The sequence below is a fragment of the Armigeres subalbatus genome, chromosome 2 (genome assembly GCF_024139115.2).
Source record: "Armigeres subalbatus isolate Guangzhou_Male chromosome 2, GZ_Asu_2, whole genome shotgun sequence".
NCBI lineage: Eukaryota > Metazoa > Arthropoda > Insecta > Diptera > Culicidae > Armigeres > Armigeres subalbatus.
This window is the reverse complement of record NC_085140.1, coordinates 22,947,413-23,157,617: the sequence shown is the minus strand read 5'-3', so window position 1 is coordinate 23,157,617 and position 210,205 is coordinate 22,947,413. Positions and strand designations below refer to the sequence as shown.

The 210,205-nt window shown below is 39.9% G+C and overlaps 2 protein-coding genes across 2 annotated transcripts; one reads left to right on the top strand and one right to left on the bottom strand.

Annotated features, from left to right (window-relative positions):
* Window positions 1–64,217: 64,217 nt before the first annotated feature.
* On the bottom strand, window positions 64,218–195,540 carry LOC134218225 (uncharacterized). The gene is made up of 12 exons (XM_062697143.1): window positions 195,397–195,540; window positions 153,870–154,565; window positions 117,064–117,134; window positions 80,906–81,003; window positions 80,497–80,849; window positions 80,116–80,433; window positions 79,759–80,031; window positions 78,254–79,649; window positions 78,007–78,194; window positions 77,786–77,937; window positions 77,487–77,725; window positions 64,218–65,556 (listed from the first exon to the last, which is right to left on the bottom strand). Exons 2-12 carry the CDS (start codon window positions 154,039–154,041, stop codon window positions 65,133–65,135), a joined length of 3,684 nt encoding a protein of 1,227 aa, XP_062553127.1. The 5' UTR covers window positions 154,042–154,565; window positions 195,397–195,540; the 3' UTR covers window positions 64,218–65,132.
* Window positions 81,242–110,736, top strand: LOC134218224 (proprotein convertase subtilisin/kexin type 5-like). The gene is made up of 8 exons (XM_062697142.1): window positions 81,242–81,475; window positions 81,540–81,769; window positions 95,162–95,387; window positions 95,456–95,692; window positions 96,981–97,240; window positions 97,297–97,510; window positions 97,633–97,771; window positions 107,989–110,736. Exons 1-8 carry the CDS (start codon window positions 81,304–81,306, stop codon window positions 110,636–110,638), a joined length of 4,128 nt encoding a protein of 1,375 aa, XP_062553126.1. The 5' UTR covers window positions 81,242–81,303; the 3' UTR covers window positions 110,639–110,736.
* Window positions 195,541–210,205: the final 14,665 nt, after the last annotated feature.

The following is a 210,205-nucleotide window of genomic DNA, read 5'->3' as shown; positions in this document are numbered from 1 at the left end:
AAATTATATGTGTCTAATATTAACGCAATCGTTTCAGGATCCTAAAGTAAATACTGTGCTGCTGCTCGTGGATACCTTTCGGAAAACCCACCTCAACTTTAATTTATTAGGTAGGTTACGCTATTTTCTGTTTTATAACCATAAATCAATTTGAGGCTTGTTTGCTCCAGGCCATACGTCAGTTTTGTGCTTCTTTTGATGCAACTAAGAAATAATAACCCAGGTAATGCTCGTTAATTAGCCGAAACAAATGAATGACATCAGATAAGGGTTTGTAGAAATTTCCTATTGATGCTGTGATTGATGGGGTTCAATTTCAAAAAGTAAACACCACCCTGCTGGAACATAAATATTGTAAAGGCCACACAGTGATCACCTCAACGACCACCTGAGAGGCCACTTCATTTGGCCAGCAGCTCTGAGGATGGGGTTACGTAATCTGACTAAAATAAAGTGCCCTCCTTTAGTATCCGATCGACCTTGACGCATTTGTTTCGGCTGGTTTTTATTTCTCCTCCATTTGCCTTGTTCCAGTATTGAATCGTCGTCCCCTCGGGGTATGAATAATACCTACGAGCTGGTTATTGTTCGATAATAGGTTTTCACTGTTCAGGCAGCCATGATCTGCATACGGTGTGAACAGCATTACAAAATCGTAGCGAAAAACTTCAAAAGAGCACTGATTGACATTTGGTATTTACCACTTTCACAGTCCAAGGGCAGGCATGCATCATACTTTAGCATTACATCAATAAAATATCTTCAATCTTTAAGAAATAAACAAGTCGATAACAAGAATTCCCTGCTTCAAATATGAGAGGCACATGAGGCTGAAATGTATGCCCACGTGATTTAGTTTAATCAAGGGACGACTAGGTTGAACAAAAAATCCTGTAACAAGTTTTTTCTCTCGGTACAATCTTGAAGTAAAGCGGATACTTTAGAATAACAACCCTACACTGTATAGCCTGATATCGATGGAAATGGCAACGTATGAAATGGTATGATATCGTAAAAATAATACTGGCATCACTTGAAACTTTATCTCACGTTGTCTTTGTTCGATAGAATTTATTTTCAAAAATTCAGTACCTCTGAGACATCCACTACATGATAGTATAGGCTTCCCTCTATCACGTAGGTGTAATTCTAGACCAAAGGGCGTAGGTGTAATTCTTGGCCAAACAGCCAAAAATTATACTTTTTGGTTATTTGTCTATGTATATTAGAGTGGGGCGTCATGGTCATTTTTTCAAATCAATGGTTTTTCGAAGCCATTCTGGGTCCTAAACAACTGTGCAGAATTTGGGACCGATTGGTTGCTTCCTCGCTTTCCGCATTGCGTTGGAAGTTTGTATGGAAATTAGTATGGGAGAACGTATATTTTTGCATTTCTAGTACTAGAGGTTTCAGTTCAACGTAAACCAAGTGGCACATTACGTTAAAGTATAACCCAAAGGATGCCGAAAAAACTTTGCTAAGGAAGGCACGTTGCTGGAACGTCCACGAAAAAAGTTATAACGCTTCGAAGATTGAGTGTTCAAACCATATGCAAAAAAATCATTTATTCTGCCAGCACTGCCGAACTACGTGGAGCAATAATTTAACTGAGTGTTATTTCAAAATTATTGATTTTATAGGACTTTGGAGTCAATGGGAGATATTCGGAATGATTTCACAAAGTAAAAATTTCGACTGGAAGGAAAATGGGTTTTTTCTTTTTGACAATTAGGGTAACGATGGTATTTTGGACATCTGAATATATTTTGGACTTTTGGCTATATTTTGTTTATTTTGTTACATGAATGTGGTTATAAATGTGATTATGGAAGAGACCAAAGAGACACATGATTCCTACTTATTTAAAGAAAGCTAGGTTGAAAAACACGTAAAATATAACCAAAAGTCCAAAATATATTCAGATGTCCAAAATACATCATTTACCCTACAGGTAGTCCGGTAGTGCTGGCAGAAACATTGATTTCTTGCATATGGTTTGAACAATCAATTTTCGAAACGTAATAACATTTTTTGTAGACCTTCCAGCTGCGTACCTTTTTTGGCAAAGTCTTTCGGCATCCTCCAGGCTATATGCTAACGTATTGAGTCACGTGTTTGATGATAAATTGAAGCCGCTAAGAGCAAAAATGTAAAAAAGAACGTTTTCCCATACTAATCTCCATGTAAACTTAAAACGCGATGCGGCATGCGAGGTCGCAACCAATTGAGCCCATATTTTGCACAGTTGATTGGGGTCCCAAAACGATTCAGAAAAACCTTGATCTCACTTGATCGGACGAAGTTTTCGTTTTCCCATACAACTGCGCCCCACTCTAATGTATATAGCTAAGTATGTTGGCGAGGAACCGCTAGCGCTTCGATGGTGGCCGAAGTGTTCGCCTTACGTCAGGTATAGCAGGAACACCGCGAATACAACGTGCCCACACATCATCTATTCATCGAATTCAAAGCCGCATATGATATCGGGACCAGCTATGGCTGCTAATGCACGATGACGGATTTCCGGATGAACAGATACGGTTGATCAAGGTGAAGTTGGATCGGGTGATGTGCGTAGTTCGAGTTTCAGGAGCATTTTCGAATCCCATCGAAACGCACAAGAAGGTTACAGCAAGGTGAAGGTGTTTCGTACGTAACTTTGAGAAGATGGAGGAAGCCTACATCACACTGAAGAGGGAAGCAATATGGATCGGCATGTGCATGATAGGAAGAGGCAGAAGACAGTGTTAGCCAATCATTACGAGTTTGTATCGATGGTGACGAAATCGATATGGCTGAAGAATTCGTGTAGTTGGTAGTGACTTCCGATGACGATATAACCAGAGAAATTCGGAGATGCATAGTGGCAGGAAATCACACGTACTTTAGATTCCGCAAGACGCTCCGTGCGAATAGATTTCGCTGCGCAAAAAAACTGACTATTTACAAAACGCTTGTTAGACCGGTAATTCTCTACGCACACGAGACCTGGACGAATATCGTGGAGGACCAACACTCACTTGGAGTTTTCGAAAGAAAAGTGCTGCGTACCATCTATGGTGGGGTGCAGATGGCGGATGGTACGTGGAAGAGGTGAAAGTATCACGAGTTGTATCAGCTGTTGGGAGAACCGTCCATTGTCCAAACCGCGAAAATCAGACGACTGCGGTGGGCCAGACACGTAGCAGAAATGTCGGACAGTAATCCGGTGAAAATGGTTCACGACAACATGGGAAACAACGTTAACCAAGACGAACCTCTGCCCCCCGAATCTAACCAAATCGGCCAAATGACCTATTCGGCTGTATGACCCTTTCGACCACATGACTTTCGGCCAAATAGTATTTTCGGCCAAACAACTTTCGGCCTAGTGGCCTTCGGCAGAATGGCTTTCGGCATTTGGCCGGATGCCACTAGGCCCAACAGACCATTAGGCCGAAGTCCATCTGGCCGAAAGTCTTTGGCCGAACGGGTCATTTGGCCGAATGGGTCGTTTGGCCGAAAGGGTCATTTGGCCGAAAAGGTCATTGGGCCGAAAATGGCATTTGGTCGAAAGTGTAATTTGGTCGAAAGGGTCATTTGGCCGAAAGAGTCATTTGGCCGAAAGGGTCATTTGGCCGAAAAGGTCGTTTGGCCGGAAGGGTCATTTGACCTAAATGGTCATTAGACCGAAAGGGTCATTTGGCCGAATAGTACATTTGGCCGAATAGGTTATTCGAAAAGTGAGAAATTAGGAGTAAGAAGAGAGACTTCTCAATGCTCATTCCTCATTTCTATCTTCTCACTGTAAAAATGCGAAGCGCAAAGTGAGTAGTGAGACGTCTTACTACTCACTTCGCGCTCCTCTTTTTTTACAGTGAGAAGTGAGAAATAAGGAGTGAGAAGTGAGACGTCTCACTTCTCACTCCTCATTTATCACTTTTCGCTGTAAAAAGTGAGAAGTGCGAAATGAGTAGTTAGACGCCTCACTACTAACTTTGCGCTTCTCATTTTTTACAGTGAGATGATAGAAATGATGAATGAGCATTGAGAAGTCTCTCTTCTTACTCCAAATTTCTCACTATTAAAATGACCGTTTCGGCCAAGTGACCCTTTGGGTTTAATGACCCTTTCGGTATAAAGACCCTTTCGGCCAAATGACACTTTTGGCCAAATGACCTTTTCGACCTAATAAACCTTTTGGCCAAATGACCCTTTCGGCCAAACGACCCTTTCGACCAAATGACCTTTTCGGCGAAATAACTTTCGGCCAAACGATCCTTCCGGCCAAATGACTTTCAGCCTAATAGTCTGTTCGGCCAAATGGTAAATTCGGCCAAACAACTTTCGGCCTAGTGGCATTCGGTGAAATGACTTTCGATTGCACTGCAGTGAACTTAACCACCTTTGCACGATTCCGCAGAAAGTTCTACGATTTGTGTCAAAATTTCAGCGCAATACGTCAAAACCGAAGCGAGATATTGAATTTATTCGCGTTATTTTTTTTCCCATAGTGAAACATGCATGGGGTGAAACAGCGGCAGATCATTTATTCAATTATGCTGAACAACCAAATAAATATCTGAACTGTATAAAATGTAGCCGTGCGAGCAAAGGCGTAGGATTGCCAATCCGGAGATGGCGAGTTCGATTCTCGGTCCGGTCTAGGATGTTTTCGGGTTGGAAACATTCTCGACTCCCTGGGCATAGTGCATCCATTGTACTTGCCACACAAGATACATACTCATGCAATGGCGGGCATAGAAAAGTTGTCAATCACTCAGGAAATGCTATTATAAAGTGATCATACGTCCCGGATTATGTGGGACAGTCCCGGATTCAGCCGCTGCCAGGCATCCCGGCAAACGTCCCGCATTACATGATGAGTACTATTAATTGGCTGGAGAATTTGAGCAATCCGTGGGAAAATGGGATGCCTGAAAAATCTATAACAGATCCAAATAAGCAAAAGAAAAAGGAAGACAAGAGCAGTGTAAAGGGTCTACTGAGATTAGAGAATGAAGGTTTGAATTATTTTGAAAATCTGAAATTTCGTAAGTGATAAAAAATCTAGCCAATCTGAAAGATCAACAAAAATTGAGTTGATTTGTCATACGCATAACGCAGAATTCCTAGGAGCTGAAGTCTTTGAATAACCTGAAAGGTGTAGAGAATGTGGCAATATTAAAGATTTATATGATCTGTGGAATCAAACATATCTGTAGATTATCCAAATTGGATGGACCTAAGTCAGCTTAAGATTCTGAAGCATTAAACCAATTTGTAAATTCACGGTCAGGAAAAAGACTGGAACATCCAAAGATTGTTTTACAATTTCACCGCCTTGTACAAGTAATGAACTCGATGTCATTTGAAAAATCGCTTTAATAAAGTATAAAAGTTTAAAGCTTATCATTATAAATATCGTGCTGAAGTGGAGAAAGGAAACTTAATGTATGGGGATTGGCATCAAGGTATTCTTTATCATATAATTTATTACCATAAAAGACGTAATCTGAATATTAGGGGCAACAAACTGTCGTTTTTATCTAATTTACACCATTTTCCTCCTAATGCCCGTGGTCGAAACGTTGAGTAAACAAAATATTCGTTTCAAATAATAAAATTAAATATAAATGAAACAGTCGTAATACAAACAGTGCAACAATATTCTGTAACAAATAAGCGCATGTATGTATAGATACGAGCGGGTTGTTCCTTCTCCTTCTAAAAAGTATCACAGCACTGTACATAACGTGCATAAGGTGTCCCGGAATGGTCCAAGAAAAATCTGGTCACTTTATACTAATACAATACTGTACAATAAGTTGAAATGCAGGCCAAGTTCCAGTTGGAATGTAGAGCCATTGAAGAAGAAGATAAAATTCAGAACTGTATTTGCTAGTTTTTGGTTTTTCAAATTACTTTTTAAAACCATTTGGTGAATTTGAAATTCTCAACGGGATCTATTGTTTGAATACCAAATTTGGTGTGCCAGTGAGGATGAAGTTTAAATAACTACGGTTGATCGACGTTCTTTGGCACAAAAATACTATTGTAGGCCAAACAGCGAACTGCCATTGTGAGACCGCTTGGATGGGCGGAAGGAATTTCCCAGTTGATGCCTCATCTTGTCGCAACTACAGCTCGCCTGAGAAACTAAGAATTTGTGGACTTTGTAAGATTCTTGTAAGACTTGTAAGACTCTTTCCCTATGCTACATGTCTGCTTCAATGTGAGTCTCATCGTCCTTTAACAATGCATCTCAGTTTTGTCAGGTACAGCAAACTGCTCGTCTGATAATTTGAACAAACCAGATGAAACCATCCACCTTCTTCTCTGCGTGTCGATGGAATCTGCAGACGATCGAAAAGATTGAACTGCTTCATAGCCATCTCCAAGACAAGGATTCTCGGTTTACTAAGTCTATTTGAATGACTTCATCAACCGGGACAGTGTCAAATGATGGATTCTCAAGTAGTCGCATTTTATACGACGGTGCTCAAGGATTTTGGAGGATCTGCTTTACGATTTCGATCCACAGTGGAAAAGGAACCGAAACGTGACAGAATTCAATCCCTCAGCTCGGAGTGAGACGAATTTGGCAAACAATACGATTTCTCAATTTCCCTCATTTTTGTAAATTAATTATTCATCAATATCTTCACTCAGAGCACCTGAAATCGAAAAAGAAAAGCTTGTTAGACATGAATCTTTCAGAAAAATCGAATGGTGGTTTATCGACCACACGGCATGAAAAAATATGATTTGGCCGTATCTTTTGAATTGTTTCATTCTCTCGGGAAAGCCACTTCCAACGAGCTTTGTAGTATTAACTACACGTGCTACTTATCCGAAAAGTGTGAGGGCCGTACCCCGTTACGGTGGTCTACAACAATGATTAATGCTCCACTGGCGATTCCGGTCGCAAATTACTACTGCAAAGTTTCCATTACCTCACATTCCCATTTGTCCATGATTGGGGTCATTCGTAAGCGAGCTATGATCTGATGACGTTAACCGAGTCTGCACGGTAATCAGATCACTTACCAATGTACATATCCATTTCCAATCATAGGTTTATAGGCGCTGAAGTGCCTATGATCAATCGGCCTTGGTGTTATGTCGATATATAATTAATTGTATCACTGCCAGCAACACCGCTCAGGCGATGATGATGATGATAATAGATCGCTGATCGAGCCTGGGGAAATGTATCACAGTCAATTTGAAACATCCTGCGTTGAGAGCTCTGCAGATAGAATCGGCACCCATTACATTGGCGGTACCATATGAGGGGCATGGGTGACGTTCGATCGTTTTACAACATTACTGACGACTTTTGGTCGAAAAGTGCCATTTTCATAGTAATTACCATACAAACTCAAAATAACGTTTGTAAACACAAGAGAGAGAGAGGAGAAGTTATCATTTGTGTCGCTCATCGTACCTCCATGATCTTAACCCCTAGTTACACTAATGTTGACGTATAATGAGTAACGACCTGGGTGGCGGAAAGCTGACGACGATGTGACAACGTTTTCGTAAAAAGCTATTTCCTGTGGCTACGTTAGATAGTAATTAGTCACACTCGCACCGGTGAAGGCCACGTGCCTTTGGGGATCGTATCAATGGATTAGGAGCGAAATGAAGCGTAACCCTAGGAGGCCAAGGTCCCACCGCTCGTAGGCACGATGTGCTGCACGCAAATTTGCCACATGATATGTGAATGGCACATCATAAATGGTCCCGCGCTAGCAGGGTCGATGTGCGCAGTGGAGCTTGCAGGTGTGAGAAAAGCACTGCAGGGAAATTCGATGATCGGTCGGCGCGGCGGTGTGATCACGTAAAGTTAGTGCAGACAGTTAATTCGACTCGATGAAAGTGAAATGATGCTTGCAATGGCTAGAAAGGTATTGGTAACACTTTTTTGACGGATTTTTGTTACTGCCAACAATTGCAATGTAATGCCTCCATCAAGAAAATGGTTTGCTCACCATTATCTGTGCATAAGTGCCGCAGTAATAAACTGCATCATTGAGTTTAATTATCGGCATGTGTGAAAATCTTATTATGAAGTAAAATTGAGTTGTGTGTTTATTTCCTATATATTTAAACGGATATGGTGACATTCCCTAACTTTTCCCATGGTATTGGATTCAATACACCTTTAATTGTAATACCTATATGGACTCTATGTTACCACTCAATTTGAATAAAAACCTATTAAAACTAACCGGGGGAGATAGCAGTTTAGTGAGAATCAAGTGAGCAACTAAAAAGTGAAATTAACTATTACATAAATCGCTTCGTTTCACTTAGTTCAATATCCGATGTACAATTTAAGAGTTGACACCAACAGAATACATACCTTTATACGACAAACGATTTTGTAGAATTCTCTCCTTGAAGAAGACTCGAAACAGAGTCGAAACGTCGGGAAAAATCTAAAACATTCGTTTAGATCATCCCAGACTGCAACGCCGTTAGAAGTAGCTTCGATATACCCTTCATCATTCGTTCCCATGGAAATTCTTCTGAATTTCCAAGATATATTTTTTCCGAATTCACAAGGAATTTTTTTTGAATTTGCGAAGGTTTTTTTATTTTCAAGAAAAATATTTTTGAATTCTCAGACCAAATTCCTGTGACCTCTTCAAAAATTCTTCGAAATTTCCAATGTAAACTTCTTACTTTCCAATTTCCAAATATATTTCGAATTCCCATTTCAGTTTTTAATTACATTGTTTTGGATTTCCAAGTGAAATTCTACTTAATTTACCAGGTAAAGGAAAATTCTTTGAATATGTACGTACACCCAACCGGTGATTGTTTGACTTTCGAACAATTTTGTATAAGAACCATGTATAAGAACTAGGCATATGCGAAAATGCTAGATCCTAGTATTGTATAAGACCTTAAAATTTTGCAAGGTTTTCTCCAGTTCAATCAAAGTTAGAAGCCTATGTTCCGGGTATAAGACCATTGGAGGTAACCACTTTCCTCAGTACGCTAGACTGGTGCTTTTAACCCACTAAGCTACGAAGGACCTACGTCGGCCTTCACAACTTAGCGGCTTGCCGAGATTCCCTAGTCGGATGTGCATGGTCGAAGCACTCACAATCTATTTCCCCAACCAAATGCTTCCACATGTGCAGTACACATTCACGTTAAAGTGAGTATAATTCATTTTTGCCTTTCTCGTATACTAAGTATACGTAAAGGCTATATGATCGCTCCAAAAACAAACTTTTTATAGAAGGCCCGGAGACCCATAGTGTTATATACCAATCGACTCAGTTCGACGAATTGAGGTGATGTCTGTGTGTATGTGTGTGTGTGTGTGTGTGTGTGTGTGTGTGTGTGTGTGTGTGTGTGTGTGTGTGTGTATGTGTGTGTGTGTGTGTGTGTGTGTATGTGTCTGTGTCTGTGCACCCACCCAAAAAAAAATGTCACTCATTTTTCAGGTACTTATCCTTAACCGTTTTACTCGCAACAAGTTGCATTCGACGCAGGACATTCTGCCATTGTTTCCTATTGAAAATTGGTCAGATCGGACTATGGGCTCGGAAGTTATGGCCAAAATACCATTTTTTTACAGAAAAAAATGTCACTCATTTTTCAGGTACTTATCCTTAACCGATTTACTCGCAACAAGTTGCATTCGACGCAGGATACTCTGCCATTGTTTCCTATTGAAAATTGGTCAGATCGGACTATGGGCTCGGAAGTTATGGCCAAAATACCACATTTTTATAGAAAAATTGAGTAAAAAAATGTCACTCATTTTTCAGGCACTTATCCTTAACCGATTTACTCGCAACAAGTTGCATTCGACGCAGAATACTCTCCCATTGTTTCCTATTGAAAATTGGCCAGATCGGACTATGGGCTCAAGAGTAATGGCCAAAATACTATTTTTATAATGCACGAGAAAGGCACCATCACCGCTAGGTGGATTAATCAGGGTTTTTATACATATAAGAATCTCTATGCCCCTCTCTATGCCCAGTTCTTATAAAAGTTTTGAAAGGTTCTTATACAGAATTGTTTGAAAATCTAACAGTCGCTGGTAGGGTGTAGCATAAATTCTACTAAATTTGCTATGAAAATTCTTCTGAATTTTCAAATTAATTTCTTGTTCCCTTTCAAAAAATAAGCTACCTAATGAATTTCCCGCAAAATTGTTTTGGATGTATACTAACACTGCTTTTGAATTTTTCCCCAGACACTGTAAAGAATTTACAATGAACATTCCCAAAAACATATTCGGTGAAGCTTTTAGCAAATTTCTCTTTCGATGGCTTGGAAGCCTTCTTTCAAGAGGCTCGGAAGCCTTCTTTCAAGAGGCTCAGAAGCCTTCTTTCAAGAGGCTCGAAAACCTCCTTTCAAGTGGCTCGGAAGCCTCTTTTCAAGAGGCTCGGAAGCCTCCTTTCAAGAGACTCGGAAGCCTACTTTCAAGAGGCTCGGAAGCCTCCTTTCAAAAGGCTCAGAAGTAGGGACGTTCCGATATATCGAAATAGCGATATTTTTGTTTCGATATCCGATATTTTTGTATCGATATTTTGCTTTCAATATATCGGCTATATCGATATTTTCGCTTTCGATATCAATATATCGAATCAGAAAAAGGAACACAGAAAAATCCGCAGAAATAATTTTGTGAGTAAAAATGCTCTACATGATAAAATTAATAAATATCTAAGGTTAAAAAAAACAATAGAATGGATTTGATTCGCCTTACATTAAAAAGAGACAATGTTTTTTCTCGGTAGCGTGGATGGTGTGAATTGACATGTCCGATGCCGCCGCAAACAGTTTTGGCAACATGCCTCCAACAAAAATGTTGCATTAGTGCGACATCTGTCACACTTTTATTAAAATTTCCTTAATTAAGAAAATCAGAAGAATTAGGGAGAAATTGGGTTATATTTCCTGACGAAATATAAAAGAATGGATGCTGAAATTTTGTTTCGGAAATACAGAAGAAATGTAAACCTTCCCCTCGGATGTGTTACCTTGCCGCGGTGAGTCGGCTTACATCATTAGCACTGATATGGCAACCAAAGACATATCCTGTCGTGGTGGTATCACATATTAACTATTTTTGTTTGGTGCCGCGTTACATATTCGTCATTGACGCACTAATTTACGGCATTTGCATGTGATCCAACGGATCTCGTGTCTTGGAGCCTTGAATGGTAGTGCAGTCAAGCAGAGGCCTTTTGCATCAGTGATAATGATGTGAGTTCTCTTCTTTTCGGCAATATTTTTCTGATGCGATCCCTGTGACGATGAGTCGAAGCCACGCTTACATTTAGCTAGCTAAGCATTTATTGAAAAACAAAGTATTCAAGACATTCGTAGGGAATCGACTGCTGGATTCACTGAGTAGAAGTTTTTTCAAAACTAGGAACGTGGTGCCAGTTTTATTTTGTTATGCCTCACTTCGAAGAGCAATATTGAGAAATACCACACATTATAATGATGGTATATGAACAATCTTATGACGGCTTCATTCTCGATAATTTTTACTAATAGTAGGGAATAGGTGTGATGAAGCTTTACTTTGCCACCGAAAAGTGAATCCTATAGCTGACTCATAACTGATCAGTAGTACATGATAGATAATGACAGTTAGTTTGGAAACGATCAAGCTACTTATTAGAACATAGTAATAGTAATACCTTGACAAAGGAATAACAATAAAATAGACTAAGGACTAAATGCACGAACAGTTTCCACTTTTTACATGACATAACTTACATTGTGTTTGATAGTATTGACACAGGATGAACCAATAACTTAGGCAAACAAAGTAATTCAAGGAACGCATACTTCATACCTTTTGACCATAAAGACAAGAATGACATCGTACAGATCAATCTATATGATTCGGCAATTGAGCCTCCTATAAAAATCTATATGATTAGGAATGAGATAATGGGAGAGAGTATCTTTTAGAGCTGTAAATGTAATGTCTTTTGAGCCAGTTCAACAGTGTCTTAATGGACGACATGATCCTTGTACGGCTGGAAAACGGCTTCAAATGTTATTAACTTGTGATTTTTTATGAATCGGGGATTGAACACTTTCTTATACTTGATAAAAAAAACTTCCGGCTCAGTTTCTACGATGAAGCATTGGGCAACATGTTCCATGTGAGTCGGATGAACTGCTTCGGTCGATTTTGAGCGCGTACAATGACAATAGACGAATAAACAGCATAAAAACTGGCTAAATAATTTGACTCTGACAAGAAAATGACAAAAATGACTTTAAACTATTACGATGTTAGTTAGAATGAGACCTCTCGGACTATTTATGAACGTAAATCCCTCTGATTCAGTTGCAACAGCGTCTTCTTGGACGACATGTTCCGTGTATGACTGGCAAACTGCTTCGAATGGAATTATGCTACGGTATCATCAAAGGCCTTGGACAGAGGTTTCTACTCTATTCAGAGTCCCGCCAGTAAACCTTCATAAAAAAAACAAAAACACAGAAAAAATGTAAATAAAAGAAAAAAAAATTGGCAATTAAAGACAATTTCCTTCAGAAGTTCAGAAAAACTCTTCATCTATGAAAGCTGTTTCGGTTCCGAGCCCTTTTCAAAGTAGATGAGAGGACTATTACAATATAAAAACATTCGTAAGGACGTGACCAGGTGTACAGAGAAAATCGGGTCTACATTATTGAAGTTTGAAAGCGAAAGCTTTGATAATAATGGATATGCTTATCTCTGCAACTCCATCTACGATTTGTGCGAATGTGCAATGCTATGCTATGTTATTGTCAGACAATATTGAAATAAAATTTAACGCAGAAATTCAGAAATTTCCCTGAAAACTCAATAAGTTTTTTTTTAAGAAATTCATGCGGACGGGCATTATGGTGGACATTTTTAAAAATACCACAAAGAAATTCAAGAGAAAACCCCTAAAAATTGAATGAAATTTCCTGCCGGAATTTAGAAGACCTGTCCTGTGAAAACTATAGAGAATTCCCTTCGGAAATTCGATATATTTAAGAGCATTTTGTCGTAGAAAATCTGAATGTTTTTTGAAAATGAAAAAAATCCCTTAAAATTCTGAACACAGAATTTTTAGTTTGAAAGCATTAATAATTTCCCGTAAATTTCAAAAATGTTAGTAACATATCAGCATTCGAAAATTCAATTGATTTTTCAAATCCATGCGGACAGATAAAAGTGAATTTAGCATGATCTGCCTCCGGTTCAAAATACGACAAACATGGGTGCCGACGATTGTCATGATTGGTGGACCGGCACACAACTCTGCGTCTAGAGTGACTATCTTATTTGGAAAAATCTTTTTAGTTGTTTTTGTAAAGGGGTAATACGGTGGAATATAAACAATAAAAACGGCAGTCATATTTTAAGTACTTTGAAATATCATATGATTTTCCGATATATCGATATTTTCATTCCAATATATCGGTGATATCGATACTTTGATTCGATTATCGTATCGAATCAAATATCGATATTTTAAAGTATCGGAACGTCCCTACTCGGAAGCCTCCTTTCAACTCGGAAACCTCCTTTCAAGAGGCTCGGAAGCCATTCAAAAGTCTCGGAAGCCTGCTTTCAAAAGGCCTCCTTTCAAGAGGCTTGGAAGCCTCCTTTCAAGAAGCACGAAAGTCTCCTTTCAAGAGGCTCGGAAGCCTCCTTTTAAGAGGCTCGGAAGCCTCCTTTCAAAAGGCCTTCTTTCAAGAGGCTCGGAAGCCTCCTTTCAAGAGGTTCGGAAGCCTCCTTTCAAGAGGCTCGGAAGCCTCCTTTCAAAAGGCTCGGAAGCCTCCTTGCAAGTGGTTCGGAAGCCTGCCTTCAAAAGGCCTCCTTTCAAGAGGCTTGGAAGCCTCCTTTCAAGAGGCTCGGAAGCCTCCTTTCAAGAGGCTCGGAAGTCTCCTTTCAAGAGGCTCGGAAGTTTCCTTTCGGAAGCCTCCTTTCGAGAGGCTCGGCAGCCTCCTTTCAAAAGGCCTTCTTACAAGATGCTTGGAAGCCTCCTTTCAAGAGGCTCGGATGTCTCCTTTCAAGAGGCTTGCAAGCCTCCTTTCAAGAGGCTCGGAAGCCTCCTTTCAAGAGGCTCGGAAGCCTACTTTCAAGAGGCTCGGAAGCCTCCATTCAAAAGTCTCGGAAGCCTGCTTTCAAAAGGCCTCCTTTCAAGAGGCTTGGAAGCCTCCTTTCAAGAGGCTCGGAAGCCTCCTTTCAAGAGGTCAGAAGCCTGCTTTCAAAAGGCCTCCTTTCAAGAGACTTGGAAGCCTCCTTTCAAGAGGCTCGGAAGCCTGCTTTCAAAAGGCCTCCTTTCAAGAGGCTCGGAAGCCTCCTTTCAAGAGGCTCGGAAGCCTCCTTTCAAGAGGCTCGGAAGCCTCCTTTCAAGAGGCTCGGAAGCCTCCTTTCAAGAGGCTCGGAAGCCTCCTTTCAAGAGGCCTGGAAGCCTCCTTCAAGAGACTCAGAAGCCTCCTTCAAGAGGCTCAGCCTCCTTTCAAGAGGCTCAGAAGCCTCCTTCAAGAGGCCTGGAAGCCTCCTTCAAGAGGCTCGGAAGCCTCCTTTCAAGAGGCCTCAGCCTCCTTTCAAGAGGCCTGGAAGCCTCCTTTCAAGAGGCTCAGAGCCTCCTTTCAAGAGGCCTGGAAGCCTCCTTTCAAGAGGCCTGGAAGCCTCCTTTCAAGAGGCTCTGGAAGCCTCCTTCAAGAGGCTTGGAAGTCTCCTTCAAGAGGTCTGGAAGCCTGCTTTCAAAAGGCCTCCTTTCAAGAGGCCTGGAAGCCTCCTTTCAAGAGGCCTGGAAGCCTCCTTTCAAGAGGCTCCAGAAGCCTCCTTTCAAGAGGCCCGGAAGCCTCCTTCAAGAGGCTCAGGAAGCCTCCTTTCAAGAGGCTCAGGAAGCCTCCTTTCAAGAGGCTCAAGCCTCCTTTCAAGAGGCCCGGAAGCCTCCCTTCAAGAGGCCTCAGAAGCCTCCTTTCCAGAGGCCCGGAAGCCTCCTTTCCAGAGGCCCGGAAGCCTCCTTTCAAGAGGCCCGGAAGCCTCCTTTCAAGAGGCTCGGAAGCCTCCTTTCAAAAGGGTTGGTAGCATCCTTTCAAGAGGCTTGGTAGCCTCCTTTCAAGAGGCTTGGTAGCCTCCTTTCAAGAGGCTTGGTAGCCTCCTTTCAAGAGGCTTGGTAGCCTCCTTTCAAGAGGCTTGGTAGCCTCCTTTCAAGAGGCCCGGAAGCCTCCTTTCAAGAGGCTCGGAAGCCTCCTTTCAAGAGGCTCGGAAGCCTCCTTTCAAGAGGCCCGGAAGCCTCCTTTCAAGAGGCTCAGAAGCCTCCTTTCAAGAGGCCTGGAAGCCTCCTTTCAAGAGGCCTGGAAGCCTCCTTTCAAGAGGCTCAGAAGCCTCCTTTCAAGAGGCCTGGAAGCCTCCTTTCAAGAGGGTCAGAAACCTCCTTTCAAGAGGCCTGGAAGCCTCCTTTCAAGAGGCCTGGAAGCCTCCTTTCAAGAGGCCTGGAAGCCTCCTTTCAAGAGGCCTGGAAGCCCTTCAAGAGGCTCGGAAGCCTCCTTTCAAGAGGCTCGGAAGCCTCCTTTCAAGAGGCTCGGAAGCCTCCTTTCAAGAGGCTCGGAAGCCTCCTTTCAAGAGGCTCGGAAGCCTCCTTTCCAAAGGCCTTTTTTCAAGAGGCTCGAAAGCCTCCTTTCCAAAGGCCTTTTTTCAAGAGGCTCGGAAGCCTCCTTTCAAGAGGCTCGGAAGCCACCTTTCAAGAGGCTCGTAAGCCACCTTTCAAGAGGCTCGGAAGCCACCTTTCAAGAGGCTCGGAAGCCACCTTTCAAGAGGTTCGGAAGCCTCTTTTCAAGAGGCTCGGAAGCCTCCTTTCAAGAGGCTCGGAAGCCTCCTTTCAAGAGGCTCGGAAGACTCCTTTCAAGAGGCTCGGAAGCCTCCTTTCAAGAGGCTCGGAAGCCTCCTTTCAAGAGGCTCGGAAGCCTCCTTTCAAGAGAATCGGAAGCCTCCTTTCAAGAGGCTCGGAAGCCTCCCTTCAAGAGGCTCGGAAGCCTGCTTTCAAAAGGCCTCCTTTCAAGAGACTCGGAAGCCTTCTTTCAAGAGGCTCGGAAGCCTCCTTTCAAGAAACTCGGAAGCCTCCTTTCAAAAGTCACGGAAGCCTATTTTCAAGAGGTTCGGAAGCCTCCTTTCAAGAGGCTCGGAAGCCTCCTTTCAAGAGGCTCGAAAGCCTTTTTTCAAGAGGCTCGGGAGCCTCCTTTCAAGAGGTTCGGAAGTCTTCTTCCAAGAGGCTCGGAAGCCTCCTTCCAAGAGGCTCGGAAGCCTTCTTTCAAGAGGTTCGGAAACCCTTTTTCGGAAACCACCGAGGCTCCGAAGCCCCATTTCAAGAGGCTCGTAATCCTGCTTTCAAGAGACTCGGAAGCTTCCATTCAAAAGGCTCGGGAGCCTCCGTTCAAGAGGCTACGAAAACTGTAAAAGTCCTCAAAGTCTCATGCAAGGATGTTATCGATCAGTAAATTTGCGTTAGATAATTTAGTAGCTTAACAATAACTCATTCCAGAATCTGAATTTCAAAATGTGTTGCATGGTGGACTTCTAGTGCGAAGGTTTTTCTACAACTCTGCCAAATGGTTCGTTGTTTGAATTCCACTAGCAACGGAGTTATAGCTATAGTTTCAGTAACTTAGACTAAATGATAACAAAATTCCAATCATTTAGTTAAAGCTACTGCAACTAGCTCTATAACTCCGTGTTGCCGCCAGAGATTGGGCCCAACGTTGTGTGGAGATGGTTGGATCGACGACGACGAATAAACGACACTGTTTTACTTTTAAATTTGAATCTAATTTATTGCCACCGAGAGGCAGCGTGCCTACTCGGTGGGGAACGATAAACACTGACGGGACCGAAATCCGTACAGCACCGAAATCCGTCCACTTCATGAGATATCAATGAATTAAAGGGTGTTAAAGGTAATTAATGTAGAAATAATTTATGTTATCCTGTTCAGATACTTGGCAGTAGGCTTCTAGGGGAAAGAAATGGAAAAAAGGCTTTGAAATTAAAACAGCAAAAAAAAAAAAAAATCACCACCCACCAAACGCGGAGTTTTTGCCCCCATTTTGTTTTCGGGTAGATCATAATTGCACCAAAAGTAACTGTGTTTTAATTGCTAATTGCGAATCATTACATAAGAAAAGCGGAATACAAACCGAAGGGATCGCTTCTCAAGGTGCGTATGGAACTATTTACAGTGGTAGCTTAGTCAATCAGACTGCTTCAATTTAAATATTTAGTTGAATAATAGCTGTACGGATTTTGATCCTTTGATTCGAAATCCGTCCACTGTGGACGGATTTCGAGTCAGGAGTAGTAGATTTTATCCATTATTTTATCATGTTTTTTGAAGTTTTTAATGAGTAAATGTAAAACACTTCAAAGCTAGAAGCCTTCATGCTCCTGTGTCAGTGACAAACGTTTTATTTACATTCGATTCCTATTTTATAATGACTTTTTCATATATAAGGTGCTTAAGTGTACGGATTTCGATGCCCCACGGTATCAAAAGTACGGACAAGATTTGCCTTTTCAAGACAAAATTTTCAAAACGACTTATCTGCTTTTGTAAACAAAGATTCAAACGACGATTTGACGAATCTGATAGCTCTCCTACGCAAACCAACACCATCAACAGGTAGCGGAAATCTTCACCTACCTATTGGTAGTGTTGGTTTGCGTGGGAGAGCTATCAGATTCGTCTAATCGTCGTTTGAATTTTTGTTTACAAAAGCAGATAAGCCGTTTTGAAAATTTTGTCTTGTTTTGTAGGCAAAAGAACAATTCAATCAGCACAGACAATTAACAATTAAATTCGGGCACGCGCTCGTTTGGCGCGCAAACCATGGATGCAGCATTTGCAAGCGTAGCTGTATATCGAAGCAGCGATGATGTGATGAATGGCTACAAAGCAATATTGTTTCCTATCTGCGCACGCTGCGCAGTTGGTGCGAGCGCAAACACTCCGTTATTCAGCTTCTGGAATGATTTATTGACAAACTACTAAATGATCGAACGCAAATTACTAAATGATCGATAACATCCTTGGTCTCATGGGATGCTTGATGCATAAAATTAATTTGCATTCAGAAAAATTTCAATCAACTTTTTGAATTTTCTATATTTTGAACGTTTTCTGGTCAGTTTTTCATATATCTAATGAGTTATGCTTATGGTCATTTACAGCAAAAAAAAATAGGTGTTACCTCAATTAATGTAAAAGTTCAATGGAGTACCGCTCACGAAAAACGTTGAGAACCACTGAATATATGAACCTTCTTATTGCTTCAAATTTACATTAATTTGACCTAAACTGTTAGAAATATAGAAATAAAAAATGGAGAACACTTTAAAAGTAATGTGAACAATGTTTGGAAATTTCAAAAACCTCAGCTGGATTTTGAGACTACGAAGATACTTTTTATATTTCAAAGAAAATAACAATATTTTCGAAAACTTTATCTTACCCTACAAAATATTCACTCCAGGTGAAATTCGGAGATACAGAAGCAATCTGTGGTACAATGTAGAGAATTTTATATAACTTTATAAAATCAAATAAATAGAGTTATTGAGTTAAATGGAATTTCGAAAAGTGATCATAGATCACGAAAACAATGCAATAATACTTAAAAGCTTTCACAATTTTGAGATTCCGCAAATTGTTCTTAGATTAAAAAAACACAAATAAATTTATAAGATTATGACTTGAATGACAGACTTTTAAGATAACTTCAAGTATTAGATTGCTAAACATAAGTCAAGAATCAAAGAACTCATTCTAAAATGTTCTTCAAATCCGGGGATATTTCTGAAACAATTTATTCAGGGGAAATCGTAACTAGCCGCAATGCCTACGGTCCAACCAACTAAGGAAATTGCGGTTCAATCACACTCATCTATATTTTTTTTTTTGCCTTTCTCGTATATTTCTCAAGCACGTGCTTTCTGTTGTAGCCCGCAGTATCGAAGTGTGTTTGTTTACCATCCGATGATTGCTACAACGACTCAAATTGATAGCGTATGGCTATTGCGTCTAAGCTCGGCTTTGTCCTGCACACTCAAAGAAAAATATGTGACGGATCGCCGTCAGGTTTCCATCGGTAGGCAGTCAATATTTTTGCATATTTCTTAAATATTCTATCTATCTCAAATGAAATAATGCAACATTCCTCCAAGGATTTCGACAAGGATTCCGAAAAGAATCCTCCAGGGATGTTAAAGCACATCGTTGAGGGATTCCGAGACAAATAATTCAGGGATTCCGAGGCAAAACGTCGAGAAACTCCGAATTAAATCTTCAAGGCACTCAGGAGCAAATCATTGAAGGACTATGAAATAAATCGTCGAATGATTCCGAAGCAATTCGTCGAGGGATTCCGAATTCAATCTTCAAGGGATTCTGAAGCAAAACGTCGAAGTAATCGGAAACAAATCGTCAAGAAATTCCAAAAATCTCCTAACGATTCCGAAACAAATCTTCGAATTGCTCTGGAGGAATTCCGAAGGAAATCAACGAGAGATTCTGAAGCAAATCATCCATGAAATATGAAGGGTATCCCCCACAGATTCCCATGAGTCTACCTCAACGACATTAAAAGGAATCCTTTCTTCTGGATTCCGGTTTGCATACTTCGATGATACTGAAAGGAATTCTTAAGAGATACAAAAGAGAATTCCTCTCGTATTCTAACGGGAATTCCTCTCGGATGCTGATGAGAATTGTCTTTGCATATCAAAGAATATTGTGTCCAAATTTCATAAAATTTGGTCAACATAACCCCCTGACAATAATAGAACAAATCCTACCAAAGCCGTCATTTCCTCTATATGAAAATTACAAAAATACCACAAAAAACTCAAAGTCGTTTAATTTTCAACTGTCCGTTTTTTTGTTTTTGTTCTGTCGTTTTTTGGCAGTTATATACATAAAAAACCCAAATTTATCCACCGGTGGTGATGATGCCTTTCTCGATTCAATATGTTGAATTCAAATTAATGTTGCAAATGCAGTGCTTATTGCCTACATTTCGGCGGTAAAAAGATTTGGTACGTTATAGTACGTTGCTTAAAAATTACTTATCGTGGGTTGCGCCACGGCTAAAATGATTAATGATTCAATGTGCATTTGTGTTTTTGTTGATTAAAAAATAAAAATATAATCCAAACTGCTTGATTTATTAAAAAACAAAAACAATAGTGTCCAACTAGGAAATTTGCTCCGTCGAATGAAACCACTTACACTCGAATCTGTCAAGCCCTTCTATATGAAACGCGTTTAACAAAAAAAATATTTATAGGCTACACACATACACACTTTTGGAGTGAAATTATAGCCTTCTGGTACAACTTTGTTGTACGAGAAAGGCAAAAAGACTCTAGCATTTGTTGACATCAGAACAATTTAATTTTGTTGGAGAACTACCAAAATATGTTAAAATAGAAATATCGCTCCAATTGTGCGGTGGTTATACGTTGAATTATGTTTGATTGGGTTTTGAAAAGATTTTTTGGTTCGAGAGAAAAACCACGCAGTCATGGGGCGAATGGGGCCCTGCAGAATAGCACGATAAACCACATGAGTCGAAATTGAATTTGATAACGATCGACCATTGCGTTTAAAAGTTATTAAGAAAATGGAATCGAACTATATAAGCGCCATATAAGGTTGGTGTCTTAGCTAAATGCGAGAAAGGCAGTATCACCACTCGGTGAATTTAGTTGGTTTTTACCTACAAAACTATATGTAATCTTTTGTTTTTTTTTTGCAATAGAACATACCCTTCGATTACCAACAATAACATTGAAATTGGAGGTTAACGAGGTAATATGATCAGATTCACTCTATTACTGACCATATCAGTACACGAATTGTAAAAGCAAATAGGTATTGTTCTGGAATCGCAAAAATATGCTATTTATATTAAAGCAATTTTTTCACTTTCAGGAAAAAATGTTACGATGTTCGATCAACACTGAAAAAAGTTACATGATATTGTTCAAGTTTGACTTTATTTATCTCATTTAAATTAATAAAAAAGCGATATAGGGTAAGACGGAATAATATGCCCCCCCTAAGACAACTCATTGATAACTTTTTACTTTTCAACGCAATTTATGCTAACTTTGTGTTATTTGGTAGTCCAGGAAGTCGCAAATGCATTGCCCGTGAGTAGTCATATAAAAATATTTCAGTTAACACGTAATAAAGCTTTTTTGAAAAGTCGTGAAAAAATGAATTTTAAAAAGTACCTGGGCAATACGCCCCACCTCAACCAAAGACGTTTAATTGCCCTTCATTAGTATTTTATCATTCCCATAATAAAAAGGCTAAAAATCCTTATGCGCTTGACATTAAAATACCAACATAGGTCCATTCAAGCAGTTGTGAATTACATTTCAATATTTTCCATACAATTTGGAAGCAACTGCTGCAAGCTCGCTGCGCTTGTGTCCAGTTGGTAAGGGCATATCGTCCTGCCTACACTGGGGCGTTTTGGCCAGTGAAACATGTTTTCGAAAATCGTTACATTTTTGAAGATGGAAGCAATTTTATATCATATCATATATATATATATATATATATATTATATATATCACTGAGAAAAGTAATTTTGTTGCCCAACTGAGTGTTCCAGTGCAAGTTTTGCGGACAGTATGCCAGAGTCGCTCCAGAATGTTGAGCAAACAAACATGAAAAGTTACATCAAAACTGTAACTTTTTGTATTTTGCTATTATTTTCATTGTGTAATACAAAAATACTTCCACATTCACGTAGTATGATGGGTTTACAAATACTTATAGGTACCAACTGTTTTTGACCCTTAATTAGTTATAGTTTTCTAGAAATCAAAGGGGGGCGTTTTGGCCAGGTGGGGCGCATTATACCGTCTTACCCTACTCGAGATATCCAATCTTCCCACGCATTATCTGCCATCGCATGTACAACGTGCAGAGCTCAAATTTCTCCCGACATGCCGACATTTAACTGACGTTGCATAATATGTATCCACGCCGTATAAATGCATTCGAGTAATTCTTGCATACATTATCAACCAAAGACGATCGAGTGACCATTTAGAGTACGTATTTGATCATAAAGATAGACACTAAAATTACCTTTTATCATTCATTGCAACATGTCCTAGATTCGAATGACAGTACGTAAGATCACTACAGGCCTCGGCCAACTCAATTGGAAGTCCAATTTTTCTTCAATCCATATCTCTACGAGACAGTTATGTCCAAATCGGTTATAGCACAGCAAATCGCTACTCACACAATCAGAAACACCTGTTTTCAAAATTTCACCATCAAATCCTTTCAAAATCTTTAGATTCAGTAACGAAAGATAAACGGTGCCGCCCAATTTTAAAATGCCGATTCCCATCCCGATGCCACCAATAAGTACCACACCATCAATCATTTTGGAAGCAAGTTTGAAACAATTTCATCGAGATCAACCCAATTTTCCGCAGCAGGTCCATTGCGTCAGGGCAGTTCTCCCCAGATCTCCGATATCGAATATTGCAACCATCTCAAATCGGCACCGCGGTAACGCGCACGCATGTGTCAAAGTCCTGGCGGTTGCTTGTGAAATGTTGTCTCCGTGCGGCGACCAGATGCCGTCTACTCCGTACGTAAGGTACCTCTACCTACTTTCGGAAAGTGGTTCTGGGCCGAATCGCGTGAGGTGTTATGTCATCAGCACCGTCGTCGTCGCTACTTGGCCGGGTGGTTCCCCCTCAAGCCGGGTCGCCACATCGCTTTGGGGCCCACTCCGATCAGCTGCCAGCCATCACAGCTCGAGAGCCGAATTAGTCGTATGTTTGGAATTCGAGTTAAATTAAGTTTAACGAGAAATTTCTGCACTGATTGCTTGCACTGACTCCAGTGGAAGGGTGACGATGAAAATGGTAAATGATCGACATAATTGGCAACAACATTCATTGACCTCATGCCGTCGCGGAGATTGAACTCATTATGTTCAAGATATGATTCTGTGCATACATACGAACTAATCGACAATACACATGACACTGATGACCTTATAAATAATTGACACGTTTTTTTCCAATCCAAGATACAATTTGAGTTGGGCTGATAAATAGATGAGGTCTATCAGACTCACGCCGTAATCAACCTAACAAAAAGTCCATATGAAACAATTTACAATTTGAACAAGTCACTTGAATTAAGCACGAACTGAAGAGAGACTTGAAATAAAACATGCTTGAGTATCTTCATTTTTTGTCAAATCAATTGAATGTAAGAGGAATACCATTGTAAGCAGCAGTACCAATGGTTGAACAAAAGTTTTTGAAATGCCCACCGGCATTGCCCTCAGGTCTTATGTAGCCTTGATTAATAACTCAGAAGATCGAGATTGCGATTTTATTTAGATTGTTTTTACTATCATTCAGTAAACAAAAGTAACATTCTGTCGTATCACTCTGCTTTTTCTAAAAAAAAAACAAATGAAATGTTTTGTTACTAATGCGTGGAACTCGAGCAATTAAATGTATTTTATTAGTAAGTATTCGGCATTTCAATAATTAACCGGTTGTTCGACGATGCATTCAAAATAAGAAAAAAAATCTGCAAAACACAGAAAGGCTTATGCATATATCATACTTTCTGAATCTCCCAAATCAGTCTAAGCCAAATTTGACCTGTATCTCGTACACTGCGCCTAGTATTCCTGAACAATCCACTCTCTACAATATCGCATATTAATCAGATATAGGAATCAGAAATTCCCCTCAAATTGTACAAGGCTTTTCGATTAATAAATTATGTGACCCCATGCGGCTAAACCTAAGAGGTAGAAGGACGCGCACTCATTAACTAATGTAACCCATCCGTGACATTTCAGTTCTTTCTGATCGGCGTTCAATGTACCTACACAATTTAATTTATGGTCAAAAATAGATTTAAAAAAGTAGATCAATATAACTAGCAGTGATGGTGCCTTTCTTGTGCATTTACGAAATTCATAAAAAAAACTGTCAATAGTGAAACCGTAGAGTAGAACAGAATGAAATTGCATATAAGGTAACACTGTATAATATGCCCCCCCTAAGGAAACTCCTTGATAACTTTTTACTTTTCTAAGCAATTTATGCAAACTTTGTGTTATTTGGTAGCCACCAAAGTCGCAAATGCATTGCCCGTGAGTAGTTATATAAAAATATTACAGATAACACGAGATAACACGTAATAAAGTTTTTTGAAAAGTCTTGAAAAATGGATTTCAAAAAGTGCCTGGGCAATACGCCCCACCTTAGCCAAAGACGTTTCATAGCCCTTCATTAGTATCTTTATAAATCCCATAATAAAAAGGTTACAAATCCTTGTGTGCTTGATATTAAAAAAAACCCATTCAATCAGGTTTGAATTACATTTCAATAGTTTCCATATAATTTGGAAGCAAATGCTGCAGGCTCGCCGCGCTTGTGTCCAGTTGGTGAGGGCATATCGTCCTGCCTACACTGGGCGTTTTGACCAGCGAAACATATTTTCAAAAAAGTTACATTTTTGAAGATGGAAGCATTTTTATATCATATCAAACACTGAGAAAAGTTATGTTGTAGCCCAACTGAATGTTCCAGTGCAAGTTTTGCGGGCAGTATGCTATACCCGATCAGGAATGCATAACAAAATTATATCTCAATTCTATCAATGGTTGTTATTTAAAACAACGTGTGTTATAATTAGATAATTCGATAAAAATGTGTCTTCGGCCAGTTTTATTTCAATTCATATCAAAATTATAACAACATTAGTTATGAATATTTTCACAAAATAATTGCCTACATTTTTTGTAGACATTGGAAACAAAATCGGAGGTAATCACCTTCAGTATAACTTGAACCCGCTCGATGTTAATAGGGGAAGAGGCCCCAAAACGCCCCCCCGATGCAAAACGCCTTTTGTGGTTTCCCTCATATTTACCGTCATTAAGTTGTCCGTAACAAAACTAGATCTAAAATTATGTAGGATAGGCGAAGAAAGTTTCAAAATAGTGCATGGGAAGGTCGGAAAAACCGAAAATTTCCACATTTTGAAGAAACATCTAACATTTTGGCGAGGCAAAACGCCCTAGTGGCAATAACCTACAAAGTACTTGCGTCTCCACGGACTATCCATACTAGAATGCTGATTCACCGACGCGTGGTACTTTGTTCCCTAGGAGCTGCCAGCTAAAAGGCGTTTTGCCTCATGAGTTTTCCGGCAACAGAATATCACCACTTTTTTGAAATGTGAATATTATCAATATGATTGAGATTTTTGACAATTTTTGAATGGCATCAACTAGCTATCTTGTTTAACTGATGCATAATGTAAAAATACCCATGAATAGCGTTACAAATAAGACAATAGAGCAGTGTTTGCTTAGCTAGGGCATATTGCCTCCCTTCCCTACATAGCTGGAACAAAATTAATTGCCTACATTATGGATGGAAATCCGTCGTGGTAGCGTCAGAGTGTAAAATAATCGAATTTTTTTATTGAAGTCCATTTTTCTTCATTTGTCAGTTCACTTCCGACACATTCATAGTCGGCTCTGGACAGTCAATTTTCAGTTGAATGTTAGTCATTGAATATTTATGCACATTTTACAAATTGATAAATTATCTGAAATCTGAACACTGAGTAAAGTGATTTATCACACAGGACTGAATCCGATTTTCATCCGCGAGGCACTTTCAGCGGAAAACATCAACATAAACAATGCTAATTATGTTTTTTTCTGCACATAGTAAACACATTCAGTGACAGTCGAATGAATGAGTTCGTGGAGTAGTCGTCTGACTATGTCATTCTATGTTTTGAATATTCATGCGATGTTTGTCAAAATTCGGACCGAAGTTGCTTCATGAAGATGAATATTTTAAGCTCTGGGTAGCGTACCAGATTTCTATCCGTGATGTAGGCAATTACCTAGAAATTAGATTATTGATTATTTAGAATGTGCGGTGCTAACCTCCAAGCATAATTCCCATACAAATCATAATTTCACTTTTTCTCAAAACGTCAAATTTCTCTTTATTTCCCATATGCTTAATTTGGTTCCATTTATTTGATTAGTTCTCGAGCTACGCAGAAATTTGTGTTCTACACAGCTAATAATTTTGAAAATTCAACGACGTGTACAATTGCAGCTGACCCAAACAAACGAATAAACATTCGATATCCAATTGAATTTGATTGAATTTCACAATTTTACAAAATTTACAATTTAAACTGTGCTTTAAATTAATTTTGATTTGGAAGAACACTAATATCGATTGAATTTTGCGTTTATTTGCATGCTCCAAATATGTGCATGAAAATACATTTAAAATCACAACATATTTTTATCTGTGTATCTGTATGGGAGCTCCCCTTCTAGATGAAAGAGGAGTCTCGAACCACCATAGAAACATTTACTAACTTCACCCCACATGATACATTTAGTTTCATTTGCTTGAATAGTTCTCGAATTAAACAGAAATTTGTGTTTCATCCGTATGGGAACCCCCTCTTGAGCGATTCCAAGCAACAGCATCAAAATTTAAGAAAATTTTTAATTCATGATTTTCTATTGAGTTGAAACTTTGCACAGTTTTTCAATTTCATCTAAATCGTCATTTTTCGATATCAAATCTTCATATTGAGTCACGACTAACTTTTCAAAAGGGTGTATGTGAAAATGGTTCAAAAATATTTAAAAAGCTGCACAGCAAAAACGGAATGTTCGATTGTTATGATTTTTTCAGCAAAGTTAGACAACTAAATGGTGATTCTTAAGAAAATGTGCACAGTAAAAAAATAATTTTTTTTGCCTTTAACACGTACGTCCCCAACCCCCATTTTACGACAAAACTCAAAATTCAAAACCATACAGCTCAGCCAATTTCTAACGGATTTTCAAGCAATCTTCTGGAATTGATCACAAAATTCCTATAGTTTTAGGAACCGAGGTCAATTTTTGTGCAATGGCCATGGTTCCGGATATATTCCGGGGAGTACTGGGGTTACCTCCTTCCCGGAAAAAATGGTCACTGGCATATTGGCTTCGAAATCCATCGTGCGACATGTCAAACTTCATGATTTTGCAAAACAAGTACACTGGAGTACATTTCGGCGATTTTCGATCGAATTGGCCACCCTCCGGGTACTTCCAGGGCCTGGTTCCCTTGGGGAAGTGGTCAATTTTCATTCGCTCTTGGAACCCATCTCGCGACATATCAAACTTCATGATTTTGCAAAACAAGTACACTGGAGTACATTTCGGCGATTTTTGATCGAATTGGTCACCCTCCGGGTACTTCCAGGGCCTGGTTCCCTTGGGGAAGTGGCCAATTTTCATTCGCTTTTGGAACCCATCTTGCGACATATCAAACTTCATGATTTTGCAAAACAAGTACACTGGAGTACATTTCGGCGATTTTCGATCGAATTGGTCACCCTCCGGGTACTTCCAGGGCCTGGTTCCCTTGGGGAAGTGGCCAATTTTCATTCGCTTTTGGAACCCGTCTTGCGACATATCAAACTTCATGATTTTGCAAAACAAGTAAACTGGAGTACATATCGGCGATTTTCGATCCAATTGGCCACCCTCCGGGTACTTCCAGGGCTTGGTTCCCTTGGGGAAGTGGCCAATTTTTTTTCGCTTTTGGAACCCATCTTGCGACATATCAAACTTCATGATTTTGCAAAACAAGTACACTGGAGTACATATCGGCGATTTTCGATCGAATTGGTCACCCTCCGGGTACTTCCAGGGCTTGGTTCCCTTGGGGAAGTGGCCAATTTTCATTCGCTTTTGGAACCCATCTTGCGACGTATCAAACTTCATGATTTTGAAAAACAAGTACACTGGAGTACATATCGACGATTTTCGATCGAATTGGTCACCCTCCGGGTACTTCCAGGGCTTGGTTCCCTTGGGGAAGTGGCCAATTTTCATTCGCTTTTGGAACCCATCTTGCGACATATCAAACTTCATGATTTTGCAAAACAAGTACACTGGAGTACATTTCGGCGATTTTCGATCGAATTGGCCACCCTCCGGGTACTTCCAGGGCCTGGTTCCCTTGGGGAGGTGGCCAATTTTTGTTCAATCTTGGAACCCACCTTGCGGCATATCAAATTTCATAATTTTGCAAAACAAGTACTCTGGAGTCCATTTCGGTGATTTTTGATCGAATTGGCCACCTTCCGGGTACTTCCAGGTAGGCCTGTGCGCTGATTGAAATTTTACCGGCAGTGGCGTGATAGATCATTTTTAGGAAGCGGCGGCGGCGTCACGCCGTTGGTGATCAGCGGTGGCGTGGATAGGGGTGAACCAGTTTCAAGCGCCAAAATTTCTTCAGAAGTTCGTCAAGGAATTCTTCCAGAAGCTCCTCCACTAGTTTTTTCAAAAGATCGTCAAGAAATTCCTTTGGACATTCCTCCAATTTTCATATCAAACATTCAAACTTCAGGTTCCTCCAGGAATTCCTTCGGAAGTTTCTCCATGAACTCTCCCGGAAGTTCCTCCAGGAATTTCTCCGGAAGTTAATCTAGGAATTTCTCCGGAAGTTCCTCCAGAAATTCCTCCGAAAAACTGGAATTGGCCACCTGGATTTCCAGGAATTTCTGGTGGATTTCGGAGGAACTTCCGGAGGAATTCCTGGAGGAACTTCCGGAGGAATTCTTGGAGGAACTTCTGGAGGAATTCCTGGAGGAACTTCCGGAGGAATACCTGGAGGAACTTCCGGAGGAATTCCCGGAGGAACTTCCGGAGGAATCCCTGGAGGAATTCCTGGAGGAACTTCCGGAGGAACTTCCGGAGGAATTGCTGGAGGAACTTCCAGACGATATCCGGGAGGATTTTCTGGAAGAATTTCCCAGAGGCACTTATAGAGGAATATCTGGAGGAATGTCCAAAGGAATTTCTTGACGATCTTTTGAAAAAACTCGTGGAGGAACTTCTGGAGGAATTCCGGGAGGAACTTCTGAATAAATTTTGGCGCTTGAAACTGGTTCACGCCGATCCACGCCACCGCCAATCACCAACGGCGTGACGCCGCTGGCTGAAAATGATCTATCATGCCACCGCCTGTCAAATTTCACGCACAGGTCTACCTGGAAGTACCCGGAAGGTGGCCAATTCGATCGAAAATCGCCGAAATGTACTCCAGTGTACTTGTTTTGCAAAATCATGAAGTTTGAAATGCCGCAAGGTGGATACAAAAAGTAAACGAAAATTGGCCACTTCTCCAAGGGAACCAGGCCCTGGAAGTAACCGAAGGGTGGCCAATCCGATCGAAAGTCGCCGATATGTACTCCAGTGTACTTGTTTTGCAAAATCATGAAGTTTGATATGTCGCAAGACGGGTTCCAAAAGCGAATGAAAATTGGCCACTTTCCCAAGGGAACCAGGTCCTGGAAGTACCCGGAGGGAGGCCAATTCGATCGAAAATCGCCGATATGTACTCCAGTGTACTTGTTTTGCAAAATCATGAAGTTTGACATGTCGCAAGATGGGTTCCAAGCCTGAACGAAAATTGGCCACTTCCACAAGGGAAACAGGCCCTGGAAGTACCCGGAGGGTGGCCAATTCGATCGAAAATCGCCGAAATGTACTCCAGTGTACTTGTTTTGCAAAATCATGAAGTTTGATATGTCGCAAGATGGGTTCCAAAAGCGAATGAAAATTGGCCACTTCCCCAAGGGAACCAGGCCCTGGAAGTACCCGGAGGGTGGCCAATTCGATCGAAAATCGCCGAAATGTACTCCAGTGTACTTGTTTTGCAAAATCATGAAGTTTGATATGTCGCAAGACGGGTTCCAAAAGCGAATGAAAATTGGCCACTTTCCCAAGGGAACCAGGCCCTGGAAGTACCCGGAGGGTGGCCAATTCGATCGAAAATCGCCGATATGTACTCCAGTGTACTTGTTTTGCAAAATCATGAAGTTTGATATGTCGCAAGATGGGTTCCAATATTGAACAAAAATTGGCCACTTTCCCAAGGGAACCAGGCCCTGGTAATACCTGGATGGTGGCCAATTCGATCGAAAATCGCCGAAATGTACTCCAGTGTACTTGTTTTGCAAAATCATGAAGTTTGATATGTCGCAAGACGGGTTCGAAAAGCGAATGAAAATTGGCCACTTTCCCAAGGGAACCAGGTCCTGAAGTACCCGGAGGAGGCCAATTCGATCGAAAACGCCGATATGTACTCCAGTGTACTTGTTTTGCAAAATCATGAAGTTTGACATGTCGCAAGATGGGTTCCAAGCCTGAACGAAAATTGGCCACTTCCACAAGGGAAACAGGCCCTGAAGTACCCGGAGGGTGGCCAATTCGATCGAAAATCGCCGAAATGTACTCCAGTGTACTTGTTTTGCAAAATCATGAAGTTTGATATGTCGCAAGATGGGTTCCAAAAGCGAATGAAAATTGGCCACTTCCCCAAGGGAACCAGGCCCTGGAAGTACCCGGAGGGTGACCAATTCGATCGAAAATCGCCGAAATGTACTCCAGTGTACTTGTTTTGCAAAATCATGAAGTTTGATATGTCGTAAGACGGGTTCCAAAAGCGAATGAAAATTGACCACTTTCCCAAGGGAACCAGGCCCTGGTAATACCCGGATGGTGGCCAATTCGATCGAAAATCGCCGAAATGTACTCCAGTGTACTTGTTTTGCAAAATCATGAAGTTTGATATGTCGCAAGACGGGTTCCAAAAGCGAATGAAAATTGGCCACTTTCCCAAGGGAACCAGGCCCTGGTAATACCCGGATGGTGGCCAATTCGATCGAAAATCGCCGAAATGTACTCCAGTGTACTTGTTTTGCAAAATCATGAAGTTTGATATGTCGCAAGACGGGTTCCAAAAGCGAATGAAAATTGGCCACTTTCCCAAGGGAACCAGGCCCTGGAAGTACCCGGAGGGTGGCCAATTCGATCGAAAATCGCCGAAATGTACTCCAGTGTACTTGTTTTGCAAAATCATGAAGTTTGACATGTCGCAAGATGGGTTCCAAAATTGAACAAAAATTGGCCACTTCCCCAAGGGAACCAGGCCCTGGTAATACCCGGATGGTGGCCAATTCGATCGAAAATCGCCGAAATGTACTCCAGTGTACTTGTTTTGCAAAATCATGAAGTTTGATATGTCGCAAGATGGATTCCAAAAGCGAATGAAAATTGGCCACTTCCCCAAGGGAACCAGGCCCTGGAAGTACCCGGAGGGTGGCCAATTCGATCGAAAATCACCGAAATGTACTCCAGTGTACTTGTTTTGCAAAATCATGAAGTTTGACATGTCGCACGATGGATTTCGAAGCCGATCTGCCAGTGACCATTTTTTCCGGGAGGGAGGTAACCCCAGTACTCCCCGGAATATATCCGGAACCATGGCCATTGGACAAAAAATGACCTCAGTTCCTTAAACTATAGGAATTTTGTGATCGATTCCAGAAGATTGCTTGAAAATCCGTTAAAAATTGGCTGAGCTGCGTGGTTTTGAATTTTGAGTTTTGTCATAAAATGGGGGTTGGGGACGTACGTGTTAAAAATATCATTTTTGTCACAAAAACTCAAATATCTCAAAACCCTATCTTTTTTCGAACGTAATTTTTTTAGGGACGGTCCATTATATTAGCTATCTACCATAAAAATTTGGTGATGGTAAACTAATAAACAAAAAAGTTATGACATTTCAAACATTTCACAATTTTCACATATAGTAAACAAAAAAATGTATTAGGTATTACTGTATATACACATTATTGTGTATATACAGTGTATTTTTTTTCAAGAATCGCAGTTTGATGCTGATTTTTATTGTTAAGGGCCTTGCGTGAGTTAAACAAGTTGTTTGTATGATATTCCATATTTATGTATTCATCGATATTATGTATATTATATGTATAAATATTATATGTATAAATAAATAAAATGAATTAATATTATCCTAAGTATTAAATTAAATGTGGCAGTTACAATAATTCTGTTATAGAAACTCTAAGAGTTTTGGGTTTGAATTTTGGTATGGGTTATGATATCATGAAAACAGTTTATTAATACTTATTTTTTATTTTTTTTTATTCAAATTTTTAAAATATCGAACACTTTTGAATTATTATCAGCACAGTTTGAGTATAGTTTTGCTTTAATTTTATTTTCCGACAATGGAATGAAACAGTGAAATTTTTGGGTTCCTTGGATCGTTTTCGCGTTATTAAATTGCTCGCTGAGCTCTGAAGCCTTTATTTCGTACTCTTCAGTAGTAGTAAAACAAAATGATAATTTGGTTAAATCTTTTCTTATCTACGATTTGCCCAATCAAAAAGTTCTTTCGCAGTTTTAATTGGATGCTCACGTTCTTTGGCTAAACTTGCTCTTGTCGCCATGCGCTTTATTGTTCCTCCAATAGCATCACAAGGACCTTTGCCATGTGATGTAGCAAAAATGCCATTCTGCATCAATTCCGTACATTGATTTAAATTGACATAGGCTCGAAAAATTCTTACGATTTTGTACTGCGACGTTGCTCCATCAGACATGAAATATATCTTTTGACTTCTTTATGCTTATCAACGCGTAAAAGTTAATCATTTTTCAATGAAGAAGTTTACGGATTCTGAATCGTGTCTTAAATCTTCGGAAATTATAATAAAACTTAAGTGTTCAATTTGCGTACTTCCATTCAAATAAATAACAAATGGATGAATTGTAGCTTGTTGTACGTTCCAGTGATGGGACTGCACTTCATCTTGCAATACAAAGCTGTAATTTTCAGAAAATCACAAATTACTAAAATTCACCATTTTGTAATGTATTTTTCGTATTTTTAAAAAGCTGGATTGTTCTGTTTTAATGAAATCGTGAGGATTGAACTTTCTAATTTCAAGCAAAAATATGACACAAACTCATCTACAGGTTTTACAATAGTTTCTATGTCACACCTATCCGTGGTCACCCATTGCTCAAATGATAACTGATCAATATATTTTTCTTCAAACTCAGCGAATAAAGTATTTTCCAATGATGAAGAATCTGGACAATCCGAACAAGATCGTAGATAGCAATTTGATGTTGTATTTTCACACAAAAGACTACCAGTTAACATTTTAATATCCTTTGTTAAATTGATTCTTTTCAAACTATGTAAAATAAGATTAATATTCTCATGGGTTGTGCACACACACATTATGTGTTCCTGAATTGGAAAGAAGCTTACATTGCCTTGGCCGAAGGCTTGCAAATGAGGAAAAACCTATTTTAATATTATCGTGAATTTCCTTGAAGCGTGTGTACGCTTCTTTAAAAGTCGTCATCATTAATCGTTTTTGGATTGCTTGACGCTTTCCATCTTTTTTACTGATACATAATCTTTTTGACCAGGCATAGCTCGACTTACTTCATCATCTTCAAAATATTGAACTACTATTTCTTTTGTCTCATCTGTTAATGCAGTACTAGACCTAGTATTTTGGTTGAAAGACAGTTATTCTTCAATTGTTTTGCCTCTTTTACTGTATTTCTATTGGTTTTGAACTCATCAATGGCATCCTGAATAGACCACAAACTTGGCAGCATCGACAAAATCAATAATTTTTCTTTCCTTGTCGTGGCTGCATTCGAGAACCTTTCCTTCATATTTATAATTACCTCATCGTAGTCTGTATTTTCCACATCATCAGGTCCTAATTTGAAGAGGTTTCTTCGTACAGCTTCGTTTATTTCGCGGTATTTTTCTCCGGGTAATAAACGTAGTCCATCTTACTCCATTTAATCGGAGTCACTTTTATCCCAGCTATGCCCTCGTTAAAGCGTTCGATGTTGACCTTTTGGATACACTCATCTTCCGATTGATTTGTTGAAACAGATTTCGCTGATGGTACGGTGGCAAGGCTCTCAGCACTTAATACTTCTGGTAATTCCTCAGTTGTTGTCGATACATCTGGCAATTCCTCAGTTGCTGTCGTTTTCGAACTTCCTGCGCTCTGCTCAACCGATGATATAGGGGAGGGACGTTCAATATGCGCCCCCTAAGCAAATCTTCGAATTTAACGATGATAATGGTCGAAATTATGTACTTCCAATGTGTTAACCACTAATTTAGCTTACCATCTATAATACGGAATAAAAAATAGGACGAAAAACCAATTCTGTTATTTTTATAAGTGCGGCATTTTCATGCAAATTCAAACCATGCGGGTTGAAACGGGCCCCCATGAGGCCAAAACGCACTAGCCTAAAAATGTAAACAAACAGTTGTGAAACTGGCAGAAGAATCAAGTATCAATTGATGTAAAGTCCTATTCTCGTTTCCACTGCAATGAAATGTTAATTAATTTTTTTTTTTGCTAAATTTTCGTGTAACTAGTTGATGTGTGCATACAAGATATGTTTATTCTTTAATTTATTTGGTGGGCGCATGTGACCTTGTGCATTACGGAGCCAAATCACGATTTTCTGTGCATGGTACATATATCACACTTCCAAGAAGTGAGATCTTACGGTCTACATGAGTAACCAACGATCTACCAGACTGCTTCGAATGTGATATATGCCCTTTGTGATACGTAGAATAGAACGTGTTCACATCATAGGTTCTTGATAGTCCAAGAAATCTCTGGATTAAGGCTATAAAGTCTATAGAAGCAACAAAAAATCGATCGGACGGTTTTAAACATGGTACATGCCCTTTATGACACAAAGAATAGAATGCGTACCCAGCATAGGTTCTTGGTCATCCAAGAAATCCCTGGAATAGGCCTTTCGGTCTACACGCGGAACCAAAGATTACTTGGATGCGAAGTGGTATTACCTGTTGTCATGGTTTGTAGGTAGTCTACGAACTCCATTCATTCAAGGTCTGTTGATTAACCTTCGTATTAGAGGCAGATATTGAAGAATAAACAAGTTGTGTGACCCCTACTTGGTATATGTTTATATTCCAAGTAGTTCTTGATGTTGTCACTGATGCCAGGTAGTCTACGAACACCATAGATTCAAGGCCTGGGGATCAACCTACATAATTGGAGGCAGTTATTGAAAATAAACAAGTTGTGTGGATACCTCCATGGTATATGTCAGTATTCCAAGTAGCTCTTGTTGTTGTCGTGGGCTCCAGGTAGTCTACAAGCTCCATAGAGTCAAGGTATGTTGATCAACCTCCGCAATGGAGGCAGCTATTGGAGAATAAACAAGTTGTGTGACCCCTTCTAGGTATATGTTTGTATTCCAAGTAGTTCTTGTTGTTGTCATTAGTGCCAGGTAGTCGACGAACTCCATAGAGTCAAGGCCAGTGGATCAATCTCCGTAATGGAGGCAGTTATTGAAAAATAAACAAGTTGTGTGACCCCTAGTTAGTATATGTTTGTATTTCAAGTAGTTCTTGTTGTTGTCGTGGGCTCCAGGTAGTCTACAAGCTCCATAGATTCAAGGTATGTTGATCAACCTCCGCAATGGAGGCAGCTATTGGAGATAAACAAGTTGTGTGACCCCTTCTAGGTATATGTTTGTATTTCGAGTAGTTCTTGATGTTGTCACTGATGCCAGGTAGTCTACGAAATCCATAGATTCAAGGCCTGGGGATCAACCTACGTTATGGAGGCAGTTATTGAAAAATAAACAAGTTGTGTGAACCCTTCTTGGTATATGTTTGTATTGCAAGTAGTTCTTGTCGTTGTCGTGGGCTCCAGGTGTCTACGAACTCCATAGAGTTAAGGTCTATAGATCAACCTCCGTAATGAAGGCAGCTATTGGAGAATAAACAAGTTGTGTGACCCCTTCTTGGTATATAATTGTATTCCGAGTAGTACTTGTTGTGGTCGTGGGCTCCAGGTAGTGTACGAACTCCATAGAGTCAAGGTCTGTAGATCAACCTCCGTAATGGAGGCAGCTGTTGGAGAATAAACAAGTTGTATGACCCCTTTTTGGTATATGTTTGTACTCCAAGTAGCTTTTGTTGTTGTCATTGGTGCCAGGTAGTCCACGAACTCCATAGAGTTAAGGTCTGTAGATCAACCTCCGTAATGGAGGCAGTTATTGAAAAATGAACAAGTTATGTGACCCCTTATTGGTATATGTTTGTATTCCAAGTAGTTCTTGGTGTTGTCGTGGGCTCCAGGTAGTCTACGTACTCCATAGAGTCAAGGTCTGTAGATCAACCTCCGTAATGGAGGCAGCTATTGAAGAATAAACAAGTTGTTTGACCCCTTTTTAGTATATGTTTGTACTCCAAGTAGTTTTTGTTGTTGTCATTGGTGCCAGGTAGCCTACGAACTCCATAGAGTCAAGGCCTGTGGATCAACCTCCGTAATGGAGGCAGTTATTGAAAAATAAACAAGTTGTGTGACCCCTTATTGGTATATGTTTGTATTCCAAGTAGTTCTTGATGTTGTCGTGGGTTTCAGGTAGTCTACGAACTCCATAGAGTCAAGGTCCATGGGTCAACCTACGTAATGGAGGCAGCTATTGAAGAATAAACAAGTTGTGTGACCCCTTTTGGTATATGTTTGTACTCCAAGTAGTTCTTGTTTTTGTCATTAGTGCCAGGTAGTCTACGAACTTCATTGAGTCAAGGCTCAGGATCAACCTCCGTAACGGAGGCAGTTATTTATTGTTATTTATTGAAAAATAAACAAGTTGTGTAACCCCTTCTTGGTAAATGTTAGTATTCCAAGTAGTTCTTGTTGTTGTCGTGGGCTCCAGGTAGTCTTCAAACTCCATAGAGTCAAGGTCTGTGGATCACCTTCCGAAACGGAGGCAGTTATTGAAGAATAAACAAATTGTGTGACTTCTTCTTGATATATGTTTGTATTTCGAGTAGATCTTGTTGTCGTCGTGATTTCCAGGTAGTCTACTCCATAGAATCAAGGTCGGTGGATCAACCTCTTTAATGGAGGCAGTTATTTGAAAATAAACAAGTTGTGTGACCCCCTCTTGGTATATGTTTGTCTTTGAAGTAGTTCTTTTTGTTGTCGTGGGCTCCGTAATGGACGTAGTTATTGAGCATTAAACACTTTTTGTGACCCCTTCTTGGTACAGTAATATCCCGATTTTTTCAATCCTAGTAAATTTTGGGGGGATGAAATAGAAAAAGGCAAAATACGTGAAAGGAACCCGTAATTTCTTGTCAACAGGCTTACAAAATTCTTGACAGATTCTCTGAAATGATCCATACTAAACCACAGGCGGTGAAAGTTATTTCATGAAATTTATTGTTGTTTTCGGTATTATTGGAAAATAATACAAACGACAAAAAAATTAAAAACTTTTGTGGCGATAAAATCGGGTCGAAAACGTGGTAAAATCGGGGTCCATAAAATCAGGGTAGACAAAGTCGGAGAATGACAAATTCGGGTAAATACTGTATATGTTCGCATTCCATGTGGTGCATGGGTTCGAAGTAATCTACGAAATTCGTAGAGTTAGGGCCTGCTGATTAACCTCCGTGATGAAGCCATTTATCGAAAAAATAACAAGCTGTGCAACCTCATCTGAGTGAATGTATGCATTCCAAGCAGCTTTAGTTGTTTCCATGGAACTATGTATGAACTCGATACCGTTATGATTTGCAGATTAACCCCGAACGGGAGGCTGTTGGTATATGTTTGCATTCCAAATAGTTCAAGTTGATGCCATTAGCTCTAGGCAGCTTTTGACAAGGTGTGCAACCTCATTTTGATATATTCGCATTCCAAGTAGTTCTTGTTGTCATGCGTTCCAGGTAGTATACTAACTTCATTCATATCACGTACGAAACTGTTTATTTCTTGGAAATGCAAAATGTGAATAAATTGGAACGAGATAACTTCACGTTAAAAACGTAAAGAAAAAACGGCGCTATATTAGATCATGTACCGTGTTATTATAGATATTCGTGTGTTTCAGAAGCCTTACTCCATAAATTTCTAGGATGGCCATTAGCATATGCCATGAACGCATTTTATTCTATGGACCGCAAAGGAAAAGTACCACATTTAAAACAGGTTGATATATCTCTGGTTAAGCATATAGATCCTAACGTCTTACTGCCGGGTTTTCCTGGATGACCATGGACATTTGAAATAACGCATTCTATTCTACGTACCATAAAGGGCATGTTCAACTTTTCAAACAGGCCAAAAAATCTCTAGTTAAGCGTGCAGGCCTTTTCCAGGGTTTTCTTGGATGACCATCAATCTATGCAATGGACGCTTTTTATTCTGTATACCACAAAGAGCATTTACCATTTTTTAAACAAGCCAAAAGATCTCTGATTACGCGTGTGAATCTAAAAGGCCCTCCCCAGGTCTAAAAGGCCCTCCCCATGTTATCTCTCCCCAGGCCATCTGCGAGTTGTGGCGCCTGCCTAGGATGTGGTGGGGTTTGACAGTGGGCCCTGTTAAACCTCTATAAAAAGCTGCATGAATCCGCAAGTAGGCTCCGCCAAAGCGACCGTGTCCCGCTCAAAGCGCACAAGCCCAAGTCCTGGAGTTAGGTGGGACGCTAAACAGCCCTGACACGACGGCCCTCTGACGAGACAGGACTTCCACAGTTATTAACTGCGAGGTTTCTAAGCCAAGTTACCATTTTTGCATTCGTATATCAATGAGGCTAACAGATGATTCTTTTATGCCCAGGGAAGTCGAGACAATTTCCAATCCGAAAACTGCGTAGACCAGCACCGGGAATCGAACCCAGCCACCCTCAGCATGGTCTTACTTTGTAGCCGCGCGTCTTACCGCACGGCTAAGGAGGGCCCCTACCACAAAGGGCTTGTACCACTTGTTGAGCAATCCGAAAGATCTCTGGTTACGCGTGTAGATCTAAAGACATATTCCCGAATTTTCTTGGATGACCATGAATCTATGCAATGGACGCATTCTATTCTATGTACCATAAAGGAATTGTACCACTTTTGTAACAAGCCGAAAGAGATCTGGTTACGCGTGTAGCTCTTAAGGCCTATTCCAGGGTTTTCTTGGATGACCATGAACCTATGCAATGGACGCATTCTATTCTATGTACCACAAAGGGGTTGTACCACTTTCTACACAAGACGAAAGATCTCTGGTTACGCGTGTAAATCTTAAGTCCTTTTTAGAGTTTCCTTGGATCACCGTGAACCTATGCAATGGACGCATTCTATTCTATGTACCACAAAGGGGTTGTACCACTTTTGAAACAAGCCTAAAGATCTCTGGTTACGCGTGTAGATCTTAAGGCCTTTTCCAAAGTTTTCTTGGATGTTATGTTTTCTTGGAACATATGCAATGGTTGCATTCTATCCAAAGTATCACAAGACAAAAGTCCAAGCTCCAGGAGGTTCCACATGTACCACAAAGGAGTTGTACCACTGTTGAAACAAGTCGGAAGATCTCTGGTTACGCGTGTAGATCTTAAAGTCTATTCCAGAATTTTTATGGGAGGCTATGAACCTATGCAATGGACGTATTCTGTTCTATGTGCCACAAAGGGGTTGTACCACTTTTAAAACAAGCCGAAAGAGCTCTGGTTACGCGTGTAGATCTTAAGACGCATTTCAGAGTTTTCTTGGATCACTATGAACCTATGCAATGGACGCATTCTGTTATTTGTACCTTTGAAACAAGTCGAAAGATATCTGGTTACGCGTGTAGATCTTAAGGCGTATTCCAAAGTTTTCTTGGACGACTATGAACCTATGCAATAGACGCATTCTATTCTATGTGCCACAAAGGGGTTATACCATTTTAAAACAAGCCGAAAGAGCTCTGGTTACACGTGTAGATCTAAAGGTCTATTCCAGAGTTTTCTTGGATCACCATGAACCTATGCAATGGACGCATTCCATTCTATGTACCACAAAGGGGTTGTACCACTTTTGAAACAAGTCGAAAGATCTCTGGTTACGCGTGTAGATCTCAAGGCCTATTCCAAAGTTTTCTTGGGTGACTATGAACCTATGCAATGGACGCATTCTATTCTATGTGCCACAAAGGGGTTGTATCAATTTTGGAACAGGCCGAAAGAGCTCTGGTTACGCGTGTAGATCTTAAGGTCTATTCCAGAGTTTTCTTGGATGATCTTGAACCTATGCATTGGACGCATTCTATTATTTGTACCACAAAAGGGTTGTACCACTTTTGAAACAAGTCGAAAGATCTCTGGTTACGCGTGGAGATCTCAAGGCCTATTCCAAAGTTTTCTTGGATCACCGTGAACCTATGCAATGGACGCATTCTATTCTATGTACCGCAAAGGGGTTGTACCACTTTTGAAACAAGCCGAAAGATCTCTGGTTACGCGTGTAGATCTTGAGGCCTATTCCAGGGTTTTCTTGGATGATCTTGAACCTATGCATTGGACGCATTCTATTATTTGTACCACAAAGGGGTTGTACCACTTTTGAAACAAGTCGAAAGGTCTCTGGTTACGCGTGAAGATCTTAAGGCGTATTCCAAAGTTTTCTTGGATGACTATGAACCTATGCAATTGACGCATTCTATTCTATGTGCCACAAAGGGGTTGTACCAATTTTGAAACAAGCCGAAAGAGCTCTGGTTACGCGTGTAGATCTTAAGGCATTTTCCAGGGTTTTCTTGGATGACCATGAACCTATGCAATGCACGCATTTTATTCTATGTGCCACAAAGGGGTTGTACCACTTTTGAAACAAGTCGAAAGATCTCTGGTTACGCATGTAGATCTTAAGGCATATTCCAGAGTTTTCTTGGATCACCGTGAACCTATGCAATGGACGCATTCTATTCTATGTACCACAAAGGGGTTGTACCACTTTTGAAACAAGCCGAAAGATCTCTGGTTACGCGTGTAGATCTTAAGGCCTATTCCAGAGTTTTCTTGGATCACCGTGAACCTATGCAATGGACGCATTCTATTCTATGTACCACAAAGGGGTTGTACCACTTTTGAAACAAGCCGAAAGAGCTCTGGTTACGCGTGTAGCTCTTAAGGCCTATTCCAGGGTTTTCTTGGATGACTATGAACCTATGCAATGGACGCATTCCATTCTATGTACCACAAGCCGAAAGATCTCTGGTTACGCGTGTAGATCTTAAGGCCTATTCCAGAGTTTTCTTGGATAACCGCGAATCTATGCAATGGACGCATTCTATTCTATGTACCATAAAGGAGTTGTACCACTTTTGAAACAAGCCGAAAGAGATCTGGTTACGCGTGTAGCTCTTAAGGCCTATTCCAGGGTTTTCTTGAATGACCATGAACCTATGCAATGGACGCATTCCATTCTATGTACCACAAAGGGGTTGTACCACTTTCTACACAAGACGAAAGATCTCTGGTTACGCGTGTAGATCTTAAGGCCTTTTCCAGAGTTTTCTTGGATGACCATGAACATATGCAATGGTTGCATTCTATCCAATGTATCACAAAACAAAGGTCCAAGCTCCAGGAGGTTCTCGAAAAACTTTAAAGCCTTGAAAATGATAATGAACGTCTTACTATGCGTCATCAAGGATCTTTACCACTTATGACTTCTTGGTTTCTAGGCGTACCAAGAACATCTTAAGGCCTTAGCACTCAAACAATGGGACGACCATGATAACGAAAACAATTTGGACGACCCTAATACCGAAATAGGTAAAAGACACATCTTAAGACTAAAAGTGTGTTAAATATCAAACTTTGCTTACCTTAAAGATTGCAAACTTTTTTTACGCTCCAAATTCCAATTAGCGCTCCCTCCTTTTACGCTCAAAATTACAAATAACGCTCTCTCTTTTTACGCCCTAAATTCGAAATAAGGGAACCGTTATTTTTACGCTCTGATTCAATTTACGCTCCCCCGTTTTGGGCGCAAAAAGAGGTTTTGCAGTACTAGATTTAAAATGGTCCGATAAATCTTAAAGTGACGGGTGTAGATCTTAAGGACTAACTCCAGGGATTTCTTGAATTACCCAGAATCTCTTACGATGGCTCATTCTATTCTAACCATCCAAAAGGACATGTGCCATAATTCAAACAGTGAAACTGAACTTTTGTTACGCGTGTAGATCAGAGGACCTAACTCCAGGGATTTCTTGGGTGACCGAAAACCTCTGCCGTTGATTTATTCTATTCTTCACATCCAAAAGGGCATGTACCACATTTAAAACAGTCCGATTGATCTTTAGTTACGCTTGTAGATCTGAGGACCTAACTCCATGGATTTCTTGGATGACCGAAAACCTCTGCCGTTGACTTATAATATTCTACATCTACACATCCAAAAAGATTTATTGGATGCCCAAAAATCTATGCTGAAAAAAACTCTATGTCTCCACACTATTTACTTCTCTCCCTTCGCATCTAATCTTGCTTTTTTTCTCTATTCTTCAATTTCACCTTGCACCTCTCACGTCACGTTTCTCACTTCTCACATCCCATTTATCAATTGTCATATTCCTCTTCATGCTTTTTTACTCATTTCTCACACAAAGTATCTCGCTTACTACTTCTACTTCCCTACTTCCCTTCTACTACTTGCTTCTCACTTTTCACTGATCACATCTTATTTCGCACTTTTTACTGCTTGCCTTTCGCTTCTTACTTCTCAATTCTCATTCTTTTTCTTGCTTCTCCTACCTCACTCCTCAGTTCTCATATCCCAAATCCAGCTTACAATTCACGATTGATTATAAAACTATTTAGGGCTTTTTAGTCGAATTCTGAATTCCTACTTCTCACTTGTTGTTTCTCACTTCTCACTTCTCATCACTCATAACTTCTTACTCATTACTTTTCATTTTTATTTTATCACTTTTCAATTTTTACTTTTTTACTTTTAATTGATAATATTTTAAAAATAAATTATTATCGGCACACGCCCTTCTCAAACTATGACATCCATAGTCAAGAACATTAGATGGGCGCGTTTTATCCTCCATTCAGAGATTTTATTAAAATGTGTGTTTTTCTATGAAAAATGTAGTAAAGTTAACTTTTTAGTAACTTGGCACAATCTTTACTAATTTGTTTTTCCAGACATGTGCAAAGATTATTGAAAAAACTGTTTTTATCTAGTGGAAAATCCTTAAGGGAACGGAAGCTTAAATTTTATCAAAAAACGGAAAAAACAAATTTATTTTTAAAAATTTCATTATAAATGTCTTGACTATTATTTTTAGTTTGTTGATCTAAAAACATGTTTAGGCGCCAGCTGCCATTGGTTTTGTAACTTAATTTAGCCTATTAACCCAGAAAATGCAATGGCTCGTATTAGCAGACTGGCGCATTTTAAACCTAGTTCCCCTACAGATTGCTCTTTTGTCAACGTTTAGACGGCAGGACGTGCAAATGCGTAAATTTGTATTCAATGTGGACATTGGAGCATAACCAGTCGCTTTCAGTTTATCTATGGTGCTTTCGGTGAGATTTCGTAACTCTTTTGAACACTTTTTTCCATCAAACGGCCTACAACAGTTGAGAAAGCGGCTACTCATGTTGTTCGTAATATTTCAATAAACAAAATCACTTTTAAGTTTTTACTGACTAGTTTGGTGTCATTTGCTTGACTGAAGAAAAAATTACTATAAGATCTTTAACAACCTTAGTAGTAGTAATTTTTTGCTTTTTCGTGAGCATTGTCATGGTATGTACCTATCATGCATTTGTTGTTGTTGAAGATACCCGTTTCCTCCCGATCATAAAGTCTATTCTCTAAGAGGTATATTTTGCAGGTAAACTATAGACGTACACGTGTATATAAATCTTTGATTTTGCAGCTTTTGTCTTAAAAATAACATTTCTGATATGTTTCTATCAAAGTTATTATCAACAGGTTTCAACACTATTAAAAGAATTTTTCGCCAGTCACGTGCAATGAAAATTATGACACTATCAATACTTTTGATCACAACACTGGATCGTGTCTAAGTTTCTTATAGATGCTATGAATAATTAAATCAAAATATCATGAAAACAACTTGTTTAAATCACGTCCCTTAACAATAAAATCTGCATCAAACTGCAATTCTCGAAATAACTTACACAGAAAAAAATTTTGTTTTACTAAATGTGAAAATTGTGAAATGTTTGAAATGTCATAACTTTTTTGTTTATTAGTTTACCATCACCAAATTTTTATGGTAGATAGCTAATATAATGGAAAAAAATTACGTTCGAAAAAAGATAGGGTTTTGAGATATTTGAGTTTTTGTGACAAAAATGATATTTTTAAAGGCAGAAAAATTTTTTTTCTACTGTGCACATTTTCTTAAGAATCACCATTTAGTTGTCTAACTTTGCTGAAAAAATCATAACAATCGAACATTCCGTTTTTGCTGTGCAGCTTTTTAAATATTTTTGAACCATTTTCACATACACCCTTTTGAAAAGTTAGTCGTGACTCAATATGAAGATTTGATATCGAAAAATGACGATTTAGATGAAATTGAAAAACTGTGCAGAGTTTCAAATATTTTCGAAATGGTCGCTCAGGATCGACTGACATGCCCCCGTGGAATGCCTCTCTTCCAGATAGGGGGGGGGGGGTCTCGTTCCTTTATTGAAATTTTTCTTGTCTTTAAAAACCTTCACATGCCAAATTTAGTTCTATTTGCTTAATTAGCCTGTGTCTGAAATTGGTCACTGCCGGAAATACAATCCGAAACCCTATATATTCCATATGTGGTTGAAATCGACCCATGCGTTCAGAAAATACATTAAATTGTTCGTTTGCTAAAAACATTCTTCCCCCAAAACCGACCCTTGCCCAATAGCCCTCCATTGATATGAAATCACATTTTTGTATCCTCACTTTCATGTCCCGCACTTTGTATTTAAAACAATGATATTTTGGATACAGTTATATGAATTTTCAAGCGTTTCAGGTTCATCGAGAATCCAGAATTGAAAATAAGTTTTAATAAAAGTTATTAGCAAATAACAGTATGCCATTTATATGAACTTTCATAGTATTGTAATTTCAATGCTTATTGGCTACTTTTCATTTAATCCCAATGACTCTTCACTCCCTCGTTAATTTCCAAAAGGATAGCAATTGTGTCTCTAATATTTCTACTATTAAATTCGAATAATGCAACTATTTCACTCAAGTTAGATCATGGATCAAAATATAGAAGCATTTATAAAAATATTGACAGTGAAATGTTGTCAATATATGGTTTGTGTAGAGTACGCTAAACACAACCATACATTTTCGTTAGATTCGCAGTATTTTAAGCAGAAAACAAGTTTGATTATCTAGTGTAATACAAGGTTTTTTTGTGAACAAAAGAATACATTCAAATAAATAGTACTTACATGATTACTTCCGGTGCTTCAATACACTTTTTCTTTTGAACTTCTTAACTTTATTTGAATTTCAAAATCACTGTGTAAAAAGCACATTCACTCTCTTCGATTTGGGGCCATAGGCAAATTTCATAGAGCACAACCACTTTGACATGCATGTCAAAGATTTCCGTTTCACCAACACTTGCGCAAGCGAGATGAATACTATGATGAACACAATTCATTCGTCCTGGAAAAAGCGGTAACTCCGTTGATTCGTACTGTGTTGAACAACGCATCCTACAAGTTAAGACATTAGGTAATCCACGCAATGAATACATCGGTGGTGTAGTGGTTACGGCGGTGGCTTAACGTGCTACTCGTCTGTGGTTTGGTTCCAACCGCGGGTGTTTTTTTTTGTTCGTGCAAATCAAACTTTGGGCGTGTATATGTATAATAATTTCTTTTAAAGCAAGTATTTCATAAGAAAACTATATATGGTCAGGGTTCAGCCAAACCGGTCCAATCGGCTTTTTGACTGACATGTGATATTTTATTCATCAAAGGGAAACGGAAATCATTTCATATCAATTCATACGTATATTTATCGTAGGATATCCTCAATTATGGGATTGGGTGATATCCGATACGATTTGTGATCAATTAAATTTGCTAAACGAAAGTTTGGATACAAAAATGAGTAATTTTGTGTTGGCACTTGGTGTGATTTGGCAGAACCCCGGCCATATAACCAAGGCAACATATTGCATTCTACGCAATTTTGTCCTATCGAAAAGAGTCCAATCGGACTATGGGCACGGAAGCTATGGCTAAAATATTTCTTGAAAATCATGTTTTGGCACTTACACTCATCGGAAGCTTTACAATCAGTTAATCAGTATAAACAAATGCAAAAAAATGATACCTATGCATATATCAGGGTTGTTTAAGACTTTTCTTATATGATTTGATACAGTATACCCCCGCTGATCCGACAAATGTATGGCCGGACTATCGAGGTTTCTCTCGTTAATGCGACTGTCAAATCCATACAAATGAACCAAAACAATATCACAGCACAAATTTGAAATCTGACAGCATAATGTGTTTAAATGGTTGTTTATACTTTTTAATCCGGAAAATTCCGAATTAGCGAGATCCGGACTAACGAGTCGTCGGATTAGTGAGGTCCGAACGAGAACGAACGAGAAAGGCAACTTCACCGCTAGGTGGATTAAAAAGGGTTTTTTTGATATAATTTTTGTTATTTTAACAACTAACCAGAAAAATTTATAACTCATTTTGTTACAATATTTTTCTGAAATAAATAACTCCCCTTGTTATATTTTTGTTATGCATTATTGATCGGGTAGTGTTGCTCCAGAATGTCGAGCAAACAAACATTGAAAGTTACATCAAATCTGTAACTTTTTGTAGTTTGCTTTTATTTTCATTATGTAATACAAAAATATTTACACATTCACATAGTATGATGGTCCTACAAATATTTAAAGGTAGTTGCTACAATTCAGCTTATCGTAGATGGGACACACATCACCTCCATCCACTGCTGCGTCAGAACCTCGTCCTCCCAAATCTTAGTAATTACTCAGTAACTGACCACCGTATCTGAACAGCTCTCTTGGTGGTTGTTCATCCCTAGGGGCTTTGTTGTTTTTCAGCCTGCCAATCTCTTCCTGGATTTTCAGGACATCCAGAGCTAGGAAACGTATGTCTTGCGCGCGTTCTCTCAGATGTGTCAGTATCCTATTAATATTTATTCAGACTAAGGCCGAAGTGGCCTGTGCGCTATATAAGAGTCTTCTCCATTCGGCTCGGTCCATGGCTACACGTCGCCAACCACGCAGTCTACGGAGGGTCTACAAGTCATCTTCCACCTGATCGATCCACCTTGCCCGCTGCACAACTCGCCTTCTTGTGCCCGTCGGATCGTTGTCGAGAACCATTTTCACCGGGTTACTGTCCGACATTCTGGCTACGTGCCCGGCCCACCGCAGTCGTCCGATTTTCGCGGTGTGAACGATGGATGGTTCTCCCAGCAGCTCATGCAACTCCTGGTTCATTCGCCTCCTCCACGTACCGTCCGCCATCTGCACCCCACCATAGATGGTACGCAGCACTTTTCTTTCGAAAACTCCAAGTGCGCGTTGGTCCTCCACGAGCATCGTCCAGGTCTCGTGTCCGTAGAGGACTACCGGTCTAATGAGCGTTTTGCTGATAGTCAGTTTGGTACGGCGGCGAACTGTATTCGATCGGAGCGTCTTGCGGAGTCCAAAGTACGTACGATTTCCAGCCACTATGCGTCTCCGAATTTCTCTGCTGGTATCATTTTCGGCAGTCACCAGTGAGCCCAAGTACACAAATTCTTCTACCACCTCGATTTCGTCACCACCGATGCAAACTCGAGGTGGGTGGATCACATTGTCTTCTCTTGAACCTCTTTTTATCATGTACTTCGTCTTCGACGTGTTGATGACTAGTCCGCTTGGCTTCCCTCTTCAGTCTGATGTAGGCTTTCTCCATCTTCTCAAAGTTACGTGCCATAATATCTATGTCGTCGGCGAAGCCAAATAGCTGGACGGACTTATTGAAAATTGTACCACTCGTGTTAATCCCTGCTCTTCGTATTACACCTTCCAAAGCGATGTTGAATAGCAGACACGAATGACCATCACCTTGCCGTAGCCCTCTGCGGGTTTCGAAAGGACTCGAGATTGCCCCTGAAACTCGAACTACGCACATCACCCGATCCATCGTCGCTTTGATCAACCGTGTCAGTTTATCCGGAAATCCGTGTTCGTGCATTAGCTGCCATAGCTAGTCCAGATCGATTGTATCATATGCGGCTATGAAGTCGTAGAATAGATGATGTGTGGGCACGTTGTATTCGCGGCACTTCTGCAGTACTTGGCGAATGGCGAACACCTGGTCCGTGGTGGAGCGTTCGCCCATAAAACCCGCCTGGTACTGCCCCACGAACTCCCTTGCAACTGGTGCTAGTCGACGGCATAAAATTTGAGAGAGTACCTTGTAGGCGGCGTTCAGCAATGTGATTGCGTGGTAGTTGCTACAATCCAGCTTGTAGATGGGACACACGACACCTTCCATCCACTCCTGCGGCAAAACTTCCTCCTCCCAAATCTTGGTAATGACCCAGTGCAGCGCTCTAGCCAGTGCCTCACCACCGTGTTTCAATAGCTCTCCTGGTAGTTGGTCAACCCAGGGGCTTTGTTGTTCTTCAGCCGGCCAATCTCCTCCTGGATTTCCTGGAGATCCGGAGCCGGTAAAATTATGTCCTGCGCGCGTTCTCCCAGGTCCATCACCATACCGCCATCTTCGTCTGCCACATCGCCATTCAGATGTTCTTCGTAGTGCTGACGCCACCTTTGGATCACCTCATGCTCGTTCGCAAGAAGGTTCCCGTTTATGTCCTTACACATATCAGGCTGTGGCACGTGGCACTTTCGTGAACAGTTCAACTTCTCATAGAAGTTTCGTGTGTTATTAGCGCGGTACAATTGCTCCGTTTCTTCACGGTCACGGTCTTGTCTGTTCCGCACCTGTTTATATCGTGCCTCGTTCGACCTCGTGCGGTGTTGCAGCAATCTCGCCCATGCTGCATTTTTCTGTGCGGACGTTCGTGATGTCGAAGAAGAATTTACCGTCGATTAGAACGTGGTCGATTTGGTTTTCCGATTCTTGAATAGATGATCTCCATGTGGCTTGTGGATAATTTGGCAGGGAAAGAAGGTGCTTCAGACTACCATTCCGCGGGAGGCTGCAAAGTTTATGCATCGTTGGCCGTTGTCGTTCGATATGGTATGCAGACTATCCGGTCCGATGACCGGTCTATACATTTCCTCCCTTCCTACCTGAGCGTTCATGTCACCGATGACGATTTTGACGTCCCGCAGTGGGCATCCATCGTATGTCTGCTCCAGATGCGCATAGAACGCTTCTTTCTCGTCGTCGGATCTCCCTTCGTGTGGGCAGTGCACGTTGATGATGCTATAGTTGAAGAAACGGCCTTTTATCCTCAGCTTGCACATCCTTGCGTTGATTGGCTGCCACCCAATCACGCGTTGGCGCATCTTTCCCAGCACTATGAAGCCGGTTCCCAGCTCGTTGGTGGTGCCACAGCTTTGGTAGAAGGGTTTGAGCCGCTCGATGCCCGCTTTTCCACACTTTCTGTCCTGTCCAGAAGATTCCCTGCAGCGCTACGACATCAAAGTTGCGGGGATGCAATTCATCGTAGATTATCCTGTCGCAACCTGCGAAGCCTAGCGACTTGCAGTTCCATGTTCCAAGCTTCCAATCGTGATCCTTTATTCGTCGCCTAGGTCGTTGCCGATTGTATCGAGTCGTATTATCTTCTATGTCGTTTGTAATAGTTGTTTTTAAATGCGGCTTATTGGGCCTGCGCAAACCTCCTGTCTCGTCGGAGGGCCGTCGTGTCAGGGCTGTTTAGCGTCCCACCTAACACCAGGACTTGGGCTTGTGCGCTTTGAGCGGCACACGGTCGCTTTGGCGGAGCCTACTTGCGGATTCATGAAGCTTTTTATAGAGGTTTAACAGGGCCCACTGTCAAACCCCACCACATCCTAGGCAGGCGCCACAACTCGTAGATGGCCTGGGGAGGGATCGTCAAGCCCTTGGACATAGTCCCTGCTGCCCCCTATTACTTAAACTAACCTAATAATTCTGAAATCTGAAAGATTTCAATTTCTTTACTGTAATTGTAATAATTAGGAGAACTTTTCCGTTTTCCATCTCACTAAACATGTATCCATCTCATCGCAAAACAAAAAAATAAAGCACGGATTTCGTTGATTCTTATTGCTACCATGCGTACTCACTGAAGAAAAAAAATCACAAAAATTTGCTTTTTATTGCTTTGTTTTTAGTGGGATGAATGTCGGTGCTATGAGATGAAGTCCATGAACAGTAACCCTACAACTCCTCAGTCCAACAGACGTGAATTTTGTTCAGTCACTCCAGTGTGTTATTAGGGCAAATCTGTATAACATGCGCCACCATATATTCTCAGTTAAGAAAATGTTGGGCAAAATAACAGCAATTTCAATTTCAAGTTGTTCTTCATTCGCCCTCTGCTTAATTTGTACCAGTTGTGGCTATATGACTAGTTGTTGTTGTTGCATTATACACCAAGTGGCACATCACATCACCACAAAACGTTTTCTCAGTGAACCGTATTCATATGACGCTATAACACCCTTTTTTACTAATTTTGATGAAGATGAAGTCCATGAGCAGTAACCCTACAACTCCTCAGTCCAACTGACGTGAATTTTGTTCAGTCACTCCAGTGTGCAGCTCGACAGTTACTTCAATGAGTCAACCCTGACAAATCGGCTCGCGACATAATAGCCAAACCAACGGCTCGGGTGATTTCCAAGTAGACCCAATGCCATGCATGCAGGGCGGGAGTGCATCGTCGCCTAGAAGTCGCACCCCATTGATCACGTCGTTGAATAGTTTTGCTTACAACAATAACAATCGGTCCAAAAAATTAACCCCGATTTGACACCGCGCGCACTTTTCTCATCGATGGCTACGACAGCGACAACACCTTCAGGCTATTATTGTTGTTGAACCTCCATCGCTACAAGAATGGAGGACTGAAGCCGCGCTCGCGACATTGCTCGCCTGTCATTAAGATCAATCACCTCTCTTGATGTACTCTGAGCTAGGGCGATCGTGACTTTTGGATCGAAGAGCCTCCGAGCGATCAAGTGACCCTTTTGGACGCAAAGCCGCAATTCTTCAGAATTTCAGTCAGGGAAGCATGGTCTAAAATGCATTCCTTGAGATTGAAATATATGCAGAAGGGAATGCTCTCTACCTCACCTTGCTCAAATATTTCGTCATTTTTACTTCGATGAGTGATTTTTATGTATTATGGAGATGAATTTTATGCCACTCTTCCCAATATGTTAGTTAATATTTATCTGTTTCGCTGCCGCTGTTGAATTCATTAGGCACAGCATATTCCGGTCAGTAGCGAGTGTTGCACTGTCTGTATGGCGATAGTGAAAAGACTGGTGACCATCGTCGTAGTGGTTGAGAATCCGCGATGGTCGGTAGGTTCAATAAAAAGAACACGAATCTGTAGCTTTGCTCTTCAAACACAAAGTCTGTTGGTCATTAGCGCAAATATAAACCGATCGTATCGCGTTGATGCTATTCATGGGTTGATTAGAGTCCAATTTGTCTTTCATAATGGCATGAAACCTCGCCAAGCGTGCCGAACGGAAGGCAGAAATGCCGAACGCTGATCGTCGCAGTCACAGCATGTGTCGATATTTATAAAATAATACTCCAGCGGTTATGAAATGATGTATTGAAAAGATGTTCATAAAACATAAACCTACGATTTTTTTTTCGAATGAACGGGATTGTATTTGTGGTTGGCAACTAATAGTCAGTCTATTCAACATATTTCGTTTACTAACGTTACTATCAGATAAATAAGAATATTTTCTTTCTATTGGGAAGAAATACGTTAAGAAAATCCGAGTCGAGTCAAGTACGAGACACTGAAGAAGACCTTACTGTCGAGGTCGAAATACGTATCTGTCAAGGTACAATTAAGTGGTGGAATTAAATGGGACTGTACAAACTCGTCTTATGACAAGTGAAGAAATACGTGATTTCGAAATATGAAATACGTATGATTGACAGCATACTCTTCTGCTTAGAGTTATTATTAGGGCAAATCTGTATAACATGCGCCACATATAGGTATTCTCAGTTAAGAAAATGTTGGGCAAAATAACAGCAATTTCAATTTCAAGTTGTTCTTCATTCGCCCTCTGCTTAATTTGTACCAGTTGTGGCTATATGACTAGTTGTTGTTGTTGCATTATACACCAAGTGGCACATCACCTCACCACAAAACGTTTTCTCAGTGAACCGTATTCATATGACGCTATAACACCCTTTTTTACTAATTTTATCTGCTAATTATCTAATACATGCATTCATCTCTTAGACTAGGTGTTCCATTTTTTTCTTAACACTATCATCCTTATTTGCTATGTTACATTTTTAGTTATCATCAATACATTTCAATTGCCTCTGGCAGTAAGGATTTTTCCTATGGTTGAATTGAACCATGTAGGAATTACAATGTTTTTAACTTAAACTAAACTTAACCTATTTCAAACTAAGGGTACAAGGAGCAAGAAGATTGCAACGATTTCAGTCTAAAATTGGAATTTATTTTGTTGGACATTTGTTGTAATGTCTCAATATTAGAAATTCTATTAAGTTCATTGGTACTATACCACGGAGGCAACTTCAGAATCATTTTCAAAATTTTATTTTGGATCCTCTGAAGTGCCTTCTTTTTGGTATTGCAGCAACTAGTACATATTGGCACAACATACAACATGGCTGGGCCAATTTTTTTGTGAATCAAAAGTTTATTCTTAAGGCAAAGTATATAGGGGATGTCCAGAAACCACGTGGTCATATAGGGGGGGGGGATGGAAAATGACCACGATAAGCCACATGGGGGAGTGGGATGTTGCTCTCGAACCACGTAGTCTTTTTTTATACGAAAAGCTTTTGGTGAATAACAATAGCGGTGTAAAAATACAAATCATTACGCAAAGCGCATCTTAGGACCGATGCCCACGAAGCGTCTTTTCAACTCAGCGTTAAAAAGACGTAGGTGTACATCGAAAATAACCGGTAACGCAGCGTCGATCGCAACGCCGATGCATATCTGCGTTATTTGACCATCTTAGCCTTAGCCTATTTCCATAAAAAATAAACGAAAAAACAGGTTGCGATTTAGTCTCAATTTCCACAAAAATGCTCCACAAAAAAAATACAAAATTTTCATGAATAAATCAATATTAGCAATAAACAATTACAAATTTTTTCACAAAATAAATATTTTTTTCTACACATAATCTCTATATAATAAAAATGAGTTGAGATTTCCTTCCTTATGATTTAACTCGCGAACGGGTTGACTGATTTGCAAGATTTTTCCCTAATCTATTCGTTTTGGGATCCGCAAGGTTTGTATTCACAAAAAGTTGGTGCATTTAACGGGAAAATGTAAAAAGTAATTAAAATACAATTTTGGGTCAGCTGTTGAGGAAAACAAAACAAACGCACGGAAATTGATCCAGTGCGGTGCTGTAAATAGTTCATTGTGACATTGGCAACACCTGGGCAATGCTGGGTTTCTTTCACATCAATAAAGAGCAATAAAAAATAAGAAAATAAGAAAGAAAAGCAATCAAATTGATAAAATGTTCCATGAATTTCAAACGCTTTTAAAGAAGGGGTAATCTATGGAAAATGCTTAATTTTATTGCTTTTTTATATTCTTTAATGGAAAATTTTCTTTTTTTCAATGCTCTTTATTGATTTCTTCGTGGAAAGGTTTTAATTTTTGTTTAAAAAAATATTTATTTTGTTGAAAGTTTTGTAATTATTTATTTCTAATATTGATTTATTTATAGAATGTTTGTATTTTTTCCGTGGAACATCTTGATTTCTTTATAGAAAATTCTTCTTTTATTTTTGCAATTTTTAGTTTTAGTAGTGTTAATTTATTTTTGTTTTGTGGAAAATTCTTAATTGTTTATGGAAATTTTGCATTATTTGTAGAAATGTAGATATCGTATCTTAGAACATCGACTCATGGAAGGTCTATTGTAGCTTGTGAAAGTAATAAATGAAATCGCATCGGCTCTATGGACCTGCTTGGATGCTTAGCAATGCACAGATACATCGTTCAGGACTTGGTTGATCGGGTCGTTTCAAAACTCCGTAATATCATGTCTTAGGACATTTTGTTTTTTGACATGATTTTTGATACTTTCGAGGATATGTACTTCAGAGCAGTTTGGCCTATGACACCCGAAAAAAGTACGACTTTTCAGTTCTTTCTATACTAGTTCTGGCGAGATCGAGTAGAAAACCCTTAATATGTACGTTAAATCCATGTAAAAAAATCATCCTGAGAGGGTTGAATATCAAAATATAACAATAAATTCTAGAATACCAAAAGGAACCCAAAGATATTAAAGACTGATTTAAAATGAAAACTTGCATTTTAAGCCAAAACTGTATAATTGTGTATAATTTGAGCAATCGCTCAGTTTTGTCGTCGTATATGAAGAATTCATGGCGCTTCTCAGTTAAATACTGAAGAAGACGTTTGCGATCGCCAAAGGATCCCGGCAAAACGCGGCAGTCACCCTTTCTTGCAATCTGATCCCCTGAAGGATACTCAAAATCTCATTCCTAAAGCCAGAAAACTCGGCAACAGATACCGCAATTGGCGGAATCCTTTGCTTCTTCGCATGGATCGAATCACCTGGGCTAGAGGTAGATTCGATTTGGTCAATTTCGTCATGAATCAAATCGAACTGATTGCTCAGTTCGATAGGAGAAGAATTATTTTGAATGTTCGAGTTAGATGGAATATCTGAAGTCTCCAGCTTCCTTCTATTTTTTCCGCGCTTTGGCAGGACGGTCTTGAAACCTAATTTCTTAGAAGGAAGCGGAGAATTCAGAGATTTCCCCTTCCTCTTAATTTTATTAATGCTCATTGCTGAGCGTGGGGACGTGACCTTATAAGAGGTTTTTCCAGAACGGTGTCCCTGCAGGATTACCACCGCTTGTCGGTGGTTTACTTCTGCAAACGGGTCCAAAGTAAAACGAAGGCACGGGTCCTTGCAAAGATCGTAACGGGATCAGTGGGTGCACATAGCGCTGAGAAGCACTGCTGAAATTAAAATAGTTTCGGGTAGTATAAAAACCCAGATTAATCCACCTAGCGGTGATGATGCCTTTCTCGTGCGGTAAAAAAATAGTATTTTGGGCATTACTTCTAAGCCCATCGTCCGATCGGGCCAATTTTCAATAGGAAATAATGAGACAAGATTCTGCGTCTAATGCAACCTGTTGCGAGGAAATCGGTTCAGGGTAAGTGCATTAAAAGTGAGCTAGATTTTTTTACGCGCTTTTTTCTGAGAAAAAGTATTTTGGCCATAACTACCAAGCCCATTGTCCGATCCGTCCAATTTTCAATAGGAAACAATGGGGCAGTATACTGCGTCGAATGCAGCCTGTTGTGAGGGAATCCGTTTAGGGTAAGTGCATTAAAAATGAGCTAGACTTTTTCACGCGCTTTTTTATGAGAAAAAGTATTTTGGCCATAACTACCAAGCCCATTGTCCGATCCGTCCAATTTTCAATAGAAAACAATGGAGCAAGATACTGCGTCGAACGCAGCCTGCTGTGAGGCAATCCGTTTAGGGTAAGTGCATTAAAAGTGAGCTAGACTTTTTTACGCGCTTTTTTATGAGGAAAAGTATTTTGGCCATAACTTCTAAGCTCATAGTCCGAATCGGCCAATTTTTAATAGGAAACAATGGGGCAGTATACTGCATCGAATGCAACCTGTTGCGAGTAAATTGGTTGAGGGTAAGTGCAAAAAAAGTGAGCTAAACTTTTTGCTCTTTTGGTGCGCACATACACACACACATACACACACACACACACACACACACACACACACACACACACACACACGCACACACACAGACATCACCTCAATTCGTCGAGCTGAGTCGATTGGTATATAACACTATGGGTCTCCGAGCCTTCTATAAAAAGTTTGTTTTTGGAGTGAACATATAGCCTTTACGTATACTTAGTATACGAGAAAGGCAAAATTCCTTCCGCAAAGAGAGTGGTCCCAATTTGGCCAATCTCATAAGAAAACAATGGGATTTGCTAGAATAGGAATCAAAATTAAGAATAGTGCCACAACTGGTACATGCGTTCATATTATGAATTAAGCTATTTAGAAAACTATCACGAGTTTTAATTCGGTTTTCACATTTGTTCTAAGAAGTAAGAAACCTTCCGCATGACATATCAACACCACCCACATGCCTTTTATTTATATTAAAAAAAAAGCTTTTCTTAACTATGGCGACGATTAGTACACCCACCCTATACGATTTCATACTTGGCGCTCGCTTGCGATTACTGTCGATTCTGTGCTTCATGGTGCTTTGTAAAAATGCTCCCTTACACTTTGAGTTTGGGTAGCTCGTCTCGCCGATAAAAGCCAATGAAAATCAATCAGTAGGATTGGAATTTCTCGAAATTAATTTGTTGACTTTTTTCGGTGATAATTACAGTTACCGGCATGATAAAAAGGCCATTCGCCGTTTTTTATACAAAATGGTCAACTTTGGAGATCTAGATCTCGATTGCGTGTGAACCAATTTTGCTGAAAATTTGACCAGAGCTCAGATATAACTTGAATTTAACCACACCTGAGTTTCGACCATACCCGATCAGGAATACATAACAAAATTATAACTTAATTCTATCAATGGTTGCTATTTAAAACAACGTGTGTTATAATTAGATAATTCGATAAAAATGTGTCTTCGGCCAGATTTATTTCATATCAAAATTATAACAACATTAGTTATGTATATTTACACAAAATAATTGCCTACATTTTTTGATATTAGAAAAAAAGCGAAGAAAATCACCTCCAGTATAACTTGAATCAATGTTCGATGTTAATAGCTAGTACAAAGTTAATTGCCTACATTATGGATGGAAATCCGGCGTTGTAGCGTACCACATTTTTATACGTGATGTAGGCAATTACCATGAAAGTAGATTTTTGAACCTCATCATAATCTTATCAACGGTTGTTATAATGTTGAAATGAAGGTAACAACCTCTGATATAATTATGTTACGGCTAGAGGGAATTTTGATATAATTTTTGTTATTTTAACAACTAACCAGTCAATTTTATAACACATTTTGTTACATTATTTTTCTGAAATAAATAACTCCCCTTGTTATAATTTTGTTATGCATTCTTGATCGGGTATTGATTCATAGGGTGAAAAATTATTGCGGTAATATTTTTTTTTAATCTTTATTAAGGTGTTTTTTTAATCTACAGACTAAGTTCAACACCGAATTGCGGTAATACCAAAATGAATGTTTTGGCAAAAATTTATTTCTTTAAATATCTTGAATTCTATAGGTTGTAAACTGATGACTTATTCAGCAAAAACGCGTATTATGGAAATACAAAAAAAAATTTGCGGAATATACTTGTACACTAATAGTTGTAGTTTTCAAGATATTATAAAATCAATGTTTTGCCAAAAAAAATCGTTTTGGTATTACTGCGATATTTTTTTACCTCATGAGTCAATACGGTCGAAACTTAGGTGTGGTAAAATTCGGGTTAGGGACAAAAGGTCGAAAGACAAAACGTCGAAAGGACAAAAGGTCGAAAGACAAAACGTCGAAAGACAAAAGGTCGAAGGGACAAATGGTCGAAAAGGACAAAAGGTCGAAAGGGACAAAAGGTCGAAAGGACAAAACGTCGAACAGGACAAAAGGTTGAAAGGACAAAACGTCGAACGGGACATAAGGTCGAAAGGAACTTAAATTTGAAATTGACAAGAAGCAGAAACGGAGAGAATCAATCTCGCACCAGAGCCAGAGTTGACCTACACAGTTTCTCTGTTATTTTGTTTTTAAAATTTTTAACAATAAAAAAAGATTTATTCAATAAGTACCACTAATAGATGGATATTGGAGTTTTCTAAATGACACTTCGATCAAATACACCGGCGTGTATTATAAGCCGGTGTATTTTCAATGCGTGCTTCTGCGTAGTGTAGTAGTGTAGGACAACTCTGTCTCGCGAAATACAAGCTTTATTCATTTCTTATTAACAATCTTTTTAATCTATTTCAGAACTATCAAGATATTCATAATCAGAGTTAATAATTATGTGCGAGCATCTTAGGGGAAAATGTTACACAGTTTAAAAAAAAATGTCGTCCTTCTACTTCCACTAATTCGGTTTTTGGTAACCAAATAACCTATAAACGAATTAGTGGAAGTAAAAGGAAGAAATTTGTTTAAACCGGGCATCATAATATTGTCTTATAGTAAATACTCCTTCTTAGAAAATTGCTCATTCTTCAACTTTGATTGATTAGATGAGTGCGTTATTTCTGCTAAAAGTTAAATGCATTTCAAAAATTCATTTGGAATACAATTTGTTATTAACTTGTTTTTGATTGACCTTTTGTCCCTTTCGACCTTTTCGACCTTTTGTCCCTTTCGACCTTTTGTCCTTTTCGACCTTTTGTCCCGTTCGAGCTTCTGTGCCTTTCGACCTTTTGTCCTTTCGACATTCTGTCCCTTTCGACGTTTTGTCTTTTCGACCTTTTGTCCTTTCGACCTTTTGTCATTCGACCTTTTGTCCTTTCGACCTTTTGTCTTTCGACCTTTTGTCATAGATTCGTAAAATTCAAGTTATATCTGAGCTCTGGTCAAATTTTCAGCAACATTGGTTCACACGCAATCGAGATCTAGATCTCCAAAGTTGATTATTTTGTATGAAAAACTGCAAGAGGGATTTTTATTATGCTGGATGAAAGTAATCAAGATACAGATTCGATTGACACCGCAAGCGAGCGGCAAGTGTGAAATGAATAGAAACTGAATATTAGCAGAGGGCCATATGAGAGAGCAAGCATTGTTGAAATCGCCTAACGTCCACATAGGTACGGCTTGGATAGTGACGTGGTGATCACTGTACCAGGACAGCCAATAACAGCGATTTCAACCCGCTCGCTTGCGGTGTCAATCGAATCTGTATCTTTATTATTACTTTCATCCGCTTTGAGTAGTATAATTATCGCCGAAAAAAGCCAATAAATTGATTTCTATAAAGTCACTCGGTGATCAAAACTATCCTAATTCTGGAATTTCTACAGACTTAAATATTCTGAAATTTTAACGCTAAGTAAAAAAATGAACAAATGATTTTCTATTTAAAAACCTTTAATTTCGCAACTATCCTTTTCTTGTATACAATCTCTATAATGTTAAGTATTAACAACCTGTAATATGATAAATCGATGGAAAAATTTGCTTTAAGATTTTAATACTGTGTAAAGGAAATTGCCACAAGAATTTTTTTGGAAATTTTTCTCTCTTCGGACATTGCTAGAGAATTTCTTTTAGTAACTCTTCCAGAAATCCCATTGAACCTTTGGGAATTCCTTCTAAAACATGTATCTATAGAATTTTCATAGAAAATACTTCCGAAATTCTTTCGAGAAAGAAATTTAATCCATGGTTTATTTTAGAATTCCTTTGAGGAATTTTTCGTGGGCATGTTTTAGGATTTCATTCGAGAATGCATGTAGAAATTCCGTTGAAAATTCATCTAGGTATCCCCTCAGAAAATCCATTCGGAAATGCTTTGGGAATACTTTCGAAAATTCCTGTAGCAAAAATTTAGCAAAAATGCTTCAAAAATTCCATTAGATTTTTTTTTCGAAAATCTGTTGAAATTCTTCTTCGGAAATTTCTAAAAGAATCCATTCGGAAGTTTCCTTGAAATTCCATTTGAAATTTCTTCAGTTATTCTTTCGGGAACTCGTTTGGAAATTCTTCCAAGAATAATTTAGAAAATTAACCCTCCTATAGTTATTCCCTTGAAAAATCCTCTGGACTTTCCTTCGAAAATTTATCTAGAAACTCATTCAAAAGCTACCCACTCCAAAAATTCCACTGAATTTTTTTTTTTAATTTTGTGATACATGTTTTGTTTAAGGTGGTACCATTGTGTGTCAGATGTCCTTGTTTTTCACCACAATAGGCCAATTTTCGTACTTCAGAATAAGTTAACCACAATAATAAATTTGACATTCTTGGTATCATTCAATCTTTTTATGCAAAATCCGGGATACTGTGGTTGAAACGTGTTGGCCACAAAAACTGTTTAGGGTTACAACGCCTCTAGCATTATAATAGGCACTTCTGCTTCTATCTAACATCCCCCAGGATTTTTTTCGGAAGCCTTTTCAGGTATCAAAAATAGTTGATTCAAAAGTGTAAGATTGCTTATGTCGTTCCTGTTCGCGTAACTAACATCTAACATCTCACTTTGTTTTAAAAAAATATTTTGAGCTTTTAGTGAAATGTCTTCACTTGTCATAAGACGAGTTTGTACTTTCCCATTTAATTCCACCACTTGATTGTACCTTGACAGATATGTATTTCGACCTCAACAGTAAGGTCTTCTTCAGTGTTTCGTACTTGACTCAATCGACTCGACTTCCGATTCCCGATTCTCGGGATGCATACTTTAGTTTCCCGAATTTCCTGGGAAATTATTCTTTTAAAGTATTTACCAATGTTTGGAGACGACTGTGATCTATGGTTAAAGTATTCTTGTTCTTGTTTTGCAAATTTGATTAGGGAGAATCAATTATATTTTTGACTAACATCTTCTCACTGTTCCCATAATGAAATTTCTGTTTAATAGCATATTTCGCTTTCAAAGTAGATTACTCCCCATATTATAAAAACAAAGTTTTTATCTGTAGATGCTACAATATTATACGGTTCAACCCTAATGCGCGTTGAAGGGATCCGAAGCAAAGCATAAGTTTTCATCGGTCGTTTATTTATTTAAGGCCTTCGAAGTAGAAATAAAAATCTAGTATTTGATGAAATTTCTCAATAGCAAGAACAAAGTTATTTAATTGTGTAGATATTTAAGCAAGGGCATTGACGGCTTTTGTAGGTTTATTGTCAGAGGTTTATTTTTAAGGCTTTCAATACTTTTTAATTCAAACCCCGATACGTGTTCCAAACTGACTCATGTTCCGAGCACTTGTTATTGTTTTGAGATAAGTCTTTCTTTTTCTAAATTATAATGAACTATTGAGAATTTACTGTCTGGATATGTCAGAGTATAAAAGTTAACATATTTTAGGCCTTTACTATAAGGTCATGACAACAGTCTAATAACAAAAACTCGCCGAAAACTCGCGTTTCTGGTGCTGCTCGGAATTTAAAACAAAGTTTGACAGAAAGAATCATTCAATATTGATAGTTAGGATTTGTAAGGTACGACTATAAAACGCTCGTCTGAAAGTATTTTTTCGCTTTCGATAAAACAAAACATTTAATGCTTACATACTTCAAATTCAAAGGCGAAATGTGCTCCAGTGTTCGTATCAAGGTTCGTATCATAAATCAAATTTGACCAGAATATTGTTTGCATTAAGAAAATATACGGACGAGTACCAGAATGGTTGATGTTAGAAACCTTCCGGCAATAACAGAACAAATCTTAACGAATCCGTCTTCTCCGTCTATTAAGGAAATATCAAGGAATCATATGGACACAGCAGATCTTACTCTCTAACGAGAGCAGATGCTGAAACTTCGCCATCTGATGTTCATGATATAGCAAACGTTTTACAGACAAAGGTAACGCTTAACAGAGAAAAAATTTCAGACTTTTCAACAACTCTTTAATCATTTTCGCACAATGTAGCAAGTATCAATCCCTTGAGGTCGAGAGTATATTTATATCCTGTTATTATTGCACGCTACGATTTTGAGTTTCGCACAATAGTTTTATTTCCCGGGATCCCGGGAAATCCCGGGAAGTTAACATTTTATTTCCCGTTTCCCGGGAAGTTGATTCCCGGGAAAAATGGAACCTCTAGCAACAGGTTAAGACGATAGCGGGACTTCTCTCAGGATAGAGACCTTTGTACTACATATAGATAGTGGAATATATAGATGAGCGAAGACAAATCCTCTGCCTTCAAACGAGCATGACGTCACGATTTCAATGAAAATATGAAGGGGTGTGATATCATAAGCGCCTGGTGTACGGTAAAAAAACGAACCCAACCATGCTTTCGCTCATCTATAGATTCTGCTATCTATACTTTGCATCACTTGGTGAAAGGAAGATGGACAGGAGTTTATTCATACGTTTCTTTGCTAGATCCTTGTCTAAGATGATCACACCTGGATCAATCGATGAGCATGCTTAAGTGAGTGAATAAGTCGTTTGAAAAAAAAAGTAGCAGTTCTAGTCTACTACATTATGAGTAATGAACGTCACTTGTGGAACATTACTTTATCATTTATTCTGCCTGGCCTGTGTCTGCATTCAGCACGATCCAGGGCTGCACGTTGCCTGCCACGCATCTACGGTGAGTCCGCAAATTGTCCTCCACCTGATCGATCCACCTTGCTAGCTGCGCACCTCGCTTTCTTGTGCCAGTTGAATCGTTGTCGAGAACCATTTTCACCAGGTTACTGTTCGACATTCTGGCTACGTGCCCGGCCCAAGTACACGAATTCTTCAACCACCTCAATTTCGTCACCACCGATACAAACTCATACTTAGTGAATAACATTGTCCTCTCTTGAACCTCTTCCTATTATATACTTTGTCTTCGACGTATTGATGACTAGTCCGATCCACTTTGCTTCCGTTTCCAGTCTGATGTAGGTTTCTTCCATATTCTTAAAGTTACTTGCCATGATATCAATGGTGTCTGTGAAACCAAATAGCTGATCGCACTTCGTGAAAATCGTACTACTCGTGTCACGTCCTGTAATTACCGCCTCCCAACCGATGTTAAGCAGCAGGCACGGAAGACCATCACATTGCCGTAACCCTCTGCACGTGAACCTTCTGAATACTCCTGAAACTCGAACTACGCTCTTCACCCGATCCATCAGCGCCTTGACCAACCGTATCAGTTTATCCGGAAATCCGTGCTCGTCCATTAGCTGCCATAGCTGGTCTCGATCGATTGTATCATGTGTGACTTGTGTGACCCATGAATCCCGCCTGGTACTGACCCACAACGATGAACGGCATAACATTTGGGAGAGTGCCTCGTAGGCGGCGTTCAGAAATCAGATTGTACGGTAATTGCTACAATCCAGCTTATCGCCCTTTTTTGTAGATGGGACACATAACATTTCAACCATCTAAGACGAGTTTAGTACTCTCCATTTAATTCCACTACGTTTTGTTATCTTTGCAGATACGTATTTCAACCTCAACTGTGAGGTCGTCTTCAGTGTCTTATACTTGACTCGACAAGTCGAAAAAGTGGTTTTATTTCGTTGCCGGAAAACTCATGAGGCAAAACGCCTTTAAGCCGGCAGCTCTTAGGGAACAACGCACCACGCGTCGGCAATTCAGCATTCTGGTATTGGACAGTGCGTGGAGACGCGTAGTACATTGTAGGTTGGAACTAGTGGAACTAGGGAGTTTTGTCTCGCCAAAATGTTAGATGTTTCATCAAAATGTGGAAAATTTCAGTTTTTCCTATATTCCTATTCATTATGTTGACACTTTTTTCGCCCAACCTACATAATTTTAGGTCGTTTTTTTTTTTGAGGCAGTCTCAAACATGGAAGATCTAAGTGAATACCCAAAGTCGTTTTGCCTCAGGGGGGGGGGGGCGTTTTGGTACCTCTTCCCCTATGGAGAACACCAAGAAAATCCTGCTGTGATTCAAGTGATTCAACTCATGCATGAGCTTTTGGTATGTTTCAACTCACTCATGATTTAAAACTTCCATGAGTTAAGACATTTTGAGTTTTTCCCAACACTGGCTTCAACATGTATAAGAACCAGGGAATCAATTTTTCTTGGATGCGTGTGCAAAACAAGCGACAAAAGAGAACCAACGACAAAGCTTTGTTTTTGTCGGAGATAATAATCCCAAAGGTCCGAAAATGTTTGTTCAGGATGATGAGCAGACGACACGTATTAAATCCGGGTGTAGAAGTCATCTTCCTGGCGTGGATAATGTTGTCCCTCGTAGGTAAATAGGCCGACAGAAAATGAATTCAAGTAGGTCTAATCTTCTTCGTCTGCTCAACTACTTCCATTAGTATAGCGAATTCCACACCAGATCATAGAATGATGGCTCGTATATACACCTGCTGGCAGTAACTTTTTTCGTCACATCGCATAACCATGAAGCCGACTTTCAACGATGTAAATATTGAAAGTTTCAACTAAGTTAGAAAATTGGACTATTTAATGAGGTGATATTTATTTACAAAATAAAAAACGAGATATCTATCGTTTAGTTTATTTATATTACATAATTAAAACATTGAGTACTTCCAGGCAGCAGTCTAGGCCATCAGGGACTGTTCCGTTTTCTAAGGTGCTATTTCGGTAAAATAAAATAGATCGTTTCTCTATCCGGTAATATATTCACAAGTATTTTAAATTAATTTGCATTACTATCTTGTTACTGATGGACGTTAGAAACCGAATGACGAAAAACTCCGACAAAATCAACTTTGCTCTGCGTACATTTGATATATTTAAAATATTTATTCCTAAGTTTGCACTATCCTACAATTTTACAGAACGATATGTTTTGTCGCAATTTGTGATTATTCTTTTTTTATTTGCTAGCGTGATCGAATCTACCAGCGATTGAAGAATAATGGCTGACTAAAAATTACAATTGGATACAACATAACAAACGTATAAAACCATAATTTACATACATGTTCTCAATCCGATATCGCTCAGATTAACGCTCACCTACAATATAGTACATCTATGAAAAGTAAAAATTAAAACTGTGATTATCTTGTTGTTGTGACTTCGGCTCCCTGATTTGTGTGATTATGACAGAAGAGGAGATAGAGGATTGCAGAAAATCATAATAAATTAAATTAAAACTGAATTGAAATCATGTGGCTCAACTGAAGGGTGAGAGAAACAATAACACAAAACGATTCATAATTAAGTAGAGGAAAAACAACCGCATCTTTATTTTCTGTCCATTATTCCGGTTATGGTGTGTACGGTATAGCATGCCCTTCATTGTGTTCAAACGAAGAAAACAAGACGCTCACTTCACTTTCTTTCACTTCCATTTCGTTGGCTGGCATTGCATGTGCATCATCTTCGCCAAGCGATGCACTTGCACTCTTTAAAAAGTCACGCGAGAGTAACCTTCCCCGGTTTCGCTTCTACTTTTTATCCTTGTTGTAGTCGACGAACACCCTCACCACCTCGCCGGAGTACTTTCGCTGCGTTGGGGTGAAGTACAGATCCGACGATTCGGGCATGTGCTGCCCGTTCTGGCTCTGGTGCATGCTGGCCTGCTGATATTGCATCCCGTTGCCGTTGGTTACCGAGCTGGCGGCATAGTGGGCGGCACCCCCCGACGATGGGTTCTGGTTGGATCGGGACTTGCTTCGTCGATCCTGAGTGTAATACTCGGATCCGCTGGGTCGCTGCATGTGCGGCTGGTGGTGCTGTTGCTGCTGATGATGCTGCTGTTGCTGCTGCTGCTGATGCATCGGCCTTGGTAGGGAGTAGGCTCGCTCGGCGTAGGAGGAGCGTTCACCGTTGCTGCGGTCATGCGTCGATCGTGGGTACATTGACCCGTTTCTGTAACGGAATAAAGTTGGAAAACAGTGCTGTTTATTGCGGTAATAAAATTTAAGGCAGAATAATAGAATATATTGTTAGCGAATTTTATTATGCGTTGTTTAAATAATAGCCCGAAACGACTCAGAAGCTCTTTAATAGTTAACAGTAGCGTGAACCTCACTTGCTTATAAGTGTATGAAGAAGGCCGGTAATATTTGAGAACCAAATGGTCGGGGTTCAGCCAAATCGCACCAAGCGCCAACGAAAAATTACCAATTTTTCTGCTAAAAGCTTCGTTTAGCAGATTAAATTGAACGCAAATCGTATCGGATATCCCTCAACCCCATAACTGAGGATATCCTACTGCAAATGTACACGCTTAAATTGATATGAAACTATTTCCGTTGTCCGTTCCGTTCCGTTTTTTAGATGCAGAGCAGCAAATGATTTTTCCACTTTCACAAAATTCATCGAAAAATTTCACTCTATGGAATGCGACTAAAAAAACGTACCATGGAAAATGTGAAACTTTTCAGAGAATATTGAGAAATTACTTTAGAGTGGTTAGAATGGAAGCAAAAATAGAATATGCATTTTTTCAATAATTTAAAATTTAATAAAAGATATTTGCAAAATTAAGATGATAATTGAAAATTTTAGTTTAAAAATTACAAATCAAATTTTCTCTTTAATAAAGACATAAAAACAATTTATTATTTTTATAGCCCTGTTCCCACCGCCTTCAAAACTAATCTGCAAACCACTGTAAATATTTTTTTAAGGAAGAACTATTGTGCAGTTGGATGATTAATTTCATACACTTTCAGGAGAAACCTTTTTAATGTAAAGCTCAGTTCTGTCTATTGTTGATTCCTAGTCGTTATTAGGATTGCACAACAAACAATATACAGGCGCTTTCAATCACCACCGTTGAAGCGCCTGTACAGCCAGTTTTCTTCAGCTGAAAACTAGCATATTCAGCTAAAACTGTTTTTTGGGGGAGCCCCTGTCAAAACACACTTACAACTTTCCAGCATTTTTTTAAGTCTTTGGGAAGGGTTTCATAGTACAAGACGCCTACTCGGCCACACTTAAGATTCTAGAACTTTGGATTTTGATCTTTATCATGCTTTGGTTCAATTTCAAGCTTAGGTAATTCGTCTCACCGATAAAAGCCAATGAAATTTTAATAAGCAGGAATTTACTAAGGAATTTCTAGAGGAACTCTTGCAGGAGTTTTCAAGGTAATTCCTGGAGATCTGTCCGGACGAATTTCCGAAGTATTTCCTGGATGATTTTTCTAAAGTATTTCCAGAAAAAAAATCTGGAAGAATATGAATACGAAATGCTCTTGCCCAGAAGCCATAACTTAGATGGCTGCCCCAACACGGTGGTTAGGGATCTTTGGCCAACAACCCACTGTTACCGAAACAAAATAACGAAAAGTTAAAAAAAGAAAAAAAAACGCAAGCTGATGTAACGGCAGTGACTTTGAGTAGTTATGAAAAACCAACCTTATATGGCGCTAATATAGTTCGATGTACCATTTTCATAATAACTTTTAAACGCAGCGATCAATCGTTATCAAATTCAATAGTAATCAACTAGGCTTTGCTCCCTGTCTAATGCAACTAGTTAGGAGAAAATCGATTAAGGATTACTATATGAAGCGATGTCTAGTGTTTTTCTAAGTTTTAGTGCACACACATACACACGGACAGACAAACATTTGTTCAGTTCGTTAAGCTGAGTTGAATCTCCGAGAATAATATAAAAAGTTCGTTTTCGTGAAATGATAGCCTTCCGGTACAACTTTGTTGTACAAGAAAGGCAACAAATGACATGAATTGGAACCTGAGTTGGTTATTTCTCTTGAAAACGTTTATACATGCGTGTGAATAAAGTTAAATGAATAAAATTTACCACGCCGATGGTGTTTTTTGTACTTTATTAAAATCTTTTCCACTGTAACAAAAAAATGCACCAAAATGTCATGAAAATATCAGGTTTTGCTGTTAACAAGAACAAACTAACAGCTCAAGATATTTATAAGTTCTTGTTTATAGCAAAATCTGATATTTTTATGACATTTTGGTGCAAATGTTCGTTATTTTCGAGTGTTATTTTTACCCTTATTTGAAACAAGTTCATATCATGTTTTAGTATCAATGTCACGTTTAACTGTTAATGAGCTATTATCGTCTACCCGGGTAGCTTAATTGGTTTCGCACTTTTTTTTATGACATTTTATTGTACAGTTCAATTTTATAAGGCTCCTGTCAGAAATTCACAATCTCAGAAGAGTTCCTATGACAATCATCTAAAATAATTATGCAGCACTTATCCTCATTTCTGATCAAATATTTAAATCGCAATCATTGAAAGCAACCACGTGATATTTAATCTCTCAGCAAATGTGGGAATTTAAATTGCTCATTCTCAATTCGTATTAGCAATTCCTTAAAAAAAATCAGGGATTCAAACCAAGAATCCCTTTGCGTATTTTTCCTGGATTTTTTTTCAACAAATCTTCCAGGATTTTCATATGAGAGAATTGGGCTTATGCTTCTAGCTGAATGATGTGAGGTGAGTCGATTCGCACGCCAGGTGACCATGTTATTCAAATGGGAGCCATTTAGAATTTTTTTCATTAATTCTTCCAGGAATTCAAATCAGCAATTCTGTCACGAATTTCCCTGTATTTCTTCATGAACACCTCCACGTATCGCTACATGATTTTTAAAGGAATTCATCTGGTTATTCTTCCCATACAAGCATCATTGTGAAACCCGAGCGAAGAATGTCCCGGGGTAGTTTCTGGTTGAGTATTTTGGGCTATACCGTGATGAAATTCTAGGGAACTTCAAAACAAATGTCCAGAGCATTTTTTGGAGAATTATCAATATATAGAGGGATTTTTGGAGATATTTTTGGAAAAACTATTGCAGTAATTTCTGTGGAAACTACTGGAGGTATTTTTGTGATAATTTCTGGAAAATATACCAGAGGAGTTCGCTAAACAAAAGGCGGGCTAATATCTGGTTGAATTTTCGGGGTAATTTCTTCCGGATATTCCCGGTAAAATCCTAACGGTTTTTTGCTCGGTGAATTTTTAGGTAAATTTTAGGAGGAGTAACTGAAGAATTTCTGAAGACATTTCCATCTAAAATTTTCAGAAGAATTCCTGCAGAAGTTTCCTTGAGAATTGCTGGAAGAACTCCCCGAATATTTTTCGCAAGATTTTTTGAGCTATGTCCGAAGGAGTTCTTGGAGAAATTGTCAGAAGAATCCCTAAAAAAATTACTGGAGGAATTATCGGATGAATTTTTAAAGATTTTTTTAATGAAATTCCAGGGGCAGGATTGTGCTGAATCATTCTCATATGATTATGATTGGATTTATCATTTGGTAACTTCTCAGGTGTGAAAAGTAGGCGAGTTGTCATCGGCAATAACAATTTTTTAAATTTTGGTATCAATTGATGTTAAACACAAAATTATTAATTTAATGTAAACCTTACAAATACAAATTTAATGTCATTAAATTGTGATTGCATGAGAGTGTTGCTCATCCTCGATTATTTGAAAATTTGATTTTTCCCATCCCTATCCAGGGGAATCACTGAAAACACCTTCAAAGAATTCCTGAACCATTTCCAAGGGAATTCTTTGAGAAATTTCAGAAAACGTACCCGAAGGATTGGCCAAGTAAATTTTTGGATGAATTTCTTTAGAAATGGGCGTAGGGAAGAATTGAAAAAAAAAAATCAGGATGAATTCCTGGGACGTGGGTGGAAAATGGGTTGAGAGGTATTCCGTATGAATTTCAGAAAAAGTTCATAGATGTGATCAACTTATTTTAACCCTTTCAGGACGGATGGTTCATGTATGCCAAACGCCGTGGGCAAATATGACCCATTCGTCCTGAAAGGGTTAAGATAAAAAATCGCAAAAATTAATAAATAATAAAAAAAGAAGCTATGAGTGAAATTCTAGAGATTTTGCGTGGCAATTTCCGTAGAATTCTTGAAGTAACTAGTGTAGAGGTATTGTGGGAATTTATGAAGGAACACCAGGAAAAATTTCAGGAGTAAAGGTGCAAAGAGGTCTTAGGATTTTCAGAAGAAGCTTCTGGGCGAGTATTCCGAGCTTCCGGGGGAATTCCTGAAAGAACTTCCGGGATGATTCCTGAAAGAACTTCCGGGAGAATTCCTGGAGGAACTTTTGGGGGAATTCCTGAAGGAACTTCGGCCAAATAACCTTTGCGGCCAAATGACATTCTCTACCAGACAGAAGCCTTGTGACTTTCGGTCAAAATGTTTGTAGTTTAACACCGTTGTCAAAATGTATGGCTTCGGCCAGCGGGAAGCCATTTGTTTGAGATCCACTAGGCCGAATAATACGATAAGCCCTAAGGCAACTAGCCGGATTCCATTTGGCCGAAACAATTATTAGGTTACGGTTTGTCCGAAAATTACCCTTTGCGCCAAACGTCCATTCTGATCAAACTGCATTTTCTGCCAGACGACTTCTTCGACCAAATAGCCTGTTCGGTCGAACATCCTGAGGGTTTGTGCGGCAACATAACATCCCAAGTAACAATTAAGGTTGTATCAGAGTTTTATAGCGTTCTTCAAAACCTAATCTCAAAACCTTCCATGCAGTCCTCGCAGTTTCCTCAACCTCCTGTAGATTTCTATAAAACCATGTTACAGCCAGTTGGCCCAGTTTTATTGCAATCATTAAAACCTAATATGCGTTCCAGTTCAGAACCAACGGTTTTATAATATACTTCAAGTCTCACATAAAACATGCAACATAAAACCTCCTCTAGACTTGGTGGTTTTGAGAACCACTATATAACCATGATACAACCACTTCATGACTATGATACAACAACAAATAAGCCGATAATGAAACAGTTGTCAACTCTCAGGTTGATTATTTGTTTATTGTTTGTACTCGAAAAAAAATGCTTTTCTTCCTGCTGCATGCTTTTCTTCATGTCAACAACAAAAATAAAAGAATTATTATCAGCCAGTTCAATAAAAGTTCATATCTGGCTTTGAGTGTTCTATGCATGTTTGAAGGCATGCCAGGGATTTTTCATGGTGAAACCATGATAAATAATCAGTATTTTAACAATGCGCTTCGTTAATTTGTTATTATTTAGAATTTTTCAAGTTTAATTAATTGCCTTAGTTAATTACTTTAAAAATAATTTCAATGAATAACCGCTTTGGTTGATCAAATAATCAAAGCATTGTTCCTAAAACTTATTAGGATGTCCATTTTTACCGTTTAAAAGGTGAAACAGAAATTTGCATGATATTTCGATTATGAAATTCATTATTTTTTTCATATCGGCGACATTTTTTCGAATAAAACTTTGATTGCATAAAAATGCCTCTATATAACCATCACTCCTGAACTGGTCCTATCTGGGCATTTCGAACACCTAGAGGTTTTATCTTGGCCTTTTTCAAGACTGTGGTACGACTAGCAAGTTTTATCTTGGTCAAACTTAATGCTTGGTAGTTTTATATATAATGACAACATGACAATGTAGACAGATACAAAAAAATCATAAACAAACTTTTTCTGCCCTCGGCATCGAATGCAAGTACTTTTAAAAATAAGTATTTCAATTAAAAAGCATATAGTGGCAATCGTTAAATGGTATATTTTGTACCATAAAAGTGATTTACTCGTGTCAAATTGGCAAAGCATGTATGGATTAAATACATATTTTCATACCCCTCATGAGCAAATGCTGTTTGAGCAGTTTTTTCAACGACCTAAATATATAAGGGAACTGCTCCTGGATTTCAACTCATGGCTCCGATGTTCATCCCATTGAAAGCAGAGCAATGGAAAGGTATTTGCTAATGTTTTTTTTTTTCATTTTCGACTGAAAGCAAAATGAAAAAACTTCCGTGGGTCTAACAATTTGTGCTGAAAATTTATTTTCTATCCATAGGGTAAAGAATGTATTTTGGACCACCCTTACGGGAGCTCTTATTTTAGACCACCAAGCGTAAATTGCACTCAGTGGTCCAAAATATGAGCCGTCGAACTGATGGTCCAAAATACCTCCCTTACCCTAGTAGTAGTTTCAAGCTTCGTATTCCTATGCAGGTCTTCTTCAGGAGTAAAGGTTATATGTGGGTTTTATACAGGACTCTACGAAGCTTGGCAGCTTTTATAAGTCTTGATCAAAACCAACATATAACGTAACTGCTGGCTTTATGTCAATTCCATTTTTTAGCTCTGAGGAGGAACACAGGAGCATTATAAAACCTAAAGAGCTGTGGTTTTATATTGGAATTCAAAACGTAGTTCTCATGTACTCTTGCGGATCTAATTAAATGACAACTGACAAAACTAAAATAAAACTTTAAGCATTTCTACATGCCGTAATAAAACCTCTATAAAACTAGCATAAATCTTCGAAGCATTGAGATTGTTACTTGGGATATTTGGTCAAACAACTTCCGTCTTTTTGGCCTCCAACGAAAAATCTGCTTTGTTATACGCCTGTCAGTAAGACTTGGTGTCTTCCCGTAACACGGTAGATCACTTTGACGTAGTGTGTTGCGGTGTAAGATCTACCAAACATAGCCCTAACCTAATCCATTTTTCTAGCTAGGGAAAAAAGTTGTGGTAATTAAGGATTCATCGTATTTAGTCCTCGCTACCAACAGCAGTCTCAGAAATAAAACATAATTAATGTTACCTTGCAGACAGTTGAAAGACTCGAATTCCTCTTGTTTGAGGCTGAACTGTATGCAGCGGAAACAACTTTTCAAGCAATTAGTTAAAAAACCTCGGTACCCGGTCCTAGGCTGAACTGACTGCTGGAAAAATCGAGTTAGGGGTTTAAATACGTACTAACTCTTCTTGAACTGGTGAACAATGGTAGTGAGAGGAACACACGGAAGTTTACTGAACAAATTCTCTTGCTTGAAATGGTCTTGTAGACAGAACTAAATCCCGGGTTTTCATTGTTTACTGGTGATATTCTAGAAGCAAGACAAGGATGTGGCTAGTGCTCCGATGCATGGCCAAAAACAGTATCACTGTTCTGTTTTCTCAAGAAAGGATTGATTTTCTTGAGAAGTCGAGTCAAGTACAAGACACTGAAGACGGCCTTACTTTTGAGGTCGAAATACGTATCTGTCAAGATACAATTAAGTGGTGGAATTCAATGGGATAAACTCGTATAGTATAAACTCGTCTTATGACAGGGGATTGATTTTCTATTGATAAGGGGCGCGCCTTCAATGGGATTGCTCTCTATGAAGGGTCTAAATAGTGGGACCTTGTCATGGTGGTCTTGAAAAAACAAAACAACAACTGTATCGAAACCGATACTGCATTGCTTCTCAATAGCACTGGAGTAATTCGACATGCACTTAAACACTAAGGATACGGGTAACGCTACAATAGATCTAATAATTGGTCGCAGTGGCACACCCGAACAGGAAAAAAAAAAGACTTGGTGTCTATCAGCTCTTACTGGAGATCACGCAGAAGCTACACGTATTTATATCAACCAATGTCAACATTTTTGTAATTCGGGCCTAGTGGCCTCACATCTGAAACTGGAATGCCGAGCTTCATCGACAATGTCATCAAAAACTGATATCAACAGAATTTCACCTTACGAAGCCTGCCAGCAAACGCTGCATTGGAATCCAGCAGGGATAGACCAAGGGGCTCGACGAAGACTCGAAAAGAAATTGATAGGAATCTGAACCGGGCTCAGCGAGGCCACAAATGATGTTCGTTTGAAATCCGAATGCTTGTTTCGATCTATCTAATCAATTTCGCTATAAATCTATATTTGCACATTATCTGCCACAACTTATATCTTTATACTGAACCGTAGAGTGAGAAAGTAAAAAAAATCCAGAACAAATCTTCCAGTCGACGTCCCACTTTAAAAATTGTTTAATACTATACATGACAGAGTTTTTAAGTTCAATCCGAGTACAGAAGTTTAATCCTTCTATAATGAACACACTTTAGCACTTTCTGAGATAGGATTCGGTGTCAAATGCAACTTGTTGCGAACAAATCGGCTGAGAATAAGTGTCTAAAAACAAGAATGACACTTGTTGTGAGCGTTTTTTGTTTTATTTTTTACCTGTTTTTGATTTTACAAAAATGTATTTTGGCCGTAACTTCCGATCCGGCTTTCAAACATTAAAAATAGAATCAGTTGTCTCCGCAAAAAGCGCCCATCCACAAATTTAAGTGAAAACAGGGCGTGTGACACACCAAACTTCATGATTTTATAAAGCAATGATTGACATGATATTTTTAGGGCTCTCGGACCACTCGGGTTCAATCCGGAGGACCTCCGGAATGGCCATGACCTAAATTGAGTCAAAATAGGACGTGCGAGACAACGAACTTCATGATTTCACAAAGCAATGAAGGGAATGATATTTTCAGGGTTCCTGGGGTACTCATGTTCAATCCGGCCGGAATCCGGGGGACCTCCGGAATGACCATTTCCTAAATTTAGCCAAAATAGGTCGTGCGACACCTCAAACTTCATGATTTCACAAAACAATTTTGGGAATGATACTTTAAGGGTTCCTGGATCATAATCAGGGTTCAATTCGGCCACAATCAGGGGGACCTCCGGGATGACCATTTTCTAATTTAATCAAAACAGGTCGTGTGACAAATAGGTGTGAGAGATGCGGCTTCGAACCGTGCATTGTGACGTCAAATTGTTGATTCAGTGTTATCCGTTTAGATGTTAACTAAATAAATGAAATGAAATGAGGTCGTGTGACACTTCAAACTTCATAATTTCACAAAACAGTGATAAGAATAATATTTTAAGGTGTTCCTGGATCACTTTGGTTCAATCTGGTCATGTCGGTTAATAGTTTTTTTTTTAATTGCCTCAAAGCACGTCGTGGAACACATCAGTCTACATAATTTCACAATGCAATGATGAGAAAGATATTTTTAGGGTTCCTGGGCTACTTGGGTTCAATCCGGTACAAAAGTGGCACAATCCGGAGGACTCACGGAATGGCCATTTCCTAAATTGAGTCAAAACAGATCATGTCACACCTCAAACATCATGATTTTACAAAACAATGATGGAAATAATATTCTAAGGGTTCCTGGGCCACTTGGGTTCAATCCGGTCACATCGGCCACAATCCGAAGACCTACGAAATGAACATTTTTTAAATTCAATCAAAAAATGACTTGTGCCACCTCATACTTGATGATTTCACGAAACAATGAAATAAGTTCTGTTTTTGTGGTCATTTGAAAATGAAATGAAATAAATTCCATTTGTCACATTGGCTGCGCCGTGGAACCTACTGACGGAAAACTTGGTAAATTGATCCAAACAGGTTACTAAAAACAAGTCTAGTCTAGTCGGATTGAACCAAAGACGCCAAGGAACCCTGAAAATATCATTCGCATAATTGGTTTGTAAAATCATGAAGCTTGCAGTGTCACACGTCCTGTTTTGACTAAATTTAGAATCATTCCGTGGGTCCTTCAGATTTCTTGTTTTTGCCTTTCTCGTATACTAAGTATACGTAAACGCTATATGATCACTCCAGAACCAAACTTTTGATTGAAGGCTCGGAGACCCATAATGTTATATACCAATCGACCCAGGTGATGTCTGTTTGTGTTTTTTTTTCTTCCTAAGCAATGGAGGGGGAATCTGCTCAACAGACATCCTGGGTTGTCCAGGAAGTGCGGGGTTAGGGACCACCTCCAACAGGGAGACAGGACTGCATCCCCGACCCGCTAAACCGTTTCCATTGCCGCCAAGCCCATCGTCCCTTCGGTACAACCAGAAAGTAATGCTTCAAAGGGGGGCCAGTGCATAACGCACCCTCGAGGTTAGCTGCGTGTCCTTGCAGCATCGAACATCGTGACTCGCTTTTTTAGAAGAACACCATGATATCGTGCCAGCGCATTGCCGGCTTTCCAGGTGGCCTTACCACGCCCTATGCCCTCGGAAGGTGGGAAGGGTCGACTTCGCGCATGCTTCCCTCTGCACGACTGGTATCAAGAATGATGATGCCGCGTGCACTCCAAATTGACCTCTCTGCGATAGGGCCTATTCGCCAGCACACAGAGGGACTTGCCGACGCGGTGCCTACGCCTGCCCCAGCCTTGACGAGGACCCCTTTCCGTCCTCGGGCTCGGAACCCGCCCGGCTGACTGACGCCGCGGAAGCGACGATACCATGTTGTTCTTCACGCGGCCATTTGTTCGATAAAAGAATCGAGTTCGACCACAGGACACCGGTATGACCCATGAAGCCGACTCCGAACCCTTGGACCACCTCTTATTTGCGCCTGAACTAGCCATTCCTCGAGTCCACGCGCCACCTTCTGTGTAGCTCCGAGACGATTTGGACGATAGCCGATAAAACGGCGTTCCAGCTAACTTCATCTTTACACATCCTCCGGACTAGGTTGTCCGGGGTAGTGTCCAGACCACCTGTGGCAAGCATGTGGTCACGCATTGTGCGAAAACGCGGGCACACGAACAACACGTGTTCCGCCGTTTCTTCTAAACCTGCGCACACCGGACACTCGGGCGAGGCCGAGCATCCGAACCGGTGTAGGTACTGTCTGAAGCAACCATGGCCTGTAAGGACCTGGGTCAGGTGGAAAGTGATTTCCCCATGGCGCCTCTTGACCCACGTACCTATCTCCGGTATCAACCTATGTGTCCATCTACCCTTAGTGGAACTGTCCCACGCACGCTGCCATTTTACCATTGAGGCCAACCTGACAGTCCTACGGTCTGTTTGTGTGCATGTATGCATATGTGTGTGTGTATGTATGTATGTCTACAACATTTTTTAGACAAACTTTATGGAACTTAACATTGGCCGAATTACTCGCAACAAGTTCCATTCGACTAAGAATCTTGTCCCATTGTGTGCTATTGAAAATTGATCAGATTGGACTATGGGATCAGAAGTTATGGCCCAAGTTGCAATATAATTTCCTGCATTCATTGGTTTGTAAAATCATGAAGTTTGTGGTGTCACACGACATATTTTGACTAAATTTGGGACATTGCCATTCCGTAGCCGAATCCGAAGACCTAGATTGTGACCGATGTGACCGGATTAAACCCAAGTGGCTCAGGAACCCTGAGAATATTATTTCCATCATTGTTTTGTAACATTATGACATGCTCTGTTTGGACTCAATTAAGGAAATGGCCATTCCGTAAATCCTCCGGAATGTACCGCTTTTGTACCGGATTGAAGCTAAGTATCATAAGAACCCTAAAAATATCTGTCTCATCATTGCACTGTCATAAAGTTTGAGGTGTCGGAGGACCTATTTTCGGCTCAATTTAGAAAATGGCCATTCCAGAGGTCCCCTGGATTGTGGCCGTATTGAACCCAAGTGGCCCGGAACCCTAAAAATATCCTTTCTATCATTATTTTGTGAAATCATTAAGTTATCCAATAAGCAATTTAAGCTGAATAAGCTAGTTTTTCAACTGAAGAAGATTATTTTTGGTGTCACACAACCTATTTTGACTTAAATTTGTATATGGCCTCTTTTTCCGAGGACAACTGACGCCAACGGATTTTGGAAAAAAAATCTGGAACCGTAACCGGATTGACCTAAATCCAGTATGGATCCATCTGGATCGAATGCAACTTGTTGGGAATTTTTTTTTATTGTCTTTATTAATGAGGTTTTCGGCCCGCTTGTTGGGAAGGAATCGGTCAAGAAATGTGGTTTCAGCGAAGTTTTAATTTTATAAATCCCTTAAAAACAGACGTCAAGGACGGAAAGGTAAACAGTACTGCTAGCAGTACAACTTTGCTGTACGAAAAAAAGCCACACCAAATATATACTCGTGGATATTAAGTAAACTAGATTTTTTAAGTTGAACAATCAACTTTTTTCCTCAACTAACCTGTGATCGCCACCATTACTTCGGTGCATACCATCGGTACGATCGATCTCGTAGTACTGCGCCTTGTTCGGCGAGTGCGACATCTGCAGTGTCGTTTGCTGGCTATTTCCATTGCTGTAGCTCCGGTCCGAACGGTGCTTACCGTGGTGCCCGCTCTTCACGTCCGCTTCGAAGTTATCGAACGCGTAGTTGGTGTTAGACGAATAGTCCTTCCATGCCGAATTGGGAATCAGTTGATCCTTGAAAGGAAAATGGAAATTTTATTATTTTATAATATGTAGGAAAGCATCATAAAATACCTTCATCCGATTCGTGGAACTTGTTTTGTAGATTGTGCAGCTAGCCTGAACGATTGCAATGAACACCAGCGCAGCGATGCACCCCAAGATAGTATACAGCCTGGTACCAGCTCGCTCAAAGAACGATGGTTCTTCTTTTATTGGCTGCTTATCTAGGATTGCATGTCAAAAAGTTATCAGAATATCTATAATGTAAATAAAACAATAGGCCTTTCACTTACATTCCAAGGCCATGAATTCAAGGAACTCCGGATCAACTGATAGAGCACCAACCTTTCCGGAAGACAGATTGTTCTGAATAAGATGTTGAATTGTTTGTTCCAGCTTAGCAGGATCGTCCACCAAATTATTCTCAATTCCGTCCTTATTGAGCAGAATGTTCATGTTGACCACGACCCCTTTTGAATCTCTGTGAACAGAAAAAGTATTTAATAATTGGTTCATAAATTGTCGATTATTTATATTCACTTTTCGAAATTCACTACATCGGTTTTGTGGAACCCTCCGACGCCTTTGAGCATACCGTTAAAGCTATCAGCAATGGATTTGGACAGATCATTGTACTCCGGCGTTCCAGATTCCGGAACCTCGAAGCCAGTGGCCAAGTTCGTCAGCATAATCGCAGCTCGATATGCAACTCGTTCTGGCGCTGGAGTCACAGCTGGATTAAACAGATATTCGAACAACTTTGGACACGATTTAATACACACTCGGGTGTCCGTCACAACCGGAACTGATTCGTGTTTTCGAATCTTTTTGTTAACCGGATTGAACATTCCTCCACTCAATGGGAACATCAAATATAGACATTGGTCTTCTGTGAAGGCTAAGTCATTTTCATCTGTGGTGTCACGCTTCCGGCTGAAATCCATGACGGTCATTCCGTTCAGAATTTTTCCTGAGGCGTTGAATAAATCCTGTCGATCGTCCAACTTGGGAGACGAGTATCCATTGATCCAAGTGTCCATCAGGAATGGTCTTCCATTCAGATCAACCCATCCTATTACGGCATCGGTCTGCGACATTTTCTGATCCTTGCTGAAGCCAATACCCGTCCACGTGCCCGTATTATTGGTTTCGATATGGAAATGCATGGAATCTCCCTTGCCAGTAACCTCCCAGCTGGCATAGTATTCGCAGTTGTGTTTGTCTAACTCACAATCCCTAGGATACTTCCAGAAACCTTGGCATTCGTCATCTAATTCGTGACTCTTGGGACCGGAAGGAACCATAATTCCGTCCTCAGGCACAGCTGTTGATCCATTTGCAGCCTTAACTGGTTCTAGCTTCTTTTCCTCCAGGAAATTAATCTGAGTTACACCTCTTTGCATCCGATGACCATGGTATTTCAATTCATCACGCATGTAAAAGTCTTGAACGCTAGCCATTTCCTTCTCCAATCCAGATGGTGGGGAGTGCACGTACGCTCCGGGCTCCTGACCCTTAGCCCAGATCACGTGCATCAGGTCGTCCACAAACGAATGATCCGTTGGTTCGTTGGCCAGCAACTTCCTCCGGAACACGATTGTCGTAACGCCATCAACTTCAAACCCTCCAGTGGCGGTCAGATCTGATTTGCCACCCCAGAAGGTATCGACGCGTGGGGTCGAGCGATCTCGAGTATAATAGTCCCACACACGATGGCTCTCGCCACGAGCCGTTCCAATAACAATATCCGTGCAGTCCATGGGGTTGAAGTCGTACCGAGGTGTCCATGGATTTGCCGTCTTTTTCTGCGCATCTGATTTTGGTTTAGCGGTGGTTTCCGCCTTGGGTTCCGGTTCGGATGCCGGTTCAGATTTTGGCTCTGGTTCCGCCTTCGGGGAAGACTCCGGTTCTGGCTCACTTGAAGGTGGGTGGGAATCTGTGAAGATGGAAAATAAATTCAACAAGTGCAACACAAATGTTAAATGGGCACTGCAAATAGTTAAACACGTCTACTAGTAAAAAAAATGCAAGCTTCAATAACTTACCGGATGTAGCCCGTTTGCTTTTTTTACCGGACTTTGGTTCAGCTTTCGGCTCAGAGCTTGGTTCCGCCTTGGCATCTGTGGTAGGTTCCGGTTCAGAAGTGCTTTCCGGTTCAGGTTCCGAAGCTGCATCCGGTTCTGGCTCCGCAGAAGCTGGTTCTGGTTCAGGCTCAGCCTTTGGAGATTTAGGTTCCGGTTCTGGTTCCGAAGAGCTCTCTGGTTCAGGTTCTGCATGCGCATTAGGCTCAGCATTAGGTTCCGACGTTGTCTCGGGTTCTAAATTGCAATACAGAAATGTTCACAGCAAACCACACAAACACAAACGCATGCATAATTCCAAAACCATTTTCAAAATCTCACCTGGTTCACTTGCTGAGTCAGGTTCTGTACTTGGCTCCGGTTCAGCATTTGGTTCTGCTCCTGGCTCTGGTTCTGCACCAGGTTCTGGTTCTGCTGTTCCCGCTTCCGCCAGAGCACCAATTAACGGGAAGTTTTTACACTCGGCCGTCAACTTCCGAGGACGCCATCCCAGACCAACCCACGAAGTTCCGTTGACCTTCAATACCAACTCGATCTCACTCTGTTCTTTGAGCACACGCCAGTACACGTTCAAATCGGGTGACAAATTCTTCAACTTGTACAATGAGTAATCGATGTCCGTTGATTTAATTGGAGATTCTGTAAATATTTGACCGTTACTGTTATCACATTGCTATCAAAACAAACACTTCATATTTATACTTTTGCTGCAGCCTGGTCCAAACCAACCGAGCCGGCAGTAACACTGTTTACGAGGAAGTGAAGTGCCTCCCAAATCCACACAGGTGCCCTGAATGCCGCAATCTTGGTTCGTGGTGCACTCGTCCCAAAACTCGCATCGATTTCCGTAATATTTCTTCTCACATTTGCACCGCGCAATGAACTTTCCATGCCCGGAACAGGTCTCACGGAACTCCTTCCTCTGAACAATGTCCACATCGGCACAAGACCAGAACAGGTAATTGCCACCCCACTCATCGGCTTGTCGCGTTAACCGTATCGAACAATCCGGACATGTGAAGTCCTTCGGTAGCGATACTTGGAATTGCTGAGCTCTAAGAAACAGTAAGAATGTGAAATAATCGTACATTTGTGTTCAGCGTCCACTTACGTCGCATCTTCTCTGACGAATGGCTTTCCCTTGACGATGGGAGTCAGGTTCAGGATGGGCTTCTCCTTTTGATCCAGAACTTCAAGCCGGAAGCCTCCCTGAAAAGATTCGAAATGAATCGAACTTAGTTTCAACTGGAATCCATGATAATGAACAAAAACAAATAGATTTATTGCTTTCAGTAGCACTTGAGAGCAATGTTTTATCAATATCGTTGGATGTCGGTAAGCAAACTGATAAACGCGCGCACAGTTTAAGAAGCCCCCAATGTTTGGGAAGCACTCCAGTAATGGTATGATAGCGTATGCAACTCTTTGTATAAAAAGAATCTTCCGGGAACGGCTACCTCTCAGTAATAGTTAAAAAGTGATCAATGTTACATCCAAAAGTGTGTCATAATGATGTTCAAAAGAATAGTTTTAGTAATTGCAGTGAGTGCAGTGTGTCCACAGGCGGTCAAATCGTTGGAGTGCTATTCATGTACAGGAGATGAATGCCTATACAGAGTTGATTTGGGAGATCAAATTAATTGCGGCGATTCACAGCAGTGTTATACTAAGTTTGATGGATGTAAGCAAATCTGATGCAAATGAGGAATATTAGGAAAATAATGCAGAGATGTGATTCTTCGTAGATGTGCCAACAGAGCGCGGATGTGTTTCTTCCACCAACCCATGTACCGCAGGTTCATGTGAATCATGCAGCGGTGATTATTGCAACAATCTCAGTGCGACCAATCACAAATGCGTAATTTGTTCATCAGTTTTGGAAGAAAGCTGCGTCAGTAATCCCGGTGGATTGCAAGCTCAACAGTGTAGTGCACCGAACGTGAATGTGGCAGAAACGCAGTGCTATTCACGAGTGGTGAGTAAGACATGGAACATAAATACGGAAGTGGTATCCAATGCTTATAGGCATCAATTCAAGGAAAATCGGTTTAACACAACAGATTGAAAAGATGTGTGATTCATCCTGGGTTTTCGAAATAGAAATGGTTAAGAACGTTACAGAGTGTTGCAAGTCTCCGCAATTGGTGGTTTTTAACTTCAGGGGCAAATCAATCAGCGAGGTACAACTGTTTGGCTCAAAGCACTAAATGGTTTTCATTTTCGGCAACACATCCATTCACCCAACTAAAGCATGACATTATAATACAGTTCTGCATATGCTTACTGAAGCTGTATAAAGTTTTGGCATAAACAATTCCGGAAGATTTTAATACAACCATTCATTGTATTGAAATCTCACAGTTTCGTATTATTTTTATACATTATCTGTATGAAATGCTTACATTTCTTGTATTAAAACCTTGTAGAATTGTACATATCAAGTTTTTATACAATAATTGGGAGCAGTGTTGTAAAATGTCATTTGCATTCGTTTGTATAATTTTCCCAGAACTTGTTTCAGAAGGTAGCTATCAATTCATGTTGTATGACGAACTTATAGCGGTTAAATGGGCCTACAACTTTGTCTAACGAGACTTTGCTGTAAATATGTAATCTGGGGCGTGGGAGGCAAAATGTCATTCAAATGACATTATGTCAAATGACACGTGACATTTTGGAGAGTTTTCACTCTCCAGCCTTTGATATTATACTTAGAGCAATGTACCCTTGGACAAAAATATAACCCTACTCAAGCGTTATGAGTACATTCAAAATTATGGAAGAAATTTTGCTTCTAAAGAAAGTTATGAGCAAATTAGTCAAATGACATGCAGATGACATTTTACAAGCCTGATTGGGAGATTTGTTTTTTGGGTGTTGGTTTTGCATCTGCGAGCAGTTTTGGTATTTCACAATTTCAATCAGCAAGCAGTCCTGATGCAATATGACATAATCCACGCACTTCTACGCCAAGGGACCAACATTTCAAACTGAAAATTAGGATCCAATATCTATAGGACACGAAAACATACATATTGAGTTACAAGAAAAACATTTTTTCCACTGAAAATTGATTTGGGAACATTGTTGAATAGTCAATCAATTTAGTATTCTTTTGATATGGGAAAAAGACTCCCTGATCAAATTTTTACAAATGTGCTTTATCGCACCTATTTGGGTGCAAATGTATTGGTGAATACGTAATAAAATAAAGTTTTTCATGCCCTTTTTGTGTGTCAATTGTATTGCTTTGAAAAATTTCGGTTTGTGACATTGAAATAGTGTCGCGTTATGAAAATAGTCGTATAATTGATACCATACAAAAAGTACAAACAATATTAGTCCTCGTCAAGAGCTTTCTTTTAATGTTTTAAGATCCAAAATCGGAGCATTTTTCATGAAGTCACACTATACAAAAATATGGTGTCGCGTTACGCGAATTCAATGTTCTTCAGAAATGAAGGATAAAAGGATTTCGGTTTATTGATACAGTATCACAATGGCTCAGAAATTGAGAAAAACTTTCTTTTTGGTGTATAAGGGCTTGTGCATGAATAGCGTAACAAAATTGGGGGTGTGTCATTTGGTAGCTGGCCACACTGTAAAACAAAATGAGAATCGGACTATGGAATCGAAGGTTATGGCAAAAATACATTTTTTACGTCAAAAACGTGTAAAAAAGTCTCGCCCATTGTTTAAGCACTTAGCCTAAACCGAATTGCTTAAAGTGCATCCAACGCAGAACCCTGTCCCGTTGTTTCCTATTGAAAATTGGCCGGATCGGACTATGGGATCAGAAGCCGAAGAAGAATCCGATGGCGAAAACAATTCCGGTTTATTTTTGTTTTCGCCATTTTCGCCATTTTTTCGAAGTCCTAAAACAGTCGATTTTTTCAAAAAATTAAATCTCAACGTTTTATGCATTTTGAGTCCTTTGGCATCAAAAGACAAAAAAAATATCCCCCTTTTGTGAGAAAAAAAAAGTTTTGATTGATTTTGAGCACCCCTAAATCATGTCAGATTTAGCTCAAATCTTGCATAGGGGGATATTTATGGCTACGAAAACGTTTGCGTATCGTCCAATGTTAAAATTAGATGAAAACATTTTTCTCCAGTAGCCTTGGGAGCAAAGGCGTAGGATTGCCAATCCGGAGATGGCGAGTTTGATTCTCGGTCCGGTCTAGGATGTTTTCGGGTTGGAAGCTTTCTCGACACCCTGAGCATAGTGTATCCATTGTACTTGCCACACAAGATACATACTAATGCAATGGCGGGCACAGAAAAGCTTTCAATTGAAAACTGAGGAAATGCTAATAGAACACTAAGTTGAAAAGCAAGCCAAGTTTCAGTTGGAATGTAGAGCCATTGAAGAAGAAGAAGATTTTTCATTATCTGAAATAAATTCAAAATCAAATTTTTGCCTTTCTTGTACAACAAAGTTGTACCGAAAGGCTATAGGACTAGGGTAAAACGACCTATTATGGAGGGGTTAAGCGTCGTGTCAAAACAAAATTGATTACATTGTTTATTGTTTTTTCAAAAATTACCTGTTGGTCGATTTTCACATTGTAGTAGTTGAATAGGATGCTCGTTAACTATAGTTTCGTAAACATTAAGTCAATTGTGCTGAAATTATGTTATTTTGTTTTTATCACAATAAAAACAAACTACCGCAATAATAGGACGCAGTTGCCTATCGTTGCGATATTTTTTGAAGGTCAGTCCTATTGTTGCGGTATTGCATGTAATTCTTATGGAGAGCGATACCGCAACAATAGGACTTTAGCACTACCGCAATAATAGGCTCAAAGGATTCAAATTTTTAACGAAAATTTTGATTTTTCATCGTTTTGAACGGAATTTTGTCAAACAAAAGCTGTTCTAGTCGTTAATCCGGAGATTTTTAGCGTTCCCACAATTGTTTGCAATGGTATTATATCCAGAATGGACTACTTTAACATTACCGCAACATTAGGGCATACCACAACGATAGGACGTTTTACCCTACTCCAAAAAACAACTTTTGATAGAAGGCCCGGAGAACCATAGTGTTATATACCGATCGACTCAGTTCGACGAATCGAGGTGATGTCTGTATGTGATCGTGTGTGTGTATGTGTGTCTGTGTGTGTATGTGTGTGTATGTGTACACATTTTGTAGACACATTTTTTGGAACTTAGCCTTACCCGATTTACTCGCAACAAGTTGCATTCGACGGGGAATGCGGTCCCATTGTTTGCTATTGGCCCGATCGGACATTGCATTTCGGAATTATTGAAAAATCATTGTTTTTTCTCAAGGGTCCCCCCTGGAAAAAAAAAATTCAAAATCGAAAAAAAAATTGTTCAAGAATGGTGGGAATGCATAGTAATTAATGCAAAAACATGCAAAATAATTTAAAATATGCGATCTATTCCCCTAAAGTACTTTTTTGACCTTTCTTAAGTGATTTTTTCAGTACATTTTACGATGCACGAGAAAGGCATCATCGCCGCTAGGTGGATTAATCTGTTTTTTTTTTAAATAACATCAGATCTCGACGCGTTGACTAATCTGGATTGGATCATCCATTTGCGCAGATAGCATGGAGTCAACTTTGAGCATCTCTGCTGAAATGCGATCGACACCGGGAGCTTTGTTGGATATCATGCTTCGGATGGCTGCTTCACCTCCTGCAATGATGGAGCTTCGGAGTTGACGCGGGTAATGCCCCGCACCCTTGGCGGCTCATGCCGAGATGATGATGATTGGTCGAGCGCCGAAACTCGAAGAAGTTGTTCGAAATGCTCGAACCAACGTTTCAGCTGATCAATTGGGTCGATGTGTAACTGATCTGTCGTTCACCGGCATCCTCGGATTCATCCTTGCTCCACTCAGGAGTCGTGAGATATCGTAGAGGAGGCGAATATCGCCATTTGTTGCAGCTTTCTCCCCTTGACAGGGAGTCCACCCACCCTCGCCTGTTCGTCGGCAGCAGCGTTTAACTTCCTTTTCTAGAGCCGAATACCGTTGACGGGACTCTTACTTGGCTGCTCTGGTTCTTGCCCGCCCTGTCGCGGCCTTTGCTTCTCTACGCTCCTCAATTTCCTGTAAGGTTGCATCCGTAATCCACTCCTTCCACTGAGTGCGCAGCTCACCTAGGTTGTTCTCGCATGTTTCGATAAAGGCATTCTTGACGGCCGTCCACTGCTCTTCTACGCTGCCACCTTCCGAGTTCCAAGTTCTTCGATGAACAATCTCTTCACAGCTGGATCTTTTAGTCAGCGTGTGCTGAGTTGCCGTCCGCGCAGTGTTGTGCTGAATCATTGTCAGACGATGATGATTGCAATTTTCATGTGAAAACAGTAGGCGAGTTGTCGCCGGCGACAACTTCTCAAATTTTGTACTCAAACGATAATAAACACAGAATGTTCATTCACAAATTAATCTTTACTAGGGTATCTGTTGCCATATCAATAACAAAAAGGCAATGTATATGATTGCAGTGATGCCGAATTCTACAATGTTTTGTTTTTGAGTTGAAATATAATTACAAAATTGCAGTTTTTGTTGTAGTTTTTCAACTTATCAGTTTAATTTTATGTTTGTTGAGCTTGAGCTTGAGCTTGATTGACTGCTCGTAGTTGCTACTCCATTATGACCAGATCAGCTGTTCTTGCACAGGGAACCAACAGATGTTTGCTTGGGACTAGCACACATCTTCAATGTACAAGTGCTGGTGATCTCATTTGTTAGGTCATACTGGCGCCTGCCACGTCAGAATGCAAGTCAATATAGGGAAGGGGGAGGAAATGATGATGCAATCACTCGCCCACTGCAAGCCGAATATACTCTGCACTTGCCACGAGTTCATGCGGAATTTCGTTGGAATTTTTGGGTTGGGTTCGAGAGGCAGAGGTCCGTCTTGGTTAACGAGCTGCCAATGTGATAGATAGGAGAAAGCAACTGATGCAATTCTAATTCCAATTCTAGCAGATTACTGTTAGAATACTCAAGTTGAAGGTATAGGAATAGTAATGCAAACGGTATAGAAGTCCATTTCCAGTTCTAGCGATTGCTAGAACATGAGAAATATAGAGAAAGATACCAAGTAGGAAAATGGAACGGACCTGGGATTGAACCCACAACCTCCTGCGTATGAGGCAGAAGCAGTAGCCATATGACTACCAAGCCCGCTCTCAGTTTAATTTTATGTTTGTTGTAGATTATCTTTTCGATATACCTTATTCTACAAACATAAGAGTTGAATTTCACAGTAAAAGTACATTCAAGCATTTTTGAAATAAAAATCTAGGTCGGCAACCCTTGAGAGTACTGCAAGGCATGTAAACAGTTTGGAATACGGACAAGGATAATTTAGACGTTGTTCGAATTAAACCTATATCAAACTATAGGAAATCGCGTTGGTTTTTCAAATATAATTATACATATGTATAATGAAAATGTGATGTGCTTTATGTGTTGTGAAATGAATTTCGAAAGGATTCACTTGTGTAGAGGTAGGAAAATGAAAATAAAAGTGCTTTTTAATTTTATCTTTTAATAATTTGATTCTTGTGCATTAAAACATTACTTTAAAAAAAACTTGAATAATATTCCAAAAATTCAAGAATGTGTTCCAGCCATTATTGTGTACATACGATGTGAAAAATTGTAATTAAATTGATTTTTTATTTGGTTTATCGACGGTTGGGATTAATATACGGGCTGTTATTAATATGGAAACAGATACCCTAATAATAGTAAATTGTCAACAGTCCCGTTATATCTTCTAATTGGTGTTAAGGTTTCATGGTAGTGAGGAAAAAGAGTTTAAAATGTAACGGTAAATGCTTCAAATTACGATACGATTTTCAAATGGTTCTTAATCGCTGGCGAGTTTTAATCACTTGATAATTTAAAAGTAAGGTCGCGGATGAGTTTTGATCGTCCTTGATTTTTTGAAATTTTTATTTTTCCCATCCCTGCGTCCGAGTCTCTCTTCCCGCCGCTGGAATTTTCTACATTGTAAATATTCATATTCGGAAATCGTTAAAAATTGTTAAGTCGAAGAACGTTAATCCTTGAACGTAAATTCGTAAGCCTGAAATTTGTTTTTGTAAATTCAATCGAATAGAAACCAAGTGAAAATCAATTAACCACCTTTCAAAAAACCTCAAGGTGGGCAAAGGTTTTAAAAGGTATCACTGAAGGTAAATGTTGGACTATGGGATCAAAATTTATGGCCAAAATGCGATTTTTATACAAAAACACGCAAAAATATATTACTCATTTTTTTAAATATCTAATGCACGAGAAAGACACAATTACCACTAGGAGGATCTATCAGGGGTTTTTGGTAATTCGTAATATTTGAACTGCCTGATTATTCAAGTCCATGAACGCAGTGGTTCCACACCGCAACTTAAGAAACCACGGTTACATTCGAATAATTATGCATCTGACAGGTACTTTGATTTTAAAACAAAATCATTTTGGAAGCCTTTGGATATTGCATGTTCATGGAAATTAGGATCATATGCTTATTGAAACAAATTGGGTGTATACCGATGATGAGAACATTGCAGAAGTCCTGGTTTATCTGGTAGATACTTAACTCGAGAGCGTTATTGGAGAACCTTGAACATCTCCAATTTCCAAAAAAAAATATCACTGACCTCACGTTCAGGTTGACTAAACGTGATTGATTGTTCAGAACTATAAAACAATGTGGAATAGAATTCAAACATTTCAGATTCATTTGCATGTTTTCAGAAGAAAAATCTCCCCTAGGTTCCCGATACCTGGGTCTTCAGGGTATAGTCAGGCTTGACCTATGATATTTTTCCTGTAATCACTGGTTTTTAAGAAGGAGAACAAAAGAATTCCTACGATGGTTCAAATGGATCACTCCACTTAGCCATGTGTTTTAGTTCAATCAAAGTTAATTGCCTATTTCCGGGGATTAAACCACCCGACTTGGACGTTAATTTACAATGTTATGGAAACTCATATGTGAATATGTACGTTATGTGGAAGATATTGATTTGAAAATTGTATTGGAGGTAACCACTTTCCCTTCGATGGGACTCGAACCCATGACCCTACAGTACGCTAGACTGGTGCTTTAACCAACTAAGCTACGAAGGACCTCCGTCGGCCTTCGCAACCTAGCGGCTACTGAACGAGCTCGAGATTCCCAAATTGGACGCATAGTCAAATCACTCGCATTCCATTTCTCAAGCCAATACTTCCACATGTGTATTGTACACGTCCACATTAGAGGAGCGTGAGTATTTAGAATGTCTGGCGGCTATACACATTCTTCATCAGCAACGGTACTGATCAAGTGAGGTTGTGTAAGCATTTGCCAGTCGGTCGTCAAGCTCAGACCCGACCGCATTGCGTAGGCAAGAGCACGCAACTCAGGTTCAGTTCAATCAAAGTTAATTGCCTATTTCCGGGGATTAAACCACCCGACTTGGACGTTAATTTACAATGTTATGGAAACTCATATGTGAATATGTACGTTATGTGGAAGATATTGATTTGAAAAATGTATTGGAGGTAACCACTTTCCCTTCGATGGGACTCGAACCCATGACCCTACAGTACGCTAGACTGGTGCTTTAACCAACTAAGCTACGAAGGACCTCCGTCGGCCTTCGCAACCTAGCGGCTACTGAACGAGCTCGAGATTCCCCAAATTGGACGCATAGTCAAATCACTCGCATTCCATTTCTCAAGCCAATACTTCCACATGTGTATTGTACACGTCCACATTAGAGGAGCGTGAGTATTTAGAATGTCTGGCGGCTATACACATTCTTCATCAGCAACGGTACTGATCAAGTGAGGTTGTGTAAGCATTTGCCAGTCGGTCGTCAAGCTCAGACCCGACCGCATTGCGTAGGCAAGAGCACGCAACTCAGGTTCAGTTCAATCAAAGTTAATTGCCTATTTCCGGGGATTAAACCACCCGACTTGGACGTTAATTTACAATGTTATGGAAACTCATATGTGAATATGTACGTTATGTGGAAGATATTGATTTGAAAAATGTATTGGAGGTAACCACTTTCCCTTCGATGGGACTCGAACCCATGACCCTACAGTACGCTAGACTGGTGCTTTAACCAACTAAGCTACGAAGGACCTCCGTCGGCCTTCGCAACCTAGCGGCTACTGAACGAGCTCGAGATTCCCAAATTGGACGCATAGTCAAATCACTCGCATTCCATTTCTCAAGCCAATACTTCCACATGTGTATTGTACACGTCCACATTAGAGGAGCGTGAGTATTTAGAATGTCTGGCGGCTATACACATTCTTCATCAGCAACGGTACTGATCAAGTGAGGTTGTGTAAGCATTTGCCAGTCGGTCGTCAAGCTCAGACCCGACCGCATTGCGTAGGCAAGAGCACGCAACTCAGGTTCAGTTCAATCAAAGTTAATTGCCTATTTCCGGGGATTAAACCACCCGACTTGGACGTTAATTTACAATGTTATGGAAACTCATATGTGAATATGTACGTTATGTGGAAGATATTGATTTGAAAAATGTATTGGAGGTAACCACTTTCCCTTCGATGGGACTCGAACCCATGACCCTACAGTACGCTAGACTGGTGCTTTAACCAACTAAGCTACGAAGGACCTCCGTCGGCCTTCGCAACCTAGCGGCTACTGAACGAGCTCGAGATTCCCAAATTGGACGCATAGGTTGCGAAGGCCGACGGAGGTCCTTCGTAGCTTAGTTGGTTAAAGCACCAGTCTAGCGTACTGTAGGGTCATGGGTTCGAGTCCCATCGAAGGGAAAGTGGTTACCTCCAATACATTTTTCAAATCAATATCTTCCACATAACGTACATATTCACATATGAGTTTCCATAACATTGTAAATTAACGTCCAAGTCGGGTGGTTTAATCCCCGGAAATAGGCAATTAACTTTGATTGAACTGAACCTGAGTTGCGTGCTCTTGCCTACGCAATGCGGTCGGGTCTGAGCTTGACGACCGACTGGCAAATGCTTACACAACCTCACTTGATCAGTACCGTTGCTGATGAAGAATGTATAGCCGCCAGACATTCTAAATACTCACGCTCCTCTAATGTGGACGTGTACAATACACATGTGGAAGTATTGGCTTGAGAAATGGAATGCGAGTGATTTGACTATGCGTCCAATTTGGGAATCTCGAGCTCGTTCAGTAGCCGCTAGGTTGCGAAGGCCGACGGAGGTCCTTCGTAGCTTAGTTGGTTAAAGCACCAGTCTAGCGTACTGTAGGGTCATGGGTTCGAGTCCCATCGAAGGGAAAGTGGTTACCTCCAATACATTTTTCAAATCAATATCTTCCACATAACGTACATATTCACATATGAGTTTCCATAACATTGTAAATTAACGTCCAAGTCGGGTGGTTTAATCCCCGGAAATAGGCAATTAACTTTGATTGAACTGAACCTGAGTTGCGTGCTCTTGCCTACGCAATGCGGTCGGGTCTGAGCTTGACGACCGACTGGCAAATGCTTACACAACCTCACTTGATCAGTACCGTTGCTGATGAAGAATGTGTATAGCCGCCAGACATATACTATATATAATAGCCCTGTTTGTCTGTCCGGTGACTAGCCAACCAGACGCAGCACGCGGGGAAATTCTCACAAAAAAATAAAATATTTGACACTTCAATTCTTTTTTTCTTTGAGATGCAGAAAATAAAACAAGTGCCAACCTTAGACAACCAGATACAGCATTTGATGAAAAAAAATCACAGACAACAGACGTTGAAAATTTTGATTGAAAAAAAAAAACTCTTGCCACGGGCGCTACTGCGTCCACAAATAAACTAGTTCTAAATACTCACGCTCCTCTAATGTGGACGTGTACAATACACATGTGGAAGTATTGGCTTGAGAAATGGAATGCGAGTGATTTGACTATGCGTCCAATTTGGGAATCTCGAGCTCGTTCAGTAGCCGCTAGGTTGCGAAGGCCGACGGAGGTCCTTCGTAGCTTAGTTGGTTAAAGCACCAGTCTAGCGTACTGTAGGGTCATGGGTTCGAGTCCCATCGAAGGGAAAGTGGTTACCTCCAATACATTTTTCAAATCAATATCTTCCACATAACGTACATATTCACATATGAGTTTCCATAACATTGTAAATTAACGTCCAAGTCGGGTGGTTTAATCCCCGGAAATAGGCAATTAACTTTGATTGAACTGAACCTGAGTTGCGTGCTCTTGCCTACGCAATGCGGTCGGGTCTGAGCTTGACGACCGACTGGCAAATGCTTACACAACCTCACTTGATCAGTACCGTTGCTGATGAAGAATGTGTATAGCCGCCAGACATTCTAAATACTCACGCTCCTCTAATGTGGACGTGTACAATACACATGTGGAAGTATTGGCTTGAGAAATGGAATGCGAGTGATTTGACTATGCGTCCAATTTGGGAATCTCGAGCTCGTTCAGTAGCCGCTAGGTTGCGAAGGCCGACGGAGGTCCTTCGTAGCTTAGTTGGTTAAAGCACCAGTCTAGCGTACTGTAGGGTCATGGGTTCGAGTCCCATCGAAGGGAAAGTGGTTACCTCCAATACATTTTTCAAATCAATATCTTCCACATAACGTACATATTCACATATGAGTTTCCATAACATTGTAAATTAACGTCCAAGTCGGGTGGTTTAATCCCCGGAAATAGGCAATTAACTTTGATTGAACTGAACCTGAGTTGCGTGCTCTTGCCTACGCAATGCGGTCGGGTCTGAGCTTGACGACCGACTGGCAAATGCTTACACAACCTCACTTGATCAGTACCGTTGCTGATGAAGAATGTGTATAGCCGCCAGACATTCTAAATACTCACGCTCCTCTAATGTGGACGTGTACAATACACATGTGGAAGTATTGGCTTGAGAAATGGAATGCGAGTGATTTGACTATGCGTCCAATTTGGGAATCTCGAGCTCGTTCAGTAGCCGCTAGGTTGCGAAGGCCGACGGAGGTCCTTCGTAGCTTAGTTGGTTAAAGCACCAGTCTAGCGTACTGTAGGGTCATGGGTTCGAGTCCCATCGAAGGGAAAGTGGTTACCTCCAATACATTTTTCAAATCAATATCTTCCACATAACGTACATATTCACATATGAGTTTCCATAACATTGTAAATTAACGTCCAAGTCGGGTGGTTTAATCCCCGGAAATAGGCAATTAACTTTGATTGAACTGAACCTGAGTTGCGTGCTCTTGCCTACGCAATGCGGTCGGGTCTGAGCTTGACGACCGACTGGCAAATGCTTACACAACCTCACTTGATCAGTACCGTTGCTGATGAAGAATGTGTATAGCCGCCAGACATTCTAAATACTCACGCTCCTCTAATGTGGACGTGTACAATACACATGTGGAAGTATTGGCTTGAGAAATGGAATGCGAGTGATTTGACTATGCGTCCAATTTGGGAATCTCGAGCTCGTTCAGTAGCCGCTAGGTTGCGAAGGCCGACGGAGGTCCTTCGTAGCTTAGTTGGTTAAAGCACCAGTCTAGCGTACTGTAGGGTCATGGGTTCGAGTCCCATCGAAGGGAAAGTGGTTACCTCCAATACATTTTTCAAATCAATATCTTCCACATAACGTACATATTCACATATGAGTTTCCATAACATGTGTTTTAGGTTAGGTGCGTTTCAACTCACGATTTATTTGATCGTTCATGACGTGGAAAATAAAGTAAGCCTTGAAAAAACATTGGAATTTGGAACATTATTAGATAAGGCAGAGCGCATGTCTTATTTCATAATTAAAAAATGAAATATGCCATATTCTCACTTAAAGATAATAAACAATGATAGCATGTGAAATGCCAGCATACTAAGAAGCAAATGAGAAAAAAAGGAAATTCAATTTCATTAGGCAAGATTGTTCAAAGCGTGACATACAAAACAAATGAAGATCATTCAGTGAAGATGCCTTGTAATTTTCACAAATTTTCCATGGAAAAAGGGAAACGAGTAAAGATTTTTTTGACTACACGAGTTTTCCCAACAATGATGAAAATAAAACGTTATTCATTCATGTCTATCACGTATTTCACATTATCGTAAATATTGGGCCGAAGAGCCTCAGATTTTGACATTTGACATTTTTCCCACAAGCAGAGTTTATAGATTCACCCAACCAGCGGAAGGCAGATTTTAATACAGTTCTGCATAAGAACCTTACAGAAACTGTATAAAAATTTTGGCATATACAATTTTGGAAGATTGTTGCTGATTGCCGTTGAATTGAAATCTCACAATTTTGAATTGTTTTAAAGCCTGTCCACGTTAAATTTCGGACACTGAGATAATGTTCAATTTATTTGTACCCATTTTATCAGTTTGAACGAGAATGAAAACATGCTGAAAGCAGCACATAAAGCGAAGAGATTCAACTGTCATTTAAATTGATCGACTCAGTGCTTTGCGAAAATGTTAAAAAATCGCATTGCAAGATAGGTGTCCGAAATTTAACGTGGACAGGCTTTAATACAGTATCTGTATAAAAAAGCTCACATTGTTTGTGTTAAAATTGTAAATGACAAGATTATAGGATTTGTTGTTTGGGTGTATATGAATAAAACCAAAAAACTCTACCCGGACAGATAAATCAACCCAAACTTTGAGTTCAATATACGCACTTTTGAGAATATCGCAAACTACCTAGTGCCAGAAAAGTAATTTTACTCAAATTTGGGTTATTGGCCCAAACCACGGTTTTGAGTGCAAACAACCCACTTTTGGGTAGTTTTGGTTTTCAGTGTAGGTTACCTATTTTCCCAGAAATCTCCTGTGGATATTTTAAGTTTTTCCCCGACATCATCAACTTTGTAAAATCAAGAACGAAGCTGTAAAATAGAAAACAAATTTTATCATCAACTCGCCGAACGTACCCTGCGTTGCTCAAATTCGGAAGATTTACTTGTCAATGTCATATTTTTTGTAGCGCCATTGTATTTGCTACACAAGACAAATACTAATGCAATGGCGGACATAGAAAGCTTTCAAATAATAACTCAACTGTATTTAACTGAAGAAATGCTAATAGATTACTAAGTTGAAAAGCAGGCCAAGTTCCAGTTGGATTGTAGTGCTATGGAAGAAGAAGCTTGCGATGCACTTATGAGATTGACTGATTCACCGAAACCGATTGCTAAACTGTTAATTCCAAAGTAAATTCTGAGAAATAAAAATGGTTGGACTGACATTAGAAAAGAATCCAAAGGTAGCTCAGAGATTAACCGTATTAGCAATCAATCATCCATTTCAATTTTCCCCTAGTTTAAAGTATATGATCTTAAGTTAAACATAAATACACTGATGAACAAAACATTTATTTTAATCTAGGTTGGCTCCGTCACTGAGCGAGGATGTGTTCAATCTCAAACTGATGTGGATGAATGCGATGGTAGCCTATGTTCACCGTGCGCCGGAGAAGGCTGTAATAACCAAGAATATCCAGAAGGGCGACAAAAGTGCGTCAAATGCAGCTCAGCCCAATGTAATACAGATGCCGTCACCAGCTATTGCGAACTTCCGGGCGACAGCTGCGTAACTGCCAAAAAGACTGATGGTAATCAATCAGCCACACAGTATGTTAGTCACAACCCAATCTTCAGCTTTTGATCTCTAAACTTTCAGGAACGTACCTCAAAACCTGTGAACAATCGATGTCCGACGCGGACCGACAATTTTGCCAATCGAATCCACTTGCCTGCTCGTTCTGTGGCCAGAACGAGTGCAACAAAATCGAGTTCAACGAGTCTCGAGTCGCTCGGCAGTGCTATACGTGCCAGGGTTCCGACTGCTTGCAGTCATCACTGGTTATTGGAACCTGTCATGAAACCGACGATCAGTGCTATACAATTTTCGACGGCTGTAAGTAATGCACGCAGTTTTGACGTAGAACTACGACTGTCTTTTCTATATTGGGGTACACTTTACGATTGCAAAAAATCAAAAAACGTCACGAAAATATGATAGACTTTGATCGTTAATATGTCAGCCGTTTCTCGATGGATTTTCAATTTTCTTGGACCATTGGGTCAAGGAAGAGTCAACGCTTCATACCCGATGTACACTGAAGTCGTTTTTGACGCGGTATTTTTTACACGAATCACTGTTTATGCAATTTTTTTCCACTCGAATTTTGGGATTTACGCGGTTAATTCATACATACTTTGGGATTTACGCGCTTTTTTACTTTGTTTCAATTTACGCGGCCCATACCCTCCGCGTGAAAACGGACTCTAGTGTGTTACAATATTTATGCATGATTTTTCACTATTTAAAACTTGCTAACAGTTTAACAATCGGTTTCGGTGAATCAGCCAATCTCGTAGGTGCATCGCAAGCTTCTTATTCCATAGCACTTCATTCCCATTGGGACTTGGCCTGCTGTTCAACTTGATAATCTATTAGCATTTCTTCCGTTATTAATTGAAAGCTTTCTATGCCCGCCATTGCATTAGTATTGGTCTTGTGTGGCAAATACAATGGATACTCTATGCCCAGGGAGTCGAGAATATTCCCTACCCGAAAACATCCTAGATCAGATCGAGAATCGATCTCGCCATCTCCGGATTCTCCGCCTTTGTTTGCAAGGTTCAACTGGAAACCTCAAGCCAGCGTAGACGTCAAATTAAACTTACGGGGCTTTTAGCTTGTGCAGTTCGTTTCTTACACGCGCGTTTTCTTTCGAAAGCTTGGGGGTGTTTGATGGCAGCTTCTCGCTTACGTCTATTGATGCCAGTAGAAAAGCTCGAAGTGTTCTTCGCTGCTGCAGTGGATGCGTTCCGGGAAACTTTCTTCGGCTCGTTTTTGCTGATTACCAATGCTTCGAAACGAGATACAATTATCGAACGATTCTTACTCTCTAGCGAGTTTTTATCAATTGATAATTTGGATATGTGATCGCTTGAGAGTGTTGTTCATCATCGATTATTTGAAAAAAAAAAATATTGGTCTTAAAATTCAAAACAAACAAACGAAAACAGATTCACCTTGGGCTTGAAAAGCTTGCTTTGGTCTCATCGAACAGAAAAGTCGGAAACCTGCACATTACATACAGCTACGTAGTTCAACGTCACCTTTGCGTATAACCCGATTGGGTTGCACCTTTGAGTTTTTTTCATAAAGTGAATCCTAATCGGTTACACGTCTACAGTCAATCCTACGCAACGAGGCTGCCGGTCAGCGCTCACCACCGCAGAGAAGGCCACATGCGACGACCCGGATGCTGTGGAGTGCAATCTCTGCGGCGAAAACGATCTGTGCAACGTGGATGGACGGAAGGACCACCAATGTGTGTATTGTTCGTCCACGCTGGATGTAAACTGTATCAGCGCCAGTTCACCACTGCCGGCAATTCAATGCCCAGCACCAACAACGGAAGTTTCGGATGACGCTTTGTGCTATACAAGAATCGTAAGTACCATGCTGTAGATCACAGTTCAGCTACACGATAATTGAATTTTATGCAGATAGGAACCGTGACGGAACGAGGCTGTCTCGGATCGGCCACGGATGGAGAGCAGTGTGACCCGGAAGAAAACTGTGCGACATGTGGCGGGAACGGATGCAACTCGGAACTGTTCCCATCTGATAGGCGAAAGTGCGTGGTTGGATCTGTAATCGATCAGTACTGTCCAGATCCGTGGGATGATTGTGTTCAGATCGCTAGCAATACCAGCGGAGGTAGGTGATTGAACTTTGAACCACTCGTGGTCGTGAATTTGGAATCGCTCGTGATGAGTTAGCACATAATTATGAGATACGAATGATTAAGATTAGGATCTTTTTCCCTTCTACTACTGTAGGTGCTAGCGTTAAAAAGTGTCAGTCATCAATGAGTGTGGAGGAAGTGTCCTTCTGCGAGGCAAGCAGCAACAAGTGCGACTTCTGTGAGTCAGACAACTGCAACCAAAACGAAATAGAGTTCAACTATTTGGAATGCATGTGAGTATAATTGAAAGTAAGGTCGGTAAAGGTAGGGCAACAGCTTTTTTTGGCGTAATTGGTTCATTTATAATTTGGCGTCAGTAATAAGAACCATATATTGCGCATAAATCCCAAAATTGTATTCGCACTTTTTATTCCCTAGACTCGGCGGCAAGGGTAAAGTTATTGAATTGGTAACCCTGCGATTTTGACAATTAATGCCGATTGGTTGTGTGAGTGCATCTATGTAAAAACAATTAAGCTTTTAGCTGAAAACTTTTAGACATTTTTTGAAAATTTAAAAAAGCAAATGAAAAAAAACTTAGGAAGTTGCTTTGCGAATTATTTTAGAATTTTTTTCAGAAATTCTTTAAGATAAACCCCGAGCAAAGTTTGACATCTTGATGAGGGCAATTAGAAAACATATTTTTAACTCGACATCCAATTGAAATCATAATTAGTTTTCAAATTTTAATCTGATCCATGATCCATGTTTGATTTTTGTAAGGTACACCGGGGCAAGTTGAAACGGTTTTTCCAAAGTTGAAATTCGAAGAGCTGTAAAAAAATCACCCTTTGATATATTTTGAATCCGTTTGCGGTGTTTGCTAGTTCTGGCCAAAGATTATACATAAAAAATAAGCAACCTTAATAAACTTTTCTATAAATATTTTGTATATTTGAATTATGTTTTTATATGCATCGTTTCAACTTGCCCCGCTTATCGGGGCAAGTTGAAACACTGCGTTATATACAGACATAAGCTTATTCTGCCATATTAATACCGTAATAATACAAAATGTATGTACTCAGTGAGACTCAAGAAGCACGAGGTTGGAAAGGTGACTATAATGCTGCCAGGATTCGCATAAGAATCCCATGAAGGATTTTAGCGATTTTGATTTTCTTTCAGAAATTAGCTTAAAATTGTCTCCTGTTTAAGAAAAAACTGAAAAAATAGTGGGCTTTGTTCTAGAAATTTTGAAAACAAATCCCACTTTTGTTGTCTCATCTAGATATTTAATCGCATATAAATCACATTCCAGATTTTGATACCGTGGACGGATTTCGAATCTTAGGATCATAATCCGTACAGCTATTTTCTAACTAAATACTTAATTTAAGGTGAATCGCGTTGGAGCCCAATTTCAAATCTACATAGCACTTTTGAGGGCACATAACTTGAAAAGTGAACGACAGTCAAAAGCAAAAAGTATTTTTTCACTTTTGCTCACTTGCAGCATACATGAAAAAATGGTTTCCAGATGTGCTAACCGCCTAAATATTCACATTTGTGCGAGCAAAAACGCGAGGTGAGAGATAGCACGGCCATTGTGGCTGCCATTTTGGACGCCGCCGTAACTCACCTTAATGCAGACCGATTGACCAGACTACCAATTCAATACACATCTTGAGAATTGTCCCACAGCAATAAATACAGATAAAGAATATTATGTCAAATTTGGAAGGATAGCCTTTTCTTCAATTTATAAGTTTTTTTTTGTATTTCTTCATGTAAAACAAGCTTGAAAAATTCAAAGGTAAATTACTCAAGGTAAAGTCGGAGAAAATGACATGGGACTCTTATGCGAATAAGAGCAGTGTACAACAAAGTCACAAGCGCATTTTAGCGTATAAATTTATCAAATTGATTTCCTCCTACTGGTGACCACTCAGATTACTATTCAGGATGGTTCATTATTTGGTTCACTTGTATATTGTGCACTTGATTAATTCGCCATTAATTAACCAGCCAGCATATCTCTCATAAACTCTTAGATTAGAGAAATGGACAGCTGGGGAAGTGAAAGGTGGAGTTAACGAAATGTTTACATACTCTATGTTTTATTTTTCTGAGAGTGAGTGCTCAGTAGATGAAGGATCTCGAAACTGCAGTTTAAACATGGAAGGTTGCATTCATGACGGAATAGGCGGAAATGTATTAAATTTATTTCCAGAAGTTTGCATGTTTTTATAAATATATGTTTTCCGAATGTATTTACGGACCATGTTGAATTCTGGAAAAAATATTACTTTTAATTGCGAGGGTGACGTTTTGAATCGTTGTTTCAATTTGCCCCGCACCACGCATTTCTGTTTGCCCCGATTAGTTGTACATGTGGAGCAATATCAAACAACCAAAATACAAAAATTAAAACGGGTCCTTCATCGATTTTTCATAATCATTATGCTTATTCAACATTGAATAATTACCCACCGTGAAAATTTGATGAAGAATCTTTTCCAAACATCGTTTTGAGACCTGTTTCATTGGCACGTCAAATAGTTGGTTTGGATTTTGCAAAGGGCGAAAAATAAACAATGGCAGGGATTGCTTTTGAAAGCTGCAATCTTCCGGGAATGGCAGTCAGAAGGTGCGTTTAGGGGAGTAGTTTGTTGAAAAAAAATAATCAGGGCATTCGGTCATTTCCTATCTAAATTACAGCTTCCGTTTCAACTTACCCCGCATTTCAACTTGCCCCGGTGTACCTTACTGTTCGGGTGTGCTACTATAATTAATTACATATTTTGATTTCTGTTTGCTGATGATTCCTAAATTATATGAACTGGTCACGGTGTATTTGTCCGAAGAGGCTTATTTTCCAAAAAATCAGTATTTCTAAAACACCTACTACACGAAAGTATGGGCTTTGCTTTTTCACGTAGGTGCAGTTTTAAAATGTTCTATCAAAGGTAATTTTTTCTATACATTTTGGGGGGCGGGGGTGCTAAATCGACTATCATTTGAGATTTTTATGGAGTTTGCTCCAAAAATAGGGAAAAAAATTGTTCTAGATCCACCGATAGAACATTTTAGTTTACCCACGATATGAAAGAGGGGATCATATAGTTTCGCGTGGTGGGTGTTTCAGAGGTACTGATTTTTTAAATAATAATATTTCCCCATAGAGACACCGTGTGGTCTCTGGCAAAGCTTAGGATCAAATTGATAACTTGTTTTGATGTTGTTAAATCACTGATTTTGATTTCTTAGGTTGAAATCGTTTCAGTAGTTTTAATGAATAAACTAAAAAAATCTACAGCACAAAAATGTTGAAAATTGTTTCTGCTGTCAATGAGAGCAAATTGAAAACTGTTTTTGATGATGGTTTTTATTTATTATTAGTTTATATATGTAGTAATCATCAGCAAACTGATATCAAAAAAAATTTCAATCACGAATAATTTGGAAACAGATTAAGATTTCAATTTGATGTCGATATCAAAATATGTTTGCTATTTGCCCTCATTATGTTGTCAGATTTTGCTCGTGGTATTAAAGTAATTACTTATTTTGTTATCGAAAACCAATAACAAAATGAATTTTTAATTTGTTCTCATCGGCAGCAGAAATAGTTTACCATTTTATGTCACATAAGATTTTTCTGCTGTAGATTTTGTTATTTTAACCGTCAAAACGACCAGAAGGATATCAACCTAAGTAATCAAAATCAGCAATTCCTCAACATCAAAACAAGTTATCGATTTGATCTCAAACTTTGCTCGGGACGGGAGCCTGAAATTTCTGATTGAATTCCAGAAGGAAATTCCGTAGGGGTTTCTAAAAGAATTCGTAGAAAAAAATATTCGAGAAAAGGAATTTCTTAAGAAATTTCTAAAGGTATTTCTAGATTTATTTGCTATGGATTTTTATATCGAATCACTGGAGGAATTTCCGATGGATTACTTAGAGATATTTACGATAGTATTCCTGAAGGAATGTTTAAAGGTATGCCTGAAAGAATTTTTGGATGAGTAACCGAACTAGATCCTTGGGTTATTTTCTACGAAAAAAAAGTTTTGGATAAACTTATGATATGAAACATCATCCGGATAAATACTTCAATTAAATAAAATATAAAAAAAAAAATGCGGAGACGAGCCAGCCTCGGGCTGAAAGTCTCTTTAATAAAGACACAAAAAAAAAAAAATATATATATATATATATATAAAATATAAAATTTCTGGGAGAATTACCGAAGCAAGTCTTGAACTAAAGTTAACTAAATTCCCAAGGTATTCTGAGAAGAAGTATGATGATGATTGACTGTGACTGACTGCAATCCCGATATTTTCATGTATTTTTTGCTGTTAAGACATCAACTTCAGATTCAGATTCAGAAACAGAGTTTTATTACTGTCCGGATTTTCGAAGGAATTCCTGGAGAAATTCATAAAAGAATTCCCGAAGGAAATCCTGCAGAAGCTCCTGAAAGACTTTTTGCAGGAGCTCATGATGTAATTTCAAGAGGAATTCCTGTAGAAATCTAGAAATTAGTATTAAAATTCCAAAAGGTAATTGTTTGGAAATTCCATTGGAAATTCTTTTTTTAAATTCCTTCAATAATTCCTTCAGAAATCTTTGGAAATTACTTCAAGAATTCATTCATAAATTCCTCCTGAAATACATTTGGAAATTTCTCCAGGAATTACCCTCTAAATTATCTCCAGAAAATCTTCCAGAAATTTTTTTCTGAAACTACTCCAGGTATAATTTATAAAATTCTTTAATTCCATAAGTATGTATCTTGAGGGAATCTCCAAAGGTATTCCTCACTGCAATTTTCTTAGGTACCTTTACCTAGATAGACCTAATAAAGGATTTCCCGAGTTTGAATTTATCTTATAAATCTTTCTTTGAATTTTCAAAGAAATACTTTGATGAAGTTTTTAAAAGGATTTTTTGGATATATGTCCGAAGTAGTTTCCGGGGGATTTTCTAAAACCTTGGAGGAAATTCTGAAATAATGCTTAGAAGAATATCAAAACAAACTCTTGCAGAAATTTAAGAATGTTAGAAATTCCTTCAGGATTTGATTAGGAAACTCCGTTCGGAAATTCCTTTGCGCGGTCTCTTAGGAATTCCCGTGGAAATTTCTTCGGGAGTTCAGTCGGAAATTGTTTTAGGAACAAATTTGAAAACTCCTTTAGTAAAAAAATCCTTCGTAGCTTTCTTTTGGAATTTCTTTGGAAAGTCCACTTTTTTTCGGAAATTCCCTTCGTAATTTCTCTATAAGTTCCTTCAAAAATTCCTCTGGAGATTCCTTCGAGAATTCTATAACGAATAATTTTAGGATTTTTTTTTTGGAACTTCTTTCAGAAATTCCTTTGGAAATCCTTTGTAGGTTCCTTTGAAAATTTATTTGAGTTCCTACAAAAAACACTTCGGAAATATATTTAATAATACCTGCGGAAATTGTTTCAGGAAAACCTTTCGAAATTCCTTTAGGAGAATTCTTTTTTTGATTTTCTTTATGAATTCCTTTGGATATGTCTAAAAAACATTCTAAAACTTTGGGAAGAAATTCTTGGAGTTCCTTCAAACATTCCCTTATGAATTTCTTCAGAGCTTCATTCTGGAATTCTTCCGAAAATTTATTTAAGACTTCAATAAGAAATCCTTCAAGGAAAATCCTCACAGAATCCGAAACTTAATGCACTCGCGTTTTCAAGGGCACCCCGCCCATTCAAAGCGAAAGCCACGCACAACTGTCATTTTTATAATTCCGCGCATGCTACCACGCAGCAAAGCTGGAATAATAAAAATGACATGCATTCAGTTTTGGATTCCATGAGGATCGTTCTCAAGAACTTCGCATATTCATATAGAAATTACAGTGATTATAAAAATTGTCGGAAATTCTTTTTCACTGAACAATTTAAGCGCATATATTTAGCGTATTACTCCAAGGTCACACTATTTATCTGGCTAAGCATAATGCTACAGATTGCCTGTTCCACTGGTGAAAGTCCACCATACAGGTGGCCCTTAATTCTTGGTGTGACGCGACTTTGTCCTTAATGTGTCTATGAATGAATGGCTAGGAGGTATAAAAAGAACCTAACCGCAAACGGACGCTTGTGGAGCACCTTCAGCTTCCTTGTTGCACTAACAGCGTAGTAGTAGTGGACTTTTTGCTTCTCCAAGATAATCGGTGGGATTATCATATGTTTTTATTAAGTCTTTAAACGAATTGGCACTCATATGGAATGCATGCGTTTCTCACAGTGTACTCTGTGTTTCATCTCAGAAGTTTTGTATACGATACCGATTTATCGGTTTTATTGCTGCTATGGATTGTGGAGTCTATAGTCTTAATTTGCAATGGCCATAGTTAAAATAGCTCCAATTAATCTTCAGCATAAAAGAACAGCAACGATTAATCTTTTTAAACTTATGCAAAATGGCAAATCCCAAGTGGCTTTGGTGCAGGAATCCTATTTTCGCAAGGGTAGCTTCTACCTGATGTCCGATGTTTGCTGCTTTCAGTAATGAAATGGCAAACAATCGATCAATGCCTCTTGCATGTATACTTGTTAACAACGCTATCGTTGCTACACTTATCTCTGAACTAACAAACAGATACGTATGTGATGTCACAAAAGATGTAACTGGTGGAACACTCATTAGAAAATACGTCTATTGTTCGGTTTATTTACCACATGATGAACCATCCCCTACGGATGCTTTCAAACAAGTTGTCATTTATTGCACGTCAAAAGGCCTTCCGCTAATTGTCGGCAGTGATGCTAATGCTCATCACATCATCTGGGATAGCTCGGATATCAGTCTGAGAGGCTCCAGCTTGATGTAATACTCAGCATGTTCAGAATCTTTCAAGTCGGCTCGGAGAGCCTACAAAAAGGCTCTTTGATCTGCTTAGAGATCCGGCTGGAAAAACCTTTGTGCAAATGTTTCCAATTTGAGTGAAGCCAGTAGGTTAAATAAAATTCTTGCGAGATCCATGGATTTCCAAGTTGGCGAAATTCGCAAGTCAAATGGCGACTACACTTCTTCTAATAAAGAATCGTTATAGCACTTATTTTATACGCACTTCCCTGGATGTGTCGATATAACATCTTCGGATGTTCCTGATGTCTTTTCATGTAGCTACAGGTCTTGAGCTCAGGCTCGTAGAATCATTACTACTGAATCGATTCAACGGGCTCTTAACAGTTTTGCTCCTTACAAATCTCCAAGGGAGATGGGATCTATCCCGTTCTTTTTCAGGGGGGTTTTGAGCATATCAAACATGTTTTGAAAAAACTTTTAGTGCATGTACCTACTCGCGTGAGCTGAGATTGCAACAGTCCCACTCACTGGGTAGACACTGCACTGTCTGCACAATCCGCATTGCAGAAACACATGGGAAAAGTAATATACTTCTGTTCAGATAGCCAAGCAGATATCAAAGCTCTCGCTCCGATCAACTCAAGGTCGAAGTTAGTAATCGCATATCAAACTCAAATTGAGGAACTGAACTCAGTTAATACGTTACACCTTACATGGATACCTGGCCATTCTTCCATAGCTGGAAACGAATTGGCTGATAAGCTAGCTCGCACTGGAGCATCACAAGACTTTATTTGTCCTAAGCCAGCTATTCCAATATCTAAGTGTTGAGTGAAGCGTTTGATTAGCTCTTGTCCAGTCAACACAAGATCGAATATGATGTCACATAAGATGCTAATATGGAGGCCATATAGGTACTTCCCCATACAATATGTACGTATATCGCCTTCACTTTAGCATCTTATGTTGCATCATATACGATTTTGTGTTGACTGGGTGGGCTTCCACTCAGCACAAACGATGTTGGAGTAGTTTGGATTCAACGACAAACAAAATTGTATATCCGAGAGCCATTTCCGGTAGTAGTAAATTATTTAGCTAATCTGTCTAAACAGAATTGCAGTGTCTTAGTCAAGGCCTTGACAGGTCACTGCTGACTCAACTATCACATGGCAATCGATTTTATTTTCACTCCGGATAATCGAATCGCCATAAAAAATCAAATCTGTAATAATAAAAATAACGTAAAACTCATGTTTTATTTTACTTGCAGTGATGTAGTCTGAAATTATTTAGGAAAAACTCTGAATAATCCACCTAGCGGCATCGGTGACTTTCTGGTGTATTATGGAAAAATAGTATTTTGGCCATAACTTTTGAGTCCAATTTTCAATATGAAATGATTAGACAGGATTCCCATTTGAATGCAATCTGTTGGTTAAGAATACGCGTAAAAAAATGACTATTTACGCGCTTTTTGTACAAAAAATAGTATTGTGGCCATTATTTCAATTTTTAACAGAAAGCAATGAAACTTTTGAGTCCATTGTCTGATCCATAAAACTTCCAATAGGCAACAATGTAAAGGCACCAGACCTAAGCGAATTCATCGCCGCAACGCCGAATACTAGTCGCCGGAATTCTATCGTTGATTCGCTGCAGGCAATGTTCCATTTACGCTTCCACACCAACGGCGACAGAATCGTATTCGCCGAGCAGTAGAATCGCGTCACTTGTGTTCGGGGGAACCTTAATAGGATTTCCCATTAAATGCAATTAGTTGGAAGCAAATCGGATAAGAATAAGTGCAAAAAAAATGGGTTAGACTTTGCGCACTCCAACACACAGACATCACTTCAATTCGCCGACCATAGACGGCTGCTTTGTCAGTTTTTGAACCACAAAGGATTGATATAAATGGAAAATATGAAGAATTTGTCTTAAATGCAACAGATAAATTGACAAACGATCAAGTAATTGCATGAAAAAGAGAGGAAACGGACTACCATGACATGACCACTGCCGTAATCTGGAAAAGTGACGTAACAGCCATTTTACAACATGCATGTTATCCATTTTTCTGTTAAAGAGCGCGATGAGTAGTACTCGTTAACACCATTTTTGGTAACCATTATACTTTATTTCGCCTTTTCGGCTATAGGGCACTGCACGGAAACATCTTTTTCTCTTTCGTTCTTCATAAATTTTGACGTTTACTGGCCTTGTTGTTTTCTAATTTCTTTGCAGCGAGAAAGAGACAAAGCAGTCCGTGCAGTGCCCTATATAGGGCTGTTATGGTTATAGAGCCAGTATAAAGTTTGCTAGCTCTGAGGTAGCGTTATAGTAGCACGTACTGCTTATTTTAATGCTTACGATTACCTGGATGGGAAAGTTCTTGAAGCGAGAAGTATGTGGACATGTTCTTGAGAAAATAATTGATTCATAGAATTGAGATTTAATATTTAGAACACCCCTCCTTCAGTCCCTCCCATTCCAGCTGCGTTCATGTTTCTCATATTCATATCATATCATATCAAATCATATTTTGTATTAATATAATAATAATATATTCATTTGAATTCATGAATTTGATACTCAAGCCTAGCCAATAATCAAATTTCTATGTACAAAACAACATCTTTTTCAACCCCTCCCACGCCATAGATACGTGTCATATTGTTAAAACAATCATATTGTATAGTATAATATTGAAATTTAAAAAAAAAATAAAAAATTCGAAAAAACATACTTCGGATAATCGAGTCTTAAATTCCGAATAATCGAACCCCGGATAATCGATTCCAACCTGTATTCATAAGATTTTTTTTTTGCAAATTTTTGATATTGTTGCTTGATAGTTTATCTCTAATATCAATCAAGTCCATATCATATTTTGTTTTTCTGTTTATGGCTCCTGCACCGGTTGTAGAACACTCAACGGCTGCAGGTGTTTCTCAACAGATACCTGCGGTACATGATTCGTTCCTGGATGGTTTCCTCACAAGAAATCTGTAAGGCACATCGCGGCGCAGCCTAAATAAAGAAATCTAAAAGTCGGTTGAAATCTATCTTTGCATCAGGTTAAAGCGATAGCTGGACATCGCTCAGGATGGAGAACTCACAAGTCGGCCCTTTGTACCACTACTGGAACCAATAAAGTAAGTAAGTAAGTAAGCAAATGATACTAAAGGTCAACAAACTTCCTCCAGCTCAGTGGCCCATGGTCGCATCACTACACTCCATCCTGAGCAAGACGGATTAGTGTTGGGACTTATCGAACGACGTCCACCGATACATTTATACACATTGGCCTTCCTGCAATTAGCCTCCCACAGTTAGTTAAAAATTACTTGGTCATTTTAAGGTGGCCGGACTTGATCTGAAATATCACCAAAGCTTTTATATTTTTTGCGAAATTGTGCAATTTTTTACATGATTTCTCATAGGTAAATTTATTTATTTTTTCACTTGATACCTCAAAACAATACGATTTACTTCTACGTTTTATTTTCGCACAAACGAATCATCACGTTAAAAAAGATTTTAGTGTATTGGAATGGTATGCAACAATGTTAAACCATTTAGAGTAGTAGTAAGGTGATAAAATGTCTTAAAATCAACTAGCAATAAGTAATTAATTTCATATTCCTTATCCCAACAGAAACTGCAACTCTAATGTTGATCCCTCCTGTGCGTCAAATCCATCCACCATTACCAATCTGGTTCATTGTGGCACCTGCGTAAACATTCTGACAAACAACTCCGTTGGTGAGCAAATACTGCAACGAGACTGTCTCGAGCAGCTATCGCCTGAAGATGCCGAGCAGTGCAGCTTTGGCAACAGCACCACCTCGGACGCAACGTGCACTCCATGCAGCACAAATCGATGCAACAACGGTCCTTTTCCGGCGGATCGATTGGCTTGTCACAGCTGTGAAGGTGGATCATGCTTCTCCCATGACACAATCAGGTTGGAATATTGTCCCAAATACCAGGAAGGGGATAGCTGCTACGTTCAGACAGATTCCGCGGGAATGTTGGTTCGGATGGGTTGTCGCAGTTCCTTGAGCGCTGGTGAACAATCGACTTGTGCTGCCAATCCGGACCGTTGTAGATTGTGTCAATCAGCAGGATGTAACGATCCAGTCAAATATGGAAACAGCGGAAGTTGTGTTCAATGCGATAGTGTTTTGGATGTATCGTGCGTTGGGAGAGCTTCCGATATGGACGCTGAACCGTGTAATGATCCGTTGAACACCCACTGCTACACCCGATTAGTTGGTGGGTCAACAATTGTACGAGGATGTTCGAGTGAATTGAATACTACTGAGTTAACCAAGTGCAATAACAACGAAGATTGTTCTGTGTGCGATTCAACGGTTAGGAAATGTAATATTGATATTTATCCTGCGAACCGTTTGGAGTGTTACACTTGTGAAGGAGGATCGTGCTTCACTCACGATACAGTTAAATTAGAGTATTGTCCGAAATATCAGCAAGGGGATAGCTGCTTCGTGCAGATAGACTCAACGGGAATGTTGAGCCGCATGGGTTGTCGAAGTTCTCTAAATAGTGGTGAACAAACCAGTTGTGCCGCCAACCCAGAGCTTTGCAAGACCTGTCAATCAACTAGATGTAACGATCCAATGAAATACGGGAATAGTGGAAGCTGTGTTCAGTGCGATAGTGCATTGGATGTATCGTGCGTTGGAAGAGCTTCCGATATGGACGCCGAACCCTGTAATGATCCTTCGAACACTCACTGCTACACCCGATTAGTTGGTGGATCGACCATTGTACGTGGATGTTTGAGTGAATTGAATGCTACTGAGCTGACTAAGTGTAATAACAATGAAGATTGTTCCAGGTGTGATTCAACGGTTCGAAAATGTAATGTGGATATTTATCCTGCAAACCGTTTGGAGTGTTATACTTGTGAAGGTGGATCATGCTTTACTCACGATACAGTCAAATTAGAGTATTGTCCAAAATATCAGCAAGGGGATAGCTGCTTTGTACAGATAGATTCAACGGGAATACTGAGCCGTATGGGTTGCCGAAGTACACTATCTGCTGGGGAACAGTCGACATGTGCTTCCAACCCAGATCATTGCAAGACCTGTCAATCAACTAGATGTAACAATCCAATGATGTACGGAAACAGTGGAAGTTGTGTTCAGTGTGATAGTACTTTAGATGTAGCCTGCGTTGGGAGAGCTTCCGACATGGACGCCGAACCGTGCAATGATCCGTTGAACACCCACTGCTACACCCGATTAGTTGGTGGATCAACAATTGCGCGAGGCTGCTTGAGTGACCTAAATACAACAGAACTGAATAAGTGCAATAACAACCAAGATTGTTCCAGATGCGATTCAACGGTTCGGAAATGTAATGTGGATATTTATCCAGCGAATCGATTGGAATGTTATACTTGTCTTCAGCCACCTTGCTTTTCACACGAAACCATTTCACTCGAATACTGTCCAACATATTCGAATACCGATCAATGTGTGTTGCTTTCAGACATAACAGGGGTACCAATTCGTTTGGGATGTAACAGCACACTAACATCTACTGAACAAAACATATGCAGAACTACTCCTACACTATGCAGATATGGTTCTAAATCGAAATCCAATGACCCAGCAATCATATTAGGAACCGGTAAGTGCGTACAATGCACTAGTTCGCAGGAAGCTAGTTGCATGAGTGACCCAGCTGCCCTCGAAGGCACACCATGCAACGATCCCGGAAACACCCAATGTTTCTCAAGGTTTGTCGATGGAAGTATCACCGAACGTGGATGTTTGAACGATCTTGACGCCGCATCACAGAGCCTGTGCCTTTTAAGCAACAACTGCGCTCTCTGCTCTTCCCGCACGGCAAACTGTAACTCCGGTCAGTACCCGCTGAACCTGAAGCGATGTTTCCAGTGTGACTCGACCACCAACGCAACCTGCAAAGCCGTCCAATCCGGAACTGCCCCACCCTGCACATCATACAACCCCGACAACCAATGCTACATCGTGGTGCAGAAAAACGGCGACACGGTGCGGAAGTGTTCCACCCAACCGCGAGCCACGGAATGTGCCGGAGCGGATCGCTGCGAGATTTGCCGATTTAGCGGTTGCAACTCCCGGGTATCGACCGACGTAATGCCCGCCGATTTGGGTGCAACAACAACGACCACCCCCAGTCCCGCGGCGAAACCAGGCCGAGCGGCAACTATGGATGGTGCCAATTTGACGGTGGCAATTATGATGATGATTGCACTTGCGGTGGTTCGTCGACTTACCGGTACCGGGTAGAGAGTGGTGAGATTTGTTTGATTGTTTGTTTGGTTGGGGTGATGTCACCACGGTGTGTTAATATACTGTAGTAAACGCTAGACGAAACGACGACTGTAGACGAATGTTTTATGACATTTTGTTTATTATCCGAAACGATCCGTTAGGTTGAATTTGGCGATCAAATGATGCATGCGGTTTTTTCACACTTGAAGTTAATGAAACGGTAGTTTGTCGGAATGACTCATATATGAAAATCCATCATTTCTTTTCTATGATTTGTTATTATTATTTCTTATTGCTCAGTTTGTACATATACAAATATAATTTTTCTTATATGTTTTCTGGAGTAATGAACTGTCAGCATTTGTTTAAGTTTAATTCGGGGGCACAGAGTGAAATTAGCCACGGAAGGTGATGAGACTGGATCTAGCACTTTTCTTCTAAGTACGCGGACGCATTACCAATTATACAATAGCTGCTTGTGTGAGAATGTGATCCATAACTAGCTAATAATGTCCGTATGTAGCCCAAGTTTGTGATTGTAATATAGACTTTAAAAAAAATCCTTCTTCCACTATAGACTTCCAAAATTCAGTCTAAATTTGGACACCGCACCAAGCGGCTTTTTTACTGACTTCTGATATTTTTTACGCTAAAGTAAAACGGAAATTATTTCATGTCAATTCAAACGTACATTTAGTGTATAGGACATTCTCTGTTATGAGGTTGAGGGATATGTAATACGATTTGTAATCAAGTAATACTGCTAAACGAAAGCTTGGCCTGGAAAATAGGTAATTATTTTATTAAGAAAATTATTTTGAGCTATTCTTTGTTGACGCTTGAAGGAATTTCCGACAAATTCATGGATTTGTATGAACTTTTAAAAATACGCATAACTTTTGAAAAATTGTGAACTTCAACCTGGGTCGTTGTCAGACTAAACTTCATACCATATTTCGTGCTTTGATATCAAAATATCAAACACGTTTTTTTAGTTGTGTTAGTATTGCGCGAAACCGTCGATTTGTTGAACTGCTCTGGTTAAAGCAGAACTCTTCATCTTCTACAACTCACACTCTAATTTGTTTCTAAAAAATCGACTAAGAATCGCTTACACTGTTTAATGTCCAATTTTCGTACAACCGTTTTTAAAATTCTATCATCCAAGCTACCGGAGTTTTTCTTGCCATTCTCGTATACAAAGTATGCGTAAAGCACAGACAAACAGACATAACACTCGACAAATTTCCATCGTTCACTGATTTACTGGTCAATTCAAATAATCATTAGTTGGCCAATCGATCACTCGTGGCGCGCGTATCGGATTTGCTCGAGTTTGACGTTTGCACACTAACGCCATCTAGTTCGTGGTTTGTCCAACTAACAGAATCAACAGATGTCGTTAGTGTTTGAACGACGATGAATTCGATGAGTGAATATTCAATGTGTTATGTCTGTTTGTCTGTGCGTAAAGGCTATATGTTCGCTAAGAAAATTATTTTGAGCTTTTTAGTGGAATGTCTTCACTTGTCCTAAGACGAGTTTATACCATCCCATTGGATTCCACCACTTAATTGTATCTTGACAGATACGTATTTCGACCTCAACAGTAAGGCCGTCTTCAGTGTCTCGTACTTGACTCGAGTCGACACGTTGTATTCGCGGCATTTCTGCAATACCTGACGTATGGCGAACACCTGGTCTGTGGTAGAGCGTTCACCCATGAATCCCGCCTGGTACTGCCCCACGAACTCCCTTGCAATTGGTGTTAGTCGGTGGAATAAAATTTGGGAGAGTACCTTGTAGGCGGCGTTCAGCAATGTGATTGCGCGGTAGTAGCTACAATCCAGCTTATCGCCCTTTTTGTAGATGGGACACACGACACCTTCCATCCACTCCTGCGGCAGAACCTCATCCTCCCAAACCTTGGTAATCACCCAGTGCAGCGCTCTAGCCAGTGCCTCACCACCGTGTTTAAACAGCTCTCCTGGTAGTTGGTCAACTCCAGGGGCTTTGTTGTTTTTCAGCCGGCCGATCTCCTCCTGGATTTCCTGGAGATTCGGAGCCGGAAGTCGCATGTCCTGCGCGCGTGCCCCTAGGTTCATTACCATACCGCCACCGTTGTCTGCCATATCGCCATTCAGGTGCTCTTCGTAGTGCTGCCGCCACCTTTGGATCACCTCACGCTCGTTTGTAAGAAGGTTCCCGTTTATGTCCTTACACATATCGGGCTGTGGCACGTGGCCCTTACGAGAACGGTTCAACTTCTCATAGAACTTTCGTGCGTTATTAGCGCGGTACAGTTCCTCCGTCTCTTCACGGTCTAGATCTTTCTGCTGGCGCTTTTTCCTCAGGAAAATTAAATTTTGTCTGTTCCGCGCCCGTTTGTATCGTGCCTCGTTCGCCCTCGTGCGGTATTGCAGCAATCTCGCCCATGCTGCATTCTTCTCCTCAACTAACTGCTCACATTCCGGAGCCACCGTGCCTAGTTCAGCGGTTGCGGTGTTTCCAATGGCCGATCGAATATCTCTCCAGCCATCTTCAAGAGATGCTGCGCCTAGCTGCTCTTCCGTTGGGAGTGCCGCTTTCAGCTGCTGCGCGTAGTCTAGGGCTAGTGTTGTAGCCCTCTTGCAGCCGTTCAGTGGTTAGCCGCGGTGGACGACTTCAACGCGTGTTGTGCACCGTGGAGAGTTATGAGCGCAGACGAACTGCAACGTGGTAGTGGTCGGATGGAATACTCACTGCGGTAAGTGCGTACGTTCGGCATGGCGGAGAAGAGAGAGAGAGAGAGAGAGAGAGAGAGAGAGAGAGAGAGAGAGAGAGAGAGAGAGAGAGAGAGCCGCCACCGCAAATTTACAAAAACCCAGATTAATCCACCTAGCGGTGATGGTGCCTTTATCGTTTTTTTTTCGAGTGAGTTATTTCTACGCACTTTTGGTATGAGACAAAAGTATTTTGATTATAACTTCTGAGCCCATAGTCCGATCCAATTGTCAATAGGATAGTATTCCGCGTCGAATGCAACTTGTTGCGAGCAAATCGGTTAAGGATAAGTGCCTGAAAAATGAGTGAGATTATTTTGCGCACACACTGACATCACCTCAATTCATCGAACTGAGCCAATCGGTATATAACACTATGGGTCTCCGGGACTCCTATAAAAAGTTCGTTTTTGGAGCGAACATATACCATCCCATTGAATTCCACCACTTAATTGTATCCTGACAGATACGTATTTCGACCTCAACAGTAAGGCCGTCTTCAGTGTCTCGTACTTGACTCGAGTCGAAACAAGAGTCGAATTTAATTTTCCTGAGGAAAAAGCGCCAGCAGAAAGATCTAGACCGTGAAGAGACGGAGGAACTGTACCGCGCTAATAACGCACGAAAGTTCTATGAGAAGTTGAACCGTTCTCGTAAGGGCCACGTGCCACAGCCCGATATGTGTAAGGACATAAACGGGAACCTTCTTACAAACGAGCATGAGGTGATCCAAAGGTGGCGGCAGCACTACGAAGAGCACCTGAATGGCGATATGGCAGACAACGGTGGCGGTATGGTAATGAACCTAGGGGCACGCGCGCAGGACATGCGACTTCCGGCTCCGAATCTCCAGGAAATCCAGGAGGAGATCGGCCGGCTGAAAAACAACAAAGCCCCTGGAGTTGACCAACTACCAGGAGAGCTGTTTAAACACGGTGGTGAGGCACTGGCAGTGCAGCGCTCTGCACTGGGTGATTACTAAGGTTTGGGAGGATGAGGTTCTGCCGCAGGAGTGGATGGAAGGTGTCGTGTGTCCCATCTACAAAAAGGGCGATAAGCTGGATTGTAGCAACTACCGCGCAATCACATTGCTGAACGCCGCCTACAAGGTACTCTCCCAAATTTTATTCCACCGACTAACACCAATTGCAAGGGAGTTCGTGGGGCAGTACCAGGCGGGATTCATGGGTGAACGCTCTACCACAGACCAGGTGTTCGCCATACGTCAGGTATTGCAGAAATGCCGCGAATACAACGTGTCCACACATCATCTATTTATCGACTTCAAAGCCGCATATGATATAATCGATCGAGACCAGCTATGGCAGCTAATGCACGAAAACGGATTTCCGGATAAACTGATACGGTTGATCAAGGCGACGATGGATCGGGTGATGTGCGTAGTTCGATTTTCAGGGGCATTCTCGAGTCCCTTCGAAACACGTAGAGGGTTACGGCAAGGTGATGGTCTCTCGTGTCTACTATTCAACATCGCTTTGGAGGGAGCAATACGAAGGGCAGGGATTGACACACGAGTGGTACGATTTTCACGAAGTCCGTCCAGTTATTTGGTTTCGCCGACGACATTGATATCATGGCACGTAACTTTGAGAGGATGGAGGAAGCCTACATCAGACTGAAAAGCGAAGCTAAACGGATTGGACTAGTCATCAACACGTCGAAGACGAAGTACATGGTAGGAAGAGGCTCAAGAGAGGTCAATGTAAGCCACCCACTACGAGTTTCTATCGGTGGTGACGAAATCGAGGTGGTTGAAGAATACGTGTACTTGGGCTCACTGTTGACCGCCGATAACGATACCAGCAGAGAAATTCGAAGACGCATAGTGGCTGGAAATCATACGTACCTTGGACTCCGCAAGACGCTCCGATCGAATAGAGTTCGCCGCCGTACCAAACTGACTATCTACAAAACGCTTATTAGACCGGTAGTTCTCTACGGACACGAGACCTGGACGATGCTCGTGGAGGACCAACGCGCACTGGGAGTTTTCGAAAGGAAAGTGTTGCGTACCATCTATGGTGGGGTGCAGATGGCTGACGGTACGTGGAGGAGGCGAATGAACCACGAGTTGCATCAGCTGTTGGGAGAACCACACCGCGAAAATCGGAAGACTGCGGTGGGCCGGGAACGTAGCCAGAATGTCGGACAGTAATCCGGTGAAAATGGTTCTCGACAACGATCCGACGGGAACAAGAAGGCGAGGTGCACAGCGGGTAAGGTGTATCGATCAGGTGGAGGACGATTTGCGGACCCTCCGCAGACTGCGTGGTTGGCGAAGTGCAGCCATGGACCGAGCTGAATGGAGAAGACTTTTATGTGCAGCACAGGCCACTCCGGCCTTAGTCTGATAATAAATAAATAAATATAAGAACGTTGATGCTACTTTAATCCGTTTTAGAGCCACTGACGTCAATCAAATCAAGGATCGTAAGGTGGTGGAGTCTGGCCAACCGTTACAGCGCTTTCTACGGGGAGTGAATACTTTTGCGTATCTTAATAATCTATTGCCCATAAATTGATTTTAAACGCTTTTTTGAACGAAATTATGGCACATGATCACATGCGTTCTAGCGTAAAAAACTCAAGCGTGATGGAATCCTTTAGATTCGCAAATGAGTTTGCATGCGCGGGAATGATTCTACCAGCACTGATCTTGCCACCAAATGTCTTCAGCGTTTGGCAACAGAAAAAAGAACTAGATTAGTCCACCTAGCAGTGATTGTGCTTTCCTCGTGCACTGTTCAACAACCCAACCCGGCAAATTAGTTGAAGTTGAAATGTTGAATTGTTTACGAGAATATTTTCAAAAATACAAAGTAAAGTATTATTACGTGTGTTTTATTCGAGCTTTTTTATTGTGCTATGGAGCTGCAGAAGCAATTTGTGTCGTAGCTAGCATGTTATCAAAGCTTCGTTATCATTTGTTGTGCTAAAGTCGTGAGCTAAATCGAGTAAAAGAACTTGCATGGGTTCACATGGGTTAAAATGAACTACTCCAAATTGAGTCGAATTCGACTAACTTCCACTAGAAATGTAATAATCGAAGATACTACTTAAATAACATGACGATTGAACTGATTTTAGGGATCTGTTTACTGTTCACTCAGATAGATAGATAAACTTGTTTCCCACTTGAATGAAGTCCTTGTCCATCATTAGAACTGTAACGCAACTAGCAACCGTCGGTCTTTCCCAGAATAATAATTGATATTTTCGTACTCCAATAAATTTGAAGTGGCTCATTAGTCGACAATTGAATGATGTCTTAACAACCGCTTTAAATCAACAATGATTTATAGCACTGTTGAAGGTAAATTGTATCTTAATTGAATAGCTGGCACTTTCAATGGTATGCAGTTGACCTCATATTTCGATTAGATTCATTCCACTCCATGATGCTTTATGGAATAAGAATGCTCAACCGCCACCCACGCCTACCGGCAATCTGGTCAATGCCAATACACGTAACACCATAAAGTCTAGCCACAACGCAACCCTTTCCCATAAAACTCATTACGACCAAGTCACATCTTCATGATCGTCATCGTCAAATGATAGACAATACCGCACATTGCGAGCGCTATTCAACACTCGAGTTCCCACAAATCTTGATCTCAGTACTAAACAACAATTACGGAGAAAAAAAATACTCACTCGATGCGGATATGCCAAATGCCACGAGACGTTGAAAGTGCTTCCGGCTAGGAATGACGTTTTCAATGAACCTGAAAATAAAAAACCGAAAGAAAGAAAATTAAAACGGTTACAGATGAGTATGGAAAAATGCATCGAATGTGATTTGAACAATATTGAACAATGGGGCGAATTATAATCGTTCCGTCAAAATAGTTGTTGCGAGGAAGAGCACGAGCATACGGCTCTGCTGACAGACATGTGACGGTCGGAGTTAATTTTGAATAGACGCCGTTGTATAAGGGAGCGGATACGTGCATGGTGCATATCAATCAAAGACGGAAGAATCATCACTGGCCGCCGCCGCTTCCGAACGGCCAACCAACCGATGTTTCGATTCCGCGTCACGGCTGGCGCTTACATAACTCGAGAATTAATTGCTCATTGTTTTGTTTTAGAGTTTGGAGACGCTTAGATTAGGGCACTCGCGCTCGGTTAGCATAAGGGCCACCACCATATTTGAAGCGTTGTCATCGTTTTCAGTACATTCAAAAAATCTACTTGATGATGGCAGGAAGCAAAACAATAATAAGAAAGCTCTCTTCGTGACGTTATAGTGACCAGTTTTAGATTTAGACGATTTAGGTTGTTTATATGTTAAACCTATAAAAGATTTAAGATTTTTAATGGTTATTGTGCAAAAATGTGGTGAGATTGACATAAGACTCAATACTTAACAAACAGGATTATAAATTCGATATATGGAATCAAAATCATGAGCTTCAGAATCTGAATGCAGCAATGTTCATGACCACATCATGCTACAATTACCAATGTTTCCAAACAGTCGATTATAATTGTAATGATCGCCAACCGGAGCGAAACATGACCGCCAAATTTCATTCAAAATGAGTGCCTCAGCTTGGTAATAAATCATTAAACATCAAAACAAACAACGATGCTGCATATACTGCCAAATGCTATAGCCCATTGATTCTCCCCTGGCCGAACACAAAGACCGGATCTCACCCTGTGAAGCATGGCGAATCAAACTTATCTAATGCACTTACTGCGGTGTTGTTGGCGGCGAGTACCGCGAAGTGTAATGAAACCTGCCGTTAAACTACTCCGGCACGGACACTCAATGCGCTGCTACGGTTTTTATTGGCGACTCATGGCCGGTCGGTCACGGAGCGGTGCGGCGTCAAATGGCGGAACGTGACAATTGTCAATTAGTGACCGTCTGTGACTGCGAGCACGCTCGGCCAAGCTAGAATTGCAATCAGTGCTCGTCTAGGAAGGATCCTTGGAGCGTATCAATAAGCCGTGAATAATTCGATCGACTTGTGAACTCGCGCGGTCACAGAATATGAATAAACACCTGAGCGATCTGGAGGGGAGGTCATCCATAAAGATGCCGCGACGAGAGGCTGCGCACGGGGGTATTTGTATCACCACGCAATGACTGGTGATTGAGGGGGTTTGCAATGCTCGAGGTTGAGCGATTGAACTCGTCCGATCACATGGCCCGACGGCCTTGGCAGTGTAGTTTACAAACAGTAATACTCATACACATAATACTCTCCCATGTGATTGAGAGTTCCAACCAAGAGCGATAAATTTGTGTTTAGGTACTACCTAATGTCGGATTGTTGCCAACAAAAAACAGTACCAGTATGAAGCAAATTTTACGTATCCAAAGCCTTTAGCGTTGGTCCATGCGCGTCCGTTGCGTGATCATGTTTAATCGTTGGATTTTTTTAATGGTTCGAAATGGTGAGTATGGGTATAAGTTTGATCCGTTTCGGATCGTGCCGGTGATTTGTTTAATATACAATTTCATTCTTCAGACCATTAGCCGCATGGTGTTTCATCGGGTTGAGCTGGGTAAAGCGATGTTTGCCAAATCGGAAGCTCATTTCGTTAGCCTCAAATGCAAGTTAGGCGGTCTGTTTGGTCGAAGCTATGGCTCAAAATTGTTTCGCGTTCTAATGTGAAATAGTTGTATTAAAGATAGTCATAACTCAATCAGAAGATATTAGGTTTCCTTACATTTTTAGTTCTTTCCATGAAGGCTTATGAAAGATACGCTTCCACCTGCCTCTGTGTCTGCTGCGGCGACGCACAGTGCGTTGAATATATGGCAAGGTAGGACAAAAATCAAAACTGGATGTTTTAGGCTTATTATCAACCCTCAAATGAAGACTTAGCGCAGCGGTTCTCAACCTGGGGTATATGTACCCCTGGGGGTACCTTCGCTGGCCCCAGGGGGTACCTCGGAGAAAAATGCGTAATGGCGGGTGATGTTCCAAAAAATATTGATGAAGTAAAAATTCATTTTCAAACTTGTAAAAGTCGTTTTTATGCAGATTATTTTTTATATATTTATATATTATAATTTTTTCTTTAATTGGGGAATACGTTAAAACCGCGAAAAATCGATTTTCGCTGAAGCCGTTTTTTATGCGGATTATGGGATTTGCGATATATGCATCCGTACAAACCGGGCTTAAAACGAGATTCTCATTCACTTAACAAGCGTGTTCACAAATTTTGTAATATAAGCATTACATCGACGAAAAAAAAAGATCGACGTATAACATAAGCATTACATCATGATTTTATTTAATCTAAAATCTTTGAAGAGGTGGAAGATAATTCGTTTTGATTTGTAGAAAACGGTTGAGATAATTTGATGGAATTCTTGGAGCTGCTCAAATACATTTTTTAGGAGCTGTCTTGAAGAATTTTCAAACCGCCTATCCGAAGTATTCCCAATGAAAGTAATTAATAGGTATCAAAAGGAATTTCTACAAGAATTTCAAAATTATGTTCAATTATGTAGGAATTTCGGCTACCTTAGTCTTAACGGTTAACGTTTTATACTACTCGACATTTCAGCCATTGGATGTGGTCTTTTTCAAGGGAGAAGCTATGAAACAGCACTAAGGAAAGATATTATAGACCAAGACCATGAATTCGACTTACCTGGATCATGTATCCAGCTTTCCACGCTCGGTATTGCGGCTTGTCGGTGTGTAAAAACCAGTTACTGTACTTTTTGACACTAGCTGGAGGAAAACTCACTGGCGAAAAGGCCTTTTTACCCTTCCCTTCACCAAGGAACACCAGTGGGCTTTCCTCTAGCTAGTGTCAAACAGTACAGTGACCGATTGATTTTTACACACCGACAAGCCGCCATTACCGAGCGTGGAAAGCTGGATACTAGATCATTCTCGGAGAGCCTCAGCTCTCCCCATCTTAGAGATGTGCCACATCTCAAATCACACTAACATGTTATTGCACTATCAATTACCGTACAGATTTTGAAAATCTAAACGCAGCATATGCTGGGATACAACATTCAAATAACAAGAGTAGAAAGCACAGACGAATAGATAAAAATAACAACACACAGAGCTTGAATCCACGATAAAATATATGTACGTAAATTCACCATTTTTAAAACAGTCGTTCCAGTTGAGTTCTATGATTTACTACAAGAGTATTTGAATCCTACAACAATAAAACTCTAGGAAAGTATTATTATTATATTAGGCTCTTCTTAGTGGAATGTATTTACCCGTCTAAGACGCGTTTAATACTCTCCTTATAATTCCACTACGTTTTGTTATCTTTGCAGATACGTTTCCGACCACACAGTTGCGGTCGAAATACGTATCTGCAGAGATAATAAAACGTAGTAGAATTAAATGGAGAGTACTAAACTCGTCTTGGACGGTTGAATAAACTCTAGTCAAGGAATTTTCTTTTTTTATTGGTTACACCAAAACCTCTTGCAGAAAAGTATCGGCCTAGTCGGCCCACTCTTGAGATGGTTTTGAAGGGTAAATGCAAGACGGATTTTAAGATCAGAATATGATGAAACATGAATACGAGCTAGGCACAATAGTAGTTTGTGCAACTAGTTGCAAAAAGATGTTTTTTTCAGCACGAGTTGTACGTTTATCCAACGAGGCTTGCCGAGTTGGATAAATACTACGAGTGCTGAAAAAATCAAGTTTTGCAACGAGTTGCACACGCTATTTTTTGCAATGACGAAAAATGGGCTTTGATATGATAAATCTGTACCAAAATGGGACAATTTTATTTACTTCACATGATCAATCTTGTTAAAAAATCATGCTGCTGCAGGAAACAAACATATTCCATGTTATTATGCCTCATTGAATGCTCGACAGACCATAAAGCGATAGATAAACCCGCCTTTGGAAAATTTGATGTCATGGCAAAACAAATTATTTCATTTATTGTATGACACGGAGAATACACTATTTGAACACTCACCCAAGCTAATTGAGCTAAATATGGTCATGTAACTACTGTACTAATGCTGGTTTTTCATTTTAGCACCCAAATGAGTGCTTTAATGGATTTTATGCAACCCATTTGAGTTGCATAATGTTCATTAAAGCACCCGTTTCATTGGTATGGAAAAGTAGGCCATTTCATCACTCAAATGTCAACTGTAAACCAGGTATTATGATCAGGAATTGCAAAAAAAAACTTTTCGAAATCCATTTGTAAACTACTATAAAAGTAAGTTGGCATCGTTTAAAACCTTATCTAAGCCACTTAATCTTGATGCCTGTGGAGTTCTCTAGATATAGCTTTATTCGAACATTCACATGAAATAATAAAATACGCTCAGCCTGGAGTGGGTCCAACGTACAGTGATTTTCCTGTATCTGGTTCGTTTCAATTTGTCACCCCGCAATGCAAATTTCAATATCAAGGTGATTGATAAAGCTGAAAATTTACCAGCATGCATATTGTGAGCAGTGGAGCAATTTATCAACAATGCCTGCTGAATGTGATTCTTTTGTTTTGTATTTTTCTCTGCTCCTCTTTGCCTATGACGGTGCCTTTCAGTCAGAAAGACAAAGCAGGAGTAGCTTAGCCAACTCGGTTTGCCAACAGCGGGCTGAAGCTGAGGATCATTCGGCACAAATTTCCTGTCTTTGTCTTTCAAGTGATAGTATTCACCCATGCATTTATATAGGGCCGTCACATTCACGCAGCAGCGAATGAACTGAATGGACTGTCACTGCGGGCTGCGTATGCAATGAGAAAAGAGGTCTTCTGTTTACTTTATCTTTGATTGTTGCTGCTAACCATTTTCAGTTTTCACTGCTACGAAGTGAGTGTGAAGAGGCAATGGTATCAATATCCTACAATTTCAGTCACTGAGATTGAGAATTCGCACCACTGATTGTGAGTAAGCAAGATGCATGGACATAATTCGAAACTATTTCTCTTGTAATAATGAAAGTTTCAGCTCTTATTACTTGTCTTCGCTCTCCAATTATTTTTTGTTTTGATTTTTTTTTTTCAGAAATGCAAAGTTTGTATTTTATAAGACTCTTCATGTAGCAATCACAAATGCCTATTGACGTAAAGCCGAAAGTAACTTTTATAGTAACAAAACAACTTTAAGAAGTATCATGACAAGTAAAATATTTTCCAGATTGGTTCAATCAAGGCATAGAATGTCTCAATAAATTCATATTTCAAAGTATACGCAATTTATAACCAATTTATAAGGTTTTGACAACAGCTAGAAAATGGATCATAATTTACGCGTGGTAAATGCTTTTTCTAAACTAAAGAGCATGCATATTGTCGCAATAAAAACCACAATAAATAACATCGAATGCCAAAGAGCTGTTTGAATGTTATTAGGGGTTGTAATGTCGAGCACTGTAACTGTTCATAAAATAACTATTTTTACAACAAAATCACTGAAAAAGTAAAACAATTGCTCACGAAATAATATAGTATAACTAAAAACAAATATTCGATAAAATTAGAAGCCTAAATTATGACCATACGACACCCAGAACAACATAGGAATTAGGACAAAAATGATTGACCAAGTAAGATTAGATTTAGCAACTAAAACTGCGCAATATTGTAATTGAAAATTCTCCCAAAAAATTTAAAAATGCCACATCTAATGACCGAAACGGTTTTAAGACTGCGATAGGAAGAATTCCTACATGAAAACTATTACCAGCAGTCTCCAACACCAAATGTTCAAATATTTTTCAAACTTGTAGCTCCAGAATAAACTGTTTTACGTAGAATTGAGATTTCTGGAGACATTTATGAGAGGACTTTTTATTACCTTCACAAACTGAGTAGATTTTAGAAAACATAAATGATTCCATTTTTTTGTAAAGAGCTCAATGAGTACTTCTCGTTAACATCATTTAACGGTAGTATATAACAGTTTTTATGCATTTTTTAGTGAAACCCTAGAGGAAGCTCTTGGAGCTTAAAGTATATTATAATATAAAGCATATTTTATTTAAGTGATTTTAAAAAAAATATTTAAGTTCATCACTAACCAAGGATATATTCTAGCATGATTTTTGAAGACTCTTTTTCGCATGTTTTGCATTTGTTTCAATATTATTACCTCAGTGCGATAGACAAAGCTATTTTCTTTAGATCTTTGCTAAAAAATCAGATGTAGATGATTATTTGTTATTAAGCGTCTTAGGAGAAATGTTACAAAGTTAAAATACTTCACTATTCCAGTCGATAACAAAACACTGAAGAAGTTTTCAGGTAGAAAACTACAAGGAAATACGTATCTTTTGAAACAAAGTGATTATAGTGGAAGTATGGAATAATGAAAGTCTTTTAACAGATGTAGTTGTTAGGATGGCGTTTTAATAATCGAAAGAGAAAGTACACAAAGAGAGACCATTTCTTTTGGGCATACGACGTTTTCAAGAATCGTGCTAGAATTATTGAATTCGCAGCTATTTTTTGGGATCTTTTCTGAGGAGGCGGTATCCAGCGCGTGTACCGATACAACAGCTAGCAAGACCCCTAGATCAAGGAGGAATAAAGCTCCAGCTTATAGCTTTGAAATCTCCAGCTCTCCTAATTAACCGCCAAATACAGGAAATCGACTCAACCCCTTTTTATCGGTCCTATATTACACAAGCGAATCCTCCTGCTCCACCTGCAGATCTTCCTTGTTTGAAAAAAATCTTGCAACTATATCCTGGCTTGCCACCTCAAATCCGACATAGCCCTTCATCCGAGCAAATCCATCGCTTTCACATAGACCAGACCGATAGACCAAGGGTTGAGCTCCGTCACCCAACTGTGGATTGGAAGCGAGTGTGGTTGAATATTTGTAACAAGAAGATGACATCCGCCCAACGCAGCAGTTGGTACCTACTCGTCAACGAAAAGATTGAGCACAGGCAGCTTTGGTACACCATCAGACGAGTCGACAGCGAAAATTGCATACACTGCAATATAGCTGTTGAGACGATTAAACACAAGCTGAGTGAGTGTCAACGAGTGACGGCAGCGTGGACACACCTTCGAAGGATGTTAACAATGGTCATTGACAATCGTATTTTTTCATTCGAAGATTTGATCCATCCAGTGCTAGCAGGAACTACAAATAGAAGCAAAACGAAAATTCTCAAACTATTTATAAATTATGTCACCTTTATCATAAATTGTGATTATGCAGTAGATGTTGATGAATTAGATTTTTACCTCCACGTTGAAATGTAAATAATTACCTTGTAACTAGTTTTAAAACCATATTCAAATAAACAAAATTTTACAATGTTAAAAAAAATGTTATTAGGGGTTGTAATGTCGAGCACTGTAACTGTTCATAAAATAACTATTTTTACAACAAAATCACTGAAAAAGTAAAACAATTGCTCACGAAATAATGTATTATAACTAAAAACAAATATTCGATAAAATTAGAAGCCTAAATTATGACCATACGACACCCAGAACAACATAGGAATTAGGACAAAAATGATTGACCAAGTAAGATTAGATTTAGCAACTAAAACTGCGCAATATTGTAATTGAAAATTCTCCCAAAAAATTTAAAAATGCCACATCTAATGACCGAAACGGTTCTGAGACTGCGATAGGAGGAATTCCTACATGAAAACTATTACCAGTCGTCTCCAACATGATGTTCAATTAATTTTTCAAACATGTAGCTCCAGAATGAACTGTGATACCTAGAATTGAGATTTCTGAAGTCATTTATGAGAGGACTTTTTATTACCTTCACAAATTGAATAGATTTTATGAAAAAATAAAAGTTTTCCATTTTTCTGTTAAAGAGCTCGATGAGTACTTCTTGTTAACATCATTTAACGGTAGTATATAACAGTTTTTTTTATGCATTTTTTAGTGAAACCCTAGAGGAAGCTCTTGGAGCTTAAAACATATTATAAGAACTTCTGGTGGAACTGTTTGGCGCAAAAAATCTGATTCTAATCAGTTGATAGTTCTCCATGGAGAAATACTGGGTTTGATTTTCGATATCTTTGCAGATACGTATTTCGACCACAACTGTGTGGTCGAGTCGAGTCAAGTACGAGACACTAAAGACGACCACACAGTTGTGGTCGAAATACGTATCTGCAAAGATATCGAAAATTAATTGGTGGAATTAAATGGAGAGTACTTAATTCGTCTTAGACGGTTGAAGATTTTTTCGCCGTATTTTCAAAAATGATATAAAAAGAGCATGCATTTAGGGTCCTGTTCCCACACTTGCTTTAAAATTTTGTCGGCTCATTTTCGAAGAATTTAAGTTAAAAAAGTTATGTTAGTGTTGGACAAAACGTGCATCTTTGCTTTCCAAAAAGAATGTATCCTATCAAACATTTCAAGCTAGAAATCCACTCATTATCTGTTGAATGATCCATGAAGATCGATCCGTGAGCGACGTTGCGGAATGGTTTTCTACAAAAGTGACTGTTTTCATAGTAATTTTCATACAAACTTGAACCTGCGCGTGCTCAGTCTAGTTACATCTAAATTAGCTAAAAATTTAGGTGGATTAATAAAACATCAAATGTCATCGTTTAAGCACAGAGGAGCGAAAAAGTCAAAATTTGAATCACTCTAATGTACATGTTAAAAGAGATCTATTGAAAATATATCACCGATATAGGATGAATTTTAATGCATTTTATCGGGTTAAGAAACCCGCAAGAAAAATAAAAATCCAAGAAGTTCGTATTATGTCAATAAGCCAAGATTTAAAAAAAACGAGGGTTGAGTGGAAATGTTTCAGGAATAACTACCGAGGGGTCCATTTGCTTGGAGATGTCAAATAGTTTTTTGACATGCCTAAAATCGGCCAATCCTTCCGATTGTTTTTTATGGACATTTGTATGAATCACGTGTAAATAGAACTTCTAAAGGGAATTAAACTGGAAGGCAATGTTATGCAATTTTAACTGCTTTAAACTCTGAAAGGTGCGGATACTTGCTGTTGTAATCCATATGATTTCATAGGGTACACCCAAAGCAACGATTCTAATGTTTCAAGATGGAAATCGTTAAAACTTTTTTGTTCAAGGATTTTTATCGAATAATATTTCAACAAACTTTACATTTATTATTCTCGAACACAAGATCCAATTCAACATTACATTAACTTTTGCTTGTCATAAGACTAGTTTGTACAATCCCATTTTATTCCACCACTGAATTGTACCTTGACAGATACGTGTTTCGACCTCAACAGTAAGGTCGTCTTCAGTGTCTCGTACCTGACTCGACTTAAGGAACGCAGAACGTTCCAGAAAACGTGACTGTTGTTCCTGAAACAATACACCGTGAACTCGTTAGTTCATGAATTCATGAACGTTTTTTTGCGTGCATTGTCACAGAGTAGCTACTACAGTCAACCAAACTCATCTAAGCAAAGCATTAAAACGACAGAATAACAAAAAGTTGTTTAGAGCTTTTCTGGTACAGAGATTTTAAATCTTACCAGTTCATTCATCTCTGGACCTAGGACATACATACATACTATATTTTACGCTCTACATTAAAACATCCTATTGATACCTTCTGTCTAATTTCGGTTAACATAATCCTCCTAATTTTCACATAACATGTTTCTCTCTCATATAACTTGTGTATGACAAATGTTACATAGCACCTGCCGTAAGCGGTTTTCCTTTTGCAATGCAGAAACCGTGAAATTAGTTTATCTTTTTTATGGTAACCACATTACCCTAGATTGTGGTTGGTGCGATCAGTTTGGTCCAATCAGATCGGTAGCGAAACTGAGCACTGATTGGTAAACTATCTTGATCGGAAAACAATCATTGAGAAATGCATATCTCGTCTATTTTACATTTGTTTTCATAGTTGGTTCCACGTCCGACAAAAACAACTTTACCTGCTTTGCACCCAACAACCCACTGACTGTAGCATCTTCAAAGATCACTTTCACTATGTATTACTATTTGTCGCCAGTTAGCGCACACATAGTATCGATCGCTCGGATAGGTAGCGCACACCAACCCCATAAACGGTTGACTAGTTTACATAAATAGCAATCTAGTCGATCGATTTTACGGACCACTACCAGTGCCAGTGTCTGTGGTCGATACATGCAATCGGTCGGTATGTATTGCATCCATGAGATCATTCAAACATGGCAACTCTATAGCGTAGCTGGGAACGGATAAAAGGGGCCTCAAAATTTCACAGTCATGATCTATACTCTATGTTGTTTCGAAAAAAATCTGTTTTGAATACACACCCTCATATGGGATTCATGTGCCTGATACCCCTTGTCAGACGGTAGGAACATGAGTCCCAGAGAATAAGAAATTGCTGCAATGAGCCTTTCAAGTAACTTTCACAGAGTTTAAGTTTAACCTACGTTACAGTTACAGTTGAATCGCAGCTTTAAAGAATCCAATATTGTTGTTTCTACTAAATAATACATCAATACTTGAATAGAATGAACTAAGCTGAACTGCAGCTTTTAGAAGTGAAATACAACGTTCAACCTCTATGACAACATCAGAAAATTAGTATTGCCTAAAAAAATCCTTCAAATCTCTCGTAAACTTTAGAAATAGAATAATTCGAAATTAGGCTAGGCTAGGAAAGGCTAAAACATGTAGAATTAAAATAAAACATAATTCTCCTACTTTATTTTGTAATTGGATTCTATAAAAAAAAATAAGTTCAAAAGTGTAATAACATCTCAATTGAAACTTTGAATAGAATTGAATGGTGTTTTAATTATTTTTATAGTGAGGTTAGTGCGCCTGTTCCATTTTACCACATAAATCAAACATCACAACAATAAAATATAACCTCAAATTCTGTTATGCTTTTCACTAATTTGTGTGCTAACTTAAGACAAAAAAAAACCAAAAAAACATGCGGCTTTCCATTTCTTACTTGGTTTGCGATAGAATGAGTATTAGATCAAAAAACTTTAAACTGGGTAATATGATCCTCAATTAATTAAATTCAACCTCACAGGTTCATTTCATCCGATTCTACCTTGTCATAGGGGAGACGAACAAGAGAAAGAGAGGACCGCACATGCAATCACTTGGTTTAGCGAAAACATTTAACACACATAACCATGGATGGTGGACTCGTAGGATAGGTGGGTAGCCCGCGGACATTCCTTTGGAATGCGGTTCCACAACATTGGTTCGCGGGTCTCACCGGCAGCAGCGTTCCTCTCCCTCTCCGAGTTCATTTTCTTTGGGCACGGCTCAGTGCGGCTCCGTACGGTAGAGCCAACTAGCAGGTCCCACACCAGGCAAGATCCAGTGTGCTTGGCTCTGTGGGCTATAATATGCATAATCTGTTTGTTTGTCTTTTTCGCTGTTTTGCTCTGCTGCGGTTCGCGACGTGCGGCGATGCCGACGAAGACGACGATGATCCGAGACGTAAGAGCGCTCAAGAAAGACGAAAATCCACTCGAGTGGATCTGTATTGGATTTGATGGAAAATATGGTTTTTGAATTGCTTTGAAATGTCGTAGGGGTTCGTGGTGTGTGAAATTGGTACCTGCTAATGACGAATTTGATATACCGCATTCGTCATTATCGGATATCTGGTATATATCAATTTCACACATCACGGACCCTACCATATTTCTTATCAATTCAAAAACCATCCATAAGCCGTTTCCATCAAATTCCTATAGGTTTACTCTAGAGGTCTCTATATAAATATTTTTTAATGCATGCTTCCTTACAACCTTTATCATATCTCCAAACCTAAAACTCATCTTGCGACGTATCAAACTTTATGGTCACAAGCAAAACAGATGAAATTTCTTTAGTTATGGAACACATTTGGACAACCAGGCTACCTCGAGAAAGGAAATTTCGTGATACCTTCAGAGAAGTGAAAAAATATATATTAGCACCAATCAAATCGAATAATTGGGCTTTCCCGGCTATCTCGGGAAAGGAAAATTCGTGATTCCTTCAGTGAAGGGAAAAAATATCAATTAGCTCCAATCAAATTGAATAATTGTAATGAACTTATTTGATGCTTGATTAAATTGAACATCGTAGCCTTCCTATCAAAGTTCTGGGGTAAATGGTGTCAAAACCAGTTCATTATCTGACTAATTGATAAAAATTCTAATTTATCTCAATAACTCTTGTCAATTGGTTTTAGACGAGCTCGATGGTCTAGTGGCTACCGCTTCTGCCTTATAAGCAGGAGGTCGTGGGTTCAATTCCAGGCTTGTCCCTTTCCTACTTTGTTTTTCTATCTTAGTTCTTTCTGTGTTTTACGTTCTACCAAAACGATTCCTACTGATGTTTTAACCTTCCGCATAATCCAAAAACCTCCCGTGGCACCTATGAGGGGTCGTAGAGTTCTCTGCATCTTTCTTAAATATGTGTCCAACTAACCATCCTTCCCCTTCCTCAGCATTCGCAAGGACGTGGCCAGGACAGATCTCGACTATTGGAGAATGTATTGTTTCCATCTAAGAGATAGTGATTAGTCCCAAATCAATAACTGTGGTAAAGGATGAAAGTGATGCTACTCTCATACAATAGTCTTGGCTTGTACCACCTACGAATTTGTGCGAATTGCTCAATGCTAATGTTAATTGGTTTTAAAACAGGGTTTGCTGAAATCGCTCACAATAGATTACGAACAACGTTAAAAGAGAGGCAAAAACTGTTCCGAATCGTAACAAGCCATGATAACAAATTTATCAAACTTGTATACAAGTGCGAAAAAACAGAATCGGATAAGCAGCCCCCACAGAAAAATGGTGATTCTCGCTTTATTTTCGCTCATTTCGTGTTGGTTACTGCACAGCTGTGTAGAACAAGTTGAAATGCATCATCAGAGACAGTGCTCATCGCATTTGGAGCTTTCTAAAAGAAATTTATCAAGTGGTATAGCCTCCCGAATCAGTTCTCTATCATGACAACTTGCGAAAAAAGGCTCTCGCGGGATGCTACATATCGTATATGTGTACAGAGATGATAAGTGAGAGACTTGTTCATTCTCTTTAGGATTCAATCCCTGTACACGACCAATACATATTGATTGCCTTGATATCAATTTTCAACACTTTTTATTCTCTTAAGTCTGATAACGTGTGGCACGCAACCAACACTAAAACCAGAGATTATAGGATCGAACTGATTTAACGGCGACGGTTTATGGCATGAAAAAAGGGGAAGGGTCATTTGGCCGAATGCCCCTAGGCTGAACAAACCATTAGGCCAAAACCCATCTGGTCGAAAGGTCGAAGGTCATTTGGCCGAACGGGTCATTTATCCGAAAAGGTCATTTGACCAAAAGGTTTATTTGGCCGAAAGGGTCATTTGGTCGGAAGGGTCATTTGGCCAAAAAGTTCATTTGGCCGAATAGGACAGGTATTGTTATATTCCGGTATTCATCAACAGGGAATCAATTTTTCTTGGATGCGCTTGCGAAACAAGCGACAAAAGAGAACCAACGACAAAGCTTTGTTTTTGTCGGAGATAATAATGACAAAGATCCGAATTTTTTTGTCAGCAACAAAAAAGAAGACAATTTTGTTGCTGACTTTTCATCCAGTTTTATATTATCTCTACAGCAAATGTCGGTTTCAAGCTATCATAGTTTCTGCTTTTATGGAAATATTCGAGAATCTAACTAAGATTACAAAATTAGCATCGTATTCGCGGAAATATCAGAGCATGCAAGGCAAATCATTCTTGACATATTGTGTTTGGGTTCTGCAAGCGTTCATCAAGAGGGAACCAACTAATGAGATAATAATCAATGCCAGATTCAGAACACGGGTTAGGAAGCTCACGATAATCCAATGCACTATGGTCCAGGATACAGTTTTACGCGGAAAGATGCATTTTACGTCAAAACTATATTTTTTAGAAAGAAATGTTGTTCTACAAAATTGTTCAAAATAGTATAGTAAAGCCAACATTATGGTGCTATCAAAAAATTGGGTGGCCCATCATATAAAAAAATAGATTTTTTATTTCTCGGAATACTGACATGTTATGTTCTACAAAATTGTAGCGCAGCTTATTCCAATAAATTTTGCTAAAAAAGTTTTTTCTGTAGCTCTTAAGTTGGCTGATTTAGAGCAATTTTACCTAATTGGATTAGGGTGTACCTCAAAAACAGTATTTTTGATCTACTATTTTTGTTTTAAATTTTTCGAAAAAGTCGTCTTCGGGTGACTTCAAAAACTCAAAAAAATGGGTAAATAGGCTCAATATCTTTTTCCGATCAAAAGTTATAATCGTTTTTCTGTCAAAATTACATTTTTTCATAAGTTGCTATCTCCGGTTAGGGCAGACCAAAAAATATGTTCGTACGGCATTTGAAAGAGCAGTTCACATTCTTTATTATGTCAAAAAATTGGAGATATGTTATTTTTTTATCTCAAGTTTTACCAATTTTACTGAAGCCATGTTTTGTCAAGTAAATTGATATAACTCGACAACGGAAGAAGATACAGACGATAATTTTATAGCAAAACACGCGTTTTAAAAACCCCAAAAGTCTTCAGAAGGTGACATTCGTGAAAAATTAAAAATTAAATGAGCAGATCATAAATATTGTTTTTTGAGGAACACCCTAATCCTGGTAAGTAAAATTGTTCTAAACAAGTGAGCTTAAGAGCTTCAGAAAGAAAATTATATAGCAAAGATGATTGGAAAAAGCTGCGCTACAGTTTTGTAGAACATTTTATGTCAATATTAAGCAAAATAAAAAAAAAATTTCACATTTTTATAAAATGGCCCTCCCTATTTTTCGATAAGAAGAACCCATGTATCCAGAACAAATTTGTAGAACAATTTTTTTTTTCTTAAAAGTATATTTTAGGCCGAAAATGCATCTTTTCTCGTTAATCTTGCAATACGGTGATAATAACAAAACTTATAAAAAGTGTTAAGCTGTAGATTTTTTATTTTTTTATTTTTTACGAATGTCACCTTCTGGAGACTTTTGGAGCTTTTCAAACTGCATGTTTTGCTATAAGAATATCGTCCGTATCTTTTTCCATTATCGAGTTATATCAATTTACTTAAAAAGCATGATTTTAGTAAAATTGGTTAAACTTGAGATAAAAAAATAACATATCTCCAATTTTTTGACATAATTTTTGGTCTACCCTAATCAGATATATCAACTTTTGAAAAAAAGTAATTTTGACAGAAAAAGCGATTATAACTTTTGATCGGAAAAAGATATTGAGCATATTTAATAAATATTATTTATCCATCAAACGTTGCATTTTTTAAGCTCTAAAAGTCACTCGAAGGAGACTTTTTCGAGAAATCTTAAACAAAATAGTAGATCAAAAATACTGTTTTATTCAGGAACACCCTAATCCAATTAGGTAAAATTGCTCTAAATCAGGCAACTTAAAAGCTATAGAAAAAGCTTTCTTAGCAAAATTTATTGGAATAAACTGCGCTACAACTTTGTAGAAGATAGCATGTTAGTATTCCGAGAAATAAAAAAAAATTATCGATTTTTTTAATATGATGGGCCACCCTATTTTTTGGTATCACCATAATGATGGCCTTACTATTTTGAACAATCTTGTAGAACAACATTTTTTCTAAAAAATATATTGTTGACGTAAAATGCATCTTTCCGCGCCAAACCGTATCCTGGACCATAGTGCAATGTTGCCGAGTTACATGACAAGCAGAATTTCTACAGTACACTGAATGCCGTCGTAGATAATGATCCGAAAGGTAACATCAAGATCTTCATGGGCGACTTCAATGCGAAGATCGTCTCCGACAACACGGACTATGAGCGTGTAATGGGACGTCATGATCTTGGAGAAATGAGCGAAAACGGTAAGCTGTTTGTAGAGTTCTGTGGCAAAAACGACACGATGATTGGAGGGTCCTCCAACTCTTTCCCCATCGATCAGTGCACAGTGTAACGTGGGCATCTCGTGACGGACAAACTGAAAATTAAATCGATCCCATCTGCATCAGACAAAATGTGATGGCCGGAATAAACGCAGCGTCTGCCCATTACCTACTAATTGGCGAGATCCGATTACCCATTACTAGGATTCAGCGGCGGAAGTTGACTTGGACGGCGATTCAACACACGCGACTAGAAGATCCAACTGTGAAGAGATCGTTCGTTGAAGAACTTGGAATTCGGGTAGCGGATGTTCCGGAAGATGGAAGCGTAGAAGAGCAGTGGATGATCATTGGGGCAGATCGCAGAGTAGTGGAAGAGGCTTTCGTACATTTTAAACGGGAGACTGAAAGAATAGGAATGATCATAAACTCTTTCAAAACTAAGTACCAGGTGGCTGGTAGAGGCCGTGAGAGTCCAAACCGCGTTGGTCCCGAGGTGGAAATGGATGAGATGCGGTTAGAGGTTGTCAACGAATTCATTTATCTTTGAACACTCGTTACATGTGACAATGACGTTAGCCACAAGGTGAAAAGACGTGTTGTGGCTGCAGGTAGGACTTTCTAAGGTTTGCGCAGCAAGCTAAAGTCTCGAAGCTCGCAGACACGGGCAAAACTAGCTTTGTACGCATCGTTGATTCGACGCATGGACGTTAAAAGATGCAGACTATCAAATTCTCGGAGTGTTTGAGCGGAAAATACTGCGCTTCGTACTTGGTGGCGTGGTGGAAAATGGAGAATGGCGCAGACACATGAATCACGACTTCTGCCAAGTGTACACACGGAAACAAATCCATAACTGGTTTCATGATTTAAAAATCATGAATTCATGATCTATCTCATTTCATTAAATCATGAATTTGACTCATGATTTCATGATTCAATTCACCAAAATCATGAGTCAAAGCTACCGCTGCCATGAATGTGAATCATGAAATTATGAAATCAATGGGACAGGCGTTACCTTTATCTGTCAAACCGTGGCAATAAATTTGTGGCGTCCATAATGTAATGAGGTTTAATCAACAATTGTATTTTAACAATAATCTATTATTTGTTAATTTAGAGTGCCCTTGCGGCTTTATTGCGAAACACTGGCCAATTGTTATCATTAATATTTGTCTCTATCGATCGGCGGTGGCGTTTTTTTATTTATGTTGAGGAGATGGTGCTGGCAAATTCAAAAAATCTTTATTTTGTGAACTAGCAGACCCGACGAACTTCGTTTCACCAAAAATTGATTTATTCTCAGATTAGATCTCGAGTTATGCAGAAATTCCTGTTTCATTTGTAAGGGTGCCCCCCTCCAGAAAAAGGAGGGGTTTTGAACCACTACAGAAACATATCGTCCCTTCCAAAACCTAAGCCAGATTTTGCTCCATTAGCTTGATTAATTCTCGAGTTATGAAGAAATTTGTGTTTCATTTGTATGGGACCCCCCCTTACATAAGTGGGAGGGGTTTGGAACCATCTCAAGAACCTTCCTCGGCCCAAAAAACCTCTGCATACAAATTATCACGCCGATCGGTTCAGTAGTTTCCGAGTCCATAAGGGTCAGACAGGTCAGACAGTCCATAAGGGTCATAAAGAAAAAAGATTAGGTTTTGATTTGAATTCAAAAGAACACGACTTCGGTATTAAAATGTACCTTATGTCCCTGTGTAGTTGAATACTGAAATGCAGAGCATGTTAAACATAAGAATATTCTACTTATGATGTGTAGCAGCAATGCACATCTGGCGGTTTCATAAGTGCTGATTTCAATTTTTATACGTATTTCATTAATCTTAAATATGGGACGAGCTCTAGTTCAAATAAATTGTTCCATTTTCAATTCAATCCATAATTTCAAGTTAAACAACTCATGCTGCTATGACCCGTCCTACGATTCGATGATCGGCTGAGCCCACATTTTAAAACAAATCTTCCATTTTCATGAGCTCAAATCATGATTTCAGGTCGAATGACTCATGGTTTCAGGTAAGATGACTCATGATTTCATGAACTAAATCATGAATCGATTCACAACTCGATGACGGATGGAACCCGCATTTATAAGAAAAGCTCCTATTTTCATGAATTGAACTCATGATTCCGGTCGAATGACTCATGATTTCATGATCCAAATTATGATTAGCCGTCGGTAGAAAAACCGTAACGCATCAGTGCGTTACGGGAAAACAGATCATAAAACAAATCATGAATTCATGATTTATAATCATGGTGTATTTTCATAACATGAAAACGCACTATATTCATGAAATCATGAGTCATATTTATGATTTTCGGGAATGGAATTTTACCCGTGCAGCAATGTAGACAACGGTAGACTGATAAAATACGGCAGATGACAGTTGGCTGGACATTAAAGATCACCAAAAGTCATGTTTTGCAGAAAACCTGGAAGACAACGACGACGGGGTTGGGGATGCTCTTCGTATAAGGGGAAGGGTGTGTGGGGAGAATATTGTTCAGATATCGATCAACTCAGTGTAACCACTGAACCACTTGGCCGATTTCAACAAAATTTGGAACACACATTCTTAAGGAGGCGACAATTGGGGGGTTAGGGATGCTTTTCGGGGGAGAGTATTGTTCAGTTATCTCTCAAACCAGTGTAACTTCTGAACCACTTGCCCGATTTCAGCCAAATTTGGAACACACATTTTTTATCTAAAGGAGACGATGATAGTGGCTTAGGGACGCTCTTTGGAAAAGAGGGAGGGTGTGGGAAAGACGTATTGTTAGTTATCGATCAATTTAGTGTAACTTTTGAACCCTTTGGCCGATTTCAACAAAAATGGAACACACATTATTTTTCTTAAGAAGACGATAGAGGGGTTAGAGTTGGAAAAGGGGAAAATGAGGGGAGAGGTATTGTTAAGTTATCGATCAACTCAACCCATCATCGAAATCATGGTTTGCCCAATGAAAAGCAATGATTAATGTGTTTCCTTCTGGATGGTGAATGTGATCCTTCCCCCAAAAATAGACGTTTGCCCGCAATAAGGCATCCGTGGATGTTTTTCGTTCTTTAGAAATAGACGTTTGCCCGGAATAAGGCGATTATGGGTTTGATCCCTTCTGTTTTCCTTGTTTTCAAGTGAAATCTGCATTCTTTTCAATCATTCAAATGATGAAGTATCAATAAGAAAACAATTACTCTGTTGACCAATTGGTTTATTCATTTTCCGATTGTGAAAAAATACTGCGAATCAAATTAGCAATTCCGAGCGAAGCCGGGTACATACAGCTAGTTGGTTATAAAATTCTTTAATACAATCATAAGAACGTTCATAAGCTTAAAATCATTTTATGCTTGCTTTATTTTCTATCAATTCCATAAATATTTTCTTTTTCAAGAATTTCTATATCACATTAATATTCTTTTGTTACCGACGTCAATAAACCCATGGTCCGACAAGCGTCACAAGCCCGTTATTGCCTTCGTGAAATAGGTAAGTGGCGTGAACAACAATCAACATTTCAATTATATAAAAATGTATGAGTATAATAAGGTAGGTGTCCCTGCACCACCATGCAGATCAACCGAAACAGACGAAAACATGATATGTTTCCGCAATGAAATCAACCAATCTTTGTTTATCGAATTGAACGAATCAATTAAAGCTGACAGCTGGCGCGCAATAACCGATTCAGTGTGCAATAGGGCGGTTCAAGTTTGAGGCAGGTTCGAAAACACCACATTTATCATTTTTAGGGTAACACTTCAGGCGATTTGGTGGCGAATCGTTGGTAAAATAAAAAATTCAGATAGGCTGAAAAAAAATGGTATAATGGTAAATATTATGGACCCAACACCTTATTTTCTATATCTGAACAATTGGAATTTTCTGAAGTTTTCAAAATTTGGGCAACCCTAGTGTATGTACGATCGAGGTGCAAATGATACAGCCAAATCTATTTCTGCACCGATTGGATCGTCGAAATGGAATTGCATTATAATCCTTACATTCCCATCGTGCCAAACAGCAACTTCACATTCTCATTGCTGACGCAGTCAACGTTCAGAGGCAATCAACCGAATAACAACGAACGTTCGGGGCAACCCGGGCCGTTCAACGGCTGTATTAACTGTCGGAATGCGCAAGTAAGTACCGATGCTATCAGGTGCAGTATTCGTCCCAATAGTGCGGGTAATCAGTTCAGTTTCTGAAACCTTCAACACGGCAAACGATTTAAAAGAAGTCACCGACTTTGTGGTTGATTTAAGCTCGGTCAGCCACACATCTCGGGTGAACCACTGTGTCTATCAGCCTAAGGATCTGCCAACTGCCTCGATCAAGGTGCCGTTGAATTTGAAATGGATTTGATCGCCCCGACACCGGTGCAGTTGTTGATTGCAAATTTCGTCGTGCCTTTCCAGCAGTTTAGCAAACGGCAGTTGTGTTGGGCGCTGACGGGAGCCATGCCAAGGCGGCAAACACGACCGCAACGTGCTCGGAATGTTGAATTTGCGGTGGGTGGTGCGTGTCTTTCATAAATCGAAGCTCAACGACGACGGATATTGCTGGCTTAGCCTTGGTTTTATAGGTTCAACCTCCACCACATGCACACAGTTGGCTGCTAATGTCAACGGTACGCAAATCACGTTTTGCGCATTGTTTTTGAGCCGATAATGCGCTGCGAGTAGCGGAGGTGATCGGATTCCGAGACGTTTTTATGCAAAGTACAGCCGCGATCGCACATGCAGTTTACCTGATCGGTGTGATAATCTTGTTCGTTGATATTGATTTATGTAATGGTTGCGAACTGTAGTTTCTAATGTTTCTGGAATTGGAATTTTCGATTCGGCACCAATGTAGAATAATAGAGTGCACATTAGGGTGGCTCAAATTAGTATGGGAAAAACTTTTATCAATTTTTTTGATCGGTCGCCCTTTTATTCGATTCTTATTGATGCCATGATGCTCTGGACAAAATTTCAGCCAAATTGGTCAACGTTTGGGTGGTGCTAAGCTCGTTGGAAGTTTATATGCAAAAATGTATGCAGAAACATCCAAAAACAGTGAATTGCAGTGGTCGAACGTTATGCAGAAAACCGCGAGGAGATTAGAGTTTGCTCGGCTAAGTTATTAGCATTTCTCTGAAGTGGGGTCTGAGCAAATTTCGTTTCTTTTACCTTTGAAAAGAAATAAATTCACCCCTACAACACTCCAGTAAAATGCTAATATCTTTGCCCAATAAACTCTAATCTTCTCGCGGTTTTCAGCATAACATTCTGTATTTAATTCTACAAGTACTGAATGAGTATCATGGTTCTTGATCGTAAATTGTGCCGTCCAACTGCAAATCACTGTTTTAGGATGTTTCTGCATACATTTTTTCATATAAACTTCCAACGAGTTTAGCACCGTCCAAACGTTGACCGATTTGGCTGAAATTTTGTCCAGAGCATCAGGGAACCAAATAGAACCGAATAAGAGGGCGGCCCATCAAAAAATTGAAAGGGTGTTTTTTGAGCCACCCTAGTGCATATAGATTGGATATTCGCAGAATTTTTGTTATCGACTTTCAAATTCGTTAATTGGTCTTTGTTGAGTTATGCTAAGCATGATCCGTTGCCTATTTACAGAAGATTTCTAATCATATTTCAAAATATTTATACCAACAATTATCAATGGTATCCGAATCTATTTCTTCCACACTAAGTAAAAATAGTTATTCATTTTCATCATAACTGTTGAAACTATGTTTTATGAGCACTAAATCATACGCATATCGTACGGCAAATTTGTTGCAGCTAACACAAATATTTGAAGTTTAACTAGAGCAAACTATATCAGTGTGAACAGCACCGGGTGTATGATGTTCTGAGTTTCGTGCACAGAGTGCAGTATGTTTGTTTACACTAATGAACGTGTTTGAAATATGACTTTCCTTTTACGTGTCCGTTCGCTGAACTTCTTATCTTTGGTAAATGTAGATTTGAATTTCAATACGAAAAATGTATCACTAATGGAGATGTTTGTGAACTTTTTATTTCTTCACATTTTTTTCTATTCTTGCATCCCAAGCAAGTTACTGATAACACCAATTTCAATTCGAATATTCCCACATAGTTGTTCCGCCACACCCCGGGGAGAGTGTTGTAGAATGCACCACTTGAACATTTTCCTTATATTTTGCGACTACTTTTCACCAGAATTTAATAAAAATCCGTAAATATAAACACATTTCGTCGAAACTTTAGCTTTAGGTTAGAAGTTAATTATTCAGCACAGAGAAAATGAACTAGCAAGTAATCAATGATCTAATAATTAAGATGTTGCCGTAATCTTTCCTACACGGTTCCCCTACAATACAAATATTTCTCTAAGCCTTTAAATCCGGCAAGCCCAAAGCTGGATCAACACTGCTCCTACCGACTGTCTGCTGCTTCAGCCGAAGATAATGGATGAGTGTGTTGTGTATGCAAACGGGTCCAACTGGATTGATATGCAAATACCTGTGCCCGCGTGTGTTGATCTGCCTTTACCCGACAGCTTTTTACTTCTCCACTGAACTACTTTTCTCCCGCATATGACTCCCCGACAGACCGACAGAGCCGCGTGCATCGAGGATAACCGGTAGATACGATCGAAGTCTCACTTTCGGACCCGGCCGTAATCATCATAAAACAGGCTGTTTATTATTAGGTGACGGCGAGGTATGCACTGTGCCACATCTATCCACTTTGCAAGGCAACTCTTCTATACAACTCCTAGGCGAAAGTCGGCAGTTGGGCGCCAATCTGCCGAGCATAATTGGATCGATTATCTACCGGACAGTGGTTTAATTAGCTGGCTAAACGAGTCGTTTTACACGTGTTCGTTTTAGGTCGCAACGCTCCCCACTAACGACTACGGACCGTAATGGGAATCGTTCTTCCCCAGTTTCGGCATTGACGCGGTCTAATCTAAGACAGTCTAAGAAAGACGTGCACGAAGCATTGGGTTGACCCTAAATGCGCCGGGCGGTTCATTATTATGGGGCGTCATCGTTCCATTTTCTTGCGATGACTTAAATAAGACAGTAGGTGAGATTGAGGTTGGCTCTGACTACAATCACGGCGCGTAATCCGTTTTGACCTGGAGGGGAGCTATACTTCACAACACAAGAGAGCAATTTCGACCGTGGATACTGTAGCGGTGTGGTGGCAGTAGAATACATCAATGCTGCCTTTTTACCGGGCAATAAAACTCGCTACTAATTTCCAGTTATCAAGTTTATAAACAAATCAAAATAATTGAGATCTCTTTTATTGTTGTTCACAAATATTGAAGTAATACCAGTAGCCATTTTGCACTGTTAAATCTGTGCTCAACAATAATTGTTTAAACACAAATCTCCATAAATATGTGTAGTGGGTCGAAACAGTTGATAAATAAATAGTTCATGCTGTAGATCACTAGGCCTGTATTTTGGAAATATCTCAGATCTTAGACTACTTAAAGCATCCATACAACTTAGAATAATGTTGAACGTGCTATATCGGAATATATATTTACAGTTGAATTCAATTTTAACCTCAAAGCTTAATTCAGCGTTCCACAATTACTTTCCAAGTTTCAGCACACTCAAACAACTATTAAGGTTTTGTCTGGTACGGTGAAAAGTAAATAAATAAATAAATTTATATGAGGACCCGCCACTGACTATGACTGTGCGTCACCGCAAGCAACCGCGTGCCGATGAACTGTCGACCTCTTGTGTTCCCCTGCTGACGAGCTTATTGTGCGCTTATTACTCGGTTGTGTGTTGACCCGGCTTGACCTGCTCTTTTTACCTCTACAATGTTGCTAATTACAAATAGTAAATGAAGAAATACAGCATGGAATAGGATGCCTCAGCATTTTGACAGCAATCAATTAAGTAATTCTACGGAAAAAACAAAAATCATTCTAAAAACGCTTAGCTTCATTGTTTACTATGGCACGTGGTTGGTATAGCTGCAAGGAATTAAACAATTGGATGGAAGATTGAAATTCATAGGGACTAATTTTATGCTTTCGTTTTCAATTTCCTGTACCCATTTTTCGCCTAGCAGCATGCGAATGGTTCAAGTTACAGTTGCAGGTGGTTGCAGGGTAGATTCCAAATCGATTATTACATAACTTGGTAATTGTAGTGCACCATATTTTATCTGAAACGAATGATCTGTTTATGATATATTAAATCGATCGTTTGAGACCGATTATTATTATATAAATTTATTGAAGGGATTTACAGCCTTAGGGTAGCCTACCTTTAACAGCCTGAGGCTTAAAAGAGTAACGCTCTATTTTTTTAATATTTTAGAATATGAATAATGATCTTGTGACATTAAATTCAAGATCTATGTAAAGCGATATTTCACTGTATTTCATCTATTTTGGTTGCGGATCGACAGACCGGAATCTAATCTTCCTACTACCAACCCATTAGCTTATGGGTTGGTTTGATTAAATCAAGAAACATAAAAAGGAGCTACGCTACATCAAATACAGTATCCCATGAGCCTTGAACAAACTACATACTATTGTAAATTCATGTCATCGGAAACCTGCAGGCAATTCGATCCTGAGACCCTGACGAAGACGGGCTTGATACCCTTCCTATTATGTATTCAATCAATGTAGCTATGAGGTCAATTCGGAAAAAATAATTAATTCTGTACCGTAAAAAAGTATCTATTTGCCTAACAAACCTTTGGGATGATTTCGAGCTGCGGAAAAGAAAGGTATATGCATTTACTTCCATTATATAAAACTTGTTTATATCAATAGATACGTATGGGGAGAATGATGCCAAACCCACCCAAGGGCAAAATGACCCAACTGAAAATAATACTCACATAATCATATGTAGTTCCATTTTAACTCAAATTCCGAACATATTCCGCTATTAAATGACCATTTTGGCTTTATTCGTGAAATTTTCTCCATATGAGCTTGAATTGATCTTCAGTACGGAAAACCGATGAATCTTTTTATTTTAGGACGCTCGGCAGTAATATGAGCCATGTTCGGGGATTGAGTCAAAACGGTACATTTGAGCAATTATCTGTAAAATTGAAGGTCGATTTATTTTTGTATTTTTTTATTTCTTTCAAATTTTGCATATGTTTGCTTTGTGATCACAAAACATAATTTGCATAATTGGTTTGCCATTTTGACTCTAGCCAAACTTTTGACAAAAACACCTTGAACACTTCCAAAAAATATAACTTGAAAAGGGCTTGTCTGATCGTTTTAGTGTCTTCGGCAATGATTTATGTTATCATTGGGACTATGTGGAAACAAATTTTTCATTCATTGAAAATAAAACTTAAAAATCGATTTTCTCAAAAACGAATTTTTAATATTTACTATTTTTTACATGTTGTAGCAGATAATAAAGTACATACTTTTTTGCACTATGGATTAAAAAGATATTTTTTTTTAATAAGTTGGTTTTTCAAAAAAGGTGAGAACATATTTTTTACGTTTTTATCGACTCGATTCTATGAAACTACTCAAAATTTCCAATGGAAAAGGTGTACAGCATTTTTTTTCTAAGTGCTACCGTTTCTGAGATACAGCGGTTATAAGATAAAATATACCGATTTTTTAAAGTTTCAGTGGAAAAAAAATTCTTTACTTAGAAAATATCAAATCCGAATCTTTCCACCTAACTAATTTGTTGTATATCATTTACCGTAAGACTTGTATTTAATATTGAAGGTGAATCAGGATGGACAAGTGATAAACAAATGTAGGAAATGAATTTGAGAATTACGATAAAAAGGAAGCCTATACTAACCTCGACTAATAGTAGAGGAAACGCCGTGTCCATTTCTAAACCTTTTGGCATTCGTTGCAGTATATGAATTTGCATTCAATTTGTTTTGACCTTGCACGAATTGAGAAATATAGCCGAAACATGAAATTGTAAAGTTCTAACATAGAATTTGCTTCAAAACTTAATTGAACTCAGATCAGTGATACGAATATTTTCCTCTCCATTACACAATATATCATTACCACTAGGTTGTGTAGTTTGTCTGACCAATTCCACATCTATACCAACTGATGTAGCAATCAAAAAGATTTCCAAAGCGTTTTTTAAACACGTTTGTTAACCCTGTACCAGGTGTCCTTCTGCAAATGCATTATTACCTTCTGAACTATCTTAAGCTTGTTATCTGCTTGTCGTTGTCACTTGAATAAAATGCAATTTCTGTTATACTTGCCAACAGGAGAGCGTTTGGTTGAAATAGCAGCACAATCCAAACTTTTATGCAACATGTGTGCTTCTCGGGAATGATATAAACGTTTCGGGGATGACCCGTCTTTTTGTTTTTTTTTTTAGTTTCGGTTGACCTTCTGTGCAACGATTTATACTAGTTTTTTTGCTATAGTTGAATTTAGAAAAACAAATTATTTGTTTTTTTTTGTAAATATTTTTTCCACAACATCATACCATGAAAATGGTCAAACACTGCTCCATTAGTATCATTTTTCAATAAATATCAATGACTTCGTAAAATTTGATTCTAGGTAAAATAAAATCGAAAAACATTCGAAAACGAATGAAACTTTAATAAATCGGTATATTTTATCTTAAAATCGTAGTATCTCAGAAACGGTAGCACTTGTAAAAAAATACTGTACACCTTTTTATTGAAAATTTTACATACATTCATAAAATCGATTTGATAAAAACGTAAAAAAAATATTTCGACATTTAAAAAAACAACTTGTTTGAAAAAACTATAATTTTTTTGTTCATCATTTCTCCATTATGATCCATGGTGCAAAAAAGTATATATATATATTATCTGCTACAACATATCAAAAAATAAAAAATATTGAAAAATTCGTTTTTGAGAAAATCGGTTTTCAAGTTTTATTTTCAATGATTGAACAATTTTTTTCACAGTTTATATTTTTTTCAAATAGTCCCAATGATTACCTAAGTCATTGCTGTAGACTTCAAAACGATTGGACAAGCCGTTTTCAATTTTCATATTTGTTTATTTGATTATTTGTTTTATTACATTCAACTGACCATTCTGTTGATCTTATTGAACTACTTAAATCTATTTCGACAACAATAAACAAAGTACAATGTTCAAACGAAATTTATTACAGGAATAATACGTACATTAAATCATAATCACCTTAAGCCAATTAAAAAAAACCTTTAATGGATAGGGCTTCGGAATTTTCCCGTGGGATTCGTGTAAGTCTTTCTGCTTACAGGTCCACCACCCACATTTTTTACCCTTCATACAGCAAAATGTTGAATTCTAAATGTTATTTGAATTTGACCTTACTGTCAAGTGGAACCGCATGCAGAGTAAGACTCAAGCCAGGATGATGGCCTACTACATACATACATACATTCATACAGAGCTTCGAAGTTTTCTTACAAGTTTCTCAAAAGTCATTGCTGTAGACTTCAAAACGATCGGACAAGCCGTTTTCATATATTTTTTTGAAAGTGTTCAAGGTGTTTTTGCTTAGGCCCTTGTCAAAAGTTAGGCTAGAGTCAAAACGGCAAACCAATTATGCAAATTATGTTTTTTGATCACAAAGTATGTATATGCGAAATTTAAGGAAAATAAAAAAAACAAAATTGAAATCTCAAAAAAAAAAATCATTATTTAACAGATAATTGCTCATCTTGGAGTTATAATCATCGTCACAATTCAATATTAGATATTCATTATTGAGATGTAGCGCAAAGATTGAACAAAATCAGTCGAACCAACAATGTGTGGTTCTTTCAACCCACCCGTAAGAATTCGTTCAATAAAACAAAAAGTTTTACAATCGATGACGCGGGGACCTTCTTAGTAGTTAGATTCACGGCTACAAAGTAAGACTATCCAAGGGGTGGCTGGGTTCGGTCTAGAAAATTCTCAGGTTGACAATTACTCCATTTTCCTGAGGGGCGATCCATATACCACGTGGACAGTTTTGGGGGGAGGGGGTATGGCCAATGTCCATGGTTCACACAAATTTTTGAAAATTTATATGAGCAATTGTCCACGCGGGGAGAGGGGTGTATCCAAAACCGACCAAAACAGGTTTTGTTTATATAGATTCCACAAAAGGAGGGTGGGATTGTATATTTGAATTCATGAATATTTAACATTTGTAGGAGAACTTGAACAAATTTTATTCTTTTCATATAAATTCCCATATATATAAACACAGATTTCTTTGCGATTGGTTCAGATTGTGCATCTAACCTCGGGACTGGAGTTTCTTAATGCCAACTAAAACTGCTTTAGAACTTTAGAACGGAATGCCATTTGACGGAATATAGTAAGAATTAATAACAATTAGGGATACAGTTAGAAATAATAGCAATTATTTAATTCTACTAATTGACACGTTACTAGCGTTTTGCTATCCGGTTTAAATTATCCAGCTTTCCATGATCGGTAATGGCGGCTTGCGAGTGTGGTAAATTCAATCGTTCACCAATCCTGGCGGTTGTCATAATTACGTTCCTGTATGAGGGGAAGAGACTTTCGAGACCACCAAGGGATGACCACCACCGTTAACCGCCTTTACCGAGTGTGGAAGGGGGATATGGCGATATACGTAAGAAGACTGCTTTCTTTAAATCAACGCATCTGCCGGGTGCAAGCTGAATCGAGGATATAATGCCTTCATTAACCAAATTTTTGTTTTCGCTCAAAATCATTTTGCTGTCTAAAATCGATCTAAACACGATTTAGGCATTAAAAATTTTTAATTCGCGATTTTATCAATTTCACATTTTGATTTTTTTGAATTTTGTTTTTCAAGTTTTTTATCCAATCAAATAGTTTCTTGAATCTATTGATCTTTTTTGATTTTTCAACATATTTAGAGTTTGAAAATGTCTATCCAATGCTGACTTATTGCAATTTTTTAAAATTTTCAGTGTATTTGTTCTATTTTCCGTGTAACGGGGTGAATGGGCTGCGAAATGGTGAGTTGACATCCGAGAAGGGGCGCCTAACATAGCTCTGGTCCTCACAAGTTCCAATACTCACGCTTCCACGGGTCTTCCGATGACAATTGACCGCCAGCTAAGGGTTGCGTACTTAGCTGGTAGTGCAGCCTGGGCACTGTTGTCCTTCTGACATCAGCTAGAGTGAGAGGGTGCGTCCTGTGGGGTCTGCCTAGGATATGGTGGGGTTCGACAGTGGGCTCTGTTGAACTTCTATAAAAAGCTGCATGTGTCCCCAAGCAGGCCCTATCAAAGCGACCGTGTGCCGCTCAAAGCGCACTAGCCTAGTCCTGGTGTTGGGTGGGACTTTAAACAAATTTGACCCGACTGATCGAGCGTCTGTTCACCAAGGAGGTGCGGCTCCAACAGCGTCTGTTCTGGCATCCAGCGGCTGAGTATGAAATGCTATACCCTGGAAGCTATACCTAAGATGGCAGCCCCATCCCGGTGGATAAGGAACCTTGGCCCACCAACCTAATGCTCCCGAAACATCAATTTGTTCGAGAATCCGATAATGAAAAAATACGGACTGATTTTACGGCGACGACTCTTAGCGCGAAACAACGGACACGAATAGGAACATGGAACGTTTTAACCCTAGCCCAGCAGGGTAAATTGGCACAACTTCCCAATGAGGCACGCCGCATGAAGCTTGAGATCCTGGGACTGAGTGAAGTCCGTTGGCCAAACTTTGGAGAACACAGAACGCCTGCTATACTCTGGTTTATGAGGCGAACACACTCCCCGGCATCGCGGAGTTGGCTTCCTACTAAGTGCTCAGGCACACTCTGCGCTTATGAAATGGGAACCTATAAGCGAAAGGATAATCGTTGACAGATTTAGAGCACGGGTCCGAAACCTTACTATAATCCAATGTTATGCGCCAACCGATGCTGCTGATCTGCAAGACAAAGAGGACTTCTACAGCCAACTCAATGCCGTCGTAGATAGAATTCCGAAGGGTGATATCAAGATCTGTATGAGCGACTTCAATGCAAAGATCGGATCCGACAAATCGAACCATGAGCGCATTATGGGACGCCATGGTCTCGGAGAAATGAGCGAAAACGGAGAGCTGTTCGCAGAATTCTGTGGTAATAGTGACATGGTGATCGGGGGATCGCTCTTCCCTCATCGACCGGTTTACAAGGTCACGTGGGTCTTCCGTGACGGCTTTACAGAAAATCAAATCGACCACATCTGCATCAGCCGGAAATGGGTTCGAAGTCTTCTTGATGTACGGAATAAATGTAGTGCCGATATCGCGTCTGATCATCACCTCCTCATCGGCGAAATACGCCTGCGCATTGCGCGGATTCGTCGGCAGGAGGAAAGAGTTGGACGACGATTCAACACACGCCGACTGGAAGATGCCACGGTGAAACGGTCCTTCGTTGAAGAACTGGAGACGCGTGCTGCAGATATTCCGGAAGGTGGCAGCGTGGAAGACCAATGGACCGCCATCAAGAATGCCTTCATCACCACCAGCGAGAACAATCTGGGCGAACTACGCACCCAGAGAAAACAATGGATCTCCGATGAGACCTGGAGAAAGATAGAGGAGCGAAGAGAAGCCAAAGCCGCGATAGAGCGATCGAAAACCAGAGGAGCCAAAGTCTTAGCCCGTCAACGATACGCGGCTCTTGAGAAGGAAGTAAAACGCTCATGTCGACGGGACAAGCGAGCGTGGGCAGACTCTCTGGCCGACGAAGGAGAGAGAGAGCCGCCGCAACCGGAGACATTCGCCTCCTCTACGATATCTCACGACGCTTAAGCGGGGCGAAGATGAATGCAACGATGCCTGTGGAAGACGCGAATGATCAGTTATTGACCGACCCAACTGACCAGCTGAAACGTTGGTTCGAGCACTTCGAACAACTGCCAGTGCCAGCCAGACCATCACCACCTCGGCATGATCTGCCTAGGATTCGACGTATAACACGCGTCAATATCGAAGCTCCATCACTGCTAGAGATTCAAACAGCCATCCAAAGCATGAAATCGAATAAAGCCCCAGGGGTCGACCGCATATCAGCCGAGATGCTCAAAGCTGACCCCATGACATCCGCTCAACTACTGCATCGTTCATTTCGTAATATCTGGAACACCGCAACTTTCCCGGTCGACTGGATGCAAGGTATCTTAGTGAAGGTGCCCAAAAAGGGTGACCTGACTGTATGCGATAACTGGCGAGGCATTATGTTGCTGTGTACCGTTCTCAAAGTTCTGTGCAAAATTATCCTAGCCCGGATTCAGGAGAAGATCAATGCGACTCTCCGGCGGCAGCAAGCCGGATTCCGTGCCGGAAGATCCTGTGTGGACCATATTGTCACGCTCCGCATCATTCTGGAGCAGGTCAACGAATTGCAAGAGTCCCTTTACTTGGTATTCATTGACTACGAAAAAGCTTTCGACCGTCTCAATCACGAGAATATGTGGGGCGCCCTGAGACGCAAGGGAGTTCCTGAGAAAATCATCGGCCTCATCGAGGCACAGTACGAGGCCTTCTCGTGTAGAGTGCTGCACAATGGGGTCTTGTCCGACCCTATCCGGGTCGTAGCTGGTGTGAGGCAAGGATGTATTCTATCACCGTTACTGTTCCTCATCGTAATCGACGAGATTCTGGTAGATGCGATTGACCGTGAACCAAACCGCGGGCTGTTATGGCAGCCTATAACCATGGAGCACCTAAATGACTTCGAATTGGCGGATGATGTTGCACTCCTCGCGCAACGGCGCTCTGATATGCAGAGTAAGCTCAACGACCTTGCCGAGCGCTCCTCTTCGGCAGGTTTAGTCATCAACGTCAACAAAACCAAATCGTTGGATGTAAACACGGTGACTCCTTCCAGTTTCACAGTAGCCGGGCAACCAGTGGAGAATGTTGAAAGCTTCTAATATCTTGGTAGCCAAATGGCGTCAGACGGCGGTACCAAGATCGACATAGGCACACGGATAAAGAAAGCAAGGGCTGCCTTTGTGAGTTTAAGAAATATCTGGAAAAACAGGCAGATAAGTGAACGCACCAAAATACGAATTTTCAACTCTAACGTGAAATCTGTGCTGTTATACGCTAGGGAAACATGGTGTGTATCAGTGGAGAACACTCAACGGCTGCAGGTGTTCATTAACAGATGCCTGCGGTATATAATTCGGACCTGGTGGCCTCACAACTGGATCTCAAACAACAAGCTCCATCGTCGTTGTCACCAGAGGCCGATAGCAACAGAAATTCGGGATCGGAAGTGGGGCTGGGTCGGCCACACTCTACGTAGGGGCGGAAACGAAATCTGTAAACAAGCATTAGACTGGAACCCAGCGGGACATCGCAGCAGAGGCAGACCCAGAGGCTCATGGCGGCGAAGCCTCAATAAAGAAATAAAAGAAGTCGACCGAAATCTAACCTGGCAACAGGTTAAAGCGATAGCCGGGCAACGCTCAGGATGGAGATCTTTCAAGTCGGCCCTTTGCACCACCGGAGGATGTACAGGATCCATAAGTAAGTAAGAGGTGAATAAATATTTAAGAGTGTAACATTCACCACAATAAGCTTCTATTGAATAATGTTAGTTGTATTTTCCTACTTAACAACAATTTTCTCACTCTTCAAAGCTATACAAGCGACAACACAGAGGAACAAAATATTACTCAATTTTCAATATTGTTATATAAATCTGTAGAACTTAGAAAATTTACTTTAAACAACATTTAAACATGCATTGAAGTTTGTATTATTGATCACCATCAAACAATTCGAAATCTGATCAACTGAAAATTGCAGAAAATAATCAAAATCTTGGGCATTATAGGGTTAATGATCGCATATGCCCGGTATATGACGAAGGGAAGAAATATTGTCGTCTTTTAATGGCCGTATATGCCTGGTATAAGGCAAATCGTGAAGATAATGCATTCTTTCAATGTTCGCGTCTGCCCAGTATAAGACGAAGGAAGGAGATAATGCCTTCTTTTATTGAGTGCTTCTCCTGAATCGAGGAGATAATGCCCTCAATTACGATCGCAAATGCCCGGTATAAAGCGAAAGGAGGAGATAATGCCTTCGTTGTAGACTATCTACAAAACGCTTATTAATCCTGTAGTTCTCTACGGACACGAGACCTGGACGATGCTCGTGGAGGACCAACGCGCACTGGGAGTTTTCGGAAGGAAAGTGCTGCGTACCATCTATGGTGGGGTGCAGATGGCGGACGGTTCGTGGAGAAGCCTAATGAACCACGAGTTGCATAAGCTGTTGGAAGAACCATCCATCACTCACACCGCGAAAATCGGACGACTGCGGTGGACCGGGTACGCAGCCAGAATGTCGGACAGTAATCCGTCGAAAATGGTTCTTGACAACGATACAACTACAACGAGAACAAGAAGGCGAGGTGCACAGCGAGCAAGGTGGATCGATCAGGATTAGGACGATTTGCGAGCCCTCCGCTGACTGCGCGGTTGGCGATGGGCAGCCGAAACCTTTTCCGAAGGAGTCCCTGAAAAAACTTCTGAAGTAATTCCTATCCGATCTAGGCAATTTTCGGGTTAAAAATTTTCTCGACTTCTCTAAAAGAATCATCGAGTTAGCCTCATGATATACGAATGCAAACATGGTGACATGGCTTAAAAACCTCGCAGTTAATAACTGTGGAAGTGCTGAATGACCACTACTCTGCGAGGCGGCGATGGGCTAGGAGAACCGGATGAATGCTATCATCAGAGAAAAAGTAGAATCACAAAATGTTACCTCGACAAAGTTACAGCTAATGGAATTCAAAATAATTTTAAAAATTACGAGCTGTTTCATTTTTTTTTTCAAAAAAAAAACACGAGATTAGAAATTCAATGATAGTACTCAAAAATAGTACCTTTTTCGGGATCAATTTGAGAATAAAATGTATTATCACTAACAATAAAAATATATATGTACAATGTAGATAATCAAAAGTATAACCTCGTGCTTTTAAAATATCATATCAGTAGTGGAATTAAATGGGATAGAACATACTCGTCTTATGATAAGTGAAGACATTCCACATTCAAAATAATTTTCATATCACCTTAAGCCAATAAAAAATACCTTTAATGGATAGGACTTCGGAATTATCCCGTGGGATTCATGTAAGTGTCTCTGCTTACCACCCACATTTTTTACCCTTCATACAGCAAAATGTTGAATTCTAAATGATATTTAAATTTGACCTTACTGTCAAGTGGAACCGCATGCAAAGTAAGACTCTCGTAATGCCAAACTCAACAACTCTTCTGAAGAAACCAATTCTCTATATATTGTTTCATCTTCTAAGACAGCGGTTCTCAACTTGGAGTACAGGTCCCTTTGCTGGTCTCTTGGAGTACCTGGGGAAATTGCATAATGGTGGATATGGTATTATAAATTCATAAAAATATTAATTTTAGGAACATTTTGCAAATAGTCGGGCGTAATTAGATTTGATATTTTTTATTTAGTCTATTTCATATGGTTTGAGTCACCGTGAGATTTTGCATTCGCTGTTCAAAAGTCCAAGGTCAAAATCTATTACACTCGACTTCTCTAGGCATGAAAAAATTACTAGCCCGAACCATTTCTCGTCTCAAAACCAGTTACCTTAGCCTTTGCTTTGCAATGCTTAATTTTGCTTATCAAATGAAAGCTTGGATACACATCGCAGTATTATAATCTCTGTTTCTCAATTATACAAACATTCTCAATTCATTCTCAACTCACATTCTCAATTCTCAAACGTTCTATCAAAAACTTTTATCATATTTCTGAGAACAGAAAATTTGTTTTATTAAAAAACATGTAATATTTTTTTTTCATTCCAGGAATTTCACCCACAGTTACTCAGGAAAATATATTTTCAAAATATTTCCCTACGCTAATAAAGACATAATAAATTACGAAAACTTTTTTTCTATTTCGATGGCCTTACTCTTTTTTTTTAAACCGAAGTTCTTAATTCTTAAATCAACCCCAGCCTCCTTCTTCACCAGGGTCTTGCATTGGAAGTTTTAGTAATTATTTTATTTTCCATAAACATCAAAACTTGAGGTTTATTCACTTTATTAGTCTGAGACGTCCAGACCTGAGTATTATGAGATAAGTCCCTAAATATTCGTACGGAAATTCGACTAAATCCGAAATATTTTATTTTTGCAAAATTCAATCCAATTGAATGGTTCGGTTTGGTATTTTAGCCAAGTGAAAAATTATTATTATTATAATCTTTATTAAAGAGGTTTTTAGCCCAAGGCTAGTTCACCTCCGCAAAAAGTGAAAAATGATTATCCAGTTTTACATGCGATAAATACATGTCCGGATAAATTAGAAGAAAAAAAACCTCATAGAGTAAAAAAAAACCTCATAGAGTAAGATATGTAAAGGTCTGAGGTGTAGGTTGAGAACCGCTATTCTTTGTGGATTATGACTAAAGAAGCATCTCTTCATGTGATGTGTACCCAAATCAGCCTCACGGGCCCACATTAAAAACCTATATGAAATTCTTTATATTTGGTCGGACTTTTGAAACGATTTAACAATCAACTGCTGACATCAAATTCGAATCATAATTGTTTTCAAATTTGAATTTGCGATTGATTACATGTTTTGAACCTTGTTTTGGACTCATTTTGTTGTAGCTAAAAAAATAGATCATGGAAATTAATTCTTGTTTTGCTCCCATCGATGACTAGAACAGTTTTCGATATGAAGGCACTCAAGTAATCAAAATCGACGAGTTTACAACATCAAAACTAGTAATCGATTTGATCTTAAGCTTCAGATTATCCCCAAAAATTGATGTGTATCTGTGACTTATTCCCAGCCTGGAATATCTACTATAATTTAGTTAGAGATAAGAGATAATAATGGAGGATTCTCGTACCGTGTTGTGCGTGGGCGACTATTATTGGTGTGATTTATGAGACAGTACACCTGTTAAGTTCTGATTGCGTACCTATCATTGATCTGTTCTTTTTACGTTTTTTCAGAAGAATATCTTCAGTTGTCATAAGACGAGGTGAGACTCAAGCTAGAACTGGCACTTTGATGCACAAACATATGACCATGTTGTATAGAAATCAATGACTGGCATCATAATTATTTCCGAGTTTCCGAGATAAATATTTTATGATTAAGTTAATATAGTTGGATTCGGAGATTTTTTTTGCGCGACATGACAAAATTATTCATCAAATGCATCAATTTGTATTATTATATTTACAGTGACTTGTACTATTTAGGTCTAAAAATCGCCATCTACAAATAAGATTGCTTAATTTTGGTAGAAGAAAACAGCTCGTTTCCCTTTCAACCAATCTTCAAGCCGTCCACCGTATCTGTCACGTTTTACGACCGATTTCAACCACCGCACATCCGGAGAGACAGATCGCCTTAAAACCGGGGCCACACTTTCACATCTAGTTGCCAGAGTCAGCCAGCAGAAGCCCATCGGCTGATCTCAATCCAACTTACGTACGTTCGGGCCAGACGCAAAGCAAACTAGGTGTGAAATCGATATCCCATCATCTCGTGCTCTCGAACGCGAGAATAAGTAGATGTCCGACGGACATGGTGTTTAGGTAGGCTACAGGAGGAACTACTGCTTTACTCACCTTTCGGCATGCCACATGGCGCTTTGGTGCGTGAATTGTCCAGAAAATCCAGGTCATACTTTCGTGCCGGTGGAAACGTCAACGCGACATGAGCCTCGGCGACCGGTCCCAGCAGCACTGCAGTCACCAGCACCGTTGCCAACGAATGGCTACTTGCCTTGCTGAACTTCATGGCATACACGAGATAAGCGTATTATTGGCACATTTGGTTAACAATAAGATGGACCGAAAATAAGCACAAGCACAAAGTCACACTCAAACTCCGCTTCGAACTGATTGCCTAACTAGCGATCAGTTGCATCAGAGCTCACACGCGGTTTCGATTGATCCTTCGCTCGTCTTCTCGAGGGTTGCAGCCTCGTCGACGCCGATATCCAATATCTTCAATTCCAACTGGACCTTTCTAATTTTCACACTTTACCACACTGAATGACACTTTTGAATGCGATACACTTTTCGATCCACTTGACCGAGACCGGCCGTATCTGTTTGCGTGGAGATCCAAATCACACTAACCACTTAAATATGCGCTATTTTCGTAACCATCGAAATACAACAAAAAGCAACTAAAGACCGCACACTGACTGACCACGATCGATCGGAGTCAACGCGTCGCTGGATTCTTCCGGATTGGGTGACGTTTGTTCGATGTGATCAGGGCTGCTCCGTGCTGTTACTCATGGCACCGAAATGAAACTGAAAGTACAGAGAGGATAGAAAATGCGAAACCTTCATTAAAATTCGATTTGCGACGGAGGTGTTGGGAGTGCGTGGGCCGGATCCAAAGAGTTAGTTGCCTGTAATTAGCAATTGAGCTGAGACATGGGCGTGCGTTTTAGGGGTTCGGGTGGTCGATCATTTGAGGTTCATTGTGATGTTTTGAAACTAAAGAAGCATAAATAATCAAGCAAAGCAAAGGATGACTAGTTCCAGTGGGGGAAAAATCTGTTCAACGAAAGACTAAAGCCAGAATGCTTTTATTACCACCAGTATGTTTTTTAATGAAACTGTAATGCTTGATTCTCTGGCGTTGTTTTTTTCATCTTACCAAAATAGTTCTCTCCAGGCTGAAAGTTGGCCCGTAATTTCAAATAGTTTGGTGACAATGTACCTTTGGAACTATCGCCGCTGGAGAACCCCTTTGCAACCTACGCCAATGCCTAATCGTATTACAACGCAAAAGTTACACGCTGGTGGAAGCACGATGAGATGGACTTTTTCTCCAACTTTTTCAAGACGTGCAACATTTAAATCAATTACACAAGTTTAGGTGTGCGCTTAACTTGTGCCTTTTTCCTCGCAAAAACTGTTTCAGTTTTGCTTTTGCTGCTACTGCGCGATGTCGATGTTATGTAAATTTTCTCCTCCTGGTAGCTGATAAAAACGCTTTCTATTTCGTTTCACCCCCTAAGTAAATGTGCGGTGCATATCTTCGCTTATTTAGTCTTCGTCATCGACATGCGTTGAATTTATCACGAAAAAGGAGTTTTTCCTTCTCTGTGATGCAACTGTTGAACAACGGGCGGGTTTGCTTTATTAGGTGACCACTTAGCTGGATTTACGAGCACGCCCATTGAGATGGGACTGAGACTTAAATTGGGTTGGCAATGGGGCGTGATCGATTTCTTCTTCGGCTAAACGACATCAGGGTTTCTGGTCTGTTTTGAGATCACTTTCTTGGTCGTTTGATTGAGTAAGTTGTGTTAATGATTTGCTCAAATAGCCAGCGATAGCTCTATGCCATAATAGCACGAATTGAGGTTTATTTTTCGTCGATGTTTACCTTGGGATTCGACAAATCGGTGTAAGCTATATTTACCCCACAGTCAGGCAAAAATATTTCACCAGGGTATTCGAAATCTCACACTTCAATCACTGACTAATACATTAGAGTCATTCGAGGTTTGCAAATAATCTGATTTCAGAGAACGTTTTTAAAAGTTCCACAATCAAAAATAGGAATTAAATAAAAGATTATTCCAAATCCAAATAATGTAGAACTAACAATTAAATCATTTCAAAATTACCCCTCAATTACAAACAAATGTTAAGGAAGTCAAGAGATACAGACTAAATTGAAACGGAATAGAAAAAAGCAAAAAATAAAAAAATCTACCGTAAATGAAACAGAAAAATTAAATGAAGGAATTATTAATTTTCTATTGATTTTTTTCGGCTCGAAATTTACTATATTTTATGTGAAGTTCTTTTCGGTGCTGCTGCACAGCTTATTGCATCGTAATTAGTATTACTCAAATAGGATAAAAATAGACCGTCCAAATCACAAGACAAACCACGCTTCTCACGAAACGAGTTCATATGAGTTAGCGAGGCTGTTGTTGTTCCGCCTTTGTTCCTTAGACAACATTTGTTATTCATTTTTATGGTTAATGCATTTGTCGCTTATTTTGCCCGCGCACCGATGAAATATTGATTCCCTGATTAGGTCACATCAATTTTCTTACGTAAAAATTTGGGCAAATATGGCTCTTGAATGTTTGAACATTCGACGTTGCTCATTGACCTTTCCCGTTAACATTTGAACCATTTGTTTGAGAAACTGCATATGTAACATTTTTGGCCAAAATGAGATTTTTATATATTCTGAATCTTCGTCCAAAAATACGTATTGTTGCAAAAAATACGAAAAAAATTTTTTTGTTCAGGAATGTATGAAATTTTTTTCGTTTGTTTGAGAAACTACATATGTCCACGTACTTTGAAGAGCAATTGTGGAGTACTGCTTACATTTTTGGCACTGAAAGTTGAGTTTTGCCAAAAACTATTGATCTGTATCGAAGAAATTGAATGATTCGGTGCAAATTTGTTCAAAAACAGTTTTTTGTTGTTTTCTCGAAATAGTGTAAAATGGACTTATGCAGTTTCTCAAACAAATGATTCATTTATGATTGGCTTAGTCGGGAAACTAAGGTCAATGATGGCTAAAATATATCATCAACCACGATTATATGTATATTCACCAGATGAAGGGTAACAGAGTTAACAATGTTAAATATTAGGGAAATCTGCATCGTCCTCTATTGCATCCCTTTCCGACATCAAGCGGTAATATTGTACCAGTCATAGCTGTGTTGCTGTTTTTGTCGCATTATACTTACTAAAGTGATGATGCTAACTACTCGACTTTATAGAAACAAATGCTAAAATCTCTGGATTTTACAAAGAAAAAAAATATGGTTAACGGATGGTCTATTTTTTCCATACCGCTGATCTTTCCCAGTTTTCCATTTTTTTTTCAGTTTAAAGCCGTAGCTTTACGATTGATAATTTTAAAAACCCAGATTAATCCACCTAGCAGTGATGATGCCTTTCTCGTGCATTATAAAATATATTGAAAGAATCACATTAGAAAGGTCAAAAAAGCTCTTTAGGAGAATAGATCACATTTTTTCGATCATTTTGCATGTTTTTGCATTAGTTAAAATATATTGCCACCATTTTCGTAAAAAAAATTTTTTTTTCGGTTTTTAATTTTTTTTCCAAGGGGGGACCTTTGGGAAAAAAACAATGATTTTTCAATAATTGCAATGTCCGATCGAGCCAATTTTCAATAGCAAACAATGGGACCGCATTCCCCGTCGAATGCAACTTGTTGCGAGTAAATCGGATAATGCTAAGTTCCAAAAAGTGTGTCTACAAAATTTGTACACATACACACACACATACATACATACACACATACAGACATCACCTCAATTCGTCGAGCTGAGTCGATCGGTATATAAAAATCGGCCCTCCGGGCCTCCTATCAAAATTTTGTTTTTGAAGCAATATTATAGCCTTTACGTACACTTTGTGTACGAGAAAGGCAAAAAAGTCTCCCATTAATCGTCGCAACACCACTGTGCCGAAGGGAGTCTTTTACAGAACGGCTTCATCAAATGACACAGCGCAATAACTCACGAACTTCTATCCTCCCCATTTATTTATATCACTATAGCATTCATAAACATATTAAAATACATTTAAAAATTTGTATCCAAATAGACAAAAAGTCACTTGGGTACAAGAACTTCCAGCTATGTTATTTATAATTCTCTCGACTTCAAAAAGTAAAATAATATTGTTTTAAAGAGTTTAGATGGAATTTCAATGAGTCAATGTGTCTACTCAAACAAATAAAAATAATTATAAATAATGTTATCTACTTATCCATATTTTTGTTTACATCGTATTTTCTACCGTTCCGTTAAAATGCTGAGAGATTGAGTGAAAATTGCTTATGCCGGGAATTGAATTGAAGTACATTTTATTTAATTTACTCAACTTAACTAATAATTTCAGACTGAAGAAATATTATATAAACCCGTCGGAAACTATAACGAATGTAACTGCTGAAGAAATAACGAAAATCCGTCCAGTTGTTTTCGAGTTATGCGGATACGAACACAGACCATTTCATTTTTATTATATAGATTTTCAAAACAGAAATCTGTATTTTTACAAATAATTCATTATTCTTTACCCAATACTCAACAGTTTTTGACATTTCCTCATCGAGAATGCATAGAGTTAAATAAATAAATATTCCAGTCTCGTTCTTTAGTCTCTCTTTTTTTTTTTTTTTTTTTTCAAGGAGAATGCATTTACACACTAACCCAGTACACGTGCATTGTAGTTGCCAAACTACCACACGGAAGTGTACTGGAGTGTCGGACTCGACCATACCGGTAATACCGACTAAACTCCCTTGGGCTCCACCATCGTTTTCCCCCAGGAACTACCTCGCAGTACTACTTCTGGGGGGACGGCAGTACTAAGCGTACTCACTCATTATCGCTCACACAGGCACTCGTCCCACGCGAGACTGACTTGGGTGCTCGCACACCATTCACTCCATTTGAGTCTTACTTGGATGCTCTCCCGGACGCTCCGCTGCCATGCCTCGAGGTGTCAATAGCGGTAACTGCCTGGGCCTGCAGATATTGCGCTACGACACTCTGCCTCAGCACGAGCAGATCAATCACACCACTGCCGAAGCAGACCATACGCTACCCTGCCGAAGCAGGGACACTCCCCATGCACCACATGTGCACAACTGTAGGTGTGTGGGTACAACCCACTGCTACCCTGCCGCCGAAGCAGCTTCTCCAAAGACCATTCGCTCCATGTGACCCTTTCTCGGGTGCTCACTCTAACACTCCACTGCAATGCCTCGAGGTGTCGATGGGATACCTCGACTCCTGCCTCAGCATGTGCAGTCCATACTCAGACTTCTGCTGCGCTTCGAGGTGACAATAGCGGCAACACGCGATTACACTCCTGCCTCAGCACAACCAGATCACTCACCCTGCCGAAGCAGCTCACGCGCTACCCTACCGAAGTAGGTACACTCCACAACTTATTCTAACACTCCACTGCCATGCCTCGAGGTGTCGATAGCGGTATGTGGGGACTAATCAACGATACTACGCTACGACACTCTTACCTTAGCATGTGCAGTCCATACTCAGACTTCTGCTGCGCTTCGAGGTGACCATAGCGGCGGCGACACGCTATGACGCTCCTGCCTCAGCACAAACAGATCACTCACTCCCTGCCGAAGCAGCTCACGCACTACCCTACCGAAGTAGGGACACTCCACATGCCAATTGGCACTCCCTCCCTGGGCTTGTGCTTTTGAAGCGGCACACAGTCGCTTTGATAGAGTCCGCTTACGGGCACTTGTGGTTTTTTGGGAGGGATTTTAGGAGAGCCCACTGCTAAATCCCACCACGCCCTAGGCAGTTCTCCCTGACTCGCAGACAGCTGGGGAGGGGTCGTCAAGCCCTTGGACATCATGCTGTTCCTGCTGTCCCTGCTGCCCCCTGCTGTCCTGCTGTCCTTTAGTCTCTCTAGACCATTCAGGTTGTTATCCAGAGTCTGACAAATCAAAATTTTATTGATCCTTCAGAATGTCTATATTCTAAAATACTTGCAGAAATTCTCAAGAATCTCAAAGTTATTAAAATTATGTTTGGAGTTTAGTTAATCTTCTGGACTGCCCAAATTCCCCCTTTTCTTTTGATTATACAAATCTGTTACAGGTTTTCAGACTCCACATATTTATCAAGGAATGCCGTGCAATACGGGCAAGTTGGTTGAGCCCAGGGCCAGGACTGTCCCCCAATATCCGGGATGTCTTTTCACTTTATACTGGGGGATTCAGTTGAAGAGTATGATAGTTATGTTATTCAAAGTGGATTTTGCTAATTCCGAGCGAAGCTTATATTATTGTTCAACTTCAATTTCATATGACTTCAACTATGATCCCGTCTTCAGTGTCTCGTAGTCGAGCCATGTACGAGACACTGAAGTTTTTTTATTCAAAAGAGATCTCTTGCAATATCTGTACTTTAGCTTCTATTTCTATACGTATAAGTTTGGACAATGATGTTAGCATTTCCAGGAATCTGTGTGTTAGAAACATGAAATTTTCAAAGTTATTCAGAGTTTAGACTGAAGCCTATAAACAATTGCAAGCCATTTTCCAAAAAATTAGACTTTAATTTTTTTAAATCTGAACTTTAAAATAAAATGTTTATTTGGCCAATTTCGATGCATTTTCGTTGTTTTCGTCAATAATGCATTTTCTTCAGGCTCAAAAAACGTTTTCTCCTTATTACTACAATAGGATAAGGATAAGGATCAATTCATTCAAAGTTAATTGCCTGAAACTCGATTTATCCATATGCACAACTTATTTGAAAATCAAGTCGTTTTCGGCCGTTGCAGTCTTGTAGTGCAGCAAAACCAAGTTTAGTTCTGCATCCGCCGGTTTCGGTAATTTATTTTACTATTTTCAAGGATTTGAAGCTTGTTTCGTTGTTAGAGTTACACACTACTTTCCCGCCCCTACTTCCCCACCGAAGGTAAATGAAGCTGATGCAGCGAGTGTGTAGGATCCAGACAATTACTAAGTACTCATCCTATTTGGATGGAATTGTCCAAAAACATATGTGAGAGATAGTTCGTAAAAATAGAAGGCGAGAGTTCGGCTACGTGCCTGGTACTGTAAATTTTATTTCATCAGTACCCGCTAAGCTATGGAGGACGACGGAGCTTAGTAGAGAAAGCATCTGTCTAACGTACCGGTTTTCCTGCGGGATCAAACCCCACCGTAGGAAGTGACCCTCCAATACATTTTTCGAACTAAATTTATCATATGTTTGCATATGCATAAAACGAGTTTCAGATATAGTAGCACTCAAAGATGTCTCTAATAAACATCAAAGGAAAAAATGTTGGTAGAAGACAGCAAATGTAATTAATTAAAAATCTTAAAAGTATACATATGCTAAATATGGCACGTGGATGAATTATTGAAAAAAAGTTTTCTAAAAACCAAACCAATTAAAAATATAGTTTATTCTGGCTGATTCCGGCGGACAACACAGTAGCGATGCGGTGTCGCAAAAGGGTAAGCAATGTAGAAGAGACATTCTGAGGGGTGTTAAAGTATGACGTAATATGCTAGAAATCATCCTATGGCCCCTTTATGATATTTTAGTTTAATTTTTTTAAAGTAATTCAAATGGTTAAACATTGAAAAAATAGCTTAATTTTTGCAATTATGGCCATTATTACCACTTCTTGGCCATCATTTTCAGGCTTTAGTTACCTTATGTGACGGAAGATGATTGTGATTGTGATTGTGCTGACAGTTGCATAATATATGGAGATTTACGAAGTGAACTAGGGGAACGTTCGGCACTTCATCCCATAGCGCCTATTTCCATCCCATCAAAATCAAAGCAATGAAAAGTAATTTGGCTTGTTTCTTATTTTTGTGATATTGTTTACCAGCGAGCACGCGTGTTAGCTAAAAGAAGCGACGAAAATGGTGCTGTATTTCATTGTTTTGCGATGAGATGAATATATGTTCAGTGAGATGGAAAACGAAACAGTTCCTCTATATTGTTAATATACTATATTTGTGACCTTATATAAAGATTTATTGAAATCTGAGGATATCCCTCCCGCATAAAAAATGGTTCGTAAGGGATTGTGAACTTTCACAGAGCAGTTAGTAATCATTGATTAAATCCATTGAAGAGTTAAATAAATTTTAGAGACCTCTGTTGGGAGGAATCTGTGTCAAAAGGTCGAAGGACAGGAAGTCGAAAAGACATTAGGTCGAAAGGGCGAAAGGTCGAAAGGACGAAAGGTCGAAGGTCAAAAGGTCGAAAGGAAAGAAGGTCGAAGTGACAAAAGGTCGAAGCAAAATAAGGTCGAAAAAATGACAGAAGGTGGAGAAAAAAAGGTTAGAAAAAAAAACTGGGTCAAAAGATCGAAGGGACGAATGACCGAAGAGATAAAAGGTCGACAGAAAAAAGTCGAGATTGGAGGTTTCATTCTATTAATCATAGGCTGTTCTTACGAGTCATGTACTGAATTTCAAACATACGCTATTCATTAGAGTTTACTTAGCCCTCTAAAATCCAAATTTTTGTTATCACTCAAAATCACTATTTTGCTTTCTGAAACCGATCTGAACACATTTTAAGCAAAATAAAACTAAAATCGCGATGGAATTTTCATCAATTTCACTTTAAAAAAAAAAAATTTCTAGTTTAGAATTATTTTTTATTCATTTTGAACAAGCATTGTGCTTTATATTATTGATCGACATCAAACACTTTTTGAAATCTGAACAAATAAAAATTACAAAGAGATATCAAAGTATCCCGTGTAAATGCTGTCTTGGGCGTTAGAGGGTTAATAGTTGACTTTATAAAGTAACGCAAACCTATGACTAAAAGCCTATGATTAAAAGAAGGAAAAATTCTACAATGAAATATTATCAGGTGAAACACAAATAAACATAAATGTGAAAAAAAAGTTGATTATTACTCGACGTTTTGCTTCAGTTTATGTTATTTCGACCTTTTATCCCATCTCAGTTGGGGGCCCTCCTTAGCCGTGCGGTAAGACGCGCGGCTACAAAGCAAGACCATGCTGAGGGTGGCTGGGTTCGATTCCCGGTGCCGGTCTAGGCAATTTTCGGATTGGAAATTGTCTCGACTTCCCTGGGCATAAAGGTATCATCGTGCTAGCCTCATGATATACGAATAAGAACCAAAAAGAAGAAGAAGATCCCATCTCACCTTTTGACCCTTCGACCTTTTAACCTTCGACTTTTTGTCCTACAACCGTTATTTCTATCTTTTGTTCTTTCGACCCCTCGTCCTTTTGTCCTTACACCTTTTGACTCAAATTTTTCGTTTCGATCTTAGTGACTTAGATTTTTGTTTCAACTTTTTGTCCTTTCGACATATTGACATTCGACCTTTTGTGCTTCGACCTACAACCGTTGGGAGCTTGTAAATATGTTCAAAATCCCAAGAATTACAAGATGTGTGTCATGCTTTTTGGAAATCCTTAAAAAAAATTTGAAAAGAAAAATTCGTCCTGAAAATCGATGCATTTTTCTTATTAGGTTACCGGAGGTAATATTGGCATAGGATAAAATGTTGGCTCATCACGCACATAAATCAATCATTTAGCGATGACATATCGTTTTGCTGGGAAATATTTATCATCGCTGCTTTAGAAAAGTGCATCGAGCACATTTTAGTTACACTACACTAGATTCCTGCACTTTTTCTGCTGATAAACGCAATAAACTTGTGTGGAAAATCACTTTGACATGGTTTTTTAGCAGCCATGTTTGATCGACTTAAGCAGGTAGGCTGTTCAAGATTTTTTTCTTCTGCCCAATAAAGGAATTTTCTGAATGAACTTACCTATTTTCGCACATCAGATGAACGGATAACAATAACACTATGTTAGCTAACGTATTTATTTCACTATTTCCATTAGCATAGCGACACGATTAACCAAAACTTTTTTGGACAATGTTGGGGGCACCCGTTGCCGAATAGCGGCATGCGATTTTGATTCATAGCAGCAGGAGAAAATCGAAAATCAAAACATTCCTAACGATAACCCGACGAAAATAACTCGAATATATTGACATTTGCTCATATAATAATCCGATGATATAATGGGCCAGGATCACTTATTCTATTCGAAGAGCTTTAAAGATCGTTTCATGCGGATAGTTTTTAGTCTAATTATTTCATCATAATTCAGATAATTCGCTTGCAAAAAGTATTTGATTTGAAATATGGCATGGGAAAAGCGTTTTTGTTTTACTCGGGAAGTTGCAACACGTGAGAGTGTTGAGAGGATTCACAACAGCGCTTACTAAACTAAAAACATCATTGTATGCCGTGTCGAAAATAAGCATCCAATCATTGTAATTATGTATCGGCGTAATAATATTCGAAAGGAGGCAGAGTTCTAGCTGTTCATGCAAAATAATAAGCAAGTAATTGTCTAAAATAAAGTTTACAATTGAATTTCCCCGTTGGAGCGTTTTTGCGGCCACCTAACGCATTGTTTATGTTTTGGGAACAAAAATCTCTTGAGAGCATCGCTTCATCAGAGCAGGTATTTTGATTTTCTGCCTTTGTTTGTAGTAGTAGTAGTAAAATTCTTCTTTATTGTTTCATTTTCTGTTCTACAATTATTTTTTACATGTACAGTGCTCGGCCGGCTTGGCCCTCCAACTTCAATTTTAAATTTTTATGTTTACATTGTTATTTAAGTGTTAATATGATATATCATGACGGCCTTTAGGAGGCGCTGAGGTGTTTTTTTAAATTTGATAACCTAACTACTATGTACACTAATATTTACAATAAGAAATTTGATAACCTAGATTGGAACTAGCGCCCTAATTGGAGCCTGATCCGAATGTAAGCAACGGACCCTAAACTTTTCTTTACACTCACCAAAGCGTTCATGTAAGGTTTTTATTCCGGCCAGACGGTGGACCTCGGATGTTCTTGTCCTGGGAGGTGTTGAGGATCATCCTCAGGAATTTGTTTTGGACCCGTTGAAGTTTGAGGTGGTGGGTTTTAGCGCAGCTCTCCCAGACCGGCATGCCATATTCGATCACAGGGAGGATGATTTGCTTGTAGACAGCAAGCTTATTTTTCAGGGACAATGACGACCGGCGGTTGATCAAAGGGTACAGTAGTTTCAACAAGATGTTACACTTTGTCACCGTTTTGTCAACCTGTTGCCTGAAAATAAGCTTGCTGTCGAGGGTCAAGCCAAGGTAGCTGGCCTCATTGGCCCATTCCACAGTCGTGCCATTGAGGATGATTTTACAGTCCCCAGGCGGAACAAGTTTAGGGGATTTGGAGTGGGGGAAAATGATGACCTGGGTCTTCGCCGCGTTGATACAGATCTTCCAGCTGGTGAGGTACTCTGTCAGGGCATCTAGGCCTCGTTGGAGTTTTGCCACTAGCGCTCTGATCACTCTACCGTTGTAGACGATGGATGTGTCATCTGCGAACAGAGACAGAATGCCGCCTTCTGGAGGTTCTGGCATGTCGGAGGTGAACAGATTGAAAAGCAGGGGCCCGAGGATACTGCCCTGGGGAACGCCTGCGACGATGTTGTGCGCATTGGAACTCGCTCCGCTGATTGAGACCCGGAATGTCCTTGCCGACAGGTAATTGTTGATGATTTTCACCAGGTAGCTGGGAAGATTGTAGCGTTGTAGTTTGTACACCAGGCCATCATGCCATACATTGTCAAATGCCTTCTCGACATCGAGTAAGGCCATGGCGGATGTTTTCGAGACAAACTTGTTCCGTCTGAGGACGTTGGTAACTCAGGTCAGTTGGTGTACAGTTGACCGACCGCGTCGGAAACCAAACTGTTCCTCGAGCAAGATGTTGAGATTTTCGGCAGACTCAAGTAACCGATGATGAATAGCTTTTTCGAATAGCTTGGATAACCCTGAGAGAAGGCTGATGGGTCGTTAACTTTTGGGGAGGAAGGATCCTTCCCAGGCTTCCGGATGGGGATGACTTTCGCTGACTTCCAGGACGATGGGAAGTAGCTAAGCCGGAGACACTGATTAAAGATCAGCGAGAGGTGCTCAAAGAACGGAGCACTCATGTGTTTGAGCTCGAGATTCAGGATGCTGTCGAAGCCTGGGGCCTTCATGTTCTTCGACGATTTGATATAGGCCGTCAATTCGTCAGTTGAGATCTCCAACTCCTCCGAGAAGTCGTTGGGAATCAAATGGATGTTGTTAGCATGCTCGTTGACGGCTGCTTCGTGTGGACTGACGATGTTCTGCCCAAGATTGTGTGAGCTGACGAAGTGACGACCTATTTCAGCGACCTTCTCTGCAGGAGTTATCAAGCGATCCTTAGAGCCATTATTGTCTAGTGGGATCAAAGGTGGAATGGGCCGAGGCTTGGATTTTAGAATTTTGGTCATTTTCCAGAACGGCTTAGCATAATCTGGGAGAGTGCGGATCTTATTCGAGAAGTCGTTATTTTGAGGTCCACCATTCTGGCCTTGATAATTTTTGTGATTCGATTGCAGCGTGCCTTTTAAGCTCAGGCAGTCCAGTACGCTGAAACTGCCTGCGAGTGACATTCCGCAATCGAATCAAATCTTTGGTGAGTGTATCGATGTTTAAGGAGTTGCTTACCTGCCGAGCCGTCGGTACGTGTTGCTCTCGGGCCGCCGTGATCGCCTCCTCGATAGCGCACAGCTGGCGGTCGATACTTTCCGGCGTCTCCGGACGCACCTCGTAGTCGACGGTGTTATCGACGCACTGCTGGAAACGCTGCCAGTTCACTCGGTGGTAGTTCCGCCGTAACTGCTGGTGCCGATTGACCGAGGAGCCCAGTTCCGCCACCACCGGATAGTGATCCGAACTGAGCTCCTGGTATACAACCGGCTGCGAGACGTGGTCACTCAGGTTTGTTACGTAGAGGTCGAGCGTTGCGTGGGCACCGGACCGACTCAGCCGAGTGGGGCAATCCGGGCTCGGGTTCGTGTAGTGGCCTTCCTCCATGTCGTTGATCCAGATGGTGCAATTTCGATCGCTGCGACTGTTGCCCCAGGCTTGATGTTTGGCATTCACGTCACCGGCAATGATATACTGGCCTTGCCTCCGCGTCAGCTTGACGATGTCCTCCGAAGGGCAGCCGATGATCCATCGCCGGCTTTGGCTTGCGTTGGACAGTACGCCGCGATGAGCGCGATTGTGCCGACCGAAGTGGTGATTTCGACACCGATGGCCTCAATGACACTGAGCTGGAAACTTGGAAGCAGACGACAGTTGATGTTGTAGCGAAGAGCGATGGCCACACCACCTCCCCTGGTCGGCCGGTCGAGTCGCACGATGCGGAAGTCCGGGATGTTGATGTTCACCTCCGGTTTTAGGTGCGTTTCGGTGATGAACGCCACGTCTATTTCCTTCTCCTCAAGGAAATCCTTCAGCTCGATTGTTTTGCTCTTTAGCGAGCAGCGTTCCAGTTGACCAGGCCCACCATAGCAGCCATTTTCAATGATGAACATGCCAAGTGTGAAGACCTGGTCGAATCGGGTTTGCAGCCGCGCAGTCGAGTGGCGAGCTGCGCGAAGATCGGCATCAGCTGCTCCGGAGTGTACAGCGGGGCAGATTCTTCCGGTGGGACGGCTTCGTTCTCCGACCGCCGACGGAACCCAGGAGGAGGAAGCGGGGCCATTCGCTGGTGGATGGTGCCGACGATGCTGGAGCTTGGACCGATGCAGCTGCCGCTGCCAGTCGCTTGTGCGGCTGTAGCGGTGGGAGTATTGGAATCACACGACGGGGAGCCGGGATAACTGGAAAGTTCACCTCGTTGATTACAGGAACACGGTTCTTCTTCGGAATGGTCCTGGTGGAAGCCTTCTTCCGGATTTCCAGGAACTCGGCTCGCTTTGGACAGCCCTTTGTGGTGGCCCGATGTTTGTCGCCACAGTTGGCGCACTTGGGATCGGCCACCTCCATTTTGTCGCACTCGTCAGTCGGATGGGGTTCGCCACACTTGTTGCAGCGCGGCTTCATGCGGCAATTCCTGGTGCCGTGCCCGAAATTGAAGCAGTTGGTGCATTGCGTGACATCGCGGTGCACTGGCCGATATCGCTCCCAGTCAACGACGGTGTAATTTATAACGCCAACCAGCTTCAGGTCCTTCCAGGTAGTGGAGCCGTGCTCCAGATGGATCAGGTAAAGCTGGTCGCGATATTTCCTCGCCTTGTCGTGACGAGCGATCTTGTGGACGGCTACTGGCTTCAGTCCGCAACTTTCAAGCTCTGCTTGGAGCTCTTCCTCCTTCATGTCGTGAAGTCCTCGCAGCAAAGCCTTGAGCGGCTTCGTGCCGGGGTGGTCATGAGTGTAGTACTCATACTTGTGGACCTCGAGGAACTCCACGACGGATTGATGATGGTCCCTGTTGGCCGGCATCACTTTCACGCCCTCGCTGCAGAGCCGAAAAGTACATTTCAGCCCCTTAGCGATCAGCTGGCGAATTTTGGGCGTAAATCCGGCGGATCGCCCTTCACAAACACGGGCGGGCACTTCTCCTTCCGCTTCGGTTGCACCTGCGGCAGCTGCGATTGCTGCTTCTTCCTCTTTTTCGGCGGATTGCCGGCGTCATCAAGCGGCAACGGCGAGAACACGTTGCTCTGCAAAAGCTGCTTAGAGGGGTTACCTGCGCTTCCAAGAGCAGTGCGCTCGGCCACCGGGTCTACCATGATGGGTCCGGGAGAAAATAACACCAACGCGACAAAGCGAAAACGTAAACAGCGAACGAACGAGAAAAAACACTTCGAAAAAATGCGCGAGCAAAAAACACGTCCGTACGTGTTGCTGTCTCGAACTGGAATCAGATGCTTTTGTTTGCATGCCTTTGTTCAACGTAAGTAAAATTGACGCTTTGATGTTGCACGAAGAAGAAGAAGTAGAAAGATGATAATCGAAAAAATCTCCATGGGAAACCATACGGAGAAGTTTTAAAATCTTCTCAAAATTCTAAAAGCAATTTAATTAAACACGGTAAGCAGTACGGGTTGGACTTTTCTTATACTGGGTATTAAATGTAATACGACAGAGTAAAATTTTGAATAGAAATATTGTGTTTATTATACAGTAGAAGAAAAATCCAACCCCGTACTGCTTACCGTTTTTAATTAAATTGCTTTTAGAATTTTTGAGAAGAGTTTTAAAAACTTCTCCGTATGGTTTCCCGTGGAGATTTTTTCGATTATCATCTTTCTGCTTCTTCTTCTTCATGCAACGTCAAAGCGCCAATTGCAACCAACCAAATAGCAACCCATCTTTATCTTTCGTATGTTCCTGTATGTTCGAAATCAGCAGCCGCTTATCCCAAGTGGGCTGAAAACAGCATCCACTAATAGAGCCAATATTGGGAAAATTAGCCAAAGGTTTATCCATTTCGCTAATAGAGGTAATAAACTATAGAGGACGATTGTCGCTGCGGTTCCCTTTTTTATCGTTCCCAAACATGTTGGGTACCTAACTGTCAAAACGTTCTGATTTTTCCTTTGTTGACATTTAGTGCCCTATCCTCGCCAGCAAAAGATGTTTCGCCAGTGACGACAGCGACAAGCGTCCTCTATAGTTTATTACCTCTATTATTTCGCTCGACACTTTTGGTGGCTTAAATAAGAAATTGTGGACAATTATCGTTGTTTTTAACTACTTAGTGCAATAACCAAAAGTTGGCAGGCCGTCTGATGGCATAATATTGGATAGAGCTCCAATATATGCTGATGTACAACAATCAATATGGTCAACCGCAGCATAATAGGCTATGGTTTGAGCCATACACCCTATGTTAAGATCCTGTTCACAAAAGATCTTTCAAAATGGTAGAGATGAGCCAGCCTAGGGATGCATGTCTCTTAAATATAGACAATAATGCCGGTCTAGACAATTTTCGGATTGAAAATTGTCTCGACTTTCCTGGGCATAAAAGACGAATGCAGAAATGGTAACTTGGGATTAGAAACCTCGCAGTTTATAACTGTGGAAGTGCTTAGTGAACACTGCTGCGAGGCGGCAATGTCCCAGTGGGGGATGTAATGCCAATGAAGAAGAAGAATAAATAAAATCCTGATCATTTTTAGAATTGATTATATTGCCACCGCAAGCATGGCTTTGGGACAGAAGGTCGAAGGGACAAAAGGTCGAATGGACAAAAGGTCGAAGCATAGCATAGCATATGTGATTGTACAAATCGTGGGTGGCTATACAATGCTCAATTGAGCAATCTACTGTATATTGTCGCAAATTGGTACTTGGGATTAGTACCTTTTCCTATACAGTAGCAGTTGTATACCTGGCCACGTCCTTACAATCACGGAAGGAAGGGAAGGAATGTTAGTTCAACATCTACTAGTGAAGATGCAGGGAACCCATACTACCTTCATAGATGTCTCGGGAAGGAAAATTTGTGTTAGTGGGTAAGGTGAATAATAGGGAGCTCTATTCGACAATATAGAGCGTTTGTCAATAACAGTATATGCTGAAAAATAATAAAATATATTCATCAATTTACTTACGAACCGTCCAAAGGAGGACAAAGTAACCTGGATTTTACAAATGTTTCGCTGGATTTTACAAAATTTCGGCAAATCGCGCGATCGTTCTGCCGTCCGAAACAAGAGCCAACACGCACTGAACTAATTAACTTTATTACCGGCCGCGCAATGCAAAACACAAAATTTCGGCACATCGCGCGATCGTTCTGCCGTCCGAAACAAGAGCCAACTCGCACTGAACTAATTAACTTTATTAAAATTTCGGCAAATCGCGCGATCGTTCTGCCGTCCGAAACAAGAGCCAACACGCACTGAACTAATTAACTTTATTAAATTTCGGCAAATCGCGCGATCGTTCTACCGTCCGAAACAAGAGCCAACACGCACTGAACTAATTAACTTTATTACCGGCCGCGCAATGCAAAACACAAAATTTCGGCACATCGCGCGATCGTTCTGCCGTCCGAAACAAGAGCCAACTCGCACTGAACTAATTCACTTCATTAAATTTCGGCACATCGCGCGATCGTTCTGCCGTCCGAAACAAGAGCCAACACGCACTAGGTCGAATGGACAAAAGGTCGAAACCCCAAAATTTAAAAATTGATAATTCTGTACACATGAGAGAGACAAAATATACGACAAACAGGAAAAGAGGAAACAGGCTTTCCGGAGACGAACCAGCCTAGGGCTGAAAGTCTCCTGAATAAAGACAATAAAAAAAGGAAACAAGCTTCTAAAGCAAAATCTAGCTTATACATCTCCTTCTTTATTTCATGGGCAGTTCTTTAACTAATTCACAGTGAGCATGCAGCAGTCACCACGCAGTCATTGCAAAGTGGGCCAAGCCTAGAAATTAGGAGAAAAAATATATTACGTACGTACAAATTCTGCTCTTAAAACGTTTTTAACTTTCTTATTTTATAATATTCCGATGTAGGGAAAATAATATGGGTGAAGCTTTTTTACTTTCTGTATCGTTTCAAAGAGCGAGAAATGGTGTTTTGACCAAGGCTTATAAGCTTCTTATTTGCTTCATCGCAGAGAATCATCACCCAGGAAAAATATTAATCAACACTTAAACACGCGTGCTGATGTATTTTGTACTAACGCTTACGAAAACTTATCTCTTACGGTACACAACACGAACGAGCCTGCATGATCGTTCCAGGACCACGCGCGTCCCGAACAGTTTATAATTATGGTTGTGCCTATATAATATTAGTGGTAGGATTTTGTGTAGAAATAAGAGGTTTTGGATTTAAGTCAAGATTGGGCCATCGTTCTCACGAAGAGTCTGTAGGTCAAATATCTAAATCACTCAAAAAGGTATCTTATACTACAATTTCCTTGATACATTGATTCCATTATAAAGACATTCTAAGTTGTTGAAATAATGGCCCAATCTCTCCCCTATTGTCACCCTCGATGACGGTACCTAAATCTTAGTTTTGCTTTGTTTTGTACTCAAGACTATGGCTTTTAAATTTTAACCAATTTTATAATTTCGACCTTTGTCATAGGTTCGCAAGCATACCTGTCCCATATAATAATGAATATTATCTCTATATGGGACAGTTGTGCTTGCAGTGGCAATATCGAGGTAGAATGTGCATCGATTTCTCAACACCAGAAGTGTTGACCAGAACTATCCGAATTGCACATAAATCCAACCGATGGGGTTTGGGAAAAGTACACTATCCTCAATGTGCACGTTCTGAAAGCTCAACTTTTAAAGAGTCTACTGATCAATGAAGGTGCCGGCCACGTCCTTACGGTCCTCGGCAAAAGGAAGAAATAATAGTGTAATATCCATTGCTATAGAGACCGTCGAATCGTCTGCATCTCTACGGAAGTATAGCTCAGCTCAGTAGCATTGTTAGTATGATCGGGAAATATTGTTGCTTAGATAAGGATTCGCCTTGGTAAGTGATGTAATCTAAAGACCCTTTATGTTGAAGTGCATCGCGATTGAATACAATTTCAAGCTTTCAGGCTCACATAACTCCAACAGCAAGCAACGGGCATCAGCGTAAAGCAGCTTTTTCTCTTTGTTCAGTTGTAGCATGTACAAAAAAATTTTTCCAGGTGTGCCAATCAATCACCCATAAATTGATATTTGTGTAACCAGTGCGTCAATTTTTGACTCTGTTGTGATTGTCCTTGGCATTTTGTTAAATTGGTCGAGTTTCCGCGAAAACGCACCAAACTTTTTTGTCTGACCCCTGATTATTATTTGCGAAAGGAATACGAACATTTATTCGTAACTATTTTTAGGTACATTTCTTTTTCGATTTCCCCAGTTATTGGGATAATGAATATCCGACACCTTTTCTGATCACTTTCACTGCTTTACGTAGCTTTGTGAAAAAATGATTAAATTTTGATTGGCGTTTGGTTTGAATCAGCGGAATCCCGATCAACTCTATGGGAAGCTGATTTCCAAAAACGAGCAGAAATTTCATTTGATGCTTAAAATTTTAAGTTGAATTAATGTTTTATATGGATAATTTGCAGAACTTCTTCGACTTAAAAAAACGTAAAAAAACGCATGATTCCCAAAATCTGCGCAAAACAGATGTCATGATAGATGACGGACGCGAAAAAATGTTTGTCCGAAAAGAAGCTGTCAAAAAAAACATGATAAGTGCGGAATAGACTTTGGAGAGAAAAAAGTGTAGTGTTCTAGTTCATCTATTGACGCTGGATCCCAAAAGGACGAAAGGATTGGATTGCGGATCGAACTTCAACAACTGTCCACTGATCTGGATAGCGATATCCCCTCTAAATCCGGCCCTGATCGTGACCGCCATAATCGAGGGCTCATCACGTGGTTTGTGTAACACTTGTAAGACAATTATTCAACATAAAGGAACGAAGTTTTCCAACACATATAGCCAGAATGCAGATTATCAGTATTTAATTTATAAGTCCTTCACAATTACTTTGAAATTATGTAAATTTTTTCTTTGAATCAAGGAACGATTGGATGTGAATGTTTTGAGCGATATCTGGAATGATTTTATTGTTCGCATTACCATTCTAAATGTTTACCATAACGTATTTGGTACAGATATGGATGATATTTGTTACCTAGAATATTCAAGAACGTTTTGTGACTGCGCAATATATGTTTCGTATAGATAGATTAAAAAATGCCAACATGTGTTCTGTTTTGATCAAAATCATTTGTTTAATACAGTATACGTAGTGCTACAGGATCAGGATCTGTTTTTATGTTTTGCTAACAGGAATCAATTTATAAAGTCAATTCATCTTCATTCAACTTTAAAGTCATAATTTATGTTCGTTCAGTCGATTGTTTGGCTTGTTTATGATAAACATGGGGCCCACATTTTTGACGCCTCTGGCTGTTTTTTAGTTTGAAGCAACAATTCGAAAAAGTTCTGTTTTTTTTACATTTGCCCGATTATGGATTATGAATTTCTAAAGCCGATTTACACAAGAATCATTTTTTCGGTTTTTGATTTTGATTTTTTTCAGTTACTACGAAGTTTTATTTCAATTACACGGATATGCCAAAATCCCATGCAATATGTAAAGATTATGTTCTATTTTGCATGATTCGCCTTCAAATTGAGTGTGTGTGTTTTTTTTAACACGGGTTTCTTGTTCTAATTAAGTTGTGGTTTAACGGAGAAAAACGAAATAACGATTCCAGCCACGAAAAATACGAAGCTGCTGTGAGTAATTGTAGTGTAATAATATTATCTCATGGTATTTTGCATGTTTTCATCGCTTCAGTTTCCTTCTTTTTTTCTGTTTCAGAGGGCGAGTAATGGAGCATGAACCTAGGCTTATATGTACACTGATGGGCATAAGTATTCGTCATGTTTCCATAATAATCTGAATGAATTCATAGGAATACCTTTGTTCATCATTGTATAAGCCAGGGCACTAGACTAAAAACTGTGTCCCACCCCAAGACGTTGAGCACCCAAGGAGTGACATTAATCATCTTAGCTAAGTCACTTCCACCGATTCAGCAATCATATACCTAATAATGTAAACGGAACGGTTGGTACGAGATATCCCCGTTCTATGGCTTAATTGTGAAATCAAGTTTAGAATTGATTTTCACAGGTATTTTAACAACGCTGCACAGTAGGCCTGTCCGCTTTTATGTTTGAACTACATTTATGATGTGCTTCAAACATAAATATTGACAAGAAAAGTGATAGATGTAGTCGAATTTATCACTTTCCAGGATTCTGTTACGAACTGGATGTGTATGTGTAGACTAGGCTAGACTAGATTAACAAAATCGGCGCAAAACCGTCCCGTTATAAGTGATCCCAGTGTAATCTAAGCTACCCAAACAATACAAATATAGCCATTATAGGTATAAAAATATGAAGAAAAAATCACCATTTCTATAACGCCGATTTGTCGAATCTGTTAACACTCCCACGCAAACCAACACCATCAACACGTAGGTAAAGGCTTCTGCTATCTATTGATGGTGTTTATGTGTTGATTTGCGTGGGAGTGCTATCAGATTCGTCAAATCGACGTTTGAAACTTTGTTTACAAAAGCAGATAAGTCGTTTTAAAAATTTGGTATTGATTTGTTCGTGACATTCTATGTTTACCAACATTTTTTTAAATTAGCCTTATTTAACATGTTTGGCGCAGCCATGCCGTTAACTCATCGACTTGGCTATCTTTTATCCTAAATGAATACTTTAAGCTCTATCTGGTAAAAGGGCGAATGTCGCAAGAGAGAATTCTCTTCGTCGACTTCCCCTCTTTAGAATAGAAGTGACAAGCAGGGGATTTCTTTGCAGGTTATCACCTCAGAACGCAAGTTCGCATTGCTTTCTATCGTTCTGAGGTGATAAACCACAAAAAAATCTGCTGCTTGTCACTTTTATAAAAACGAGGGGAAGTCGACGAAGAGGATCCCCTCTTGCCACATTCGCCCTTATCCCAGATAGAGCTTGACTTTGTGAACTAACTATTGTAACTGAAAAGATTTGGATAACTATTGCTTTTTCCCCAGCACTTTTCGCAATTAATACGAATTCTATAAACGGCTTAGTGCATACAACGGAGTTGAATAGTATTTATAAGCATGAATAAAACCTTAATACTTCTCAGCGACCTTGCCAGTGCAATCGCCTCCGATACGGATTCTTTAAACTTCTCCCATTCATCGTAAGCAAAACAAATGTGAACGCAATATGTACTTGAAGCCCACGCACCGCTTCTTTCGGGTTAGCTTACTTGAAGCAAAGGTAGTAGCGCGGCGCTGAATTTGCTTCATGTACACATCAAATCAACCAATAATAACGAAAACAAACTCCGTCGAGGGTGTGCTCGCTCACACAGCACCAATCACTTCCAGAGGCTTGGGGGCAATCAGTTAGAAATAGAAGTGGGAAAGAAAAAAATGCTAACACTTCAACCTTGAATGTGAGCTGTGAACCCGCGTTCGTTCTCGGTAAGTTAGAAGTACCATTGCCTACACGCCACCATGCAAAATATTCCATCCAGTCAATCCCACTGTGCACATAGTACACGTTTGAATTTGACGCATTTTATGGCGGACTTACTTGTGCTGGACAGGCTTGCCTGGACCGGTCTAAAGCCTACCGCAGTTTAAATGCTGGTACTGGGAAGCCGTTTGGCGGTGAAAGACGTATGCGTAGGAGAGAGGAGGGCCGGACTGGATTGTTTGAATGCATTATAGTTCAAGGTCTTCCATAGAACACATATACAATAGTGTCACTGGAATGAGCGAGCCATACTCAAGGGTAATTAAGTAGAAATTGTTATTCAAGTGAGTGAGTTCCTGGTTTCACGCTCGTTGAAATCGTTTCAAATGATTTGAATCAATATTAGCTATGTGAACGGAATGGTTGGCACTTTTTATGAATTGACATGTCGCATTCCACTCGGTGTGACTTTCGGTATGACTACAATAATAATGGCAGTCATCGTCGATCGAGTCTGCGACCCACTTTATTCGGGGCGGGAAATCTCGCTGGCGATCACGTGTGTCATACAAACACAGTTTTCTACCGCTGCCTGTCGGAGCAGTTTTGTAGCGAAGATTCACCTACTGGTAGCTACTAGTCGCACGACAGGGAACCAGCTGCATCACCAATATCAAAACCGGTTGGATCGCTAATGAGTAGATCAGTTGATCGTGCACCGAGCGTAATTGTCCCTCGGATTGTTCAAGAGCCGTCTCGCCGCTACCTCCGACCGTTCGACGACCTATCCAGTGTTCATCACAACTCAATAAGCCCATCGAATCGGTGTTACGCCATCCATCCATCGCCGAAGGGCCCACACGGGCCATTGATGTATGTATGAAAACTTATGAATAAAAAATGACACTTGCCGTACCTATCATCAGGGGTTGCCAGTTCATTTTTAATGTACACCAGATATTTAGGGAAAAGCCTTTAGTTCTCCATGCCAGTGGAAAAAACTTCTTTTTCAACAAAAAATTAACTACGATTACGTTAATCTCATCGATTCCTGGCCACTCATTAGTAAGCCAAAGGGTCCCAAAGTTCTTATCCTTCAGAGAATGTGATGCCACTGGCATTATTATTTTTGTTGTAAATCCAATGCAAACTTCAAATGGCGTGTCAAAACTTCAAATGGCGTGGCATAGTCAAATTACAACCAAATTAAGCAAGATTATTAGAATCGCAGTTCTTTAAGTCAACAAATTAAGTCAAGCGATTAATCAAATATAGCAAATAAGTTATAATCGGACAGAAAGCTTATTGCACCAGTCAACAAGCACACATGTGGCTGATTTTAAAGCCATTAAAGCCATTACTCGTTGCTATACGCACTTAGATGACCAAAAAAGTGATTCCAATTTTGATTTGTTTGCTCCTCTAATCTTAAACGCTGAATTTGCCATTTTAATAGCCGTTTCAAATTTTGAGCAAATTTGGTCGAAATTCCTCTCTCTTCACTGCCAAACTCAAACACGAAATTGCCTCAGTGGTCATGGATTTGCCTATATGGCTTTTGAAATATTGAGTATTATATTGGCATCGCTGTTATCAAGTCTTCCAACCAGGTGCGCGCCACTCTGATCATTCTACATCAACGGCAGCTGAAGGTAGACAAGTGCAAAAATGTTGCCTCCTGGCAATCGGCGATCGGACAGCCAACCGCTGCCTGCCGCCGCAGCCCGCTTCAAAGCGGTGGCAACGATAGAGGCAACCCATACCAAGCATGAGCAGATGATGATCGAAAACAAGAGGAAGGGAGACTGTTCAGCTAAGCAAAGAATTTTTATATTTCAAGATCTTGTAGTCGTTGTCAGCGTCTTTGTCGCCGCTTTCAACGCGGGAGAACTTACGACTCTGCTGATCCTCTCAATTATTTCACAAGTAAAGTGCAAAGTGCCACATGTTGACTTCACGATCTTCTTCATAGCAATAATGAATTCCTCAGCGTTGAGGTAATCGCTAAATTCAATCTGAGTTTCAGTCTGAGCCAAGTGTCATAAACCACTTGTGAAGACGGATCAAAAACAGGTTTTTGATGCAGAATAAAAATCTGTCTTTTCCGGTACCGAAACTCAACTGAAATGCATGCCATTAACGAAATTATCCCCTTGGGGATAACTTTCTCCCGTTGAACTGTAATAATGAGTACCCTGGAGATAGTACATTTAAGCTGCTATCTAAACACACACGGCAACCATTGACGCGGTTAATCTTGATTCCACAGTAGCCGCTGAAGGTCATCCACGGAATGAGTTGTAAAACGCTGTTGGTTAAGTATAACGACCTATGCGAAGCGTTGTTGGACCTCCAAGGACGGAAGTTAATGCCGACGAAAATGGTGATGCCATCGGTTAATTGGTTTTTGGATCGCGGTGCTATGTATTAGATGAGGAAAGATTACTTTGTAAGTAAGATAGGGATCATATGCTATGGTATTGGACCCCCCAACGATTGAAATTTACTATGATCTGTTGTCATCGTTAAGCCCCACCATTAGATTGTACGTTCACAGGTTTAGATGTAGGTAGGCTCGTGACGCAGCCCTTAATTGTATGAGTGACGTAAGAACTAACCAAAATTTGAACCATTTTTACTTATTATGATCACACGAAGATAAGTCAACCGTTGCAACGATAATACTTTGGGTGTTTTCTTATGTAAAAACTAAGATTGTGTGGAAAAAGAGTCGAGTCAAGTACGAGACATTGAAGACGACCTCACAGTTGAGGTTGAAATACTTATCTGCAAAGATAACAAAACGTAGTGGAATTAAATGGAAAGTACTAAACTCGTCTTAGACGGTTAAGATTGTGTTCCGTTTGGCATAATGGCTGTTTGACTAGATGATTATTTAAGCTCTAATACATCTTATGGATAATACTTTTTGGTTTCACTTCTAGTTTTACTTATATTACAGAAGGTGGATGAAGAGTCTTCTTCATTCTAATTCGTAAGAAAAGACGGGCTTTTGTTGGCTGGATGTTTTCCTTTTTGTAAGCATATGCGGTATTTCGAAAAATTTCGTTTCAGGTGGTTCGCAACGAAATTCCGCGGAATTTCGCGGAATTTGAGCATGGCGAAATCTGAATTCTTGATTTCGTTTCGTTTCGTAAAATTACAAAAATTTCGCTAGAAAAAACTAGCTTCTAACGAAATTTAACGGAATTCCGCGGAATTTCGAAACAAATTTAGACTTAAGCCATACTGCCTTGTACAGTCGTGTATTATCAAAAATTTCGGCTGCGCCGCTGAACAAAATTATAAAGCTGTTTTCAAAACCTAATGTTATACAAATCTATCTATTAACGCCTACTAATCAATCCCATTCTGAGTCAACAAATACGTATTTAGTTTTCTTCTATAAAACGTTTCCGGTGTTTTGTTAGAAATGTCCACCACTGCCGTAATCTGAAAAAGTGACGTATGCGCCATTTTACAACATACATGATTTCCATTTTTCTGTTAAAGAGTACGATGAGTACTACTCGTTCCCAAGATTCCCAAAAACATATTAGGGTATCCAGGATCCAGAATATATGAAAGTTCAATCCTTCTCATGTTTGTAATTTCTTCTTATCTAAAAACCCCTATTTTTTTGAGGAAATTCCTTGAAGATTTTTCTTTTCTCCAAGTTTTACTTCTAGACATTTCTTTGGCTATTCTTTCAGAAAAATCTCCGGCATTTCCTTCAAGAATGCATTCGAGAGTTTCTTCAAGACTGCATACGGAATTTCTTCCCAAAATTCCACCAGAAGTTTATTCAGAAATTTATGACGGGAATCCTCCGATAATTTCACTTGTAAATCTATATATTCCTTCGGTAATTCTTCTAGGAACTTCTCCGGGCATTCCTCCGGGAACTTTTCCTTTAATTCCTTTGGGATAACTTCCAGGATTTTTTTCGGGAATACCTCCATAAATTCAATAGCGAAATCCTCTAGGACTTCATTATAGAATTCTTCTCGCAATTACTTCAGAATATCCTTCAAGAATTCCACTAGAAATTTTTTTAGAATTTCTCTTTCCTCGGAAATTTTTCCGCGGAATTGTCCTAGAGCTCTTTCCGGACTTCACTCGGAATTTACTCCAGCCTTTCATTCGGAAATTAATTCGAGAGTTCCTCTGGGATATTTTCCAAGAGCTTTTCCATGAATTTCTTCAGAACAAACCCCCAGAATCCATCCGGCAATTTCTTCATCAATTCATCTGGGAATACTTTCAGGATTTCATCTGGGAATTTCTGCACTAATTCCTCCTGGTTTTTTTTTCGGGAATTCCATCAGATATTTCTCCGGAGATTCCTATAGGAACTTCTCCCAGAATTATTTCAGAACTTCCTTGTGGGAGTTCCTCCGAAAATGCTTGTAGGAGTTCCTTCAGGAGTATTTCCAAGAGTTCAAGGGAAATGGAATTTCGGAAGTTCCTCTAGAAATTCAACTGATATTCCACCGGATGTTCCTCTGAACATTTCTCCAGGAATTCATTCGGGCTTTCTTTCAGGAATTCATTCAGGCTTTCTTCAAGAACTCATTTAGGCTTTCTTCAGCAATTTATCTACAAATTCCTCCAGAGGTTCCTCGGAGAATTTCTCTGGGAGTTCCTCCGGGAGGTCCTTTAAGAGTTCTTCCAATTCATTTTTTAGTTCATTCTGAAGTTCCTCTGAGAATTCCTCTTATAATTTCTCCGGGAATTTCTCCAGATAATCCTCCGGGAGTTCCTCCAGAAATTACTCTGGAAGTTCCTCTGAGAGGTTCCTCTGCCAGTGAAACTCCAGATGGAATTCTCGAAGAAAATGCTGGTTGATCTCCCGGAAGAATCTCCAAATGAACTGCCGGAGGAGCTCCCCGAAGAACTCTAGGAGGAACTTCAGAAGGAACTCCTAGAAGAATTTCTATAGGACCTCCCGGAGGAACTCACAGATAAACTATCGGAAGAACTTCGGGAGGAATTTCCAGCTAAATTTCTGAAGAAAACCCAAATGATTTCCAGAAAAAAAAACCTGAATGATTTCCTGGAAGAGCTACTGGTGGAACTACATGAGGAATTGCCGGAGAAACTCCCGGATGAATTTCCAGTGGAATTCCCGGAGGAACTCTCGGAGGAATTATCGACGGAACTTCCGGAAAAAAATCTGTAGAAACTTCTGGGATAATTTTCTAAGGATCCCCCGGAGGAACTGCCAGTGAAACTACCAGAAGAATTCTTGGAAAAAATCTTGGAGAATTCATCCATCATTATCATAGGACCTCCCGGAGAATTCCTTGAGGAGCTCCCAGATAAATTCTCAGGTGAGCTTTTGGTGGAATTTATATATAAATTAAAGAAGTCTAAATGAATTCCAATTCTGGAGAAATTCCGGGAAGAATTTTCATTAACAGTCGATAGAACTACCGGAGGAACTCCCGAAGGAATGGAGGAGTTCTTGGAGGTACTGCCGGTGGAACTCCTGGAAGAATTCCCGGAGAAACTCCCGGAGGAATTTTCGGAGAAACTCCTCGAGGATCTCCCAGTGGAAATCTTGAAGTTTCCACCGGAATTCTTTCAAGATTTCTTTGAGAATCAATCTATGAATTCCTCCGAAAATTCCATTTTTGATTTTATTTTCGGTATAATTTCTGTGGAATGGAATTCCTAGAGAAATTCTTTGAAATTTTCACAAGTAATTGTTTGAAACTTTCAAGACAAATTTTATGGCATTTACACAAGAAATTCGAAGATTTTTCGCAGAATTCTCAGGAATGTGCACGGTGCAATTTTTCAGAAATTTTTATGAGAAAAAGCACGGAATTATCTGAAGAACTATAAAGGACAACTTATAAAAGAGTTCGTGGAGGATTTCTTGCAGTAAATAATGGTGGAATTTTCGGATCGATTCCCGGCGAAATGTATGGTGGAATTCCTGAAGACTTTGTCTACTTTGCTGATAGAATTCTGGATAGAATGCCTGGAGCAATTGTCGAAGGAGTTCCTGGAGAAAGCTTGCGTATTGGTTTTTCAGCCTATTTTATAACATATATTATTTCAGAGAGGATTTGTTTAGATTTGTTAGATGATTGTAATATCTGATGAGCAATCAATCATGCATTTTTGGAAAAAAAAAATTTTATACCTGGCAAACTGCAGACGTACAAAATTTGCGATCGCATTTCTGAAACACAATCTGAAAGACATATTTTTGTGCATTTTAGAAAGGTGCAGAGGATTCGTCTAGTCAGCAAATGTATGTTTTTTTGCAATTCTCTATCTGCGTATACTATATTCGTATATTCTGGTTTTGATTTAGCTCAATGCCATAAAACCACGCTGATAAATGAATATGAAGTATGCTTCAGCATAATCACATTAGTCTTAAATGAAATAAGGTTTTAAATAGAATACAAAATAAATCCCACAATTCCTATATTTTTATATACATACTTACTGATATAAAACTGAACTGATATAAAATTGACCAAATTTGGGAGCACCCACTCCGCGATGAACTCCTTTGAAAGCGGCATAAATGCTGGGTTATTGCCTTATCGTCAATGGCAAACGGGAACACAGCGATTTATTAAAGACTGCTTCTTCTGTTACTATAATTTTTATTGGTTGCAAAGCAGTAATTTGACTTTGAGAAAATTAATTCAGAATTGCGTACATAATGTAGGAATGTGATAAAAATTCCGCGGAAAAAAAAATCAAAATTTCGTTTCGTTTCGAAAAATTTCGAATTAAATGGACGTTGATTTCGTATCGTTTCGAAATCTCGAAACTTAAAATATATTTCGTTTCGTTTCGTTTCGAATCAACACAAACATTTTAAATTTCGTTTCGTTTCGTTTCGTAAGAAAAAAATGTCTTATCGCATACCCTTACCTTTTTGACATTTCGATCCTAATTGGGGTTTTTCAATGATTATGTAATTTTATTTCAACGTTACAAAAATTAAGAACATTTACAAATTACCGATACTATTGTCGTTTTCTTGCCAAATAAATCACCGAAAAGTTCATCACTAGAATCTTATCAACAAAATAATTAGAGTAAAAGAGAATTTGCCAATCCAATTCATCAGAAGCTCATTTATTATTTTCATTTAAATCATACCGTAAAATGGCCACAATGCCGCTCATCCACCTGAGTATCACAATTCCTGCAGATCCAGATTTGAAAGAAGTATGATTTATTTGTTGGTTAAAGTCGAAAATAAACATAGAATTCATATATTCTTCCATAAGTAATATACACATATCTGTACACGCACCACAATATTTCCTGTGTTGAACTTAATTAATAATTAAAAAAACACATTAATAAAGATTTAAAAAAAAAAATAAGAAAAAAAAATGTACACGCACCAATTTTATAAAAATCTGATTGAAAAGCATTAGTCTTATTATTATTAATTGGGTCCGAAAGCCCTGTATACTAGCAACAATAGACCATCGACAAATAATACATGAACCGATAATAATTTCATTTTATGTAGCATTTAATCGCGAAACCGACCATTTTGAAATATGTGACATATTTTAAGAGATGTTTTTGACTGACCAACTTTTGTTGTTTGAAAGGGCACAGACTGGAGTGCACCAATTATCCAGGAATAACCCTCCTTAATTCGGCGTACAAAATTATGTCCCGTATTCTGTTCAACAGATTGAGACCGCATGAAGAGTCCTTCGTCGGTGAATACCAAGCAGGTTTTCGTGAGGGCCGATCAACGACGGATCAAATGTTTACCCTGAGACAAATCCTTGATAAATTCCGGAAGAACAACTTGCAGACACATCATCTGTTTATTGATTTCAAGGCGGCGTACGATTCAGTGAAACGGAATGAATTATGGCAAATTATGCTTGAACATGGTTTTCCGGCGAAACTGATACGGCTGATTCGTATAACGTTGGACGGATCGAAATCAAGTGTAAGGGCTGCGGATGAAATATCGACGTCATTTGTTACCTTAGATGGATTAAAGCAGGGTGATGCACTCTCGAATCTTCTGTTCAATATAGCGCTCGAGGGAGCGATAAGGAGAGCTGGTGTGCAAAGAAGCGGTACCATTATCACAAAATCGCATATGCTTCTGGGTTTTGCGGACGATATCGATATTATCGGAATTGATCGCCGTGCCGTGGAAGAGGCTTTTGTGCCTTTTAAGAGGGAGACAGCGAGGATTGGACTCACGATCAATACCAGCAAAACGAAGTACATGGTCGCTGGCAATCAACGTGGGTTTATTAGTGGTGGTGGTAGCAAAATGGTGCTGGATGGTGAAAAATTTGAAATGGTGGAAGAATTTGTGTATCTTGGAACATTAGTGACGTGCGATAATGATGTTACCCGCGAGGTGAAAAGGCATATTGCAGCTGCAAATAGGGCTTATTACGGACTTCTTAACCAGCTTAAGTCCCGTAGTCTGCAAACGAATACAAAACTCGCGCTGTATACTACTCTGATTCTTCCGGTGGCTTTATACGGCCATGAGACATGGACGTTAAAGGAGGCTGATCGGAGAGCTTTCGGAGTGTTTGGGCGTAAGGTGCTGCGGACAATACTCGGCGGTAAACAGGAGAACGGTATCTGGCGGCATCGCATAAATCACGAATTGTACCAGGTGTATAAAGGGCTGGATATTATTAAACTTATTCAATACGCCAGACTACGGTGGGCTGGTCACGTTGTTCGTATGCCGGAAGAACGTCAAGCGAAGATTATATTTAGTAGAGAACCCGGAAGAGACCGCAGGCTTCGTTGAAGGCCGCGTACACGATGGCTTTTTGCAGTTGAAGAGGACCTGAGGGCGCTCAATGTTCAAGGCGACTGGAAGCGATTGGCCCAGGATCGAGTCCAGTGGAGAAGGATACTCCATTCGGCGTAGGTTCATCGAAGTGCTGTAGCCCATCAAGTATCAAGCAAGATCTAATTTTCTAGTCTACGATAAGATTGTTATGAAAATTTATTTTAATTTGTTTTAAAAGTGGATGAAAAAAATGAAAAAAAATAAACCTATAATAAAATGAAACCCTGATTGAGGACCCAGTGGTAATGGTTCCTTTCTTTCTAATATAGGGTGTCCCAGAAAACAAAGGCACCATTTTGATGAGCTCCTATTATTTTCAGATGACGTTTAAACAACAGATCATTACTGTTCTGTGCATCATTGTTTACATTTCAATTTATCGCTCTGTGATTCATAGTTGCCATTTGATTAAGTTTTTATTGAAATGCTTGAAATGCGCAAAAAAAAACCTTGCACAAAAGGGTGCACTATTCCCAACATTCACAAAGTCAGATTGCGATAATGGAAGATAAAAGCATAGAAGCAGTTTGTTATGCAATTGCGAAGGAACAATGGTGAGGAATTTTCATTTCAGGACATGAATAAATCTGGACGTAAATCATTCCCTATGACTTTTTTTTTCTTTGTTCGGAATAAACCCCTGCGTCCATTTCATTGAACTTTTGTAGTATACCCGTGTCATTTGTTTAGTGCATGTCTTTCTGCACCATTTCTATTGAGAAGAAAAGAAATATTCGTTTTTTATTCAGATACAAGCGAAAACTACCCAGCTTTGCCCGGGTATTTGGGTTGCAAATGTCAGAAGCTGAACTATTTGCAGCACCGCACTCTAGATCAAATTCTGCGCGATTGATTTGTTTCCCAAAGTTGTACTCTAATGATTTTTAACCTTTGCTCGTTGAATTCACATACTTTATGTATATACAAACCTTGCGGATTCCAAAACAAACCGATGGGGAAGAAAATTACGCAAATCCATCAATCCGTTCGTAAGTTAAATCGTCAGGAAGGAGCTCACAATTCATTTTTATCTAAATAGATTATCTCAAGATTAATGTAAGGCCTGTTTAGATTAAGGTACCGCTAACTATACCCTTCAAGAAATGGTTTATACCAACTCTCAAAGGCCGCGCCGATCAATCACTTTCGACTCCACAATTAGTGGGATAATACTGATTTTGGTCATGCATCGGTACTGAAGTTCAAACATATTTTGCTTATGAGGTCCGAAATCGTTTTTGTACAGAGTACAGAGTTTTGGCATTTCTGAATCTCACCTTTACACAGAGCTCTAATCAGTCAGAGGGTTCAGCAGATCCACCAGATTCGTATCTGCTTCGTTCCTAATTAATCAGCGCTCTGGAGTTTGAAGATTCATGCCGTCGGCCTACGATTGAGTTACGTTTTTATTGACTCCATCCAAAAAGAGGAAAAGATGGGTCATCTAAATGCAAATTATAGTCGTTTCATGTTTCATACTCTTCCGACCATCACTCATAAGTATTTCAGGATGTCGACTCAAATTTGAGAATAAAATTCCCTGACTTTCCCTGAGTTTCCAGACCATTCCTCGAAAAATTCCAGCTAGGAAAAAGGTTTTTAAAATTCCTAAACTGCCTGTAACCGCATATTTTGTCCCATCTTTGCTGGCTTTCCTATTAATATGGGACATTTATACGATTACAGACAGTAAAAGCATATGAAAACCTCTGCATGTATATGAATCCTTGAAGTCCATATGTGTTCCTGAGCTACCGGAAGCCTAATCACTTCTAGAAACAGAACATTAAGGATTTGTAGAATATCGTAGGTAATTCTGGTAGTTCACAAAGATTCAAGTAAATGCGCAGAACTCCTGAAATGTTTTCATAATTCACATCTTTCCAAAACAATCGTGGAAGCTTCTAGAAATCCCTCTAATTCCGATTGTGGTCTTCGGTTTAAATAAAGCAATGACCCTATTGAAAAATATAAAAATTAGGTCGTATTTGTGAAGAAATGGCATAACTAGTCTTAAATACTAAGGGGAGCTGAGCAACAACTACCCCATTTATTTTATCGATTTTTGATTGTTTGTCAAAATGTATCAATGATCTTGGAGTTCAGCATTGTTTTATTTATAGAAAGTTCAACTACTATCAACTACATGTTATAACTGCAACAAGCAATGGAACTTTATAAGGAACATCTAATGGAGTTTTCTGAAGAACTCGTGGAACCATGTTTGAACATTCCTTGGCATATTTTTTGTATAAATCCCTTCACGAAGACATTTCAATTTAAATTCAAGTAAATAACATACCATGTCCATCGAGGAGAAAACTATTGACACAGCTTTTTAAATCCTTTGGGATTTTTTTAATATTTCAGTGAAAACTCTAAAGTAATTTGAAAAAAATTGCGAAGGGAAAGACTTGCTCCACAAGAAATCCTAAAGCATTTTCAATGAAGTAATTTCTGGACAAAATTCTCGAAGATCAATCAGAATATTTTCTGATAAAATTGTTTTATAAACATCAAAAGCAGCGATTGCAAAACTGAAACATTACCATTGACAACAACATTATCTTCCTCTTGCGTCCGAGTATGATTAGGGAGTATCGAGTAACGTTTAATTGAGACAATCGCCGCCTACGTACATGAGGTTGACCAGCTTTTATCCAATCCACTATCATTCTCTCTACATGACAATTAATTTGACCACCTAAGGACGTGATGATCGAGCAATGACTTTATAAGCCTAACCATCATCAAAATGAAAGTTCACGAAATGTTTCTATTACATTACCTACAGAATCTTATTCGGAGATGATGATGCCGATGCTGTGGAGTGCCGTCATAGGTCCACAAAGATACTATTCGGCGTTTACTTTAAACAAGCTTTCAAGTACTTAGTTGTTGATTGTAGGTTGAACATTTTTGATGATTGTTTGTTGAACGGTTGTGAACTATGGCTCATTTCAGCCATTTTATTCAGTTTCGACTGCTTTCACTAGATAATTCTCAAACATTTTAACGAACTTTCATAACTTCTTTTTTTTATGAGAACCTGACTTAAACGCTTTATTTATCATCAGACTAAGGCCGGAGTGGCCTGTGCTGCACATAAAAGACTTCTCCATTCAGCTCGGTTCATGGCTGCACTTCGCCAACCACGCAGTCTGCGGAGGGTCCGCAAGTCGTCCTCCACCTGATCGATCCACCTTGCCCGCTGTGCACTCGCAACACTTTCCTTTCGAAAACTCCCAGTGCGCGTTGGTCCTCCACGAGCATCGTCCAGGTCTCGTGTCCGTAGAGAACTACCGGTCTTATAAGCGTTTTGTAGATAGTCAGTTTGGTACGGCGGCGAACTCTATTCGATCGGAGCGTCTTGCGGAGTCCAAAGTACGTACGGTTTCCAGCCACTATGCGTCTCCGAATTTCTCTGCTGGTATCGTTATCGGCGGTCACCAGTGAGCCCAAGTACACGAATTCTGCAACCACCTCGATTTCGTCACCACCGATAGAAACTCGTGGCGGGTGGCTCACATTGACCTCTCTTGAGCCTCTTCCTATCATGTACTTCGTCTTCGACGTGTTGATGACTAGTCCAATCCGTTTAGCTTCGCTTTTCAGTCTGATGTAGGCTTCCTCCATCCTCTCAAAGTTACGTGCCATGATATCAATGTCGTCGGCGAAACCAAATAACTGGACGGACTTCGTGAAAATCGTACCACTCGTGTCAATCCCTGCCCTTCGTATTACTCCTTCCAAAGCGATGTTGAATAGCAGACACGAAAGACCATCACCTTGCCGTAACCCTCTACGGGTTTCGAAGGGACTCGAGAATGCCCCTGAAACTCGAACTACGCACATCACCCGATCCATCGTCGCCTTGATCAACCGTATCAGTTTATCCGGAAATCCGTTTTCGTGCATTAGCTGCCATAGCTGGTCCCGATCGATTGTATCATATGCGGCTTTGAAGTCGATAAATAGATGATGTGTGGGCACGTTGTATTCGCGGCATTTCTGCAATACCTGACGTATGGCGAACACCTGATCTGTGGTAGAGCGTTCACCCATAAATCCCGCCTGGTACTGCCCCACGAACTCTCTTGCAATTGGTGTTAGTCGACGGCATACAATTTGGGAGAGTACCTTGTAGGCGGCGTTCAGCAATGTGATTGCGCGGTAGTTGCTACAATCCAGCTTATCGCCCTTTTTGTAGATGGGACACACGACACCTTCCATCCACTCCTGCGGCAAAACTTCCTCCTCCCAAATCTTGGTAATGACCCAGTGCAGCGCTCTAGCCAGTGCCTCACCACCGTGTTTAAATAGCTCTCCTGGTAGTTGGTCAACCCCAGTGGCTTTGTTGTTCTTCAGCCGACCAATCTCCTCCTGGATTTCCTGGAGATCCGGAGCCGGTAGAATTATGTCCTGCGCGCGTTCTCCCAGGTCCATCACCATACCGCCATCTTCGTCTGCCACATCGCCATTCAGGTGTTCTTCGTAGTGCTGCCGCCACCTTTGGATCACCTCACGCTCGTTCGTAAGAAGGTTCCCGTTTATGTCCTTACACATATCAGGCTGTGACACGTGGCCCTTACGTGAACGGTTTAACTTCTCATAGAACTTTCGTGTGTTATTAGCGCGGTACAGTTGCTCCGTTTCTTCACGGTCTCGATCTTCCTGCTGGCGCTTTTTCCTCCGGAAAATCGAGTTTTGTCTGTTCCGCGCCTGTTTATATCGTGCCTCGTTCGCCCTCGTGCGGTGTTGCAGCAATCTCGCCCATGCTGCATTCTTCTCTTCCACTAACTGCTCACATTCGCCGTCATACCAGTCGTTTCTCTGATCCGGGGCACCGTTCCAAGTGCAGCGGTTGCGGTGCTACCAATGGCGGATCGAATATCTCTCCAGCCATCTTTAAGAGACGCTGCGCCTAGCTGCTCTTCCGTTGGAAGTGCCACTTCCAGCTGCTGCGCGTATTCTTGGGCTAGTCTACCATCTTGTAGCCGCCCAATGTTAAGCCGCGGCGTCCGACTTCGACGCGTGTTGTACACCGTCGAGAGTTTTGAGCGCAGGCATACTGCAACGAGGTAGTGGTCGGATTCAATATTCGCACTGCGGTAAGTGCGGACGTTCGTGATGTCGGAGAAGAATTTACCGTCGATTAGAACGTGGTCGATTTGGTTTTCCGTTTCTTGGTTAGGTGATCTCCATGTGGCCTTGTGGATATTTTTGCGGGGAAAGAAGGTGCTTCGGACTACCATTCCGCGGGAGACTGCGAAGTTTATGCATCGTTGGCCGTTGTCATTCGATACGGTGTGCAGACTATCCGGTCCGATGACCGGTCTATACATTTCCTCCTTCCTACCTGTGCGTTCATGTCACCGATGACGATTTTAACGTCCCGCAGTGGGCATCCATCGTATGTCTGCTCCAGCTGTGCGTAGAACGCTTCTTTCTCGTCGTCGGGTCTCCCTTCGTGTGGGCAGTGCACGTTGATGATGCTATAGTTGAAGAAACGGCCTTTAATCCTCAGCTTGCACATCCTTGCGTTGATTGGCTGCCACCCAATCACGCGTTGGCGCATCTTACCCAGCACTATGAAGCCGGTTCCCAGCTCGTTGGTGGTGCCACAGCTTTGGTAGAAGGTAGCCGCTCGATGCCCGCTTTTCCACACTTTCTGTCCTGTCCAGCAAATCTCCTGCAGCGCCACGACGTCGAAGTTGCGGGGATGTAATTCATCGTAGATCATCCTGTCGCAACCTGCGAAACCTAGCGACTTGCAATTCCATGTTCCAAGCTTCCAATCGTGATCCTGTATTCGTCGCCTAGGTCTTTGCCGATTATATCGAGTCGCATTATCTCTTATATTGTTCGTAATGATTGGTTTTCTAGGCGGCTTATTGGGCCAGCGCAAACCTCCTATCTCGTCGGAGGGCCGTCGTGTCAGGGCTGTTTAGCGTCCCACCTAACACCAGGACTTGGGCTTGTGCGCTTTGAGCGACACACGGTCGCTTTGGTGGGGCCTACTTGCGGATACATGTCCACTGTCAAACCCTACCACATCCTGGACAAACCCTACAACTCGCAGATGGCCTGGGGAGGGATCGTCAAGCCCTTGGACATAGTCCCTGCTGCCCCTCAATGATCATCTTCCCCCCAGTTGACGGTTCTAGTAATGGAAGGCGTTAGTCGAAAATGTCGTAGATTTCACTCAAACGTATCCTGAAATTGAATTGACTTGACTTTTCTTTATAAAAAAGCTAAGAGAAAAAAAAACCAAATATGAAACAGAGAGTTGCCATCCAATAATCAACAAGCCACCTGAATTGTGATAATGGCAATTTGAGTAAGTAATTAATTTTGGATATCTAGGTCAACAGGAAAATAATTTACCGGGTAAAAATATTTATTTTTATCAATTTGAATATGTTATTCTTAATGGGTCAAAATCTCGTAAGGATATTTGGGATGGAAATTAAATCTCATGTAAGAGAGTAATCTGGAAAAGTGACGTAACAGCCATTTTACAACATGCATGTTTTTCATTTTTCTGTTGAAGAGCTCGATGAGTAGTACTCGTTAACACCATTTTTGGAAAATGGCGTATACGTCACTTTTTCAGATAAGAATTTATTAGAACTAAAGTCTGGAAAAAGGACCGATATGAGACTACATTCCATTATTTCCGATCATTTATATTCATCACATCCATGTATTATTATTGCCGCTTATCATATAAATCGGACGCAGAAATATTCATTTGACTGTCTTCAACTTTCTGTAGGCTATTCCGTCATCAACTCGTGATTGGTTCGAGCAGAACGCTCAGCCATATAAGCACGAATATCTCACAGCAGCTGTCAAATATTCAAATAAATGTTGTCGTCTGGGGCTCTATAACCGATTTTAAATCAACCGTAAAAAATCAATATCGTTTGGGTTTGTATGAATACTTTTTTTTTTAATACATTTTTTTTAAATTCATGTGCTGGGATATGAAATGATATTCAAATTTTGAAAATTGAAATTAAGCATCACTGTGCCAGTGCCATACCAAGCTGCAGTCCAAATTTGAGGTTTGGGAGACGAGGTTTGCTGCTATTCATCCATATAAAGTCCGATTCATTCACATAATCAAGTTAGGAATGAGAGGACGACCTTGATTGGATGCTGGATCGTACCAGTTTTGATTTTAGTTAAACTACATTCGTCTGTTCCTGATATAAATCAAACACTTTTTTGTTTTTTCGGATAGATATTTACTGGCACTGCACATAGTGAAAATTAAAATGAATTCTTGGTTGGAATACAATTTCTTTTTGCAAGAAAATAGATAACTTTTACGTAAAAATCCCAGACTAGTTCTCCTTCACTGAAATGTTCACAGTTTTAAAAATACTGTGAATATAAAAGATCACATACCTACCTGAGTGTGGTCGAGAAACCATTGAATAATAAATTATTGTTTTGTAAATTCTTATCATATTTGAACCGTTTGTTTGAGAAACTGCATATGTAACATTTTTGGTCAAAATGAGATTTTTATATATTCTGAATCCTCGTCCAAAAATACGTATTCTGGCAAAAAAAACGAAAAAAAAAAAATTTTTTCAGGAATGTATGAAATTTATTTTCGTTTGTTTGAGAAACTACATAAGTCCACGCACTTTAAAGAGCAATTGTGGAGTACTGTTTATAGTTTTTGCACTGGAAGTGCACCAGGGTGAACTATTGATCTGCATCGAAGAAATCGAAAGATTCGGTGCCAATTTGTTCAAAAACAGTTTTTTGTTGTTTTCTCGAAATTGTTTAAAATGGATTTATGCAGTTTCTCAAACAAATGATTTATTTGTTCGGCAAACTAGTTACATATTAAATGCCACTTCACTATAAGTACCTTTCTTAGTCGTACGGTGAGATGGCTGCTACAAAGCAAGACCATGCTGAAGGTGGTTGGGTTCAATTTCCAGTCCGGCCTAGGAAATTTTTGATTTGGAACTTTTCTTGACATCCCTGGACATAAAAGTATCATCTGTTAGCCTCATGAATCATGATGTACGAATGCAAAAATGGGAACTTTGGCTTAGAAACCGCGCAACTAATAACTGTGGATAATCAAGCTGTGAAGCGACAATGTCTCAGTGGGGGATGTAATGCCAATAATAATAAGAAGAAGATCATATTTATTTGCAATGAAGAAAATCAGTTGTGACAATCATCTGTAAAAACTGTGTTTTGGCTACATGACAATATAAAGAACGCACACAATCACCTTGTTGATGAAAAAATGTACTTTCTGTACAACATCGAAAGGGACAAAGAATTCACGTCACTAATTGAAATTCAAAACGTAATGATGTCGTTATGATTCCTTAAATTCTTGCTTTGTTAGGACTCAACTAACGATTACGCTAAACCTTTTACGACTCAGTCTATTTCGATCGATCCAATAAAAATTATATTTTTTATAACTAATAAACTTTATTATATCCCAAATAACATTCCCCAGTTCAATGGAACATCATTAGTTTAATGACTTCATCAATTGTTGCTTACAATGCCCGCTTCGAAAAGAATCACTCAGCCAACGATAAATCACTGACTTCGATGACACTCCAATAGTCGCATCGAGTTTATCTACAGTCAAGTAGGAGAAAATTTCCCGCAATTAATAAACAACCTCGACGATCAAAAAACTCCCATAGTCACTCTGTGAGGTGCCCCATCGAAGCGAATTTCAGTTCACGTGTGCATATTTTATCGAAAGCGAAATATCAATTCACAAAAGCAGCCAGATTTCACGTCCCGCTGCTGTCGTTCGCATTGTTTTGTCCCATACCGAACAAGCAGCAGGTCGACTCAATCCGAAACTCATGACCATCGGCATAGCTGGTCCTAGCTAGTCGAAGTCAGGTGGAATCGAAAATTTCGATATAGGTATTTCAGTCTGAAACAGGTTTGGTTTCTTATTGCATGTTTCATCTGGGCGAATGTCACAACGGAGGCTTTCACCTACGGACGAAATTCGAAATCGACCCACTGCTCCTTACGGCGGAGTAACGATGGAATACACATTCTATCAACTTCAATTTAGACTGACTTAGGTGGATATTAATCTGAGGAAGCTAAGTTTTATCAAGATATCATTTTCCATTGTTTATGTACCATGTATATCGCTCAAAGGATAACGGCGGTTATTATACTAAAGATAACGACTGTCTAGACATTTTCGGGAGAATTTATCATGAAAAGTATATGTACTAGTAAACTAAAGGTATGCGATATTTCGAATGATTATTTGAATAGAGACTAATTGATAGAAGCACATAAGAAAACACGATATAACACTCTAGGAAAATTAATTCAGATTGCGAAACGCATTGCAACTTTTTCTGACTTTTTTTTCTTAAGGTAAAACTTAAATAAAAAAAAAGTTTGTCAATAACATCTGAACTGTCCGATGGAAATATTTAAAACAATGTTGAGAATTCCAATAAAATACAATTCGTAACAAACAAATCGTACAATTGTAATTAACAAAACGTGTATCTCAAGCAAATATGCTGCAGAGCAATGTACGTATGAAATATTCTTTATATATAAAACGAAAGCATCAACACCACTTAAATGATGAGTTTCTTTAGCTTTGTTAAGCTGCTCATGTATTTCAAATATCCATACATCGTTTAACTCTACATAAAAATATGAAAAGTTATATCGCATACGCTTAGCACTTGTTTATGACATATTGTTCCTCAAAAGCATTTGTCAAAAGCATCATTCATCATACATGGAGATCGTGCACCATAAGGAATAATGTGCACTAATAAACGTTCCTCCCAAGGTACAATCGAAAATATCAATTGTGACCACCCTCCAAATCAGGATGGCACTGTTGATGGGAATTTCTTGTATCGCTGAAAACATCTCGGCTGTCGATTTTGCAAGATACGCGGAAGTTTTGATTCATCATCTTCGCGTTTTCGGTTATGTATCAGACCGCATACCTAGTCGACAGAGATCATCGGGGAGTCACTGCTGTCAGCGAGTTACGTACGATCCGAAGACTACTTCTCACTTTGGTATTTGCCGAACAACTCTTGATTTTTGCTCGACCGCTCCTTCTGTGGCGTGGTGCCTACTTCATCATTCCTCATTCACTGACTGTTGCATGGCACACCGACTGCTTCTCGACGAAACAAAACTGAAAATCATCATAAGCGATCGGTGATGTAATGCTCGATCGATTTCGCACACCGGAGTCTAGTTTGACACATGCGAGATGAAAATAAACAGGAATTTCTCCCTCGTAAACGTATGGAATTAATTAGGGTTGTTGTGAACAGGTACATGCGAAATATCCAACCCCGTCCACACGTACATAACCTAAATTACGCATAAGATCGCGTACGACATTTGCGCGCCACCTCCATCACTCGTGCTGTCTTTAGCCTCTTTTACAGATCACGACATTCCTCTCAGTACTCGCTCTAAAACTGTAAACCTGAGTCAGTCACTACACACGCTCCGTTTTGGACTCATTGCACTCGATATTTATTACTTCTCTTCATATGAGCCACTTTCAACTATCCCTCCTAGGCACATTATTCCACAGAATTCATCAATGCAATTTTCCCACACGCGCACAAAATTTATTTACCAAGTCAAATTTCTGACATCTTTTTACGGCGATCATCCACTAATCCAGCTGCGCACGCCATCTCCGCAAACAACACAAAATCCAAATTTATGGGCACCACGGGATCAAAGCCTCCGTGGTATGTGCACGGCTCGAGCCCCCTTCATAACTCACTTCCACAGCAGAGGTACTTACTTCTTGCCCAACCGCCTTATTTTTTTCAAAACAAGTGCTCCCTTGGTGCTCGGTAGCACTGCCTTCGTTGAAGTCGCCGTTAGCAGCAGAGAGAGGTTTAACCACAACAAGATCTCAAACTCAACTGAATCGCGGCTGCCAAGAAGCCTGCCTACCTCGCGAGTTGACGATCGCAGCGTCGTCGTCGGCCGTCGTCGGCGGTCGATCTTGAGGCCACTGCTTGAGCGCGTTTGTGTTGGTTGAGAACTTGTGCCACCCCCTCGCGGTTTGCTCAATGCAAGTGGTTGTGGATTAGGTTCGGCACCTCTTGAGTTTGCTGCAGATGGAGGTAGGTGAGTTCTGAGTCCTCACATGTTTGCGATAGAAAAAAAAACGCTTGTTATGGTAGTGAATTCACGAACATAAAGCTAAGTTCTTCACGGAAATATCATTGACAGCTTTTTATGGGATTCTACTGTAGAACAGGAGGAAATGGCGGCAAAGTTACAGGCGCCAAGTATTCGTCATAGGTTTAAAAAAGTGACGGGTACTATGTTAAAGGCTAAAGCTTATTTGTTTGCAAACAAATCATAGAGCTTTTAAGGATGATATGCTACCTATGCTCTATATAAATAATCGGCTCAATTTTCAAATACTGATTATTTATATAATCGATCAGAAAGATAATTTGATTTCCTCTCGTTCTATGGGAATCGGGAATTAAAGGTGTTGCCCAAGTGGACAATGTTATTAATCCAGTGATGAATTTAATATTCACGACGTATATTTCAAATTGAACTTTCTAAGTCAAAATCGAACAAAATTCAATTCGAGAATTGCTAAAACTTAAACTGAAAATACGTGAATTGGTAAATGATCTAGGGGAGAACAGTGCCTAATGCACCCACGGGGCGAAATAGCCTAACTCCCACGGGTCAAAATGGCGTTTTGCCCCAAGCCCATTTTTAAAACATATTTTAAATACGTTAGAAAGTTATAAACACCTTGTTCATTCCGTGCCGATAGTTCGAACGAGCCAGACGTGTGTGCTGTGTCTCATCGCAGGTGTTGTTCGGTAGTGCGAGTCTATTGTGTGGTGCCTACCTACGGATCCAAGGCGATCACTGTCGGCGAGCGAAGTAGCTGCTTCTGGCGACGCCAGTAAAGCAGGCTATTGTTTCTGCTGCTACCTACAGCAGCAGCACAGATAAGTGGCAGATTTTTTTTTATTGTTCTCCCTTTTGGAGCGGGACTGATTGAAATCAATTGAATTAGTTTTTTTTCTTATTATTTTTTTCTGATTTGCTAATAGTTTTAAGTTAGTATAAGACAGAATTGTCCTTCCACCTCTCGGGGTGAGAATGGAAGCAGAGACTATGGGAGGTGGTGAGCCACCAAAAGAGGTTCGCACACGGTTTTACCAGGCATCTTCGCCTGGCCCTTGGGTTGTTTACTTTCGGCAGAAAGCGAAAAGCCTAGATTTTCTCGGCATCAAACGAGACTTGACGCGTCGTTTTACGAAGCTTGAATTCAATCAAATCAACAGAAACAAGCTACGCATCACCGCACCTACATACCAGGTGGCGAATGAAATTGCTGGCGACAGGGCGTACAACATTGAATATTTAGTTTATGTCCCCTCGCGGGAGGTCGAAATAGAAGGTGTGATCAACGCAGCGAGCATAACTTGCAAGGATGTGCTTGCAGGGAAAGGTCGCTTAAAGAATGCCCTGCAATCTACCGTGGATAACTTGGACTGCAAGGAATTGCATTCAGCAACCACAGTAGATGGTAAAAAGGTATATGCTAAGTCAGGCTCGCTTCGGGTGACGTTCGCCGGTTCGATGCTCCCAAAATATGTAGATATCGAGAATATGTTGTTTCCGGTGCGTTTGTTTGTACGAAGGGTATTTAATTGTACCAACTGCAAACAATTAGGTCACACTGCCGAGTTTTGTGACAACAAACCACTTTGTGGTAAATGTTTCCAAAGACATCGGGAGGATACCTGCCAGCAACAAGCCACAAAATGTGCTTATTGTGGTTTGGATCCTGCCCATGGTTTGCAAGATTGCCCGGTGTACAAAAAGCGCACCCAAAAAGTGAAGCGCTCGTTGGTACAGCGCTCCAAGCAGTCTTATGCGGAAATGGTTAAAGCGCAAGACACATCCGCCACTGCCACCACAAAGACTGCTTTTTCAGCTGCCGTTCAAGTAAGTGACTATTATGATTCCATCTCCATTGATGAATCGGACTCTGACGCAGCCGACATGGATGATTCTTCGGAGGTACACGCGCCCGAAAAGAAGAAGCAACCGTCTTCCCCGGAATCGCGCCGAAAGAAAACAAAAGTCATCCATAAAGGCTTGGCAAAATCTGAAGGTAATGGGGGATTATTTAAAATCCCGAAGCAACCAGTCTTCACTGCAGATCCCTGCTGCTCTAAGACATTCCCGCCATTGCCTAAAACCGATGTTCCTAAGAAACATCCGGCTAGGATTATCAATGAAAAGGAAAATGCTACTCGCACTTCCTAAAAGAGAATCTCGTCCAAGCGAGGATTGATATCCTTTAAGGACCTCGTGGACCGCTTTTTGAATCTTTTCAATATTCCGGATTCATTGAGGCCAATTATTGACCTCTTTATTCCAACAGTAGAAAGTTATCTGAAGCAATTGACTGTTTCATGGCCCCTTCTTGCAGAAATTGTATCTTTCGATGGATAATACGGCCATACAAGATACAATCACTGTGCTGCAGTGGAACTGTCATAGTTTAAAAAATAAATTGGACGTGTTCAAGTTTTTGATTCGCAATTCCGATTGTGATGTATTTGCTCTCTGTGAAACATGGCTTTCTTCTGAAGATGAAATCAACTTCCACGATTTTAACATTATTCGCCAAGATCGGGATGACCACTATGGTGGCGTTCTTTTGGGGATCAAAAAATGCTACTCCTTCTACAGAATTCCCATTCCGACTGTTCCCGGCTTAGAAATCGTCGCATGCCAAGTAAATGTGAAGAATAAAGATCTTTGCATAGCTTCAGTGTACATTCCTCCAAATGCCTCTATTAATCGTCGACATTTTTCATCTCATCCTATCATCTCCAGTATTGATATTGGGTGATATGAACGCACATGGTATTGGATGGGGCGAAACGTATGACGATTATAGAGCGCCTATTTTCTATGATTTGTGTGACGATTTCAATTTGAATATTTTGAACACTGGTGAAGTAACTCGAATAGGACCAAATGGTCAACAAAGCCGTATTGATCTGTCTTTATGTTCTAATTCACTATCGTTAGATTGCACGTGGAAGGTTATCCAAGATCCCCACGGTAGTGACCATATGCCGATAGCCACCACCATTAAAAGTGGCTATCAAGAATCTGAGCCAGTTAATGTTCCTTTCGATCTCACGAAGAACATTGACTGGCAAAATTTGCATCGGCGGTAAAATTGGTATTGAATCAACTGATATTCTTCCGCCACTGGATGAGTATCGATTCCTTAACGAATTGATTCATAAAAGTGCACTAGAAGCTCAGAAACGACACGTTCCAAGTACATCTGTCATAAGAAGACCAGTCACTCCTGGATGGGATGATGAATGTACTAAGTTGTATTCTGAGAAATCTTATGCCTTCAAGGCCTTTCTTAAACACGGAAGGTCCGAGTCTTTTGAATAGTATTTGTGGCTTGAAAGAAAGCTCAAAAATCTTCTCAAGGCAAAAACACGTAGCTACTGGCGACGTTTTGTCGAGGGACTATCGCGAGAAACCTCAATGACAACACTTTGGAAAACGGCCCGCAACATGCGGAACCGCATTTCCACCAACGAGAGTGAAGAATACTCCAACCGATGGATATTCAATTTCGCAAAAAAAGGTCTGTCCAGATTCCGTTCCAGCAGAACCGCTATTTCGAGAATCAGTCACTGATCCCGGTTCTTTGGATGGGCCATTCTCAATGCTGGAACTTTCTATGTCTCTTCTTTCATCGAATAACTCTGCTCCGGGATGCGATAACATCAAATTCAATCTTCTGAAAAACCTCCCAGATATCGCAAAAAGACGATTACTTGACCTGTACAACTGTTTCATGGAGTACAACATCGTACCACCAGAATGGCGACAGGTCAAAGTAATAGCTATTCAAAAGCCTGGGAAACCAGCGTCTGATTACAATTCCTACCGACCGATTGCCATGCTTTCATGCATGAGAAAATTATTGGAAAAATGATCCTTTCAAGAATCGACCATTGGGTTGAACAAAATGCATTACTCTCAAATACTCAGTTTGGATTTCGTAAAGGTAAAGGAACAAATGATTGTCTAGCGTTGCTCTCTTCAGATATACAGCTGGCCTTTGCGCACAAGGAGCAATTGGCTTCAGTATTCTTGGATATTAAGGGCGCTTTTGATTCAGTTTCCATAAAAGTGCTGTCAGACAATCTGCACAGTAATGGATTGCCCGTTATTTTGAATAATTTCTTGTACAATTTGTTGTCAGAAAAACAAATGAATTTTACACTCGGCACTCTGACAACTTCCAGAAATAGCTACATGGGTCTTCCCCAAGGTTCATGTTTAAGTCCCTTGCTTTATAATTTCTATGTTAAAGATATTGACAATTGTTTGGAAGGACAATGCACGCTCAGACAACTTGCAGATGATGCCGTGGTCTATCTAAGAGGTCCAAGTGCAGCTGTCTTGCAAGGACCATTGCAAAGTACCCTAGATAATCTGACTGTTTGGGCCAGACATTTGGGGATCGAGTTTTCACCGCAAAAAACTCAGTTGGTTGTGTTTACTAAGAAGCGGTACCCTGCTCAACTGAAACTAAAGCTGTTGAATGATGACATCAACCAATCTTCATCTTCTAAATACCTTGGGGTCGTGTTTGATTCTAAATGCACCTGGAGACTTCATATTGAGTATTTTATAGAGAAATGCCGGAAAAGGATCCATTTTCTACGTTCTATCTCCGGAACATGGTGGGGTGCTCACCCGGAAGACCTCATCAAACTCTATAGAACGACTATTCTCTCTGTTTTAGAGTACGGCTCCTTCTGCTTCCTCTCAGCAGCTGATTGCATCCTTATCAAATTGGAACGAATTCAATATCGTTGTTTGCGTATTGCCCTTGGCTGTATGCATTCAACGCATAACATGAGCCTGGAGGTGCTTGCTGGAGTCACTCCTTTAAAGCACCGTTACTGGGAGCTCTCATTAAGAATACTAATCAAATGTGGAACAAGTAACACACTTGTCTTACACAACTTCGATATTATGCTTGAACTGGTTCATCGGTCAAGATTCTTAAGAGTTTATCTCAACTACATATCGTCAGATCTCTGTCTTCCATGTTATACTCCCCCTCGAGTTGACTTCACCAATGACAGTTTCTCAATTGAATACGATCTGTCCATGAAACATGCTATTCAAGGAATACCAGATCACCTTCGAAATCTTTCTATTCCTCCATTTTTCTGAAAAATATGAACATGTCAATTGCAACAACAGATATTTCACTGATGGTTCTCGCATTAACGGATCCACTGGCTTCGGTGTTTTCAATGTAACTTCAACCACCTTCCGAAAACTTCAGGAACCGTGTTCGGTTTATGTTGCTGAGCTGGCAGCAATTAACTTCGCTTTGGGGATAATTTCCAATCAGCCCGTAGACCATTATTTCATCTTCTCGGATAGTCTTAGTTCTATCGAGGCACTCCGGTAGATGAAACCTGTTAAGCACGCATCTTACTTTCTTACAAACATAAGAGAGCAGATGCGTGTTTTGGTCGAAAGATCATTCAAGATTACCTTTGTTTGGGTCCCTTCTCACTGCTCAATCTACGGCAATGAGAAGGCAGACTCGCTGACAAAGGTGGGCGCACAGGAAGGTGAGGTTTATGATAGACAATTCTCGAGCAACGAGTTTTTCCCATTAGTCCGTCAGAGTACTCTTCAAAGTTGGCAAAGAAATTGGACACACAACGAACTTGGACGGTGGCTATTTTCTATAGTTCCAAAAGTTTCTGGGCGAGCGTGGTTCAGAGGTGAGGACTTAAGTCGAGGCTTCATTCGCGTGATGTCGAGACTTATGTCTAATCACTATTCACTAAACGCACATCTGTACAGAATAAACCTTGTCGATAGCAACTTATGTAGGTGCGGAGCCGGTTATGATGACATCGATCACGTAGTTTGGTTCTGCTCGGAAAACGACGTCTCCAGAGAGCAATTATTGGATACCCTAGTGGCCCGAGGTAAACAACCCTTCCAGGAGATAAGAGGTGTTTTGGGGGATCGTGATGTGGTCTATATGCAAGCCATTTATAGTTTTCTTTGTTCCTCTGACATAAAAGTCTAATACTTTTGTTTTTTTTTTCTTTTCTTCAAAGTTTTTTTTTTGTTTTGTCTCTGTCTGTCTGTCCCGTAGAGCGCCGTAGCTCTGGCCGTCCGGAAGATGCTCCCATTCGAACCATTCTTCGAGCACGACGAACACCACATCGTCCCCGACGCCAAATGACCGGATGAGCTGCTGAAATTCCTTGATTATGATGATTCCCTGATTCCCAAATCCTAATCCCCGTCCATCCTTAAACATTGTAAACCTAACCTCGAGTCACCACGAGTACGTTGGCTTATTTCCCTCTCTTACTAATTTAATAATAAGATTATGTCGATTGTACATATCTCAAAGAAACGTGGCTCCGTAAAGTGCTATACACGCCTGAGCCTACCAAATAAACGAAATTGAAAAAAAAACACCTTGTTGTTTTGAATAGAAAATCATTATGGAATGTAGCTAGTTTTGTAAATGTAGTATTTGTACGTAGAAGTGGTTCTATATAGACCTGTGCGCCGTCGTGCCACGTCACGCCGCCGAATATTTTTTGCCACGACAATCGCTTTTAAGTCCATTTCTATAAAACATTCTTCATGCCTGCCGTATCTTAAGAGAACTAATAAATCTCTACTTTCGCTTCTATTTCTATCAAGAACATGTACCTCTAAGCTTCGAAGATGATATTATCATTTCCATAACATTGTGATAAGGGTTTAACTTCACGCAGAAGTAATACATTCAACCCTCTTTTTACGTCACTTATTGGGGGGGGCGTAAACTAAATGTGACGTAAAAAGATTTTTTGCTAAAATTTCTAGTATTTCACTTAATTTATTGATTATTGCATACTTTTAAATACATTCACTTGCGTTTTACATGAGGTATTGTTAGATCTCTCCAAATCCAGGCATGTGAGATGTTGTAAGATCTCCAAATTGTCCTGAAGTTTGAATCAAATGGCCAAACGAATCAACCAAGGCTGCCATGGTGTCCCCAGTCGCGGTATCAACCTAATTATGTCCTCCAATTATTTGTCTTTCACTTACGTTATAAATCCAGGAATATGAGATGTTTTAAGATCTCCGAATTGTTCTGGAGTTTGAATCAAATTCTTCTCTTTCTTCTTATTGGCATTACATCCCCACACTGGGACAGAGCCGCTTCGCAGCTTAGTGTTCATTAAGCACTTCCACAGTTATTAACTGCGAGGTTTCTAAGCCAGGTTACCATTTTTGCATTCGTATATCATGAGGCTAACACAATGATACTTTTATGCCCAGGGAAGTCGAGACAATCTCCAATCCGAAAATTGCCTAGACCGGCACCGGGAATCGAACCCAGCCACCCTCAGCATGGTCTTGCTTTGTAGCTGCGCGTCTTACCGCACGGCTAAGGAGGGCTCCTTTGTATCAAATGGTCTACAGAATCAACAATGGCTTCCATGATGTCCCCAGCCGTGGTAACAACCCTCTTATGTCCTCCGAGTATTTGCTTTTAGCTTGCGTATCAAATCCAGGCATATGAGAGATTCTAAGATCTCCAAATTGTCCTAGAACTTGAATCAAATGGTCTACCGAATCAACCACGACTTCTATGATGTCAACGGCCGCGGTATCAACCCAATTATGTTCTCCGAGTCTTTCACTTGCGTCTCCAATTTCAGCATGTAAGATGTAGTAAGATCTCCAAATTGTCCTGGAGTTTGAATCAAAGGGTCTAATGAATCAACCAAGGCTTCCATGGTACCCCCAGCCGCGATATCAACCCAATAATGTCCCCCGATTATTTGTTTTTCACTTATGTCTCAAATCAAGGCAAATAAGGTGTTATAAGATCTCGAAATTATCCTGGAGTTTAAATCAAATGGTCTATCGAATCAACCAAAGCCATCATGATGTCCTACGCCGTTCTATCAACTCAAATATGTTCTCCGAGTATTTGTCTTCTACTTGCGTCTCAAAATAAGACATATGAGGTGTGGTAAGATCACCAAATTGTCCTGGAGCTCCTCTAAACTACCCTAGAGTTTGAACCAAATGGTCTACCTCACCTGGAGCTATGTCCCCAATGAAGGTGTGTTCCGATTTTTTTATCTTTATTAGCGAGATTTTCAGCTCTAGACCAGCTCACCTCGGTTCCCAATTATGTCATCCGAGCACATGCACATATTTTATTTATCCAAATCGGTTCTGTAAATCACAAAGCATGAATTATTTTTGGAACCATCAAACAGCTGTTAAAACATATATTTAAGGAAATTCTTGGATGAACTGAAATGGAAGAATTTTTGAAGGTATATCCATGTTTTTCTATGAATCGAAAGGAAATGAATCATTTTCAAAAACAAATGAACCACTGAATGAATCACATGGGATGTAACCAATTTGGTTCTGATGATTACAATTTGATTCTATCGATCAAAAAGTGCAGAAACGCAAGAACCATTAAAAAAAGATAACAACCCCTTTGGTTATGCGTGTAGATATTGAAGCCAACACTCCATAGAATTCTTCGATGACCTGGAAAGGAATAATCTATGGAAAAAAAGTAAGGATCAAAAGTGGATGAACCATTAAAAAATAATAATCCTATAAACCTTAAGACCTGTACTTCATGATTTTCTTAAATTTCCTGGAATGGAACAATAGTTGAAGAGGTATCCAATCTAGTCCTATGGATCAAAACAGGTATGAGCATGTTTTTTTTAAAGAGATAACAGCCTTTTGGTTACGCGTGTTGACCGTAAGGCTTATATTTCAGGGATGGAAGATATTCATGGATGATCTGCAATGGAACAATAGTTGAAGCCGTATTCACTTTGGTTATATGGATCAAAATAGGCTTGACCCAATTCATATGTGACCGGATTTAGTCACAATAAAATTGCTACAGCCATTTTTGTCTGACTTGTGCTACTCAGGTTGATACCGCGGCTGGGGACATCATGACGGGCTTGGTTGATTCGGCAAACCATTTGATTCAAACTCCAGGACAATTTGGAGATCTTATAACATAGCATATGCCCAGATTAGAGACGCAAGTGAAATACAGATACTCGGAGAACATAATTGGGTTGATTCCGCGGTCGTTGACATCATATAAGCCTTGGTTGATTCGGTAGACCATTTGATTCAAACTCATATGCTTCCATTTGAGACACAAGCGAAAGACAAATACTCTGAGGACATAAGTGGGTTGTAACCACGGCTGAGGACATCATGGAAGCCATTGTTGGTTCGGTAGACCATTTGATTCAAACTCCGGAACAATTCGGAGATCTTAAAACATCTCATATTCCTGGATTCGGGATGCAAGTGAAAGACAAATACTCGGAGTACATAATTGGATATATACCGCGGCTGAGGACATCATGGAAGCCTTGATTGATTCGGCAGACAATTTGATTCAAACTCCAGGACAATTTGGAGATCTTACTACATCTCATATGTCTGAATTTGAAACCAAAGTGAAAGAAAAATACTCGGAGGACATAATTAGGTCGATACAGCGGCTGAGAACATCATGAAGGACTTGATTTATTCGGCAGACCATTTAATTTAAACTCCAGGACAATTTGGAGATCTAAGATCAACTCATATGTCTAGATTTGAAATGCAAGTGAAAACAAATACTCGTAGAATATAGTTCAGCTGATACCACGGATTGGGACATCATGGAAGCCTTGGTTGATTCGGTAGACCATTGGATTCACACTCTAGGACAGTTTGGAGATCTTACAACATCTCATATGCATGGATTTGAGACGCAAGTGAAAGAAAAATACTCGGAGGACATAATTGAATTGATACCGCGGCTAGGGACATCATGGAAGCCTTGATTGATTCGGCAGAACATTTGATTCAAACTCCAGGACAATTTGGAGATCTTACAACATTTTATACGCCCAGATTTAAGACGCAAATGGAAGACATATACTCGGAGAACATAATTGGGTTGTTACCGCGGCTGGGGACATCATGGAAGCCTTGGTTGATTCGGCAGAACATTTGATTCAAACTCCAGGACAATTTGGAGATCTTACAACATCTCATTTGCCTGGATTTGAGACGTAAATGAAAAACAAATACTCGGGGGACATAATTGGGTTGATACCGTGGCTGGGGACATCATGCAAGTCTCAGTTGATTCGTTAGACCATTTGATTCCAAATCTAGAACAGTTTGGAAACCTTACAACATTTCAAATGCCTGGATTTGAGACGCAAGTGAAAGACAAATACAAATACTTTGAGGGCACAATTAGGGTTACCACGGCTTGGGAGATCAGGAAAGACTTGGGTAATTCGGTAGACCATTTGATTCAAACTCCAGGACAATTTGGAGATCTTAGAACAAGTTGTTTTATTTTTTTAAACATTACAGGGTGTCTGCAAATTATCCGCACAGATTTTGATAGTTTGCTTCTACAAAGCAAAAACAGACAATAATGGACTGAATCGGTAGCTATATGGGCATAACAACTCAGTAGGCTGTAACAGATGTATATTCTGAGAACACTGAGCGTCATTTCATGTATAAAAAAAAAGTCTTTGTGAATGCTTTTTTTCCGGTTTTCCGAACAAAAAGGAATTGCCTTCCTACTCACCCGATTTGGATTGAATTTATCATTCGGTATGGTCCATCTTGAAATCAACAGCCATCAAAACACCGATCGTCAAAAATGTGTGAAAAATATCTGTATAGAAACGTGCGGCCATCGTGATTTTTTTCCAACACGATCGAAGGCGTACAACTCAGGATACAGGGGTCATTTTAATGTGCACAAATTCAGTTTGGTTTATGTAGTCCTATTATAATAACATGCAATGCATGCTGGTTCTTTAATTTATTCCAAAAAATATTTAAAAACCTGTCTTGTTGTACGGATAATTTGCAGACATCCTGTATTTGAGAATACTTAAACTTCTTTAATTTCTCTGGGAATTTCTTCAGAAACTATTTCAGTAATTCCTCCACTGATATCTTCTGGAGACCCATCGAGATTTTTTCTGGGACTATATAGAGGTATTTATGAAAGTGCTCTTGTAACAATTTCCGCTGAAAGCCTTGGAGGAACTCGAGGAAGAAGAGCAGAAGAAATTGTGAAAGAATTTCCAGGGGTGAAATTTGGGTAGCAGTACCAGGAATAAAAATTGGAGGACTTTCGGAAGAAATTTCTGTAAAAGTTTCTGTGCGAATTGTAGAGAGAATTTCAAATATATAATATCCAGAGAGATTTTCGTGTGCATTCCACTGGAGTTTGTAAGGAAATGCGCAGGGGAATTCCCAAAAAAAATGCTAAAGAATTTTAAAACGATTTTCCTGGGGGCTTCTTTTTTATATTTTTTTATTTATTGAATCGTCTTCGATGGTATCGTACAGATACCATCGAAGACCATTCAAAAAATAAATAAATAAAAATCCTTAATGCCGCCTACAAAGTGATATCCCAGATCATCTTCCGTCGTCTGTCACCATTAGTGAATGAGTTCGTGGGAAGTTATCAAGCTGGCTTTGTTGACGACCGCGCGACAACGGATTAGATCTTAACTGTACGACAAATCCTTCAAAAATGCCGTGAATACCAGGTCCCAACGCACCATCTGTTCGTTGATTTCAAGGCGGCATACGACAGTACAGACCACGTGAAGCTATGCAAAATTATGGAGAACTGCTTCCCTGGGATGCTTACCAGACTGATCAAAGCAACGGTGGATGGTGTGCAAAACTGTATGAAGATTTCGGGCGAACACTCCAGTTCGTTCGAATCGCGCCGGGGACTAAGACAAGGTGATGGACTACGGGCTCCAGATGAAAACTGCGGTCAAAAAAGATTCGCCACCGCACCAAATGTGTCTTGTACAAGACGCTAATAAGACCGGTTGTCCTCGGGAAAATGGTAAATACATCATGAAACTATCATGATTATCCTTAAACAATTGAAAAATGCTCCTTAAAAATACTGATCATTTTTCCTTAATTTATTGAACAAATTACCTTGAAATATATAAAATGTTCCGTAAACATTTGAAAAGTGTACCGTAGAAACGAAAAAAATGTACCGTAAACAATTGAAAATACTCCTTAGAAAAACAAAGATGACGGAAAGGTACAATTTCTTTAACAATGCTTTGAATTGCTTGTAGGCTAAGATTACATTTTGTATAAGTTTATGGAGCATTTCATTTTTTTTACGGAGCACTGTTTTTAGTTTAAGGAGCATTTTCTCAGGTTAAGGAGCATTTTTTTTTGGTTTACTCCTTCTTCTTTTCTACTTTATGACAGCCAATTTCAAGGTACTTTTTCAACTATTTCACAATAATTTTTATATCAATATACTGCACAATTATCATTAGTTAAATAGCAAATCTTTGTTTTTCTAAGGAGCATTTTCAATTGTTTACGGTATATTTTTTTCGTTTCTACGGTACACTTTTCAAATGTTTACGTAGCATTTTATATATTTCAAGGTAATTTGTTCAATAAATTAAGGAAAAATGATCAGTATTTTTAAGGAGCATTTTTCAATTGTTTAAGGACAATTTCATCTGTTTTAATGGACAATTTTTGGGCTGCCAGTTGTCCTCTATGGAAATGAAACATGAACAATGCTCGAGGAGGACTTGCAAGCACTCGGAGTATTCGAGAGACGGGTGCTTAGGACCATCTTTGGCGGTGTGCAAGAAGACGGTGTGTGGCGGCGAAGAATGAACCATGAGCTCGCCCAGCTCTACGGCGAATCCAGTATCCAGAAGGTATCTAAAGCCGGAAGGGTACGATGGGCAGGGCATGTTGCAAGAATGCCGGACAGCAACCCTGCAAAGATGGTGTTCGCTTCCGATCCGGCAGGTACGAGACGACGTGGAGCGCAGCGAGCGAGATGGGCAGACCAGGTGCAAAACGACTTGGCGAGCGTGGGGCGTATTCGAGGATGGAGAGATGCGGCCTCGAACCGTGTATTGTGGCGTCAAATTGTTGATTCAGTGTTATCTGTTTAGATGTAGACTAAATAAATGAATGAATGACGATACTAACGTGCCAGTTGCAAAGATATCCTGGACAATTGTAAGATTGCATCAAAACATTTTTTATATTCCAAATTTTAGCATTGCTCACTCCTTCGTGGAGCAGGCAGAAAATGATGGATGAAACAGGATGCAATAAGTATGGTAAAAGTCATCTGAGAATGAAATAAAATCTAATCCTAGACACTTTTTCAAATATGTAAACTCCAAATTGAAATCTAACATCTTTCCATCCTGTATGAATTATAATGATAACACAGGCAATGACTCGCAAACCATATGCAATCTGTTTGCTGATTTTTTTCAAAAAACTTGTACTAATATAATGATACCGATCGAGATTGCAAATATTTAGAGGTTTTTCCTGATTTTCCCAGTGATATAACTGTTCGCCAAATCCATGTAAATGACATTTTTGATTCACTCAAAGGTTTAGATGCGTCCAAGTGCGCTGGTCCTGATGGAATTCCTACATTCTTCCTAAAAACCTTAGCTACTGAGTTCACTGCCCCATTGTTTTGGTTATTTAATATGTCCCTTGAAAGCGGAGTCTTTCCTAAGTTATGGAAAAGATCCTATTTGACACCTATTTTCAGGTCTGGTTTAAAATCGGATGTTTGTAATTATCGTGGTATAGCCCTTTTATCCTCTATTCCAAAAATTTTTGAAGCAATTGTAAATAGAAAAATCTGTACTCAAATTAAAAACCGAATCACATCTACTCAACACGGATTTTTTAAAGGTCGTTCGACTACCACGAATCTTCTTGAATTTGTTCAATACTCGTTGGAAGCAATGGATAAAGGTAGGGGAAGGGGGGGCAATATGCCCTAGCTAAGCAAACACTGCTTTATTGTCTTATTTGTAACGCTATGCATAGGTAATTTTACATTATGCATCAGTTAAACAAGATAGCTAGTTGATGCCGTTCAAAAATTGTCAAAAATCTCAATCATATTCATAATATTCACATTTAAAAAAAGTGGTGATATTCTGTTGCCGGAAAACTCATGAGCAGGGCTGATAATAGTCATCGTCGCAGTACGAAATGTCACAGTAGAGACGAGTTGTATTGTCTTCATTGCTACTCCACGCATCGTCAATGACGCGCACAACGTTAGCTTTCGTCGTGCAACCAAATCGTCATGACGACATCGAAGAACGAAGACTTCGTAACATTATTCTTCAAGCGGCAGCTGCCATGCGAAGATTTTTATTAATACTTTGTAATAATGAATTTGAAGTAACGTATGAAGGCGTTATACATGTTATCGATTCATTTATGTTACCAAGGTTCCTACTATTTGTTTATTTGAGACGCCATTATGATTTGAACCAGTCTGACTATAATGACGTGCAGTCAATTGTGTGAAGAAGTGACGACAGAAATCGTCATAACTTTTGACTGCACGACTATCGTCGTGGAAGGCATGCGGTGCGAAGAAA

Coding starts and splice junctions, on each gene's coding strand:
- LOC134218224 (XM_062697142.1), top strand. CDS start 81,304: ATGATGTTCAAAAGAATAGTTTTAGTAATTGCAGTGAGTGCAGTGTGT. Junction 95,693..96,980: donor CTATACAATTTTCGACGGCT/GTAAGTAATGCA, acceptor ACACGTCTACAG/TCAATCCTACGCAACGAGGC. Junction 97,511..97,632: donor CGCTAGCAATACCAGCGGAG/GTAGGTGATTGA, acceptor CTACTACTGTAG/GTGCTAGCGTTAAAAAGTGT.
- LOC134218225 (XM_062697143.1), bottom strand. CDS start 154,041: ATGAAGTTCAGCAAGGCAAGTAGCCATTCGTTGGCAACGGTGCTGGTG. Junction 80,434..80,496: donor TGGACCAGGCTGCAGCAAAA/GTATAAATATGA, acceptor AAATATTTACAG/AATCTCCAATTAAATCAACG. Junction 65,557..77,486: donor AGTAATGGTGGCGATCACAG/GTTAGTTGAGGA, acceptor ATTCCGTTACAG/AAACGGGTCAATGTACCCAC.